General features: G+C 34.8%; 7 protein-coding genes and 2 long non-coding RNA genes across 9 annotated transcripts; 8 read left to right on the top strand and 1 right to left on the bottom strand.

Moving 5' to 3' along the window:
- Positions 1–383: 383 nt before the first annotated feature.
- LOC138308178 (uncharacterized) lies at positions 384–5275 on the top strand. Its single transcript, XM_069249122.1, has one exon. It carries the CDS (start codon positions 396–398, stop codon positions 2403–2405), a length of 2010 nt encoding a protein of 669 aa, XP_069105223.1. The 5' UTR covers positions 384–395; the 3' UTR covers positions 2406–5275.
- Positions 5276–11803: 6528 nt separating this feature from the next.
- Positions 11804–212060, top strand: LOC138307426 (inositol 1,4,5-trisphosphate-gated calcium channel ITPR3-like). Its single transcript, XM_069248167.1, is given in 73 exon segments — positions 11804–12176; positions 40787–40857; positions 41501–41625; positions 43287–43373; positions 45546–45623; positions 45946–46026; positions 46482–46585; positions 47200–47287; positions 48334–48421; positions 48718–48825; positions 49441–49586; positions 54719–54797; positions 55094–55179; positions 97235–97360; positions 99022–99072; positions 99374–99454; positions 100017–100075; positions 100915–101044; positions 101524–101646; positions 104732–104743; positions 104745–104795; positions 104798–104838; positions 105238–105352; positions 107125–107193; positions 107715–107847; positions 108779–108819; positions 108821–108869; positions 115087–115238; positions 115794–115923; positions 117125–117218; positions 117835–117889; positions 119660–119772; positions 127764–127851; positions 128270–128377; positions 128711–128847; positions 129269–129392; positions 133152–133313; positions 133935–134173; positions 136957–137038; positions 139753–139940; positions 140568–140681; positions 145364–145442; positions 145785–145871; positions 146401–146505; positions 146654–146722; positions 147494–147626; positions 148169–148307; positions 148740–148892; positions 161168–161324; positions 161761–161858; positions 162177–162276; positions 163088–163177; positions 164207–164401; positions 164550–164843; positions 165259–165360; positions 165854–165955; positions 166536–166559; positions 173068–173115; positions 195556–195624; positions 196798–196824; positions 198920–199031; positions 199391–199509; positions 200478–200647; positions 201929–202036; positions 202552–202701; positions 203153–203258; positions 203969–204092; positions 204399–204577; positions 206083–206235; positions 206644–206721; positions 207190–207309; positions 208025–208159; positions 208749–212060. Coding segments are annotated over 73 exon segments (7788 nt in total). The 5' UTR covers positions 11804–12093; the 3' UTR covers positions 208821–212060.
- LOC138308058 (inositol 1,4,5-trisphosphate-gated calcium channel ITPR2-like) lies at positions 72448–78868 on the top strand. The gene is made up of 9 exons (XM_069249008.1): positions 72448–72480; positions 74469–74519; positions 74819–74899; positions 75457–75515; positions 76327–76456; positions 76936–77058; positions 77584–77691; positions 78078–78170; positions 78830–78868. Exons 1-9 carry the CDS (start codon positions 72448–72450, stop codon positions 78866–78868), a joined length of 717 nt encoding a protein of 238 aa, XP_069105109.1.
- On the bottom strand, positions 84275–94182 carry LOC138308057 (uncharacterized). The gene is made up of 13 exons (XM_069249007.1): positions 94155–94182; positions 93367–93518; positions 91981–92106; positions 91592–91689; positions 89252–89445; positions 88418–88535; positions 87663–87810; positions 87008–87180; positions 86562–86757; positions 86216–86293; positions 85737–85880; positions 85139–85335; positions 84275–84593 (listed from the first exon to the last, which is right to left on the bottom strand). Exons 2-13 carry the CDS (start codon positions 93508–93510, stop codon positions 84275–84277), a joined length of 1935 nt encoding a protein of 644 aa, XP_069105108.1. The 5' UTR covers positions 93511–93518; positions 94155–94182.
- Positions 103170–104511, top strand: LOC138308056 (uncharacterized). Its single transcript, XM_069249006.1, has 3 exons — positions 103170–103186; positions 103472–103601; positions 104081–104511. The coding sequence occupies exons 1-3, from the start codon at positions 103170–103172 to the stop codon at positions 104294–104296; spliced, it is 363 nt and encodes a 120-aa protein (XP_069105107.1). The 3' UTR covers positions 104297–104511.
- LOC138308054 (uncharacterized) lies at positions 176831–183641 on the top strand. Its single transcript, XM_069249004.1, has 4 exons — positions 176831–176898; positions 182531–182687; positions 183127–183225; positions 183540–183641. Exons 1-4 carry the CDS (start codon positions 176831–176833, stop codon positions 183639–183641), a joined length of 426 nt encoding a protein of 141 aa, XP_069105105.1.
- A 4611-nt stretch (positions 212061–216671) lies between the features above and the next one.
- On the top strand, positions 216672–220245 carry LOC138307877 (uncharacterized). The gene is made up of 4 exons (XR_011206055.1): positions 216672–217143; positions 218603–218701; positions 218798–218884; positions 219020–220245. It is a non-coding gene; the product is annotated as an uncharacterized lncRNA (long non-coding RNA).
- An 8941-nt stretch (positions 220246–229186) lies between these two features.
- LOC138307208 (uncharacterized) lies at positions 229187–229988 on the top strand. The gene is made up of 3 exons (XM_069247843.1): positions 229187–229412; positions 229511–229609; positions 229706–229988. Exons 1-3 carry the CDS (start codon positions 229233–229235, stop codon positions 229823–229825), a joined length of 399 nt encoding a protein of 132 aa, XP_069103944.1. The 5' UTR covers positions 229187–229232; the 3' UTR covers positions 229826–229988.
- Positions 229989–230260: 272 nt separating this feature from the next.
- On the top strand, positions 230261–235477 carry LOC138307968 (uncharacterized). Its single transcript, XR_011206071.1, has 7 exons — positions 230261–230438; positions 232145–232267; positions 232359–232415; positions 232732–232811; positions 232943–233005; positions 234122–234214; positions 235067–235477. It is a non-coding gene; the product is annotated as an uncharacterized lncRNA (long non-coding RNA).
- The last annotated feature ends 8316 nt before the right edge of the window (positions 235478–243793 follow it).

The raw sequence follows: 243793 nt of genomic DNA, 5'->3' as shown, positions 1-243793 counted from the left end.
TGGATAATACTGTCGATAGTGAATATTAAAATCAATCAAATTGGATATCAGAATCGAGTTATCTTTTACCTAAATGATTATAATTACCGAATTCGGATAGTGACAGTTGTAATCGCCAGCTGTCAATCAAACTGGTCAGCTAACGTATATTTCATCGCATTTTGTAATACATACGCTTCAACGTTTGTTTCGACATTAAATAGGTACATGTCCGTTTGCGAGCACGAGGCGTGGCTATATATTGCCTTGCGATTGGTCAATACTGGTTCTGAAAGTTATATCACAGAATAAATTATATAGCACGAAGATAATGCAAAACAATATTTGATCAAAACACCAAAATTCTGTAAATAATAAGGTTTGATTTCAATTTACAAGATAATCTGGCAAACGTAATGGATTCAGCGTCGAATGAACAGAAGTCTTTACTCCTTTCCACCTACCTGGAGAGGAGGTTTACTGGGCCAGAGGAGATTATCATAAACCACAGGAAAGGAATTTTGATTACAGAGAAACTGAATGAAGGTGGTTCGGTCGACAGCATTTTCACCGGAAGCTTTTCTGAAGGATGTTCTCAGAGAGGCTCGGATATAGACATAATGCGTATACGGAAGTCCGTAGCAGTAATGTACCCTGATCAGCGTATTCCTCCACATCTGACACACAAAACCATACTGTACATGAAGGAAGCAAATTGCTGCCCAGGCTATGTTCACTTAGAGGTAGGTCAGCTTAGACAAAGTTTATACAAACAATTTGCTGATTCACTCGTAAGAGTTGGGAACTCATTGTTCATCTCCAGCGATATATACAGAGAGGAAATTGTCAAGACATTTAAGAAGATGATGGGCTGGAAGTGTGAGTCTAATGGACCGAGCAGTACATTTAAGGGACAAGATGTTGTTGACTGCTTTTCGTGTCACATTTGGCCAAAAGAGGCTAACGAATGGGTTACTCGTACGCGTTTGTATGGTTGGCCACAACAGTCACTGGTTGATAAGATTGTACAGGGTGGCTGCCATCTTGTCCCAGTTGGTGACAAGTGTTCGGATGATACATTTCTGCAATGGAGAATCTCTTTTGCAACTGCAGAAAGATCTTTAGTTCATTCTTTCAGTCACCTCCAAGTCAAAGTATACACACTTTTGAAATATTTCCTGTATCAAATTAAAGATACTCTGAAACAAACCATTGGGGATGACGACATCTTGTGTTCCTACTTCCTAAAGACAACCATGTTCCATGCCATAGAAAACTCTAGCGAAATGTTGTGGCAAGACAAAAACCTCTTCTACTGTTTCTGGTTTTGTTTCAACATTTTAATGGCTTGGGTTAAGATCGGATTCTGTCCTAATTACTTCATTCCATCAAACAACTTGTTTCAGAGAAAAATTCATGGAATACATCAACAAATACTACTAGACATTCTAGGTAACTATCGACAAATGAAATGGATGTGTCTTTCAGTAGGAAACTTCTACAAACCTACAATATGGGAGGAGTTGTGCGACATCACTGTACTGGCTGACCTTCGCCCCCAATGGACTGTTCAAGAATCGGTGATGGAATACGACAAAACACTTCTGGCGTTTCTTTCAATGACAACTTTAAGTCAGTTCATGTTCACCAACAAGTCGTTTAACTTACTTAACGAATCGAAGTCGGATTTTGAAGAAGTGCTTACATATTGCTTCTTTATGATGAAAACCAGACATATAGCATCAACATTGATATCAATTGAACTCGCCGATGAGGCTGCGTCTGGGAACAAGGCCAGATACCAAAGAATAAAGAAACATACGTACTTGATGGCTCCAGATGCTTCAATGGGCACAGGAGCATTGCACTTAGCAACTCTTCATTTTCTGACAGGAAACTTCAGTAAATGTCTCGAATTAAGCCGACAAGTTATAATCCTCGCGTCCTGGTCCAGTGAAAACTTTGGTATTCATCAAGAGCTAAAAATACTGTACAAACATCAGTTCCACCGTCTTTGTACATTAGAGAGACTTCGGAAACTATACACAAATGGCATTGAACTTCATGTCAATGGTATGTATCTCCCTCATATTTGCTTAGAAGTGTTTGATCTTGGAGTCCTATTCATCCCACCTCTACCGTACGTCCTGTTCCTGGTATTCCTGTGCTGCCATAAACTTGGAGACAACAGAAGACGTGATGAGGCATTGCATCATCTGATACATGTCCAGCATGACAAGGAACTGGAAGGAGAAACGTTCTGGATAGTCTATACACTCGTTGGGATTTGCTACCAAACTCTTGGGGACTTCCAAGGGGCTATCAACGCTTACTGGAAGGGTCGCTTTTCTGAATTTAACCCAGTAATGAGGAGAATAGCCATAGTGTGTCTATGTATGTATTCTTATTTCACACGACAGATCTGAAACATGAGTCCAATGGACTGAGCTGTACATATGGAGAACATGATATTGTTAACTGCTTTTCATGTCACATTTGCCTAAAAGAGGCTAAGGAATGGATTACTCGTACGCGTCTGTTTGGTTGGGCAAAACAGACATTGGTCGACAAGATTGTACAGAGTGGCTGTCATATATATCATCCGCCAATCTCTGGCATCTAAATAAACCATTGATTCATTAGGGGTAATATAACTTAACCTGGAACAGATCCGTAGAGAGTGTTGATGGATGCAACAAAACGTTGAAGAAAACGACATGTGATAGAAACTGAATATATAAATGAAAGTTTCCATGTGAATATCTCGTAAATGTTCAACAATTTTTTTTCAATTTTTAATTGTAATGTTTTTATTGATTTGACGACGTCACTCTTGTACAATTCCATCTGCTTTGGATACTAAATCTGACTCAAACGCCCAACATACGGTCCTACTGACTGCAATTGCTTCCTTTATATATATATCTTATTAATCTATTAATCAGGTCTTCACAGGTCAGCTAACCTATTTTCAACGGTTGATTTACAGACCTTCCGACAATTACGATATATGGAACTCTGGTCAATTTACAGACCTTCCGACAATTACGATATATGGAACTTTGGTCAATTTACAGACCTTCCGACAATTACGATATATGGAACTTTGGTCAGTTTACAGACCTTCCGACAATTACGATATATGGAACTCTGGTCAATTTACAGACCTTCCGACAATTACGATATATGGAACTCTGGTCAATTTACAGACCTTCCGACAATTACGATATATGGAACTCTGGTCAATTTACAGACCTTCCGACAATTACGATATATGGAACTTTGGTCAGTTTACAGACCTTCCGACAATTACGATATATGGAACTCTGGTCAGTTTACAGACCTTCCGACAATTACGATATATGGAACTCTGGTCAATTTACAGACCTTCCGACAATTACGATATATGGAACTTTGGTCAGTTTACAGACCTTCCGACAATTACGATATATGGAACTCTGGTCAATTTACAGACCTTGCGACAATTACGATATATGGAACTCTGGTCAATTTACAGACCTTCCGACAATTACGATATATGGAACTTTGGTCAGTTTACAGACCTTCCGACAATTACGATATATGGAACTCTGGTCAGTTTACAGACCTTCCGACAATTACGATATATGGAACTCTGATTAATGGCCGTCTACCTTTACCTTTTCATTTTAAAGAATTGGAAAGTAAATGTATAACGTGTTTAATATTTTTATTATGGAGTCGGAAATATTATTAGCTGGCCGTTAATACTACAGTTGTCATCAATTTGATTAAAATAAATCGATATATATTATAACTCAATATAGATCTACAGAACTATTTGATTGTTTTTTGCGGACGATTTAGAATTCGCGAAAAAAAATGTCACAAAAAACAAGCAAACAAAAATAACCAAATCAATCAAATGCAAAGCAGGACATTTTCATTGTTACATGTAATGTTCAAAACGTGGAATTAAATTGCCTCAAAAACAATTGGGCTTACAAAATTGTTATCTGTTCCAAGTGCTGCCGTGTCATCGTGTGAACATATTGATAAACAGACAATTCAAAAATCCTGTATGGCTGCGGAGTAAAATCAATCTGGGTTACCTCCCCTTACCATTATTATTATAACTATTATTTGTTTATAATACATGTACAATCATATACATACATATACAATTATTTAAGGATTAACTTGAATAGATTTTTTATGTTATGGAGATATAACACAAAAATCTGAGTGTACTCTAAATAAACCGCGAAGCGGTTTATGATGAGAGTACACTCAGATTTTTGTGTTATATCTCCATAACATAAAAAAATCTATTCAAATTAATCCTTATAATTCAATTTACTAAAGATAATCTCTTCAACATTTAAAATTCATTTTGGGACTCTTTTGTCTATGAAATTATTACGCCGTCATCTCAGCCAATCAGAAGCGACGTTACAAACGGCGACGCCATTTTTTCCTTTATGGGCTGATAAAGTAAATTTTTAAGCCAATGAAAATGCTAGTAACAAGCAAAAATGAATTATATACAATTATCTATAACCATACAAAACTCTTGATTTTTTTTTCAAAAATATTCGAAAAGTTTATAAAACTAATCTAATCAAATATAGTAATTCGCCATCACCAAAATATATCAAATGATTGTTTTAATTCACACTTCCTCAGAATGCTATGTTATGTGTTTTGTTATGCTTTTGTTTTGTCGCTGTTGGTTTTTTTCTGTGACATAAATGCAATCAATATATCCTGTCATAATTGTTTTATGTCATAAGTAACTGTAAATATGTTAAATGCAAAAAAAAAAAAAAAAAAAAAAAATGAAGAAAAAAAAACCAATAAAATAAAAAATATATATGAAAATAAGAAGCCCAGTGTAGTATGTTCTGCTTTTTAAAGCATTACGGTTCGGTATAACCAGGTGGGTATTTCATCACATATTCGAGGGGACAATTCAGCTTCTTACAGCATTTTGCAGGTGCAGGGTCCTCCAGATGGCATACAGAAGGCATATCATCTTCAGTCAGACATCTGTTGTATTAAAGAAAAATTAATGTTACATGCAGGTCCTGATTATTAGCTTTTATTTTGTCATTGCATATTACAGAGTAACCTCCCTTGTGGGTAGTTTCTTTTTGACGACATTGTTTTGTGAGCAAGACTAAAATCTTTTACTTTAAAAAATATGACGTCACACTCTTAGCTCAGTACGTCACAATCAATATAGTCCGTCTTTGCATAATACAGAGTTGGCTCCCTTACGGGTAGGTATCGATTGTAACGTCATTGTTTTGTGAGCGCAATTCACGTAGTTTTCTCCGAAAAATATGACGTAAGGCTCGCAAACATATGACGTCATAATCAATACCTACCCTCCAGGACCGATAACTCTGTAATATGCAAATGTAGAATACCCGCAAGGGCAGATAACTCTGGAATATGCAAATACAGAATAGTCAATTTACTGTTTTAGTAGATTTAATTGGATTCCAAGTTGTTTGTTTGCTCATATGCTACTTACTTCTCTCCAGCAAAGTGTAGATAATTGAGCACTGAGATTGGCATACTTTTATATGCATTGGTGTGTAGCGTGCAATTGGATCATCCTCGATTCTCCAGGGGTTCCGATCACTTACGATCTCTACATCCCTGGACTATCTCAAAGTAAAATCGGAGGCAGCTCAGCCGAAAACAGTTGAATTAATCACAGGCCTACAAAGATTTTCTTTGAAGACTACAGAGAGGGCAACGCCCAACATCAAAACCACACAGTCAACCATCGTGCTCCGTTATACGGCTCTTTTGAAGTGCATCAAAGGACTTAATTACCTGTTCTATTCTGTTGGCTGCAGTTTACTATGAGATAATCTAGGGGTGTAGAGATCGTAAATGAACGGAACCCTTAGGGTATCGAGTATAGCGCACCATGATAGATATGTTAGAACACCCAATGTATGTTACACATCAATGCATGTCAAAAATATGACAACCACTGTTTTAACTTATACACATTTAAAGGCCCACTACCTTTCCGGAGCAAAATTTAAAGGTTTCTTAAAAATATTAATAACAAAAGAAAATATATATCGATGGCTTAAGATGAGGTTACAACACCAAACATATGCAAGATTTCCTGTCTTATGTACGATAACAGTGGAGATTCATTTCGCTGTTTTGCCGTCTGGCGCAGTGATAGTCAACTACCGCGCGGCATTTAGGACGACGGCGGGAAACATAAAACGACCCGCGTTATGAAAATTAACATTTTATTTATTCTAATTAAACAGTTCTGAAGGTGATGATAAGTGTGCTAGTAAACGTATAGTTAATAACTTCTGCGACTCTACAAAATTATTGATCTCGTTTTACATTCCTATTTTAAAAATTAAAAGCCGTTTCGGAAAGGTAGTGGCCCTTTAACTAGTCATTTTTGTTATAAAAAGACAACAAATAAAAACACAAAGATAAAATGTCTGCACAGAGAAACATAACATTTGATGGTTCTTGTAGACAATGTAAAAGTTTTGAACTTATTCAGCTATCATATTTGAGTTTTGATAGTTTGTTATATATATAATGCAATCCTTTGGCAAAGAAAACACACACAGCATGCAGTTACAAAACAAAAACATATATAATAGATACATACTGTGGACATATTAAGAAAGCTAAATAAAAATGATGCTGCACGAAATGTTCCATGCTACATACTGTAAACAAAAGCAAAAAAAAAAAAAAAAAAAAAAAACAATACTAGACAAGGCTCGGATATTCATACCATACAAATGTGACATAACCAATGCTATAACATGTCACGTCTTGTCAAAAAATTAGAAACAACTACTTTTAAATCTAATAATTCATTTCTTTTTCCGCAAAGAAAATGTCATATCTTATTTCTGCCATTTGTCAGCGATTATCAGAAAATTACCTGAAAAGCTGAAAATGTATTCAGTTCCCACCACTATTGCTTTACAAGCAACGTTACATATTTATTACCGATTATACATCTATCAACATTGTTAACTTTATCAGTTATGTTGAACTTTGTTCAAACTATCATCAGCTGTAATTTATGGAAATCTATGAAATATAGTCACATATTGTTTTCTTAATATAAAACCGGAAGACGATCCAAGCATACATAGATATACCGGCGCGGAATCCATACGTTTACATATGGTATCAGTCAAAAATGATCTACGGTTAGCTTTTGGCCGTCCCAAATACCGTATAACATTATTTCGCAGGTGATATATTTTTGTTATATTCCCATTTTCTTCTGAAATTTGCAGATGCTAAACGCCAGCCATATTTCCAGAACTTCATTTACATATCAAAGAACAAAAGAGCAAAGGAATCATAGGGATCAATGAACCGCGAAAGTTAATGAATCGCGAAAGTTAATTTCCGTGAAGGTGTCTTGTATACTAAACCGCGAAAGTTAATGTCCGTGAAGGTGTCCTGTATACTAAACCGCGAAAGTTAATGTCCCTGAATTATCGAAGGTGTCCCGTATACTAAACCGCGAAAGTTAATGTCCCTGAATTATCGAAGGTGTCCTGTATACTAAACCGCGAAAGTTAATGTCCGTGAAGGTGTCCTGTATACTAAACCGCGAAAGTTAATGTCCGTGAAGGTGTCCTGTATACTAAACCGCGAAAGTTAATGTCCGTGAAGGTGTCCTGTATACTAAACCGCGAAAGTTAATGTCCGTGAAGGTGTCCTGTATACTAAACCGCGAAAGTTAATGTCCGTGAAGGTGTCCTGTATACTAAACCGCGAAAGTTAATGTCCGTGAAGGTGTCCTGTATACTAAACCGCGAAAGGTTTTGTCCTTGAAGGTGTCTTGTATACTAAACCGCGAAAGTTAATGTCCGTGAAGGTGTCCTGTTTACTAAACCGCGAAAGTTAATGTCCGTGAAGTGTCCTGTAAGCTAAACCGCGAAAGTTAATGTCCCTGAATTATCGAAGGTGTCCTGTATAATAAACCACGAAAGTTAATCTCCGAGAAGGTGTCCTGTATACTGAACCGCGAAAGTTAATGTCCGTGAAGGTGTCCTGTATACTGAACCGCGAAAGTTAATGCCCTTGAAGCTTAAGGTGGCCTGTATACTAAACCGCGAAATATATATATGGACACCGTGAATTCAAGTGACCGCCTTCAAGATACTGATTTATCTGTCATCGTGTGTCAATCAGAACTCGGTTTACCGTTAAGGCCCTGAGTCACTCTTTTTTCATCCATAAAGATACAAATGACATTGGAAATGATATTTGCTGTAGAAAACAATTTAATGTACAATTGTAAAATATTTTAAGAGTTATGCCCCTTCGTACGTCTTTTTTTCTCCGTTTAAGTAGAATGGGGACAAGTACCCCGAACAACTTAATTTGAAGCATTTAAAGTGATATGTGCCGTAAGTTTCATACTCACGGATCACGAAGAGCTTTTAATATTTCATTCACCATAAAAAATTGCCATTATTTTTAGAATTGCAATGCATATGTTTTTAATGTGATAGAGCTGAAAATGATTGTTCAGTACGATGAAATGAGACCATGAATCGAAGTTGTAGTCGTCAAAAATTTCATCACATTTTTACAGTTAATTATCAGTCTATAATTGATAATTGTAAAGTGGTTTTTGCATGAATGTTTTCATCTAAACATAATACGTAAAGCAAACAAAACAAGAATTTTACAGTGGATAAATTTTGTGTTGTAACTAAGTTTACAAGACATCATACATGTTTGTCTGTCTATTTAAATGGTTTAATTCATCCAACCTGGAGGTTTTCAATAAATTACCGAAGAAAAAACAAACATGTCAAAATGTTCGCCTAGTCATAGCACATATAACTATATCAGTGTCAAGATATTTCCATAGCAAACAAGCACATTGTCTGTTTTAATGAATAGGTGCATTAAAGACCGACTACATTTCCAAACAGTTAAAGTTTATTAATAAGAAATAAACCTCATAATAGCTAATGTAAGTCAACTTTCTTTCACGGCTATCAAATTTCGCGATTTCCATTTCATAACAATTTCGTGAAAATCAATATTCGCGGATTGGACAATTGAATGATAGTTCCTATCAATACAGATGATGTAGATTAATTCGCGGACATAAACTTTCACGAATTTACTTAAGTCGCGAAATTCGCGCAAATAAATCACACGCGAATGATCTTTTTTTAATGGTCTAAAATAAAGTTACAACACTAGACAGATACAGTATAAATCTATGTTAACAGAGAAGGTTTAATTCGCTGTTTAACCATGTGACACAGTGATACTCAAATACTTCACAGTAATTTGGACGTTAATATCTGTCTGTTCGCGTTATGGTGAATAAAGCATGTACACACGATAAATCAAAACCCTATTTTCCTAAAATGGATTATGCAGAGTGCAGATCAGTTTTCGGTCTATGCATCAATAGACCAAATTATTATTATCATGTTTATTAATCCTTAAATACTTGCAGAATGTATTGCACAATTATCTTCTTTAAAATCGATGTATAAAAAAAATCTACAATTAATAGAAATCTTGTATAAGGCAACTTGCTGCATATATTAGAAATTTGTATTGATCAATCTCAAAACATCTAAATGTGATCTAGATTGAAACAAGACAGCAGCTTAAGAAGAAAATAACATTGTTATTTTTATCTTTTGGAAAATTTATTAGAAGTGAAGACAAGCAGTGTGAACAGGAAGCTAGTAACTTTTACGACTCTACAAAATTATCAAACTTGTTTTACATTTACGTTTTATTTATCAAAAGTGATATTGGTTTATGTTTACACCTTCAAATCTGTAATTGGAGTTTGATAAGAAGAATCTATACATTTCACTATTATTATTGCATAATTGCGGGTGTTTTAATTTCGCTAAAATTCGCGGATCCATCCATTTCGCCAATCTACCTCGTAAAATTTATTAAATTAATAGTTTTATATATCTTAGCCAGTCGTATGAATGATTCTTTCAAAGCCTTCAAAGATAATTCGTTAAAATAAATCCCTGCGAATAAAACTTCGCAACAGTTAATCGCGAAATTTTACACCCGCCAAATTTATCGACTGTAGTATATGTATTGATATTGTGTATTTTAAGAATATATAATTATATATTTTCCAGAAATTTGGAGAAAACAATACACCTTCCACAGAGACTTGATGTAGCTAAGATGGTTACTATGGATGTGAGGGGGTCTATTCTGTTGCCATAGCAACAGGCAGATAGACTGGTTAGGGCATGATAATGTTTAAATGTTGAGAATATTGAGGAGTAAGGATAACTGGTTGGGGGGTACAAGTTGAAGTTACAGCATACTTTGTGTTATGTTTTTATTTAATTCATTCACCCTGAAATTTCATAATGGACTGGTCTAGTCTTTGATTTAGAAGAGTCTAAATGTGTCTTCAGGGGTGAATGAGTTCACCTCTTTATCAGAATAAAGGCTATATAATTATGTACAGTTCGTGGGTTTTTTTCAATTATGAAATCGTGGAGATAACTTATCGACAATTTCAGTAAAATTGTGTTAAAATATCAAAACATTTTCTCCATAAACAGTCAATGCATAATACAGGATAAAGAACATTATCCATATCTTTTTTTGATATATATTTCTATTATATATTCATGTACATATGCTATGTTTTGAAGTATAGCCCTCTCCAATACTTATTACTAGCCATAGTAATAATTTAATTTTCAAATGTTTTGATCTTGAAACAAATATGTCGTGTATATTGTATATGTATACTTTTAAATGTGCGTTTCGACGTCCCATTTAAAACCGCTATCTCTAGTTAGCGTTGTGAAATATCCTATTAGCATGTGACTTTTCTCTATTCATTTCATGCACTATACTTTTACATTAGTACATTTATATATACACATTGTATGTATATTTTATATCGACCACCGAACAACCACCCAGGATAGTATGCAAATCATCCCAATACATATATTTCACTGTATCATCTTGCCTATCGTGGTATTATAATACATTAAACATGCGATACTATTCGCACTGTATTGTTTCCGCTGTGTTTTGTTCAGTATATTATATAGCAGTTTAAAATCCGCAAAAAGGCTACTCAGCGGAGCGTGACGTTTCACTTTTCTTTTGTGCCGATCCCTTAGTAACGGGTAAACATTTACACTTAGTAAGCCACGGCGTTATCGAGATGTATTTATAAATATTATCTACTGGGTTAAATATTTGTTTAACAAATATGCAGTGTTCAATTTAAAGTTTCTCGACAGGACACGTAGTACAGTTCATTGAAATTATTATCTAATGAACATGAAAAGATGTTCACAATCTAACAAATATATAGACTCTCTCGTGACATTTTACTAATTGATGAATATTGACTTTTATTTCAACAATATTTTCAATGTATTCAATTGAATTTTTCTATAAGATATATTGTTTAAAGATGAAAATTGTTCAATTCAACACGCAAATACCACATACTGTGCATACAAGTATAAATACTTCTCAATACATAACGCAATCATGTTGATAAATTTTAATATCTCAAAATATAAATGTATTGATATATGATATGATGATAATCTTTTGAAAAATAAATATTCGATTTGATAATTTATTTCATCGGTTTTGCGTGTAAAAGAAAAGAAACGCATAGTGACAAACATCGCTCTGACAATGCCAGGAAAATACACCATCAGATAGCTAGCATCCGCATTGCCACCACATATTATGAGATAGTCCTGGCGTATATACATGTATGTGCCAGCAGCTAGAGGCGTCAGTTCGGTGGTTTTTCCCAGTTTTTACCGCACTCAGCACTATATATGGTATATGGACTCCGTACTACTAACAAACACCTTGTCGGGTAGATCCACCCGAGTATAGTGGGACAGCTGTATAGGTAACCAACGTAAACATGAATTGACAGGGTTCGCTGGAGAGAAAGCGATCCATGCCGAGGCTCAGAGTATAGTGTATGAATACCGTTAAGCGCGTATAGAGCTGTATAGTATGGAGAATTAGTCGTGAATTATTCGGTAGAAAACATGTGATTACTCCGGACTATTCCTGTGGATATTTTATCTGTGATAAGCAATGGATGACACTCTAAGTGTCGGGGACATTGTATGTCTGTACTCCTCGGAGAGTTACGGTTTCTTACTTTCCACACAGTCAAGGTAAGTTTATGTAAAGTTGACTATGTCTCTTTAGTTCCATTAACGGAGAGAATGTACATTTATAATTTACATAAACAAACTCATACCATTTACTCACGTGCGTATGTATGTCAACGACACAAAAGGACACTTCTTATTTTTATTAATATTTTAATTTGTATATTTGATAATTAGTATTAAAAGACTTTAATGAATAAGGGTTATATAACATTATGGTTGTCCAGGAAATGGACACGGGACTGTACTTGTTTCAGTTTCGACATCGATTCACATATAATTACGCGGATATATTGTGCTTAAAACACCTGGTCAGCCGTCAACTGGTCACTCGCATGTGCAATTGGACAAATTGGCCCATATACATACTATGTACTGATCTGTTAGTCAATTACGTACGTAGACTGTATCTATGGTTCTGTAAAAGACATATTTCTGTCAGTACTTAAAATTGTGAAGATTTTTTAACATACAAAGCATGCAAACAATTTTATACTGAAATTTACATTATGTATACATCTATTATGGTATATACATTTGTATCTATTCCGAGTTTCTTTTAACCTACTGCTAGACTTGGACCAATATGGCAGACGTACATCTATGACAGATTATGTTATGCTGGCTGGTTTGTTCCTTGATATCTACTTGTACATTGTAATGTAGTCCTGATTGTCATAATCTGGTATCATGGGTTAGAAGAAGCTCGAAAAGCACATATCAGTCTGAATAACGAAGTTCGGTGCCATGGTCAATGGAAAGACAGGCTACATTATGATCAGCCATCTATATGTCTTAAGGCCTTCGCGTGGGGTCAGAGAATATGCAGCCTACAATATGCATTATGCTAATCATCTATATCATACATACATGTTAAATTGTGGTGCCAAATATAAAGTGTTTTTATCATCATGTTATGGCCAAAGGAAACTCGAACCACAACATGCATAAATAAACACAACTAATGGTTTAGAGACTTCCCAGATGTACATAATGCATTTGTTTATTTCGATCTATTTACATTTCCTTCATAACAAGCCTGGTCTCTTCAATGTACATTTAAACATATCTCTATTGTACACATAGTGAATGGTTCGCCATAGTTATACTATTCTCCTAGAGTATTCCTGTAAGCTATACATTCATTGTGAATCCCGGTATTAGCTTAAGCTTCATAAAAGGTTCTGCTGGAAGTATATACATATTGATTCTCGAGGTTCAGGGACATCACGAGACTTTGACACTCTACTCAGGATCACAGTAACAAAGCTTATAGACCAGTACATAATTTTCCAGTGATTGCTCGTTTTTAAATATCCAGCTGAGATCGATTTAAAAACTGAGTCAAACTATATACATGTAGTAGATATAGTTATATGTAACATCCAGCGTACCTTGTAATTATAAAAAAAATGAAATATCAAGACATTTAAATAACGCCGTAAAGACTTTACATACTTTAACCGATATCAGACATTAGGCCTGAATCAATTTACTTTTTCAATGTCAGGTATTTTAAAGTACTTTTTATCAAAATATTTAAACAGAAAAGAAAAAGAAAAAAATCTGTAGCTATTTTGTGAAATTCTCCGCCATGTCTTTAATTCCCAGTAGATCCCTGTCGAATACTTAAATTTGAAATCGTGAGGCCTCAACAAGTTTTGAAGGTGCGTCTATACCACCGGATCTTACTGTATCCTTCGTTCACTTCGTTTTCTTTCTATTGTTCTTATTCATAAAACACTCTAGTTCTAAAATGTCGAATGACACGGTGTTTTTTTTATCTTTTGTCATAACATTTAATCGCCAAAACACGGAATTAACAATACCCATAATCGCCAAAACACGGAATTAACAATACCCAATAATAAGACTTGCAGAATGAGCTGTTAAGATTTATTTATTACGTGTGTATATTAGTAGTGGATTACGTTAAGCCTAATTTACACGGGGTACTTAGTGCTCGTGTCCTTGGATTTAAGTGTTTTCTAGGGCTGATAAATCCTGTGCTCGTGTCCTTGGATTTAAGTGTTTTCTAGGGCTGATAAATCCTGTGCTCGTGTCCTTGGATTTAAGTGTTTTCTAGGGCTGATAAATCCTGGGCTCTGTCCTTGGATTAAAGGGTATAATCTCTAAAGATTTAGCTTGCGCGTCAACGCTAAAGACGATATGAAAAAGAGAAACTTACAAAAAAGGAAATCGTTCGAGCCTAAAGACAGTAAATATTTTATATAGATACATGTATTTTAAGAATTTTCGATGCCTGTAAAAAATGAGGCTTAAAGAAGAAAAATAGAATGTATCGTTATACAGAATAATTTTTTCTAAGGTGAGAACATCGAAAAGGTTTATAAAATTGTAATTAATATAAAATAGATTAATATGAAAGAAAATTATCAACAATTTCAATTCGCTTTATCGGGCAAAAGTTTGAAGAAATGCGCTTTTCAGTATTTTTACACTTAACAATCAGCAAATTAGTTCTGCCTCATAACCATGAAGCAAAATGTCAAATTAAACTGATGTTTTACATCCGTTATGAAGAAAATCCATACAAATTGACAAATCCCACAATATTGTGAACGATTTTAAGTTGATATCTTTAAAATCCCTAACCAAATAGCCGTACGATGAAGTAGGTACAAATGTGTGTAGACTCGGACACGAGCCTGATTCACGTATTGTATTTTAATTGATTAGTGAAAAAATTAATTCTGATTTGCTGCGAAATCTGTGATTGAATCTTCTATAAAAAGAGAAAGTAGATAGAAAAAGGATTCTAAGAAGTTCCCAATGTTTTGTCAAGTTTGTTTGTCTTGAAATCATTTTATCTTGATTTGAAAATTGCTGTTAAACTACGATTAGCCTAACCACCTGTTGAACAACTGGATAGCGGATGAGAAAGAGAAATTGTTTAAACAGTAAGGTGCCAAGCTAATGTTAATCGTTTACAAGTTATGTTGGGTACTATAACTTGATTGGGCCTGTCAGTTCTGAAAATCACGGTATAGACAGTCGTGTTGGACCGATAAGACAAGATACCCCTATATCTACACAGCCGATAACACATCGGGGTCGGGAAGAACTTGTCAACTTATGGATTATAATTATTCTTCCAATAATTCGCACACAGAATATGTCCTACATGTGTCCGTAGGTAACGATAAGGAGTTCATCTTTAATATCTTAATTTTCAGCTATATCGATGTAATGAATCTATTTCATGAACACAAATTAGAACAGCGAAACTCAATTACTGACAGGTTGTCGTTCGTATTGAAGAAGCTACTGTCCGAGTCTGTTCTGGATAGTAAAAAATTATAAGTGCCACAATTATTATACAGACGATACTTACAAGACATTGGTTGTTGTTGTACACAGACAAATATGTTTTCATCTAAACATACATAAGGTATAAAAAGAAGAACTGAAACGATTCGAAATTCTTGTCATATTTATAAGGGCACAGTCCTTCGTGCCCGAAGGGTAACGCATACATGAAAATAGAAAAAAAATACAATCTTCAAAACTCAATCCTACACATTGACAGCTTCAGTTTGCGGCCGCCATTGTTTGACCCCATGTAAAAATTCCCATCAGCGTGAATGCGATGCTTTGAAGTCAGCTCAATATATAATTGAGCGGTTCAAACGCTTTTATGATCCGGCGAACGTAATCTTCGTCCGGTAGAAGCTCAGTGCAATTGCGTTATATTTGCAAGCGTTCAAGTTATAGACCACCTTCCAATATAATAAGTTGACCCAAAACGGATATCTCTTTCGGAAATAGAAATTTATTCTTTCTCTTATGTGGTTTTCCTTCTCAAATGGGGGTTTTGGGACAAGAATAGAGTGAGATATATGAATAAAAAATAAACAGAAAATTCGGCTCCGTTATTTCAATAAATTGAACTTTTTAATATTGCATAATTAATGGTAACTGGAACATATTGCTGTGCCCTTTAATGCATTGCCTTCAGTCACATTAAGGCTTCATACGTGTTTGTACCTTTAAATGATTTTCACAGCATATTTCATCAAACCTTATGTCCCAGTTATGACACAAGCAATGTGAATAATGTCCAGTAGGCATTTAATACCTCCGTGAACATGACCACTATATGCGTTCTCATAACTCACCTGTATATTCACCTGTATTATTGAAAAGTCGGTAAACAAATGTGACATATTCGTCAATCGATAGACCTGTCCTTCTAGGTGATTCATTCTTTATCAGAAATGTTCAATGTGATTTCTTGTGTCTTCAGTGGATTTTTACTAGCTAGATATTTCCAATGGCATTCTTCCCCTCCTCTCTCTAATACAGAATTCATGTGTCACCGACTGTCATAATACTTTCTTATACAAAAGATTATAGAGGCGATTTATATACCAAAAGATCTAGTAGCCAACAATTGACATAGAGGCTGTTATTTAAGCATTGAAAGACTTTCAGTTTGACGTGATCGCTGGTGCGGCAATTGTGACATCACAATGATAATGGGATCTTAAAAGGACAATTCAGTCTAAGAGAACATTGAAATTTGTTCATATATCGGGAAAAAACCCAGCTCTAATTGATATTAGATCAGTCGGTTTTACTGTGATATGCCAGAAAAGCCCATGGTGGTGAAATGCGTGTGAAATGTTCAAACTCGCTCGCTGGCTGTCATTTCACATTGTGGTCGAACATCTTGTATGCCGAACCCTGTCCCTTGCTCGTAGATAAATGCTACTTTTGTCTAGAACTGATCAAATAGCTCTGACAGTAGTGTGTTTACCTTATAAGGTGAATTGTCTTGCCTAAAAAATCATTTTATCACCTCCACAGTGGTTATGTATTTCATTTGTTTAACATGCGTGACTTTTGCTCGGATATTGGTACAGCGTACAAATTGTACCTGCTAAATCGTACTGATCAACGATTTACAGTATCAATGAAAAATAATTAACAATGAGGTGGAATTTGTCAATATTTTATGTTATATGTTCCATAGAACAATACATTTATGCCATATTTTGCATCTTGGTTATGTGAAAGAATTAGCCTGAGTGATAAGCGATTGAAGTTGATAGTCTCTATGACTGACAACTGCCCTTGGTAAGGTTACATTGTGGTACTGCAGTGAAAATGTAAATATATTGGTTTTAATGAAAGATGCTGATTTTAGTTCTAGAATGCAGAATAGTAACAAGACGCACTCAGAATCTCCAGTCACATCGATCTGACCATTCTGAAGGACGTTGCCTTCATAATCGTTAGATCAAATAATGAGTTTGTTAGTTTTGTGGAGCTTTCTCTCGCAGTTATAGATCGTAAACAAAGCGTGGTCGAATTGATTGACGGCGTGTGATTACCGTAATGTTAGGATTTTAACAGTATATATACAAATGCACTTAAATCATGGTCGGCACTTTGTCCATTCGGTCGACATATTTTACATCTAGATATAAGCGAGCAGAGATACATAATTGAAACATAATGTCTCTATTAAATGTTATATACTTTTAAAATCGATTTGTTATCCACTGCATCTGAGGACGACGTTATATTTTGACACAATTAAGCCATTCGCCCCTGAAATTTCATAATGAACTGGTCTAGTGTTTGATTTAGAAGAGTCTAAATGTGTCTACGGGGGTGTATGAGTTAAGCCATTGTCTGATGAGAAGGAGAATGTAACACACACACAATTATTTGTATCATAATTAGGACAGTTTTAACATTAAATTATGTTGACCCTAAAAGAGTACCTTTGTGATCTAAGATTTATGAAATAATCTCAACCATTAGAATTGTTATGAGAGGAGGACAGCCAAGACTCAGTGCTCCAAATTAGTTAATTACCCTTTAAAATTATATGAAACAACCCAAAAAAAAGTAAAAGTAAAAAACAAAAATATAAAAAATGAACAAATTACCCCTACAAACATTTGTATTACTCTTCCCTATTAGGATGAGTGATTTCATCTTGATATAAAATCAACAGAATTTGGTAAAATCAGATGAATTCCGATCATTTTCTTTCAGAGTATGCATGCTCTTGTTTCTGATAAATATTTGCATTTTTTAATAGTTTATCATTAATTTCTTTATACTATATCCACATAACTTTTATTTAAATATCTCTGTTAAGTTTAGGGTTCGCACAGAAGTCAGAGTTGTATTCCTCTCCTACAAAAGTGCCCCTCCATACATTATCTGGAGCACTGCAAGTAATATAGTTGGTTTATCCTTCAGTGATGCTAATTAAATATTCAACTCGAAAGTGATAGAAATTCCTATCTAAACTGATGATGTATTTGGAGATGCAAAAGACACAATTAAAAAACATTAAATATTTCAAATATATCTAAATCTCCAATTTTAACGTTCAAATTTTGGACCGTGTCAATATATCTAACCCATCTGCCTAGTTTAATGTAAATTGAATACAAAGGAAAATACTAAAATGTTTATAGTTTGCGTTTCTATGGTGACTGATTAAGGACATGGAAACTTAGTATCTCGTTATAAAGTTTCAGTAGAATTCTAAAACGCTTCAATCAATAATAGTATTTATAGCTGTTTTCAGAATTGCATGCTAGCTGCCTAGCGTAGTTGCGTCAGTTTCGTGATATTTCATACAAATAGATTTCTTTCCGGAGTTGTATAGTCAAATTGATTTTATCTTCGACCTACCGTAAAATCATGAAAATGCTAAAACACGTGTCACCTGTCTGAGTATTTTAAAGTTGTATGGAGCAGCCAGATCGATGTGTTTTCTGGTGAACTAGAGAGCTTTTTTGCAGATATTTAACGCTGATTTATAAAAGGCAGATGATTGTGTGGTCGGGTCTCATTTCAAAACTGGAATATTGGTGTGTGCCTTAGCTTCTCTATATGAATCCAATAAGTTCTTCTGATATACTATCAACCGATAGAGCCCCGAAGAACTGATGGCAACGGTATCTAGGAATGAAATAAAATTTGGAATTAAGAGTAAGGAAATAATATGAATATTTCAAAATGACCTTTGCAAAATTGCATGAAAAACTACAATTATTGCATTTCTCAGCAATCATTTTATAGCATTAAAAGTGGTGATCTCGAACATTCATACGTTTGAATCAGCCATGATTAATGCGACAGAGTTATGGTCGCTGTACCTTATAGAGAGCAACCAAATAAATAATTTTACATAGACCACAGTGTTAAAGTTTTGTGATGTATTATTAAAACAGCTGAGTATAAGTTAGCTATTGTGTTCTATAATTAAAGTCTTGGTTCTCATAAAACGCTAGATAGAAAAAAATTCTAATGTTTTACCTATTCATTATCAAAATTGGTAATTTCAACCTAAATTGCAATTCGAATTTCCAGCTTCATAACATGGTTATCTAGTAAATTTCTATCCTGGGCTAAATCTTGTGAATACACAGGGGCCGTTTCGAAGGTCTTTTTTTAATTTAGACCTCGTTCTCTTGTACAGTTGACATTGTCTTGGCTGAGCAGCTACACATACACTATAGTAAGCTTAATTTTCAAAACTACGGAGACCTAATACGTGATAGCCGACCAATTATATATTTGTCATACAAAAGACTTGAATATGGACTCCAGCATATTTTCGCTCAGTTTTCTTTCTCCACAAACACACATAATGTATATATTAAATATGGACCTTTGTTGAGGTCCATATGGTGTTTTAACGCCCTGGTAGAATTAAATGATGACCGAGGGTGTAAAAAAATGGAGGACCTTTGATTTGGTTAATATGGTGTTATAACGCCCTGGTAGAATATCAAATAATGACCACGGGCTACGTTGTAGGTAGAACGAATATCCGTACCCGGCCTGTTATACCTTTCTGTCATTATTTAATTTTACCATGGCGTTATAACATCACATGGACCTCAGCCAAGATCCTTATTTTTATACGCCCTCAGTCATTATTTAATTTTACCGGGTCGTTATTACATCACATGGACCTCAGCCAAGGTCCATAATTGATATAAAATAACATTTCAACGTCAGCGTTTCGACTAAGGATTTGGATTAATATGTCATATAATCAAGAGATGGGTATTGCAATTGTCCTTTCTGAACGAATAACCCCACACATAGGCTTTATTATTCGTACGAAAAGGTTAAACTTGTAAAGGGTCACGTGATGTCCTACTATTATAGTACAAACAGGCTGTGGCACACGCAGACCATTTAGAGACTAACGATAAAAATAAATCATGGGCCACTAGATACTATATGTTACCATACGAACAGACTTGGCTGGTTTCGTGCTTCCTAATTTGGGTAGTACACTGTCGTTAGGGAAATAAGCCAAAACAGTTACTCGGATATACATCGATAACCTTGTAAATGGAACTTAAGGAAGACGGCACTTAATTTCAACGCGAGAATATCATAATATGAGAACCATATACCATGAGAAATGTTATATGATAAATATCACACATGTGAATATCTCTCTTAAGATTGTATGTATTCACAACGCATTTATCTTAAGGAAGGTGATTTTGTATTGATTTCTGAGGTAAGTATATCTATATTTAAATAAAACATTCCCAGGCAAAACAGTACATTTCTACACGGTTCATGTGATTTCACTGCCATGGTGCCAGGTGACAAACATAAAAATTATCGCCTGCATTGATTACCAAATTATTTACAGTATTACCTACATTGTAAAGCCAACATGTCCGACTGGCAATCTGAATTTAGAGGCGTTTTTAAGACTTGTTGTTTAGCTTGAAAAATTATTTGACATGGGTGTCACCATATCAATGATGCTCCATCGCCGAGGGATGATATTTTTCTCTGTCAAATAAAAGAGCAGACGAATTAGTATTTTTCTTCAGTTTTAAAAATGATTACTTTACATCATTATCCATTATCACCATCGAAAAGTTTGAGCTTCTTATTTTAATTCAAGATGAAATATTAAAGATAATTAATTGCATCCCGAAAATATTTCATGGCACTATGCCCTATATGTAATGGTAGTGTATAAACCAAAAGCAAAATAGATTGCATTTCTGTGTGAAGTAGACACATATAAACACGATTATCAGTTACTGTTCAAAGATCGGTATTGTTTATGCTCTGTCGGCGTTGGAACGTCTTAAATCAAATTTGACCTGGAGAAATAGTGTAGAAATCTTGATTCTTCAGAACACCACATGAGATCTAAACGTGTATTGAATCAAATTTGAACATTATCCAGTTTTCATAGTATACCTTCATCCGAAAACATAAGAGGTGTAATGTGAGTGTTTAGAGTCAAATAGTGGCGGTTTCTTCAAATTAAAAGACATTTCAAGAACATTAAATTTTATATGTTGACATCCTATATAGAACATATGTTATAACGACCAATCTTGCTAATTAAGTTGTCTGGCAAAACATGTGATATCAACATTTGAATGAATGAATACCTCTGGAGGTCAAACCTAACGGTTACATGTATATAGCTGTGATTATCCAGATTTGAATAAGATTTCAAAACTGTTTTCACGAACTGCTTAATCGGATTTCGTTTACCACAAACTGCACAACCTACGTCATTTTCTAAGTGGCTCTCATTTCTTACGATTGACCAGTTCTTATGTTCTTAATTAAGAAGTCAGACGAATTCATTACGAGGACAAATCAATTGTTATTTAAAAAGAATGTTAAGTGAAGCAGGCTTATAGTATGACGATGAAAGCAAATGTATCACACTGTAGCTGTCAATTGACAGGCATTCCGCATCATGTTATGGCCAAAAATGTTTTTAGATATATAATGAATTTGTGCGCTTCTCCTTTAAAAAATATAGATTTCACGACTTTATACTATTCGACGATGGATGGGAGTTGAGTGGTATACTTTGACTTCAGTTTCTTTTTCCATATGATGCCACAAATGCTGTGAATGTATGCATTGCAAAGTAGTATACATGACTCAAACCCTCTGCAATCGATTATCACAGAATGGGTTTCAACAATTTATTCTATTTGAGACGCCCTTGTGGCCCTTATTGATGACAAAATTAGATTTCATGTCAGACAGGAATGGAATATTCCTTCATACAGACACGTTCGTCTCCATCAATGAAACGTTCCGTGTTCGAAGTCTAGTCCGAAGACAGATTAATCAAGATGGACATATGCACCGTAACCTCGAGTAGTCGGTTATCTCAACGTTTTAATAAAACTTCCGGAAACGCATAATTCCACGCAGACCGGATGTGAGATAGGAATTATAATGGCGGAATCGGTATCACGCAATTGGAAGGAAATGGAGTCAGTAGATTTTAGCTTTAAATGTTATCAAATGCTAAATATTTTCCCAGATGACAAATTACGACGAATACTCGTGAAGTCGTCATAGTGTCAACTCGTCCCAAAAGCGACATCAATGATAAAACAGAGGTTATCAAGCGCTGAGATAATTACCACCATGCATGTTCCCCAATATTCGGAGGAAATTAACCTTTAGGTTCCTTGGTTTCCTATGGGGGTCCATGATTGGATGAAATATGCAAATACATCGTGTTTTAAATATTTCAGCAGGATATTTCAAGCACTATCCTCTTTAACCCACGATAACCCATCCTTGAGATAACTCAGTTCCACAACTGACTATACTCTATGTTCTAATGTTCTATACGGCATTGTATGTACTTCTTCTCCATAGTTTTTTAAACCATATGTAATAAAACAAATGTAATACACATATGTATTTGTATAAGTGATTCTAGTGTTGTTTGCCTCAACTATGCACTTACCTCATAAATTAGGATGTTTTAGGTCATATGTATTTAGCAGTTCAATTATTTTTTAAACAGATGGCTTTATCCAACAATAGATTTTAATGCATTTTCTTCGAAAATCTGAAAATTTTGGACAAATAAATAAAAAGTAAAAGTCATTGTCTATTTCAAAGATTTCTCAATTTCTACATAATCTATTATTCCTTTCAACATTTCTTTATCTACCTGTCTCGATTGCAAGATTATGAGCCGGAAGACGGAGATCAAAACATGGCATTTCCATTTCGAGTATTAAAACGCCATGTCCTCCGTTTGCCGTTTGTATTTCAATATGTTGTCTGAAGATTCCGGCTGATTTGGTGTTAGCGTGGGCTTAAGGATAGCAGAACAGACATATAATTGGCGGTGATATAAATACTATAAAATATTGTTGAACATATTGTCATGTTCACTTGGCCACATAATGTAGATTATGGACATTTTTTCGTACAATTTATTTGTATGCCGTCAAGATATACAAATATGTAGTCACCGGTTTGGTTCTTTATATAGAATATAGAGGGTGCGTTTAAAATTAAGAGATAAGAATCGATCATTTGGACAAATATATGCTTACAAAGGAGACAAGCTAAACATAGCAGTTATCTGCCACTGTTGGTAGGTATTGATTGTGACGTCATGTGTTTTCGAGCGTAACGTCATACTTTTCGGAGAAAACGACGTGAATTGCGCTCACAAAATAATGACGTAACAATCCATACCTACCCGCAAGGGAGCTAACTCTGTAATATGCAAAGACAGAATAGCATGATCGAGTTTTTGTTGACCTGGATATCATCTAAATCAATTGTGATGATAAGATGGCTGTGTCTTCACCTGAAATGGAATATTATTTGCATTGTATTGTATTGTTTTGTATTGTATAGAACTACTCAATGACCCATCCCCAATGCTATGGGTTACTATCACTGACGGTATATCCATCAAAAGACACAGGTAATTCATTTGATGTACAAATGTACATTAAAAGAGTTGAATAACTGTACACCGTGGTTCTCTGTGTAACTTTGTAGTTGGACTTCGCTCTCTCAGTAATTTCCGGAGAAAAGTATCTGCAGGGATGTGATTGGTAATTTTTTTCTTCTGCCTTCAGTTATACAATGAGATAATCCACGGTTGGATATAACGTCAGTGTTAGTAACCCCTGGATATCGAGGATGTCCATGACGTATACTGTTATATTTACATTTTGAGTTTTTCATCACTACATGAATCAGCCAACTGACGAAAACTAACATTTGCCTATGTAAACATAATGAATACAACGATTCTCGCGCATCGATCAGCTGATTTCGAACATCACGCCAGTTTCATATCAATAAAACAAATAGTCCCCACAACATTTCAATGTTATAATCTTTAATGTGTTGTTCTTGATGTAGAATCATCTTAGGGTTACTGTAATAAATCAATCAAATAGTATTTAAACTATATTTCTTGTTTATCGTTTGTCATTTGCAAAAACAAAAGTCGACCGGAAGGCGGAAGCTTGAAAACGCGACGTTGTGGAACGACTTTGTCATCCAGGTATTCAACTAATCTCGTTTCTCTTCGTATATGGGTGTCACAATTTTAAATATTATATAACATCCTTTCAACAATTTTGATTTTCATAAATTATTCTACTGTAAATATATATGGATTGAATGTATTTTTCTAATTTTCATGGTGCGTATTAATAGCAGAAGCTATCTACATATCTTCCGATGATTGTACATCAGTTATCGTTCAAATAATGGGTATCGTTTATGCTCTGTCGGCAGTGGAGCATATTTAGTCGAATTGGGTATCGTTTATGCTCTGTCGGCAGTGGAGCATATTTAGTCGAATTTGACCTGAATGGATTACATGCAGTGGGAAAATCTTGATTCTTCAAAACTCTCCACGAGATCTCAACGTGTATTGAATTAAATCTCAATATTATCCATTGTCCATAGTATCTCTTCACCGAGGATTTTAGAAGCGCAATATTAGTGTTAGAGTCAGCGGTGGTTTCTTCTATTAGACTAATTAAAAGATATTTCAAGAACATTAAATTTGATATGTTGACATCCTGTATAGAAAACATGCTATTACGACCAATCTTGCTAAATGTAATTTTTTTTGCAAATGCCGGTGGACTCGACATTATTTTCAGAACATTGACTCTGGTCGTTCATTTGATTCAGGAAACAATAGCAATAATACGAGAGATTAGCGTGAATTACGTTGTCTGGCAAAACATGTGATATCAACATTTGAATGAATGAAGGCCTCTGGAGGTCAAACCTCACGATTACATGATATATAGCTGTGATTATCCAGATTTGAACAAGACTTCAAAACAGCCTAATCGTCTTTCGTTTACCACAAACTGCAAAATGTACGTCATTTTTAAAGTGGCTTTCATTTTCTTACGATTGACCAGTTCTAATGTTACTAATTAAGAAGTCGGATTGATTCGTTGAGAGGACAAATCAATTGTTATCTAAAAGAATGTGCTAACGCGCTCCACGGGATATGTAGATAGATTTTGAAACCAAAATACTATTTTAAGATTTCTGTTTTTCCGAGGCTATCTAAATGATATTCAAAAGACTTTTTATGTATCGGACATCTTTCCCAACCGATAAAAGCAAATTCAAGAATTCCATGGTTATTTGGCCAATTTTACTGATGAATCATGAATATAAGAAACATAAAACAAATATTAAATGTAATGTTTCCAAAAAGGCCAATAACTATTAGGTGGAGAACAATTTTTGAAAAATGACAAAATATATTCATAGAAAAGTAATGAACAACTTGCTCTGAAATTTGTCGTCAAAGTAAGTACTTTGGTACAGATCAATACTCAAACTCGTACGAATCCTTTATAATAGTCGTGTAATATATTCATGTACTTGAGTGAGAACGAGATGGGGTTGAAATTGACTCAAGTGGGTACCATTGTCCCTGGCAAACGGGGTTTAACACCGGTCGATGTATCAGTGGGTGTCATCTTTACACTGGCTTCGCTCTATAATGCCTTAATTCTGTCAACACTTTGAAGAGCTTGTACGTAGATAATTGGAAGCTACGATTGACCAGGGTTTGAATATATTAATCATAAAAATCAATTTCTTTCTTTAAATACAGACAATGGTTACAAATGACTACAAGCTAACCACATCTATGACTGTATATTGTATTTTATACGAATATATATCGGCGAAATATGAATACAATTTTGTTCCCTTATGTATATTACAACGTTTTATTGAAGCATTTTTTGATTTGATAATCAATACCAGTTGCTTTGTAAAAACACTTTATTAACTATTGCATCTAAATTAATATGACTGTTTCTCCCAAGACTCATGTAAGCCAAGAAAATTATCTTTTGCGTCTTTAAGTTTTAAATAACACTTTCATAGAAACTATCTCACATTTACTTAAGTTCATAGGAAGTTACTCTTTTCACTTTCTTTGTTTATAAACTGCAGACATACGAGACTTTGGGAGCCATTTTATGTTATATACTTCCTGAGAACGTCTTTACTTAAAAACACCACAGTTTAACTCTGGAAATATTACATTCGGTCACGTTCCGTTTCATGATGCATCAACTTTATTTTATAAATGTGACAATACCAAATAAACGACAAACAATTCCAAAACAGTATGAATGAAAAGTTTATTCTGTCAATGAAAAAAAAATAATTCTGGAACGCATATTTGCAAGTTTGTTTAATGTACTTAACAATTATTTTAAATGTTTTTTTTTCATTTTTTTTTTTTTTTTTTTTTTTTTTTTTGAAAATGGAAAACCTAGATTTGAGTACAAAATCATTATTTTATACCTTATAATTGTTGTCAAATTACATCAATGACGAGAATTCTCATTTTAGACATTACAACTGTTGTCAAATTACATTAAAGGGACAATTCAGTCTAAGAGAACATTAAAATTTGTACATATATCGAAAAAAAACCATTTCTAATGGAAATTAGATCAGTCGGTTTTACTGTGATATGTCAGAAACACCCATGGTGGTGAAATGCGTGTAAAATGTTCATACTCGCTCGCTGTCCGCCATTACACATTGTGGTCGAACATCTTGTATGCCGAACCCTGTCCCTTGCTCGTAGAGTAATGCAACTTTTGTCTAGAACTGCTCAAATCGCTCTGACAGTAGTGTGTTTACCTTATCAGGTAAATTGTCTTGTCTAAAAAGTCATTTTATCACCTCCACAGTGGTTATATAGTTCATTTGTTTAACGTGTGTGACTTTGGCTCGGGTATGGGGACAGCGTACTTACTGTACCTGCTTAATCGTATTGATCAACGATTTGTAATTACAACGGTATCAATTAAAATACTTAACAATGACGTGGACTTTGTCAATATTTTGGTTTATATGTTTCATAAGAAATGTAGAACAATACATTTATGCCATATTTTGCTTCTTGGTTATGTAAAAGATTAAGCCTGATTGAATTGTCCCTTTAAAAACACACAACACAAACTTTTAAATTCTTAAAGTTATATGTGCCTTATTTTTTATAGTCCCCAATCAAGAAGAGGTTTTAATATGTTATTCATCACCAAAAGTTACCAATATTTTGAAAAAAACTACTTTCAATGCATAGGTTTCAATTTTACAATTTAAAATAAGAGCCGAAAATGAGTACATTTTCATCTATAGGGAAATGATATGAGTACATACGGTCAGACCATGAAGCCAAATTGTGGTCTACAATTTTATTTCACATTTTTACTTTGTTATTAGTACACGTATATTACATAAAGCATAGAAACTGACAATTTTACAGCACATAATTTATGTTTTGTAGCTAACGTTTATAAGTCTTCTAAAGCCATTTGAATGATTGTCGCAACTTAATCAAATCTCTAGGTTTTCAAGAGATTGATTAAGAAAACTTAGCATGGCAAACTTTTCGATCAGTTACGGCACATATAACTTTAATTAACTTCAAAAAGTTATGAATCGGGGAATTAAAACATCAATCCACATAAAACTAATGATTTATATTTGTCGTCTGCTCAATTCCGTAAAACGTGTAGGAGATGACAAATCGATATGATGTCGAGATGATCGTCTGCTGTGCTCGTTTCCTAGAACACCGGGGAGACTCGATGTCTAGTAGTGGTATTTGGCTAACAGCGAATCTCAAGGAATATTACAGCTACAACAATTTGTCCAGAAATCAATACTGACCAAAAGCTTGCCACAGCTAGATTGACCATCAGGATTTGACCTCTGGCTAACGGAAACTTCCTGACGATTGATCCTGTCTTAAACTCTATCGGTGTCCGTCGTCAAAATCTATTCCTTGCTTTATCGGAATCACACTGTCACGACAATGAGTTGACATATTGGTTTTATTGTAAAATGTATGTCAACATATAGGACCACGTGATACCAATAATGTAGACGTAAAATATTGATAATTTCTTTAATTAACACCACATTTGTTTAAATGCCAGTTTATATGTACTGTTCAAAATGTTTGAAAATAAAAAGATAAAAATAAATTAGTTCCAGTTTATTACATTTGTGATGTTTGATTCCGCTTATAATCATATTATTTTAAGCATTGCTCAGTATCGTTAAAATTACTGATGGTCAATCTCGCTAAGGTTAGTTTTTGGTCAGTATGTATCGATTTAATTCTAGACAAATTGGTGATCGTTACAGTTTCTTAATAACATTCTTTCTTTGCTAAAACATGAGATGGGTGTAATATGCATATTTACAGCAAAATGCTTGATACCTATCTTTTGTTGAAATTATGCCTGTTGCTGTTGGGTTTTTAGTAATGAAAATGGCGCCCTTCTTCTACATTTATCAAAATTTCTGCCAAAGTCTACAATCACAACTTAACGGTGGCCATAGAGGTCTTCATAAGTCCTAAAGGCGTTTTTATAAATCCCCCGCCAACAGAATGCCGTTAAGGTGGATATTCATTTTCGATGTTTTGACCTTCAGTTTACTCCGCAAATATAATCTTTTGATAAACAAAATTCTTGGAACTAAGTCTCAGTTTGCATTTTTTCAACCATAATAAAGGTTACATGACAATAACATATTTTTCGTAGTGTTTCACATTTCTAACAATGAAAATATCTTCCCATGACAAACTGGTTTTTTTCTGTCTGATGTCCTGTATTACGTGCATTATTTCGGGCTGGAGTGAGTGGCTAATGTTTTGTCGATATCCATTGACCAATGAGGCTTTCAAACATTTCTGTAGAAACAGATATCAAAAGTGACAACTCCAGTAAATAGTAGAAGCTCCATCAACACACCACTTTTCGGTGTAAATGGGATAGACGAAATCAATGCCTCTCATCGTCGGACACCCACGAGTCAGCGCTCTACGTTTGTGTCAAACGCAGAGCGAGTGAGAGCGATGACTTGTGGGTTTTGTGTCTAACCCAGAGCGACGACTCGTGGGTTTCCGACGACGATGCCTCTCGAATATCTCATAACTGTGATAATGTTTACGGGATCTGAAGGATAATCGACTGTCAGACCATGTACATCATTACGGACTAATACATATAACCATATCTCTCGTGGATCTGTAGGAATTCGATTATCTAAGAGACACAATTTTCATGGAATCATGAGTGTTTGTTTTGTTATTACAGTACAGCTTAATTGGATCTTACCAAATCCTCGCGCCCAAGACGAATGCAAAAATGGGGGAAATACAACCGAAAACTGGTTGTATAGAAAGGAAATTATCACAAATATATATTAACCTGGGTCAAGCATTGACCAACGTGGGTGTATTGAGATATACTATACATGCTAAGCTTTACATCTTTTTTTTTAATATATTTTTTCTAAAGCGCTGCTTTTAGATATTTAATAATATCCAGATATTTATTAATATCCAATGATTTGCTTCATTTTACTAAATGCCTCCATTTAATTACATCGTATCTTATTTATTAATTTTTGATTGTTGTTTGTTAAAAATGAAATGATGATTTATTTTTCTTTAATAATGTATTGTAGTGTTGAATATCACGCAACAAAATAAGACAAGCACTCCTGCAAACGTGGATAATTCCGCAATTTGCATTATAAAATTCCATGATGTTTTTATTTTCGCGAAAGATACACGTTCAGACTTTAAACAATAAAGTTCATATATGTACATTGTAAACAATATCACGCCCGGTGATAGTTTTTTGCGATCAAGCGACTTTCGCGTAATTAGCGTAAATTCCCACCTCGAGTTAATTTCTACATCATATTATTAAACATATTGGAAATTTGTTTGTGAAATTATAAGTCCGAATGGTTTTGCTTTCCAGAAAATGAATTGTGTTACCTTCCAAGGTAGTTCAGATTGAGTTTAGTTGTTATCATTATTCAAAATTATTTGATAAAAGTGTTTAAGATACTTGCCAGCCGAGCGTCAGATACTCCAACACAATATAATATACGCATCACTCCATATCAAATACACGTGAAGGATAACGGTACCTACTTGTCACTTGTAAGGTTTTTAGTGTACATATGTGGTCCAAATCGATTTTGGGCTTCAAGTGTACGTGTTTGGTGCCCAATCGATGCTGGGCTTTAATGGTTCATGTGTGGCACTAAATCGAAGTTGGGCTTTAAGTGTTCATGTGTGGTACCAAATCGAAGTTGGGCTTTAAGTGTTCATGTGTGGCACGATTTCGATGTTGGGCTTTAAGTGTGCATGTGTGACCCAAAATCGATTTTGGACTATAAGTGTCTTGTGTATGGCCCAAATCGATGGTGGGCTTTAAGTGTACATATGTCGCCAAAATCGATGATGGGCTTTAAATGTACATGTGTGGCCCAAATTGATGTTGGGCTTCAAGTGTACATGGGTCATACTATACACGTCCTAAGACTTGTTGATTCTACTTCTTTGTTTGGTCCACGGTAGCACACAAAGAAAACACCTGTCTTGTATTTATTCATTATTTATTTGATAAATACTTTGTAAGCTTTTTTAGTCTACTTAGTGCGTGACCGATAAATGGTGAATAACCTGTATGGAATATATACGAAGGAACTTACGGCTTAACATATTCAACAGTGTATTTAAATGCCACATAATGGTCGTAGCCATTTTGGCGTGTACACTGTACACGCACTGAACTTGAACCAGTACTACTTCCCAAATTATAAACTTGACACATCATTTAAAGACTTTTGCGATTGAACGTTAAGGTCCATACTTTTGGAGAGAGAGAGAAAAAACTTGTCATTTTTTATAATATGTCTTTTTTTTGTCTTGTATTTGTAATGTAGATTTCAAAATGTAAAAAAATAAAGTTCTCCTTGTAATGTTTGAGATATTTGAGTTTGAAATACTAGTGTATACCATCTATTCAGATTTGATAACCGAAAATAGAAAAACTGATAACATTACGCTTTCTGTAATATCAGGATGAATTTCGAACGATAGAATACAATACAAAAATATTGTATTCTTACAAATGCTAACCAATAAAAAATACTTTAAAAACGTCATTTTTGCTCTATTTTGTCTCGGCGACATTGCCAAACGCTGGTTCCTGTAATGAAACTGTGTTGTTATATCACAGGCGTTTGGCTCTATCGACATTTTCATATAGAGAGAAAAATGTCTATAGAACCAAACGCCTGTTGTTATGTGTTGTGTTATTGTGGTGATGGTGGAGAGGTTTAACAGCCCCCAGTTCCATCATCCTTTACATGTTTACACTGTTTTGGCTCCTTGAGATCCTGCCATGTAAAATACCCGACGTATGTTAAAGAATTAAGTTTTGACAAGCAGTGTGAAATCACTATTCGCATAAATATTTCTAGGATTACCAAGTATGAAAAACGCTCCAGGTCACATTACACCAGTGGCACATAGCAAAAACATTAAAAGGGCGAAAAAATTAAATACCAGGCAGATTATGTGTAATTAAGTAATTATTTTTATTTTTTAGGTCATCTGATCCGAAGGGTCAGGATGACCTATTGTCATCATGCATCACCCGTCGTCGTGCTCCGTCCGCCGTCCGCCGTGCGTAAATTTTTCATTCAAACGACCTTCATTCAAACGACTTCTTCTCAATAACCGAAAGACCCAGGTTACTAATATTTAGTCTGTCATATGTTTGGACGAATAGCTACCAAGTCTGTTAAAGTGAATGACCATGACCTTTATTCAAGGTCACAGGGGTTAAAAAGGTTAAAATCCTTAAACGACTTCTTCTCAAGAACCAAAAGGCCCAGGGTACTCATATTGCGCATGTGGCATGCTGGAAGGAAGGGCAACCAAGTTTGTTCAAATAAATGACCTTGACCTTCATTCAAGGTCACAGGAGTCAAATAGGCTAAAATATTTTAACGACTTCTTGTGAATAACTAAGAGGCCTAGAGAGCTGATATTGGGCATGTAGCATGCTTAGATGAAGGGCTACCAAATTTGTTCAAATGAATGACCTTGATACTCATTCAAGGTCACAGGGGTCAAAAAGGCTAAAATCTTCAATCGACTTTTTCTCAAGAAACAAAAGGCCCAGGGTATTCATATTTGGCCTGTGGCATGCTAGGATGAAGGGCTACCAAGTTTGTTCAAATAAATGACCTTGACCTTCTTCATTCAATGTCACAGGAGTCAAATAGGCTAAAACCTTTAAACGACTTATTGATAATAACTAAGAGGCATAGAGACTAGAGGATAAATGGATTTGTAGTATGGTGGGGATCAAGGGACCTTCATTCATGGTTTGTTTGTTTGATTAATTAACGTCCTATTAACAGCTATGGTCATGTAAGGACGGCCTCCCATGTATGCGGTGTGTTGCGTGTATGTTGTGCGAGGTGCGTGTTTTGGGAAACTGCGGTATATTCGTGTTGTGTCTTCTTGTTCTTATTCGTCAAATATATTAAAACCTGAACTTCTTCTAATAAAAGAGTTCTTTGGTATTGCCTTAATTGTTTGTCACTACTATACTCTTTGATGTGCGGTATTGTGCCAATAGTCAGATGACCGTTAAGGCTCATGGGCCTCTTGTTTGTTGCTTACTGGTACAATGTAAACTTCATTTTTTGTGTTTAAAAATATTTTAAATGACGTTAGCGCGTCATGTTTAAATATCTAGAATGCAGTTTACACACGCCGGTAATCAACAAAAATATTCCTTTTATTTACATTTCAAGCGACCATTTCTTTAAAATTTACTGTTTCAATAAAATCAATTGACAGCTGAGCTTACACTTAAACACTCAACATACACGGCTCAGTGGATTTTGGAAATTGATCAAAACTTCGGCCTATGTGGATTTGGAGTAGCAGACATAAAGGCCTTCTTGTAGATATTATTGAAATAGATAGGGCGCCATTGGATATCGTTTATACAAATAGTATCGATGTAACGCTTATAGACGTTCAAAACCTTTAATCAGAGGAATACACAATGTGCATAAAGCCGACCCATGATCAGTTATGATACATTCTTTCGGCAAATAGTACTACAAAGCCAATATATACAAAACAGATGGCCAAAGACGTGCTCTTTTTTTCCCCAGTATACTTCAGTTAACATATTTCAATTGAATTTTATGACAAACGATCAAATTATTTGTAAATTTACTAAATATAACTCGATTGTTAAGTGTTAAATTTACCTTAAAGCGCAAACACAAGAAGTGACTATGTTACGCCGTCCATGTTATAGAAATATCGACTATCATAATATCCATGAGACACTTTCATATTTTAGATTCTTCTTGAAATGAGGTATCAAATGTATAAAGTTAAAAAGACAAAAGTTAAATTTTACGATTTTAGTTTTAGAAGTTGGCTCAAGGTAAGTCTATATGAAATGTTGAAATATAAGTAGCCTATGCTTTTAGCAGAAACATATACATGTCAAATATACATGTTTCTGGTTTTAGAAACCTACCACTACGGCCAACTCTTAATTAATATGAATTTTCACGTTTTGCACTTATCCAAAATGTGAAAACTAAAACTGCATGAGGTTTAGCTCGACTTACTATTTAAGGATATAGGGTTATTCTGGTCACATCGACAGTGAAAGTAATCCCTAGAGCATCGAGGATATTCTCGTCCATGCGCTAGACTTTTTGATAATGGATGTCGAAGTACTATGCAAATTACACTATACAGTCTGGATTGCGGTGTTATAATTAAGAACCCGTACATTGAAGCAATGTCAAAGAAAACGTGACATTAGAAAAAGGAACTGTACGATGTATATCGCCAAGGCCAGAGTGTAATACTTCTAAAGGGGTGACAGAAATGTTTACTTGAGCAAACACGACAAAGATGTAACGGTAGATATCCATTTCGTACTCTCACAAAGTTTATCTGGGAATGTTAATTACTATAATACTTTCCTTTGATATTACGGTTTACGAATCACTTCATACATATACTATTGACATGTTGTCTCTTATAGCGAAACACTGAATTTTACAGTCGTGTAAAATACCATCCACTTTGTTGGTCAACAGGTTGTTTAAATATCAGAGACTAAGTATTTAGTCCAAATGTATAATCACTTATGTCAAAGATATCTTTATTCAAATTATAACTAAATGTATATATTACATGTTGTCTGATTATCCATCATTATCATTGGCTAATACTATACGTGATCACATGGGGTTCAATAATACTCGATGTTTCCTTTTATTAGAAACTTTGAGTTCTTCAGGGTGCCGTCATATGACCATCGATGTTGTTCTTATAATTAACATACACATTTGAGAATCGTTTTAATATTTGTAAAAAAAGAGTACATATCTAATATGAAAATACAAGGTTCTTTGACTCGGGCAACACCATCGGTTATTATCGATTCCACCAGGACGTTATAATACCATATGAACCTCAACACAGGTCCATAATTAATAAGTAAGGATACTGTCGTGGGGTCTTGAAGGTGATTAAGCACGACTTTAGGGGACCGGATAACAGGGATCTGAGAATTAGTTACAGCTTATATAATTATGGACCCAACAGAGTTCTCATAAACCATGTTTAGACGTTTTATGGGTCTAGATAAAAAATCGGTAAAAAGTCGTACTGTGCATGGCACTCGTATACGTGTATAGTAAAATTATCTAGACCCCTAAAACGTCTAAAATTGGTCTATGGACACTCTGTTGGGTCCTTGATTATATAAACTGTAACTAATTCTCAGATCCCTGTGTTATAAATATGTATCCATGCATGTGGAGAAAGTGTCTGTGTGTTGTCTGAGGATGTATGTGTGTTTTGCATGTTATAAGTTTCCTATACATTGTACAACGTATGCCATGGCAGAAAGGAATGGTCACGATTCAAACGTGACATCAGACAATGATACCATAACTACTTCCTGGTACATACCAATTAACTTTCTAAATGGACTGTTTACTTCCTAATTGCATAGATATAACTCGATGTTCTACAAATATAACTATCTGAAGACATATTAAGAAGTTATGTGTATATTTATATGTAAAAAGTTCATAACTTCTCGACATATAACCACAGGCCCTCCACCTCTTGGTCGCGAGTTCGAATCCCATTTTGGGCAGGTGCCAGATACTGACCGCCTTTCGGTTTTTTTCTCCGGGTACTCCGACTTTACTCCACTATCAAACCTGGCACGTTCTTACATGATCCTGGCTGTTAATAGGACGTTAAACTAATAAAACTCCACTCAAATCAAATTATAGCATATCATTGTTATAAAACATGTATAAAGGGACCATTCCGTGAAGTAAATTCCGCCACATAACCACGAAGCAAACTTTAACATGAAACCGTTGTACTTCGTCCCTTATGAGTGTCTTTTATTAGACATCATGCATCTCATCTGAAAATGTTAATACGCTATCGTAAGAGCGATTCCAATAGTTCTAGTGACAAGCTGCTAATTTGTACCATATGTCTTCTATAACTTTTATATGTTTGGCTGGTTACTTAGCAGAGTTTAAAAATAATATTATCCCCTAGGTAGAGAATTACCTAGAACGAATACATACGTACCTGGCCTACTGTACCTTTCGATCGGGTACGAAATGGTCCCTATATGTCTTAGTGGGGCACTGCCTCAAAAAACACTCGGGTAAACTGTTCTACAATTTTTGAAGGTTTCCAATTATTTATTGTGAATACATGTATTAATATATTATTTTTGTCCAAAATTAACATAAAAACCTAAATACCGCGCACAATACGTCAAAATCACAATTTTTAGACTTGCTGTATAATTTTCCTTCGAAAAGACCTTCATATTTGTGTGTGAAAACAAAAATATCTTGCTGTGAATTTGATATTCATACGATTCAGTTTTATGCCCTAAAAGGTTATCGATATAAGATAAATACGAGCAAATGCATAGAAACGTTTTATAATGGTTTGTATAATCATTACGTTGCTCCATTAGCAGTAATAGGCACCAATTGTAACTCTAAAGACGACACCATTTTCTGTTAAAAGTCTTTTGGGCTACAATATTGCCGCTAAGAATTACCCAAATACAGGCAATGTACAGCCTGTGTACTTGGCACTTTACTTTTAGTACCGCCGCTCATTCGTTACAGTTTACATTCTCATACGCAGGATATAAATTGGGAGAAGATGACGTTGACAAAGATGAAGCCTCTTCAGCTGTATTTCTTGTGTTCTTTCCCCATACAATACGAACATTGCGCTTCCTCCTGAGTCAGAGACCTGACTCCGCCGAATATGAGGTCTTCATACACATCTGACTTTTTATACGAAAAAGATTTCACTCGAGAAAGATAATACTTGAACCTTTGGTGAACTAGGTCTTTGCGTACATCTATATAAATATTTAATCGTCCAGTTGATGTATTTCTCAATGGAACAGATAATAGGGCGATGTGTTTAACTTTACTTCGTAAAGACGCAGTATTCATATATACCTAGATAAATATACATCGGTATACAGGTGTGAAATGATATAAACATTTCGGCGCTGCCAAAATGCCAGAATCCTTACTACGCTCTGATAATTAGGTTAAATACATGTATATATACTACATATGTAGTATCTAATATAGGCAATACACATGATAATATAGATACTATATTTAAGTGTTTTACAATCATGATTATCTAGTAACCAATAAAACGTTTATGTAAGCTTATACTATTAGATTACTATATAAAGGTACATTAAGTATTGCATCGAGGTAAATATCAAATATAAGAGATCCGTTGGCAATTAATCACATTATACACAGTTACACTGGTACGATAATTGTGACATCACGAATTAGTAATGACGTCTAAAAATGGATGGCAGTTCATACGCTGAACAACGCCAACTACGTTTGGTACAGTAACCTAGTGAGGTTGTAGTGGAAATGTAAATATTCAAGAAATGAACTGCATTCGGTTGTCAATTATGGGAGTATGAATACCAACTGGACAGCGACAAATTTAAAGAAGCGAGCTTCGTGTTGATTTTGTCGTAGTCCATTTGGCATTCATACTTCCATAATTGTCGTTCAATGCTTAGATAAATTGAAAGAAATGTTGCATATGTATTGAAAAAACCAGTCATTTGAACAGTCATTTTCCATGATCACTGACACGACATAACAGTGATAAAGCTGACGTCAGTTCATGCCATAGTGAACGCCAACTGCGTTTGGTAAGGTTATGATGTTCTTGTACTCCGGCTTTCCTCCAAGGTCAGTGGCCAAACCTAGCACTTTCTGAGATAACAATGACTGTAAAAGCAATGTAAATGGCATGTACATACTACAAAACATTATGTATAAATATTTGTTGTGATTCGCCAAATGTTTCACGAGAAAATAGTCACTTTATAGACCTTCCATGTCATGTTCCATTACACTAAGGGTAATATTGAATGCAACCTTTGATCTGAGCCCAGTTTCACGAACATTTCAATTAACTTCTTAAAATTCTACATAGGAAAGCATCACAGAATTTAAGTAATGTTCCTTAAATTAATGGGCTTCCCTAACCTCCGTAATGCTTATGAGTTAAGGAATTTTTTTTAAAGTTCATGCTTCATGAAACCAAATCCAGTTCAAAAGTGGTCCATATATACGTGTATAGGAGGAAAAAAATGTTTAAATAGACACTGCCGCTTTGTTTCGTTCGTTCATAAATGCCATTGAAGTAATTGGCATGATATTAGAATAGACATAAACAGTCTATAGATATTTTCAGTTCATGCGCTAGTGGATGCCAACTGCACATGGATATCTTCAGGGGTATATATCTACGTGTATATCAATTCATGTCTTTTATTTGTTTCTTGTTTACTCTAATTGTCCCATTCATAGCTAGACCTAGTATTTCATAGTTTTGTATATAATATGTAGTTTTCAGTATTGCTGAATTGCTTTTTTTTTATTTGTTCTCTGATAAAAAGGCGCCCGATATATCTCTTGGCGATATTGCCAGAAAAAATGTTTTGATATTAATGCCCCGGAAATCACATCCAGTAGTATTTGTACATAGCATTCTTTTTATGTTATCCTGTATGTTATTTTGTTGGTCTATATGTAAACACGATGGTGTTGTTAGACAAGGTGCCATGATGACGCTTCATTGGTTTATAATATTTATCAGTATATATTAACTGGCGGTACCCTAGGGCCTTTATATATATATATATATATATGTGTATATACTGTATACGAATCTGGATCTGTAGGCTGACTGTAACTGGTACCAGTTGTTTGCTTATTGGTCGAAGGAATGAGCCAAGAATTCACCCTCAAGATATAGAACTTGCATATTGTAAATTTATCGGATGTGGAGGTAAAATGAAGTTTACAAAATCTGGCATTTCCCTAAATGGTTTGGGTGGGTTTTCTCCGGGCACTCCGGTTTCCTCCTACACTAAGACCCCTCGTGCGCTGACATCCGGGCCATCGAGAGTGATTTACATACTTTAAAGTGTACACGAAATGGTTTGGTATATAAGGCTTGATAAATGGGTCATTAGATAAAATTTAGAATGGAGAAAGTACGAGTTTCATTGCTTTTATGGTATACGAGATAATGCGACTTCATCGAGTACTTTGGAGGGCGGTATCTCGGTACTGAAGCGGCCGATTTTGATGCGGTTTTCAACATCCTTGTCAGGAGATCAAAGAGAATAACACATCAAATAATTGTCCGTTCCGTGTACACTTTAAGTTGCATAACTTTTTTTCTCAATCGATATAAAATATTTTTTTAATATTTAAATAATTTGTATGTAAATTATTTTGTAAAAACAGAGATTTATTCAGTAAAATGAATACGTCTCAATATAAAATATTGGTGTGGTTGTTGTAGGCCCTACGGTACTCGTTTCATTTCAAATTGTGATTTCGAAGTTTTATGTTACAAAAATCATCATCAGTCAATTGTTTGTCTTCAGGTCTTAGGTAGAAGATGTCGGTAAAACAACTTTCTCACGGCCAACGTTTCTTTTTCACGCTATCCACTCTTTTGAAATTCATACTTCTGGCTGCAAAACGGAGTGTGAAAATCTTATTTTTTATTGTATTTTCATGTAGTTCACTTTGTATTTTTGTTCCCTGGCCTAGTGGGTCACGCGTATGGGAACACACATATATATAGGCCTATATGTGTACGTACAAGTCTATCGAATGAGGAACGACAACTCTAGCTAAATGCTACAGCGTCTGACAAGCGCCAAGATGATAGAGAATTACAAAAATTTCGCGGGAACATGATACGGGTATCGAAGGCGGATGGGGATGCGATAGAATTACAAAAATTTCGCGGGAACATGATGCGATAGGGCCTAGATAAAATACACTTAGGTATTTAAGCCATATTTTTAGCATGCTGTTATCATAGGTGTCGAAGAATTAGTTACAGACAGTTTATATCAATTTTGACTCGCCAGAAATTTACGTACATGTATAGTCCGCTAAACCTGCCTATATTATTAGGCTTTTTTAATTTTTTTTTTTTTTTTTTGCCTAATATATATATTAGGCAAAAAAAAAAAAAAAATAAAAAAGCCTAATATTATAGGCAGGTTTAGCGGACTAGTACATGTATATCAATGACATATAGTCCATAAAAGACCGTAGCTGATAATCGGAATTAAATTTCTGATATCGATACCGGGAATTCTTATTTTCCATACTGTATCAGAATTCCTATTCTGATATGGGAAATTCAATTTCCGATATCGGCAGTAGAATTTCGAATAGATCTATCGGGAAATAGAACTTCCGATATTGGAAATTCGAAATTTTTAACTTGGCTTGCTGTATAGGCATGAACTTCATAAAGTAAGGGAGGTTATTGTAATTTTCGAAAACCAGAAGCAGACTATATAATTACATTTTATTAAAATTTTATACATAAGTTTTACTGATTTTCATTAATAATTTAAAATATGTATTAGAATTAGATTGGCGTGACTTTCAATGAATGGGGCATGGCCAACTGTCTTTTAATCATGTACACTTCTGTGAAATCGAAGTACACTGTATTAGACATTCATATATATATATATATGTATATAACCCGGAGACCTGAGTTCGATTTCTGGTCGAGGCACTCAACAGGAAGCATATGTGTATTTTCCCTGTTGAGCATTAATTCTTCTACAAATGGATCCAGTAAGGACATGATACATGTATATGCATATTTCTTGTCCTCTTATGGGAGGTTAATGAGATTATATATATATAATTACTTTCATATTTATACAAATGAAATGGAAAATGGAAGACATGCATGTTTATCACAGTTGTATTATTGATATTCAATGAAGATGTTAATTCACTTTCAGCTCTGTACACAATCAGCTGGCAGTGGGGAGTAAACAGGACCGGGTGAGACCAGACATACAGGACCAGCATGGTGAGCATACGCTTCATAATTACTCATGTGTGACGTCGCTTACATGTCACAACTACTCATCATTAACCAGCAGTTTAATTTTTAGCCATGGCATGACTCGTGCTTGCAAACGCAATTCAAAATTAAGGCTATACAAAAAATATTTGTGTTTCCGTTAACCCGACTGACCCTATAAAGTTAGTGCCTATACTCAAAAACTTGTTATCAGATTTGTCCTTTAGCAAATAAGTAACAATTCCTATATTTTGTTTGGTTTTTCATAAAATCAGGAGTTTTTGTTCAAATTCTGTAAATTTAAGACATCAATAATCTCCTGGGAATCATATCCAAGGTTTATATAATTAAAAGGTTGAATAAAGTCTACTTCAGTTTTTCACTGCAAGAAACTGGGATGTAAAAAAAAAAAAATCCTTACCTACCGACGCTTCATTTTCAGGGTGTTACTGGAAACAAGAATATATTTTCATTTGGCCGAATGTTATAGCTAATGCCGTAGCATATATATTACACAATATAAAATTCAAATTAGAAGTCATGTATTTTGATGTGCGATACATACATTGTATGTACCTGAATAGTTTAAAATTGAATTTTTGATATCTTTTTCATGTCATCCATTTAATACTAATTATTTAAATTTCAGTGATATCCTTTGAGATATGTGTAGCAAACCGCTACAAATTAAACAAAAAGTACAGAAAGTTATGCAGTAAACTAAGTGAAGATCCAGAAAACCTTTCACTGCGTACAAACACAACGCAAGCTCAGGTATGCACTGTAGTTTTCTTCACTGAGAAACATCATCAATTACATGTACATATATCGTCTGAAGAGTAATTTTGAGGGTCACAATCTCTGGGATGACCTAACTACTCTGTCTTTGTATATTACAGAGTAAGCTCCCTTGTGGGTAGGTATATATTGTTATGTCATTATTTTGTGAACGCAATTCACATCTTCTCCGAAAAGTATAATATGATACGCTCACAAACACATGACGTCACAATCAATACCTACCTGCAAGGGCACATAATTATAATATGCAAATTCAAAATAAATTCGGTCAGTCGTGCACCATCTGTAAACTGTTCTCATATTAAATTTCTTCATATTTCCCTGTGAGATTTCAAATAGCTGAAGCTTGCCTGAAATGATCCTGACATGGTTACGATAAAGTCTTGTTATTTTTTTTGGTTGATCCAAAATTCAAGATGGTAGGGCTGAAACGATTAGTAATTTTTGTATTCGATTATTCGGTCACATGTAATCGATTACTAATCGATTAATCGTTTGAATTGAAGGCAACTATATTGTTTACTACTGACTACTGAAAACGTCCGCCATGTTTATCAACTAATAATAACACCTAACGTTACCGTATAATATGACAGAGGACATGCCTTATATAATATAAGCCTACCAACAAATAAGAAAAGATTTATTGACAAAACAAACGTATTTTATCCCAAATTAGCTCTGAATTCCGTTCCTGTGTTCCGTAACATCGTTTAAATCAAGTCTGCTAACCCGCTGTTTTGACGTGACCTTCACACGTACGACTAATCAACCAAATCTGGCCGCCACGGAGCGACATGACCAAATTTTCGTCAATGAACTTTTTTATTTCCGTGATCAAAAAAATAAAATATATCAACAACTCTTATATTCAATTAGAATATGAACAAAAACTTTCTTTTTATATGATAAACACATGCAATAGTAAAATTTAAATGTTCAAGATTACTGCTCCTTCCGCTCCCGAGCGTCCCGGCGGCGATTAGGCCTCCGTGACGTAACAACATGGAGTCGATCGCTAGTGAAAATTGGCGAACAGCGTGTTGCAAGCTTTCTCATGACATCCACTTTTTCATTGATTAATGACTTTAACATCCACAGAGACGTAATTTAACAAGTATTTCTCACATCATTTATGTTTTGTTGAGTTCAAAACATGTACATAAAGAGATGAAACTCCAGTCGGAATGGCTTACTCAGAAATCCATGATCTGTCAACGTGTTTAGTCAGCTTACAATGCACTGGCTATGCATGTTACGATTAACGATTAATAAAATCTTTAATCGATTATCAGCAATTAGCTTCATTAATCTAATCGCCTCCGATTATTCGACTAATCGTTTCAGCCCTACAAGATGGCTACCATTTTGAAAACACATTAAAAGTATTTTGACAGTTACTGGTGAAGAAGATTTGTGTAGTTAATTAATTTTAGGCCACAAAACATTGGCCTGCTGTCTGTCCAAAATACAAAGTCACCATATTGAAAAACAAGTCTTTTCTTATTCATATGGTGTCGAGGTGGCAATGTCAGATGCTTGTATAGTTTTTAATCAAATCCTCAACATTTTAAAATCAGCATGAAAGACCTCTATTTGTAAATATGACATCAAGTTTGATTTTGCTTTTGTAGCTTGCAGCACAAGCAGAAAACGATGACAACAACCTTGAACAAAAAAGACAACAGGGGAAGAAAGTGGTCTATGGACAAGTGGTGCAGGTAAATACCAGAAACTACATATCTAGTACCATATATGCCATAATTGGGGCACAGGGCTCTAAAAATCATAGCAAAGAAGCTTTAAGTTATGGGCCCTTATTGGGTAAGGAAAGTGTAAGTTTTTGAAAAAAAAACGTCTTAAAAACCACTGTCGGGAATCATGTGGTTTGAAGTGGTGTCCCCACGAACAGACAAAATGTCTGCCATGCAGAAAACCAAGGTGCTTCGGGAGAAACCAGACGGTAATTAAGCTTCCGAACTCAATGGGTCTAATGTATCAAGAACTGGCCTATAGACGTCGAGCATTATTACCAAATATACCCATGTTTACATTTCTGCTTAATTTTGTGTCATTGTTGCAAACATTCAAATAATCGGAGGGTGGGTGTAGAAAAAAATCTCTCAACATTTCATCAACATGTCGCATAGTGAAACCCACGAACGAAGTGGGTTTCGCTACGAGACATGTTGATGAAATGTTAAGAGATTTTTTTCTACACCCACCCTCCGACAGTGAAAACTCTCTACGTACTTGGGGCACAATAATCTGTGGCAGTAAGCAGAGGAATCTGAGACAATGCATCCCATTCAATCAGTTTTTAACTAAAATTTTATAAAAAGTAAAGAAAAATTATGACAAAAGGAAAAATCCAAATTTTAGTATACAGAAAATTGTTAATATAAGGATTAACATTATATTTTGTTAAGGTAATGATGGATAATTACATGAGCCCGTGAAAATTTTATGTAACCTACATACGTGGTGACATAGTTTGCATGAGCTCAATTGATTTGACAAAGTCATGGTGTATAACAGAGTATTAAAGAACAGTGCAAAACAAAGCAAACACTCTGTCATAAACGAAAGCATCAAATAGTCCATTACATCATGTCACTGGAAAAACCTTGGACTCAAACTGATATGGAGTGGGAAAGGTTTTCAATGAATCCCGTCAACATGAGCGAAATAGGCATACCGTTATGTGCTTGATCCAGTATTGAATCTTGGGGGACAATTTGTATAAGATTTGTTTGATGTCGTCTAAGAGTTATAGAAGCAGGTCTTAAGATTTTTCTTAAAGAATAAACATCAGAACTGTCAGCAGAATTTAATTGATGGGGCTAGGGTTATGCCTAAACCTGTTAACAATCTTTCTGAATACTATATACTACATGCATATAATATATACTCAGTTATAGCTTGAAGCTAACATTTTGTGTAATCTGTTCAAAGTTTTTTTTCGTGTAGAATACCCTTAATGTACTTCTAAATCAAATAATTCAAATTAAAGTTAGTGTGAATGGTTTTGATAAGCAGTTATTTAAAGCTAGTGACAATGGAATATTTACTGACATATGCTCTATTGTTACTCAATAGCTGTTTGTTACTTTGGTGCACCCATAATAAGGCCTACTTAAATCTTTTACAAACAACATGAATATGTGTATGATGGAATCATGGAGTAGCTATTCATAAGGGAAAAAACAGAATATAGATGGTTATATAAAATGACTACCATATTTACGTTAAAAGGTCTCACGCAAGCAAATCAGCTACTTATTCTTACATTGTCACAATTTCAAAATCTACCCCATTAGAAGTAGATTGAGTGTGATGGGGTGAGTAATCAGCTGACTATAATAGCCCCCCCTCCCCACACACACACACACACAGAAATAAATCGAGAAGGGGAAAAGATATGGCTTCTACACCAGAAGAATATTATCAGACTTGCATGCCCCTGGAAGTTTTTTAGAAAAATTCTAGACAAAATGTCTATAGTTGTTCTTCTTTTATGGTAATTTAAACATACAAAGGTTAGTGCAATGATTTGAACTTAATAAATAGAAATAATTTTATGAATTATCTAAAACCTGCATCAAGATTTAATTTTGATTTTTACATCTGGAGCAAAGGAGGATATGATATCTGATATCTGCAAATATTGAAGTCTGAGTATTTCTTTTTTTATAATATATAATAGTTAATTGATAAAATTCAAGTGAATGTCATGTCTTCTAGAGTAGAACTAAGGCAATCAGCATTTAATTGTTACCATCAGGTCATAGTCTGATATCTGAGCATAATGTATCAGAAGTATTTATCAAGTTGCTCAAGACATGATATATATCTCGACATGTAAATTAAACTTTTTTTGCTTTTATTTTCAGTTAAGGCATATTTTCTCCCAGAAATACATCCATGTCAGCACAACTAAGACTTCAGAAACAGAGAGTAACAACATGGCGGTATGGAATTCATCATTTTTATGAAAATGTTGCCAATTCTTTCTGGTTTGGAAATGTTTGAATGACAGCTACTTTAATCATAATTATAGAATATAAAGAAGTTAATGTAGATCCATGCTTCATGAGGATGCACAGTTCAAGATGTCAAATCTTTAATAGAAAAAACATTTCACTATATATATATATATTTAAAACAAGAAATTAGAATTTTTTCAGTGTTTTAATATATGAGCTGTTTGTCTTGCATCAGTGCTATGTGTTTTGAAGTTTTCAGTCTTTCTGGACCATACCAATCATTTCACCGACTTTTTCTCTCTTCTAGGTGGAGTTACTGGATCACAACGCCAAACACGCCCAATTTAAGATCATGCCGCGGTACAAAGTCAAAGCTGAGGGAGATGTGGTATGTGTATATCTGTATAAACCAAGAATATGAATTATTTAAGAACCAAAGTCCATAATTTTACGAAAAATGTGAGTTTTTTTATTGCACTTCTTGTAGGTTAATGTTGATACTGGTGAACCTTACAGAAAATTTATGATTGATTTGACAAATTGCAAGACATATATATTGCAAAAAATATATTTGCGGCACTTTGTTCCTAGACAGTATGGAAAAAATGCTCTAATATTCCAGTGTTAGGGGTATAGTAGAATGAGATTGTTTGTCTGTGTAGCTGTCAACAATCTACCGACTACTCCTCCCAAACTATTGGAGGGATTTCAATGAAACTTGATGGCAATAATCGGTATATAGTGCGTAATCTATATCGGAAGACTATACCTCCTTCTTTTCCAGAGCTGTTCCTCTATGGTACATAAAAACTAATTATGTGTATATGATTGTGCTACTTTTAGGTACAAGTTGATGATCAGATAGTGCTTGAGAGCGTTAAATCTCCGAGCTCATACCTCCATGTCAGTAAAGGCACAGTCGGTATAGCCTCTGTTTACGCCAAGTGGTAAGTATACACATTCAGTGTAAATTCTGGTATGATTTTCAGATACAGCAATGGAAAACTTTCAAGGTCATCTTAAACCATCAAAATCAGCCAAAAAACGAAACTTACTGAGTTCGTCAACATCCATCTTTGACGACCGTAATATATATTACGGTCACCAGTGTGTGCACAGTGGTTTTTTAATGATAAAAAATACCATTCATCATCTGTGGAGCATCTGTAAACCGCCTTCATTTGCAACTCTTGACAGAGAGTCTAATGAATTTTCAGCACAAATAAACTATAGTGATAGAAACACATTATATCTTCTTATAATTTGATAGTTATTTGTTCTATTTATATTTTAAATCCCTCTTTGTGATTGGCATAAATACCAGCTGAATGAAAATGTTTTATAAAAAAAACCAGAAAGTCTTATTCTCATTCTATGGTTGGCGCCCAGATATTCCTGCAGGATCAGAAGTGCAGAAGAAAATAAAACTTGTAAGGTCATGCATCTTTGATCCAATATTTGTTTTTCAGCCATGAGCTCAATCTGTCCTGCAACAGAGTGGCCTCACGATATACCACAGAAAGCATTTACATCTTTGTCTGATCCAATATTTGTTTTTCAGCCATGAACTCAATCTGTCCGTACAGCAGAGTGGCTTCACGATATACCGCAAACACAAACCTGGTTCTGAGGATGAAAATAAAGTCAAGGTGAGAATGTCGTCAACGCCAGCAGCCATAAAATGGATGGGGAGGGGATGGTGTGTTACAACATTGCAGAATTGTCTTCCATACTGTACAATTCTGTTCCATTTTGTCTTATCCTTCGTTTATAGATATTTATCAGTTGCATCGATAAGACCATGTATGGTTTTCGTCATTTTCGACCCTCAATTCTAATAGATTTTTATGTTAGGCCACACCAAATAAATCAGTTGTTCTTCGGGAACTGAAGAAAAAAATTGGGAGCGAGTGAGCGAAATTTTTCTATTTCTAATGAAAGTAAATGACTAAGAGACCTAGATACCTGATTTATTGAATAACAAGAAGTTAAAGATGTTTGGCTATATGACCCCTGTGAACTCGAATAAAGATAATTAAATTTAAAGATCATTTTGTTTTGAAAAAACTTGGTAGCCTTCATCCCAGCATGCTACAAGCCCAATATGTTGTTGAAAATACAAACAACGTGAGATTATGAGCACAAGTTATTACAATACCTACTCCCATTATATAAAAATGTATTTATACATGTATAGCATTATCAATGTGAGTTACAAATTAACATGTATATATATTCATAGTTTTCCAAATTTGACTCATCAAAATTTATGACTCGATTCTATATAATTCTTCACACAATGAAGTATATTTGAATGAAAGTTTTCAGCGAGATTTGTATATCAAAAAAATGTTGCTTAGTTTCTTCAATGAAGACTACCAAGTCTGTTCAAAATGAATGACCTTGACCTTCATTAAAAGTAATAATAAGGGTCAAATAGACTTACCTATATCAATAACAAATGGGCCTAGAGACCTGATATCAAGTTGAAACATGCTGGGATGAAGAGGTATCAAGTTTGATCACAAGAATGACCTTGACCTTCGTTAAAGGTCACACAGGACAAATTGTCTAAAATATAAAAAAAAACTAAGAAGTTGCTTATTTATGAAAATGATAGAAGCAAATGTTTTCTTTCCAAATTGGTTGAATGCTACGAAATAAATTAATTTAAATGGAATTATACTGTTTTCAGGTGGGAGATGTTATCAGATTTTACCACAAAGAAATGGAGGCATATTTGGTGGCTGAAGGACTGTTTGAGCAGCCGTTGCTGGAAGATGGTAAGAATTTAAAGCTTTAATTCAGAAGATGGTAAGAATTTTTAAAAAAAGTTGGTCATAAGAAAAATTTTGACTTCTCAAAAAAGATTCTTAATGCTCTTGACTTCGACCTATGGATTGCGAGTTCCATATGGAGAAGTGGCAATTGATTATTTTATGAAAATGGATATGATCTCCTTTCCTGATAATGCAGAACACTGCTTTGATTTAACTTTGCAAGGAATGGTTTGTCTTTAAAAAAAAATCTGCATGCTTTTTCACTTCAGTGATATTAGTTGTAAAACCGTCTATTTCAGTTCATTTACGAATGCGTCCCCTGGACCAATCAAATCCAAAGACATTGTTTCCCAGTACATCAGCAGTTACGTACTGGCAGATAGAACTACAGGACGGTCCCATCAGTGGTGAGTGTTACTGTCAAGGTTACAGAATTAATTAATTAACCCCTGGAATTCCATAATGGACTAGTCTAGTCTTTGATTTAGAAGATCCTAAATGTGTCTTCAGGGGTGGATGAGTTGATAACATGTTGAGAAAACTTGTACTGTGTATGATTTTAAACATCTCCACCAGAAAGCTGAGAGTGGGAGTTTTACCACTTTCAGAAAGAAAGAAATAACTTGAAATCTTCAATGATTGTTCAAAACAAACCACAAAATGACAAAATTTTGTGAAACAATGACACATCTAACCAATGTCTCATGCTTCTTGTTCATAGCATTCCTCATTAGTATATAATTTCAATACTTACTTGGTTTAAACTGTTAACTCTAGCCTGTTTCAGCAAAAATAAGAAAAGTGATAGTGTGATGACTATAGTCTGTTTCTGAAAAACATCTAAGAATGGTCTCAAATAATGTTTCCCCATATGTACGGCATAAGACTGTTAATTTCAAATACATCCTGGTTTTGCCAATAGGTTCTACATTTGTGGACATTTTCGGAATATTTGTTCTGTGATTGACATTAATGCTTGCAATGGCATTTTGGTGTATTTAATATTTTGCCTGCATTCTTAGGTGGAATCCTGAAATGGGAACAGCAATGTAAGATTATCCACATGTGTTCACGGAAATATCTCACATATACGAATGAAAACAAGGTGACCTTGACCTCTAATCACGAAGATGTCCGTACTGTGTTTCGACTTCATCCTGTGATACGGGTAAGTTACGTCACTGGGTTCGTTTTCTCTGTCACAGCAGTAATTAGTAGTCACTGTCACCTATAACTTAACAATCTCTTATACATCATTTTTATTTAAGGATTCAACTATCTTCTGATGGAATCTAAAGAAGAAAGTTTAATACTTATATTTACATTATTAACTCATATTGGGAGTATCTACATTAAAATTGTTTAAGTAAGACTATGAAAATCGTTTATCAACAATGATATACTCCACATGATAGAAAAGCTTTTTTAACTGGTCATTGCTCTTCAGGTTACAGTAATTGTTGGAAGTTAATGTTTTGTAAATTGTGAAACTGTATGTGCTTTATTGTGAATCCTTCATCGACTGCTACAGACTTCTGCTTCTAATGGTACTTGTGTCAATTTGCCACTGTCTCATTTTAATGAATTACCAATGAACTAGTTCAGATGAAATATTCATTACAATTCTGAAGTTATCTGGTACACCCATCACATAAAATATCTTTCTATAATCAATAAACTACTGTCGTTGCAAACTTTCCAATAGTCATGTCTGATTTCATTGTCATTATATATTTAAGGGCTAAAATGATTACCTGCTTCCACAAACAATGTCTGACTGTCGGAAAGCAGTAGATTATTAACTCTATGTTGGAATTTAGAGTAGTGCTGGAACGGTTAGTAAAAATGCCAACCAGTTAACTGGATCAGATTAACCGAACTGTAATCGGATAACCGTACAATTTTGTACATGTAGCTGTTAAAGTAACGTTTCAGTCGTACATTGATGCCATGAATTAGTCATACTTCGTCTGGATTCCATACCAATTGTTCATATCTTTCAGGAAACACTCATTTAACACAAAGAATAATTACTTTGAATTAGATTTATTTTGCTTGTTTTTAATAAAACCATGACGGTGAATGGAAATTGATGTAAACACTTTCAATGCCAAAGTAGGCCTACTTCCTGCACATGGTTTCTTTTGCACATCGCACTTGCGCACATCACACTCACTGGAACGTTTGCATAGAAGCCAAGTGACACCTATAAGCGTTTTAGTGACGACCCAGTTTCCGATAACAACACTGTTGTCATAACACTTTTAATTTCATTACAAAAATGCGCTTCTGAAAGCATGAATACTTTATACTAAAGGTGCAGACGATTGTTTATTACTTTGAGGAGTATTTTTGCCGTACGAAATGTATATGGCGGTTTTTCGGATAGCTAAAATTCTAACCATGCAGACACAAGCTGAAACCGAACCGTGAACCGGTTATCCGATTACCCATTCTAACACTTACTTAGAGGCTAAATCTATTTTGCTTTCACATAGTGTATCTGTCATAAAGCATAAGATTAGGTGATGTAGTGGTTAAACCACTCGCCTTTTATATAGCTGACTAGGGTTCAATCCCCTGGTTTGAATTAGAAGAGGTCATAGATCAGGTTTACCTGCCGGATGACATAGGTTTTCTTTGGGTACTCTGGTCTTCTTCCACTTTTAAGCATCCTCGATATTCCAGGGGTTCTGATCACTTACAATTTCTACACCCCTGGACTATCTTTTAGTGAAATTGAAGGCAGGTCAGCGGAAAACATTTGACCAATCACAGGCCAGCAAAGATTTCCTTTGAAGACTACAGAGAGTGACATTCAACTTCAAAGCCACACAGCCAACTACAGTGTACCGTTACACGGTTCTTTTAATGTACATCTAATGACTAAATTACCTGTTCTATTATGTTGCCTCCAGTTTTACTATGAGATAGTCCAGGGATGTAGAGATCGTAAGTGATCGGAACCCCTGGAATATAGAGGATGACTTTTAAAGGGACAATTCACTCAGGCCAATTCTTTTACATAACCAAGAAGCAAAATATGGCATAAATGTATTGTTCTACATTTCTAATGAAACATATAACACAAAATATTGACAAATTCCACGTCATTGTTAAGTATTTTAATTGACACCGATGTAATTACAAATCGTTGATCAATACGATTAAGCAGGTACCGTATGTACGCTGTACCCATACCCGAGCCAAAGTCACGCACGTTAAACAAATTAACTACATAACCATTGTGGAGGTGATAAAATGATTTTTAGGCAAGGCAATTAACCTAATAAGGTAAACACACTACTGTCAGATCGATTTGAACAGTTCTAGACAAAAGTTCCATTACTCTACGAGCAAGGGACAGGGTTCGGCATACAAGATGTTCGACCACAATGTGTAATGGCGGACAGCGAGCGAGTTTGAACATTTCACACACATTATACCACTATGGGCCTTTCTGGCAAATCACAGTAAAACCGACTGATCCAATTTCCATTAGAACTGGTTCTTTCCCGATATATGTACAAATTTTAATGTTTTCATAGAATGAATTGTCCCTTTAAGAGACCTTGTATGCTTACATCTGGCCAATTGAAAATGATTTTATCGGTTGACTGATATATAATTGTTTCACAATCATTGTGAAAGAAATAAAGTTTATAATTTAGATTATTAGATACTTGTTTCTGAACTTGCAGTCATCTTGAGAGACAACCAAAAGATAGATCTATATTGAAATTTCATCTGAAATATGTGTTATGTAGCTATATATATATATATAGTAATGGTCTGATTTTCAGAAGACAAAAAACTATCTCTGTTTTCAATGTCCATGTATTGTGGAATTTCAAATATTTAGCAATTCAATTTCTGTCAAATCATGACATGTTTTGTGGAATTTTGAATATCTTAATTTGTTGTATTTGATATTGGTTCCAAATTAAAATCTGTTCTTGTTATTTCCACAGCAGTTTATGTTGATAGCTAGGTGCCATAAGTTTATTATGGTAGCATTTTGTAATATTGTAGGATTAAAACAAGTTCACATTGTTAATAGGGTTTTTAGTGCATTTAAAGTTTGCAAAGAGGTAAAGAAAAATGACTGTTTTCAGAATTTATGAAGTGAGAACGGTTTATTTAAAATGAGCTGTCAGTTTTACCTCACAGTTGATAACAAGACAATCAGAATCAAATACAGAAAAAGAAAATTTTCAATATCAGTCTTCAGATAATAAAATATCTTGATGCCACAATAATTTAAGGGAATTGGCTGTGATCCAAAAACAATTGTCAACAAAGACAATATAGCGTACTGGTATTCACCGTAATTAGCGCCCCTTTCCTCTGTAAGTGTCCTACCACCATCCCATGGACAGTTTAATGTGCCATGAGTATGGGGAAAAAAAATTACTAGCTTTATTTTTTTTACAGATTTTTCGTCCACAACTTTTATATTGATTCTCTAATAAACAAGCTCCCCCTCTCCCTTACTCCGTGTTACAATTTTTTAAGTGCCCTGGGCGATAATTACGGTAAATATGATTTTTGTTTTATGATTTATAATTATGAGTTTGTGTTATTGAGTGACAGTGTAAACTCTATGACATGATTTACTAAGTAATACATGTAATATAATAATGAATATTAAGAGTTATAATATTATATAATAATATAATAATGAATATAAGAGTTATCTCCCCTGAATAATTTAAACATTAATGTGTCGTGACAGCTTGCTATGTTGGTAAGTACAGCCCAGTTATTGAGCATTGAAATATAGTGATACATGTTGGCTGATTTCAGGAATGATTAAATGTCTAAAATAAAATGTATGATTTTAGCATGAATAAGCTTTTTGTTTAAAAGATATTCAGGAAGAATTTAAGTTTTTTGTGCATGAATTGTAACAGAAGTGTCGTTACTGCTATTTCTTAGAGACTGAATGGATCAGTCTCCAAAGTCTTATGTACCTTAGACTTCCATTAGGCCGTGCTAGCATAGTTATGCATATTGAATGCTGGGACTGATCAAACATGATGACTGAAAGCAATTAATTTTTAGTTGAGACACCTGGCCAAAAGGGCGGGTGAGCCTATATCATGGTGTGGCGCCCGTCATCCTTCGTCTGTCAACTTTTCACAAAAATCCCTGCTACATTATGGCTTAAGGAATTTGGACCATCAAAAAAAATGTTTGGCCTGAGGGGCAGGGCCCAATAGGGGAAATGCAGCAAATTTTTTAAAATCCATCTTCTTCTGTAGAATGAAGGAATTTGATTCTAAATTATTTCGAAGCTTTCTTGGGTGAAGGGGAACCAATTTTGAATAAACGGTTGGTCTGGTCCCCAGAGGCCTGAGGGACAGGGCCAAATATGGGCAATGTAGCAAACTTCAAATCCTTCTGTAGGAATGAATAGATTTAAGTTCAAATCAAAAGCTTTAAGTTGATAGTGTGTGTTCTTGGCCTGGAAAAGGTGAGTGATACAGGTCCAATGGACTTGTTGTCGCTATTATTTTATGTTGTTGTTGGTTTTTTTTGTTTTGAATCAAATGTTTAACACAGCATGTGATAACCTTGATGAAACTTTGAACTGTGTATGTGTAATATATATGTAATGTCTTAAAAAATTGGCATGGCTTTATTTATTTCTCATAATCCCAGATTTGGTGTGAAATATCGTTTGTGGAGGGGAATCATGTTTTATGTAAATAAGCCTGCATTGTTCAACCCCCAGGGACAGAGGGGCAGAGCCCCAAATGTAAAGCATTGCTAAAATGTTAGTTTTTGTTTAAAAATTTGATTCTTTCATAATCCTTGAGTTGATAACACCCAGAATTAGTGTAAAGTGTTAGGCAAATTTATTTTTAGAACTGCATGCAGTGCTAAATTTACACAGGGCTTTTCCATGATTTCAATGGTCAATAATGGACACAATTAGCAGAACTTTTTGACCATTGTTTTGATATGTAAGGACTTTTGGAAAGCTAATGAACACATTTAGACTGGTTTTCTTTGCCAGACTCTTCTCTTTAAAACTAACTTGATAAATGTGATAAATTTGGGACATCTGTCTTCATTTAAAGAACTGAAAATTGAAACTTCAGAATATGATATACAACCAATAAATTGTTATAAATTGTGTATATGTCATAGTTGAGCAGAGCGTTAATTAGTATGAAATATTAATTGCCCAGTATGATCAGTGGGTGATCATTAACTTAATCACAAATTTGAATACGTTAATTTCCATGTTAATTAATTAATTCATAATTTATTAACTTTTTTTTTCTTCCACAGGAAAATGATGACATCCCAATAGATAGTTATTGCCGTATAGAACACGTTGTCAGCGGATACTGGCTTCATGCCGTTTTAGGTAATTGTTATCTTTATTTTCATTGGTCGATTGCTCCGGTTGGTCATGGTTGAGGTAATAAAGTCAAACCTGCCTTAGCGACGGCCTCTGTATAAAGACCACTTGCATAATAAGACCACTTTCTAAGGGTCACAACAGGTCAATTTCAGCATGAATTTGAGAAAGAAATGGAAAAAATGTTCATTTAAACTTGTTTCGTTAATTCTTGGTGAAGGGTTTGACAACTTTTAGTAATAGGAAGAAATACATCATGTTATATTTACATTTATATTATTTGCAAACTGTTTTGATTTTAGCTGAATACAAAAGGAAACAGGAAACAACTTCCTCAGACACGAAAGCCATGGGTTCTCTCAAGTGGAGCTCTGCTCAGCTGAAACAGGTAAGCTATATAAGGAAACTATAGGTCACAACGCTTCACTGTAGAGCATCTTATTGTTCATTTGGATGATATCTTATGATAGGAACACTAGGGCACAAACAGTTCTCTAAAAGTATCCCTCTTTGTCCAGAAAAATGTCTAATGAAGAAAGAAATGTGTTTTTTTTTCTCCCCGTTTAAATGTTCATTGTGCATATAGATGTAACTGATAGAAATAAAAGGAAAATAAACATATTAGAACTACTCCAACCAGTTTGCCTGAAGACTGAAAATATCTGATTCTGTAACTGATGGTTTTGTACAGGGAACTCATTGTTTGATTTCCTAACAATGATATTAACTAAATATTCATTACTGACAATTTAATGAATATTCATGCAATCATAATCAATATTCTTCTCTGCTAAATTAGCATAGATAATTAATAATGAAAATTCATGGTTTTATTTCTTTTACCATATAACTACCCCTGATCAATGTAACTAATTATGTACCAAGTGATACCCGAAAGCGTTTGTGTGGTACTAGTATCGCCAATGATGATGGAACGTAACTCTTTGTAATCTTCCCGCTGAAATGATGTTAACATGGGATATCATCTTTTAACGTCTTTCCATTACCAATAGAAACAATAGTCCCACACAAATGTAATCAGGTATCACGTGGTATGCGAATTAGTTCCATAACTCGTAACTCCCAAATTAATTTTGCTATTTCTTTAATAGTGAAATAACCATTTATCTATCATAAATCATTTCAGTTATGACAGTCATATTACTTCTTTCTGATATTTTATCAAGAGCCCTCAAAATTTTGTTTGAAAAATGGACGCCCATGTGTAGTAGATAATGACTACCCCAGGTATATAATTAACTTATTTCTAGTGCAAACGCTGTAAACCCAACAAAATTTTGGCTTGTTCTTAAGTGACTATATTACAGAGTTACCTCCCTTACCAGTAGGTATCCATTGTGATGTCATTGCTTTGTGAGCGCCACTTATTTCGTTTTCTTTAGAAAGTATGACGTTATGCTTGCAAACATACGACTTCACAATAAATACCAATCCACAAGGGGCAGATAACTCTGTAATATGCAAATGCAGAATAGCTGTAAATACCCTCCATAAGATAAAATTGAATTAACAGGCCTTGTATGTGGGAATAAACAAGTCACTTGAAGATGGTAGCATATTTGCCTAATAAAATTGTCTTTTAAAGCGCTGTTTGTTTATATATTGTAATAATATCAACAAGATAGCTAGTCTTCCCAGAGAAGTTATTATCAGACAACTGGTAGCTTACTAAGTTAGCTAGTAATAATATCAACAAGATAGCTAGTCTTCCCAGAGAATTTATTATCAGACAACTGGTAGCTCGCTTAGCTATAGATCTAGTAATAACAGCATATCAATCTATAGGTGTTGAATGGTGAAACTTTAGTTCTAAAAATAAAAGGCTTGCTATATTGTATTTATTTGCTTATAGTTATTAAACTCATATAACAACTTATTTCTGACAAATTTGATTAATATCATCTGTCTATGGCTTAGTTTACCAAGCCAGGCAGTGAAGGTAATGAACAAGCCAAAACCAGATGGTTTAATTCAGATGAACAAATATAAGAAGGTCAATATATTTCATATAGAACATATAAAAGAAATATTACATGATGTGATTTTTTCAATGTCCAGGAAAAAGCACAATTACTACAAGTAAGCATGGATTTGTGAAGTTCCTAGTACACGTTTTTAACTCCAACTCCTTACTTGTTTAACAAATTCTTAATCTGCACCAGTCTGCTGCTTCTTGGTTTGTAGATTTAAATATCAAGCTCCGACTAATTAAAAAAGGTGTTTTTCAAAGAAATTTTCATAAAAAGATTAGAATAATACCTGTATCTTGGTTGTGCACATTAATTTCCAGTAAAATGTTTCAATCAGTTCATTTAAAGTGTCTGTACGTATACACTAATGGGTAAACGTATATGTTAGATTTCTAGGTAAAGGGTTTGACAAATATGTTAGATTTCTAGGTAAAGGGTTTGACAAATATGTTAGATTTCTAGGTAAAGGGTTTGACAAATATGTTAGATTTCTAGGTAAAGGGTTTGACAAATATGTTAGATTTCTAGGTAAAGGGTTTGACAAATATGTTAGATTTCTAGGTAAAGGGTTTGACAAATATGTTGGATTTCTAGGTAAAGGGTTTGACAAATATGTTGGATTTCTAGGTAAAGGGTTTGACAAATATGTTGGATTTCTAGGTAAAGGGTTTGACAAATATGTTGGATTTCTAGGTAAAGGGTTTGACAAATATGTTCTAGGTAAAGGGTTTGACAAATATGTTGGATTTCTAGGTAAAGGGTTTGACAAATATGTTAGATTTCTAGGTAAAGGGTTTGACAAATATGTTAGATTTTTAGGTAAAGGGTTTGACAAATATGTTGGATTTCTAGGTAAAGGGTTTGACAAATATGGTGGTTTTCTAGGTAAAGGGTTTGACAAATATGTGGGATTTCTAGGTAAAGGGTTTGACAAATATGTTGGATTTCTAGGTAAAGGGTTTGACAAATATGTTGGATTTCTAGGTAAAGGGTTTGACAGATATGTTGGATTTCTAGGTAAAGGGTTTGACAAATATGTTGGATTTCTAGGTAAAGGGTTTGACAAATATGTTGGATTTCTAGGTAAAGGGTTTGACAAATATGGTGGATTTCTAGGTAAAGGGTTTGACAAATATGTTGGATTTCTAGGTAAAGGGTTTGACAAATATGGTGGATTTCTAGGTAAAGGGTTTGACAAATATGCTGGATTTCTAGGTAAAGGGTTTGACAAATATGTTGGATTTCTAGGTAAAGGGTTTGACAAATATGTTGGATTTTAGATTTCTAGGTAAAGGGTTTGACAAACAAATATGTTGGATTTCTAGGTAAAGGGTTTGACAAATATGTTAGATTTCTAGGTAAAGGGTTTGACAAATATGTTGGATTTCTAGGTAAAGGGTTTGACAAATATGTTGGATTTCTAGGTAAAGGGTTTGACAAATATGTTGGATTTCTAGGTAAAGGGTTTGACAAATATGTTGGATTTCTAGGTAAAGGGTTTGACAAATATGTTGGATTTCTAGGTAAAGGGTTTGACAAATATGTGGGATTTCTAGATAGAGGGTTTTGTATTGCCTTGCCTACAAAACTTTGCTATTCATACTCATACTTCAGAAATTACCAGCTATCATATTCTTTAGCTTTGATGAGGATTAAAATTTCCATTATTTAATACTAGATGATTATCTATAGTTTATAGAAATTATATTTTTTTTAGTCTTTCCTTTAACCCTTTTACTACCCTAGATCATAATGGACTTGTCCAGATCAATGCATGGTAGAGTTTAATGATGTTACATAGGGGTGAAAGAGTTAGATAATCTAAGACATTATTTCTCTTTAATTCAAATGCAATTTTATGGGACTCCTATATGGATTATATAGTTGAAATAAGAGCTTAAAGTATTTTGTATAAATATGCAGCCATTTAAATAACACAAATTAAGTTTTAAAATAACATATTGGTGATTTATCACATTCCCCATTTTATTTACACATGTATTTACAGATGTGAATAAAGCACAAGCACACAATTTGTCTTCTACCAAAATAATGATGGATTTCTTACTACTAACTATACACCACATACAATCTGATATTGAGGCCTTTATAATTTAGCATGATGGTATGAAGGGCTACCAAGTTTGTGCAAATGAATGACCTTGACCTTCATTCAATGTCACAGGGGTCAAGTTGGCTAATTCATTTAAATGACTTCTTTTCAATAAGTAGTAGGTCTAGGGACCTGATATTGGGGCTGTAGCATGATTGTATGAAGGGCTACCAAGTTTGTTCAAATGACCTTCATTCAATGTCACAGGGGTCAAATTGGCTAAAATATTCAAATGACTTCTTGTCAATAAGTAAGAGGCCTTGGAACCTAATATTGGAGCTTTATAGTATGCTGGGATGAAGGACTACCATGGTTGTTCATATGTGTTTACTTTAATCTTCTATTAATATTGGCTTCACAGTCAACTAGACCTTCTTCAGCCTTGTAATTTGGCAATTGTGAGAATATATTTGGCACCTTCCAACCGCAAAAAGACTTTTTAATGAATCATATCAATAGTAAAATTACTATGAATTATAGAAACAAGGTGTAAATCATGCAGTGTAATCACAAATATTGATTTCTTACATTATTTACTGTGTCACCCAAAGCCAAGAAACAGAACCTATCACTAATGGCAGATCCATCAGATGGTAATGATAATGGCCTTGAGTAAATACTGTCAGATGTCAATACAACCACACAGTACATTAGTAACTCTGTGTTCAATGGACGGAAACTTTGCAATATCACCGGAACACATGTATACATATCAAAGATAAAAATTCAATTGCACCTTCTATTGAACAATATAGGAGCTATTCCATCTCATCTACCTATATAGCTAGCTGCATGCAGCTGTCTTGCCCCACTTATTCTGTGTTTGCATACTACAAGAGTTATCTGCCCTTGCGGGTAGGTATTGATTATGACGTCATGTGTTTGCCGCGTAACATCATACTGTTTAGGGAAAATGAATTTTGCACACAAAATAGTGACGTCACAATGGATACCTACCCGCAAGGGAGGCAACTATGTTAAGACAGAATATGTGGAGGCAGGACCATTATGTCCAATACAGACTCTGACATTGATATCTTCATTCTATTTAATAGTTTTATTCTCAGTAGAAAAAAGCAATATGTATATATATAAGTATTGAGAACCTTGTTGATAAAAAAAATGGACAAGTTGAGTGTTAGACATCAGAACTTTACTTTTTTATTCATTTTTTAAAAACCCTGATCATGACGGCTTATAGGGTGAAATACAGTACAATGTATTTGCTAATCTTCATGGACAAGGTGTGGACATTCCTTTTGTCCTAAGTGGAGGTTACTTTTATTGGAGGTATTCTTCATTAATTTACTCTGAATATATGTATTCAATTGTGTTTTGTTTTAACACATGCTAGTCAGGAAAGAAGAAGAAAGGCAAAGTAAGTCTTAACATTTGATGTTGTTTACATATGTATTTCATCTGTGAAATGTGTATTTTATTTTGTCCTGTTTGGTGTTGACTTTTACCTTTTAGAATATTATTTTTTCATGGGTGCAATTTTTGTCTTGAATTCGACCCTAGATCAGGATTTAAGATGGATTTAGGTGTTGATTTTCCTTCAAAGTGGGCATCAACATTTGCAATTAAAGTCCACTTAGCAAAAAGTTGATTGCATCTGATTTAACAGAAATATAGTCCAGTGATACTCTTTGGGTTATAACACTTTAAGCTTGGAAAAGATTGAAAAAAAATATCTAAGCAATTCTAATATTTTTGGATTAAAACAATTTTTATTGAAAATTTGCATTAAAATCCACTTTTGACAAAGCTAATAAAATTCAGTTGAATCAATATTTCATCAAGTTACTTTTTGCATTGGTCAGAACGTTAACATATATACAGAGACTAAGAAAACTATTCTGGTATATTTTGAGAATTATTTTTAAACGTTTTCAATTAAACTGAAACTTTACCAGGATCAGCATCTATCAGAAAACTAAAGAAAAAAAAAGATTGAGGAAATATTTTATTCGCTTTTAGTGTTTTTGGGGTAAAAAAAAACAAAATTTTGAGAATATTTGTTGACATCTACTTATTGACAAAATTAAATTTTCTAAATCCAATCATACTGAGAGTAAGTCATGTTTGTATGTACAAATACATCAATGGAATCAATATTATATGTTTAATTTTGTTTTGCTTTCATTGTTATATAAATATAGAATTTCTCTTGTCATTATGAAATTTTCTTTCAAATTAAAGAAGATTGTGAGTTTAATATTTCAGAATATTAATTTTCATCTCAGATTTTTTTTTGCTGTGTAGTGCAACTTTTCATGTTATATTTTTAAAATCTTTCAAACATATTTTGATTGGTCGGATGTAAAAATATGTATGGTATATAATATATAATTATATATAATTTCAAATTTGTTTACTTAGGAAGCCTAGATTTATTAAAATAGGCCGGAAGCATACTGATATGAATGCTAAATATATTCAAATTTGTGACCTTGGCCTGCTTTGAAGGTCACAAGCTTAGAACTCTATACAGTAAAACTCACTTACATATGTATAACGAATGTAAGAGGACCTGATCATGTACATTTAATTCACTGTTCAAGTTTGTTGTTGTATAGATTAAGTGAATGGAAATAAACATTGTCTTCGTTTAATTGACCGATCGCCAGTCGGTATATATATAGCCATGCCTCATGCTTGCAAACACACACCTGTATCTACCTGGTTTTCAATATCGTAACAAATGTCATAGCATATACAATACAAAATGCAGAGTCATGTACAGTTTGATTGACAGCTGGCGATATGTAAATTATACATTACTGTATCTTATTTCTAATGACTCTGACAGAAATACAAATAGCAATAAATAACAAAACAATTATATTTTTAAACCATATGTATTATTAAGCATACTCTTTGCTGAAATTATTCAGTTTATGATTGAATGGCAATTCGCATTTTTTATTTTTTATTTTTTTTTTACTTTTAAATTACTAGGAAAAATGGTTAAAGGTCCGCTACCTCTCCGGAGTAAAATTTTAAGGTTTCTTGAAAACATTTATAAAAAAAGAAAAATATAAGGATGGCCTAAGAATTGAGGTAACAACACCAAACAAATGCAAGATTTTCTGCGTACGTAATTTGTGATAACTGCTGAGAGTCATTTTGCTGTTTTGCCATCTGGAACAGTAATAGTCAACTACCGTCCGGTATTTTGGGCGATGGCGGGGAACATAATACGACCTGCGTTATGAAAATTAACATTTTATTTTTTTATGTTAAATTTTTTCAGAAGATAATGTTACGTGTAGTATTAACAGTAAGTTACTAGCTTTTGTGACTCTACAAAATTATCAATCTCGTTTTACGTTCCCATTTTAAAAATTGAAAGTCATTTCGGAAAGGTAGTGGGCCTTTAATAGACACAAGAATGCATTATAAATTTGTCATACAGATGAATATAATACTGACATTGTAAAAACTGTTGCAGTTGGAGAATTGTTTTTAATTTCGATTTTGTTATACTTGAAAATGCCAAGTGCGTCATATATTCTTCTGTTTATTATTTTCCTGTAATTTTAAAATGTTGCTTCCAAAAATGTAAGGATCCTGTTACTAAATGAAAAGTATTTTGCTTATAGCATGAAGCTAAAAATCAGACACTGAAATCAATTCTATTGCCATAATTCAAAGTCAATAAGGTCATGTGTTATAAAATTTTTTGCAAAATAAATCGTAATAATCCAAGACAATAATACAAATATTTTCTAGGCAAACAGATATTTGACCCTGATCAATGTACATGATGTTAAATTGTTTAGATTAGTATTTCCAGACCTATAAAATGAATATATCATGCTTAACTCTCAATAATCGTTGTCTCACCGCTGTCAGAGAATAAAAGGCGTCCGAGTATATGTAAGTTACATGCACAAACAAATATTACATGTTAGTCTATCAGCATGTGTTATATCAACAAAAAATGTGCATGTGTACCTCTGGTATTTTATTTTTCAAAATATATTTCTTTATATGATAAAATATTCAGTATTTTTTTCTAAAGTATTTCTTTTTTCTATATATTTGTTTTTGGAGAATACAATATTATTCGTGTTTACATGTATCGTACCATGTGTGTTTAAAAAAAAATCCCAACATCTTTCTATGCACAAATGCCTTGTGTACATGTCAAGTCCCATTTAAATTTACAGATAACAACACCAAAGGTTTTCCTCAGGGTTAATTATTTGTTTAATCGGCCATTGTGATGCAGAGTTATCTTCTCTTGATTATTTTAATAGCTATATAACAAGGTGGACCACAATACTATTTTCTGGTTGTGATACAATGTATCACTATTTATAAAACAAGTAATGCCTGACCCACCTAGCAGTAGGAAAAATCATAAAATAGTAATTCATGAATTGTTTTGAAATTCGGAGATTTATGACACAAATATATTTAATGATCCTGTCTGTTTTGTTTCGATGTTTAAGGACCCAAAAATACAGGTATAGTTTCGGAGGTTTTCCCGGCCGTTTTACTTGTTAGACCATCCCTGTATTTTTAGTTCCTCCTCGTTTTCGTTAATTTTTATGTTGTCAAATCACTGTCTTTGCTGCTTTAATTATAGATAAATAAAGGCAGTATTTTATTTTACTTCATCAACCCTTTTAGAGATTAGAGGCATGCAACATATTCTGTGTTTGCATATTACAGAGTTAGCTCCCTTTCGGGTAAGTATTAATATGGGGGTTTCAAGATCCCAAAACGGGTAAAGTGCAATTTACTGTCGATTATAGTCCCACCATCTGGTGATTATATATATATGTACAACATCATTTGACGTGAGTTTCGTGACGTCATAATCACTGGAAGGTGGGACAAATCAATGGTAAATTGTATGATTTTCTCAGAATAGTATGACGTTACACTAGCAAACACATGACATCACAATCAATACCTACCTTTAAGGCTAGAAAACTCTGTAATATACAAATACAGAATATCGGAAATGATGTGATACGCTTAAGTGTGTGTTAAGATGGAGACTAGATCAATAATCTGTAAACCATATTTTAATATGATCTTTTGTGTTTGATGGGCAATAAAAAATTCTGAAATATATAAAAATGCAGCAGATACAGTATACTTATAATATAAGACCTATGATTTGAAAAAAAGTCATTTTGTAGGAAAATGCAACATATATGCTTTGATTGAAAATTTGTTTATGGATTTCAAATTTTTATCCTTCTGTAATAAAAAGAAGCATTATGAGAGTATTTATGAAGTCCTTTTGTCTAGAGATGGTTTTGTGGCTGAACATTTGCAAAGACAAATATATTTTCCTTATTTGGATTGCAGTATAATTATACATTTCAGATATTTGCTGGTTTTCCATTTGTTTTTTCCTATCACTTAATTTCTGTTTGTTTTCTTGAAATTTTTATCTGGTGCCATTAGATACAATTTAGTCGTTTTATGTTTAGTCGATGCGGGTCAAAACACGATTTCAGCTAATAACGAGAAAATAAGATTTTCGCAATTGTGAATTGTAGCGATTTGGATTTCAGGGTATTCATGATTCAACGATTTCTCAATATTTCGCAGATTTGTTTTTGGCGATTTTAGCCATAGCCTGCAAAATTGCTAAAATATCATCCCTAAAATATTACGAAAATAACTGCCTATGTGGTATCTTTAAATGAATTGGTAAATTACATTAGACCTGACTGTTCTTTGAGCACTAATAGAAAACACTTTTTGTTTATTTTTTTAATCATGTGTTTCCTTGGATTCTTGTATGAACCACTGGATCACCTGTACATTGTATTGAAGATATTATTTGTTATGAAGCATGATTCATGGATTCATTCATTTCAATGAATTTTGTTCAGTGGTTTTGGAGAAGAAGTTGAAAATGCATATTGTTTACAAGACACATGGATGAAGACAGATGATAGGGGATTAGAATAATTCACTTGAGACTCTGCTTCAGGTGACATAAAAAGCAGGTCTTTAAATTGCTGTTATATTATAAAATAAAACCTAGAGATCGTAGAGGGATCTTGGTGCGCACCATTGAATGATTTATGTCAGTAAAAAGAAAGAGGGATCTTCTCCACTTTTCTCTTCTTTTTTCTTCAATTGAAATATTTGATACACACAAGAAAACTACACAAAGTCTACAAATGTTCTTATCTAATCAGTTTAAGATTTTGATATTCATAACTATATATACAGCAAACCATGCCTTGGCAACAACATGTGTTTAAAGACCACCAGTTTATATTAATTAAAACCTTTTTTTTCATATTCTAAGAAACAGTGATATGAGGTTTCAGAAAAAAATCTCTTTGGTACTTTCTGAGAACCTGCAGATAAAATTTGCCTACAGTATTTTGTGAGAAATAACAATAACTTTGATTTCAGATTCCAAGATGGCTACATGCTGGCCATATTGAATTTTTAAAGGGACCAAGGGGAATCTACATTTGAAATTTTAGGGAGATCCCTTCAGTGCTTTCTGAGAAAAAGCTTTAGCAAACTTGTTAAGTCAAAGTTCAAGATGGCTGCCATTCAGATGTCCTGTTTATGTATTGGTCCCATTGTAGTTTCTTTCACTCTTAAATAATGGCTGGAACTGGATTCTGAGATTCAATGGATTCAATCCCGACTTTAAATTTTTTTGTCATAGAAAAGTGGAAAACAAAAATTAGGGTCAGGGTAAAAAATTAGGGTCTGTCAGGTAACCCTAAGCAGACATTTTATTTTTTTTGGCCTAAATACGCACCAAGGGGAATCTGCATATGATTTATTTTCTTCATTACAAACTGTCTTGGTTGTCAAATCACTGTCTTTGCTGCTTTAATTATAGATAAATAAAGGCAGTATTTTATTTTACTTCATCAACCCTTTTAGAGATTAGAGGCATGCAACATATTCTGTGTTTGCATATTACAGAGTTAGCTCCCTTTCGGGTAAGTATTAATATGGGGGTTTCAAGATCCCAAAACGGGTAAAGTACAATTTACTGTGCCCACCATCTGGTGATTATATATATATGTACAACATCATTTGACGTGAGTTTCGTGACGTCATAATCACTGGAAGGTGGGACAAATCAATGGTAAATTGTATGATTTTCTCAGAATGGTATGACGTTACACTAGCAAACACATGACATCACAATCAATACCTACCTTTAAGGCTAGAAAACTCTGTAATATACAAATACAGAATATCGGAAATGATGTGATACGCTTAAGTGTGTGTTAAGATGGAGACTAGATCAATACTCTGTAAATCATATTTCAATAGGATCTTTTGTGTTTGATGGGCAATAAAAAATTCTGAAATATATAAAAATGCAGCAGATACAGTATACTTATAATATAAGACCTATGATTTGAAAAAAGTCATTTTGTAGGAAAATGCAACATATATGCTTTGATTGAAAATTTGTTTATGGATTTCAAATTTTTATCCTTCTGTAATAAAAAGAAGCATTATGAGAGTATTTATGAAGTCCTTTTGTCTAGAGATGGTTTTGTGGCTGAACATTTGCAAAGACAAATATATTTTCCTTATTTGGATTGCAGTATAATTATACATTTCAGATATTTGCTGGTTTTCCATTTGTTTTTTCCTATCACTTAATTTCTGTTTGTTTTCTTGAATTTTTTACCTGGTGCCATTAGATACAATTTAGTCGTTTATGTTTAGTCGATGCGGGTCAAAACACGATTTCAGCTAATAACGAGAAAATAAGATTTTCGCAATTGTGAATTGTAGCAATTTGGATTTCAGGGTATTCATGATTCAACGATTTCTCAATATTTCGCAGATTTGTTTTTGTCGATTTAAGCAATAGCCTGCGATATTGCTAAAATATCATCCCTAAAATATTACGAAAATAACTGCCTATGTGGTATCTTTAAATGAATTGGTAAATTACATTAGACCTGACTGTTCTTTGAGCACTAATAGAAAACACTTTTTGTTTATTTTTTTAATCATGTGTTTCCTTGGATTCTTGTATGAACCACTGGATCACCTGTACATTGTATTGAAGATATTATTTGTTATGAAGCATGATTCATGGATTCATTCATTTCAATGAATTTTGTTCAGTGGTTTTGGAGAAGAAGTTGAAAATGCATATTGTTTACAAGACACATGGATGAAGACAGATGATAGGGGATTAGAATAATTCACTTGAGACTCTGCTTCAGGTGACAAAAAAGCAGGTCTTTAAATTGCTGTAATATTATAAAATAAAACCTAGAGATCGTAGAGGGATCTTGGTGCACACCATTGAATGATTTATGTCAGTAAAAAGAAAGAGGGATCTTCTCCACTTTTCTCTTCTTTTTATCTTCAATTGAAATATTTGATACACACAAGAAAACTACACAAAGTCTACAAATGTTCTTATCTAATCAGTTTAAGATTTTGATATTCATAACTATATATACAGCAAACCATGCCTTGGCAACAACATGTGTTAAAAGACCACCAGTTTATATTAATTAAAACTTTTTTTTCATATTCTAAGAAACAGTGATATGAGGTTTCAGAAAAAATCTCTTTGGTACTTTCTTAGAACCTGCAGATAAAATTTGCCTACAGTATTTTGTGAGAAATAACAATAACTTTGATTTCAGATTCCAAGATGGCTACATGCTGGCCATCTTGAAATTTCGAAGGGACCAAGGGGAATCTACATTTGAAATTTTAGGGAGATCCCTTCAGTGCTTTCTGAGAAAAAGCTTTAGCAAACTTGTTAAGTCAAAGTTCAAGATGGCTGCCATTCAGTTGTCCTGTTTATGTATTGGTCCCATTGTAGTTTCTTTCACTCTTAAATAATGGCTGGAACTGGAGTCTGAGATCGACTGGAATCCCGACTTTAAATTTTTTTGTCATAGAAAAGTGGAAAAGAAAAATTAGGGTCAGGGTAAAAAATTAGGGTCTGTCAGGTAACCCTAAGCAGATTTTTTTTTTTTGGCCTAAATACGCACCAAGGGGAATCTGCATATGATTTATTTTCTTCATTACAAACTGTCTTGTTGGATATCTTTCCTGTCTGTATGTAATTCCTCCCTCTTTCCTGCCTGTATATAATTCCTTCCTCTTTCCTGGATGCTATCATATGTCTACTATTTATCTCCTCTCTGATTATGAAGACATGTCAGTTTGATATCAGCAGCATGTGTCTTGTTTCAATACTGTCACACTTGTGTCTGATCAGCAGCATGTGTCTTGTTTCCATACTGTCACACTTCTGTCTGATCAGCAGCATGTGTCTTGTTTCAATACTGTCACACTTGTGTCTGATCAGCAGCATGTGTCTTGTTTCAATACTGTCACACTTGTGTCTGATCAGCAGCATGTGTCTTGTTTCAATACTGTCACACTTGTGTCTGATCAGCAGCATGTGTCTTGTTTCTATACTGTCACACTTGTGTCTGATCAGCAGCATGTGTCTTGTTTCTATACTGTCGCACTTGTGTCTGATCAGCAGCATGTGTCTTGTTTCAATACTGTCACACTTGTGTCTGATCAGCAGCATGTGTCTTGTTTCAATACTGTCACACTTCTGTCTGATCAGCAGCATGTGTCTTGTTTCAATACTGTCACACTTGTGTCTGATCAGCAGCATGTGTCTTGTTTCAGTACTGTCACACTTGTGTCTGATCAGCAGCATGTGTCTTGTTTCAATACTGTCACACTTGTGTCTGATCAGCAGCATGTGTCTTGTTTCTATACTGTCACACTTGTGTCTGATCAGCAGCATGTGTCTTGTTTCAATACTGTCACACTTGTGTCTGATCAGCAGCATGTGTCTTGTTTCAATACTGTCACACTTGTGTCTGATCAGCACATGTGTCTTGTTTCATACTGTCACACTGTGTCTGATCATCTTAGCAAGTGTCTTGTTATCTGATACTGTGTCTTAATCTTATGCAAGTGTCTTGTTTGATACTGTCACACTGTGTCTTAATCTGAACAAGTGTCTTAATCTGATACAAGTGTCTTTATCTGATACAAGTGTCTTAATCTGATACAAGTGTCTTAATCTGATACAAGTGTCTTTATCTGATACAAGTGTCTTTATCTGATACAAGTGTCTTATCTGATACAAGTATCTTAATCTGATACAAGTGTCTTTATCTGATACAAGTATTCTTATCTGATACAAGTGTCTTAATCTGATACAAGTGTCTTTATCTGATACAAGTGTCTTTATCTGATACAAGTATCTTTATCTGATACAAGTGTCTTAATCTGATACAAGTGTCTTTATCTGATACAAGTATCTTTATCTGATACAAGTGTCTTTAATCTGATACAAGTATCTTTATCTGATACAAGTGTCTTTATCTGATACAAGTGTCTTTATCTGATACAAGTATCTTTATCTGATACAAGATACAAGTATCTTTAATCTGATACAAGTGTCTTAATCTGATACAAGTATCTTTATCTGATACAAGTGTCTTTAATCTGATACAAGTATCTTTATCTGATACAAGTGTCTTATCTGATACAAGTGTCTTTATCTGATACAAGTGTCTTAATATGATACAAGTATCTTTATCTGATACAAGTGTCTTTATCTGATACAAGTGTCTTAATCTGATACAAGTGTCTTAATCTGATACAAGTATCTTTATCTGATACAAGTATCTTTATCTGATACAAGTGTCTTAATCTGATACAAGTGTCTTTATCTGATACAAGTGTCTTTAATCTGATACAAGTATCTTTATCTGATACAAGTGTCTTTATCTGATACAAGTATCTTTATCTGATACAAGTGTCTTTATCTGATACAAGTATCTTTATCTGATACAAGTGTCTTTATCTGATACAAGTGTCTTTATCTGATACAAGTATCTTTATCTGATACAAGTTCTTTATCTGATCAAGTATCTTTATCTGATACAAGTGTCTTATCTGATACAAGTATCTTTATCTGATACAAGTGTCTTAATCTGATACAAGTATCTTTATCTGATACAAGTGTCTTTATCTGATACAAGTATCTTTATCTGATACAAGTATCTTTATCTGATACAAGTATCTTTATCTGATACAAGTGTCTTTATCTGATACAAGTATCTTTATCTGATACAAGTGTCTTTATCTGATACAAGTGTCTTTATCTGATACAAGTATCTTTATCTGATACAAGTATCTTTATCTGTATCTGATACAAGTATCTTACAAGTGCTCTGATACAAGTGTCTTATCTGATCTGATACAAGTATCTTTATCTGATACAAGTGTCTTTATCTGATACAAGTATCTTATCTGAGTATGTATCTGGTATTCACAAGTGTCTTCATATTGTGAAATTATGGTACTGATACTTGTAAAAGTATCTTTATTGTAAAAGTGATTGAACAAAGTCTTGTATCTTAATTAAACTTCCATACAGATAAAAACAAGTGTCTTTATCTGATACAAGTATCTTTCATACAGAAACATTGATAAAGTAAGTAATGGAACAAGTACTTTACCTTCATACAGAAACTTTTAATATTTAAACATGATACAATGTGTCTTTCAATACAGAAACTTTAATAAGAATGGGTACCCTTCATACAGTAAAAGAATGTAAGTATGATACCCTTCATACAGATACAAGTGTCTTGTAATAATCTGATACAAGTATCTTTATCTGAAACAAGTGTCTATGATACAAGTTCTTTGAAACTGATACAAGTATAAGTAATCTGATACAAGTAACTTGTAAAAGATACAAGTCTCTTTATCTTCATACAAGTGATCTTAAGTATCAGTTGAAAATATCTTAATTTGATTCAAGTATCTTTTCTACAGCCTTGTGTATATATATGTCACAATGATAACATGCTTTAAATGTCCAGAATCGTCAATGTATTGCCCTTCACTTATTAATTCATTCTAACATTTCACCTTTTACACAGGAAAGATAATCTAAGTTTTAAATTGATTTGTTTTAAAATTATAAGCAGTATTTCATTGTGATTTGTATTAGATGTAAATTAAAAATAAATGTGTGAAAAAACAATAGGGTACAAGATAAAAAAAATCAATAATATCTTGATGGAATAATTACATTTATACGGCTTTTGAGAAAAATTACTGGGTCTTGGTGATTTAATAATGAGCTAGAACCAAAATTAATGATTATCTTTCTTTTATATAGTAATTTGAAAGTTTTATTTTAGAGTTCTTACAATTGAAATTACTGGTACCCTTCATACAGAAACTTGTAAAAGATGTAAGTATGGTACCCTTCATACAGAAACTTGTAAAAGATGTAAGTATGGTACCCTTCATACAGAAACTTGTAAAAGATGTAAGTATGGTACCCTTCATACAGAAACTTGTAAAAATTGTAAGTATGTAAGTACCCTTCATACAGAAACAAAATATGAAACAGAAACTTGTAAAAGATGTAAGTATGGTACCCTTCATACAGAAACATGTAAAAGATGTAAGTATGTACCCTTCATACAGAAACTTGTAAAAGATGTAAGTATGGTACCCTTCATACAGAAACTTGTAAAAGATGTAAGTATGGTACCCTTCATACAGAAACTTGTAAAAGATGTAAGTACCCTTCATACAGAAACTTGTAAAAGATGTAAGTACCCTTCATACAGAAACTTGTAAAAGATGTAAGTATGGCCCTTCATACAGAAACTTGTAAAAGATGTAAGTAAGTACCCTTCATACAGAAACTATGTAAGTAAAAGAAACTGTAAAAGATAAAGTATGGAACCCTTCATACAGAAACTGTATGTAAAACCCTTCATACAGATGTAAGTATGTAGACCCTTCATACAGAAACTATGTAAAAGATGTAAGTAAGTCCCTTCATACAGAAATGTAAGATGTAAGTAACCTTCATACAGAAACATGTAAAAGATGTAAGTATGGTACCCTTCATACAGAAACATGTAAAAGATGTAAGTATGGTACCCTTCATACAGAAACTTGTAAAAGATGTAAGTATGGTACCCTTCATACAGAAACTTGTAAAAGATGTAAGTACCCTTCATACAGAAACTTGTAAAAGATGTAAGTACCCTTCATACAGAAACTTGTAAAAGATGTAAGTACCCTTCATACAGAAACTTGTAAAAGATGTAAGTACCCTTCATACAGAAACTTGTAAAAGATGTAAGTATGGACCCTTCATACAGAAACTTGTAAAAGATGTAAGTATGGAACCCTTCATACAGAAACTTGTAAAATATGTAAGTATGGTACCCTTCATACAGAAATTTGTAAAAGATGTAAGTAGGAACCTATGGTACCCCTTCATACAGAAACTTGTAAAAGATGTAAGTATGACCCTTCATACAGAAACTTGTAAAATATGTAAGTATGGTACCCTTCATACAGAAACTTGTAAAATATGTAAGTATGTACCCTTCATACAGAAACTTGTAAAAGATGTAAGTACCCTTCATACAGAAACTTGTAAAAGATGTAAGTACCCTTCATACAGAAACTTGTAAAAGATGTAAAATGGTACCCTTCATACAGAAACTGTAAAAGTAGTTTCATACGCTTGTAAAAAGTAAGTATGGTACCCTTCATACAGAAACTTGTAAAAGATGTAAGTACCCTTCATACAGAAACATGTAAAAGATGTAAGTATGGTACCCTTCATACAGAAACATGTAAAAGATGTAAGTATGGACCCTTCATACAGAAACTTGTAAAATATGTAAGTATGGTACCCTTCATACAGAAACATGTAAAAGATGTAAGTATGGTACCCTTCATACAGAAACATGTAAAAGATGTAAGTATGGTACCCTTCATACAGAAACTTGTAAAGATGTAAGTATGGTACCCTTCATACAGAAACTTGTAAAGATGTAAGTATGGTACCCTTCATACAGAAACATGTAAAATATGATGTAAGTATGGTACCCTTCATACAGAAACATGTAAAATATGTAAGTATGGTAAGAAACATGTAAAAGGTACCCTTCATACAGAAATTTGTAAAAAATATTAAGTACGGTACTACCCTTCATACAGAAACATGTAAAAGATGTAGGTACACTTCATACAGAAACCTGTAAAGATGTTTCTGAGTCTACCAATGCAATGAAATATGTATGGGAAGGGGACTATAAACACATAACGTGTTACTGAATTTAGCTGCATTTAATTAGAGTTAAAAATGTCTGTCATAATATATAAAAAGCTTGGTGAGTCATTCCATGTGATGTGTTTGATCAAACACAATTAGTAAGGTTTGTCGTTTGTTTGGACATTTGCGGTGGAAGAGAAATACATAAATATTAAAAGAAAAATGAATAGCCGTCTTTATTTCTACTGTCTATTAAGTCTCTGAATAATTGATGTCGCTGTTATACATTGTTCCTCAGGAAGCATTGTCTGTAATGGGACATTTGTCCCGCTGCTTGTTAATGTTTTATCTATTGATGATGTTGGAAGTATTGTCACGTAGTCATGGTACTGACAATCAACAGGTCACATAGCGATGGTACTGATACTTAACTGGTCACATATAGCCATGGTACTGATAATTGACCGCATGGTCACAGAGCGATGGTACTGATAACCAACTGGTCACATATTAATGGTACTGGTAATTGACTGGTCACGCTTGGGGAGGATGTGTATTTTCTCAAGAGTACAAAACTTGTCATTGCTTTGGTTTACTTTCAGATGTATATTATACTTTCTATTTTATATCAATAAAACATACATTTGTTTAAGATCACTTAAGATGATGGCCTATCAAGTTTGTTCAACTTAATGACCTTGACCTTCATTCAAGGTCACACTGGTCAAATACTGGCTATAATCTTTAAAAAGATCTCTTGTCAATAACAAATACAGGATGCCTAGAGACCTAATATTGGGACTGTACCATGCAAGGATAATGGACTATCAAGTTTGCTCAACTGAATGACCTTGACCTTCATTTAAGATCACACTGGTCAAATAGGCTAAGATCTTTAAAGAAATCTCTTGTCAATGATTAATATACGAAGCCTAGATAACTTATATTGGGCCTGTAGCTTGCTTTGATGAAGTACTACCAAGTTTAACCTTTGACCTTGATTTTGATGACTTGTAAATTTATACCGTAGACTTCATGTAATATGGAATGCGTTGTCAGTGTTAAAAGCATCACAAAATTGTAAAACATCTTGTAACCATTGGATAGGAGCGTTTATATTTCAACCCCTCTAAGCTTCTCCAGAAGAGGATAGGGGCACTTATAGGGAAAGGGGGCATAAGTATTGGGAATAGAGTACAATTATTAGATGATCTTTGTTTGTAAAGAAAGGACCAATGATAAAAGGTATTGTGTCATTTAACTCATCCACCCCTGAAGACACATTTGGGCTCTTCTAAATTAAAGAATAGACCAATACATTATGAAATTTCAGGGGAGAATAAGTTAATCGGTCTTCGATGCCTAATTTTGCTCACATTAGAAAGTTAAAAAAAAATATTCACCTCACAATAAAACTGACTAACTATTAGACATTGATAATTACAGGATAGTACTAACCAGTAAATAATTAATGACACAACTTTTATTTATTTCTTTTTCAGAAAAACGGTGGTGCGACGCTGAATGCTAAAATGGCCCATGATGCCTTGACTGTAAGTAAATTAGCAGACATTTTTATCACACTTTGGTAAACTTTCTGAAATCTTTATGGAATGGAAATTCTGAGACTTTAAACAAAACATATCCCCTTCCTTACTGTTTATGTATGCTTACTTCTGAATGTGCACTATTCTGGCAATGTTTACATGGATGTAGGACATGATTGAACTCATTTACCCCTGAAGACACTTGAACTCTTCTGAATCAAAGGATGGAACAGGTCATTATTCATTTTCAGGGGTGAATAAGTTAATTTATTTATACATCTGCTCTTATTCACTTGTTTTTCCAGGCCCTGTCTGAGATGAGGGAGTACATGATCGTGAACAGTGTGCCAAGCAAGAAACGGCAGAAACTTATGAGAAATCTTCGGGTAGGTCACAAAACTATGAAACCAATAATTTTCACAGGACCTTGCACAGCACTATATGTATGGTATGGCGGCCACTGGAATTTATAGAACTCAGAATTGCAGTTTACTATCGCAATACTATTGCAATAACATTGTAGTCTGCAAGAGTTCAACTATCCCAATAATGTTTTCCCTGATAGAAATAATGCATATATTCTGTCTTTGCATATTCCAGAGTTAGCTCCCTTGCACATAGGTATCGATTTTTGAATCATTATTTTGTGAGCACAAATCACATCTTTCTCCGAAAAGCACGACCTTACACTCGCATATGCATGACATCAGAATCAATACCTACCCGCAAGGGCAGATAACTCAGTAATATGAAAATTCAGAATAAGTTAAAATTGTAGGCAATAGTTATCACTACAAAAAAGTAACCAGATTATAAACAGGTTGATACAGATGTGGTTTGTCTAGCAGGTTTTACCACTGCAATTAAACGTAATAACTTATTGGACTCGGAGGCGACAATTAGATGTATTGCCCCTGTAAACATAGTATTTTGTGTTTTGTAGATTGTCGAACTGCTCGTTCAGTTGTTGCAGACACCATTTAGAGGCAGTCCCGATCAGATGTAAGTATATTACTAATTAAAGCAACTGACCGAAGGGATCATCCAGACAATACACATCGCCATTGTCCCTATAGTTTATCTGTATGTTCTATATGTGTTCATTGTCTATGATTTTATGAATATTCGTTACCATCCTTAATATATAATTTTATTTGTTCTTTTCATGCCTTGACAAAGGTGCAGATTGTCAAAAAATTTGACAATTTTGTCCACAATATTTTTCCATAACTAGTAATTTGTATCCTACAGACATATGTTTATAAGGATCCAGTGTTATCTGGAAAATAACCATTGATAATAATTCTTTGACTCATATCATACAAACAATTATTATGGAGTCGGTTTGGAAAGAATTCCTCCAAAATATGTACTTAAAAAATTTTGATTTGTGTTGTTCATTTTAAAAGATCATTGTGATGAAAGGCAGTCATGAAATATTTGAAAGTGTAGTTCAAAATTACTTCAAAATATATTTTTTGAGCCACCATTCAATCGAAACGGAAAATAATTACCGTATTTGACCCAATGAGCGCCTATGTCCTTATAAACGCCACTCCCCTTTTTGAGGCCTCGATTTCAATTGCCCACGTATAAAGAAAGACCAAAACTACACATAACTGTATAGATTTGCAATAATTAAATCTTATTAGCACCTTTTCCATTTTTTAAACGCCCTGGGCGCTTATTGGGTTGAATACGGTAAGCTGATTAGCTTTCCGCTAGTCATACAACTTCAACTTTCTCAAGAAAAGGGGAAGGGTGCTAATTACGGTGAATAGTTAACATAGGTGAATGTGTTGTAATTTTACAGTCACTTGACACGGATATTTGTCGAGGCCTATGACGTTCTCTACACCTACCTGATGGGTGACAGTAGGAAGAATGAACTCTACATCGCAAAGTACATCGACTTCTTCCTCTCACAGTTTGAGTACAAGGAGGTAAGATTTAGTCATTATTACAATATCAGGTTTGCACAAATGTTGATTAATGTATCACCAGCTGTCATTCAAGGAACCGCAACGTTGAATAGGTACACTTGCTTTTATGAGCAATAGGCGTGACAGCGTACTGCCTGGGGATTGCTTATGGTAACCTTACAGAGCACAATTGGCATTCATTAGTCTATGAACTGCCATCCACTCACGGAAGATGGCTGTTCAAATGGCTGTTTTGTCTTAAACAATTATGAATTATTTATTCATTAATGTATATTTGTCAAAATCTCTTGGGATTTCATCATTAAACTGAACAAATGCAAATATAAGCATTGAACGTCTTTAAGTTCAGGCATTCATAGCCAATATGAATGCCAGTTTGAAAGAGGCGAATTCAACATGGACCGCTGTCCAGTTGGCATTCATATTGGCTATGAATGCCAACTGAAAGATATTTAATGCATAATACACCACTTTTACAGGGCCAGATTGGACTTAACGCCGCTCACATGGTGATGGAACTGATCAGAGACAACAGGAAGATCGTGGACAGGATCTCCCACGAACATATCGACAAGTTTGTGGAGCTTCTTCGTAGAGACAAGGTATGTCATCACATGTTTGTAGTGGGACCTAGACTTAGTAGCGACGCTCCACCAAATTATGCTCAAGCTAAACTCGACTTTGCAATTCTGTAGTAAGTTTCATTTTGTTTACTGAGTTTTAAAGACAGAAATTTTTTGTTTGCTTTTTTTTTTTTTTGGTAAAACCAGGTGAAGTTTTGAAAAGAACTGTACAGTCGTTTATTTTTACATGGATGAGATTTTTGAGATTTTACAAGTCATCACTGTGATCGCTAGATTTTGATCTGTGAAATATTGAGAATTGGTTGATAATTAAGGTATCTCCTTGAAGCCAAACAGCAAACTTTTAATTCGATAAAATAAAATTTTACTAATATCTGGTTCAAATCTGGAAAGAAATTTTTGGAGAAAATAAATGGCTATAGAGTAAATATTTTACGATTTATAATACTAAGTATATTGCTCTGTTAAAATTAAGAAATTCAGAAATGCTGGTACCTGAATGTGATTTGATGTGAATTTTTATGAGCGTGTGTGTTTTTTCAGAATTACCGCTACCTTGACCTACTGAGTGTCCTGTGCGTGTGTGATGGCGTATCGATCGCCGATAATCAGAAGTACATCACTGAGGTCTGGCTGATGAAGGGCAATCGCGTAAGTTTAAAACGGTCTCGGACTAAAACATACCTGGTAAATCACTTGTTAGGTCACTCTCCAGATGGATTGTTTGAACAAGTAGAATTCATAAGTATTCTTAAATTTTAGAAATTTTAAAAACTTAAAAGTGCATTTCTTCCCTTTTGAATGTATTTCAGGACGCCAGAATAAATGTACCATGATTAATGTGTTTCTTTCAACTACTTAATAATGTATTATTTAGGGCTGTACAAAATTTTCGCACCAGATATCTGATTACCGCAACATGTTTCTTGGCCACTCAATGGGTTTGTTGTGTTCTGTCTCGATTTTATATCTTATAGACAATTCTTTATCTGGCATGTAACAAACAGAAAAAAATGAATTAATTTTATGTGTTTCAGAACTGTGTATTTAACACTGATTTGGGTCAGAAGATTGGAAAAGTTCAGGGAGTTGTCTATGTATCAACAAACATGTGTAAAACTTGGATGGACGTACGTTTGAAAAAACATGCGTTAAACGTATGTTTTCCATGCGTTTTACGTACGTTTTGACCAACATGCGTAAAACGGACGTACAGAACATGCGTAAAACGGATGTTTATAAACGGACGTAAAACGCAACGTCCGTTTTACGTACGTTTGAAAAAACAGGTGTAATTACCATACGTTTTACGTACGTTTTGGCCAACATACGTAAAACAGACAGCGAGAACATGCATAAAACATACGTATGTTTACAAACAGATATAAAACACAATATACTGTTTATGTATACATGTATTTTAACTGCTACACTATATATGTTAAAAAAAATCAAATATTCCATCTATATAAAGCAATCATACTATTACTTGTATAATTTCTATCTGCGAAATAATCAATGCATTTGCCAGGAACTGTTTGTCAGTGGTTTTTCTCAGGGTACTCCAGCTTTCCTGCATACAAAACCATTCTGGAAACGATAAGAATTTGTTTCCACTTCGGAAAATGGAATTCCTTAGCTGCATTCCAGGAAGTAAGATGACCATGACCGTGACCGTCACATCATCCACTACACCTTGTTCAAATCTCATATTAAATAAAACAAGGACGTATCTCACTTATAAATCCTAGAATAAAAGTATATATCTAATAACTTTTGAATTGTGTAGTTGCCTCCACAAAAAAAGAGAGACAAGGTAGCTCGCTGACAGTAGATATTAGGAATTATATTTATTAACAATATTATACATGTGTATTAAATAAAAATTAAGATTAATATTTTGTTTACCAATTAACACAGATGCCAACTAGGATTAATTTGTTGTAACTACAAATATATGAATAAATTTTACTAGACTTATTGAACTGATTAGAATATAAATGTCTAGGTCTAGTTCATATTCATACAGTAGGACCTACTCAACTGATCAAGTTCATGTATCATAATCTGTTCGAACATATAATAACTCAGATATGGCATCAAATCTAAAAAGATAACCGTGATCTCGATATGCACCATAACACTTACAAAAAAGTAATTATATATATATATCAATTACCGCCCAGTTGTTATTAGTTTTAGTTGTAACATCATCATCTCTCCGCTGGCTAAATTCTGGGTTATATGTACAGCACAATCTACCTTACAAGGAAAAAGAGTTCCGCATATAGCATTATAAGGAACGATAACTCTGACCATAACATCTATTTTCAAATCAAAGTACAGGTGGTTCTTAGAGATTCTGGTAATACAACATATTGACAAGAAAGAAAAGAGAACTTGTTGAGTTGCTCATTTATTACATTTGCAACATTACAAATTAAATAAGTAAACATTTCATTAAATACCAATTACAGTGAATAACAATTACATATTTATTGCAACAGAATGAAAAGATTTACATTTTTAAATTCTATATAACAAAATAGAATTAGATAACCAATAGCACAAGCACTTCATAACTGTTTTTGAGAATACATATATGACAGATGGGATTTAGATAATTGGAAACAGTGCTTGTGTCTGTACATATTCCGTCTTTGTATATTACAGAGTTAGCTCCCCTGTGGGTAGGTATCCATTGTGATGCCATTATTTTGTGAGGACAATTCATCGTTTTCTCCAAAGAATTATGACGTACCGCTCGCAAACACATGACGTCGCAATCAATAGCTAGTTGCAAGTGCAGAAATATCTGTAATATGCAAATGCAGAATAGATAACTGCCCCAGTTTCATGAACATTCCTTAACTTTAAGGAAATCCTTAACTTCAAACTCTTCATAGGAAAGCACCTGTAGTTAAAGAGCCTTCCTTAACTTCTGTAATGCTTTCCTGTGGAGGATTTAAAGTACAGGAATTTTCCTGAAACTGGGCCCAGAAAAGAGGGGGGGGGGGGGCATGCTGGGGCAGTCACCCCTAGTTGAATGGAAGGTAGCAGGTCTCAGTAACAGTAGAAATGAGTGTGTTTAATATTTAAAACAATTAATAACTGAAGATTTAAATTTAAATAGTTAATAATATGGATTTTTGATCATAGGATACAGCAATATGTATACATATGTAGAATTGATACACTGAGTTTACAATTCAATAGGCAGTATAGCATTTCAGTTCCGGCCCAAAGTACATGTGCACAATTTTGATAAGATAATAATACATAATATATGTTTAATATACATATATTTAAGTTCATCAGTTACATTTATAAATAATAAATACATTTGTGATGAAATATTATCAACTACCTCATTTACATAGACACCGGCACAGCCTGTATAATGCAATTGCTCAATAAGTTCATTCAAGTACATGGTAAATAAAAGTGGGCTTATCATACATCCCTGTCTGGTTCCAACAGTGCAATCAAAACAGTCAGAGAATAACAAATCGTCAACATTAACACAGGATTTAAGCTTGATGGACGTTGAGGAAATAACATTGAAAAGTCCACTTTTATCCCATTTTATTTAGAAGCACATCTTTTAACAAGAGGCCCAGATGGCCTGTATCGCTCACCTGTTTTAGCAATTATCACAAAGACTCTTACAATTAGAAAAGTTAGCAAAATTGACCCAACGATTTGTTTAATTTTGAATCCCAACCATATCATGATGCTACAGATACCATATGAATATGCTATCCAATACATAGTTTCACAGAGCAAGTAATTTATTAGTTGGTGCTTTCTTGGATTTTGGAACAACCCATAAATATAACAACACGTGGTCAGGACCATGTAAGAATCATTTCATGCAAGTTTCAACAAAATCGCACAAGTAGGACTTGAAAAGAAGTTCAAAACGTGTTTCCAAGATGGCGACTGTGGTGGCCATCTTGGATTTTGGATTGACTCGAAAAATAACAAGACTTTATCAGCACCATGTCCGGATCATTTCATGCAAGTTTCAGCAAAATCGCACTGGTAGAATACTAGAACTTCAAGTTTCAGCAAAATCGCAGAAGTAGAACTTGAAAAGCAGTTCAAAATAAGTTTTCAAGATGGCGCCTGTGGCGGCCATCTTGGATTTCGGATCGACCTGGAAAATAACAACACTTGGTGGGGACCATGTCACGGTCATTTTATGCTAGTTTCAGCTAAATTGCACTCTCAGAACTTGAAAAGAAGTTCAAACAAGAGATCCCAGAGGGATCTTGGCGCCCACCTAAGAACGATCTTTGTCTGACAAAGGAAAGAGGGATCTTTTCTCTGCTTTTCAAGCTTTAACTACATATTACTACACATGAAATTTCAGAAAGATCCTTTGACTGCTTTCTGAGATATATAACAGTAACAAACTTCAATTATCAAAATCCAAGATGGCGTCCTTTCGGCCATCTTGTTCACCGATCGGTACCAAAATGCAATATGCACAACTAGGCCCCTAGGGGAACCTGCACATGCAATTTGAGACAGATCCCTTCAGTACTTTCTGAGAAATAGCGGTAACAAACTTCAATTGTCAAAATCCAAGATGGCGGCCTGTCGGCCATCTTGTTAACCGATCGGTACCAAAATGCAATATGCACAACTAAGGCCCCTAGGGGAACTTACATGTGAAATTTGAGAAAGATCCCTTTAGTACATTCTGAGAAATAGCCGTAACAAACTTTAACTATCAAAATCCAAGATGGCGTCCTGTCGGCCATCTTGTTCACCAATCGGTCTGAAAATGCAATATGCACAACTAGGCCCCTAGGGGAACCCGCACAATGCAATTTGATATAGATCCCTTGAGTACTTTCTGAGAAATAGTGGTAACAAACTTTAACTATCAAAATCCAAGATGGCGGCCTGTCGGCCATCTTGTTCATCAATCGGTCCCAAAATGCAATATGCACAACTAGGCCCCTAGGGGAACCTGCACATGCAATTTGAGACAGATCCCTTCAGTACTTTCTGAGAAATAGCGGTAACAAACTTCAATTGTCAAAATCCAAGATGGCGGCCTGTCGGCCATCTTGTTAACCGATCGGTACCAAAATGCAATATGCACAACTAGGCCCCTAGGGGAACTTACATGTGAAATTTGAGAAAGATCCCTTCAGTACATTCTGAGAAATAGCGGTAACAAACTTTAACTATCAAAATCCAAGATGGCGGCCTGTCGGCCATCTTGTTCATCGATCGGTCCCAAAATGCAATATGCACAACTAGGCCCCTAGGGGAACCTGCACATGCAATTTGAGACAGATCCCTTCAGTACTTTCTGAGAAATAGCGGTAACAAACTTCAATTGTCAAAATCCAAGATGGCGGCCTGTCGGCCATCTTGTTGACCGATTGGTCCCAAAATACAATATGCACAACTAGGGCCCTAGGGGAACCTACATATAAAATTTGAGAAACATCCTTTCAGTACTTTCTGAAAAATAGCGGTAACAAGAATTGTTAACGGACGGAAGGACGGAAGGACGGACGGACGGACGGACGGACGGACGGACGGAAGGACAGACGACGGACCACGGACAAAAAGCGATTTGAATAGCCCACCATCTGTTGATGGTGGGCTAAAAATGAAAAGTTTATGCACAGAGGATAGCATACGGGTCAGATGACCTAATAATTCATAATTCAAAAAAGTTATACAAGTACATTTGACTTGACAATGCATGCTTAAGTGTTTTTTTTAACCCTGCTGATATTCTGATGTTCAACTCTTTCAATGCATAGCTTTTCAACAATTCTACACTTAGAAAAAACACAGTCATGCATGAAGGTGCTCTTTTCAATAACATTTCTAGAACTTACAATGTCCTTGGTCTGCAAAAGCTCAAACCTAGGACACTGTAAGACTTTACAGTGAGTATACGACGATTTCCTCATCAAAGCAAGCAGATGTGTCGATCCTTTTTTTGGGGTTAGGATCAGGCCTTCTTCGAAGACACCATAGCATTCCTGAAAATAAAATTTTGAAGGTGTAAACATTTTTAGATTTTAAGTTAATACTGACCTTTTTAAAATAAGTAAATATATCATATTCAATATATTCAGCAAAATATATATGCATTAAACATTGTTTTGATTGCATTAAAGATGGTATATGAACGCAATTGGATACATACATATATTTAATGTAACATGTTAGCGCAATCAAAACACAGTTCAATCAATATATTTACATAATTTGTTTACTTTTGTATGTTCGTCGTCAAAGGACAGGTATGGTAATGGCTCTTTTTGGCCCCTAAATCTACCAAAATTCAAATTAAGTATTTGGAAATTAAGTTGCTGCATTTGAAATATTGAATATGCCCCTGATAAAAACTTAATGATATTTTTGTTGACAGAAAGTATGTTTTTGCTATATAACCATGGTAACTTTGCATAAATCATGCAAATTTGAAAATTTGATCAATTTTGGCATATATTTTGACCTAGAACAAACTTAGTATTTTAAGGGAATTAGCAGACACGAAGAATACATTATTTTGGGAAATATAAAGTTTGTTCTAGTATGCGCTCTATATTAACCAGATGAAAAACTGCATAAAAAAGGCCAATTTTGATGACATTTTCACATTTTGCATAATTTATGTATAAAAAGAATGGTTGCCATGGCAACTAGAACTGCTATATTAACTTATATCACTATCAAATATGTCAGGTATGTAGTTAATATTTGAAATGCAAGATTCACATCTTAAAATGACAGACTTTGAAAAATAGTGGATTTGGGGGCCACAAAAGACCCTTACCATACCTAGTCCTTTAAAACAGCATTGGAAGCCAAGTTTGGTAACTAAAGTAGTCAGGATGACAGAAGATATAGTTCTGATTATTGAACATTAGTGCCGTTTGATAAAAAGTATTAACAATGATAACTTTCTTGAAAACACTATTGTTCTACATCTGCATGATCTATTTCAAACTTTTGCAGTTTCTGTTAAGATTACAAATGGGGGCCGCGGTGGCCGAGTGGTTAAGATGTCTCGACATATTACCAAAACCCTCCACCTCTGGGATGCGGGTTCGAATCCCATGTGGGGCAGTTGCCAGATGACCGCTGGTCGGTGGTTTTTTCTCCGGGTACTCCGGCTACCAACAAACCTGGCACGTCCTTACATGACCCTGGCTGTTAATAGGACGTAAAAATAAACAAACCAAACCAAAGATCAAATGCAGTACTCATCTGCAGTATTCAGATATTTGACCCACTCTCCAGAGTTTACTAGCTCTTTCTTTTGGGTAGTCACAGCCTTTCCTCTTTTCAGGTTGTAGGCAGCCAAGTCTACATCTGTGGTTAGATTCAGGCTCAAAAGGGCCATGAGCATCACATCCTCTTGGGTGGCCTTAGTGACTGGGTGTTTGTTCTTCTGTCTTTCAAGTTTTGTTATTTCTCCGACTGATCTCTTTCCTGGCACATCTTTCCCCATGAACTTCACCACATGTGTAGATTCTCCAACATGGAGAATGCCCTCTGATGCCTGCTTCCTGAAAATGTTCAGTATCATTAGAATATCATTCTCTTTTTCATTGATAGTTCACATACTTTGCAGAATTGATTTTAAACTGAAAACTGTTGTATATTAATTTTATTCACTGTCATAGATATCACTTGTATGTATATCTAAATGATAAAAGGTTTAAACAAATACATGTAGACTTAAGTTTGAGGTCAACATGTGTTATATGTTGAACTCTTGGACCAAATAGTTTGGTCCTCTAGTTCAACATAACACATATGTACGTATTGACCTCAAATTCAGTCAACAAATTAACATTGTAGAATTTCATATTTTCACTTCTCGACATGGTCCCAATGTTAACCCATGTGGTCTGAAACAAGTAGTTAAGAGATTGTGTATTGCTCACTTTCATATTTCAGTAACTAAGGCAAATTAAATGCAACTCAAAACTTAAGTCTATATATCACATGATATCCACTTATGTTATTTAAATTCAAAGTTTTAATATCAAGGAATCCGAATCAATCCTTACTAGTTATTATTAAACTATGCAACATGCATGTTAATTACCATTCTTCTCCTTCTTTGAAGAATCCCCCAGTTATCACATGCTCACAAAGGTAACTTTGAGCAAACTTTGCACTAGTATCCCTTGATCGGGCTTTCTGGTTTTGATGGAAAATCATTTCCCTCACTGTGCCATGATTCTTTTCGAAGGCATCTTCGTTGTAGGCCTTTGGTGGTCCATGCATGGCAATGTCTTCAATCTATGATTAAATTTAGTCATAAAAAGCCGAGATATTTCACACAGTATTACAGTAACTGCATTAAATTATAATAATCCAAGTGTTCAACATCAAAACAAATCATTGAAATAAGTGAATTTGTTAATCAACATTCTTTGACTTGCAACTATACATTTAATATGATAAGTGTAGTAATGAAGTGTAATAACTTTTGGATTTTACCAAAAATTTCAGTTAATAATAAACTTTGTTCATTTTAAATCAATTGCGAATCAAGTTATATAAGTTATACAAATCACGTTCAATGGCTCTGATGTAAGCATCAAACCCTGGCCATCTAGGTGAAAGACGAGTGGCTTCACCACTACACCAAACATTTCAGTTAGTTCTATGCCTTTAAATAATCAAACAAATGTTCTTACCAAATGCAGAATCAGATGAGTTTTGACTTTTTTCTTTAATGCTGGGAAGTTAGCATTTACCATCTGATGGTAATGCCTGATGTCCTCTCGTAGTTCATCAACATCCTCATGTGTGTATGAAAGCTTGTTACTTTTCTTTTGAATCTAAATATTCAAAATAATTTTGTCATAAGAAGAAGAGCATACTTTCAATATATCTGCCATCGACTACTTGTTATCATATAAATCACAATTTTTATTGGCCTTTTGCCTTAAAAAGTTTGTGCAAAATTTCATTGAAATTGCTTCAGCTATTTTGGAGAAGAAGTCTAAAATGTTAATTGTTTATCGACACATGACAAACAATGCACAACAACGGACAAAAGATGATTAGAATAGATCACTTGAGACTTTGATTGTCTCAGGTGACCTAATTAATATTATTATTCAAAGATCTATATAGAGAAAATTAATTAGTAACATTTATATAATATACTCACCACAGCAAGGAGGGCAACCATTTTCACATATTTGTGCTCAACCCCAGCAAATAACATGTTTAAAGGTGCAACTTGCAGCTGTAAAAGGAATCATTCATTCAATAAATCTACTTGGTACTGACACTTAGATATAAGCAAACAGTTTTCACCCTCTAATCTTGAAACCTAAAGCTTAAATGAATTTTATATATAAACTGTTACTAATTTTGCTATGTTACAATGCCATATTTTAGGTGCATGTACAAGAGGTCCTATAAGCATATTCATGGTGTCCTCTTTTGCAGTATCACTGAATAAGTTCTTTATATCACAGTGACACTGTCATTGTTTTGTTATTTGCACTTACATATTCTTTGAAGTGCTTTCCTTGTCTGCTATCTAGATGCTTAAAGAAGTTGAAGAAGATGCCTCTGTTGCAGGTGGATTCCAAGTGTGTTTTAAGCTTTTCCACCTGCTGGTCTGAACACACTGCTATGATATTTTTTATCAGATGTTTTGCCATCCCAAGTGGTATCAAGTGTAATAGTCCAACTGGTATATCCCTGAAATCATTGAAAAAGTATACATTATATACATTACTATGTCAAAAAAATCATAAATGAAATGCTTCATTTTGTTCATGAAAAACATACCTACACTAAGCACTTTTCAATTCCACATTAGACATAGCACTGTACAAGAGGCCCAAGGGTATTAATGGTCGTTTGACAACATTGATAAACTCAAACTTCTAACCAATAGAAATGAGTGTAGCATATGACACCAAATTGTAATATTATAAAGTCTAATTACTTGTGTGGGTTTATGTGTTCCCAGAAAACATTCTCATGCTCTTTCACTCCTTTCTTCTTCCTCAATATTTTTTTGTCCTTCTCGTTACATTTTAAATTTATTCTATCTACTGTTCTGATGGTATCTCCTGGTGTACGTGGAATTCCATATGACATGAAATGGTCTGAATCTGCCTGTATTATGAAAAACAGTCAATAGTACATATATCAACAACTTTTAAATGCATTACATATTATTTAAAAAATAAACAACAGAAAAACAATTATGCCCTTACCCCACTCATAACAGTTATAATCTATTTTTCTTAAATAAACAAAAATCATGTAGCTACTATGGAAGAAATAACTGTATAAAAGGCTAAATATTAGGATATTCCTATTATATATCTGTATAATATGAAATGAACATTAAGTCTCGATTAGAAAAAGAATGTGGCATTTTCTGTTGTGAAAATAAAAAACTAATGTTTGTAAGATACTGAGTGGAAATTAATAGTCAGATGACTTGTACCAATTTTGATCTTAACAACTGAAAGTTGACAAGGAGTAATTCCCAATAAAGATATAATGACTGAAAATTCATCATATATAATATGATTACATACAAACAAACCACTTGCATTCATATGCTAGATGAAAGATATATATTAACTTACATAACATCGTGGACAAAATTTAGTTGCTGATGCACCCAAATGATTGCAGCAAAAGGAAAGCATGTTAAAGTCTGCTACAACTGTATCTACACATGATTTTACCACACACTTCTGGTTCAAATTTGCATCAAAACTTTCAACTCCATCCCTGTAAACGACAATAATACTAATTAGTTGACACAATTTGAACCAAACATGCTATATACTATGCACAGTATGTATAAATATTCCACTTGCTTTCATACCACCTTTAATGTCATCAAAACACTATTAAATCCCTATATCATTTAAAGTAGAAAAATTAGATGCCTGTGATTTTGATGGCTACCAGTGAGAGGTTGATATCTTGTTGTGGTATTCTGCATTTTGAATGTTTACTCTTTATTTCATAACAAGAGATCCCAGAGGGATCTTGGCGCCCACCAAAGAATGATCTATGTCTGACAATTGAAAGAGGGATCTTTTCTCTGCTTTTAAAACTTCAACTTCACTTCCAACTCCACTTCAACTAAATCAAGATGGATGCCGGTCCACCATCTTGTTGACTTATTGGTCCTAAAATACAATATGCACAACTATGGTCCTTGGGGAACCCACATATGAAATTTGAGATAGATCCCTTCAGTACTTTTTGAGAAATAGCAGTAAAAAGACTTCTTAATGGACGGACGGACAAAAGGCAATTTAAATAAAACTTGTATTTTGCAAATCAAACAAAGCCCTTGAGTTTTGAACATAATTTCATATCAAATTACCGCTTCATATCAGCCATGTCCTCCATAACAACCTTTGCAACATCCATTATCTGTACTTTCTCAGAGGCACCAAGAAATTTAATATTTGCTCCCTTAGGTCTCTCAGTCAGTGGCAATCCTGCAACATAATTTGAATGAAAAACATGCCAACATACAATACAGAATTAGATATGGATTTGATTTTATTGTGCACTTGCCTGTGCCTTTTGGTTCTTGAGAACTATTTGACCCCTGTGGCCTTAAATGAAGGTCTAGGTAATTCATTTCAACAAAATTGTTAGTCCTTCATCCCAGCATATCACGGGCCCAATATCAGGTCTCAAGGCCTCTTAATTGTGTACAAGAAGTCGTTCAAAGAATTTAGCCTATTTGACCCTAGTGACCTTGAACAATGGTCAATATCATACTTGGTAGCCCTTTATGCCAGCATGCTACAGGCCCAATATGAGTACACTAGGCCTTTGGATTCTTGAGAAGAAGTATTTTCAATTTTTTTTTTTTGCTTTTTAGACCCCTGTGACCTTTGAACTAAGATCAAGGTCATTCATTTGAACAAATTTGGTAGCCCTTCTTCCCAGCATGCTGCAGGCCAAATATCAGTACCCTGAGCCTCTCGGTTATTGAGAAGAAGTTGTTTAAATAAAGTTACGCACAGCGCACGACAACAGACGATGCATGAAGCAATAAAACAGTTAACTTACAGAAGGATACAAGACTACAGTAGACTATTATCTTAGTATACTGAATATTTATTCGATTCTTTTGGAAAGAAATTCTGTTTATTATAAAAAAAACATACCAGGTTAATTATTCATCAAAATTGATGTTCTATACCTGAAGCCTGCATCTGTATACAATGCAATGCCTTCCACTGTCTACTTTTATGAACTCCTGTGTCATCCAGAAACAAGTTTACTGGGACATTTACAACAGGCCTCTCATCATCATCCACAGCCGGAAAATCTAATTCCTCCTTCCATCTTCTTGCATTTGCTGGATGTGATAAAACTTCAGACTCTTTTGGGCCTCTAAAACATTCAATCATCTCATTTTTTTTTATTTATATTTACTTTCTCTTGTCAAAATCATTTTTATTTATTTATATTTACTTTCTCTTGTCAAAATTACTATACAATAGGTTAAATAGGCCTTAATGGTCTTCTGACTATTAATACAATATAAAATAGAACTATTAAGGCAGATACTCAAAGTCCTTAAAGTTGTTGAAATTACAAGAAGAAAACTGTTTATGAACAAGAGGCCCAGAGGGCCTGTATCGCTCACCTGGTTTGTAATGCCTAGTAAGGTTCATTGTTTCTTTTCTGAAGGAATTTGAATATTTACCTCTAATTCCCCTATTAGGCCCCACTCTTTCTGCTCAAGGGGGTCAGAGCCAAAAATTATAGGAATTCTGTTAACCCCAAGGATGTTTCTGGGCCAAATTTGGTTAAAATCCAAACAAAACTCTAAGACTAGTAGCGATTTATAGGATTTACCTAAATTTCCCTATTGGGCCCCGCCCCTCCTGCCCCCAGGGGGTCAGATCCAAAATTTATACCAGTTCTATTCCCCTTCCCCCAAGGATGTTTCTGGCCAAATTTGGTTTCAATCCATGCAGAACTCTACGACTAGTAGCGATTTAAAGGAAATGTTGACGGACAGACGGACGACGGACGGACGACGACGGACGGACGACGACGGACGGACGACGGACACCGTGCCATGACATAAGCTCACCGGCCCTTCGGGCCAGGTGAGCTAAAAATGGCCTATGTGCTAAAAATGTATCGTGCAAGCATTATGAATTGATTATTTGCAAAACTCCAGCAGACATATAGATATTTTAAAGTTAAATGTATATGTGCCACAAATGCACACAAAATTGATGTAAACATACCTGCAGATATCACTTTACTATTACTATCATTACAGTAAAAAACAATGTTAAAATGTCAAATGAAATTGTAAACCACAACTTGGCTTCATGGTCTGATTTACATTTTATCATTTCACTGAACTGTATTCTTTAAAGTAATAGATCATGTTGACAGTGGTAATCATACATGTACCGGGGGGTACATGTATATGTATCTACAGTACTAAGTATACCCTGCCACATTTATACCAAACTAACATTACTATATAAAATCCTAAACAATCTTACTCCTACTTATCTATATGACAATATACAACCCTACATAAATACTAATAATAATTATGCATTTAGAAATGAAAGTTTCTTTAACTTACCACAATCAAGGACTAACAACTATAATAATAGCTTTTTCCCATCATCTATGAAACTTTGGAACTCACTAGATCACTCTATCAGAGTATCTTCTTCTATTTCTTCTTTTAAATTAAAATTAAAAACAACTTTTCCATCTATAATCTCCAACATATTTATGAATTGTAAACCAAGAAATTTAAATATCCTTTTATGCCAATTGCGCAATAATGCCAGTGACTTAAATTATGACAAATTCTCTGATCATTTGACAGATGATGGTTCATGCTTATGTGGTGCTCCAACTGAAAATTCTGAACATTATTTTTTTGATTGTACTCATTTACTCACATAATCTCTATTTCTAATCTTTTGGGTTCTGTTAATATTGAAATTCTGTTGTCTGGGTCTATTGTTTTTTCTAATGATATTAATGAAATGATATTACTTCATACAAGTAATTATATTAAAAAAACTAAGAGATTTCAATTGTACAAATAGTTTTATGATAATATTAAAATATATGCATGTATTGATATATTAAAGGCCAGTATGAGAGGGTGTGTGTGGATGTGATATGTATAAATTAATTAATTTATTTTCTATAAAAGATATTGCCTATTTATTACCTATTCATGTAAAAATATATTTACTTATTTGTCTATCTGTTGTAAATAATTATTTTCTTTTCTATGGTACGCTTGGGTATGCTCCTAATATTATACTCTTTTCTTTTCATTTCTATTATATTTATATAATGAGACAACAATATCTATATTTATTTATTAATAATTAATTAGTTAAGTAAAACCGGATTTCTGGAGAGGACCTATATAGGCTTTGCCTGTTGTCCAATCCATTTAGCAGTACATTAATATAATATCTTTCTCTGTAATTCACGTATATCTTGTATTGATTAATAAAATATTTTGAAATGAAATTTATACCTTTCAATTAATCTTGAAGTTTTTGGATGAGCTACCAGCAATTTCAACACTGTTGAGGGTTTCACAATCCATACAGGCACATTGTCTTCATTCTGTCCCTGAAAAATTGAATCACATTTCTGGTTATGACATATTTGATTACTGTAATTATCTATTATAGTTGCTGCTACACTTACAAATGTTTCAAAGTGGAAATTATATCTCTAATTCACTTAGTGCAAATTATAAATTGATAGAATGAAGCCTGACTGTATTTCATAATGCTTCAAATACTAATCACATACATCACTCATAATTTCAATTAAAAAAATTGAAAAACTTAATGCTACATGGAATCATACTGAAAATTGCAATACAATGAAATATTGAATTTCATTGTTCTTTATTACTTTTGTGATAATGTCTTCCCAAGTGAAGTCACCAAATTTCTTCATTTTCAGTTGATGAAGACTTGGAAGGCCAGTAACTCCAAGTTCTTCCATTATGAAGAGAACAAATTTTACTACTTCATCACTCTGAAAATACAGAATTGATAAACAAACTTAAATATTCACTTCTTATTAATATATTTACAAACCCAATACAATAAAGATACTGAAATAAATGTTAAGGAGATATACTGTATGTGTAGTGTATACATTGTCGCGGTAAAAAAATAGTAATTTTTATATTTCAAACATTTGTTCAGATATTTCAGTATAAATTGTATTTCAAATATTGGAGATTATTATAGTTGACTTACATTCAAGAATTTGGAGCTAAGATTAGATAATTAGTTTTGAATAGAGCTAAGATTAGATAATTGGATTTGAATAGAGCTAAGATAAGATAATTGGATTGATTTGAATAGAGCTAAGATTAGATAAATGGATTTGAATTTAGTGTTCATTAGTCCGAGTTGACCAGTGACCAGTCTTGGCATGTAAAGGGAGTCGACAGGTGTCAAGCCCCTAATTAGCTTGCTCAGCCAGGTTTAATTTGTAATTAGTAAAATAAACATGTCCATTTAATTTGGGTTTTATTGTACAATGTTTACCATAGGTATTTACTTTTAGGGCATGTTTGATTATCACAGTAATGTAGGATTTTTAGGGTAATCCCGCCCACTAATTAATTGTATAGCCAATCAAAGTCTAACTTGGTAATTAATTGAAATATATGTGATAATGATATAGAGTGTGTTAGTTAGTTGGAGGGAGAAAGTGGACCGGGAGTAAATGGAGGTGCTGGCCATTCTCAGATATATTTTTTTGATAGATGTATGGAAAATAGGAAACGTCCAATCAAAACATCAGGATTAGTATGCAAAAGGTAGAAAAACAATTACCCCGGATGATGAAGACAAAGATTCTATATTACCCTTGACCAATTGCAAAAAGGTTAAATGGAGATTGAACAGTGTTTTGATTGGGTTAAAGGTGGCCATGGTATGTTGTTCAGGAGTGTGTTCTATGGTTTCTTAAATTCTATATGCAAAAATGGCCTAAATATTGCATAAACTAATATATGCATGTCAAGGCAAGCATAGCTATAGGTAACAAATTTACACAACTTCCATATCATTTTCATCATAGATATACACTAGCACTTCATCACTAAATAACAGGTTTGAAAACTTGATGGGTTTGGGATTTTAAAAGACCACAAACCATACATACTCTTTTGGTTAATTTTTTTAAATTAAAAAATAAGATTTAAACTATTTAAGTTAATATTATTTTATGATTGAAGCACATATTCAATCATGTCACAAACCACAGCCATTGGCCACTTACTATATGATGTGTTGCAGAATTCATAAAAATATACAACAGGCACTCTGCCTTTGATTCAAATGGATACCAATCTTCAGATTCTTTGCCATACTGGAATGCTGATTCATCATCCTGTAATTCTTCCCCAAATTCCTGCTGCTGCATTGTTTCGTCTGCATTATACAAAATTCAATTATAATTTATCTATATATACAGTTTTTGAGCATAGTTTTGCAAGTCAAAACTAACAGATACTAAAACTGCATGATGTTGCATATTCACACCATGATTAATTTTTTCCATATTTTGTCAAATTCAAAAATTCTATCAGAGGGAATAATAGCAAGATATGATCTGGACTTTTGTACTTCAAAACAGAAACTTATCTACATATGATATATGTTTATGTTCAAAATCATAGCTTCTTCACATTTATAAAAAAAAATATAATTAATTAAATTAGGAAAGCTATGTCCTGTTAAATTAGGAAAGTTTTGTAATGAAATTTTCACGTAAAATAAGGATAAATATTGACAAAGACACTTTACATCTAGTCACAATGTATAACATGTATAACGGTGGTTGTATACATTGTACATGTACACATATATTGTTGTACAATGTACATGTATCTAGAATGACTCGACAGTCGGCTAGAGTTTCTGAAGTTCATGTGTGATTGCATGTAAAAAAATATATATGCCCCTATATTCATATAAGTTCTGAGCTGATTTCAAGTAATGGATGGTATAGCCTATATAGAGACAGTATATATGCATACAACGTACAAGTATTGTTTGTCTACGTACCTGATCCTTCGTCTTCGTCATGATCAGAAACAGGGCCTAGGACTACGAGCTCGAGGTTGACATGTTGAAGTAACGTTGTCCACCAAGTTTTGCGTGTATAGTACGTCGTCATCGGAAAGTATCTCCTCTTCGATATCGTCCTGGCTAGCGAGTAAAAACTGCAGAGTTTTATGTTTTTCACTCTGTATATGCCTGGTGTACTTTACCTGTCTATCAGTTTCAAAATTGCAGTCATCGCACTTCCAGGAGGAAGCCGACATTTTGCCCCTTTTTTCTTTTCCCCAGTGCAATGCTGTACAAGAACAACGAGAACTTCCGAAATGTTTATGACGTCGTTTGACGTCATTTGACAGACGGGACAGACGACAATATTTTAAGTGTACCGGATGAAAATTCACGAAAATCTCGAATGATTGTGACGTCATTTGACAGAAGCGTCGAATATCGGAGAAAGATGAGCGCATTATTTGTAAGTAATTTACCACATTTACATCATATATTTGAATATTTTTTTGTATATAAAACCAGAACAAAACATTGATTGACTGTATAAATATATGTTTACATTGTCTGTAACCCTTTCCCTTCCAATAAAAGGCCTTTTAGCCTGGGCCGGTAAACTTCTCCTGGAAGTTTTTCGTAGTCGCACAATTTTGAATGTACAGTGCATGTAACGTTATGTCAACATCCTCGCGATTTTTATGAAGCAAAATTGAAACATGCTTCTTTAACTTTCATTTCTGTTTTGATAATTATGGTTTATACATGTAGACAGTCTACATGCACATATTGATGTAAATATGCGGTTACTGACAGTAGATCTAACCACAGGCGTCTGCATCTGGTTTAGGAAAAATAAAATATCCTACCCCTAGGCACCTGCTAACATATTCACTCGTGATATATTCACGCGTGAAAATAAACGAGTGCTACTCGAAAATAAACTTACGACCATAGTCCTACTAGGCCTATCGCTAATATTTTCGGCCATTTCTACAGTGTACTAGGCTTAACGTATCTATCAATAGATCTAAATGAGATCAGGAAAATTCAAAGAAAAAAAAAAGTAAAAATGCATAGAATATAGCGAAAAAGCAAAAGTGACGAATACTAAATGTCCCACGACTGTAGAGATAGTGTGATAAAAATAGCAACTGAACAATAATACGAACCAATCAGAAGCGAGTATTTTCAGTAATTTCCAAACACTACACAATACAGTCGCAATCACCAGTACATAGCCGATCAATCTTATTACTTTTATTAAGCAAGAGTTTAAATATATGGCTTATATGTATCAATAATATCGCGATATATATTGTAACACAATTATACGTTTGATAAAGATTTTTTACGTTGGGATTAGGGTTAGGGTTATGCAAATCCTCGTGCAAACTAACAAAACTGACGGTGGGGGGGTGGCTAAACCATGTAGCCCGCCCCGAGCCCGAGCTTTAAAACCCGAGGCCCGAGCTTTGGTTATTTTCGTTTTTCTACACAACGACAGCACATCTTATAAACGATTTTTGACACAACAATTTTCTTTGTGTTATGTTTTGATCTTTCTATGTAAGTTATATTTAATCAAATTAATTTGAATTTCATAAATCGACCTTTAAATCACTTTTCAAGGGGCTAATGGAGCGTGACATTTTAAGTTATTTTTCCAAATTATTAAAAAATATTATGCCCCTTTTTGACAATAATTGCCGTAACCCAAACACTAAGTAAAAACATAGCTGGTCATAAAGGTATAAATTTCAACATCAAATATCAAATTATTTCATAACGAATTCTGCTTGCTTTTTTGTAACCTCGTTGACCTGTCTCGCCGATCTCACTGTTTACCCGAGCCGAGCCCGAGCTAAGGGCAGACAACTCTCCGACCCGAGCTTTTTTAATGACTGTACATGTAGAATGACACGTTATTATTACAATATTATATAATGTAATTAATGTAATAGCAGTTTATATGTTATATAATATTTGAATTTTAATTAAATGACATTAAGTACATAAAAAACTTGACTAAATTCAAATAGAAAAATATTAGATAATTAACTTTGTCCGTGTATGAAATAAACATCAGTTATTCATGATATTGTTTATTTGTAATTTCAATATAATGTTGCGTATTTATTTGGAAGATATTCTACCAATTATTGAGGTTTGGTAGTGAAAGCGATTTTTTTAAAACTATGTTTCCCCAGATAAGGTCATCTGGATGAGTGGAGTGAACCATTTGTAGATAATTTCGTAACAATTCAAATATCAAGGGAAATATAGTGAAATATTCAGGTTGGTGGGTACTAACTGAATTAGGTATAGGAAAGTACATGGGTATAAAAAATAATATAGTTGAATGTTGTGACGAATATTTTTGATAAAATCTTTAAATACTAGGAAAGAGATACCGTTAAATAGTCATTTTTGTCCATTAGTATTATCTTCCAAATTACTATAGCAATGATATCAAAAGGGTACTCAATAGGAGTAGGTACAGGCCCAAGCTGAAGCTATACTCAATCTATTGCTTCACTTATTAATCATTCTAACATTTCAATGGATTTTTTCTTTTTACAGGAAAGATAATCTGAGTTTTAAATTGATTTGTTTTAAAATTATAAGCAGATTTCATTGTGATTGAATTAGATAAATTAAAAATAAATGTGAAAAAACAATAGGGTACAAGATAAAAAAAATCAATAATTCTTGATGGAATAATTACATTTATACGGCTTTTGAGAAAAAATTACTGGGTCTTGTGATTTAATAATGAGCTAGAATATATCAAAATTAATGATTATCATTCTTTTAAAGGTATAGTATTTGAAGTTTTATTTTGGATTCTTACAATTGAAATTTTTTATCATATAACTTAAATATTACGTGCATAGTACTTTGCTTAAAACTTAATTTAGTAAAGTATTTGCAAATCAAATGATATCTTTAGAAATATTAAATTTATAATTCTAGAATTATTTGAATGAGTATGTTTATTGTATAATGATAATTTGTTACATATATTGTGATTCTAAAGGTTAAATGTGTATGGTAACTTTAAATGTGTATGGTAACAGGTTGGAGCCATACCCGAGAAACAGTATGATGATGCCTTTACCATACAGTCTGTGGAGCCGGAGCTGGTCGAGATATTTAACTACATGGCTGGCATGGTACCCTTCATACAGAAACTTGTAAAAGATGTAAGTACCCTTCATACAGAAACTTGTAAAAGATGTAAGTACCCTTCATACAGTAAACTTGTAAAATATGTAAGGGTACCCTTCATACAGAAACTTGTAAAATGTAAGTGTTTCTGAGTACCCTACAACAGAAACAATGTAAAATGATGTAAGGGAAGGGGGCTTCATACAGAAACTTATAAGTGACTGTAATTTAGCTGCATTCATACATGAAAGTTAAAAATGTAAGTATGTCATAAGAAACTTGTAAAAGTTGTAAGTTGGTGACCCTCATACAGAAACTGTAAAATATGTAAGTTTGATACAGAAACAATTAGTAAGGTTTGTCGTTTGTAAGTACATTTCGGTGGAAGAGAAAGAAAAATTTAAAAAAAATGTAAGCCGTCTTTATTTCATACAGAAATTAAGTCTCTGAAAATTGATGTAAGTATATACCCTTCATTGTTCCTCAGAAACATTGTCTGTAAACATTTGTCCCGCTGCTTGTTAATGTACCCTCTATTGATGATGTAAAAGTATTGTCACGTAGTCATGGTACTGACAATCAAGTATGGTCCCTTCACATAGCGATGGTACTGATAATTGTAATGGTCACCCTTCATAGCAGAAACTTTGAAATGTAAGTATGCGATGGTTCATGATAAGAAACTTGTAAAATATGTAATGGTACCCTTAATTGAAACTGGTCAAATTGTAAGGATGGTGTATTTTCTCAAGAGTACAAACTGTTGTCATTGCTTTGGTTTACTTTCAGATGTAATTATACTTTCTATTTTATATATCAATAAAACATACATTTGTTTAAGATCACTTAAGATGATGGCCTATCAAGTTTGTTCAACTTAATGACCTTGACCTTCATTCAAGGTCACACTGGTCAAATACTGGCTATAATCTTTAAAAAGATCTCTTGTCAATAACAAATACAGGATGCCTAGAGACCTGATATTGGGACTGTACATGCAAGGATAATGGACTATCAAGTTTGCTCAACTGAATGACCTTGACCTTCATTTTAAGATCACACTGGTCAAATAGGCCTAAGATCTTTAAAGAAATCTCTTGTCAATGATTAATATACGAAAGCCTAGATAACTTATATTGGGCCTGTAGCTTGCTTTGATGAAGTACTACCAAGTTTAACCTTTGGACCTTGATTTTGATGACTTGTAAATTTATACCGTAGACTTCATGTAATATGGAATGCGTTGTCAGTGTTAAAAGCATCACAAAATTGTAAAACATCTTGTAACCATTGGATAGGAGCGTTTATATTTCGACCTCCTCTAAGCTTCTCCAGAAGAGGATATGGGCAATTATAGGGAAAGGGGGTCCTAATATTGGGAATACAGTACAATTATTAGATGATCTTTGTGTGTAAAGAAAGGACCAATGATAAAAGGTATTGTGTCCATTTAACTCATCCACCCCTGAAGACACATTTGGGCTCTTCTAAATTAAAGAATAGACCAATACATTATGAAATTTCAGGGGAGAATAAGTTAATCGGTCTTCGATGCCTAATTTTGCTCACATTAGAAAGTTAAAAAAAAAATGTTCACCTCACAATAAAACTGACTAATATTAGACATTGATAATTACAGGATAGTACTAACCAGTAAATAATTAATGACACAACTTTTATTTATTTTCTTTTTCAGAAAAACGGTGGTGCGACGCTGAATGCTAAAATGGCCCATGATGCCTTGACTGTAAGTAAATTTGTATCAGACATTTTTATCACACTTTGGTAAACTTTCTGAAATCTTTATGGAATGGAAATTCTGAGACTTTAAAAAAAACATATCCCCTTCCTTACTGTTTATGTATGCTTACTTCTGAATGTGCACTATTCTGGCAATGTTTACATGGATGTAGGACATGATTGAACTCATTTACCCTGAAGACACTGGAACTCTCTGATTCAAAGGATGGAACAGGTCATTATTCATTTTCAGGGGTGAATAAGTTTAATTTATTTATACATCTGCTCTTATTCACTTGTTTTTCCAGGCCCTGTCTGAGATGAGGGAGTACATGATCGTGAACAGTGTGCCAAGCAAGAAACGGCAGAAACTTATGAGAAATCTTCGGTAGGTCACAAAACTATGAAACAATAATTTTCACAGGACCTTGCACAGCACTATATGTATGGTATGGCGGCCACTGGAATTTATAGAACTCAGAATTGCAGTTTACTATCGCAATACTATTGCAATAACATTGTAGTCTGCAAGAGTTCAACTATCCCAATAATGTTTTTCCCCTGATAGAAATAATGCATATATTCTGTCTTTGCATATTCCAGAGTTAGCTCCCTTGCACATAGGTATCGATTTTTGAATCATTATTTTGTGAGCACAAATCACATCATCATTTTCTCCGAAAAGCACGACCTTACACTCGCATATGCATAACATCAAAATCAATACCTACCCGCAAGGGCAGATAACTCAGTAATATGAAAATTCAGAATAAGTTAAAATTGTAGGCAATAGTTATCACTACAAAAAAGTAACCAGATTATAAACAGGTTGATACAGATGTGGTTTGTCTAGCAGGTTTTACCACTGCAATTAAACGTAATAACTTATTGGACTCGGAGGCGACAATTAGATGTATTGCCCCTATAAACATTGTATTTTGTGTTTTGTAGATTGTCGAACTGCTCGTTCAGTTGTTACAGACACCATTTAGAGGCAGTCCCGATCAGATGTAAGTATATTACTAATTAAAGCAACAGACCGAAGGGATCATCCAGACAATACGCATTGCCATTGTCCCTATAGTTTATCTGTATATTTTATATGTTTTAATTGTCTGATTTTATGAACATTTGTTACCATCCTTAATATGTTATTTTATTTGTTCTTTTCATGTCTTGACAAAGGTGCAGATCGTCACAAAAATTTGACAATATCTTGTCCACACTGTTTGAATTACTCTTTGCCCTATATGATTTACTACTTTAATTTGTATCCTACACACATATGTTTATAAGGATTCAGTGTTATACGGAAAATAACCATTGATAATAATTCTTTGACTCATATCATACTAACAATAATTATGGAGTCGGTTTGGAAAGAATCCTCCAAAATATGTACTTAAAAAATCTTGATTTGTGTTGTTCATTTTAAAAGATCATTGTGATGAAAGGCAGTCATGAAATATTTGAAAGTGTAGTTCAAAATTACTTCAAAATATATTTTTTGAGCCACCATTCAATCGAAATGGAAAATAATTACCGTATTCGACCCAATTAGCGCACCATGTCCCTATAAAAAAACGCCCCTCCCCCTTTTTGAGGCCTCGATTTAAATTGCCCATGCATAAAGAAAGACCAAAACTACACATAACTGTATAGATTTGCAATAATTAAATCTTATTAGCACCTTTTCCATTTTTTAAACTGCCCTGGGCGCTTATTGGGTCAAATACGGTAAGCTGATTAGCTTTCGGTTAGCCATACAACTTCAACTTTCTCCAGAAAAGGGGAAGGGTGCTAATTGCGATGAATAATTAACATAGTTGAATGTGTTGTAATTTTACAGTCACTTGACACGGATATTTGTCGAGGCCTATGACGTTCTCTACACCTACCTGATGGGTGACAGTAGGAAGAATGAACTCTACATCGCAAAGTACATCGACTTCTTCCTCTCACAGTTTGAGTACAAGGAGGTAAGATTTAATCACTATTACAATATCAGGTTTGCACAAATGTTGATTAATGTATCACCAGCTGTCATTCAAGGAACCGCAACGTTGAATAGGTACACTTGCTTTTGTTAGCAATAGGCGTGGCAACGTACTGCCTGGGGATTGCTTATGGTAACCTTACAAAGTACAATTGGCATTCATTAGTCTATGAACTGCCATCCACTCACGCAAGATGGCTGTTCAAATGGCTGTTCTGTCTTTAACAATTATGAATTATTTATTCATTACTGTATATTTGTCAAAATCTCTTGGGATTTCATCATTAAACTGAACAAATGCAAATATAAGCATTGAACGTCTTTAAGTTCAGGCATTCATAGCCAATATGAATGCCAATTTGAAAGAGGCGAATTCAACATGGACGGCTGTCCAATTGGCATTCATATTGGCTATGAATGCCATCTGAAAGATGTTCAATGCTTAATACACCACTGTTACAGGGCCAGATTGGACTTAACGCCGCTCACATGGTGATGGAACTGATCAGAGACAACAGGAAGATCGTGGACAGGATCTCCCACGAACATATCGACAAGTTTGTCGAGCTTCTTCGTAGAGACAAGGTATGTCATCACATGTTTGTAGTGGGACCTAGACTTAGTAGCGAGGCTCCACCAAATTATGCTTAAGCTATACTCAACTTTGCAATTCTGTAGTAAGCTTCATTTTGTTTATTGAGTTATAAAGACAGAATTTTTTTGTTTGTTTAGTTTTTAGGTCATCCTGACCAAAGGGTCAGGATTGACCTATTGTCATCATGCACCGTCCGTCGTCGTGCGCCGTCCGCCGTCAGTCGTCCGCCGTCCGCCGTCCAGTAAACTTTTCATTCAAACGACTTCTTCTCAATAACCGGAAGGCCCAGGGTACTCATATTTGGCCCTGTAGGTTGCTGGGATGAAGAGCTACCAAGTTTGTTCAAATAAATGACCTTGACCTTCATTCAAGGTCACAGGGGTCAAAAAGGCTAAAATCTTTAAACGACTTCTACTACTCAAGAACCAGAAGGCCCAGGGTACTGATATTGGGCCTGTAGTATGCTGGGATGAAGGGCTACCAAGTTTGTTCAAATAAATGACCTTGACCTTCATTCAAGGTCACAGGGGTCAAATAGGCTAAAATCCTTTAAAAAAACTTCTTGTGAATAACTAAGAGGCCTAGAGACCTGATATTAGGCCTGTGGCATGCTGGGATGAAGGGCTACAAGTTTGTTCAAATGAATGACCTTGACCTTCATTCAAGGTCACAGGGGTCAAATAGGCTAAAATCTTTTAAACCACTTCTTCTCAAGAACCAGAAGGCCCAGGGTACTGATATTGGGCCTATGACATGCTGGGATGAAGGGCTACCAAGTTTGTTCAAATAAATGACCTTGACCTTCATCAAGGTCACAGGGGTCAAATAGGCTAAAATTCTTTAAAAAAAATTCTTGTGAATAACTAAGGAGGCCTAGAGACCTGATGTATTAGGCCTGTGGGCATGCTCTGGATGAAGGGCTGCCAAGTTTGTTCAAATGAATGACCTTGACCTTCATTCAAGGTCACGGGGTGTCAAATAGGCTTAAATCTTTAAACGACTTCTTCTCAAGAACCAGAAGGGCTACCAGGGTACTGATATTAGGCCTGTGACATGCTGGGATGAAGGGCTACCAAGTTTATTCAAATAGATGACCTTGACCTTCATTCAAGGTCACGAGGGTCAAATAGGCTAAAATCTTTAAACCACTTCTTCTCAAGAACCAGAAGGCCCAGGGTACTGATATTGGGCCTGTGACACATGCTGGGATGAAGGGCTACCAAGTTTGTTCAAAATAAATGACCTTTGACCTTCATTCAATGGTCACAGGGGAAAGATCAAATAGGCTAAAATCCTTTAAAAAAACTTCATTGTGAATAACTAAACAGAGGCTCAGACCTGATATTAGGCTGTGGTATGCTGGGAATGAAGGGCTACAAAGTTTGTTCAAATTAGATGACTTGACCTTCATTCAAGGTCACGAAGGTCAAATAGGCTAAATCTTTTAAACCGACTTCTTCTCAAGAACCAAAGCGCCCAGGGTACTGATATTGGGCATGTAGCATGTGGGCGGATGAAGGGGGCTTCCAAGTTTGTTCAATGAATTACCTTGACCTTCAATCAAGGTCACGGGTCAAATAGGCTAAAATCTTTAAATGACTATGTTGTAATGTTATTAATAGTCAGATGACCGTTAAGCCCCATGGGCCTTTTGTTTTTTTTTTTTTTTTTTGTAAAACCAATGAAGTTTTGAAAAAGAACTGTAACAGTCGTTTATTTTGGCAAGGATGATATTTTTGAGATTTTACAAGAAAAGGGGAAGGGTGCTAATTACGGTGAATAGTTAACATAGGTGAATGTGTTGTAATTTTACAGTCACTTGACACGGATATTTGTCGAGGCCTATGACGTTCTCTACACCTACCTGATGGGTGACAGTAGGAAGAATGAACTCTACATCGCAAAGTACATTGACTTCTTCCTCTCACAGTTTGAGTACAAGGAGGTAAGATTTATAATTATTTCAATATCAGGTTTGCACAAATGTTAATTAATGTATCACCAGCTGTCATTCAAGGAACCGCAACGTTGAATAGGTACACTCGCTTTTGTTAGCAATAGGCGTGACAACGTACTGCCTGGGGATTGCTTATGGTAACCTTACAAAGTACAATTGGCATTCATTAGTCTATGAACTGCCATCCACTCACGCAAGATGGCTGTTCAAATGGCTGTTCTGTCTTTAACAATTATGAATTATTTATTCATTAATGTATATTTGTCAAAAATCTCTTTGGATTTCATCATTAAACTGAACAAATGCAAATATAAGCATTGAACGTCTTTAAGTTCAGGCATTCATAGCCAATATGAATGCCAATTTGAAAGAGGCGAATTCAACATGGACCGCTGTCCAGTTGGCATTCATATTGGCTATGAATGCCAACTGAAAGATATTTAATGCATAATACACCACTTTTACAGGGCCAGATTGGACTTAACGCCGCTCACATGGTGATGGAACTGATCAGAGACAACAGGAAAATCGTGGACAGGATCTCCCACGAACATATCGACAAGTTTGTGGAGCTTCTTCGTAGAGACAAGGTATGTCACCTCATGTTTGTAGTGGGACCTAGACTTAGTAGCGAGGCTCCACCAAATTATGCTCAAGCTAAACTCGACTTTGCAATTCTGTAGTAAGTTTCATTTTGTTCACTGAGTTTTAAAGACAGAAATTTTTTGTTTGCTTTTTTTTTTTTTTGGTAAAAACCAGGTGAAGTTTTGAAAAGAACTGTACAGTCGTTTATTTTTACATGGATGAGATTTTTGAGATTTTACAAGTCATCACTGTGATCGCTAGATTTTGATCTGTGAAATATTGAGAATTGGTTGATAATTAAGGTATCTCCTTAAAGCCAAACAGCAAACTTTAAATTCGATAAAATAAAATTTTACTAATATCTGGTTCAAATCTGGAAAGAAATTTTTGCAGAAAATAAATGGCTATAGAATAAATATTTTACGATTTATAATACTAAGTATATTGCTCTGTTAGAATTAAGAAATTCAGAAATGCTGGTACCTGAATGTGATTTTGATGTGAATTTTTATGAGCGTGTGTGTTTTTTTCAGAACTACCGCTACCATTGACCTACTGAGTGTCCTGTGCGTGTGTGATGGCGTATCGATCGCCGATATAATCAGAAGTACATCACTGAGGTCTGGCTGATGAAGGGCAAATCGCGTAAGTTTAAAAATGGTCTCAGGACTAAAACATACCTGGTAAATCACCTGTTAGGTCACTCTCCAGATGGATTGTTTGAAACAAGTAGAAATTCATAAGTATTCTTAAATTTTAGAAATTTTAAAAAAACTTAAAAGTGCATTTCTTCCCTTTTGAATGTATTGTCAGACACCAGAATAAATGAACCATGATTAATAAAGGCCGTGTTTCTTTCAATTACATAATAAGGTATTATTTATGGCTGTACAAAATTTTCGCACCAGGTATCTGATTATCACAACATGTTTCTTGGCCACTCGATGGGTTTGTTGTGTTCTGTCTCGATTTTATATCTTATAGACAATTCTTTATCTGGCTTGTAACAAACAGAAAAAATGAATTAATTTTATGTGTTTCAGAACTGTGTATTTAACACTGATTTGGGTCAGAAGATTGGAAAAGTTCAGGGAGTTGTGTATGTATCAACAAACATGTGTAAAACTTGGATGGAACTAGCTGAATTTGCTAAGGTAAGAAACTGACTCTTAAAAACAGTCATTGATATTGATTTCTAAGAGTAAAAAAAACTTTAGAAATTACAATTTTTTAGCTCTCCTAGTCCCAGAAGGCGGGGTCAAAAGGGCCGAATGAATTGAATCTATAGATAATCAGGCTATGCAAAAAATGTTTGATTTGAAATCATGCAGAATTACCATAAAGCCATAGAAAAATAATTACTTCATTCTCGGGCCCACTTCTCCCAAAAAGATATGCTAGAGGGAGGTATTTATTTTGATAATTTTATGGTAGAGAAAACAAATGAGGGCAGTTTGTTTAAAATTTTGATTCTTTTCATTGCAATGTTAGTTTAGATCAAAATTTCACAAAAATAAACAAATTTGAAGAGATTTTGTACTTCTTATTTGGTCTGAAGCTTCCTTGGGTGAATGGGAACCAATTTTGCATAAATAATGAGTCAGCATCCCATGGGCTTGAGGAGAGAGGCCCAATAGCGAAATGTATCAAATTCGTCAAAATCCTTCTTCTGTAGAATTGAAGGAATTCATAATCAAATCAAAATCCTTGCTAGCTCTTGAGAACCACAAAAACAGATATAGGATCTGACAAGTTGACCATGTTATTACAAATCAATCATATGATAAGAACATAGAATATCCATCATTGTGCTTTTGTAATTGCTAAGTTCTTCTATCAATGAATTTTTAATGCAGGAAGTTGAATCTGATGCTGAAGATGTAAGATTTTATTTTTTTTGTCTTGTTGTAACTTTATTTTTTATTTTTCTACCTTAAGATTTTATTCTGTCTTTAAAAGTCTTAATGAAGTTTTTTTTTTTTCTTCTAAAACCCAAATCGTTTATGTTTGAAATTATTGTGAAAACGTGTAGATTGTGGAGATAGTTTACAATAGGATAAATCATAGATGTTTAAATGATGTAAAAGTAGGTCACTGTGACCTATATGTTTAAAGCATTGCATTGTACCATGTTAAACAGAGATAAGAATGTATATAATGGATAGGTTTGACTAGTGATGCTGTGAATACATTGTACACTCAAACCTGCCTTAGTGACCACCTCTGTAAAAAGACCACCTGCCTAATAAGACCACTTTATCAGGGTCCGAGATGGCGTTTAATAACACAATTCGACCTGTGTATAAAGATCATTTTGTCATATAAAGATTATTTTTCTTTATCCCTTACTTGGTGTTCGTTATAGACAGGTTTGAATATTTGTTGTTTTTAGTAGTGAACGTTTATTTTCTAGTTTTCTTCTAGATGCTAATGTGTTACTTGTACAGAATTTTATGCTATTTCTATCAGTTTTCTAAAACATTGTTTTTCATTTGGTATTTTACACTCAATCTACATTCAGTGCGTGTTGTTTATATGTATTAATTCTGGCAAGATATTAGGCAACAATAACTTCATAATGAATCAGATTTTTAGATGCCAGTCCGTAGATTAAAATAATTTAGCAATAATGGGGCCCATGTGTAGATTAGGTTTTCTTTTCGCCAAAATGTTTGGTTGCCATGGTAACCAAGTTGCTATACAAAATTTTGGCAAGTAACTGACTAGCGTTTTGATCCATTTTGTTTATGAATTGACACATCGGATGTATCAGTTACAGTTACCAGGGAAACATAAAAGTGGAAAATATGGTTGCTATTGTCTAAAGTAAGGATGGGGATGGGGGGTAATTGGTATAAGCCATTGGCAGTTCTGGTTATTTTTGTGATAAATATAAATCCATGTATGATTTATAATGATGTTACAGCGTCATGACAACGATGAGACATACCTGTTTTTGGTCCACCAGTTGGAGTTGTTTGGAATGTTATGTCACGTAAGTACGACTCATATATCACCAAAGCAAATCTAATCAAGGTAATAAAATCAAATACAGTAAAACACACTTTAATACAACAAACTCATGGTTAAAGCGTATTAATTTCATTGGCTGAAAAGGTGCCTTTAAGATGTCTGTAATTCGTGTATAATGAAATATGTTTAATATGAAGTGAATTCAATTGTCCCTAGAGGTTCATTATAACAGGATTTACTGTAATTGAATTTATATTTGATGAATTTAATCAATTTGATTAATTAAGAGATAATTTGATATTTCGGCATTTATTCCGATCAGTTAGTATAAACCATCTTTCTTTCTCGTGCGATTTATTTTCGCGAATTTTGCGGCAAAGTTAAATTCATTAAAGTTTATATCTGCATATTAATATCTTCCATAATTTCATTCAGTTTTAAATCCGCGAAACTTAATCTTTGTGAAAATCTTGAAATAGAAATTGTGAAATTTATAAGCTGCAGAAGTTTACAGTATTGTAATTATTTACGATATTCCTTCAGGGTCAGAATGACTTTTCCATCCAAGTGATCACAGAACAGCTGAACTATCTGACTTGGGAGGAAGCTTTCACATGTCTGAGTGACCACCGTCTGCCTGACCAGCTCCGGGCCCAATACTGTGACCTCATCATCAGTATGTATCAGTTTCTAGTTTGTTTCCATCGCAATCAAAGCCATCACAATGTACCAGTTGAGGTAGTCTCACATTCTTCAGACTCTCCCCGCTGAATGAGAGTCTGGTTCGGTTTATAATTCGGTTTTGTGATTTTAAATTAAGGCTTATCAAATCAGTAAAATCTCTCTCAGCCACGCTTGAACAATGAAAAATAAATTTTCAGTTTAAAATATTATAAATCACTATTCTTCAGGACGTCATTAGGCTCAAAGAAGGATGTATTGTACTTTTCGTGCACAGCTGTCCATGTTTGTTTACGATACCAGCACGCCCCATACCAGTTGCAAAATTCAAACACGAATTGAACCACATTCTCGTTCTGTTAGTCTTGTTCAGTAGTGAGAGCCTGGGGAATATGAGACTAGGTTAAGGTTTAGTCAATACTCATTGACTCAAGAACTTTGATCAAATAAATGGCCTTGACCTATTTTTAAGGTCGCTTTCAAGAATGGAATGCTGTCAGTTTCTTTATTTGTAAGCAAACATTGACAATAATATTGTTTGTTTTTTAAAACTTGAATGACTGTTAAGTCCATGAGCATAAACGATACTCATCGTTTGAATAATAATTGGTGTTTAATTGTGTATATATATGTAGAATTAACACAAAAAAATAAAATAATTTATTTTGGTTTTGGTACATGTGCAATCTGTACTTCAATCCAGTGCCATGGAATATTTTCGTGACGTAATTAATGATTTAAAATATTTTTTAATTTGAATTAAAATAAGAAACTCAAACTTTTTAATGGTGGTAATGGGGTAAAGTAAGTAACTTTTGTAACTGAAGAAAAATACTCATCCGTCTGCTTCTGTTTTTGATAGAGAGAAAATATACCATTCGTCAGTGGTGGAGTATTTTTAATAATATATTTGTTTTTATTTACAGCCATGTTTGTTGATATCGGAGACAACCACTCCATCATTGACCCGAGTAAAGTTGTCCTATATCTACGATGAAATTGACCAGTTTGAGGTAGGTGTTTGTTCTCTCTATTGAAAACTAGTTTCTTAAATTTCCAAAAGGACTTCATTTTCATGATTCTCATGTATCCATGGAATAAGTTAATAGAGGTGAAAGTGCTTTTCATTCCACTGCAGAGTCTATCTTTCATAATGTTTCTTTTCTCATGAATTTTTCCTTACGAAAGATATTCAGTCTTGTGTACATGTACAAAATTAATTTTAGATGACTTATGATACTTACTCCTTATAATTTAATCATGAATATTTTCTGTATTTGAGTCTTTGTATACCTGATATTTGCTATGTAACAAGATGTATGTATCTCCGGAAACCTGATGTTGCTATGTAACAGATGTAGATGGTGGCTTTATCTCCGGGAACCTGATAGTTGCTATGTAACAGATGTAGATTGGTGATTTTATCTCCGGGAACCTGATAGTTTGCTATGTAACAGATGTAGATTGGTGGCTTTATCTCCGGGAAACCTGATAGTTGCTATGTAACAGATGTAGATTGGTGATTTTATCTCCGGGAACCTGATAGTTTGCTATGTAACAGATGTAGATTGGTGATTTTATCTCCGGGAACCTGATAGTTGCTATGTAACAGATGTAGATTGGTGATTTTATCTCCGGGTACCTGATAGTTGCTATGTAACAGATGTAGATTGGTGGCTTTATCTCCGGGAACCTGATAGTTGCTATGTAACAGATGTAGATTGGTGATTTTATCTCCGGGTACCTGATAGTTGCTATGTAACAGATGTAGATTGGTGCTTTATCTCCGGGAACCTGATAGTTGCTATGTAACAGATGTAGATTGGTGATTTTATCTCCGGGAACCTGATAGTTGCTATGTAACAGATGTAGATTGGTGATTTTATCTCCAGAAACAGATGTATTGGGAACCTGAACCTGATAGTTGCTATGTAACAGATGTAGATTGGTGATTTTATCTCCGGGAACCTGATAGTTGCTATGTAACAGATGTAGATTGGTGATTTTATCTCCGGGAACCTGATAGTTGCTATGTAACAGATGTAGATTGGTGATTTTATCTCCGGGAACCTGATAGTTGCTATGTAACAGATGTAGATTGGTGATTTTATCTCCGGGAACCTGATAGTTGCTATGTAACAGATGTAGATTGGTGATTTTATCTCCGGGTACCTGATAGTTGCTATGTAACAGATGTAGATTGGTGATTTTATCTCCGGGAACCTGATAGTTGCTATGTAACAGATGTAGATTGGTGATTTTATCTCCGGGTAACCTGATAGTTGCTATGTAACAGATGTAGATTGGTGATTTTATCTCCGGGTACCTGATAGTTGCTATGTAACAGATGTAGATTGGTGATTTTATCTCCGGGACCTGATAGTTGCTATGTAACAGATGTAGATTGGTGATTTTATCTCCGGGTACCTGATAGTTGCTATGTAACAGATGTAGATTGGTGATTTTATCTCCGGGTACCTGATAGTTGCTATGTAACAGATGTAGATTGGTGATTTTATCTCCGGGAACCTGATAGTTGCTATGTAACAGATGTAGATTGGTGATTTTATCTCCGGGAACCTGATAGTTGCTATGTAACAGATGTAGATTGGTGATTTTATCTCCGGGTACCTGATAGTTGCTATGTAACAGATGTAGATTGGTGATTTTATCTCCGGGTACCTGATAGTTGCTATGTAACAGATGTAGATTGGTGATTTTATCTCCGGGAACCTGATAGTTGCTATGTAACAGATGTAGATTGGTGATTTTATCTCCGGGTACCTGATAGTTGCTATGTAACAGATGTAGATTGGTGATTTTATCTCCGGGTACCTGATAGTTGCTATGTAACAGATGTAGATTGGTGATTTTATCTCCGGGTACCTGATAGTTGCTATGTAACAGATGTAGATTGGTGATTTTATCTCCGGGTACCTGATAGTTGCTATGTAACAGATGTAGATTGGTGATTTTATCTCCGGGAACCTGATAGTTGCTATGTAACAGATGTAGATTGGTGATTTTATCTCCGGGTACCTGATAGTTGCTATGTAACAGATGTAGATTGGTGATTTATCTCCGGGAACCTGATAGTTGCTATGTAACAGATGTAGATTGGTGATTTTATCTCCGGGTAACCTGATAGTTGCTATGTAACAGATGTAGATTGGTGATTTTATCTCCGGGTACCTGATAGTTGCTATGTAACAGATGTAGATTGGTGATTTTATCTCCGGATAGAACCTGATAGTTGCTATGTAACGGATGTAGATTGGTGATTTTATCTCCGGGAACCTGATAGTTGCTATGTAACAGATGTAGATTGGTGATTTTATCTCCGGGTACCTGATAGTTGCTATGTAACAGATGTAGATTGGTGGCTTTATCTCCAGGATCTGGCTTTTAATGTACCTGTTACAGTCTTTGACGCTAATTTTTTTTTGCTGCTAGTCATTTGGACTAGTAAACCCCAAAATTTTGCTAGTCCGACTATTTAATCACTTGTCCAAATTAAATATACATCCGTTTTGCTTCAGTTCTTCAAATTCAGTCATGATCTGTTTACAATTTTTTACCCAAATCACAGTCTGGATGCTTTCGTGAACACAAATTCTCACAAAATGATGCATCCAGACTGAAATAATCTGTTATGTGTTCAAAATGTGTTGAATAATACATTTGACCAACGCTCTTGTAAATGTAGCATTTAACAACTGAATATGAATGAGGAGCCAATAGTCCAATCGGACTAGATCATTACAATTGGCACTAGTCCGGCTGTAAAATTACTAGTTATGGGCATCAGACTAGTGCTTAAAGTCGCAGACTGCTGTTAAGAGAAGAATGTAACAAAATGGGGTCATAATTAAGAAAAGATGATTATTAACTTATTAGCTTGATTATTAACTAAGGTATTGAAGTATAAGTAAAGTGTAGAGATACAAACGTTTATCAACAGCACTATCTATACACTCTCCTGTGTCTTTGATGATGTTATGATAACCTGTTCTAGTGATGAAGTGGCCAAATACTGAACAGGGAAAAAGAAATTGATGACTGTCAAACATAGAAATTGTATTTTTTTCTGTGAAAGTTTTGGATGGAAATCAATGACATTTTCAGGATGCTCGCAGCCCTGTAACTCGTGCTCGAGATGCCCAGGCTGTGACTGTATATACAGCACGCAATAATAGGCCGTTAAGTCGGCGGGATAGTGCTATTAGATCTATAGGATCAGCTCTCAGAAATAATTCCCTCCGCCCTCTTAGTGATGGGACCAAGGCTTTAGCAGAAAGTCACATAGAGGAAGAAGTGGTAAATGTTGGTTAACCTATAACTCGACTAAATCACACGAGTTTATTTTGAAATGTCAACACACTATATATATTCACTCCCTGGTGTCGGGTTCTGCTCCGTGAAGTCCTATTCTGTATTTGCATATTACAGAGTTATCTGCCTTTACGAGTGGGTATTGATTGTGACGTCATGTGTTTACGAGCATAACGTCATACATTTTTAGAGAAAACGATGTGATTTTAATGTGACGTCACAATGGATACCAGCTCTCAAGGGAGGTAACTCTTTAATATGCAAAGACGGAATATCTGATTTAAGATTGTATTTGTCAATGGTAAAATGTAGGCCATGATGAAATGTTTAGACATGGCATATAGATTTCAGTTATATCAGGGTGAATTCTGGGACAATCAATAGATATCCAGTCTATTCTTGTTTTAATGCATTAAACTTTGCTAAATGATAGAAATAATTTTGTAGGGTTTCCATCCAAAATTTTCATCAGAAAAACGAAAACCTAATCCCCCTCCCTCCCGACCCAAATCTTCAGTTTTGACAAATATTGATGTTTGATAATGTATAAAAATAAAACTTGTGAAGTTCTTGTCTAAAAATACCCTATGTGACGGTACGTCCTGGGTGATAAAAAGGTAATCTGGTTGTCTTGAAGGGAAATGTTGAAACATGTTATGGGTTTTTTGATATTCTACAATGTTCACCTTCATAAAACAGGTTCTACCTTTGAAACTTAAATGTTTTATACTTAAGCAGAACACGGGGGTTCAAGATCCCTAAACACGAAGTGGGTAAAGTACAATTACAATTTACTGTCGATTTAAGTCCCACCTTCCAGTGTTTATGACATCAAAAAAATCATGGAACCTGACGTCTTCATAATCACAGGATGGTGGGACTAAAGGACAGTAAATTGTACTTTATTCATGTAGTTTAGGGATCTGGAAACTCTTATGTTCTCCATTAGGACTACTTTTAAGATGCACTTGTTTGCATTAAATACATTTGTATATTAAAAAGACTTCAAGTATATAAATCCTCTTTGTATTTTCACATTCACTTTTATATATTAACTTGTGCATTCTAATATTATCAGCACGATTTTGTGGTAAGTATCTAAAACCAGGTTAGCATGAATCAATAGTTTGTTATGTGGTAACTCATTCACCCCTGAAGACACAATTAGACTCTTCTAAATCAAAGCCTGGACCAGTCCATTACAAAATTTCAGCGGTGAATGTGTTAATTGGTATCAGTCATCCTGTCTTTTGTATAGCAGAGTTACTTGCTCATGTTGACTTATAAATGGCTACAACTGTTTGTAAAACTTCAGTGACGTTGATAATTTTTGGTGGAATTTGTGACATCTGACAGTTACCAATGGCATTACATTAAAGATCAGATAACTCTGCCAAGGAAAAGACTCATGCAGAGTACCCAATAGATGAATGTTTTCTAATTGCAAATTTATTCTATGTTTTGTACGTACTATGAACTATGTATGAAGAAAATACTGTTAAAACCATTAGATGAATGATTCTCTGTTTGAGAAAAAGGGAAATGTTTCATGTTTTGATAAAAATTAAAGATGTCAATGGCATAAGCCTTGATTTCTATTGCTAAAACATCTTCCATGCAATTATAGAAATAGTCAGACTTTGTTCTTTTCTTATGGTTCAGATTACAGTCTGATTGTATTGTAACTCTGATATCCTACAAATTGAAATACACTTGATTCTAATATACATTCTTACAATATCTTACCAAAATTATTTGTTTGTTCCTGCATAAATACCCCAGAAGTGATTCTTAGGTATTTGTAGTTAATTTTGATTGTTGTTCAGCCCTAGTTTTTCATCTTTGCAAATAACGAGTTATCTCCCTTGCATGTAGGTATTGATTGCGAGGTCTTTTATTTTTTGTGAGCAGTACATAACGTCTTTTTCTCAGATAAGTATGATGTTACACTCGTATAAACACAACATAACAAACAATACCTACTTTCAAGGGCAGATAACTCATATACAAATGCAGTATTATGTATTTGCATATTACAGAGTTATCTGCCCTTGTGGGTAGGTATTGATTGTGACGTCATGTTTTTCCATGCTTAACATCATACTTTTCGGAGAAAACAATGTGAATTGCGCTCAAAAAATAATAACGTAACAATCGATACCTACCTGCAAGGGGAGCTAACTCTGTTATATGCATGTACAGTATAGCTGTACTGGTGTTGTTCATTGTGGTTTGTTAATTGTGATGATAGCTGGTGTAATTGGTGTTTATAAGTAGTTCTGTTTGGTTCTATGTGCATGTTGTCGATCTGTGATTCTGTCTCACATTACCAGTTGTATCCCCTTTATATATCACCCCATATTGTGTGTTTTTTTCCATTCCATTTCTTTCAGGTCTTTAAACTGAATAGAACTTTGTTATATTGAAGATGAAGATCTTATCCAATTAGACAAATACGGAAGACTAAATCTTTAAGTTATAATCTCTTGATTTTTATAAACTTTCTCATACAACTCATATACATATATTTCTTATGTAACAATATTTCTCATAATAAATTGTAATATATGTGCTGTCAATTTCTTATATTAAACCTTTAGAGAGAATTATGTTAATTGATGGAGGAACCAATATGATCTCCTATGATATCTACCATATTTCTGCAGGTAGGTATTGATGGTGACGTCATGTGTTCGCGAGTCTAATGCCATACTTTTCAGAGAAAAAAACATGAATTTCGCTCACAAAATGATGACATCACAATCAATACCTACCTGCAAGGGAGGTAATTCTGTAGTAGGCAAAGACGAGTTATAAATATGAATAAAATTAACCCAATAAACCTCCCATGTGCTTTTACCTGCCTGGGTAAGTATAACATCACAGAAATTGATTTTAAAAGTCTACCTAAATCTGTTACAGGATGCTGTAGACATTACACAGTCCACCACCTATAAGTATTTCCCATCTATCAGTGACTGGATATCTAAGTTCCTCAACAAGAACAGTGACATGACTGCGTCGGAGATCGGAAACAACATGCTGGTAAAGCAGGTAAAATGTCAGGTTACCTCCCTTTAGGACAAATGTTTCCTTGATCAGGACATCTCAACAACTCCTGTGAAATTTGAATTGGGGGCGATGGTAGCCAGGTTTATAAACTGTTTGTAACTCTACCACTTGCCTTCCACTTCTGACAGCATCAAGTGAGCAGGACAAATGATTTCCCCATTGTCATTTACACTGTAAATTACTTACATTTCACAAGTGTGTTAAAACTCTGTAGTTGAATTTATGCAGATAATTTGAATTTTTTCTGTAAATACAAAAAAAATTAGCTGGTGCTATTTTGAGCACTGACTTTTGAAAATAAATGCTGTTTCGGATAGTTTGAACAAGTCAAATGGTGTATGTTAATTTGCCAGCAAATCAAAGCAAAAATGGTGCTCATATTTTGATAGGTTCCAACAATGTATATTAATTGTCCAAATTGATGTGAGGTTAATATTCAGAATTATGCAAGAGAATATTATATTTTATCTTAATCTCTTTAGGAAGATCTTTGATTGGTCAATTAATTGTAAAAAACATAATTTTGCTAAATTGCAGGTGCTGCGATTGGTTCATTACCTAGTGTCCTTTGGGTTTTACTATAAGTCTGAAGACATAAAGAAACTGATGGGCCCTCTAATGAGTCTTATTGATGGACGAAATGACAAGCCCTACCCAAATATCATTGGTAAGCCCTACCCAAATATCATTGGTAAGCACTACCCAAATATCATCGGTAAGCCCTACCCAAATATCATTGGTAAGTCCTACCCAAATATCATCGGTCAGCCCTACCCAAATATCATTGGCAAGTCCTACCCAAATATCATTGGTAAGCCCTACCCAAATATCATTGGTAAGTCCTACCCAAATATCATTGGTAAGTCTTACCCAAATATCGTTGATAAGCCCTATCGAAATATCATTGGTAAGCCCTACCGAAATATCATTGGTAAGCCCTACTCAAATATCATTGGTAAGTCCTACCCAAATATCATTGGTAAGCCCTACCCAAATATCATTGGTAAGCCCTACCCAAATATCATTGGTAAGCACTACCCAAATATCATAGGTAAGTTCTACCCAAATATCATTGGTAAGTCCTACCCAAATATCATAGGTAAGCCCTACCCAAATATCATAGGGAAGTTCTACCCAAATTTCATTGGTAAGTCCTAACCAAATATCATAGGTAAGTTCTACCCAAATATCATAGGTAAGTTCTACCCAAATATCATTGGTAAGTTCTACCCAAATATCATAGGTAAGTTCTACCCAAATATCATTGGTAAGTCCTACCCAAATATCATAGGTAAGCCCTACCCAAATATCATTGGTAAGTTCTACCCAAATTTCATTGGTAAGTCCTAACCAAATATCATAGGTAAGCCCTACCCAAATATCATTGGTAAGTCCTAACCAAATATCAATGGTAAGATTCAATGACAAGCCCTACCCAAGTATCAACGGTAAGATTCAATGACAAGCCCTACCCAGATGTTATTGATAAAATTCAATGATAAGCCCTACTCAGATATGGAGCCTTCATTAAGATCTGTAATGCTTTCCTAAAGAGAATCTTAAATTAAGGAATGCATTTCAGTGAAGGAATGTTTGTGAAACTTGCCCCAGATTCCAAGTGCAGATCATAGATCAAAGGCCTAATTATTCCAAAAGTTTTACATGTTAGATTACTAGGAATATAGATAAAATTGATAGGCTCTTTGAATAATTTTTTGCCATCAAGAGTTTAAAAGATGAAGTTTTTACAGGTCAAATAGAGTAAACATAGTAAGTTCAAAGGTTAAATGTCAAATGTTTACAAAGATTACAGTCATCACATGACTACTTTATTATAATATTTGTTGATCTGGTTTCCATGACTACAGGTAAAGAGGGAGAGGAAGTGATGAAACACTTCAACCAAATCGGCCGATACGAGAGAAGTCCTGAAACGCAGGCTGTGGTAGACGCCAAGTGTCAGTAAGTACAGTGGTCAAAGGTTATAAGTCAAAAATAAGTGGGTTATAGGTCATATGTCGGGGTGTGCAGGTCAAAGTTAGGAAAGCAGTGACTGAAAGCTATAGAAATCAAAGGTTATAAGTCAAAGTTTATTGGGTTATAGGTCAAATGTCAGGATATAGAGGTCAGATATTAGTTATAGCTATGACTGAAAGCTATAAAAATAATTATAGAAATCAATGGTTATACCCAGATAGTCAAAGTTTAGTGGGTTATAGGTCAAATGTCAAGGTGTGGAGGTCAAATCAGTTGGAGGTCAAATCAGTTGGGATAGTGGAGACCGATACCCATAGAAATAGTAGGGTGATGTAGGCAATAAATGGGTTGATAAGCATGTACAGGAGTCGATGATGATGGAACTTTTATTGAATCCATTACTCATGTATGGTACGCCTTATCAGGAATATCATTTCTAAATTTTAGAGTTTGAGATGCTTTGAAATAGAAGACATTTAGTGAATCCTATAGCCTGTCCTGAATTCTAGTGAAGGCAGGAGAGATGTCTTGTAACATATAAAATACAATGGAGTGATGATTTCATAATTACTTAAAATAATTCTTCTATTCTATTTTACAGGGCTCTGGGAGTATTGAACCTCTTCTTCAACTTCATTTTCAATTTGAGATTGGAGGTAAGGCTATGATAAAGTTTATATTTAGAAACTTTGGATTTCATTATATAATCAAATGCACCAGTTGGTCTACACAATAAGAGGGATTATTTAGATCTATGCAGAGACATCAGTAACCTTCCTATTCAGTCTATTGATTACATCTTTGGTAAACCTCAAAATGATGTCTCCCTTATGAATTCAAGGAAGGGGCCGCGGTGGCCGAGTGGTTAAGATGTCCCGATATATTACCACAAGTCCTCCGCCTCTGGAAGGCAAATGTGAATCCCATGTGGGGCAGTTGCCAGGTACTGACCGCTGGTCGTTGGCTTTTCTCCGGGTACTCTGGCCTTCCTCCACCAATAAACATGTCATGTCCTTACATGACCCTGGCTCTTTATAGGACGTTAAACTAATAAAACCCAAACCAGCCCTGAATTCAAAGAGATATTATGTATTAAGTACTGTGTCCTTTAGTACAACCATAAATTCCAAACCATTAAACTCATTTACCCCCGAAGACACATTTAGACTCTTCCAAATCAATGACTTGACCAGTCCATTATGAAATTTCAGGGGTAAATGAGTTCAGACCAAATTTAATGTGTGCTTATATGTTACCTTGATCTGATAAAGTGCACCTTTTTTAGATATTTATAACCTAAAGGTCAGAGGTCAGAATAAGGGCAATTTATTTGACACTAGTGCATCAGGCATGTATTACAAGGTCGTGTTGAACTTCACTTGATGGTCATCAGAGATCAAAATATATAGAAAGCACCCCTAGGTGCACATCAGATATGATGATAGTTGATAAAATAAAGTCTATACCATGCACAATGATTATTCAATAGCTGTATTTAAACTAGCTAGTGATGAAATCTGGCCTTGAAATGATAATTAGTAATTAATAAGGCTTATCACTTGTACAGGTTTCAGGTATTCACTGAAGTGAAACAATGGTATACTTGGGGATTTCTACAATTTAGTGACATTGGAAACAACAAACAGCATGACTATAATAATGACAATCGAAAATAATTTCAGTTTGGATAAACAATGTATGAAAATGTTGTCAAATTGTAACTAATAAACCAAATATGGAAAATTGAAAAATAATTTCAAATTCAGTTTTGATAAAAATATGATCAAATTGAAATAGAACTGCATGACTTTCCAAAAGGAAAAAAAATGGGAAATAATTTCAAATTCAGTTTTGATAAACCATGTAATACTATGAAAATGTCATGAAATGGTTGTATTCAATTTTCAAGGAATTGGATAGTGTGGAATTTTGTGACGATTGCAGAATTAATAGCGTAAATTTGTTGAAGTGAGCAATTTTGATGAGTGATGTTACAATAGTGTTTTAGTTAGACAGGGGGTGTTAATTTTGATTATTGATGTGGAATGTTTTTAACTAAAATCATGAAAGTGAAATAAGTTTTAACAGCTAACACTGAGATCTAGATTTTGCTGTTATAAACTAACATTGAAAACAACTGATAGATAAACAACTTTTCTTGTTATGAAACCTTTTATTCAGAAGACAGTTAAAACTTAATTGTTTAACCATTTATCTATTTTATAATAATTATAACATATGATGTTTCAATTAAAATCACTATATTAAACCTAAATTCTTTTGTAAAAGCAGATATCTTATTAATATGCAATTAAAAAATATACTCCTTTGTTGTAATATGAAATGGAATAGAGTATTATGTCATCATAATTCTATTGATACAATATTGACCTTTTTAAAATATTGGTGTGTTTTTTTCTCTTCAGAAATTTATGAATCTTTTCAAAGATACGCACACACAGGCTAACCAGACTTCTGTTCCTGCTCCTGAACTTGGCGCTCTTTTATACGAGACATTTGACTTGAGCAAGAACCTCGGGTAAGAATCAAAGTCTAACCGTTCATATCTCTCCAGTAATTATACAAAAGTTCCACCTTCATAATCTTATCGTTTTTTTACCACATTCTAATATGTTAAGGTGAAGATCATACACTATTGATTAGCACAAGTTTTAAAGTTCAGTGGAGTTATCTCCCCTTTCCCATTTACATTTTTAAAACAAGTTTTTTAGGAGTTATTTCCTATTTACTACAGTTTTAAAGAAAAAAATATATAGATATAGATAGTTAATTACTGTAAAACGTTTTATGAAAAGAAAAGTATACTTTACCTTTTATTTTGAAAAAATAATGGTTATTATACAGTAAACTTTTTTGGCAAATTCAAATTTTAATGTAAGATTGATTTTTATTAGCTTTATGTAGTGATGAATTTGTGCATATTACTGTGTATAAAATAAATATCAATAAGGACTTTTATCATTAAAATATGCCATAAGATTTAATATAACATCTGTAGATAGTTATAGGTATAAAGCAGAAATTATAGGTACCTACAGGTAGACAATATAACCTGTCCATCACAGAGTTAACCTGTTTAATAGTTACTCTACTAACTCGGATTCCACGAACCCTGCATATGCACGTGTCGGTGAATTTTGCCTGTTTTACATTATCATTATTCAGGGAAATAAATCTACTTTTTACTATAAAATTACCTCTTAAATTATTGGCATTAAGTATTTCAGTTAGTTTAAAAAAATATAAAAACATAACTGGATGAACTTCCTATTACTATTTTTTTTAAAAGAGAGAGGGTTGGGACAAGGCTGATATTTTTATGATTGAGAATATTATTGCCAGCAATATAATGTAGGTTTTTTCCCCAGCAAGTCGAGAAGAGTTAACAAATCATAACTGTAAAGGAAGTTCTGATTTTCTGACATTTTGAATACAAGTTTGAGAAATTTCATCAATTCCTAACTCTGACCCTAATAGATACATTGGGTGCATTGGAGTATGCATGTAGTCAATAAAATTATTCTTTACCTGTTGCTATAGTAATACCGTTGATAAATCAACCCAAATCTAGTAAAAGTAGATTTATTTCTTTCTTTTTTGTTATTTTTTGAGAAGTAAAAAAAAATTTGATATATGTATAATAATTTTATAGTACAATAGGCAAAGGTAGAAATTTGTAAGTATGAGTTGTCTCCCCTTAAAACTGACCAATGTTTTGTTCATTAATATGCACCATGGTCTAAAATTCTAACTTTTTTTAGAAACAAGGTGTTACTATCATATAAACAGATAGATAATGTATATACTCATCAGCTGTCAATGACATAACTTATATTTAATTTTCATTAATTTTTTTAAACCATACTAAAGGCATGTTTAGTGTGAAGTTGAATATTTTTGATTAGATACTGACAGTAAATAAAACCATTTCACAATGAATTGATTTTTCAATCTCATGCTTAAATCATTCATCCCTAAAATTTTAAAATGAACTGTTCCAGTTTTAGTTTTGTGAGATTTCAAATCAATCTTCAGGGGTGAATGCAGAGTTAACTACTTTTTAATAGCAATTTAATTTTGTGATGTAGAAAGGCTAAGTTTTATGTAACTACTTATTATCCCCCGCTTTCTCCGTAACGGGGGGATATTAATTTGGGTTTGTCCACCTGTACATGTATGTCTGTCCGTCTGTCTGTAACACTTCGTGTCCGTGCAATAACTATAACAAATGTAAACCGATTTTCTTCAAACTTAGTAACAAGGTTTAATGCCTTACGGGCTTAGCCAAGTTTCGATCGCCACTTTTGGCAGATCTTAATTAGCAGAGTTATGGCCCTTTGATTTAATAAAAAAAGTCATTTTCTGCTACTTCCGTATAATAACTAGTAAAAATTAACCGATTTTCTTCAAACTTGGTAATAAAGTTAAATGTCTTAAGGGCTCGGCAAAGTTTGATTGCCACTTACGATGGACCTTATTTAGAAGAGTTATAGCCCTTTGATTTAATAAAAAAAAAGTCATTTTCTGCCATTTCCCTGCAATAACTAATTAATAAATATTAACCGATTTTCTTCAAACTTGGTAACAAGGTAAAATGCTTTAAGGGCTTGGCCAAGTTCGATTGCCACGGCATATTTCAACCAAGGTTAAACCTAACCTCAATCATGTTTACCTACAATATGTCCTGAAAGCGGGGGATGGAAATTCCAGGAATTTGTTTGTTTTTGACCCTTTGCGGCAATTTTGTTTTTGTGATTTACAGTATTCATTGAAATGTCAAGGATACTTATTCATAATAACGTAATTTTCTCACAGAAGCATTCCTTGAAATGTATTGGTGCTTGATTCAGCTTACAAAAACTAAATGATTTTCATTTCAGCACAAAACACGAAACAGCCAATGATAGGTATACTATTCTGTAGATTAAATATACGTATGTTTAGATTTGACTCAAAAATGAAAGCTTGGGAAAATGATATACTTCTGCAAACACTAATGAAGGCATCCCAGTTGTAACGGTTTTCATTGGCTCTGCTAGCTTACAATCGTCTGCTTGTCCTGTAGATGTTTTTGGAGTGGGGACTGATGGGACAAATTGTAGATATTGATGTAGAAATATTTTGTGTTAGATTTTCAATGATTTATTCTCCTCTGAATTAAGAAGCATTATAATTTGAATGGTTAGGGCCCCTTGGATGCCCTATAGTAATCAGATTGTCCGTCTGTTTTTTACCCCCTCCAAGGAAGTTAAGAGAGAAGGGAGGGGGAATAATCTGGTTGTCCGTCTGCAGCTGTATGTCTGTAAACACAACTTCGTCTGGCAAACTCCTCCTAAACTACTGGACAGATTTTGATAAAATTGACATGAAGGGGAGTAAACTATATGGGGTTTTACAATGTCCCTTATTAATGGAGTTATTACTTAGTTTGTGCAATGGAGGGTATTAGTCAGCCACTCTGGCGACAGTTTTAGTTTCATTTTAAATATTTTCATAGAATTTTGTTTAGGATCTGAATAAAGAGCTCAAAATAGCTTGGTGAACATGTTCTTATTTAAAACTTACAACCTTCATGCCCCAATTCTTCCAAACTACTCCTGCAGGCATCCACATCATCCAACCATCATAGCTTTATAGATTGTTGTGTAGCATTCATCACTCTTTGGTTAAAACATCTATATCCAATGAAATTGTTAATTATGCTGCCAATTTAAAAGTTGTCTCCCTTGGAATCTTACTATATGTTGTTAAAATGCTTATTTAACTTACTCTATAGTGTGTGCAAGGGCAAGTCTATCAAGTTGCTTCCCTTACTAATGATTTATCTCCCTTTACTACCAATTACCTCCCATACATTGTATGTAATTTTGAACTAAATGTAAAATACAGATCACATGGAGTTGGTGACAATGGGAGATCGTAAGTGTGGAGAGACTTCTGTGTTTTTTATCAATTCAATTGTTGTTTATATCACAGATATACTATGTCACAGATTCATAAACTATAGTTCTTCTTCTACAACATTTAATTATAACACATCTCTTAATGGTAACACAAGGACTAAGAAGCCAGCAGTTTTTTCTATGGATTCTGAAAGGAACTCTTAAAGCTTCTATTTCTGTTGCATCTGAATGGAATCTGTTGACAGTTTTTAAATGTCTTAGAGATCTTTTATTTTTCCATGAAATATTAACTCTTTGTTATGTCAATGTACATGCATATCTTTTTTTATCAATTAACTCTAATATCAGTGTTCATAATTCTATTCCATATGTATATCTTTGGAAAATTAATCATAATTATATCTCTCTTGATTTGCCTTTTCAATTTTTACTCAATGTATATAATTCTATTTCTGATATATATACCTTTGAAAATTAATATCAATTAACTCTCTTAATAATTTTTTGCCTTTCTTATTTTAATGTAAATTTTCATTCTTACATTCTGATAAAAATCTTTGAAAATTACTCATACCTGTCTTGGTTTGCTTATCGCTGCTCACAAATTATCGATTGGTTAACCTATATCTTTAGATCCAACCATGTTGTTCGTAACATTGATATTAATTAAAATGGTGTTACCTCCCTTTATTTGTCGTCATAAAAATGTAATAATTGACCAAACCATTTAACAATGGTCATTGTTCAGCATCCTTTATTTTAAATCTATTTTTCATCAGTCAATGTACTAATTTTATTATGGGCTGATCATTTCTACTGTTTTCACCGCCGAACTAAAGTTTTGATTGCCGTTGGCGACCGCCTGTGTGAAGCATGGACTGTCATAATCTGTAGCAGTTCTAATAACTTACTAGTAACTCCCAATCTGCAAAAAACAGAGACTCAGAGGCAATGGTTTCCAAGCAATCTACAGACAAGACCATTAAAATCCTTACCAATCCCCCGCCCCATCGTGGTGATTTAACACGACGCAGTCACCAGAATGATCGCTGTGCTCCCCCGCGATGAACCAATTAAGAAAAAAAATGATACGGTGACAACCCTATTTGACATTTTAAGGATTTTAAGTTTGAGAGGCCTATTGTTCAGAGAACATGAAATACTGTATGGCCAGTTATTTTCGCGGACCAAAGTTTTCGTTATTTGATCTAAAAACTAGAAAATCCAAAATCAGGGGTTTTAAATTTTGTGATATGGATTTAAGAGTTAATATCAATCAACCATTTCTAAATTTTAATGTTCATAGCACATGTCCCTCGAAATAGCGAAAACATCTTTCCCGCAAAAATATATTCGGCTGTACGGTAAGCGCCAACTTCTAATCAGGTTTATATATGAACATGTTCTCTGTATTTGAATCAGTCCTCTATGGTTCAGGTAAGGACTTTAACACATTAACGTTACCACAAATTTTGTCCCACCATAATTTACTTAGTAGCGAACCCCCACATTTTGCCTGTGTCCGCCATGTGGTTTTGATTTCAGATTCGTGAACTGCATGAGTATAACCATCCTTGATATTCCAAGGGTTACTATCACTGTCATCATATCCAACCCTTGAACTACCATATTTTTATTTCTGGGGTATAAGTTGCAACTTTTTTCCCTGAAAATCGGAAGTGCGACCTATACACCAGTGTGACTTATACGTGTCATACGTGTAGTGAAACTGTATAGGCATTTCAGGAGAAAAAAACTGACCAACTACAGGCTTGTATAGAGATTTCCTTTGAAGATTACAAAGAGCAATGCCCAGCTTCAAAGCCATACAGTGTACTTTTATTTGAGTCTTCACAGAGCCAGTTTTGCTATGACCATCCGTGCGTTCCATTTGCGGATTTGTACCAGTTGTACTAACTTGATACAGCACAGCCAAATGGAATCGTTTGGATTTTTCCATGATGGCGGCACCCATATGAAAGATACTTCTTCAAATATAAAAGCCAAGAATTTCGTTGTTATCAATCAAATTGATATAAAGTAATACCTAAATACTTTCGGCATACATTGAAATAGATAATTCATGTAGTTTTATGGAATATATAAATATCCCCTGTCTTGTTTTCAACAAAGAAAACATTTCAATCACAAATGCAAAATCTCGAGTCCGCCATCTTGGATCCAAGTAGTACACTTTTGAAAACAAACCACTTGTACCGGTGCAGATCTGCTGGTACGGCATGTTCCATTTGAGATACAGCAGATTTGTATCGACACAACTGGTACGAATCTGCAAATGGAACGCACGGATAGTCCAGGGGTGGACATATAACGGCAGTAATTATCACAGTAACCACTAGGAATATTGAGGATGGCGTATAGTTGCATTACCCAGTTTCACCAATGTCGGTTGTAGACACCTTGTACATATTGTATGGTGATTAATTACTTGTGCTTTATGGTCTTTTTAAATACACGAATTCCTAGTTTGGATATTATGAAACATTTTAGTCATCTTTAAAATCATGATATACGTATTGGGACTGATTCACGTACCACGTAATACCCGATAACGTTTGTGCGGGACTAATATCTCCAGTGGTAATGTAACATTACTCTATGTAATTTCCCCGCTAAAATTATGTTCGCACTGGATATCATCTTTTGACGTCATTCTATCACCAATAGAAACAATAGTTCATCCCAAACGAATTAGTCCTGTTAGCAATAAAGATTGTATTTTGTTTGAATCCTTGTGGAATGAGATAAGATTTTGTGTCAATGATAACTCTTGAGCCTCTTGGGGCTGGAGAGCATGGGCTCAGTAGGGGGAAATGAAACCCTTACACTCCTAAATTAATTAATGGATTTCAAACTCTAATCAGAAATATCTTACGGGTGGAGCAGAAATTTTGTTTCAATGTAACTCTGACCCCTTTGGGGAAGGAGGGGTGGGGTCCATTAAAGAAAATAGATAAAATTAATCTAAATCATTATCCGTGAATGAAGTTAACCATATTGTAATATTCAGGCCCATTGTATTGATTTTAGTTTCTGCTTCTGAATCTGTTTGTCTGTTGTCTTGTATCAGCATTTGTTTGCTGTTTGGGAGACCCGGGTTGGAACTTTTAAATCCTAATACTTCTTGGTTTTGGTATAGCCTTTGGTACACTCTAGCTGTAACATATGATTGTGATGTCGTTTTTTCTTTTTCTTTTTTCATTTTTTTTTTAAATTATTTTCTTTTTTCATTTTTTTTTTAAATTATTTTACTAGCTACCGGTAATTATTTTTAGCAGTTTCTTTGTTATATGAAATGCATTTTTATTTTTTATTTTACTCTAAGTCATCAATAATTTTGTACTAAAATTTTCAAGTGATAGCATGTGGATGTGCTCACTTTGTGTTATCTATATAATAGTGTGATGACTTGTATTACAGGTAGGACTCTAGCTATTTGTAAAACAGTAGTTTGATTAATTCGCTATTTTCATAAAATTGTTTCTCTCCAGTATCTTTTTTTTTTGCTTGCCTGCCTGAAGGAGTCAAATAAGCTTAAATCTTTAGACAACTTCTTGTCAATCACTATAAGACCTGATGCTGGTCTACCAAGATTCTTCAAATGAATGACCTTGAACTTCATTTAATTCTACATAACCCTATTAAGTTCTTGCAGGTCAAATACAAAATCTTCAAACAACTTCTCAGTAAACCTTTAAAGACCTATAGTATTCAGAAACTGTGCCTGTTGCATGCGGAAAGAAGCTCTTAACATTTGTCCTCTAGATTGAACTTTATCTACAAATAGAAATTGACAATTTAATCTGAAAAGAAAAGTTTTTTTTGTGTATTTTTTTCCTTTCTGTTACTTTGTACTTTTTTAATATTCTATATATGTTGTATTGTGTTAACAGTCAGATGAATGTTAGGGCCAATTAGGCCTCTTGTTCAATTATAGATTCTAAGAAAACCTAAACTGCAAATCAGGAAAATTCTGCAATATGTTTTGAATGGAAATCCTACCGCTTGAGTCATTTACGATAAGCCAGACTGGTTTCTGAATTGTTTTTGTTGACCCCAAATAATGGGCAGCAGTGTACTACATGTTAGAAATTTCAATTGAATTGCATGTATAAGATTATCCAGAATTACTGTTGTAGGTACAAGGTATTTTCATGTAGGCACTGAGCTAATTGAACTATTCCGTGTTTACAGAGTTATCTCCCTTGTAGGGTAGGTAATGATTGTGAAGTCATTATTTTATGACCAAAATTTATGCTGTTTGTAGTGAAAATATTACATGTCATTCATAGAATAATGAGGTAACAATTAATACCTACCCATTAGGGCAGATAACTCTGTATAATGAAAATACTGAAAAACATTGAAACGTAGTATATATACACAGAATGGTCCTTTTTAATTAGAGAATACAAGAAAATTCACCAATTTCAGAGAAAAATATGCCAGCAATTAAGAATATGAAAAGTAATAATTTAAGGATTCTCCTTGATATCACTAGGCTGTCCATTTATTAATCAACAGCATGGACATAGCTGATGAAAGAAAACTTGTGTGCTTATTATTTTGATTTTGATTTTATCAGGGTATCCAAGCACGCCATGAGGAAGCTGAATGAGATATTTGACGAGACCGCTTTCCTCAAAGGATACGACCTTGTCAATGTACTCAAGGTGAGTGGTTTTATTTTCGTTAGTCGTAGATGACAGCTGTGATGGTATGTTTGATTAAGATACGCTCAGATCGTACAGTACTAAGTTTACGCTATTCGAAAACAGAATTCTTCATTTTTAGGGCCCGACATCAAAATTTCACACATGATGTTAAACCACTTAGCCCGTCTGTCCATTTTGTTCTTTTGTTTACGATGCTCTGGTTTTCTTCCAGATCTATGCTGATATATATTCAGGGACGAAATTTTTTAGTCGATCAGCCTTTTTGACTTTCAGAAAATAGCTACCTGGCACATGTAATTCCATAATGTTTTTAGAAAAAAAAGTACATTTCAGCCTTTTTGAAGATTTTCCATTTTTCATCTCTGTATATTTTAGGCCAGGAAGTGTAGATGCTTTATTGTATTCTGTGTTACAGGATTTGTCCCATTACCAGTACGATGAGATGGTCAGGATGTCCATGCATCTCCTCAACCGATTCTACTCGGCCCACAACAACCTGTTCAACCGCGCCGTACAGGCACAGGTTAGGATTAAACGCCAATGTCCTGGAGTTCCTGTTTATATTTTCCTTTATGTTGTATTTGTTTATGACCCTGCCATAAAATAGGACGTGATTATATTTGTCTTAAGAATGCATATGCGATAATATCTTTTAACACCTTTTCCGCAATTATTTCGATGTAAGGCTATGCTGTGTGAGAAATACCGACAATTTTCACATGTGAATCACGACCTTTTGTTTAAAACATCATCTGAGTTTAGTATCTTAGCACCTGATATAAGCCACACCACACTCCTAATTTTCAGTAGCGATTTCTACTACGGTGTAGATAATTTTGTGTATGGTTTTCTGTAGGTGTGTATAACAGACAGCTCTATCAAAGTCTACAAAGAACTGGAGAACCTTTTACCGAAGATGCGGCGTTACTCTACAGCCAAACTCAGCGATAATCAGACGCTGGAGCTGTGTGGAATCCTAGACCGACTCAACAAGTGTGTAAAAAAAAAAAAAAAAAAAACCTAGGTCACAGTATCCTTGTTCAGTCTATAAAACTAGGTCGTAATGTCCTCATGCAGTTGATAAAACTAGGTTGCAATGTCCTCTTTCAACTGTGTGGCATCTACTAGTAGATCAATTCAACAAGTTATGTAAAAAAAAACCTAGGTCACAGTATCCTAGTTCAGTCAATAAAACTAGGTCGTAATGTCCTAGTTCAGTCGATACATTATAATGTATTTATTCACTAAAATATGGGAACTTATTTCAGTATTTTAGGTTTGTTTATGTAACTTTTTTGTGATGAATAAAGAAAATAATGCTTTCAGTTTAGTTAATTTTGTTTTTCAATAAAGCAGAGCTTTAATTTGCTTGCCAGAACATATTTTTGATACTAATTATAATATTTGATTTCAGAATGTGCCACCTTGAGAACGAGCCAGAGGAGCCCCACGGAATGAACCAGTCTATCCTCTATAACCACGGCGTTCTAGAGGATGCCTTCACCATCCTTACTCAGGAGATCGACGTCAAACTCCTGGTAGGTTCAAACATAAACTCATCCAGATTTTATATATCATGGTGGCTACATTTGATAGTCGAAGTACTACAAACCAACTTTCTTTTGTGATTTTTTAAATTTTGCGATCTCCATTTCAAAACAAATAAGCGAATTTAAAAGTTGAATTGGGATTCCTATGAATATAAATGATGAAAATGTTACTTCGCGGAGATAAACTTTCACGTATTTATTTGGATACCGAAAATTAGCGAAGTTGGTTTACAGCATTTTAAATACAAAGAAGAAGATTTTTTTATGCATCAAATACAAGTATACTTACTATTAACATTGTAATGTTCAAAAATTTCTTTGTCCATGAATTTTTTTAGCTCGCCTATTCGAAGAATAGGGGGAGCTAATTTTGTCACCCTGGCGTCGGCGTCAGCGATGGCGTCCCATTTCACGTTAAAGTTTTTGTTTCGTCAATTGTTTAAGCTTAAGTCATCATAAATGTTTATGATTTTATTTTCCTAAAGTGTATGGATGCTGAATGTGATAATACAACCAATTTGGGGCCCTTTAGGGTTTTTTTTTTGAGTCTGTTAATTTGTCATATTTCCATGTTAAAGTTTTTGAGCAAGTTTCTATTTTGTCAATTGTTTAAGCATAAGTCATCATAAATGTTTATGATTTTATTTTCCTAATGTGTATGGATGCTGAACGTGATAATACAACCAATTTGGGGCCCTTTAGGGGGTTTTTGAGTCTGTTAATTTGTCATATTTCCATGTTTAAATAGTTAATACTTGAACATCAACTTCTTCTGAATAGGCGAGCTTTGCTGTTCTCAAACAGCTCTTGTTATACATGTGCAATCTAAGAATTTATTGTCAGTACTCATTGCTTCATTTCTTCATTGCATTCCATCAGATCCTCTATACATTATAAAGAATCATAATATCTAGGATGTATTTGAGTTTGATGATTGTCACATGAAAGTCAAGGTCACCATTCCTATGTATGGACTCTTGTGTCTTCCTTTCTTCATTGGTCTCCACTGTACAGCTTGTAACTACAAAGGTTTCGGGACTTAAGTTACAGGGATCAATCTAGCTCTGATTTATTACCGTTTATGGATAAATTTCCCCTCAAGGAATGAATTCCCCTCTTGCCTAAAATTCCCCTGAAGATTTAAAAATTCCCAAATTGAAGCTAAAAATGTCCGTTTTTGTAACACAATTTCCCCTGTGACTTAATTTTCTTTTATTTCTTTTGTTTGCAAATTTCTTCATATTTATCATACAGCTACTGCATATTTTATGATAAACTCAAATTTTTCATTATTGAGCCTAAAATCTTGCTTTACTAAATCTTAAAATAAAATTAGTTGTTTTACAGTATTTTTCGTCAAAATGAATATAATTTTCAAATTCCCCTATATTTCGCCAAACTTTTCCCCGATTTTGAAAAAGGGTAGTTTCCCCCCAAACCTAGATTGATCCCTGAGTTATACCCCCATAATAAAGTCATTGGGAGGTGGGGGTGTTATACTGGAATCAGGTTGTTTGTTTGTCCGTCTGTCTGTCTGTAGACACAATTTTGTCCGTCAAACTCCTCCTAAACTACTTGACAGATTTTGATAAAACTTGGTACACAGAACCTTGACATGAAGAGGAGTTTAATAAATTATATATGGTTCTGTAATGTCTCCTGTTAATGGAGTTATTACTAAATTTGTACAGTGGGTTGGGGTGGGGGGTGTTAGTTCCAGTTCACTCTAGCGACAGTTCTAGTTGGAGTTTTATTATTGAGAACTTAAGATTAATTTAGTGTGATAGTTTCTGGTGATCAGCAGGGGACGTGTATGTATTTAGCTCCAGCGTTACTCAAAACGCTTGTTAACTCAGTCACCCCTGAAGATACAGTTAGACTCTTCTAAATCAAAGATTAGACCAGTCCATTATGAAATTTCAAATACTTGTTAATTAGGGTAACTTTGTATATCTGGTGTGTAGCTGACTGGTAATGTGAAAATACGGGTAAGGTCATACACAGATTTTATTTTTCATCATTTTTTCTCAAACTACCACCGTATTGATATTGTGTCATGTTTTTGTCATTTATATAATACAAAATAAATGTACATCATCAACAGTTCCTGGATCACCAGATTTGCAGTATTAGTCATTAAATAGATCATGATTTTTTTTTTTATTTATTTTTTTTTTTTTTACATTTGACCAGCAACATACCATAAAGCCGGTTACTTTTGCACGATATTTTCATGATTTCGCGGGACATTGTTATGATCGTAAAAATTTGATCTGCAAAATATTAAAAAATGGTTGAACCATATATTCCATTAAATCCATATCAAGAAAATTTAAATCAAATCGTGAAAATTTTTGTCTCCAAAAATATCCGGCTATATGGTCATAAACTTGATAATAGGCTTACAGGTTAGCATCATTCAAACTGACATGCTTTAGTAGGCTTGAATGAGAGAGAATTTGTTTTACAGGTATATAAATGATAGAAAAGCATTTTGATTCTGTAATCTGTACGCAGTTACTGATTGTGTTGTAATACTGTATTCGCTGTAATTTGTGCCCAGGGCACTTTAAAAATTACATAAAAATGGTGCTTTGTTGGTAACAAAAATGTAAGTTTTGCATGGAAAACCCCTTAAAAAAAGCCAAGGAGCATTATAATTACGACGAATACGGTATAACAGAAAAAAATCTAGCTTTGCTACAAATCATAGTTTTGTGTATTCCATGCATCTAGTGGGAGGCGGTAAGGCATATATGACATATGTATATATAATAGAGGCATGGCATGATAATGCATCAGGCACAAGGTCCTTACAGAATTTTATATAACTGTACAAATTATTGGAGTTCATTATGGGTATCCTCATGATGGAGGAAAATTTTTAAGTCACTGCAAAGGAGCATGTATTTTGCATTCATTAAGCATTGTAGGGAAAAAATCATTAGTTGCATATTGCCATTAATTATTTTAATTTATGTTGTTTTCATATCAGTTTGAATTGAATTTTTGTTACGTATATTATCAATGCATTACAGTATTCACCCCTGAAAATTCAATGATGAACTCTTCTAACCTTGGAATTAGAAGTCATATTCACATGTGTTTCCAGGGGTGAATGAATAATTAGTATAAATTGAATGCATGGAAGGTGCCACGGATCAGTTTGACCAGGAATGGATATGAATCTTTTAAAAAGTATCTTACAGCAAATTGTTTCTGCTGTATGCATGATTAGAATGAGCACGATTAGAATTTTTTTCATTTTACATGATCATTTTACTTCACATTGTAAATCGATGTTCGTGAAGTGGTGAGGTGGTTCTAGTATTATTCATTTATCTTATGATTTATTCTTTATTAATACATGTAGTATCATTTATTTATAAAATGATTATTCATTTCATTATGAGATTTTATGATACACGTCTTTAAGATTTTTTTTTATTTTTGTGAGTCTTGTTTCAATAACAGGTACCATGGAAACATAATGTGGTAATGGAGGAGCATTTGGTTTTGCCTTGGTCTGAAATAACGGGTAACGAGGAAGGGGGAGATGAGTTAATTATTGGCTTTTAGTTCTAGTTAATATTGATTAAAATGCATGATAACATCTACATCATTTACCATTTTCAAATATTTAGTTAAAACATACATCTTCACACGATTGAAAATCATACATTTCACAAAGTTTTAGAATTCACAGCTTAGTTCAAACGAATGATTTCATTTCTTGTGGTTTTCAAGGAGCAATATTCTGGACAGAGGAAGATTTTCCAGAAAACCTTTACGCTACTAAAGCTGATGGCCCGCAGTAATAAACTGGTGCAAGGCCGATTGTTTGACCGCTTGGACATGCTACTGTCTAAGGAAGGTGCTGGACCAGAATTAGCCGAGGCTTTGACAGAGGTATGCTAATTAGGTCTTCAACTTTACAAACACAACCTTCACTTTTCGTACAAGTATTATGGGCTTAACACTATTATCACGACTTAAGTCTTTAGAAAAAAAAGACATTCAAATTCGTCATCTACTAGAAGATCAAATATACAAGCAGTAACTTACATTTGTATATATTGACTGTAATATAGGTTTCAAGGCATTAAAATGCATTTTATAAAATGAATTTAGAAGCAATTACAATTTTTACAAAAAAAATACAAAGAAGGGGAAAAAGTTTGAATGAAAGATGATCACCTCACACTAATTATATCATTTGAAGATATCAGCATTTCTACTAACTTTGATTAGTTATATAGTTGTTCAATTTTGCGGATGTATATTTTTTAAAGTTACTATTTGCAATTTATTTTTGATGGTTTATTTTCGTGAATCACCTTGAAGCCTTTGAAACCACTGATGTGATATTAATATCCATGAGTTTTGTACATCTTTGCGAGGTTTAAAATTTCCCATTTTAGGGGTTAATTCACGAATTTAGCGAAATTAAAACCCATAGGAAGATTAGTAACTATACAGTAATCTGAACTCTGAGTTTTGATAAAAATTGAGGTAATTTTCATTGAACAGGTGTTCACAGGTAATTCTAACACCTGTATGAAGATCAGCGGCAATCAGGTGATGAAAGTGATGGGCATTGTGGCCAAACACAAAGAAAATGTGCCACAATTTCTCGACCTGCTCAATGCCATAGTCAAGGTGGAGGAACTGGACTTGCCGCTAAAGCGTAACCAGGGCTTCGTCATGCAGTATTTCATGCAGTACAGATCAGACGTGGCGTTCGTCATCGACCAGGACGAAAACGCCAGGTCAGTATCATCATGTTTTAAGTTCTTATATATGTGATTTAGAATTTTTACCCTATGTCTTGTGATTCTGTTTAAATATTTGAATATTTTCATGCATTATTTAATAAAAAAAAAAAAAGAGTCGGTGTACATTTTGTTGTTATACAACCTCCGCCATTGAGTTTTGGAGGTTGGGGTATATATACTGGATTCTGTCTGTCTGTCAGAGTCTGTACAGACAGAGGCAGACAGCTAGCTACTACTCTTAAATTACTGAAGGGACTTCAAATGAAACCTGGTAGCTATAATTCTAAAACGTAGTAGGTTTGGCTAGTAATCTATATCAGGATCCAGTTATTCCTTGTCCCTCCTCAGAGTTATGTCCCTTTGATACCAACTACTCCTAAACTACTGAAAATTTTTTAGATGAAACTTGGCGGCAATAATATGTACTGAGTAGATTACCTCCCTTTGACAGAGTAGATTACCTCCCTTTGACTACTCCTAAATCACAGCTACATGAAAACATACAACTACTGAAGGAAAGTGCAAACCTATACAGTTTTGATAGTTTTGGTCTTTATTGATGCCCAGGCAATTAAAATTGAGACCTCAAATTAGGGAGGGAAACTTATAGGGACATGAGTACTTATTGGCTCGAATATATTGGTTGTAATAATTAGGCCGCTTGAGAATTATTATATTATGTAACTCTCCCCTCAGATCAGGATGGTACGTAACTTGTTATTGTTTTTGGTTTTTTTGATGATTTCTCTTTCAAAAGCAGACATATTGTATTTTAATGCTTATTTCTGCTAATCTAGCAAATTATATAAAAATGTATTCTTATATAATGGCATTTCATTTTGTTAACACTATAAGTTTAAGTAATAATATCTACAATAATCAATTCTGAATAAAAAACACATATCATAATAATGGTATTTCATTATGCTAACACTATAAATTTACTTAATCAATATATCCAATAGTAAGAGATATTTCTCAAATGATCTAGATTGTGTTTGATAAAGAAAATGTTCGTTATTGACTTTTTGTTTAATGCTTTATCTTAATCATTAACAATATAAAAGAAATGAAAGCTACTTGGGCTTATTTATTTACTAACCGAAGGTAAACAGTAAAACACGTTTATAACGAACACTCTTACAACAAATTCATGCTTATATAACATAGTGATTTTTATTTCGCCTCAAGGTTCCTATACGATGTCTGTAATATAGATGATACAACGAGAGGTTGTATGATATGGAATTTATTCCACAAGAGTGAGTTGTTTTTGTCAAAGTTCCAAAAGACATGAGCTTTTTCGAGTGTCTTTTGTAACTGTTAAAAAATAACTTACGAGTGTGGAATAAATTCCATATCCGATAACCACAAGTTGTGCCGCCTCTTTCTACCACAATTATATCCGATTTTAGCCGATAGAAATACGACGAGGATAAGGTAACATGTGTTTGCCAAGATATGCAAATAAGATGCAGTGATATTTAATACTCAAGAGTCATAATTTGATAAAGAATCCATTCATATAAAAGTCTTTGAATAGGGAACAACTTTATGATGGAAATATTTCTCATGTAACGTATTATTTAAAAAAAAAAATTGAGGTTCCTTAAAATATAACACTCTTTGTTGGACTATAAAAAAACATGCACATGGCAGAACCATGCCGTTTACTTCCCACCAATTAATCATCAAGCCATTGTAATTAAGTTCACGTCCGTTTCAGACTAATTTACTCTACCAAAATCACCAATATTCAGATCCTTTTCCATCAAAACGCATAACACAGATTATTATTCTTCACATAAAATCGTCACGTTTTTGACTCATGCAACGACATCGATGCATGCTGTACGCTTTCTAAAAGCAGTTTTGACATCAGGCGGCAATCACAACATACATTGTAGCTTGACGTCACTCGATTATTAATGACATTGAAAAATGACGATGTTGCACTAAGAAATAAGTAGATTGATCAAAGTTCACCTTGTCAACAAATCAGAATGCGTACAGAATTTATACCACATGTAGTATAAACAATTTGTTAATCAACAGCTGCATTGTTTATCTGATACTCTGAGAGTTGAATAACAGCGCCTATTGTGGTAGAAATGTTTATAACAGGGGTTCCTTATAACTGTGTTTTACTGTACTAACAAGCGTTGAAATGGTGATGGGTCTAGATTCGTTGCTACCTTTCTTTTAAATGTCAAGGTCACAGGGGTCAAATAGGTTAAAACCTTGTAAGCCATTTCTTGTTACTATTTGAGTGAACTAAGAAGCTTAGTTGGACCTGATAGTTGGCCCATACCATGATTGGATTAAAGGGCTTCCAAATTTGTTCAAATGAATTACCTTGACCTTCAATTAAAGTTACAGGGGTCAAATACATCTTCTATGAAAGAATTATTCTTAATATACAATGCCTTCAGTGCTAATTGAAGAAAAGGTATGCATTTTCAGCCTTTTTGATGCATTTGTAGTTATCCTAAAATAAAAAAAAAGTTTATCCAAAGATAGGTAAATCTTTATTTTTATAGCACGGGTTAAATTATGTTTCCTGCCTTCATCCTAACCAGACAGCATTTAACAGCGAAATTTAACTTCATAAAGATTAAACATGGAATTCAACTTTTATTCGTTCACAGTCTAACTTCATCTAAGGCCATTCATATTCATTTTCTAAAGTTATTGTTTTTCAGAAGCTTTTATTTTTTTGTTTTGGAAAGGTAATGACCTGTTATATCAAAACCATTGTAAATTGATCTGTTTTACAGGGAAAAAACACTGACAGAAAATAACCACAAGGATCTGCAGTATCTCATTGCTATGGTGGACATGTTGGCTACTTGTGCCGAGGTATGGACAGCAAAATAAAACGGGATACCCTCACAAGAATTAATCTCACGAGAAATATCCTACAGATCTGATGTAGTATCTGAATTATCTCCCCTTTTAGCGGAAAGGCTTATTCTCTGCATTTTCTCTTAAGTTTGTATTGCAAGTATTTTGAACTCGAAAGGCTGCTTTAAATTCTTAAAATTTATTTCCCGTTCTACATTTTCAATATGTGTATGAACAGGGTGTTTCAATTATATAGGCATTCATGTACAATGAAGCTATTGTGTTTCTTCAACAGTAAAATATATATGAAAGAAACATTATTAAGGTTTGATAAATGAAGACATAACGTTGAGAATATTTTGTCACAGCATGGACATCAATGATGATTAGTAAGAAATTTCCCAAAAGTATTATATAACCTATAATAAGTGTGGGTTTTTTTTGCAAATAAAGGAATTAAAATGATGTCTTCAGAAATATCCTTTACTTTTACTGCATTTGATTTCAGTCTAAACGTCACGTAAGTTGTTAGAAAGTCTTTGCATGATCTACAATTTGAGTCCACTCCAATCCTATCAAACGTTTTATCAACATTATGATGACCTTTTGAAGAGTGATGAATGCTTCAGTTTCTGTTGAATTTAACAGGAATTACACTCTTTAGAAAACAATTACCGTATTTGACTCAGTAAGTAGTGCCCAGGGCACTTAAAAAATGACATAAATAAAATTAAGGGGGTGCTTATTAGAATAGAATTTGGTTTAGTCCTTCATACAATCATTGTACAAAGGAAGCTATAAACCAATTTGAAAAAAGAAATCAAAGAAACATACTCAGTTTTCATATTTTTGTATACATTTGATTCGAGGTTAGTAATATTGGGGCCTCAAAAAGTATGAGAGAGTGAGGGCCACTTGTATGGATATGCTGGGCACTTATTGGATCAAATACGGTAATTATAAACTTTTGATAACTGGAAATTGGAGTTGACTATTGAACTGCTTGATTCTTACTTTTGCTAGGATGTTAATTGTTTTAAATTTTCAGTCACCAGTTTAGGCCACACCAAATTAATTTGTAGTTCGTCGGGAGCAGGGCATGTAAATTTTGGGGTTAAAAAAAAATGTGAAAAAATATGCGACCTCACATTAAAAAAAAAACCGGATTTATTTTTCCATCATCCGAGTCACTTAGTCCTTTACTGGCGCTTGGAGACGCTTGAAATACATTGCGGAAAGGGAGACAGTGAAGCTTTTGTCTCGCATTGATGAATTAACTACAAAAAATGGCGGGTAAGGAGAAAAGCGCTGAGGGAAAATTCGTATTTACCAGCATGCTTTTGAACTTTTAACATTTAATTTTTGGACGATGAGTGATGAATCATGAACGTCCGGAGTGACCCAGCATCCTTGCTGCTATTTTAATGCGATCGCGGCCGAAAATGAAACGTTTGTGGACCTTTTCGTATTGTTGACATTCATTTATTCACTCTCGTAATCTTCACTTTCAGCACTTTGTTTTCGATTATGGGTGTCTTGATTGTTACCGTTCGGCGAGGCCCAACATGTTTGATGTCAAACACGGCTATCGAGTCTGAAAATGATGAAACATTTGTTGATCTTTTTAATCGTCTTGTTGACATTAATTTGAGTAAAATCTATATAATGCTGCATCGGACATGAGATTAGATGACATTCGAGCGATCATGACATGACTTGATTGAAATTTCACAAAATACCAGGTAGTATGAATTTCTGTAACAAATGAGCTGCAGTGTTATTTCTTTTGAACATTGTTTTTAATACAGAATCATGAATCGGTATTTCTTTTCATTTCATCCATACCTTTGCTTAAGCAAGTCGATAGTGAAGCTATAGTCAAAACCTGACAATTGTTCACAATCAGTCAATCTTTCTATCATTTGTTTCTCATGAAACATAATTTGTACGTGTTGCGCAAAAATAAATGATTTTCTTGGTAAATTGTATTAATAAGCCTTTAATTGAAAGTTTGTGTTCATTCTGATATTTTTGTTAATAATACATACGTGTACATTGACGCTATGTCTTTGATATCCATGGATGAGTGCATGCATCAAATTACTGGATTGTTTTGAAAATCATTGGTATTTTTTTCCTGATGTAGAAAAACGCCTTTATATAGTTATGTTATACTTTGAAAAATTATGGTAGGTCATGTTACGTGTATCTGATGGAAAAGAAATTTATAAAATCTAGTTAACTTTGGTGTACCTTTAATGTACATGTGTGATTGTTCTTATGATACTTTTAACAAGATATGCATTTTTGTTTTTAACTGATCAGATAGATAATTGTTGTTTTGTTTTCGTTTTTTTTTTTTTATCAAAAATTTACATTGTTGTTTAAATTACAGTTTTGTTTTTGTTTATGCATGATAACATATATATACAGAAGTATCCAGGATGATTGAAAATCGCAGTAAACAGGTTTATCAGTGTTTTCTTTATTGATATTTACTTCCATGATTTGAAAAAAAATCGCTCGCTTGACTTTGAAACCCTTCGCTCTTAAAAATCCTTGATTCTAAATTTATTCAAAAGCAAACAAAATTCGCTCGCTCCATTTTTTATCTTTCAATTTCCCGACGAACTACAAATTAATTTGGTGTGGCCTTATACACTCAATATTTTTGCATCATTACTTTGTCATATATATATAGGTAATGATCTTGTTTTTGTTGTTGACAGGGTGAAAACCGTTTCATTGAATCCATTTGTCAGACAATATTCAAAATACCAGAACTTCTGCGTATTCTGAACAACAAGAAGATTACAGATAACTTGAAGCGACCGTTCTTACGATTCTTTATCTGGGTGTACCTGAACACTGCCGGTGGGATGATAGAGAGTGGAGCTGGTGATCTTCCTCACGATACGTAAGTCTGAGATTGATGAAGGTTCAAAGTTCATGTATGAAGATAAAAGTTTAAGGTTCGTGATGGCTCTGGCAGAAATTTAAGGTCAAAGGTTGATGCCCAAGGTCAGAGGTTGATGCCCAAGGTCAGAGGTTGATGATAAAGGTCAGAGGTTGATGATAAAGATCAAAGTGTGATTTTCAAGGGCAAAGGTTGATTTTCAAGGTCAAAGGTTGATGCCCAAGGTCATAGGTTCATGTTCAAGGTCAGAGGTTGATGTAGATGAAAGAATTAGTCTAAAAAATTTATGAAATGCTTAAATTTTATGAATAATTTATAGATGTGTAACAGGGTGCAGGATTTATTGAGACATTCAATCACTGCCTTTGTCAGGGAGCGAACTTGAGACCTCCGGATTATTAGTCTTACTAGTCTTGACACTCAGTTGGTAGAGCTAAGGAAAAGATCTGTCTAACCTAAAAGTGTATTGCCTCCATAGCATTGACAAGGGCTACACATGTTCATGTTAAAAGAGGAACCTCTAAAAAAACTTTTTACAAACAAATATTCAAATTCAAGGCCACATGACAATACTTTTGTATAAAATGTTTTAGGCAAAGTGTAACGTAACTTGTAATTATGTTTCAGAGCAATGTGGGAGTACCTAAATGGTTTGAATGAAACACTGCGATCAGTCTCAGAATACATCAAATCTGACCCTAACCAGGTCAAACTTCTCCTGAAACGCCCTCCAGCCAAGGGGTAAGTAGAACATCACCTGAGAAACACTGAATGATTTTGTTTTTAATGTTGCTGTAGTAATTTGGTAGAATTCATTGTTAGTTTATTTTTTTACTACAGTCTATTTTCTATTTTTGTTGTGAGTTTATATGTCACTATATTATTTGTTACCCTAATAACTGTGAATGATAAAAATTTATCTCATTATCTAACTCCCATCATTCTAAATCATTTTTATAGTCTACATGATGTAATGCACAGCTGTATTATCTTGCACATTGCACAAGGAATATTTGAAATGTCGAGGTCTAATTTAAATTTAAGCAATGCTAGATGTTGAAATTAAATATCAGACCTCTCTATCGTATAACTACCCTGTGTTAACCTCCTACTAAGATTTTGATTATAGTTTTAACTGTATCAGTTATTGCATCAAAACGATTTTTGACTGACCTGACCCAAAGGGCCCCCTAGGTCTATTTATTAGCACATCAAGACAAATCCCTCTTATGTTTTTAACGTTCACATTTTTGTTTGTAACACTATTTTCTGTTGCATATTTTCCTCACATTTTAGTTTGTTGTTGTGATTTCTCTTTCAGTGAAGGTGGAAGGTTTGTGAAGTAGAATATTCTGTTTTGTTTTTTTCTGTGCTTTCCTCTTTTTTTCCAATGATTCTTAAATGGTTGATTTACAAGACAGATAACAAATAATATAAAATTGCCTTATGGTTTTTTTTTTTATGGTTTTTTTTTTTATAAATTTTGATTTATTAAAGTCCCATTATGTTTTTGAAAGCATTAATAAATGTTCTACAAACTAAATATCATTATTTAGAAACAAAACGTGTGTATCAGCTTTGCAATGAAGTATACATTGTATAATCTTTTTAAAAGATGTTTGTTTGCTAAATACAAAGACATATTCGAGTAATTGACTTTTCACACATAACTTGCTTACCGTACTCTTTTCTCTTCAAAAAAGCGATTCATTTCAAGTAATATTTATAGGCTCGATCTCTTCAAGATCCTGATAAAAATAATATGACCATGCATTTGCATTGCATATCAACATATACTTTTGCAGAGGTCAAGGTTATTATTCTCTATTTTCACATTACAGAGTTATCTGCCCTTGTGGGTATACATGTAGGTATTGATTGTGCTTCCAAGCATAACGTCATACTTTATTGATTAAACAATATGAATTGCACTCACAAAACAATGACGTCAATGGAAACCTACTCGCAAGGGAGCTAACTCTGTATGATGTAAAGACAGAATACAAAGCATGCAAAAATATTACAAAAACATAATGGCGCTTTAAACAAAATCAGAAGGCTTATTTTTCTTATCTTTAATGTCTGTTATCTGAGGTATCTGAAAAAATTAGTTTACATACAATATTCTGTGATTAATACTTCTAACAGTTTGTGCATCATTTTAGATTAATGCTGTTTTGTTGTGCTAACAAAATGTTTGTGATGTTTTGAAGTTCAAAAATGTCTTTTTATTTGTTTGTCTGTGTAATAATGAAACCATGATAAAAAATCTATATGATATTTCATGAAGATACAAAAACATGTGAATTATAAGTAGCACCTTTACAGTTGAAGAGAGTTTCTGATTATACTTACATGATAGCTCATGATTAAACCTTTCCATTTGGTCCTACCAAGCTGAAAATGATACTGCTAATATGTTATTATCTTGTGGTGTTTTGCTAGTTTAGATGTTGTACTAATATGCTCATAACAACTATTTCTATCCTAGAAACATAAAAAGACAGCCACATAGAGTGTAAAAGACTCAGTTATTTGAAAAACTGGAGGGAACTATAGTGTCTGTCTGTCTGTCTGTCTGTCTTTCACAAATTTCAGTTTCCGGACGATAACTTGAGAACAAATTTCAGTTTCCGGACGATAACTTGAGAACACATCAACAGAATTTGTTCAAACTTCATACAATGATAATACAATAAAGCAATGATAACAACTTGCATTTGACATGTGTTACTTGCAACACTTACTGTAAGTTTGTTTGAATTCTGTACTGGTTTTCAATAGCATTGTTTTATCCACCTTCATAAGGAATATAAATGAAACCTGTTGGTCCTTCTGAAGGCTACTACAGTATTGTTGTTCTATTTACACATGACTGGTCAGGGTTCCGCTACACGTCCGTCTGCAGAGGTAACCTTAACTCATTCACCCCTGAAATTCTAAAATGAAATAGTCCAACCTTTGAACTAGAAGGGTCTAATTGTGTCTTCAGGGGTGATTGGGTTAGATAGCATGATACCAGTTGAGTGGATTGTTTGTGATGGAATGGTTTTGCTTCCTAAATTATAGCTGATCTACTATAAAAAATATTTCGAAGGAAGTTAAATAAGTTGTTGACTTCCGCTATCAATGAGCAAAGGGATATGTTGTAATTGATCAAAATGTGTGTAACAGGTCCATGCTTACCCTAGTAGTTTTAAAGTTGTTTTGTATCCTCTGTATAAAATATCCTTGCATGTTCAAATTTAAATACAAAAGTAATTATCCAAATGCTTCAGTGACCTGGGTATAAAAAACAAAAGTACAAAATCACGTTTTTGTCACTTATATGTTTGGTTGTTAAAGCAGCTTTGTGGTAAAGCAGATTTGATTGGCTGACAGTCTGTAATGGCCTGTAGATTTGATTGGCTGACAGACTGAATGCCCTTTACATTTGATTGGTTGACAGACTAGATGTCCTATACAATTGATTTGCTGACAAACTAAATATCCTTTACTTTTGATTGGCCAACAGACTGAATGTCCTATACATTTGGTTGGCTGACAGACTGGAAGTCCTTTACATTTGATTGGCAGACAGACTGAATGTACTATACATTTGAATGGCTGACAAACTAGTCGTCCTGTACATTTGATTGGCTGACAGACTGAAATGTCCTCTACATTTGATCAGCTGACAGACTGGATGTACATGTAATATACATTTTATTGGCTGAAAGACTGAATGTCCTATATACATTTGATTGCCTGACAGACTTGATGTTCTATAGATTTGATTGGCTGACAGACTGAATGTCTTTCATTTGATTGGCTAGCTGACAGACTGAATGTGGCTGATAGAATGGATGTCCTATATATTTAATACACTGACAGATTGGAATGGCCTGTGGATTGTATTGGCTGTCAAACTTTGAATGGCCTAGCTAATTACAATAGTTTTGATTGGCTGGCAAAACTTTGAATGGCCTAATTATAACAGTTTTGATTGGCTGGCAAAACTTTGAATGGCCTGATTACAATAATTTTGATTGGCTGGCAAAACTTTGAATGGCATCAGTGTAAAGTAGTTAGACTTGCTATCCTTTTTGTTGCTTTGTCATAAACCTGGGCTGCAGTCCTGCTTTTGGTGTTGGATATGATATTTTCTATGTACAACATGTTGGTCAGTTTCAGTGGTAAGTGAAAAATAGGTCTGTTGTTGTATTCAGGTTTCCAGTGAAGTTCTATCACTATAACCACAGATACGTATATAAACAACAATTGAACCTTAAAATTCCACAGTCACATGACTCCCATGCCCTTTCATAATTATCAAATAATCTGTATTTTTTTATATGGATTGCATACATACACACCTGAATTTGTCACCTGCATGTGTATGAAAGTTTTACGCTGTATGGCTTCTTAGTGAAAGAATCTCAACATTTAATACCGTATTCGACCCAATAAGCGTCCATGTCCCTATAAGCGCTCCTCCCCCTTTTTGAGGCCTCAATTTCAATTGCTCAGGCACAAATAAGGACCAAAACTACATAAAACGGTATAAATTTGCAATAATTTTGACTTATTAGCACCTTTTCATTTTTATCAATTTTTTAAGCGCCCGGGGCCCTTATTGGGTCGAATACGGTAGTTAGTATGCAAGAAAGCAATTTTTCCAACAATTGAATCTTACTCAATGTTAGATGTTGATGTCATTATCATTACATGTAGCAGTCTTAACTATAAATTTAGAATATCCTATAATAATTGTATGTACGTGTTCTATCTAACGCTAGAAATTCGAGGCATCAGTAAATCACATCTATTGTATAATAATTAGTACAACTAATAAAGTATGATGCTACCATTAAAACAAAGATGCACCACCGCTGATGAATGACAGAGCAGACAAATTATTGTTCTTCAGTTACAAAAGTTATCACCATTGAAAAGTTTGAGCTTCTTCCATCTTCTTTCATCCATGTCACTAGGCCCTATATGGAATGAAGAACCTATTGCTGGCGTAAAAAAAGCAAATGAAATTATTTTATGTAGATCTATTTTTATGTTAATTAGACACATATATACACATTTTTTGTTCAAATAATGGGTATTGTTTATGCTCTGTTGGCTGTGGAGCATCTTTAATGTAGAAATGAAATGTTGCATAAGTCTAAATAGTCAGTTTAATGTTAATTTCTGGTTGATTAACTCCGTCTTTGTATACTACAGAGTTACCTCCCTTAGTGTTTCTTTCTTTCGGGTAGGAATCGATTGTGATGTCATTACTTTGTGACTGAAATTCACGTCGTTTTCTCTGAACAGAATGATGTTCTACTCGCAAACACATGACGTCAAAATCAATACCTATCAGCAAGGGCAGATAACTCTCATATGCAAATACAAATAAAATGACATTGACATAATGATTTATTTCACAGTGACAAGGGGATGAACAAACAGGAAGTGGTGAGAGGGACCCTTCATTATTTATTTGATGGTGTGATGCCATTCCTTCAGGTAACTATGGAAACTGATTTTATGAAAAAAATTGTTTCGACAATCATGAAAATAAAATTATTAGAAATAAGATAATGGTATTTTCATATAACTGAAACATTTTATTATTTGATAGACAGTCTTATGATGTCTATCAGAAATTGATGTGGACATTTTTTAATATTAAAAACATTTTAATTAGGGGATGGACACTGAGAATTTAAATATCAATTTATCAAGAACAGGCTTGGTTTTGAAATCATAATAGGAACTTCGTCTAAATTGAAAAAAGCTATCTTACAGGAAAAACAGCCTATGATTATGATGTTATTGTTTTGTGAGTTATTTCGCATTCTTTTTCAGATTTTCTGCCGTAGCTATTATCAGCCTGATCCCAGTATGTTTCCTAGTGAACCGCAACAACTGGATGACCTTGCTAGGAACTTCAAGGTAACGTATATGAACAAGTTAGGAGACTTTTGAGAGCGGTTTCCTATCAACAGCCATGGTCATATAAGGATACATCCTTTTTTTGGGCCGCGGTAGCCGAGTAGTTAAGATGTCCCAATATTACCACAAGCCTCCACCTTTATATATATATAGTGACCTAACTAAAAAGCAGAGTACGAGATACAAGCTTTTTGTCACCACCTACACATTTTCAGCAGACCATCGTAAAGACAATCAATAATTAGTCATATAACAAACTTAATATAGGTTAGAGAATTAATATTGGCTAGTTTGAAAGTTTCACCTCTGTTCTGGACTTTACATGTTACAACAACAGATCCCCGAGAGATCTTGGCAATAATTATGGCGAATTATGTACTCTTTAAGCAATAACTGTAACTTCAGTTATCAAAATCCAAGATGCATGGCTGTCCTGGACAGACCAAAGCTAGACAAAAGGCGATTTGATAATTAGCCCACGTACGTCTGAAGATCTAAATTGTTTTAAATTCTGTCTATTTGTTTACAGGACTTTATGACAGTGGTAGCCCCATTGATCAGTTTGGAGAAACAGATGAAGAACATCGTGTCCTGTATGACAACAGTGATGTCCGCCTCAACACTTCCTGTCAGTGTGAGTATAGTTACCATGGGAACGTTGATGTAAGAAAATTGTATCATGACAGAGAAGCAATTGTTAATGATTTTAAGGAAACTTGTACGTAAACACTCATCGATAACTATGAAATATGGTTATTATTTCTTGGATCTGTTATTTCCAGGACATGGAGGAATTCCAGGAACAATATGGAGGAAAGATTCAGCAAGATGTTCGGAGTGATGCTCGGAAGGTGAGGTTTAAATCTGCATCATACTAATAAGGACCTTAACGACAAGTACCCATTAATAATGTATCGGTTTTGGAAAATGAATTAAAGAAAATGAGTGTCAGTACTTCTGAGATTAAATAAGATGAAGGAGAATAATTACAATTTAGATGAAACAAATTATATAAAGTTACATCCTGTTTTTGGTGTGTATTTCATTTGGCATGTCAAAAACTGAAACACTTTCAGATAAAATAAGTCAATATGATGGTTTGAGATTCCAAAACAACGTGGATAAAGTACAATTTGCAGGACAATTAGTCCCATCTTTTGGTGATTGTGACATCTTTTGAAGTGATTTTTGTGGCGTTTTAATCATCGAAAGGTGGGGCTAATCCACAGTAAATTATACTTTACCCACATCATTTGGGATCTTGAAATCCCCATATTCACCAAGGCACACGATTCACGGGGGTCAATTTCTGTGTCAAATATTTGGTCAAATTCATAAGGAGAAATGTCTTGTATCAATGAAAATTCATGAGAAGAAATGTCTTTTTTCAGTGAAAATTCATGAGAAGAAATGTCTTTTTTCAGTGAAAATTCATGAGAAGAAATGTCTTTTTTCAGTGAAAATTCATGACAAGAAATGTCTTGTTTCAGTGAAAATTCATGACAAGAAATGTCTTGTTTCAGTGAAAATTCATGACAAGAAATGTCTTGTTTCAGTGAAAATTCATGACAAGAAATGTCTTGTTTCAGTGAAAATTCATGAGAAGAAATGTCTTGTTTCAGATGTACGAGGATTTCTATGAAACAGAGGAAGAGATTAACCTACAGCTGAATGTATTTGCCGTCAATATGAAGGTGGCCTATGGAGGTATCAACACGGTAGATGTTCAGCTTGGACACGGCTCCCCAGATGCAGGTAAGGACGATAAGGCCAAAAAAATAATATGTCTGTTTAGGGTTACATTGGCAAAAAAATATGGTCGGTCGGTCAGGAGGATTTAAAAAAACATTTTTTTAGTGTCTTTCACTCTAAAATGATGGCCAGATTTGGAGTCTGAGATCGAAATCCTGACTTTAAAAAAAAAAAATCAATTTAGGGTTGGTCGGGTAACCATTTTGACCTAATACTCTTTTGAGATTCAGGTTCTGCTATACTTTGTAACCCTCAGGTAGAATATCCCTATTTTTTCTATACACATATGAAAAAGAATTTTTTAGCTCACATGCCTAAACTCTGATGAAGGTATGTATTAATAAGCCAAAGCCTAACTGACAATGGTTAATATTAGAAATTAGAATACATGAGGTTTCAAAGCAACTGTCGCATATATAGGTACTGTGCAGTGGCAATATAAATATTATTTACTTAATTTACTATGATATCATTGATATATTATATATTATTATTTAAACTGCAATGATGTAATTTACAATTAAGGTGTATAATTATTTCTCTAGAATACTCAGAACTTGGTGGGGATGAAGAGTTGCCGTTAGGCGCAGAATTCCAGGAACATCTGGCCTGTCTGATAGATAAACGCAAGAAAAATACAGTGGAGAAGTATGCCATGGCAGAAAAACTGGTCAAACAATTAGAGTAAGTAAACATTGAATTGTGATTATGATACTTCTATAAATTACATGATTTTGATTGACCTAGATTTGGAATAGAAATGTCAGGCCAAGGTCACTGAACAAAAGATGCAGACAATTCATAGGTATCTGCATGATGTGCGAATGGTGTCTGTACGATGTGCGAATGATATCTGCACAAATACAATGTACAAGTTGAATGGTTGTCTGCACAAAGTGCAATGTGGGCTCTATGGATTGTGCATTCAGGATGTGCTATAGAGATTGTGGTTGATGTATGATAAGAAATCCAAGCATTACTGACATATTTGAGTGATTTTGATATGTTTTCAAAGATTGCTTACAATATTTATATGATGATCACATTTTTGTATCTGTATGACACATTGTACACTAGAGTGCACAATGTCTGAAAACATATGATTTATAACTTCAGAATATCGTCAAGTCTGACGCACCTTAACGAGAAGGAGAAACTAGAACAGGTAGATCTAGATGTGAAGTGTCTTCAGCTACTGAGAGGCCTGATACACAACGAAATGATCCGTCTACCAGAGGACTGGGAGGGCCACTCACAGAGCCACAGAAGGTAAACTATAGTTATATAGGGAGGGCCACTCACAGAGCCACAGAAGGTAAACTATAGTTATATAGGGAGGGCCACTCACAGAGCCACAGAAGGTAAACTATAGTTATATAGGGAGGGCCACTCACAGAGCCATAGAAGGTAAACTATATATAGGGAGGGCACTCACAGAGCCATAGAGGTAAACTAGTTATATAGGGAGGGCCACTCACAGAGCCATAGAAGGTAAACTATAGTTATATAGGGAGGGCCACTCACAGAGCCACAGAAGGTAAACTATAGTTATATAGGGAGGGTCACTCACAGAGCCACAGAAGGTAAACTATAGTTATATAGGGAGGGCCACTCACAGAGCCATAGAAGGTAAACTATAGTTATATAGGGAGGGTCACTCACAGAGCCATAGAAGGTAAACTATAGTTATATAGGGAGGGCCACTCACAGAGCCACAGAAGGTAAACTATAGTTATATAGGGAGGGTCACTCACAGAGCCACAGAAGGTAAACTATATAGTTATATAGGGAGGGCCACTCACAGAGCCATAGAAGGTAAACTATAGTTATATAGGGAGGGTCACTCACAGAGCCACAGAAGGTAAACTATAGTTATATAGGGAGGGCCACTCACAGAGCCATAGAAGGTAAACTATAGTTATATAGGGAGGGCCACTCACAGAGCCATAGAAGGTAAACTATAGTTATATAGGGAGGGTCACTCACAGAGCCACAGAAGGTAAACTATAGTTATATAGGGAGGGTCACTCACAGAGCCACAGAAGGTAAACTATAGTTATATAGGGAGGGCCACTCACAGAGCCATAGAAGGTAAACTATAGTTATATAGGGAGGGTCACTCACAGAGCCACAGAAGGTAAACTATAGTTATATAGGGAGGGCCACTCACAGAGCCACAGAAGGTATAAACTATAGTTATATAGGGAGGGCCACTCACAGAGCCACAGAAGGTAAACTATAGTTATATAGGGAGGGCCACTCACAGAGCCATAGAAGGTAAACTATAGTTATATAGGGAGGGCCACTAACAGAGCCACAGAAGGTAAACTATAGTTATATAGGGAGGGTCACTCACAGAGCCATAGAAGGTAAACTATAGTTATATAGGGAGGGTCACTCACAGAGCCACAGAAGGTAAACTATAGTTATATAGGGAGGGCCACTCACAGAGCCACAGAAGGTAAACTATAGTTATATAGGGAGGGCCACTCACAGAGCCATAGAAGGTAAACTATAGTTATATAGGGAGGGTCACTCACAGAGCCATAGAAGGTAAACTATAGTTATATAGGGAGGGCCACTCACAGAGCCATAGAAGGTAAACTATAGTTATATAGGGAGGGCCACTCACAGAGCCATAGAAGGTAAACTATAGTTATATAGGGAGGGTCACTCACAGAGCCATAGAAGGTAAACTATAGTTATATAGGGAGGGTCACTCACAGAGCCACAGAAGGTAAACTATAGTTATATAGGGAGGGTCACTCACAGAGCCATAGAAGGTAAACTATAGTTATATAGGGAGGGTCACTCACAGAGCCATAGAAGGTAAACTATAGTTATATAGGGAGGGTCACTCACAGAGCCACAGAAGGTAAACTATAGTTATATAGGGAGGGTCACTCACAGAGCCACAGAAGGTAAACTATAGTTATATAGGGAGGGTCACTCACAGAGCCATAGAAGGTAAACTATAGTTATATAGGGAGGGCCACTCACAGAGCCATAGAAGGTAAACTATAGTTATATAGGGAGGGTCACTCACAGAGCCATAGAAGGTAAACTATAGTTATATAGGGAGGGTCACTCACAGAGCCATAGAAGGTAAACTATAGTTATATAGGGAGGGCCACTCACAGAGCCACAGAAGGTAAACTATAGTTATATAGGGAGGGTCACTCACAGAGCCACAGAAGGTAAACTATAGTTATATAGGGAGGGCCACTCACAGAGCCATAGAAGGTAAACTATAGTTATATAGGGAGGGCACTCACAGAGCCACAGAAGGTAAACTATAGTTATATAGGGAGGGCCACTCACAGAGCCATAGAAGGTAAACTATAGTTATATAGGGAGGGCACTCACAGAGCCATAGAAGGTAAACTATAGTTATATAGGGAGGGCCACTCACAGAGCCATAGAAGGTAAACTATAGTTATATAGGGAGGGCCACTCACAGAGCCATAGAAGGTAAACTATAGTTATATAGGGAGGGCCACTCACAGAGCCACAGAAGGTAAACTATAGTTATATAGGGAGGGCCACTCACAGAGCCATAGAAGGTAAACTATAGTTATATAGGGAGGGCCACTCACAGAGCCACAGAAGGTAAACTATAGTTATATAGGGAGGGTCACTCACAGAGCCATAGAAGGTAAACTATAGTTATATAGGGAGGGTCACTCACAGAGCCACAGAAGGTAAACTATAGTTATATAGGGAGGGTCACTCACAGAGCCATAGAAGGTAAACTATAGTTATATAGGGAGGGCCACTCACAGAGCCACAGAAGGTAAACTATAGTTATATAGGGAGGGCCACTCACAGAGCCACAGAAGGTAAAACTATAGTTATATAGGGAGGGCCACTCACAGAGCCATAGAAGGTAAACTATAGTTATATAGGGAGGGTCACTCACAGAGCCACAGAAGGTAAACTATAGTTATATAGGGAGGGCCACTCACAGAGCCACAGAAGGTAAACTATAGTTATATAGGGAGGGCCACTCACAGAGCCATAGAAGGTAAACTATAGTTATATAGGGAGGGTCACTCACAGAGCCATAGAAGGTAAACTATAGTTATATAGGGAGGGCCACTCACAGAGCCACAGAAGGTAAACTATAGTTATATAGGGAGGGCCACTCACAGAGCCATAGAAGGTAAACTATAGTTATATAGGGAGGGCCACTCACAGAGCCATAGAAGGTAAACTATAGTTATATAGGGAGGGTCACTCACAGAGCCATAGAAGGTAAACTATAGTTATATAGGGAGGGTCACTCACAGAGCCATAGAAGGTAAACTATAGTTATATAGGGAGGGTCACTCACAGAGCCACAGAAGGTAAACTATAGTTATATAGGGAGGGCCACTCACAGAGCCATAGAAGGTAAACTATAGTTATATAGGGAGGGTCACTCACAGAGCCACAGAAGGTAAACTATAGTTATATAGGGAGGGTCACTCACAGAGCCATAGAAGGTAAACTATAGTTATATAGGGAGGGTCACTCACAGAGCCATAGAAGGTAAACTATAGTTATATAGGGAGGGTCACTCACAGAGCCATAGAAGGTAAACTATAGTTATATAGGGAGGGCCACTCACAGAGCCATAGAAGGTAAACTATAGTTATATAGGGAGGGTCCACTCACAGAGCCATAGAAGGTAAACTATAGTTATATAGGGAGGGCCACTCACAGAGCCATAGAAGGTAAACTATAGTTATATAGGGAGGGTCACTCACAGAGCCATAGAAGGTAAACTATAGTTATATAGGGAGGGCCACTCACAGAGCCATAGAAGGTAAACTATAGTTATATAGGGAGGGTCACTCACAGAGCCATAGAAGGTAAACTATAGTTATATAGGGAGGGTCACTCACAGAGCCACAGAAGGTAAACTATAGTTATATAGGGAGGGTCACTCACAGAGCCACAGAAGGTAAACTATAGTTATATAGGGAGGGCCACTCACAGAGCCACAGAAGGTAAACTATAGTTATATAGGGAGGGTCACTCACAGAGCCACAGAAGGTAAACTATAGTTATATAGGGAGGGCCACTCACACAGAGCCACAGAAGGTAAACTATAGTTATATAGGGAGGGTCACTCACAGAGCCACAGAAGGTAAACTATAGTTATATAGGGAGGGCCACTCACAAGCCATAGAAGGTAAACACAGTTATATAGGGAGGGCCACTCACAGAAGGTAAACTATAGTTATATAGGGAGGGCCACTCACAGAGCCACAGAAGGTAAACTATAGTTATATAGGGAGGGCCACTCACAGAGCCATAGAAGGTAAACTATAGTTATATAGGGAGGGCACTCACAGAGCCACAGAAGGTAAACTATAGTTATATAGGGAGGGCCACTCACAGAGCCATAGAAGGTAAACTATAGTTATATAGGGAGGGTCACTCACAGAGCCACAGAAGGTAAACTATAGTTATATAGGGAGGGCCACTCACAGAGCCACAGAAGGTAAACTATAGTTATATAGGGAGGGTCACTCACAGAGCCACAGAAGGTAAACTATAGTTATATAGGGAGGGCCACTCACAGAGCCATAGAAGGTAAACTATAGTTATATAGGGAGGGCCACTCACAGAGCCATAGAAGGTAAACTATAGTTATATAGGGAGGGCCACTCACAGAGCCATAGAAGGTAAACTATATATATAGGGAGGGCCACTCACAGAGCCATAGAGGTAAACTATTTATATAGGGAGGGCACTCAGGTAGAAGGTAAACTATAGTTATATAGGGAGGGTCACTCACAGAGCCACAGAAGGTAAACTATAGTTATATAGGGAGGGTCACTCACAGAGCCACATAAGGTAAACAGATAGTTATATTATAGGGAGGGTCCACTCACAGAGCCACAGAAGGTAAACTATAGTTATATAGGGAGGGTCACTCACAGAGCCACAGAAGGTAAACTATAGTTATATAGGGAGGGTCACTCACAGAGCCACAGAAGGTAAACTATAGTTATATAGGGAGGGCCACTCACAGAGCCATAGAAGGTAAAACTATAGTTATATAGGGAGGGTCACTCACAGAGCCACAGAAGGTAAACTATAGTTATATAGGGAGGGCCACTCACAGAGCCATAGAAGGTAAAACTATAGTTATATAGGGAGGGTCACTCACAGAGCCATAGAAGGTAAACTATAGTTATATAGGGAGGGTCACTCACAGAGCCATAGAAGGTAAACTATAGTTATATAGGGAGGGTCACTCACAGAGCCATAGAAGGTAAACTATAGTTATATAGGGAGGGTCACTCACAGAGCCATAGAAGGTAAACTATAGTTATATAGGGGAGGGTCACTCACAGAGCCATAGAAGGTAAACTATAGTTATATAGGGAGGGCCACTCACAGAGCCACAGAAGGTAAACTATAGTTATATAGGGAGGGTCACTCACAGAGCCATAGAAGGTAAACTATAGTTATATAGGGAGGGTCACTCACAGAGCCATAGAAGGTAAACTATAGTTATATAGGGAGGGCCACTCACAGAGCCATAGAAGGTAAACTATAGTTATATAGGGAGGGTCACTCACAGAGCCATAGAAGGTAAACTATAGTTATATAGGGAGGGCCACTCACAGAGCCATAGAAGGTAAACTATAGTTATATAGGAGGGTCACTCACAGAGCCATAGAAGGTAAACTATAGTTATATAGGGAGGGCCACTCACAGAGCCATAGAAGGTAAACTATAGTTATATAGGGAGGGTCACTCACAGAGCCATAGAAGGTAAACTATAGTTATATAGGGAGGGTCACTCACAGAGCCACAGAAGGTAAACTATAGTTATATAGGGAGGGGTCACTCACAGAGCCATAGAAGGTAAACTATAGTTATATAGGGAGGGTCACTCACAGAGCCATAGAAGGTAAACTATAGTTATATAGGGAGGGCCACTCACAGAGCCATAGAAGGTAAACTATAGTTATATAGGGAGGGCACACTCACAGAGCCATAGAAGGTAAACTATAGTTATATAGGGAGGGCCACTCACAGAGCCATAGAAGGTAAAACTATAGTTATATAGGGAGGGCCACTCACAGAGCCATAGAAGGTAAACTATAGTTATATAGGGAGGGTCACTCACAGAGCCATAGAAGGTAAACTATAGTTATATAGGGAGGGTCACTCACAGAGCCATAGAAGGTAAACTATAGTTATATAGGGAGGGCCACTCACAGAGCCATAGAAGGTAAACTATAGTTATATAGGGAGGGTCACTCACAGAGCCATAGAAGGTAAACTATAGTTATATAGGGAGGGTCACTCACAGAGCCATAGAAGGTAAACTATAGTTATATAGGGAGGGTCACTCACAGAGCCACAGAAGGTAAACTATAGTTATATAGGGAGGGTCACTCACAGAGCCACAGAAGGTAAACTATAGTTATATAGGGAGGGTCACTCACAGAGCCACAGAAGGTAAAACTATAGTTATATAGGGAGGGTCACTCACAGAGCCACAGAAGGTAAACTATAGTTATATAGGGAGGGTCACTCACAGAGCCACAGAAGGTAAACTATAGTTATATAGGGAGGGCCACTCACAGAGCCACAGAAGGTAAACTATAGTTATATAGGGAGGGTCACTCACAGAGCCACAGAAGTAAACTATAGTTATATAGGGAGGGTCACTCACAGAGAGCCATAGAAGGTAAACTATAGTTATATAGGGAGGGTCACTCACAGAGCCATAGAAGGTAAACTATAGTTATATAGGGAGGGTCACTCACAGAGCCATAGAAGGTAAACTATAGTTATATAGGGAGGGCCACTCACAGAGCCATAGAAGGTAAACTATAGTTATATAGGGAGGGTCCACTCACAGAGCCATAGAAGGTAAACTATAGTTATATAGGGAGGGTCCACTCACAGAGCCATAGAAGGTAAACTATAGTTATATAGGGAGGGCCACTCACAGAGCCACAGAAGGTAAACTATAGTTATATAGGGAGGGTCACTCACAGAGCTACGAAGGTAAACTATATTATATAGGGAGGGTCACTCACAGAGCCATAGAAGGTAAACTATAGTTATATAGGGAGGGCCACTCACAGAGCCACAGAAGGTAAACTATAGTTATATAGGGAGGGCCACTCACAGAGCCATAGAAGGTAAACTATAGTTATATAGGGAGGGTCACTCACAGAGCCACAGAAGGTAAACTATAGTTATATAGGGAGGGTCACTCACAGAGCCACAGAAGGTAAACTATAGTTATATAGGGAGGGTCACTCACAGAGCCACAGAAGGTAAACTATAGTTATATAGGGAGGGCCACTCACAGAGCCACAGAAGGTAAACTATAGTTATATAGGGAGGGTCACTCACAGAGCCACAGAAGGTAAACTATAGTTATATAGGGAGGGTCACTCACAGAGCCACAGAAGGTAAACTATAGTTATATAGGGAGGGTCACTCACAGAGCCACAGAAGGTAAACTATAGTTATATAGGGAGGGTCACTCACAGAGCCACAGAAGGTAAACTATAGTTATATAGGGAGGGTCACTCACAGAGCCATAGAAGGTAAACTATAGTTATATAGGGAGGGTCACTCACAGAGCCATAGAAGGTAAACTATAGTTATATAGGGAGGGTCACTCACAGAGCCATAGAAGGTAAACTATAGTTATATAGGGAGGGTCACTCACAGAGCCATAGAAGGTAAACTATAGTTATATAGGGAGGGTCACTCACAGAGCCATAGAAGGTAAACTATAGTTATATAGGGAGGGTCACTCACAGAGCCATAGAAGGTAAACTATAGTTATATAGGGAGGGTCACTCACAGAGCCACAGAAGGTAAACTATAGTTATATAGGGAGGGTCACTCACAGAGCCATAGAAGGTAAACTATAGTTATATAGGGAGGGCCACTCACAGAGCCACAGAAGGTAAACTATAGTTATATAGGGAGGGCCACTCACAGAGCCATAGAAGGTAAACTATAGTTATATAGGGAGGGCCACTCACAGAGCCATAGAAGGTAAACTATAGTTATATAGGGAGGGTCACTCACAGAGCCATAGAAGGTAAACTATAGTTATATAGGGAGGGCCACTCACAGAGCCACAGAAGGTAAACTATAGTTATATAGGGAGGGTCACTCACAGAGCCATAGAAGGTAAACTATAGTTATATAGGGAGGGCCACTCACAGAGCCACAGAAGGTAAACTATAGTTATATAGGGAGGGCCACTCACAGAGCCACAGAAGGTAAACTATAGTTATATAGGGAGGGCCACTCACAGAGCCACAGAAGGTAAACTATAGTTATATAGGGAGGGTCACTCACAGAGCCATAGAAGGTAAACTATAGTTATATAGGGAGGGCCACTCACAGAGCCACAGAAGGTAAACTATAGTTATATAGGGAGGGTCACTCACAGAGCCACAGAAGGTAAACTATAGTTATATAGGGAGGGCCACTCACAGAGCCATAGAAGGTAAACTATAGTTATATAGGGAGGGTCACTCACAGAGCCACAGAAGGTAAACTATAGTTATATAGGGAGGGCACTCACAGAGCCACAGAAGGTAAACTATAGTTATATAGGGAGGGCCACTCACAGAGCCATAGAAGGTAAACTATAGTTATATAGGGAGGGTCACTCACAGAGCCATAGAAGGTAAACTATAGTTATATAGGGAGGGCCACTCACAGAGCCATAGAAGGTAAACTATAGTTATATAGGGAGGGTCACTCACAGAGCCATAGAAGGTATAACTATAGTTATATAGGGAGGGCCACTCACAGAGCCATAGAAGGTAAACTATAGTTATATAGGGAGGGCCACTCACAGAGCCACAGAAGGTAAACTATAGTTATATAGGGAGGGCCACTCACAGAGCCATAGAAGGTAAACTATAGTTATATAGGGAGGGCCACTCACAGAGCCATAGAAGGTAAACTATAGTTATATAGGGAGGGCCACTCACAGAGCCACAGAAGGTAAACTATAGTTATATAGGGAGGGCCACTCACAGAGCCACAGAAGGTAAACTATAGTTATATATAGGGAGGGCCACTCACAAGAGCCATAGAAGGTAAACTATAGTTATATAGGGAGGGTCACTCACAGAGCCATAGAAGGTAAACTATAGTTATATAGGGAGGGTCCACTCACAGAGCCACAGAAGGTAAACTATAGTTATATAGGGAGGGTCACTCACAGAGCCATAGAAGGTAAACTATAGTTATATAGGGAGGGCCACTCACAGAGCCATAGAAGGTAAACTATAGTTATATAGGGAGGGCCACTCACAGAGCCATAGAAGGTAAACTATAGTTATATAGGGAGGGTCACTCACAGAGCCACAGAAGGTAAACTATAGTTATATAGGGAGGGCCACTCACAGAGCCATAGAAGGTAAACTATAGTTATATAGGGAGGGCCACTCACAGAGCCACAGAAGGTAAACTATAGTTATATAGGGAGGGCCACTCACAGAGCCATAGAAGGTAAACTATAGTTATATAGGGAGGGCCACTCACAGAGCCATAGAAGGTAAACTATAGTTATATAGGGAGGGTCACTCACAGAGCCACAGAAGGTAAACTATAGTTATATAGGGAGGGCCACTCACAGAGCCATAGAAGGTAAACTATAGTTATATAGGGAGGGTCACTCACAGAGCCATAGAAGGTAAACTATAGTTATATAGGGAGGGTCACTCACAGAGCCACAGAAGGTAAACTATAGTTATATAGGGAGGGTCACTCACAGAGCCATAGAAGGTAAACTATATAGTTATATAGGGAGGGCCACTCACAGAGCCACAGAAGGTAAACTATAGTTATATAGGGAGGGTCACTCACAGAGCCACAGAAGGTAAACTATAGTTATATAGGGAGGGTCACTCACAGAGCCACAGAAGGTAAACTATAGTTATATAGGGAGGGTCACTCACAGAGCCACAGAAGGTAAACTATAGTTATATAGGGAGGGTCACTCACAGAGCCATAGAAGGTAAACTATAGTTATATAGGGAGGGTCACTCACAGAGCCACAGAAGGTAAACTATAGTTATATAGGGAGGGCCACTCACAGAGCCATAGAAGGTAAACTATAGTTATATAGGGAGGGCCACTCACAGAGCCACAGAAGGTAAACTATAGTTATATAGGGAGGGCCACTCACAGAGCCATAGAAGGTAAACTATAGTTATATAGGGAGGGCCACTCACAGAGCCATAGAAGGTAAACTATAGTTATATAGGGAGGGTCACTCACAGAGCCACAGAAGGTAAACTATATAGTTATATAGGGAGGGCCACTCACAGAGCCATAGAAGGTAAACTATAGTTATATAGGGAGGGTCACTCACAGAGCCACAGAAGGTAAACTATAGTTATATAGGGAGGGCCACTCACAGAGCCATAGAAGGTAAACTATATAGTTATATAGGGAGGGCCACTCACAGAGCCACAGAAGGTAAACTATAGTTATATAGGGAGGGCCACTCACAGAGCCATAGAAGGTAAACTATAGTTATATAGGGAGGGTCACTCACAGAGCCACAGAAGGTAAACTATAGTTATATAGGGAGGGTCACTCACAGAGCCACAGAAGGTAAACTATAGTTATATAGGGAGGGTCACTCACAGAGCCACAGAAGGTAAACTATAGTTATATAGGGAGGGTCACTCACAGAGCCACAGAAGGTAAACTATAGTTATATAGGGAGGGTCACTCACAGAGCCACAGAAGGTAAACTATAGTTATATAGGGAGGGCCACTCACAGAGCCATAGAAGGTAAACTATAGTTATATAGGGAGGGTCACTCACAGAGCCACAGAAGGTAAACTATAGTTATATAGGGAGGGTCACTCACAGAGCCATAGAAGGTAAACTATAGTTATATAGGGAGGGTCACTCACAGAGCCATAGAAGGTAAACTATAGTTATATAGGGAGGGTCACTCACAGAGCCACAGAAGGTAAACTATATAGTTATATAGGGAGGGTCACTCACAGAGCCACAGAAGGTAAACTATATAGTTATATAGGGAGGGTCACTCACAGAGCCATAGAAGGTAAACTATAGTTATATAGGGAGGGTCACTCACAGAGCCACAGAAGGTAAACTATAGTTATATAGGGAGGGTCCACTCACAGAGCCATAGAAGGTAAACTATATAGTTATATAGGGAGGGCCACTCACAGAGCCATAGAAGGTAAACTATAGTTATATAGGGAGGGCCACTCACAGAGCCACAGAAGGTAAACTATAGTTATATAGGGAGGGTCACTCACAGAGCCATAGAAGGTAAACTATAGTTATATAGGGAGGGTCACTCACAGAGCCATAGAAGGTAAACTATAGTTATATAGGGAGGGTCACTCACAGAGCCATAGAAGGTAAACTATAGTTATATAGGGAGGGCCACTCACAGAGCCATAGAAGGTAAACTATAGTTATATAGGGAGGGTCACTCACAGAGCCATAGAAGGTAAACTATAGTTATATAGGAGGGTCACTCACAGAGCCATAGAAGGTAAACTATAGTTATATAGGGAGGGTCACTCACAGAGCCATAGAAGGTAAACTATATAGTTATATAGGGAGGGCCACTCACAGAGCCATAGAAGGTAAACTATAGTTATATAGGGAGGGCCACTCACAGAGCCACAGAAGGTAAACTATAGTTATATAGGGAGGGCCACTCACAGAGCCATAGAAGGTAAACTATAGTTATATAGGGAGGGTCACTCACAGAGCCATAGAAGGTAAACTATATAGTTATATAGGGAGGGTCACTCACAGAGCCACAGAAGGTAAACTATAGTTATATAGGGAGGGCCACTCACAGAGCCACAGAAGGTAAACTATAGTTATATAGGGAGGGTCACTCACAGAGCCACAGAAGGTAAACTATAGTTATATAGGGAGGGTCACTCACAGAGCCATAGAAGGTAAACTATAGTTATATAGGGAGGGTCACTCACAGAGCCACAGAAGGTAAACTATAGTTATATAGGGAGGGTCACTCACAGAGCCATAGAAGGTAAACTATAGTTATATAGGGAGGGTCACTCACAGAGCCATAGAATCTAAAACCCATAGATTGCTGCACTGGTTTTAGGTAGAAAAAATACTTGCCTTTTGTACTAAAAAAGAGATAAAAAAAATTCTTTTGTATGAACCCTTAGACTGCTATACATTTGACTATTTACACGTTGGTAAAAATGACTCTCAATGCTACACATATAAAAAGATTTTGTTTGACTCCAAGTTCTTTTCAACAGGCGGTCCAAAAGTCAAATCTCCTGATGGCCTTACAAATGTTTTTGGTCTAAAGGTTAACTTAAATGGACCATAATGATAACAGCAATCATTTTATCAAAAAAGCAAATGTTCAGACTTTGCGTTTTGAAATTCGGATCTATGTAAATCTGTCTTTCAATGTAGTATCTGTAGAAAATGAAAATTCAAATGGAGCAGACTTTCTTGTACCAAGATACTAATATTTTTATGCGACATTTGTTTGTTTCCACAGACAATTAAAAGTGATAGAAGAAGTACAGAACGCCCTGAATACCTACGGCGTGGTGACCAGTGTCCTGGAGCACTTGTCTCGCCCCCAAGATAATGTGGTACGAGAGGTCCTCGCTTTCCTAGCTGCTCTCCTCTTCAACGGAAACGAAGAAGTCCAAGTAGGTTTATTGTTTCTTTGGAGATGATAATACTGTATAGTCAAGGTTTTTTTGGGGGGATGATATTTTCACAATTTTGGGAGACATTGGCTATGATCATAAAAATATGATTATAGCGAAATATTGAGAATTGGTTGAAACCTACAAATGTATGTGCTCTTAAAGTCAGATTTGCAAAAATTGAATTAGGTTTAATTTAATTATTCTTGTTTTTAGTTTAAATCGCAAACACCAAAAAATTATCTATTTTAAAAGACTTTTAAAAATGAAAAAAAATAATCATCAAAATTATTATACTTTCAGGAACAGTTACAAAAGGATCTTTAATAGGAATATGAAAGCAAAAGGACATTTTTTTTTTATCCACCATTTTCGATGGTTAAATCAAAAAGGGATTTTTAGTACTTTACTAATAAAAGTTCATTTCATTTTACAGTCAAGTTTAATATCTTATTTCACGGGGACCAGAGAAGAAACATTCTTCTTTTCAATCAAGGGTCGAATGAACATGTCCGCCATCGCCACACGAGAGAAGTATGACTCACTGTTACATGATTACACATAAATACATGGTTTGAAATTTTCAGCATGAATAAATTGATGTTTGATAAAATAACATATGTTTTACTTACAATTCCATTGTTTTTTCAAAGGATTGTTTTTTCAAAAAGTCCGATTTTAATTAAATTGGAGATTCTTACAGAATACTTTCCAAGGAAAGAGTTATGAAGAAAAAGAATCGGCCAATCAGAAGGTTGGATTTAGTATCAAGACAAAGAAATATTTAATGATAGGATTATTTTCTCGTCTTTGAATGATGATTACATAGAGTTTGGATGTTTTTCTCCTCAGGCGACTTCTACAAGCCATGCATACAGCTAAGTTAGATGAAGCCATCCAGCAGGCTAAAGCACTGAAAAAAGCCATGCAGACAGGTCACATGGCTACCATAGTAAGTACTTATATGTAATAATATGAAATATTAAGAGAAGATACACAGCATGACTTGAACTGGGATTCTCTTAACACTGGCCGGCATGGCAGGAATGCTTTACCAATACCGCTGGTTCTCGGTTGCCGCGATCACCACAATTATCCAGAACCAATACCCTGGTAACTTCCTGCTTTATCATCATCAGGGAGGAACATCTTCAGTCTTTTTGACTTCCAGAAAATAGCTACCGGGTGCATGTAATTCAACATAGTTTTCACAAAAAAAGTAAATTTCAGCCTTTTTTAAGGTGTTCCATTTTCATCTATGCATCGACTAAATTGGGAATATCCCCTTAATGTTGATTTAGCATGTTTACGTCATGAAATGGAGGAGGAGGCTCATAATAGTACTCAAGTCTGTTCTGTTTCTTACCATCTCTGGTTTAGGTGATGGAGGAAAGTCAGTACTCTGATCAAAAACACTGATCAGTGGTGCAGCCTACCTGACAACTGCCCCAAATTCAGGCCCAGAGGTTGCTTGTGGTAAATTGTCTGGACCTTAATTGGGCCATCTTAACTACTCAGCCCCATGACACAAATAAGTGGGAACTTTTATCGCTTACCAACATAATTCTTCGATATCCATTTAAACCTTGTCGATGCAGGTTTAGCGTTAAAAGCAAAAAATACAAATAAAAATTGAAACACATTGGTATTATTGTATTTTGCAAATCAAAAAATGGTAAATAATGAAAACCTAAGAGAATAAGAACTGTTGTACATGTGCTAATAAGAATTATATAAATGACATGTATTTCTTATTTCATCAGGAAATCATGAAGGCAAACCAGATGAATTCCATGCTGTCTATAGCCAAGAGGTCAATGGCTAATCTTCACCTGGGATCTAGGCAGGCAACGGTAAGTCCACTGCTGTTGGTTTTCATATATTGTTTGATTATCGTGGAAAATGTGACGGGAGAGTTTTTATTACGAATTGAAAGCTATTTAGATTGAAGTGAAGGTGAATCAAGAAATTAATAAATAAAAATGACAACAATTGAGTGATTATCTACATGTAATAAGAAAAATCCATGCCTAACTCATTGACCGACCAAAAGATACATTTGAAATCTCCCAAAACTAAAGCTGGAACAGTTCATTTTAGAATGTTATGGATGAAAGAGCTTCCCCTGAAGATTAATTTGAAATCTCCCAAAACTAAAGCTGGAACAGTTCATTTTAGAATTTTACGGGTGAATGAGCTTCCCCTGAAGATTAATTTGAAATCTCCCAAAACTAAAGCTGGAACAGTTCATTTTAGAATTTTACGGGTGAATGAGCTTCCCCTGAAGATTAATTTGAAATCTCCCAAAACTAAAGCTGGAACAGTTCATTTTAGAATTTTATGGGTGAATGAGCTTCCCCTGAAGATTAATTTGAAATCTCCCAAAACTAAAGCTGGAACAGTTCATTTTAGAATTTTATGGGTGAATGAGCTTCCCCTGAAGATTAATTTGAAATCTCCCAAAACTAAAGCTGGAACAGTTCATTTTAGAATTTTAGGGTGAATGAGCTTCCCTGAAGATTAATTTGAAATCTCCCAAAACTAAAGCTGGAACAGTTCATTTTAGAATTTTACGGGTGAATGAGCTTCCCCTGAAGATTAATTTGAAATCTCCCAAAACTAAAGCTGGAACAGTTCATTTTAGAATTTTACGGGTGAATGAGCTTCCCCTGACGATTCATTTGAACTCTTCTAAAACTGAAGCTGGAACAATTCATTATAGAATTTTAGGGATGAATGAGCTTCCCCTGACGATTCATTTGAACTCTTCTAAAACTAAAGCTGGAACAATTCATTTTAGAATTTTACGGGTGAATGAGTTAAATAGTTCTATTCATTAACTTATTTTACTGTAAGTTTCATATTATTGTGATATAATACAGAGATTAGGAGGATCTCGTCGATCCGTCTTGGGTGGATCCAGACGCTTTGGCAGTCGCCTCAAAGCTGGACCAAGTTCACGTGCTAATAGTAACATGCTGATGGCCCCTAACGGAGTGGCAGGAAAGCAGGGGGTCCTGGTCGGAAACAAGAACAGTAAGGTCGCTCCAACACCAAATCCAGAAATTCAAGTTGAGGTAGGTCATTTGATCAAATATGACATACAATAATACCTATCCTAAGTTGTGTTTGTGTGTTTGTAAATACTAAAACTGTAAGGAATGGAATATTTTATATAATAAAATATCTTAATATGTCTTAAATTTCTTTCATTTGTGTAAACAGAATGTTGAAGATGAAGAACTAGAGGAACTGATGCAGCATGCTTACGAGATGACTGCTGACCTTGATTTCCATGACGATGGCTATATTGAGTTAGTGCTAAGGATTCTGGGATTGATGTGCGACAACCAACACAATGGACTGCAGGATTACCTCCGTGAACAACCTGACAACATCAAGTCTGTGAACTTGGTGGCCGAGACGACTCGCTTCCTCAACATCCTCTACTCTAATATAAACGACAGATCCATGGCTCTAATTGTCCAACTGTTTGATACGTTGGTTGAATTTACCTCAGTAAGTTTAATTACAAATTAGTTACTCTATAGCTGGTAATATTTCTGGGATTTTTGATATTGTTAAACTCGTGGTTCCATTCAAAATTGCGAAATTCAACACCTCACGAAATTTAACAAAATCATGGTTTCAGGTATTATTATCTGTCGTAAGAATGGGACTTTAAAAGGCTAGAAAGATAACTCGCGACAATAAACCTCTGCCGATAAGCTAAAAACAATAAATAGTAAAATCTTACACCTGCGAAATTTAACAACTATAGGTTTCTACACTGCTCTCTTAATTTACTGCGACTCGGTAATACTTCTGCCCTCGCGTACAACCTCAGAAAATGAAAAGTCAATTAATGTCTATCAGGTACCTTCCATTTAGCAAATTAAAAAATGCTGATGGATTTTGGTGTCTTTGTTTCCAGGGTAATCAACAGAACCAGGCGGTGGTGTTTGACAACAAGATCTGTGACTACATCAACCATATCCTACGTGTGGGTGTGTTCAAAGGCTGCAAGGAAAAGGATGTGAGTATGATAGCAAACAGACCAAACAGTACTACTCAGAGATCACTTACATAAGCTGCTGGTTCCCTATCACGCTCTTTTTATGTCAGAATATGATCCATACGTCATCATGCTTTATCTGTCGTAGTGCACAGTTCATAAGTGTTCCATTCAAATAACTTCTTCTCAATAACTACTGTTAGAGTACTAATATTTGGCTTGTAGCATGCTAGGATGAAGGGCTACCAAGTTTGTTCAAATGAATGACCTTGACCTTCATTTAAGGTTACAGGGATCAAATAGGCTAAAGTCTTTGAACAGATCAATTTGGAAGGAGATCAGTTTTTATTAAAAAAAGGAAAAAAAATTATCACAAAGTATAACAAATGAGACTTTTCCTCTCAACTTTTGTACTCACTATCAGATGTTAATACATTTTTAGGGATATCTGTCCCCAATCCAGGCATATCTCGTTTAGCTATTACTTATCAATCTTTTCTTGTTTCTGTTCTAGGTATATGTGTTGAAGAAGTCAATTGCAACTTTAATAAAATCCTTGAGCGAAGAGAATCCCCCTGATATGGCTGAGGACAACCCGATAGCAACACTCGCCAAGGTAAAGTATTCAGTGTGTGTGTCTCACCATGTGACAAACCAGCAGAATAATACTGCTCATAGAATTCAATTAAGTCTTCCTTTACGGTCAGAAATCTTACAGGACATTGGTGTTGTCAACTAGTTATAAAAATTCACATGGCAATTTCAAGAAAACTATGTTCTGATGAAATATGATGTACTGTCCTTGTTAAGAATACCACATTCTATCAAATAAGCGCCCAGTGTGATTAAAAATGAAACAAATAATGGGGCTCTAAATAGTATCGTACTAGCCTTACATAAAATGCACAAACCAAATTATAAATCATTGCTCATTAAGTAATAAATAAAGAAACCTTCAGTTTTAATATTTTCTGACTGTATTTAATTTGAAAAAATTAAGAGTTTAAAATGGGAGGGGAGCTTATAGGGGTTTCATTGGGTACTTATTTGGTCAAATACAATAATATACAAATGTAGTGGTAAAATAAAATTCATAAAAATATTGGAGTAGTAGATATTAAGTTATCAGTGATATAGATTATATCTGAATGCTGTGCTCTGTCATTGATGTTTATTTTTAGTAATTTATTTACTAGAAACCCGTCAATCCTCGGGATACGGTGAGACTTGTTATTACATGCTAGTTATCTCCCCTTGCATGGATGTAATATATGTAAGCAACTTGTCCGAGACATTCTGTGTAACTTATTTATTGTTCCGTATAAGATTATTTCATTGAAAGGGGAGTCATTCTCGCTTATATTCAAGTACTTAACGGCCAAGGTCAGCTTATAGTACTTCAGTGCCTGGTGTATGTCCGTCTGTCAACAGCAAAATTTCTTTATAAATGCTCGTCGAAATTTAAAAAATGTTACTGGTGGCATCCTTATGGGTGGGGACACAAAATTTTAGAAAAGATCAGACTGAACCTCTGAGGGCCTGAGGGGCGGGACCAAAATAGGTCACTTTGACTATTTCCATATATTAAAAGTACTTCTTCTCTGAAACTTAAAAGTACATCAACCAGGTGAGTGATACAGGCCCTCTACGCCTTTTGTTGTATTACATGTTACCTCGTTATGAACAATAATTACGTGCAATTCTTGTTAGATTTTGTCAATTATGTACCTGCTAGATCTGTATATTTTATACATATTGAAGTGTGTGTTTAGCAGCTAGAATGTCCCTTCCTAAGTGTATATAGCAGCTAGATATGAAATGCTTTAATATTCAGTCATCTTAAAAGTTTCTCTTGTGATTATACAGACTTTTATTATGTTCTGTAATAATACAAATATACTCCTCGTGTCTGTTATTAATTGCGATACTTTTATTTCACCCCTGAAAATTCATAATGAACTGGTCCAGTCTTTGATTCAGAAGAGCACAAATGTGTTGTCAGGGGTGAATGAGTTTACTACTCATGTTTGTGTAATATACAAACATTTCAAATGCTGTTTGCCAGTCAGGTCATACACTTTTAGGATTACATATCAAAAACTAGGGTTTACATGTTGAAGCAGTTATAGCTATAAGTAGTTGTCCCTCAAGACTTTGTTTTCTCCCAATATCACCTTTCAAACTTTGTTCACACCTAATGTATGTCCACCATGGCAAATTATCATTGCTCAAAATATGATTTTGCTCTTCATTGACTTTGTTGTGGCCCCACATCTCAAATAAGGTAGCTCTGTAATAATTTATGTGTCCATTTGTCTGTCCATCCATCTGTCTGCATGTCCACAATTAGTTTACCGGTATACATTTCGTCAAAAACAAATAAACCTATTGCTTAGAAATTTTTTGGTATTTGCCATGACCCTGTGTCATAGGTTTTCCATACAAATGAAATGGTATTAGAAGTAAGAATTTTAAAACTTAGTTCTAGGATAAAATGAATAAAACAATGGCCCATTGTTTCAGGACAATGATGATAGAAAGAAGGTAAGTTTATCTAGGAGATAAGTACAGAGTTCCTAATACTATAGTAAAATCTAACAGGAATAGTTCATCATTAGCTGTACGAAAAATAATTGACATATAGATACCACCAGAACCTGTTACCATACAATCTTATTAAAATTAGACTTGTAATTCCGCTCCACTATGATGCTATACGTTGCATTCCAATACAAGATCTATTATAAACACTCCCCATTTGGGGTCATCTCAGCATGACCCCTGTGGTGAGCCAATCAGCGTGTCGCGTACAAAATCTTCGGTGTGATTGATTCATTTGGATGTATAAACAGCTAACAGTACGTCCCGAGATATTTCGATTCTAGGCCAGGGGTCATGTTGTGGTGACCCCGAACAGGTAGTTGTTAGGTCTTGTATTGGAGCATATCGTAGTGGAGCGGAATTACAAGTCTAATTTTAGTTAGATTGGTTACCCTGTGGCCATCACATGTAACTATATCCCTATCCTTTTAGTTATGTTTGTTTACGATATATATGTCTGTCTACATGTATCTGTTACATTTGAAAGCAGCTACATCAGTCAAGTTTTAGTTTGGATTCAGGAACAAAGTGCACCATGTAAAGATTTAGTCATTTTTCTTTTCAGCTATATGTCAAGATCTGCTAAAATATGTTGTTAAAGGGGAAAAAATATTGCAATCTTTTATTTGAATTGTGTAAGGAATACAAATATGACAATGTTTGCTTGTGATTAGTTTAGAACAGTGGTACAACTTATGTGAAAAAATATCTAGCGTATTTGCCGCCATAATTAGCGCCCAGGGTTCTTAAAAATTTACAACAAAAGGGGGCTCTTAAGTTATTAGGTAACGAAAATGTAAGTTAAGGATGAAAAGCTATTAAAAAACATCAGCCATTTTTTCTTTCTCTGTACACATGGCACAATGATATGCCATATTTAACATGTATATGTATTATCATTTGATGTGCATTATTACGTCATGATTCACATTTGAAAGAGTTACAAGTTCATGTATTATATGCTTTACAAATGTAGATGTTAAAGGCATTGCACATTTTTAATATTTTTATGTAACTCAAACTCCTCCAGAAGAGGTGAGGGGCGCTAATTACAGCGAATAAGCTATATTTAGCACAAAGAAGTCCAAACTTGTGCTTATACAGCTCAATATTTAACAAGTGTATCAGGATCAAAATGGGATGTTTGGCTGCATAGAAGCTTCTGATGGTAGATTTGAATTTCCAGTACAAGTTTATTATTCTATTTCTCCCAGAACAATATCTAAATAAAAATATGGGAAATTTTAACATTTAAAGAATCCTAACTATGCTATGTAGATTTGCTACTAGACAACTGATGATATCATGATAAATATTTATTTTATGTAGATTTGCTACTAGACAACTGATAATATCATGATAAATATTTATGTTATGTAGATTTGCTACTAGACAACTGATGATATCATGATAAATATTTATGTTATGTAGATTTGCTACTAGATAACTGATATATCATGATAATATTTTGTTTGATTGCTACTAGACAACTTATGATAGATTTGATTTGCTACTAGACAACTGATGATATCATGATAAATATTATATGTTATGTAGATTTGCTAATAGATTAATTGCTACTAGACAAACTGATGATATCATGATAAATATTTATGTTATGTAGATTTGCTACTAGACAACTGATGATATCATGATAAATATTTATGTTATGTAGATTTGCTACTAGATAACTGATGATATCATGATAAATATTTATGTTATGTAGATTTGCTACTAGATAACTGATGATATCATGATAAATATTTATGTTATGTAGATTTGCTACTAGACAACTGATGATATCATGATAAATATTTATGTTATGTAGATTTGCTACTAGATAACTGATAATATCATGATAAATATTTATGTTATGTAGATTTGCTACTAGACAACTGATGATATCATGATAAATATTTATGTTATGTAGATTTGCTACTAGACAACTGATGATATCATGATAAATATTTATGTTATGTAGATTTGCTACTAGACAAACTGATGATATCATGATAAATATTTATGTTATGTAGATTTGCTACTAGACAACTGATGATATCATGATAAATATTTATGTTATGTAGATTTGCTACTAGATAACTGATGATATCATGATAAATATTTATGTTATGTAGATTTGCTACTAGATAACTGATAATATCATGATAAATATTTATGTTATGTAGATTTGCTACTAGACAACTGATGATATCATGATAAATATTTATGTTATGTAGATTTGCTACTAGACAACTGATGATATGATAAATATTTATGTTATGTAGATTTGCTACTAGATAACTGATGATATCATGATAAATATTTATGTTATGTAGATTTGCTACTAGACAACTGATGATATCATGATAAATATTTATGTTATGTAGATTTGCTACTAGATAACTGATGATATCATGATAAATATTTATGTTATGTAGATTTGCTACTAGACAACTGATGATATCATGATAAATATTTATGTTATGTAGATTTGCTACTAGACAACTGATGATATCATGATAAATATTTATGTTATGTAGATTTGCTACTAGATAACTGATGATATCATGATAAATATTTATGTTATGTAGATTTGCTACTAGATAACTGATGAATATCATGATAAATATTTATGTTATGTAGATTTGCTACTAGATAACTGATGATATCATGATAAATATTTATGTTATGTAGATTTGCTACTAGACAACTGATGATATCATGATAAATATTTATGTTATGTAGATTTGCTACTAGACAACTGATGATATCATGATAAATATTTATGTTATGTAGATTTGCTACTAGATAACTGATGATATCATGATAAATATTTATGTTATGTAGATTTGCTACTAGATAACTGATGATATCATGATAAATATTTATGTTATGTAGATTTGCTACTAGACAACTGATGATATCATGATAAATATTTATGTTATGTAGATTTGCTACTAGAAACTGTGATATCATGATAAATTTTATGTTATTAGACTCTAGATAATGATGATATCATGATAAATATTTATGTTATGTAGATTTGCTACTAGATAATGATGATATCATGATAAATATTTATGTTATGTAGATTTGCTACTAGATAACTGATGATATCATGATAAATATTTATGTTATGTAGATTTGCTACTAGACAACTGATGATATCATGATAAATATTTATGTTATGTAGATTTGCTACTAGACAACTGATGATATCATGATAAATATTTATGTTATGTAGATTTGCTACTAGATAACTGATAATATCATGATAAATATTTATGTTATGTAGATTTGCTACTAGATAACTGATATATCATGATAAATATTTATGTTATGTAGATTTGCTACTAGATAACTGATGATATCATGATAAATATTTATGTTATGTAGATTTGCTACTAGATGAACTGATGATATCATGATAAATATTTATGTTATGTAGATTTGCTACTAGACAACTGATGATATCATGATAAATATTTATGTTATGTAGATTTGCTACTAGATAACTGATAATATCATGATAAATATTTATGTTATGTAGATTTGCTACTAGACAACTGATGATATCATGATAAATATTTATGTTATGTTATGAGAATTGCACATCATAAATATTAATTTTAACATGCTTTAGTATCGGTGAGTAATTTTTTAGAAGGGGGGGGGGGGGGGGTTTCATTTCACCATAATGGTATTTTGACCTCAGGGTCATTCTATCATGGGGGTCAAAATACCATACTACATCGGGTAATTATGATTTCATACTGCATGCTTCATCAGTCATACATTATATTACAGTGAAACCTCTTTAAACTCGAACTGCAGGAGAACAAGTGGGTCAATAAATAGAGGAAATTTGTTACAGGAATATTTTGGGTATGCAAGCCATTAGAGCTTGGTCATCGAGACTCAGAAATAGGCCTATGTACTGGTTGGCCACAATTTTTATTAAGGAATGCGAGTTCGAGTTAGAGGGGTGTATATATGCTGTATTTGAGAGTAGTTTGCATTATGCCCCTTTATATATAATATCCATGCATGAAGTATACATATAAATTACATTATTCCAGCCAGTTATAGGTTTTGCTTAACTTCAACTTGTTGAGAGCTATACTGTAAGAAAAGTATCATCTTTTTGTAGCAGTAACATTGATTTGCTTGGTAGTTACGATTGCTAAATTCAAGTTGTTTAATTTATCATGTGATTTATGTCTCTAAAAATGAGGCAAAAGTTTTCAATACATTTTTGCAGAAGATTTTCCCTGGTAACTTCACTTTTACAAAACCTTTTATTCAAGAAGATCATACTTATTATTGGTAACAAGAGAGACAATCTGGATATTCAAAGGGAGATAATGATGATAATAATAATATTTTATTTATTGAAGATGGGTTACTTGTTTAAAGCCAAAGGCTTATCTACAACATTGTCCTCGAAGGAAGATACATTTTTTTATGATAATTTTGTCTAATTTAACTGGAATATCCTTACTTTTAATTGGACAACTCTATTGATAATTTTGTTTGATTTAACTGGGATATCTTCCTTTTAGTTGGACAACCCTAAAAAAGTTTACACCACACAGATGGTAAGATTTGTAGAGGGAAGTGTAGGCCTATATAGCTGCACATGCATAGAAGCCAACGGTAGTGGATTAATGCTCTTAAACTGACATCAATAGGGCCCAAATGTTTGACAAAATTAAAATAAAAACACAAATAAAAAAAATTTAATTTTGATTGATTTAAAAAAAAAAAATTTTAAATTAATTAAAAAAAAATATAGTGAAAAAGTAAAATCAACTTGAAATTTCAAAAATAGAGAGAAAGACATTATTGAAATAAGAAGAATGTATTGGAATGAAATACAGAAAAAAAAAAAAGACAAAAAATATTTGGGCCCTATACATTGAATAATTGTCTATTGACCTTTTATTCTAACAATAGACAAAGTAATTAACTTGACTCTTCTAAGATTTCAAAATAATTCCAGCATCCAATCATATATGTAATTGAATGTGGTACTTATCAAGAAACGGGAAATAATTTTGACAATGCTTATAGGAAAATATAAAACAGACTAATCATGTACAGAATTGATTATTTTTTCGTATCCAGATGGATCCAGATATGCTAAAAGTGTTACAATCACGGCCTTCGTGTATGGTAAAGGTTCCACTAACCTTGATGTTAGAATAGTTGTTGTTTTTATTTTTTTGTAATTTTTTTTAACGTTTTTTTTTTTATTCGAGACTAATGTTGTGGAAATTCGGTACAAGCATGTCTCAAAAGATCCAATGCTACATCCAGTGAAAATGGAAAGAAAAAAAAATAAAATCATGTAATTGTTGTGTGATATTGTGACGTCGTTTTCTTTAATTGCTTTTATTTTTTGCATGCTTATCAAAAGTGTTTTCAGTTTATGTCTCTAGTATAGCAACTTGACTTCGCTTTCTCAAAACAAAATCGGGTTTCCAGAAAGCTTTCGGTTGTGTTGCTGCACGAATTAAAGAACAAATAAACATAAATATTACTATAATATTTAGTATGAGAACAAAGAAAAATTAATTATTGATTCTTATTCAGAGGGGAAAACACTGGAAAAAACCTGGAGAATCTCAGCTTCAACCTGCTGCAATACCAAGAACAATAATACTACATAGTTCACTGGGGATCTATGCCTCATGAGGAAATACAATATGCATGTGTACACTTTTAATAAAAATCAATTAAGAATATAATAAGCCCTGAATTTAGTCAACACCTTGCTTATTTTGTTTTAGGGTGTAAATCATAAGTATTCAACTATAATTCACAGATCCAAACAGGTATTTTTTGGGCGTGTTTCACCTTTGACCCTGATTCAACAAAGATCATAATCTGACTTCCATCAAGCCTTCGTTTCGTTAACATAACCTTACAGAACATTAACATGTGTTATTTACCTATTCAGCAGATAATGTTTTATTTCAAATAATCTAAGTTAATTCCAAATTTGAAATATTTATCATTTGCTTTTCAGATATACAGTAAAACAAGGTTATTACAATCTTTTCGGATGAACAAAATTATTTCGTTATAAGCCTAGTTTCTTATACACATGTTGTAGACATGAACCTTGACCGATGAAATTTTCTTCTTAATAATGATGATTTTGTTTTAAGCATGTTCGTTATAAACATGTTTTACTGTATATCATATACATGTAGTGTGTTCCGTGTATCACAATTTAAAGACCTGAAAATAATTGTTCGTAATTTGGACATCTATATCCAAAGCTGAATTCTATTCAAAATTAGAAATGTTCTCCTCACTTGAAAATTTCAAAAATACTGATTTAAAATTATGGTTATGAGTAAAAAAGAAGAAGAAAGGTAATGGTCTCAAAATATATATATATATATAAAAAAAAAAAAAAAAAAAAATCACCTTCAGGAGATACTAATAATACAACCCTATTTTGCACATTCTAAAGTTTTTGCTTTTTCGTGCTTTTGCTTCACCTCTAACACGCCAGCATGCTTTCAAATGTTTGTGTAAATATGTTATATTTTGCATGATTTTTATTGCAGCCTATTACAGATGTGATGCCAATATTTAATAAAAAAAAAATTATTAACAGTCTGATGTGAATCTATAAAGTAAATAACAAAATTGATATTTGTATTGAAATATTTTTTACCAATTACAAAATTATAAATAACACCTTTTCTGTAAATTTATGTCATATTTAATCTGTGTTTTAAGATAAAACATTTAGCCAGATATTTTTACAGGTATGACATTTTTAGGTCACCTGAGACGAAGTCTCAAGTGACCTATTCTAATCGCCTTTTGTCCGTCGTCGTCCGTCGTGCGTCGTGCGTCGTCCGTCGTGCGTCGTCCGTCGTGCGTCGTATGTCCGTAAACAATTTACATTTTCGACTTCTTCTCAAAAACTGTTGAAGCAATTTCAATGAAATTTTGCACAAACCTTCTAAGGCATAAGGCCAATCAAAATTGTGAATTATACGGTCCCCACCCCCCAGGGAGCTATGGGAGGGGCCAAAAGGAGTAAAATTGACTAAAATTTCAAAAATCTTCTTCTCCACTCACAGATGTGATGGAATTAAATACTCTTCATAGATAGAAAGGTCCTAAGGTCCTTTACAAAAATTGTGAATTATATGACCCTGGGGTCTCGGGTTTCCCCCTGGGGAGGGGGTTAAGTTTACTATAGTTTATATAGGGAAAACACATTTTTGAGTATTATTTGATCATTTGTAATAGGAAATGAGTCAAATATTGTCAGAATTATCAGTATGAGATTGCCATTGAATCCTATTAACCAATTTTCCATGACTGAACCCCAGGGGCCTTAGGGGCGGGGTCAAAAGGGGTCAAATAGGCTATATCTTCAAAAATCTTCTTCTGAAATTCTGGAAATGGTAGAATCACATACTCTTCATAGATTAAAAGGTCTTGAGGTCCTTTACAAAAATTGTGAATTATATGACCCTGGGGTCTCACGTTTCCCCCTGGGGAAGGGGTCAAGTTTACTATAGTTTATATAGTGAAAACACATTTATGAGCATTTTTTGCTCAATTTTAATACGAAATGAGTCAAACTTGTTTAGAATTATAAGCATGAGATAACATTTTAATATCCTGGTCAACCCCCTCGGGCAGAGGGGCGGGGCCGAAAGGGGCAAATAGGCTAAAACTTTAAAAATCTTCTTCTTAAATACTGGAAATGGTAGAATCAAATACTCTTCATAGATGGACAGGTCTTAAGGTGTTTTATGAAAATTTGTGAATTATATGACCCTTGGGTCTCAGGTTTCCCCCTAGGGAGGGGGTTAAGTTTACTACATATAAGTTTTTATATGGAAAACACATTTTTGAGCATTATTTAGTCATTATAATAGGAAATTCGTCAATTGTAGTCAGAATTATCTCTATGTGATGGCCATTGAATCTTATTACCAAATTTTCCATGACTGATCCCCAGCAGGGCCCTTAGGCGCGTCCCAAAACCAGCACGGTCAAATAGGCTAACAACTTCAAAAAATCTTCCTTCTGAAATACTGTACCAGAGAACACTACTGGTAGACTACCTGAGATAGTCATACTCTAAACGCGTCCATGATCATTATGATGTGGTGCCTGGCCCTGACCCCCCAGGGGCGAGAGGGGTGAGGGGCCAAAAAGGCGGCTCAAAAATGGATAACATTTCAAAAATCTTTCTCCTAATATCACTGATTTGATGGAACCAAATAATCTTCATAAGATTAAAAAAATTTAATAACACATGCACTAGCGCTCGACTTCTACAACGCGGGGCCTTCGCGAATGGCCCAATTAGATATAGATTTGATATAGCGTCGACTTTATAGGCATGCGTCATTGTTCTCTCTCCATCTCTGGTGCTCTGAACTTCAGGTGACACTGCTAAGGCCCCCTGCCCCATTGTTTACAATATCAACGTACATAAGCATAACCGTGAAAATTTGCGGCTCTGCACATACAGATAAGAAATGCTTAACACCATGTGTAACGATAAACTTAAAGCCATATCTTAAGCATCTCACTTCACGCCCAACGACGACCACACGCAAGCTGGGGACATAAGCTTCAGTATACTGTTTACAAGCACCGGGACAGCGGGATGCCGGGAGGAGATGGGACTATGCGGAACATGTTATGAGCAGAGAGAAGGGAATGAGTAATTTAGCATGAACGGTGCCGATATGCGAGCTTATGTCTGCCGTACTAAATTCGTGTCTAAGTGTTCGTCGAAGGTAGGACAGTTCAGTGGCGTTAGCGTAGTGGAGGGCTCGGGAGGAGGGCCCATTAATCACAAACACCACAAGACCAACACGAGACCAGGTCAAACTATAGAATGTCTCATGACCTAGTGAGCGAGTGTCAGCAATCCACAGATCACGTTTCCAACCAGAAGGCAAGAAGGTAACACCCTTTATAGTTATACCATACTACAGGAGCGTTGGTGAAATTGGTAAAGCGGTCAAACAACCGCGTTATCTGGGGGACTCATACACGAAACACTAAGTAATGTGGCACACTCACCCTAGACTATTATTTAAGAGCCAGACTATTAATCGGCAACAAACCGTAGTGCTGTCTATGAATCTGCGACACCGCTAGTGAGAGTAGGGAGCAGTTTGAGTGGTCAACTTCAAATCGAAAGGCTACGCGTTTTTCGCCTGGTAAAGTAGCCCATAGATAGGTGGTTTATAATTATGCACATGAGTAATTATTACATAGGGATGGTGATCAGGGTCACTCACAGAGCCATAGAAGGTAAACTATAGTTATATAGGGAGGGGTCACTCACAGAGCCATAGAAGGTAAACTATAGTTATATAGGGAGGGTCACTCACAGAGCCACAGAAGGTAAACTATAGTTATATAGTTCACTCATATAGGGTACTCACAGAGCCATAGAAGGTAAAACTATAGTTATATAGGGAGGGTCACTCACAGAGCCACAGAAGGTAAACTATATAGGGAGGGCCACTCACAGAGCCACAGAAGGTAAACTATAGTTATATAGGGAGGGCCACTCACAGAGCCACAGAAGGTAAACTATAGTTATATAGGGAGGGTCACTCACAGAGCCAACAGAAGGTAAACTATAGTTATATAGGGAGGGCCACTCACAGAGCCACAGAAGGTAAACTATAGTTATATAGGGAGGGCCACTCACAGAGCCATAGAAGGTAAACTATAGTTATATAGGGAGGGTCACTCACAGAGCCACAGAAGGTAAACTATAGTTATATAGGGAGGGCCACTCACAGAGCCATAGAAGGTAAACTATAGTTATATAGGGAGGGCCACTCACAGAGCCATAGAAGGTAAACTATAGTTATATAGGGAGGGCCACTCACAGAGCCACAGAAGGTAAACTATAGTTATATAGGGAGGGCCACTCACAGAGCCACAGAAGGTAAAAACTATAGAATAGGGAGGCACTCACTCAAACTATAGTTATATAGGGAGGGTCACTCACAGAGCCATAGAAGGTAAACTATAGTTATATAGGGAGGGCCACTCACAGAGCCACAGAAGGTAAACTATAGTTATATAGGGAGGGCCACTCACAGAGCCATAGAAGGTAAACTATAGTTATATAGGGAGGGTCACTCACAGAGCCACATAGAAGGTAAACTATAGTTATATATAGGGAGGGTCACTCACACAGAGCCACAGAAGGTAAACTATAGTTATATAGGGAGGGCACTCACAGAGCACAGAAGGTAAACTATAGTTTATATAGGGAGGGCCACTCACAGAGCCAGAAGGTAAACTATAGTTATATAGGGAGGGCACTCACACAGAGCCACAGAAGGTAAACTATAGTTATATAGGGAGGGCACACTCACAGAGCCACAGAAGGTAAACTATAGTTATATAGGGAGGGCCACTCACAGAGCCACAGAAGGTAAACTATATAGGGAGGGTCACTCACAGAGCCACAGAAGGTAAACTATAGTTATATAGGGAGGGCCACTCACAGAGCCACAGAAGGTAAACTATAGTTATATAGGGAGGGTCACTCACAGAGCCATAGAAGGTAAACTATAGTTATATAGGGAGGGTCACTCACAGAGCCACAGAAGGTAAACTATAGGGAGGGTAATAGGGAGGGTCACTCACAGAGCCATAGAAGGTAAACTATAGTTATATAGGGAGGGTCACTCACAGAGCACAGAAGGTAAACTATAGTTATATAGGGAGGGTCACTCAGAGCCACAGAAGGTAAACTATAGTTATATAGGGAGGGCCACTCACAGAGCCACAGAAGGTAAACTATAGTTATATAGGGAGGGTCACTCACAGAGCCATAGAAGGTAAACTATAGTTATATAGGGAGGGCCACTCACAGAGCCACAGAAGGTAAACTATAGTTATATAGGGAGGGTCACTCACAGAGCCATAGAAGGTAAACTATAGTTATATAGGGAGGGCACTCACAGGAGCCACAGAAGTAAACTATATAGGGTAGGGTCACACCCAGAGCCATAGAAGGTAAACTACTAGTTATATAGGGAGGGTCACTCACAGAGCCATAGAAAGGTAAACTATAGTTATATAGGGAGGCACTACAGAGCCTTAGATGGTAAACTATATTATATAGGAGAGGCCACTCAGCAGAGCCACAGAAGGTAAACTATAGTTATATAGGGAGGGTCACTCACAGAGCCACAGAAGTAAACTATAGTTATATAGGGAGGGCCACTCCAAGAGCCACCGAAGTAAACTATATATATAGGGAGGGTCACTCACAGAGCCATAGAAGGTAAACTATAGTTATATAGGGAGGGTCACTCACAGAGCCACAGAAGGTAACCTATATAGTTTATATAGGGAGGTCACTCGACAGAGCCCATAGAAGGTAAACTATAGTTATATAGGGAGGGTCACTCACAGAGCCATAGAAGGTAAACTATAGTTATATAGGGAGGGTCACTCACAGAGCCATAGAAGGTAAACTATAGTTATATAGGGAGGGTCACTCACAGAGCCATAGAAGGTAAACTATATAGGGAGGGTCACTCACAGAGCCACAGAAGGTAAACTATAGTTATATAGGGAGGGTCACTCACAGAGCCACAGAAGGTAAACTATAGTTATATAGGGAGGGTCACTCACAGAGCCATAGAAGGTAAACTATATAGGGAGGGTCACTCACAGAGCCACAGAAGGTAAACTATAGTTATATAGGGAGGGTCACTCACAGAGCCACAGAAGGTAAACTATAGTTATATAGGGAGGGTCACGCACAGAGCACAGAAGTAAACTAAAGTTATATAGGGAGGGTCACTCACAGAGCACACAGAAGTGGTAAACTATAGTTATATAGGGAGGGTCACTCACAGAGCCATAGGAAGATAAACGTATATATTATATAGGAGGGTCACTAGAAGGTAAACTATAGTTATATAAAGAGGGTCACTCACAGAGCCATAGAAGGTAAACTATATAGTTATATAGGGAGGGTCCACTTCACAGAGCCATAGAAGGTAAACACTATAGTTATATAGGGAGGGTCACTCACAGAGCCACAGAAGGTAAACTATAGTTATATAAAGGAGGGAAGGTCACTCACAGAGCCATAGAAGGTAAACTAATAGTTATATAGGGAGGGCCACTCACAGAGCCACAGAAAGTAAACTATAGTTATATAGGGAGGGTCACTCACAGAGCCAACAGAAGGTAAACTATTAGTTATATAGGGAGGGCCACTCACAGAGCCATAGAAGGTAAACTATAGTTATATAGGGAGGGCCACTCACAGAGCCACATAGAAGGTAAACTATAGTTATATATAGGGGAGGGTCACTCACAGAGCCACAGAAGGTAAAACTATAGTTATATAGGGAGGGCCACTCACAGAGCCACAGAAGGTAAACTATAGTTCATATAGGGAGGGTCACTCACAGAGCCATAGAGAAGGTAAACCTACAGTTATATAGGGAGGGCCACTCACAGAGCCATAGAAGGTAAACTATAGTTATATAGGGAGGGTCACTCACAGAGCCATAGAAGGTAAACTATAGTTATATAGGGAGGGTCACTCACAGAGCCATAGAAGGTAAACTATAGTTATATAGGGAGGGTCACTCACAGAGCCATAGAAGGTAAACTATAGTTATATAGGGAGGGCCACTCACAGAGCCACAGGTAGAACTATAGTAAACTATAGAGGTATATATAGGGAGGGCCACTCACAGAGCCATAGAAGGTAAACTATAGTTATATAGGGAGGGCCACTCACAGAGCCACAGAAGGTAAACTATAGTTATATAGGGAGGGTCACTCACAGAGCCATAGAAGGTAAACTATAGTTATATAGGGAGGGCCACTCACAGAGCCATAGAAGGTAAACTATAGTTATATAGGGAGGGTCACTCACAGCAGCCACAGAAGGTAAACTATAGTTATATAGGGAGGGCCACTCACAGACGCCATAGAAAGGTAAACTATAGTTAATAGGGAGGGTCACTCACAGAGCCATAGAAGGTAAAACTTAGTTATCTTGGGAGGGCCACTCACAGAGTCTTACTATAGTTATATATGGAGGGTCACTCACAGAGCCATAGAAGGTAAACTATAGTTATATAGGGAGGGCCTCACAGAGCCATTCACAGAGCCACAGAAGAAGGTAAACTATAGTTATATAGGGAGGGCCACTCACAGAGCCATAGAAGGTAAACTATAGTTATATAGGGAGGGTCACTCACAGAGCCATAGAAGGTAAACTATAGTTATATAGGGAGGGTCACTCACAGAGCCATAGAAGGTAAACTATAGTTATATAGGGAGGGTCACTCACAGAGCCACAGAAGGTAAACTATAGTTATATAGGGAGGGTCACTCACAGAGCCAAACTAGAATCTAGAAGGTAAACTATAGTTATATAGGGAGGGTCACTCACAGAGCCATAGAAGGTAAACTATAGTTATATAGGGAGGGTCACTCACAGAGCCATAGAAGGTAAACTATAGTTATATAGGGAGGGTCACTCACAGAGCCATAGAAGGTAAACTATAGTTATATAGGGAGGGTCACTCACAGAGCCATAGAAGGTAAACTATAGTTATATAGGGAGGGTCACTCACAGAGCCATAGAAGGTAAACTATAGTTATATAGGGAGGGTCACTCACAGAGCCATAGAAGGTAAACTATAGTTATATAGGGAGGGTCACTCACAGAGCCATAGAAGGTAAACTATAGTTATATAGGGAGGGTCACTCACAGAGCCACAGAAGGTAAACTATAGTTATATAGGGAGGGTCACTCACAGAGCCATAGAAGGTAAACTATAGTTAAATAGGGAGGGTCCACTCACAGAGCCATAGAAGGTAAACTATAGTTATATAGGGAGGGTCACTCACAGAGCCACAGAAGGTAAACTATAGTTATATAGGGAGGGCCACTCACAGAGCCATAGAAGGTAAACTATAGTTATATAGGGAGGGTCACTCACAGAGCCATAGAAGGTAAACTATAGTTATATAGGGAGGGTCACTCACAGAGCCATAGAAGGTAAACTATAGTTATATAGGGAGGGTCACTCACAGAGCCATAGAAGGTAAAACCCATAGATTGCTGCACTGGTTTTAGGTAGAAAAAATACTTGCCTTTTGTACTAAAAAAGAGATAAAATATTACTTGCCTTTTGTACTAAAAAAGAGATAAAATATTCTTTTGTATGAACCCTTAGACTGCTATACATTTGACTATTTACACGTTGGTAAAAATGACCCTCAATGCTACACATATAAAAAGATTTTGTTTGACTCCAAGTTCTTTTCAACAGGCGGTCCAAAAGTCAAATCTCCTGATGGCCTTACAAATGTTTTTGGTCTAAAGGTTAACTTAAATGGACCATAATGATAACAGCAATCATTTTATCAAAAAAGCAAATGTTCAGACTTTGCGTTTTGAAATTCCGGTCTATGTAAATCTGTCTTTCAATATAGTATCTGTAGAAAATGAAAATTCAAATGGAGCAGACTTTCTTGTACCAAGATACTAATATTTTTATGCGACATTTGTTTGTTTCCACAGACAATTAAAAGTGATAGAAGAAGTACAGAACGCCCTGAATACCTACGGCGTGGTGACCAGTGTCCTGGAGCACTTGTCTCGTCCCCAGGATAATGTGGTACGAGAGGTCCTCGCTTTCCTGGCTGCTCTCCTCTTCAACGGAAACGAAGAAGTCCAAGTAGGTTTATTGTTTCTTTGGAGATGATAATACTGTATAGTCAAGGTTTTTTTGGGGGGATGATATTTTCACAATTTTGGGATACATTGGCTATGATCATAAAAATATGATTATAGCGAAATATAGAGAATTGGTTGAAACCTACAAATGTATGTACTCTTAAAGTCAGATTTGCAAAAATTGAATAAGGTTTAATTTAATTATTCTTGTTTTTAGTTTAAATCGCAAACACCAAAAAATGATCTATTTTAAAAGACTTTTTTAAAAATGAAAAAAAAATAATCATCAAAATTATTATACTTTCAGGAACAGTTACAAAAGGATCTTTAATAGGAATATAAAAGCAAAAGGACATTTTTTTTTTATCCACCATTTTCGATGGTTAAATCAAAAATGGATTTTTAGTACTTTACTAATAAAAGTTCATTTCATTTTACAGTCAAGTTTAATATCTTATTTCACGGGAACCAGAGAAGAAACATTCTTCTTTTCAATCAAGGGTCGAATGAACATGTCCGCCATCGCCACACGAGAGAAGTATGACTCACTGTTACATGATTACACATAAATACATGGTTTGAAACTTTCAGCATGAATAAATTGATGTTTGATAAAATAACATATGTTTTACTTACAATTCCATTGTTTTTTCAAAGGATTGTTTTTTCAAAAAGTCTGATTTTAATTAAATTGGAGATTCTTACAGAATACTTTCCAAGGAAAGAGTTAGGAAAGAATCAGCCAATCAGAAGGTTGGATTTAGTATGAAGACAAAGAAATATTTAATGATAGGATTATTTTCTCGTCTTTGAATGATGATTACATAGAGTTTGGATGTTTTTCTCCTCAGGCCGACTTCTACAAGCCATGCATACAGCTAAGTTAGATGAAGCCATCCAGCAGGCTAAAGCACTGAAAAAAGCCATGCAGACAGGTCACATGGCTACCATGTAAGAACTTATATGTAATAATATGAATATTAAGAAATTACACAGCATGACTTGAACTGGGATCACCTCTTAACACTGGCCGGCAAAGGCAGGAATGCTTTAACCAATACCGCTACATGTATTCGTTCTCCGGTTGCCGCGATCCACCTCAATTATCCAGAACCATACCCTTGTAACTTCGGCTTTATCATCAATCAGGGTAGGACCATTTTCAGCCTTTTTGACTTCCAGAAAATAAGATACTGGGTGGACATGTAATTAACATATTTTCACAAAAAAAGTAAATTTCAGCTTTTTTCTCGGTTTTCCATTTTCTATCTATGCATCGGACTAAATTGGGAACTATTCCCTTTAATATTGATTTTGCATCGTTTACGTCATGAAATGGAGGATGGATGGCTCATTATAGTACTCAAGTCTGTTCTGTTTCTTACCATCTCTGGTTTAGGTGATGGAGGAAAAGTCAGTACTCTGATCAAAAACACTGATCAGTGGTGCAGCCTACCTGACAACTGCCTTACCCCAAATTCAGGCCCAGGAGGTTGCTTGTGGTAAATTGTCTGGACCTTAATTGGGCCATCTTAACTACTCAGCCCCATGACACAAATAATACTTGTGGAAACTTTTTTTATAGCTTACCAACATAATTCTTCAATGTCCATTTTAAACCTTGTCGACAGGTTTAGCGTTAAAAGCAAAAAATACAAAATAAAAATTGAAACACATTGGTATTATTGATATTTTGCAAATCAAAAAATGGTAAATAATGAAAACCTAAGAGAATAAGAACTGTTGTACATTTTTCATGTAACTAACACATACATGTGCTAATTATATATAATGCACATGTATTTCTTATTTCATCAGGAAATCATGAAGGCAAACCAGATGAATTCCATGCTGTCTATAGCAATGAGGTCAATGGCTAATCTTCACCTGGGATCTAGGCAGGCAACGGTATGGTCCACTGCTGTTGGTTTTCATATATTGTTTGATTATCGTGGGAAAAATGTGACGGGAGAGTTTTTTTTTACGAATTGAAAGCTCTATTTAGATTGAAGTGAAGGTGAATCAAGAAATTAATAAATAAAATGACAATAACTGAGTGATTATCTACATGTAAATAAAAAAATCCATGCCTAAATCATTTGACTGGCCAGAAGATATACATTTGAAATCTCCCAAAACTAAATGCTGGAACAGTTTCATTATAGAATTTTACGGTGTGAATGAGCTTCCCCTGAAGATTTATATTTGGAAATCTCCCAAAACTAAAGCTGGAACAGTTCCATTTTAGAATTTTACGGGTGAATGAGCTTCCCCTGAAGATTCAATTTGGAAATTTCCCAAAAACTAAAGCTGGAACAACCTTTTTTCATTTTTAGAATTTTATGGTGTGAATGAGCTTCCTCTTGAAGATTAATTTGAAATCCTCCCCAAAACTAAAAGCTGGAACAGTTCATTTTAGAATTTTTATGGGGTGAATGAGCTTCCTATGAAGATTAATTTGAAATCTCCCAAAACTAAAGCTGGAAAACAGTTCATTTTAGAATTTTAACGGGTGAATGAGCTTCCCCTGACGATTCATTTGAACTCTTCTCAAAACTGAAGCTGGAACAATTCATTATAGAATTTTAGGGATGAATGAGCTTACCCTGACGATCTCATTTGAACTCATTCTAAAACTGAAGCTGGAACAATTCATTATAGGTAATTTTAGGGGGATGAATGAGCTTCCCCTGAAGGAGTAATTTGAACTTTTATAAAACTGAAGCTGGAACAGTTTCATTATAGAATTTTATGGGTGAGTGAGCTTCCCTGAAGATTAATTTGGAAATCTCCCAAACTAAAGCTGGAACAGTTCATTATTAGAATTTTATGGGTGAGTGAGCATTCCCACTGAAGATTAATTTGAAATCTCCTCCAAAACTAAAGACTGGAACAGTTCATTTTAGAATTTTATGGGTGATTGAGCTTCCCCTGAAGATTAATTTGAAAATCTCCCAAAACTAACAGCTGGAACAGTTCATTTTAGAATTTTAGGGATGAATGAGCTTCCCCTGAAGATTATAATTTGAACTCATTCCTAAAAACTAAAGCTGGAACAGTTCAATTTTAGAATTTTAGAGAGTGGAATGAGTTAAATAGTTCTATTCATTTAACTTATTTTTTCTGTAAGTTTCTTATTATTGTGAATATAATACAGAGATTAGGAGGATCTCGTCGATCCGTCTTGGGTGGATCCAGACGCTTTGGCAGTCGCCTACATAAGCTGGGACCATGTTCACGTGCTAATAGTAAACATGCTGATGGCCCTAACGGAGTGGCAGGAAAGCAGGGGGTCCTGGTCGGAAGGAAAACAATGAACAGTAAGGTCGCTCCAACACCAAATCCAGAAATTCAAGTTGAGGTAGGTCATTTGATCAAATATGACATACAATAATACCTTTCCTAAGTTGTGTTTGTGTGTTTGGAAATACTAAAACTGTAAGGACATGGAATTATTTTATATAATAATATATCTTAATATTGTCTTAAATTTCTTTCATTTGTGTAAAACAGAATTGTTGAAGATGAAGAACAAGAGGAACTGATGCAGCATGCTTACGAGATGACTGCTGACCTTGATTTCCATCTGACGATGGCTATACTTGAGTTAGTGCTAAGGATTCTGGGATTGATGTGCGACAACCAAATACACAATGGACTGCAGGATTACCTCCACGTGAACAACCTGACAATACACTCAAGTCTGTGAACTTGGTGGCCGAGACGACTCGCTTCCTCAACATCCTCTACTTTAATATAAACGACAGATCCATGGCTCTAATTGTCCAAATGTTTGATTACATTGGTAGATTTTAACTCTCGGTAAGTTTAATTACAAATTAAGTTACTCTATAGCTGGTAATATTTCTGGTGGTTTTAATATTGTTAAAACTTCGTGGTTCCATTCAAATTAGCCGAAATTCATAACCACCTCACGGAATTTAATACATAATCATGGTTTCTAGGTATTTATTATCTGTCGTAAGAATGGGGACTTTAAAAGGCTAGAAAGATAACTCGCGACAATAAAAACCACTGCACCAATAAGCTTAAAAAAACAGTAAAACTAGTTAAAATCTTACACCTGCGAAATTTAACAAACTATAGGTTTCTACAAATGCTCTCTCTTATTTTTACTGCGACTCGGTAATACTTCTGCCCTCGCGTACAACCTCAGAAAAATGAAAAGTCAATTAATGTCTATCAGGTACCTTCCATTTAGCAAATTAAAAAATGCTGATGGATTTTGGTGTCTTTGTTTCCTCAGGGCAATCAACAGAACCAGGCGGTGGTGTTTGACAACAAGATCTGTGACTACATCAACCATATCCTACGTTGTGGGTGTGTTTCAAAGGGCTGCAAGGAAAAGGATGTGAGTATGATAGCAAACAGACCAAACAGTACTACTCAGAGATCACTTACATAAGCTGCTGGTTCCCTATCACGCTCTTTTTATGTCAGAATATGATTCATACGTCATTCATGCTTTATCTGTGGTAGTGCACAGTTCTTAAGTGTTCCATTCAAATAACTGCTTCTCAATAAACTGTTAGACTACTGATATTTGGCTTGTAGCATGCTAGGTGAAGGGCTACCAAGTTTGTTCAAATGAATGACCTTGACCTTCAAAAAAGTCTTTGATCAGATGAATTTGGAAGGAGATCAGTTTTTATTAAAAAAAAAAAAAGTATCACAAATGAGACTTTCCCTCTCAACTTTTGTACTCACTATCAGATGTTAATACTTCTTTAGGCATTTCCTGTTCCTCTACCAACATCACTCAGGGCATTAATTCTCGTTTGAAATATTACATTATAAATCTGTATTTTTTTTTATTTCTGTACTAGGTATATGTGTTGAACGAAATCAATTGCAACCTTAATCAAATCTTCTGAGTTGAAGAGAATCCTCCCACTGATATGGCTGAGGACAACCCGGATAGCAACACTCGCCTCAAGGTAAAGTATTCAGTAGTGGGTGTGTATCACCATGTGACAAACCCAGCAGGAATTATAATGCTCATAGAATTCAATTAAGTTCTTCCTCCTTTACGGTTCAGTAAAATCTTAACAGGACATTGGTGTTGTCCACTAGTTATAAAAATTAACATGACTGATTTCAAGGAAACCTATGTTATGGTGGAATATCATGATCGCTACGGTCCTTGTTAAGGAATACAATATTTCTATCAAATTAGGCGCCCATGCCGTGATTAAAAATGAAACAAATAAGGGGGCTCTTAATAGTATCGTATCTAGCCTTTTACATTTTTTAAAATGCACAAACCAAATTATAAATCATTGCTCATTAAGTAAATAAATTAAAGAAACCTTCAGTTTTATTATTTTCTGACTGTATTTAATTTGAAAAAAATAAGAGTTTAAAAATGGGAGGGGAGCTTATAGGGGTTTCATTGGGTAGGTTCTTATTTGGTCATAATACAATAATATACAAAATGTAGTGGTAAAATAAAATTCATAAAAAAATTTGGAGTAGTAAGAATATTAAGTTATCTCAAGTGTTATATAGATTATATCTGAATGCTGTGCTCTGTCATTGATGTTTTCTATTTTTAGTAATTTATTTACTAAGAAACCCGTCAATCCTCGGGATACGGTGAGACTATGTTATTACATGCTAGTTATCTCCCCTTGCAATGGATGTAATATATGTAAAGCAACTTGTCCGAGACATTCTGTGTAACTTATTTATTGTTCGGTATTAAGATTATTTCATTGAAAGGGGAGTCATTCTAGCTTATATTCAAGTACTTAAGACGGCCAATAGGTCAGCTTATAGTACTTCAGTGCCTGGTGTATGTTTCCGTCTGTCAACAGCAAAATTTTCTTTTATAAATGCTAGTCGAAATTTTAAAAATTGTTACTGGTGGCATCCTTTATGGGTGGGGACACAAAATTTAGAAAAGATCAGAATGAAACCTCTGAGGGCCCTGAGGGGCGGGACCAAAATAGGTCACATTTGGACTATTTCAATATATTAAAAGTACTTCTTCTCTGAAACTTAAAAAGTACATCAAACCTGGTGAGTGATACAGGGCCCTCTACGCCTTTGTTTGTATTACATGTTACCTCGTTATGAACAATAATTACGTGCATTCTTGTTACGATTTTTGTCACAATTAATGTTACCTGCTAGATCTGTATATTTTATACATATTGAAGTGTGTGTTTAGCAGCTAGAATGTCCCTTCCTAAGCGTATATAGCAGCTAGATATGAAATGCTTTAATATTCAGTCATCTTAAAAGTTTCTCTTTGTGATTATACAGACTTTTATTATGTTCTCGTAATAATACAAATAATACTCCTCGTGTCTGTTATTAATTGCGATACTTTATTTCACCCTGAAAATTCATAATGAACTGGTCCAGTCTTTGATTCAGAAGAGCACAAAATGTGTTGTCAGGGGTGAATGAGTTACTACTCATGTTTGTGTAATATACAAACATTTCAAATGCTGTTTGCCAGTCAGGTCATACACTTTTAGGATTACATATCAAATACTAGGGTTTACATGTTGAAGCAGTTATAGACTATATATGTTAGTTGTCCCTCAAGACTTTGTTTTCTCCCAAATATCACCTTTCAAACTTTGTTCACACCTAATGTATGTCCACCATGGCAAATTATCATTGCTCAAAATATGATTTTGCTCTTCATCATTGACTTTTTTGTGGGCCCCACATCTCAAATAAGGTAGCTCTGTAATAATTTATGTGTCCATTTGTCTGTCCATCCATCTGTCTGCATGTCCACAATTAGTTTACCGGTATACATTTCGTCAAAAAACAAATAAAACCTATTGCTTAGAAATTTTTTGGTATTTGCCATGACCCTGTGTCATAGGTTTTCCATACCAAATGAAATGGTATTAGAAGTAAGAATTTTAAAACTTAGTTCTATGGATAAAATGAATAAAACAATGGCCCATCTGGTTTAAGGACATTGATGATTAGGAAGAAGGTTACGGTATTTTAGGAAGATTAAGTACAGGTGTTCCTTTATACTATCAGTAATATCCGAAAGGAATAGTACAATAATATATTTTTTTTTTAAACATCATCTTTAGCTGGTACGAAATATAATTGACATATTAGATACCACCAGAACCCTGCTTCCTATACTATCTTATTAAAATTTGACTTGTTATTCCGCTACACTATGATGCCTTATACGATGCATTACAATACTAAGATGTCTTCTATTATTAATACAACTCTCCCTAACTTGGGAGTACTATCTCAGCTTGACCCGTGTGGTGAGCACAATCAGCATGTCGCATACAAAAATATTCGGTGTGATTGATTCATTGTGGGATGTATTAAACAGCTAACAAGTACCTGTCCCGGAGATATTTCGATTCTTAGGCCCGGGGTTCATGTTGAGGTGACCCCGAACAGGTAGTTGTTAGCGTATTGTATTGGAGCATATCGTAGTGGAGCGGAATTTACAAGTCTAATTTTAGTTAGATTGGTTACCCTGTGGCCATCACATGTAACTATATCCCCTATCCTTTTAGTTATGTTTTTTTACGATATATATGTCTGTCTACATGTATCTGTTACATTTGAAAGCAGCTACATCAGTCAAGTTTTAGTTTGGATTCAGGAACAAAGTGCACCATGTAAAGATTAAGTCATTTTTCTTTTCAGCTATATGTAGAGATCTGCTAAAATATGTTGTTAAAGGGAAAAAAATATTGCAATCTTTTATTTGAATTGTGTAAGGAATACAAATATGACAATGTTTGCTTGTGATTAGTTTAGAACAGTGGTACAACTTATGTGAAAAAATATCTAGCGTATTTGCCGCCATAATTAGCGCCCAGGGTTCTTAAAAAATTTACAACAAAAGGGGGCTCTTAAGTTATTAGGTAACGAAAATGTAAGTTAAGGATGAAAAAAGCTTATTAAAAAACATCAGCCATTTTTTCTTTCTCTGTTTTTACACATGGCACAATGTTATGCCATATTTAACATGTATATGTATTTATATACAACACAAGAATTAGCAATTGCAGTTAAAACAATTTATAAAAATCAAGCAACACATAAGGAAACTATATACAGCATTATAAAACCTTACACTACAATTTGGCGTATCAGGGGCTTACTCACTCAAACCTAAACTATTTAAACTAATACACTTACACAAAAAAACAAACTTACATGTATACTTTTCCTACAGAAGGAGGAAAAAATCTTAATATAGCTAGCTTGACTACTGAGCGATTCTGTTTGAAGATTAGAATTAACCAAAGTACTCTTAAGCGATTTAAGAGATTCTTGAGCGATTCAAGATTGGCCTAAAAGTGTTAAATGAAAGAGCAGCTAGACTTCTGAGCGATTCAGAAGTTTACTTCTGAGCATTCAGAAGTTACTTCTGAGAGATTTCAGAAGTTAGCAAGTTCAATGTCAAGATAGAAAACCTCAGTAATAATCTTGTAGCGATTCATAAAGAGGACGAGGCAAATAAAGACCCTTTTAGGGGAGCAAATTCAGTAGAACAATATGTTATCAATGTGCATTATTACGTCATAATTCACATTTGAAAGAGTTACAAGTTCCATGGTATTATATGTTTTACAAATGTTGATGTTAACATTGGCAAATATTTTTATGTAACTCAAAAATATGTAACTCCTCCAGAAATGAGGTGAGGGGCGCTAATTACAGCGAATAAGCTATATTTAGCACACAAGAAGTCCAAACTTGTGCTTATACAGCTCAATATTTAACAAGTGTGTATCAGGATCAAAATTGGATGTTTGGCTGCATAGAAGCTTCTGATGGTAGATTTGAATTTCCAGTACAAGTTTATTATTCTATTTCTCCCAGAACAATATCTAAACAAAAAATGATAAATATTTATTTTATGTTTGCTTGACTAGATAACTGATGCATATCATATAATATTAATTTTAACATGCTCTAGTTAACTGTACAGTGAGTAACTTACTAGAAGAGGGGGGGGGGGTCATTTTACCTTGGGGGTGAGTAACTTGTAGGGGGGGGGGGGGGGGGGTCATTTTACCTGGGGGGGGGGATTCATTTCACCATAATGGTATTTTGACCTCGGGGTCATTCTATCATGGGGGTCAAAATGCCATACTACACCGGGTAATTATGATTTCATACTGCATGCTTCATCAGTAATACATTATATTACAGTGAAACCTCTTTAACTGGAACTGCAGGAGAACAAGTGGGTCAATAGATAGAGGAAATTTGTTACAGGAATATTTTGGGTATGCAAGCCATTAGGGCTTGGTCATTGAGACTCAGAAATAGGCCTATGTACTGGTTGGCCACAATTTTTATTAAGGAATGCGAGTTCGAGTTAGAGGGGTGTATATATGCTGTATTTGAGAGTAGTTTGCATTATGCCCCTTTATATATAATATCCATGCATGAAGTATACATATAAATTACATTATTCCAGCCAGTTATAGGTTTTGCTTAACTTCAACTTGTTGAGAGCTATACTGTAAGAAAAGTGTCATCTTTTTGTAGCAGTAACATTAATTTGTTTAGTAGTTATGATTGCTAAATTCAAATTTATCATATTGATTTATGTGTCTAAAAATGAGGCAGAAGTTTTTAATACAATTTTGCAAAAGATTTTCCCTGTTAACTTCACTTTTACAAAACCTTTTATTCAAGAAGATCATACTTAATAATGGTAACAAGGGAGACAATCTGGATATTCAAAGGGAGATAATGATGATAATAATAATAATTTATTTATTGAAGATGGATTACATGTATAAAGCCAAAGGCTTATTTACAACATTGTCCTCGAAGGAAGATATATTTTTTATGAAAATTTTGTCTAATTTAACTGGAATATCCTTACTTTTAGTTGGACAACCCTATTGATAATTTTGTCTGATTTAACTGGGATATCTTCCTTTTAGTTGGACAACCCTAAAAAAGTTTACACCACACAGATGGTAAGATTTGTAGAGGGAAGTGTAGGCCTATATAGCTGCACATGCATAGAAGCCAACGGTAGTGGATTAATGCTCTTAAACTGACATCAATAGGGCCTAAATGTTTGACAAAATTAAAATAAAAACACAAATCAAAAATTTTTTAATTTTTATTGATTTAAAAATTTTTTTTTTTTAAATTAATTAAAAAATATAGTGAAAAAGTAAAATCAACTGAAATTTCAAAAAAAGAGAGAAAGACCATATTGAAATAAGAAGAATGTATTGGAATAAAATACACACAAAAAAAAGACGAAAAATGTTTGGGCCCTATACATTGAATAATTGTCTATTGACCTTTTATTCTGACAATAGACAAAGTAATTATCTTGACTCTTCTAAGATTTCAAAATAATCCCAGCATCCTATCATATATGTAATTGAATGTGGTACTTATCAAAAAACGGGAAATAATTTTGACAATGCTTATAGGAAAATATAAAACAGACTAATCATGTACAGAATTGATTATTTTTTCGTATCCAGATGGATCCAGATATGCTAAAAGTGTTACAATCACGGCCTTCGTGTATGGTAAAGGTTCCACTAACCTTGGTGTTAGAATAGTTGTGGTTTTTATTTTTTTGTAATTCTTTTTAATGTTTTTTTTTTTAATTCGTGATTAATGTTGTGGAAATGCGGTACAAGCATGTCTCAAAAGATCCAATGCTACATCCAGTGAAAATGGAAAGAAAAACAAATAAAATCATTTAATTGTTGTGTGATATTGTGACGTCGTTTTTCTTTAATTGCTTTTATTTTTTGCATGCTTATCAAAAGTGTTCTCTGTCTATGTCTCTAGTATAGCAACTTGACTTCGCTTTCTCAAAACAAAATCGGGTTTCCAGAAAGCTTTCGGTTGTGTTGCTGCACGAATTAAAGAACAAATAAACAAATATTACTATAATATAGTTCAAACCTAAACTTTCCTGAGTTCACCTTTCTGTTATAAACTACTTATTTTAAACATCTTTTGTAATTAAGCGTCGATGTCACTATTTTTTAATTTCACCGGCGTATGAGTAACAAATTCACACACAAGTTTTCAATTGAAATTTATTTCATTTTTTGATGAAATTAGAAATAAGGGACATCAAAGCTGATAATTAATTTTTCAGACTACTTGGTCAAAATAATATATGTTTTAAACATGCGATTCAATTGATTTTTCAATGGATTGTTTTTCCAAATCCATATGCAACATTGACATCTCAATGGTGATGTCACAATTATGTCAAGTTTTTAAGCCATCTCTGATTTTTGGAAGTATTAAGAAAAAGAATCGACCAATCAGAAAGTCAGATTTAGTATGAGAACAAAGAAAAATTAATTATTGATTCTTATTCAGAGGGGAAAACACTGGAAAAAACCTGGAGAATCTCAGCTTCAACCTGCTGCAATACCAAGAACAATAATACTACATAGTTCACTGGGGATCTATGCCTCATGAGGAAATACAATATGCATGTGTACACTTTTAATAAAAATCAATTAAGAATATAATAAGCCCTGAATTTAGTCAACACCTTGCTTATTTTGTTTTAGGGTGTAAATCATAAGTATTCAACTATAATTCACAGATCCAAACAGGTATTTTTTGGGCGTGTTTCACCTTTGACCCTGATTCAACAAAGATCATAATCTGACTTCCATCAAGCCTTCGTTTCGTTAACATAACCTTACAGAACATTAACATGTGTTATTTACCTATTCAGCAGATAATGTTTTATTTCAAATAATCTAAGTTAATTTCCAAATTTGAAATATTTATCATTTGCTTTTCAGATATACAGTAAAACAAGGTTATTACAATCTTTTCGGATGAACGAAATTATTTCGTTATAAGCCTAGTTTCTTATACACATGTTGTAGACATGAACCTTGACCGATGAAATTTTCTTCTTAATAATGATGATGATTTGTTTTAAGCATGTTCGTTATAAACATGTTTTACTGTATATCATATACATGTAGTGTGTTCCGTGTATCACAATTTAAAGACCTGAAAATAATTATTCGTAAGCTGAATTCTATTCAAAATTAGAAATGTTCTCCTCACTTGAAAATTTCAAAAATACTGATTTAAAATTATGGTTATGAGTAAAAAAGAAGAAGAAAGGTAATGGTCTCAAAATATATATATATATATAAAAAAAAAAAAAAAAAAAAATCACCTTCAGGAGATACTAATAATACAACCCTATTTTGCACATTCTAAAGTTTTTGCTTTTTCGTGCTTTTGCTTCACCTCTAACACGCCAGCATGCTTTCAAATGTTTGTGTAAATATGTTATATTTTGCATGATTTTTATTGCAGCCTATTACAGATGTGATGCCAATATTTAATAAAAAAAAAATTATTTAACATTCTGATGTGAATCTATAAAGTAAATAACAAAATTGATATTTGTATTGAAATATTTTTTACCAATTACAAAATTATAAATAACACCTTTTCTGTTAATTAAAGTCATATTTAATCTGTGTTTGAAGATATAACATTTAGCCAGATATTTTTGCAGGTATAATATTTTTACAATGTCGCGGGACATTATCATTATCATGAAAATTTGAATTCAGAATCCAAAACTTTCAACCAGCAAAAATATCTGGCTAAACGGTATTTAAATGATTAAAATGAAAGAATCATGATCTAAGTATTCAAATTTCATTTTTTTTTTTAAACAGAAAATTAAAAAAAAAAAAAAAAAAAAAAAGTTTTATGTTTAAATTGGCTATACAGAATAATGAAATAATCAAAAATCTAAATATTTAGCTTGCATAACTTTTTTTTTATTTATTGATTTTTTTTTTAATATTTTACATTTTAATAAGTTTGTTTTATTGTAATATTTGTAGGAAGTGATGGAGTACCTCGATACCGATACGCTGGCCAACACCATGACCGAAGCTTACAAACAAATACAGGTAAAGGGCAATGGTCTGGCAAAAATAAAATTAAAAAAGCAGGATTTACAAAATAAAAGAATGAATGGGGTAAAGACATTCCAGGAACTATCATATGACTATCACTGTCATTATATCCACCCCTGGATTATGTCATAGCAGAACTGACATTTCAGGAGAAAAAAAGTGACCAATCAATGGCTGTTAGATAGTTTGGCCTTTGAAGATTACTGAAAGTGACGGTCAACTACCAAGCTATACTCAATTCTTTTTAATCTTTTAATCTTCTACCTGTCTTATCTTTTGTCACACACAGAACCTTCAGTTTTGCTATTACATAGTCCTGGGGTCCAATATGGGAAGCAGAGGTAAATCCTTTAAATTGCTACTTCTTATTTAGTCAGCAACATCTTAGGGAAAGGGAAGAGAGTTTGTGAAGTTCTTGGCTCTGACACATTCTCTTCCTCTTTTCTTGGGTTTTCTAGTTCGTTGCCAATGGTATTAAGATACTACTCTAAGTATGTTTTGTGAAATGGCCAAAAACTAATGTTAGCTTTTTGATCAGTTGTGTTCAAAATTGGTCAAATGTTTTAAGTATGATTGTCTATAATTTGACGCATCACATGGTTAATAACAGTTACCATGAAAACCATGTGGGAACTTTTAATTGCCAGGGTTTGAAATAAAGGTTATACATGAGTATTAGTCAGCCACTGGTTCAATAACAGTTACCATGAAAACCATGTGGGAACTTTTAATTGCCAGGGTTTGAAATAAAGGTTATACATGAGTATTAGTCAGCCACTGGTTCAATAACAGTTACCATGAAACCATGTGGGAACTTTTAATTGCCAGGGTTTGAGATAAAGGTTATACATGAGTATTAGTCAGCCACTGGCTTACATACTTTGTTTTATTCCATCCCTCGCGGGTAGGTATCTATTGTGACTTAAGAATTTTGTGAGCGCATTTCACGTTGTTTTCTCCAAAAAGTATGATGTTACGCTCGCAAACACATACATCAGATCACAATCAATACCTACCCGCAAGGGCAGACAACTCTGTAATTTGCAAACAGAGAGTTAGAAATGTAAAAATAGATCATTAAGAAAAACTCTTCATTGATCTATCATTAATGTCACAGTTATCTTGTCCATAGCTCATCCAGGTTGTTTGTGTTTCTTTTCTGTACAGAAAGCCTATCAGGCTACGAATAAAGAGGTAAAGGCTTACTAACAATACCAGCACACCATCACACATGTATTATTCACAAAGGATTTTTACTACACGGCTTAAAATTGGGAAGCCACAGAGTGTTACGGCTTGATCTGATTAACAAATACCTACTAATTCATACTAAGAGTTTGTCTATGTAGATACTGGGACAACTGATTATTTTCGTGGACCAAACATTTGATCTAAAAACGAGAAAATCCAATTTTAGCAGTTTTAAATTTTCCCAATATGGATTTAAGGGTATATGTTGTTCATCATTTATCAATATCTCGCGGATCAAATTTTCACAATCATATCAATGTCCAGCGTAATCGCAAAAATATCCGGCTATACAATATTACCTGAATTACTTCCTATAAATAGGTACACTTTCGAAATGTAACGAAAAGGATTATATTTTAATGCTTGTATTAACCAATGTGGCAATAAGAAATTTTCATATAGTCTTGTCCTTCAGATAATAATCATATATCATAATGATAATAATATTGGGATGAATTTCCATCTTATTTTCTAAATTTTGTACCTTAAAGTTATCTTAACTCATTTACCCCTGAAATTCTATAATGGACTATTCCAACCTTTGAATTAGAAGATTCTAAATGTGACTTCAGGGGTGAATGGGGTAAACAGGAGTGCATATATCAGACACACAGTGTTTTATGTATAGTTTGATACCCCGGAGTTAACAGAGTTGGTAAGATTGTGTGTGAAGGTGTCGGTATCTTGCATGAAAATCTAAAAAAATTATTCATACATATTGTAATGTTGTCCAAAATATTTAACATGGCTTGAGGCATGAATAAAAATCCCCGTCAAGAATCCTGTAGACAACTGTACTATTTTGTTTAATTCATGTCATTAGTGGAATGAAATATTGATGGTGATCATTTTGCTGACAGCGTTTATGTTTTAAAACATTATTGTGCATTTGGATGAATATTTTTTTATACTCATGTCTTTCAATATATATATAACGGTATACTTTATTCATATCTGTGACATGCTGTATCAGAACTCAGACGTCTGTTAAGACCAATGCATTTTACATATATATAATATATTGGGCAGAATCTAAGTGGCATTATTGCAACTTTTTAGAATCGCATGAGAGATATGACATGTTGGATAGTAGGATCTAACCAAACTTTTAATGTGAAGGGGATATTTACAACAGCATGATGTTTATTTCAAAAATTAATTAACTGCATGTACATGAAATAGCATGAAACTGGGTATAGGAATGACTCGGCGTTTTATCAAAGCATGTTACAAGCTCTTGTAAAAAAAGGATGTTTATGCTCTTTGTTTTTTAACTATTATTTTTCAAACCTTATCGTAGATAACATACATGCTTATAAAAAGAAAATAGAGTTAGATATATCTCTGTGTGCAGTGTTCAATTAACAAATTACTACTAACTCCAATAAAAACTCAGATTTTTTTGGAATAAACAACATATTAATAAAATATCAATCTACATGTACATTTAAATTTTCAATGTTTTGTATGCGGCTGTTCAATGTCATTTCATATTATGTGTAGAAACAAAGCAAATTATCAGCAATATTTGACTTTAAACACATATACAAAAGTTGAATACTAGGTGATTTCATTCATTGACCTGTTTATATTTCATAATTATAATTTTAAATTAATGTTTACTAATGCTTAATACTAATTAAGAATGCTCCCTCGTTAATCTAATTAGTGCAAGGAAGGTTATTAAATAAAGATGGCATCTATATACTGTAATAATTTCTTCATACAGATCTGTACTTTCATTCCATCACAGAATATACCTTAAACATCATATACAGACTTTCGTATGTTATTTTCCATCTTTATATATTACAAAGTTACCTCCCTTGTGGGGATTGAGGATTGTGAAGTTGTTATTTTGTGAGCGAAATCAACTTCATTTTCTCTATAAAATAATTTAAAATTAAGGTCGCACACGTATGATGTTGCAATCAATACCCTTCCTTAAAGGGAGGTAACTCTGTCATATACTAAAACGAAATATAATTTTTTGCAACATAAACACAAAATTATGTTAACTTCATTGATGTTTTTACAGAGAAACAGTCCAGATTTTGAGGACATCAAGATACTTGTTACAGATACCGGATTTGCTTACTTCCACATTCTCTGTCGTAAATTGGACCTAGACGAAAAACTACAAACAAGCTGTAAGTATACAAATCAAAAATACTAGACATTTACAGTATTACAAATGTATAAATGCACTTACAGGTATTTTAGTAGTAATTGCAGTAATTTTATTCAAGCACAATTTTCTAGCTGTCTTAGAAGTGCTTATTCATGTACAGCGCTAAAAATTTGTATTAAAAAGGTTATTTCCGGTATTGAACATCATTTTCATTTTATTTTGTAATATTTTTTTGCGTCAATTAGACATACATTTACATAAGTAAACGTCAATAATTGTTTAAATGATGAGTATTGTTTATGCTCTGTTGGTGATGGAGCCTTTTTAAGTTCACCATATGAGTTCTTTCTCTCACTGAGCTCATCGTTATATCTTCAGCGTTTATCCGAACACCAGAACAGGAAGAAGCATGGATGTACTTCAGTGAAAACACACTCTCTATAGAAATTCTCAAGGATGATGTTCTTCAGAAAATCTACTACAGGGTCAAGGACAAGGTAGGTCAAAGTTCATACAGGGTCAAGAACAAGATAGGTCAAAGTTCATACAAGTCAAGAACAAGATAGGTCAAAGTTCATACAAGTCAAGGACAAGATAGGTCAAAGTTCATACAAGTCAAGGACAAGGTAGGTCAAAGTTCATACAGGGTCAAGGACAAGGTAGGTCAAAGTTCATACAGGGTCAGGGACAAAGGTAGGTCAAAGTTCATACAGGATCAGGGACAAGGTAGATCAAAGTTCATACAAGTCAAGGACAATGTAGGTCAAAGTTCATACAAGTCAAGGACAAGGTAGGTTAAAGTTCATACAGGGTCAAGGACAAGGTAGGTCAAAGTTCATACAAGTCAAAGACAAGGTAGCTAGGTTAAAGTTCTTACAGGGTAAAGGACAAGGTAGGTCAAAGTTCATACAGGGTCAGGAACAAGATAGGTCAAAGTTCATACAAGTCAAGGACAAGATAGGTCAAAGTTCATATAAGTCAAGGACAAGATAGGTTAAAGTTCATACAAGTCAAGGACAAGGTAGGTCAAAGTTCATACAAGTCAAGGACAATGTAGGTCAAAGAACGATATATATATGTATCCAGCTTACTATATGCTTTCCTGCGGGTACATACCTGTAATGGTTTCTTTGTGTGCTAGTGAAGCACTGCTGCAGTTAATCACAAAATCTTCTATGTTTTTATACGTTTTCTATGAAAAACGTGTAAATTCTCCCCTTGCATAAGATTTTGTGTGTATGTTGCAAGGTAAACAGTGATATTAATTGTAAAAATAACAATGTCTGGAAAAGTTTACACATGAAATTCGCGAAATTAAATATTACGTTTTCAGTACCCAGGTTTATATTATTTTTGTGTAAAACCAATGGCCTTATAATTACTACATAAACAGTAAATATCAATAGATATCAAACAAGAAAATATATCAATATAATTTAAATACATAACATTTTCTTTTAAACAGAAAGTGCTACGAAATGAGATCAAGGAGAAATTTAAGTATGAAGTGGACCGTACCTCTCCCAGCAATAAGCTCCGTGATTTCATGGACTGGGCTAGTGACGTCATCCAGGACATCAAATACCAGAGAAAGGTATACTCCAACTCTCTGGGCAGACTTCTGGTCAATCTCTGGTAAGTACAAAATCCCAGAACATTGGGCAAATTTCTGGTCAATCTTTGGCGAAAATTTAAATCCACTAAAATATGTATGTTTTTCTTGTTTTTAGGTCAAATTGCGAAATTTTTTGCTGTGAAAATAACCAGCTATACTGTCTGTTGGTTATTGCTGTACTGATATTATATGGTTACATTTGTTTCAGGCTGCCTATATATTGCTGTACTGACATTGTATGGATACTATATTTCAGGCTGCCTATATATTGCTGTACTGATATTGTATGGATACATTTGTTCAGGCTGCCTATATATTGCTGTACTGACATTTTATGGATACCTATATTTCAGGCTGCCTATATATTGCTGTACTGACATTGTATGGATACATTTGTTTCAGGCTGCCTATATATTGCTGTACTGACATTTTATGGATACATTTGGCACAGACTGCCTATATATTGCTGTACTGACATTTTATGGATACATTTGTTTCAGGCTGCCTATATATTACTGTACTGACATTGTATGGATACATTTGTTTCAGGCTGCCTATATATTGTTGTACTGACATTGTATGGATACCTATATTTCAGACTGCCTATATATTGCTGTACTGACATTTTATGGATACATTTGGCACAGACTGTCTATATACATGTATTGCTGTACTGACATTGTATGGATACCTATATTTCAGGCTGCCTATATATTGCTGTACTGATATTGTATGGATACATTTGTTTCAGGCTGCCTATATATTGCTGTTCTGACATTTAATGGATACCTATATTTCAGGCTGCCTATATATTGCTGTACTGACATTTTATGGATACATTTGGCACAGACTGTCTATATACATGTATTGCTGTACTGACATTGTATGGATACCTATATTTCAGGCTGCCTATATATTGCTGTACTGACATTGTATGGATACCTATATTTCAGGCTGCCTATATAGCTGCCTGCTGTACTGACATTGTATGGATACCTATATTTCAGGCTGCCTATATATTGCTGTACTGACATTGTATGGATACATTTGTTTCAGGCTGCCTATATATTGCTGTACTGACATTGTATGGATACCTATATTTCAGGCTGCCTATATATTGCTGTACTGACATTGTATGGATACCTATATTTCAGGCTGCCTATATATTGCTGTACTGACATTGTATGGATACCTATATTTCAGGCTGCCTATATATTGCTGTACTGACATTGTATGGATACATTTGTTTCAGACTGCCTATATATTGCTGTACTGACATTATATGGATACCTATATTTCAGGCTGCCTATGAACTTTATAGTTCTACTGCTCAGCTGTATCATCTCAGTGGTTATACTGGTCACATGGAGAGATCCCAAAACATCCACGGGAGACTCGGATCCACTCACGTAAGATACAACTCTTCAATAGTTTCACTTCTTAATTAAGATACCATAAACCAGCTTTCTTTTGTGGGCGATTTAATTTCATAAAATTCACAATAGTTCATGTCCACATCTTCATCATTGATACTGAAAATTCTATTGAAATTTAAAATCTGAAAACTTCAATCTTCGCAAACTTGTTCTGAAATGGAAATCGCTAAATTTAGTAGCTGCGAAGGTTAGTTTACAGTAAAGCTATGAATTAGTTCATGAATCAGTTATCACTTCGGCAATTCTAAATGTGTTTTCTCTCTCCCTCTATTGATTTATTAACTCACATAATCATTTGAAATGACTTGCAATAATGTTGGAATATTGTTTTAAAACAAGGGTTTCAAGATCCAAAAACAATGTGGGTAAAGTACAATTAACCGTTGATTATTCCACTAGATTTATCTCAAATTATATGAGTACATGTACATCAAATCATCATTTGTATATAAGTTACTCCTGTTTAATATGGATTGATGTTTTACCAGGGCTATTCCCGAACTGAGTATCAACAACTACTACGTGTTCCTGTATATAATAGGAGGCATACACAACTTCTTGTGCCTCCTCATATACGTCACCTTTCTCATCTCCAACAATCCAACGTTTCCGCCGTGGCATTTTTTCCTACGGATAATGTAAGTAACATTTTGTATTGTGGGATGATACTGATACTTAGTCCTGTTTGTATAGCTGTACCTTAAAGGCCCGCTACTTGTCCGACACAAAAAAACATAATTTAAAACAATAATATTTAGAAAATTTGTAATGATTGCCTAAGATGAGGTTACAACACCAAAAAAAGCACCTGTGTCAACAATAAGTATTTATTTTGCTGTTTTGTGGTGTAGTGTAGCAATAGTCATGAAATAATGTGCAATAATTAGGACAATAGAAAACAACCCTTGTTATGAAAATTAATTATCAATTTAAGAAAATGTTGGGAGTTATAACATTGATTGTTGGTTGTATTTCCAGGAACATCAAACAAAAATGTACAAACAAAAATGTGAAATAAAAGTTGAACAATGAAGAATTCCTAATAAAAACCAGAATAAAATATATTTTTCTATTGTTACCTATTTATAGAGGGCGGAACAAAGATGATGACATGGAGTTCAAGTCGTGGCACGAGAAAAAACAGGATTCACATTTAGAGGTCAAAATCTACAGCTTTAAGTCGCTGTATTATCTGGTATGTAGTATGCTAAGATTGTATTTGATCTTAAGTTAAAGCCTTTTTCTTTCTTTATCTGTAGGGCACTGATTAAGACCCATATTAACAACTGAATTTGACCCGATAAGTGCCTATGTCCCGATAAGCGCCCCTCCCCTTTTTGAGGCCAGGGCATAAGACACAAACTACAAAGATTTGCTATAATATCGTCTTATCAAGCACCTTTTCATTTTTTGAAAGGCTTTGGGTGCTTTTTGGATCCATTACAGTATAGTGAATGGCTGACTTTATGATTACAATATCAAACAGAATTTTTAGGTCATCTGACCTGTGTACCATGTATAAACTTTTCTTTCAAACATCTTCTTAAAAAAAAATGGAACGCCAACACAAGGACCTTCATTCTAGTTCACAGGAATGAAATAGGCTAAAATCTTTTATAGTGACTTCTTGTCAGTAACTAAGAGCCCTAGAGAACTGATAAATTAGCCTATATAGCCTGCTTGCTCAAATGAATGACCTTGACCAACCTTCAAGGTCAGATGGATCAAATCGGCGAAATACTTGTTAGTTATCTCCCTTTGCCTGTTAATCTACTCTGGTATTCTCGGTTTAGATTCAAGAGTATAAAAAAGGCGCATTATAATGTCTGAGCTCTGGTTTTGAAATGTCTGCCTCACTATAAAGCAGTGTATAGGTTAAAATGTATAATATTTGTTGTATTCCAGTGTTTCCTAGCCTTCTCCATACTTGGAACGGTTTTCCATGGCTATTTCTTCGCGTTCCACCTTCTCCACATCGCAGAACTCAACCAACTGCTCAAGCGGGTCATTCTGGCGGTCACTACAAATGGTAAGTTAATTAACTTGTTGGATAGCAGTGAGATTATTTGTGATTTTATTCTTTTCAATTGAACAATGCTAAGAAAAATTTAAGCTAAAAGTTTAATATATACTTACCTGATGGTATGTTTTTTATGAAACAACAAATAACCTGATGTTATGTTTTTTATGAAACAACAAATAGTGAAAGGAAAATGATGCATAGGACAATTATATCTGTAGTGTCGTGACAGAAAAGTCATCATAACAATTTGTTACTGGTCAAAATAGGTGCTCATCAGTCTTTTGAAATGTGTCTACATATCGGGTGTTACAGGGAAGTCGTTGTTGATGGTTACACTACTCGGACTGGCTATCCTGTTCATCTATTCCTTGGTGGCATTTGCCCTCCTCCGTGAGAGATACTTCCTCGAAGGTAACGGGCGACATTGCAGGACAGTGGGTCAATGTTTCATGACAATGATTCATCACGGGCTGGTCGATAGCCCTTACACGGTACGTATACACACAATTTTTAGGTCACCTGACCATAGGTCATGGTGACCTATTGCAATAGTCTTTTGTCCGTTGTTGTGTGTCGTCCATCATCCGTCGTAACTTGATTCAACTGTATGTTTTGGAGTTATTGCCCTTTGTAATGATAATTATAATTCGTCTGTTAACATTTCCTTGTAAACACAATAACTTGAGTAAATATTCACCTAGCTTAATGAAACTTTATTTGTAGACTAACATTGAAAAATCTCAGACGGGTTCATAAATAAACTTGATTCGACTGTAAGTTTCGGAGTTATTGCCCTTTGTAATGATAATTATTATTGGACCTTGTGAACACGATAACTTTAGTATATCAATTGAGCTTGATGAAACTTTGAAGACTAACATTGGAACGATCTCAAACAAGTTCGAAAATAAGCATAATTCAACGGTAGTTTACGGGGTTATTGCCCTTTGCACTCATTATTGCTATTTGACCTTGTGAACGCGATAACTTTAGTAAATATAAACCAAGCTTTATGAAACTTTGTATGTAGACTAACACAGGAAAGATCTCGGAAGAGTTTGAAAATCAGCTTGATTCAATTGTAACTTACGGGTTATTGCCCTAATTATTGAATCTTGTGAACATAATAACTTTAGTCACTATGATTTGAGCTTAATGAATCTTTGCATATAGACTAACATTGGAAATATCTCAAACAAGTTTGATAATAAGCTTGATTCAACTCTAACTTTTTATGAAGTTATTGCCCTTCGCAATGATAATTATTGAAACTTGTGAGCATGGTAATGTGAGTAAATATGCACCAAGCTTCATGAAAATTTGTATGTAGACCTATTAGATGCATGTTTCTATTTTGTGAACAAAAGACATTAATTGGCTAATAAATTACATAACTAAATTAGTATTAAATATCAGGTGACCGTTAAGGCCGAAGGGCATCTTGTTAAAACTAATTAGATTAACAATGACTCGAACATTGAAAAATTTGACAAATCATCAAATTAAAAATAGACACAGTAAGAGTTCACAATTTTTAAGGCAAAAAAATAAACATTGAAGCAAAACTAAAAAATTAAAATTTATTAAAATATTAACACAATGAATTAACACATGAGCATCGTTGAATCACATTTCTTTGAGATTAGACTTTAATTGGAAACTAACAAATTAAGATTTATAAACTTACCTGATACTAAATCAGTTTTTTCAAAAAATTAAACAAAACATACAAGAGAATTTAAAACATGATGAAAAGAAAAACCAGGTCAACCAACTTTGCGGTTATTAAATTTCAAAATTTTCATTTCAAAACATTAAGATTAAAATTTGTGGATTAAAAAATGAATTAAATTCCTGTTAATAAATATGATTTAGATGGTAATAGGCAGATAGAAACTTTCAGGAATTTACTTGGATCACAGAATTTGGTTTACAATTACTTCCACCTGGGCCACTGAAGCAGCTGTATAAATATTGGTTTCCTTTTGTTTCTCAGACAATAGAGGCTGAAATGAACAACAGTAATTACACAGATGTAGTGATGCTGACGATCTTTGATGTGACGTTCTTCATTCTCATCACTACCATCGGTCTCAACATCATATTCGGTATCATCGTCGATACCTTCTCCCAGCTCAGAGACTCAAAGGTAAGTCTTCTGTCTTTATTTTAAGAATTTTGAAAGAAATTTGGTTTGCAAAAACTTTAAAAATAAATGTAGTGACATCAATTACATGTTAATAATTAATTTTTCAGACTAATCCCTAGAATGAAATAATTATTTTTAATTAGATTTTTCATAGGATTTTTTTCCAAATCAATACACAACGTTGATGTCTCTATATCGTAATGTCATGATAATGTCAGGTGTTTGCATCATTTCCGAATTTTTTCTTCATTGAGGTAAACAAAAAAAAGATAAAAAAGAAAACAAGAGTATACCCAAGGAAAAAAATGCAAGGGAAGTTTTCTTTTTTCATTTGAAAATGGTGTCTGTTTTTTGCTTATACAATTGATCTTGATCGTCAAACTATGGATGTTGATTTTTTATTTCTAGTGGGAAATTGACAAAGACATGCTGAACAACTGCTTCATCTGCAGCCGCGAGAGCTACGACTTTGAGAGACAGGGAGGTGTAAGTAAACATCTCATTAAAGATTGACTTGAAAAGATTTTTAATATCTCCCAAATTAAAAAATTCTCTTCAGATAATCCATATAATTCAATTAAGTAAAGATAATCTCTTCAAAATACCAAATTCATTTGTGACACTTTTCTATGAATTCATTACGTCGTTATCTCTTCTAAACAGAAGCGACGTTAACAAAGGGCAACATTATTTTTTCCTTTATTGGTTGATTAAGTAAATTTTTAAGCCAATGATGCTTGTTTTAAGCAAAATTGAATAATTCAATGAAGGTATTAAATTCAATTGACTCAATAATTAATTAATTAAAATTTAATTATTCAATAAAGGTATTAACTGAAATTGAATTATTCAATGAAGGTTTTAAATCCAAGTGGCTCGATAATTAAATAACTCTTTATGAAACCCAATATCCCTCGTCTGCCTTTAATAAATCGTTTGAATTTTGTCTGATAGGGTTTTGAGAAACATGTGAAAGAAGAACATAACCAGTGGGCTTACCTGTTCTTCTTTATTCACCTGGACGAAACACGGCCTAACGACTACTCTGCTCTGGAACTCTACGTCTTCAAGATGGTAAGTGGTCCTATACAGTGGAACCTGTCTTAGTGACCACCTCTATTTAAGAGTCCCAAACGGCCTTAGTGACCACCTCTATTTAAGAGTCCCAAACGGCCATGTATTACTCAGCTTGACCTGTTTATAATAACCAATTGGATATAAAGACCACTTTTCCTTTGTACATTAGATGGTCTCTATAGACACGTTTTAATGTGTATGATTTCAATATAAATGCAGTAAACAGTGTGTTGATTATTGTTTAATAGGTACCCAAGCGCTGGAACTTCACTATCTTATTTCCATTTTGATGCAAGATTTAAATAATTAATTTGATCAGTTTGTGGGGCACCACATTGACCAAATGATTTAGATGTCTCGACATATTACCACAAGCCCTCCACCTCTGGGTCGCAAGTTCGAATCCCAAGTCTGGCAGCTGCCATGTACTGACCGCTGGTCAGGTTTTTCTCCGGGTACTTTCCTCCAAAAAACCTGGCACATCCTTATATGACCCTGGCTGTTAGTAGGAAGTTACACTAAACCCAAACCAGGAAGGAGATTATTCATTTATTTATGTTCTGTAATCATATACGTCGACATTGATCTGAGCAAAGCTTGACTATTGATTGTCATGATAGGTTGTGTCATCGATGAAACAATGTATTTCCAACAAATATTTTTGTTGTATCTAACAAAATGGTTCTTAGTGCAATCTGATTTTCCAATACAGCTCCAGACAGCCAAGTATGACTTCTTCCCCTTGAATCGTGCACTGAGCTTGCAGAATGAGGAGGATTCGAATGAGAGAAAACTGGAGCAACTGAGAATTTCTGTTGAGTACATGGTGAACAAGATGAAGGAGGAGGTACGCTTGTATATTATTAAGATTTATTATAGAAATGTTGATAAAAATTACATAATGGAATACTACGGTGTCTGGTGTCTGACGTCCATTGGTCAACAATCAACTTCTTCATAAACTGCTGGTTGGAATTTAACAAAATTTGACTGGTAGCATCCTTATGGGATGGGAACTTAAAATTGTACAAATAGTTAGGCTGACCTCCTAGGGATCTGAGGGAGTTAAGCCAATAGGGTCAATTTGGCTAACTAAGCATTGAATAATACTCATATTATATTGGTAGCATCCCCATAGGAGGATTGCTAAATGTTTTTATGCATTAACTGTATACCATATAGCCAGTTATTTTCAGTGATGATATTTTCGCGATTTCGCGGTACATTGCTAAGATCCCGAAAATTTGATCCGCAAAATATTGAAAAATGGTTGAATGATATATACTATTAAATCCATATCGCAAAAATTTAGAAATCTTCACCATATGATTGTGGTTTTTAGATCAAATCACAAAAATTTTGGTTGGGAAAATAACCAGTTATGCAGTAATTTGAAGATGCCAACGTTTATGAAACTGAATGAAATTGTTTTGCAGGAAGCAGCAAGAGAACGAGAGAAAGAAAAGAGGAGGCAGTTGGCGTGGGAGCAGCAGCACCGCAAGTCATAATCCTACACACATGGTCAGGGTTATTATTTTGGATGCCATTGAACATGTGCTCATCATTTTCCTAGTTACAATATGACAATCCTTGACAAAGACATGTGATATTTTCTTTGTTCTGTATTTTTTTTATATATTTGTACTTTGATTCCCGATATAAGTTTGGCAGTTTGTTACTTTCATCGAGATGAATAAGGAATCTATCAATTTCAATTTCTAAAATTGATCGGAAGTACATGACAATAATGAATGTTACTTGTAGGGATTTCTATTTCCCCTTTTCCCCTTTGTTATCAAAGTTATTTCCCTTTGCATGCAAATTATTGATATTTATTGAAAGTAAATTTTTATGGTTGTTTTTATATATGAAATGTTGAAAAAATGTAGGCAAAACATTACAGCGATCCTCTGTTTGATAACTTTATTAATATGTAATTTCCTGGGTTCCTTTTTCATTCTACAATTGCTAAACGCAGTTTTCATATTATCTTATCTGAAATTATTCAACAGTTCATATTTAATTAAAACCAATACAAAATGTATCCAATATTCTTTTGTATGGCTTGTGTTAGATATAGCGTAAAATACTAATTTGTGCCAAATGAATTCATAGAAGTATATTCAAATGATAGGAGTTTTGATTGGATAGCTGATTTAACAAAGAGAATGGTAGGTGTCTGAACAGTTTAGTTTTCATTTATATGACATTGTACTGTTTCTTGGTTCTCCGCGAGATGTATACATTTCAAACAATATAATCAAGATGTTTATTCGATGTGTTTTATTCGGACACAATTTTGAAGCATTAATTATTAGTCTTTAATTCAGAAATATTATAGCCTTCTTCAGCTACAGTAAATAGATATTCAGTGTAAATAAGGCATTACCATAATTTTCTGGAGTGATTTTTTTCGAGTGATTTTTTTCCCCCTGAAAATCGGGAGTGCGACCTATACACCAGTGCGACTTATATATGGTATATGCCTGGACTTTTTGTCACTCTAATACATGTTAACATATTTCTGCTCATCATTTCAGTGTTATTACACAAACAATGCTGACCAGTGATAGAAATGGCATTTATAGATGTACTGGGTATATTGAAAGAAATTGATAATTAACTCATATTGATTTCTCCCCTGAAAACACATTTCGGCACTTCAATATCAAAGACTAAGGGTAGTCCATTGTGAAATTCAGGGGTGAGTGAGTTAAGATATACCATGACATTTCACAATATGTTAGTAATAAACTTCTTTGTATTAAACTCATTCATCCCTGAAGACATATTTAGATTCTTCAAATTCAAAACCTGAATTGGTCCATTTTGGAATTTCAGGGGTGTTTGGAGTTCCCACCTAGATTACTTACCTCACTGTTTGAACAAGAGTTCTATTTTGTATTTGTCGCAGATCTGCTATTGTATATTTTGTATATTTATAACCATGACAGTAATATATATATAACTTTCTACCATTTATTTATTATCAATTTTCATTGTTTTGCTGATGTTGGGTACAATCATGTTATATTTTGTGCAATTTCCACTACCTGTTGGAATAGTTTGGCTGTGAATTTGTATTTTATTAAAATAAGATATAATTAATTCTGATACTCGTATCTGATAACATTGTAATAAATAAAGCATTCTTTTGCAAAAATTGATATTTCCATGTAATATAGTAATTTTGTTGAAGTACATTTGCAAACAAGACTAATGGTTAATATATACTTAACACAATTGCTGTCTAAATACTGGTGTAGTGGGTAGCCCATTATCTTTTCATAATCTTTTGACAGAAGTGGTAACATGATTTCTAAGAACTTCAATGACAAAGCTTCTCTTGAATGAAAGAAATAATAACAAAAGGTTGATTTAAGTCACTTGCCTTTTACCTAGCTGACGGGAGAATGATTCCCAGCACAGACATGAAAAGGTCAGGGTTCACCTGCCGGATCTTCAAGTTTTTTCAGAGCACTCCATGAATCCAGTTTCTTGTCACTAAAACACCATCGTACACACTCGGGCCATCGAAAGTGATTTGTGTAACTTGAATAATTTCACAATTGATGAAGAATTAATATTTATATTTTATGTAACAAACTATGTACAAAGTGTACCAACATGAAGCAATCACAATTTTTTTATAAGAAGTTTTGCTGCATGTTCCAGAATGGTGATTTTGATTTTTGATAAGCAGGAAAGATTCGGACTTTCATCCATTTTCTAAGTCAGTTCCTTAATTTATTGATTGTAATAAGTTATTGTATTGTTTTCGCATATGATTATATATTTTGATATTTAATAGGTTATTATTGAACATACAGTGATCCGACACTTTACTGCATGTATTAGTATATTGATGTCGTTGTACAACTTACTGCATTTGTATTTACTGTATTTGACCCAATAAGTGCCCAGGGTATATAAAAAAAGACTGGTGCTTTATAAGATAAAATTATTGAAAAATTCATACAGTTTTGATAGTTTTGGTCTTATGTCTGGGCATGGAAATGGAGACAAGGCCCTAATTATAGGGGAGGGGCGCTTATAGGGACATGGGGGCTTATTGAGTCGAATATAGTGAGGTTCGTTAAATGGCAGTTGTATTTTGTTGAATAACTGTTTACCTAATTATCCATGTTAATTGCTGAATTGCTGAATATGTTTTATCGTCATTATACTTTGATTTGATTGATGTCGCATATTGGCTAAAATTATTGTTATATTAGAAGTATGTTTTAATTATTATGGAAGACAATAATTTAGAAATTACTTAATTTCAGCTTTATTTATTTTTTAACTTGTTAAACACGTGAATTCCTGTGCATTCTAATCAACTGCTTGCACAACCAATAGTTGTAATTCTTTACATACATTACTTGTTCAATATATCTTTGTTTATTTTACTGATTTTAAATTCTTATTTTTATTCTAATCACATATTGTATTTGGTCGGTCGTCCGTCCATTAACAAATTCATGTTCCTGCTACTTCTCATAAAGTACTTATCTGATCTTTCTCCAGTTTCCTGTAGGACCCTAGTTGTGCATATTGGAATTTATTGGCATTTTGGAACTGAACCGCCAACAAAAATACTACTTAAAAGGGATCTTTATGATATATTATTTAAGTCCTTCTTCGTCCCTATAGATTTTCAATTGATTTTGTCAATGAAAAGAAACATATTGATATGCAGTCACCTTGAATTTTATCACTTTTTCCGTAAGTACTGCTTTAAACTTCCTCATAGAAGTTACGTAAGTACTTAGATTTAAACTTCCTCAAATTAAACTTGTGGGGTTTTCTGTAAACTCATTCAGGAACAAATCCAAGCACAACATGACAGACGGTGACAATATTATATTTGACAATTGAAATGTGTTTTTGCTAAACATACTTAATATGAGTTCTAAGTACATGTACATTGTATATGTTTTCAATACTTTAAAAGGGAAAAAAAGTTTTGAAAAATGATCACTCTTATTATTGTTCCAATTTTTGACATAGATTATCCTTTGTGGAGCGCCAAGATCCCTCTAGGATCTCTAGAATTGCTTAATAACTGATCTAGTCCAATTGTAACGGCTTGGTTAACAATTAAAAGGATTTTAATGTCACAAAAATGGGGAAAAAATGCACTCTCGATATCAAACATGTTTCATCTTAATTTTGATTATTTTACTCTGAGAATTATCCACATTACAGTAGATTTTTCTGTTCAACTGAGGAAATGATACAATGACGTGGAGAGTTTATAAATATGTTTAGATACCTCTGCTAGATTATATTTTCCTTATTATTCTGTCATTAACTATATAAAATGTCCTTTTTAGTGAGTTAGTGATATTGATGGGATAAAATATGGAAGGGTACTAAGTTTATTGAGTATACAAAAAGTCTCTCAGATTGGGTAAACATATTAATATTCTGAACAGATAGATTCTTGTTATGTAATTTTATATATTTTTTCAAGTTATATTGATAATTTATATGTCTATTTGTGTTATACGTAATTGTCAAGGACTGTGCCTTTCTTCAATAAAATTGTGACATTCTAATTGGTATGATTTGTGATTATATACAAACATGAAATAACAGTAAATGTACATATTTAATCTAAGTCAAATTTTAACGCAAATAGTTTACAACAGGTTACAATTAGCAATTCAAAGACAGCGAGAAAACCACTAAAATAAAACTACCGCTAAAATAAGTATATTTACAGTAACAAGGAAAGGTGGTCGACAGCAAGCTCTGCTATTTATGATGGGATGGTTCAAACCTCGTATAAACCATATGGCTGGTTATTTTCGCGATTTTGCAGGGCTTTGATCCGCAAAATATTAAGAAATTGTTGAATAATATATAACCTTAATGCCAGATATTGAAAATGAAAAACCACTAAAAAAAATGATTTTCTCGTTTATCAGACCATAGAAACTTTGACCCGCGAAAATAGCCGGCTATACGGTATCTACGGTATTTAAGTTTGAATCTGAAAAACAGTCAAACAATAAAAAAAAAACCACTACCTTTAAAAAATATTGCATCGGAATATATTTCAGAAACTACACTTTTACTGTATACTGTTTTAAAAATCTATTTATACATTAATGTAAGCAGAATTTAAAGTCAACAAAAATGTTTTTAGTCTAGCGCAAAATTATCAGATGATGTAGACAGTTACACAGTGAAAATACAACTTTGAAATGTGTCTACCCCCTGCTCCAAACACCGTTCTGACATGATTGAAAGTTCTCAAAAAGCTTGGAAATGAACTGGTATCAATTCACAACCATTTATTGATTGGTCAGTCTAACAACACAATTGCACGTTCATTCTTTGTAAACTATATAACAAAACCGTAAGCGCCTCCATCCCTAGGATTTAACAATGTTTTACATGTGATGCCTTTAACCTCAGCATTGTATCCTATATCACATGAACTTGTCAGTCTAAATCATGACATACACGTAATAATGATTCTCATTGGTTAAAAGGCATAAGAATGTGACTGTATTAATGTGTCACAAGCACAGAAAGAGTTAAAGATGCTCCACCGCTGACAAAAGGTATTTTTTCACTATCAAAATCAAGGAGCAGACGATTTAGTATTTTTCTTCAGTTACAATAGTTACTTACTTTACACCATTACCAACATCAGAGGTGTCAGCTTCTAATTTTACTTCAAGTTAAAGATATGAAAAATAATTAATTGCTTCCCGAAAAAAATTCATGGCACTGTATCCTATATGGAATTAAGTACTGATTGCGCCTGCACCAAAGGCAACATAATCTTTTTTAGGTCATCTGACCCGAAGGGTCAGGATGACCTATAGTCGTCATGTTTCGTCCGTCGCCGTGCGCCGTGCGTTAACTTTTCACATTTTGAACTTCTTCTCAAGTTCTACCGGTGCGATTAGGCTGAAACTTGCATGAAATGATCCTGACATGGTCCCGACAAAGTGTTGTTATTTTTCGGGTCGATCCGATATCCAAGATGGCCGCCACAGCCGCCATCTTGAAAACACATTTTGAACTTCTTCTCAAGTTCTACCGGTGCAATTAGGCTGAAACTTTCATGAAATGATCCTGACATGGTCCTGAAAAAGTGTTGTTATTTTTCAGGTCGATCCGATATCCAAGATGGCCGCCACAGCCGCCATCTTGAAAACACATTTTGAACTTCTTCTCAAGTTCTACCATTGCAATTTGGCTGAAACTTGCATGAAATGATCCTGACATGGTCCCGACAAAGTGTTGTTATTTTTTTGGGTCAATCCGAAATCCAAGATGGCCGCCAAAGCCGCCATCTTGAAAGCACATTTTGAACTTCTTCTCAAGTTCTACTGGTGCGATTTGGCTGAAACTTGCATGAAATGATCCTGACATGGTCCCGACAAAGTGTTGTTATTTTTCGGGTCGATCCGAAATCCAAGATGGCCGCCACAGCCGCCATCTTGAAAATACATTTTGAACTTCTTCTCAAGTTCTACCGGTGCAATTAGGCTGAAACTTGCATGAAATGATCCTGACATGGTCCGGACAAAGTGTTGTTACTTTTCGGGTCGATCCGAAATCCAAGATGGCCGCCACAGCCGCCATCTTGAAAACACATTTTGAACTTCTTCCCAAGTTCTACCAGTGCGATTTGGCTGAAACTTGCATGAAATGATCCTGACATGGTCCCGACAAAGTGTTGTTATTTTTCGGGTCAATCCGAAATCCAAGATGGCCGCCAAAGCCGCCATCTTGAAAGCACATTTTGAACTTCTTCTCAAGTTCTACTGGTGCGATTTGGCTGAAACTTGCATGAAATGATCCTGACATGGTCCCGACAAAGTGTTGTTATTTTTCGGGTCAATCCGAAATACAAGATGGCCGCCACAGCCGCCATCTTGAAAACACATTTTGAACTTCTTCTCAAGTTCTACCAGTGCGATTTGGCTGAAACTTGCATGAAATGATCCTGACATGGTCTCGACAAAGTGTTATTTTTCGGGTCGATCCGAAATCCAAGATGGCCGCCACAGCCGCCATCTTGAAAATACATTTTGAACTTCTTCTCAAGTTCTACCGGTGCGATTTGGCTGAAACTTGCATGAAATGATCCTGACATGGTCCCGACAAAGTGTTGTTATTTTTCGGGTCGATCCGAAATCCAAGATGGCCGCCACAGCCGCCATCTTGAAAACACATTTTGAACTTCTTCTCAAGTTCTACCGGTGCGATTTGGCTGAAACTTGCATGAAATGATCCTGACATGGTCCCGACAAAGTGTTGTTATTTTTCGGGTCGATCCGAAATCCAAGATGGCCGCCACAGCCGCCATCTTGAAAACACATTTTGAATTTCTTCTAAAGTTCTACCGGTGCGGTTTGGCTGAAACTGGCATGAAATGATCCTGATATGGTCCCGACAAAGTGTTGTTATTTTTCGGGTCGATCCGTAATCCAAGATGGCCGCCAAAGCCGTCATCTTGAAAACACATTTTGAACTTCTCAAGTTCTACCAGTGCGATTTGGCTGAAACTTGCATGAAATGATCCTGACATGGTCCCGACAAAGTGTTGTTACATCTCTGGTTGATCCCAAATCGAAGATGGCTACCATGACACTATATCTAATTAACTTCCTACATGTTAAGGCCCTTTGGCCTCTTGTTTGAAAGAAAATTTGTTGAAAGAAATTGAAAATGATCCTGACATGGTCCTGACAAAGTGACACCATATGAAATTAAATTTACTATTGCCAAGGTAGTCAGATGACCGTTAAGGCCCTTTGGGCCTCTTGTTTATTTTATTTTTAAATTTTATTTTTTGTGTTAATTAGACTATTATATACACGATTAAACACCAATTATTGATCAAATGATGAATATCATTTATGCTCTGTCGGCGGTGGAGCACCTTTAAAATATTGCTGATATGTTTCGTCCACAACTTATATTTTGGTTCACTAATAAGTGCCCCTTTGTTACATTTTTTAAGCAAATACGGTATCAGGATACATGTACACCAAAACCACAGGAAGGAGATCTAGACTGACCAATCTTATTATGAAAGCTAAAGGAACCAAATCGACCAATCATGTCAGGAATTAAATTTGTCCAAAGAAAAATCGAATCACTCAATCATTTACAGGGCCATTCAGGCTGACGTCACACTGGTCAGAACAATAGATTAAGCCACGCCCAACCGGTGGTCTAAATTGGCTTGGGTTTCGTAGAGATATATAGGGAGAAAAATACAGGTACAATGTAAGTTGATAACTATCGACACAGAAATGTCAACGAAAATTGGAAGACATCATTATAAAGGGCATAAACCCATCACCATTTTGAGATATAACATTTAAGGATCGGTAGGAAAATAAGAAGGAAATCATTAATTAAAAATTTACACTGTACAGTAATACAATGCCAAACCACCAAAGGAGCTTATTAACTGGCCATTGTGACGCCACTAATTACTGTATGAATGGGCTTTGTCTGTCCTGCACTACATAGAGGTTCCTCCACAAGTGACTATTTATCATGTTTATCAAACTCGAGTTAGTTAATTTTTTGAAAATTAACTAACGAAGGTTTTGATAAACATGGCTAATGCTGAAAAACATGACTAATGCTGTTGCTAATGCTGACCACGTTAACCTTCAGTACTTTTGTCAATAGACTATTCACGACTCAACGACCAATGACAATGACATCGATCGTGTCAATACAAAAGGAAGGATCGCTAGGTGGCGCTCACTTCGAAGCATTCACAGTCTTCCATCACACGCGGTCAGTCCACGCGGTCAGAATGTAGTATAATTCATAACAAAGGTAAGTTGTTTCTTTTGACATTTTATTACACAAAGTATTTACGTAGTATTTTTCAGGGGCCGCGGTGGCCGAGTGGTTAAGATGTACCGACATATTACCACATGCCCTCCACCTCTGGGTCGCGAGTTCGAATCCCATGTGGGGCAGTTGCCAGGTACTGGCCGTTGGCGGTGGTTTTTCTCCGGGTACTCCGGCTTTCCTCCACCAACAAACCTGGCACGTCCTTAAATGACCCTGGCTGTCAATAGGACGTTAAACTAATCAAACCAAACCAAAACGTAGTATTTACATATTCAGCAAACCTCTTTGATGCATAATCAATTTTTTATCCTTCTTTCTATAAAATACATACCAAATATGGAGATAGTCACGGTGTTGATGGGTTAGGTGGTAGAAGTAGAAGTAACGGTGCTGACCTACACAAAATTTGTCGGTCAGCACCGTTATGTAAGAATCTAACCTCGGTGGACGGCGAAGCACACGCCGAAGCCTTACGTTGATTAACTAAATATAGTCACACACAAACAATTTAACTTAATTTTAAGTTTTCGAAATGCTTTCACGTCTCAGAGCTTATCACAAAACGCTGCGTATTAGTATGAGAATGTATAGGATACCTAAATATAAAATCATCCTTACTGCAAACAAATGTCATAAGAGGGATTAAAGTAACGTCACCTCTATAGAAAGTTTTAGCGTTACCAACCATATAAAGATATCTTGTAAAAAAAATCTCATGATTAAATCGGTCAGCACCATTATGTACATGTAACATTTTGACCTTGGTGGATAGTAGGTCAACGTTATTTATCTAATTACATAGTCTCAAACAACCAATTGACGAATAGGTTACATTAGAGATATTAAAGTAGCGTCATCTCTATGCAAATTTTAGCGTTATCACTCAAATTAATGGATTTTGTAGAAACGTTACCAGTCGCCAAACATTTTGACATTCATTTCCCCCTCAACCAATCATTTTCCAGAATGATTTTCTGGAGGCGTTATTCATATCTTTCAAAATGTAAATTAGAAGCTATTCCTACCTTTTTCGATGAGTCTATATACAAAAATTTTAATATTCCCCACCCACCCAATCGTTTTCCAGATTCACCCCCATATAAAAGAGATCTATTCCACACAGTCCAAGACAGATTTTCATCTTAAAATCAATATGGCAGAACGGTATTTTTCTGGTTCTGGGTTGTACGTCCAACTGTCAAGTTACAGAGGGATAACATATGTGCATATTAATGGAGGAAACGGGAGGTGCGCTACCGTGAGCGCACCTGACTCTGAACTATCTTGACTTAGCCAATAACTACAACGTCCTTGCGGAGGTTAAAAAAAGGATGGATCAGGTAAGTGTGACTACTACTACCATTTTCTCATTAACAAATTCTGTCGTTTATTCTGTATATGCTGGTACTATAAATGCTTAAACTATTTCTGTGCTTAGGAGTTGTCCAAACCAACAACTAAAGCTACAACCACTACACCGCCACAGGCACCGCAGACGGTGGTCCCACAGGCACCGGTACCGCAGGCAGTTCAGATGGTGAGTATTTTTGTTTACCTCTGTAACACCCAATGTTGATGTTATACGCTTTTACTGGTGCATGGTAGCTTAAATAAGGATTTCCATTTGTTTCAGAAAAGAAAAAGAGACGATGAAGAAGAGGTGACGAAAAGAAGGCGGGTAGCCTCCCCGACACCATCCCCCACCTCATCAAACACTGTGGTAAGTTTTAATTTACCACGAATGAGTTTGTAGCTATTATTTCTAAAGATTCAAAAGTTCTCATAAAAGATAAAAGCAACAGTTTATGTTTTATATTCAGTAAAAATTTAGAAATTTATTGATTTCCCATTTTAGCTAACCTCTGACTTCCAACAAATACATTTGGATGAAGATGTACTCAAGGCCCTTCTCGTCTCATTAGATATGTAAAGTGAGTAACCCATTTTTAAAATGTTCATTTTGAATAAATGATTTTATTTTTTTTCTTTCATTCTGAATGAGATGTCTTATATTGAATACATTATAATATATTTCTTTCTCTCTTTTCAGAAATCCAAAATAAATGTCGTGAATGGTATAAGATGTGTTTGTTCTATCTGTAGTAATAACCAGGTAAAGTATTGATGACTCTAAATGCTACTGTTAACAGACTATTCACACTAATGCTGACCATGTTAACCTTCAGTACTTTTGTCAATAGACTATTCTTGACTCAACGACCAATGACTATGACTTTGACCGTGTCAATACAAAGGAAGGACCGCTAGGTGGCGCTCACGTCGAAGCATGCGCAGTCTTCCACCACGCGGTCAGTCCACGCTGTCAGAATGTAGTATAGTTCATAACAAAGGTAAGTTTTTCTTTTTACATTTTATTGCACAAAGTACTACGTAGTATTTATATATTCGGCAAACTTCCACACTAAAATATACAAGCATAACAATCCTTTTCACTAAAATATTTACAAATCAAAAATGAATCTTACGATAAATTTTTACACAAAAGTGAAACATGAACTGAACGAAAACTATCTGCGAAACGTTAATGAAATACTAAAATTTTGCAAAACAAAAGTGTTGAAGAATTTAAAGTCAATAAACTATTTTCCGATTTTGTAATGTCCGTAGGGTAGAGTGTTGATTCCGTCTAAGACATATCTCTTATCGTCAAAACTGTTTAGAGTTACTTTGTTCTGGCTGAGGATATGGAGTTGGTGTTTCGTGGATTGAATGTGGTGCACGTTGGCGTAAAACACAGTCTGGTCAAATAAACATTCTTTATAGAGTTTGTGGTCTAGGTCATGTTCGATGACAGTTCTAGCTACACATTTAGCGGTACGTTTTTCTTTTTCTCCGTAGATGTAAGAGTACATTTTAGCTCTAAGTCCAACAAACTCCCTGATCGGTTTGAAATTGTTGAATAATATATAACCTTAATGCCAGATATTGAAAATGAAAAACCATTGAAAAATTATTTTCTCGTTTTTAGATCAGACCATAGAAACTTTGCCCCGCGAAAATAGCCGGCTATAGGTATCTACTGTATTTATGCTTGAATCTGAAAAACAGTCAAACAATAAAAAAAACACTACCTTTTAAAAATATTGCATTGGAATATGTTTCAGAAAATACACTTTTACTGTATATTGGTTTAAAAACATTTATGCATTAATGTAAGCAGAGTTTAAAGTCAACAAAAATGTTTTTAGTCTAGCGCAAGATTATCAGATGATGTAGACAGTTACACAGTGAAAATACAACTTTGAAATGTGTCTACCCCCTGCTCCAAACACCGTTCTGACATGATTGAAAGTTCTCAAAAAGCTTGGAAATGAACTGGTATCAATTCACAACCATTTATTGATTGGTCAGTCTAACAACACAATTGCACGTTCATTCTTTGTAAACTATATAACAAAACCGTAAGCGCCTCCATCCCTAGGATTTAACAATGTTTTACATGTGATGCCTTTAACCTCAGCATTGTATCCTATATCACATGAACTTGTCAGTCTAAATCATGACATACACTGTATTAATGTGTCACAAGCACAGAAAGAGTTAAAGATGCTCCACCGCTGACAAAAGGTATTTTTTCACTATCAAAAACAGGAGCAGACGATTTAGTATTTTTCTTCAGTTACAAAAGTTACTTACTTTACACCATTACCAACATTGAGAGGTTTCAGCTTCTAATTTTACTTCAAGTTAAAGATATGAAAAATAATTAATTGCTTCCCGAAAAAAATTCATGGCACTGTATCCTATATGGAATTAAGTACTGATTGCGCCTGCACCAAAGGCAACATAATCTTTTTTATTTTATTTTTTGTGTTAATTAGACTATTATATACACGATTAAACACCAATTATTGATCAAATGATGAATATCATTTATGCTCTGTCGGCGGTGGAGCACCTTTAAAATATTGCTGATATGTTTCGTCCACAACTTATATTTTGGTTCACTAATAAGTGCCCCTTTGTTACATTTTTTAAGCAAATACGGTATCAGGATACATGTACACCAAAACCACAGGAAGGAGATCTAGACTGACCAATCTTATTATGAAAGCTAAAGGAACCAAATCGACCAATCATGTCAGGAATTAAATTTGTCCAAAGAAAAATCGAATCACTCAATCATTTACAGGGCCATTCAGGCTGACGTCACACTGGTCAGAACAATAGATTAAGCCACGCCCAACCGGTGGTCTAAATTGGCTTGGGTTTAGTAGAGATATATAGGGAGAAAAATACAGGTAAGTTGATAACTATCGACACAGAAATGTCAACGAAAATTGGAAGACATCATTGAAAAAGGGCATAAACCCATCACCATTTTGAGATATAACATTTAAGGATCGGTAGGAAAATAAGAAAGAAATCATTAATTAAAAATTTACACTGTACAGTAATACAATGCCAAACCACCAAAGGAGCTTAACTGGCCATTGTGACGTCACTAATTACTGTATGAATGGGCTTTGTCTGTCACTGCTCTATATCAGAAAACATATATACATAGAGATTGGCAACTTCGCCATTTTTACGATAGGCAGATGTACCTCTGTATATCCCTAGGGGCTTTTAGATAAACTCTTTAATAGTTAAATACAACAGAATAACTTTTAATATGTTATAAAAAGTTCAGTAATTTTCAGATGAATGTTGTACATTTTGTTTTTGAAATAAAATAATTCAAGTTTACGGTGCGCATTTGGCTAGGTAAAACTTGAAAAAAAATGATTCCTGGAACACGGTGTCAGTTTGAATGCGTTATATTTTCGGGTCGATCCGAATCAAGATGGCCGCCAAGCCAGGTAAAAATGCTTTTTAACTTCTTCACTTTCAAAAATTCTACGTGTGCAACGAATTTGGCTGAAAACTTGATCAGGGCATAAAATGAAGCATAATGTTTTTCTTCTAAAATTGTTGATTAAAAAATATCATGTTTAAAAGAATAACTTAGAAGTAGTTAGCAAGGGAAATTGCTATAACTGGAGGTCCCTATGCCCTGTCAACATGACATAGAAGGGAGGTTTCCAATCTCTATGTATATATGTTCTGTCTATATAGAAGGTTCCTCGCACAAGTGACTGTTATTTATCATGTTTTTCAAACTCGAGTTAGTTAATTTTTTGAAAATTAACTAATGAAGGTTTTGATAAACATGGCTAATGCTGAAAAAACATGACTAATGCTGTTGCTAATGCTGACCACGTTAACCTTCAGTTACTTTTGGTCAATAGACTATTCACGACTCAACGACCAATGACAATGACATCGATCGTGTGTCAATACAAAAGGAAGGGATCGCTTAGGTGGACGCTCACTTCGAAGCATTCACAGTCTTCCATCACACGCGGTCAGTCCACGCGGTCAGAATGTAGTATAATTCATAACAAAGGTAAGTTGTTTCTTTTGACATTTTATTACACAAAGTATTTACGTAGTATTTTTCAGGGGCCGCGGTGGGCCGAGTGGTTAAGATGTACCGACATATTACCACATTGCCCTCTACCTCTGGGTCGCGAGTTCGAATCCCATGTGGGGCAGTTGCCAGGTACTGGCCGTTGGTCGGTGATTTTTCCTCCGGGTACTCCGGCTTTCCTCCACCAACAAAAACTGGCACGTCCTTAAATGACCCTGGGCTGTCATTAGGACGTTAAAACTAATCAAACCAAACCAAAACGTAGTATTTACATATTCAGCAAACCCCTTTGATGCATAATCAATTTTTTATCCTTCTTTCTATAAAATACATACCAAATATGGAGATAGTCACGGTGTTGATGGGTTAGGTGGTAGAAGTAGAAGTAACGGTGCTGACCTACACAAAATTTGTCGGTCAGCACCGTTATGTAAATAGAATCTAACCTCGGTGGACGGCGAAGCACACGCCGAAGCCTTACGTTGATTAACTAAATATAGTCACACACAAACAATTTATCTTAATATTAAGTTTTCGAAATGCTTTCACGTCTCAGAGCTTATCACAAAACGCTGCGTATTAGTATGAGAATGTATAGGATACCTAAATATAAAATCATCCTTACTGCAAAACAAATGTCATAAGAGGGATTAAAGTAACGTCACCTCTATAGAAAGTTTTAGCGTTACCAACCATATTAAGATATCTTGTAAAAAAAAATCATGATTAAAATCGGTCAGCACCATTATGTACATGTAACATTTTGACCTTGGTGGATAGTAGGTCAACGTTATTTATCTAATTACATAGTCTCAAACAACCAATTGACGAATAGGTTACATTAAAGATATTAAAAGTAGCGTCATCTCTATGCAAATTTTAGCGTTATCACTCAAATTAATGGATTTTGTAGAAAACGTTACCAGTTCGCCAAACATTTTGACATTCATTTCCCCCTCAACCAATCATTTTCCAGAATGATTTTCTGGAGGCGTTAGTTCATATCTTTCAAAATGTAAATTAGAAGCTATTCCTACCTTTTTCGATGAGTCTATATACAAAAAATTTTAATATTCCCCACCCACCCAATCGTTTTCCAGATTCACCCCCATATAAAAGAGATCTATTCCACACAGTCCAAGACAGATTTTCATTCTTAAAATCAATATGGCAGAACGGTATTTTTCTGGTTCTGGGTTGTACGTCCAACTGTCAAGTTACAGAGGGATAACACACTTGATCGTGCACATATTAATGGAGGAAGGCAAACGGGAGACAAAGCATGCAGCTACCAGTGAGCGCACGTCTGACAAAACATATCTTGACTTAGCCATCTCTGAACTAACTACAATCGTCCTTGCGCGTGAGAGGTATTACAAAAAAAAAGGAAATCGGATCAGTGTTAAGTGTGACTACTACTACTACCATTTTCTCATTAACAAATTCTGTCGTTTATTCTGTATATTCTGCTATAAATGCCTGATCTGGTACACTATAAATGGCTTGGTCCTCTTCAAACATGCATTTCTGGCGCTTAGGACCTGTTGTCCAAACCTCTAGCAACAAAGACTTTCAAAGCTACAACCATCTACACCGCCACAGGCACTTGGGACTCCCCGACGCACCACGGTGGTCATCGCCACAGGCACCGCAGACGGTGGTCCCACAGGCACCGGTACCGCAGGGCAGTTCAGATGGTGAGTATTTTTGTTTACCTCTGTAACACCTAATGTTGATGTTATAACGCTTTTACTGGTGCATGGTAGCTTAAATAAGGATTTCCATTTGTTTCAGAAAAGAAAAAGAGACGATGAAGAAGAGGTGACGAAAAGAAGGCGGGTAGGGCCTCCCCGACACCATCCCCCACCTCATCATAAACACTGTGGTAAGTTTTAATTTACCACGAATGAGTTTGTAGCTATTTCTAAAGATTTAAAAGTTCTCATAAAAGATAAAAGCAACAGTTTATGTTTTATAGTTCAGTAAAAAATTAGAAATTTATTGATTTCCCATTTTAGCTAACTTCTCTGACTTCCAACAAATACATTTGGATGAAGATGTACTCAAGGCCCTTCTCGCCTCATTAGATATGTAAAGTGAGTAACCCATTTTTAAAATGTTCATTTTTGAATAAATGATTTTATATTTTTTCTTTCATTCTGAATGAGATGTCTTATATTGAATACGTTATAATATATTTCTTTCTCTCTCTTTTCAGAAATCCAAAATAAATGTCATGAATGGTATAAGATGATGTGTTTGTTCTATCTGTAGTAATAACCAGGTAAAAGTATTGATGACTCTAAATGCTACTGTTAACAGACTATTCACACTAATGCTGACCATGTTAACCTTCAGTAACTTTTTGTCAATGAGAACTATTCTTGACTCAACGACCAATGAACTATGACTTTGACCAAACCGTGACAATTAATACAAAAGAGAGAGGACCGCTTACTAGGGTGGGGGGGGGCGCTCACACACCGGTGGGCGCATTCAGCCACGAAGCGGGATGCGCCGCGTCGACAGTCTTCCTTTTCACCGCAAAAAAGTCAGTTTTTTCCCACCACGCGGGTCAGTCCAACCACCACGCTGTCAGAATGTAGTATATAGTTCATAACCAAAAAGGGGTAAGTTTTTTCTTTTATTACATTTTATTAGCACAAAGTTACTACTACGTAGTATTTTTATAGATATTCGGGCAAAAACTTCTTTCCTACACTTAAAATATACAAGACGCCATAAACAATAATACCTTTTCACTATAAATTATATTTACACAAATTCAAAAATGAATCTTACGATAAATATTTACACAAAAGTGAAACATGAACTGAACGAAAAACTATCTGCGAAACGTTAATGAAATACTAAAATTTTGCAAAACAAAAGTGTTGAAGAATTTAAAGTCAATAAACTATTTTCCGATTTTGTAATGTCCGTAGGGTAGAGTGTTGATTCCGTCTAAGACATATCTCTTATCGTCAAAACTGTTTTTAGAGTTACTTTGTTCTGGCTGAGGATATGGAGTTGGTGTTTCGTGGATTGAATGTGGTGCACGTTTGGCGTTGGCGTAAAACACAGTCTGGTCAAATAAACATTCTTTATAGAGTTTGTGGTCTAGGTCATGTTCGATGACAGTTCTAGCTACACATTTAGCGGTACGTTTTTCTTTTTCTCCGTAGATGTAAGAGTACATTTTAGCTCTAAGTCCAACAAAACTCCCTGATTTTGAAATTGTTGAATAATATATAACCTTAATGCCAGATATTGAAAATGAAAAACCATTAAAAAATGATTTTCTCGTTTTTTAGATCAGACCATAGAAACTTTGCCCGCGAAAATAGCCGACTATACGGTATCTACTGTATTTAAGTTTGAATCTGAAAAACAGTCAAAACAATAAAAAAAAAACACTACCTTTTAAAAATATTGCATTGGAATATGTTTCAGAAAATATACACTTTTACTGTATATTGGTTTAAAAAAACTATTTATGCATCAATGTAAGCAGAGTTTAAAGTCAACAAAAATGTTTTTAAGTCTAGCGCAAAATTATCAGATGATGTAGACAGTTACACAGTGAAAATACAACTTTGAAATGTGTCTACCCTCTGCTCCAAACACCGTTCTGACATGATTGAAAGTTCTCAAAAAGCTTGGAAATGAACTGGTATCAATTCACAACCATTTATTGATTGGTCAGTCTAAACAACACAATTGCACGTTCATTCTTTGTAAACTATATAACAAAACCGTAAGCGCCTCCATCCCTAGGATTTAACAATGTTTTACATGTGATGCCTCTAACCTCAGCATTGTATCCTATATCACATGAACTTGTGAGTCTAAATCATGACATACACGTAATAATGATTCTCATTGGTTAAAAGGCATAAGAATGTGACTGTATTAATGTGTCACAAGCACAGAAAGAGTTAAAGATGCTCCACCGCTGACAAAAGGTATTTTTTCACTATCAAAAACAGGAGCAGACGATTTAGTATTTTTCTTCAGTTACAAAAGTTACTTACTTTACACCATTACCAACATTGAGAGGTTTCAGCTTCTAATTTTACTTCAAGTTAAAGATATGAAAAATAATTAATTGCTTCCCGAAAAAAATTCATGGCACTGTATCCTATATGGAATTAAGTACTGATTGCGCCTGCACCAAAGGCAACATAATCTTTTTTATTTTATTTTTTGTGTTAATTAGACTATTATATACACGATTAAACACCAATTATTGATCAAATGATGAATATCATTTATGCTCTGTCGGCGGTGGAGCACCTTTAAAATATTGCTGATATGTTTCGTCCACAACTTATATTTTGGTTCACTAATAAGTGCCCCTTTGTTACATTTTTTAAGCAAATACGGTATCAGGATACATGTACACCAAAACCACAGGAAGGAGATCTAGACTGACCAATCTTATTATGAAAGCTAAAGGAACCAAATCGACCAATCATGTCAGGAATTAAATTTGTCCAAAGAAAAATCGAATCACTCAATCATTTACAGGGCCATTCAGGCTGACGTCACACTGGTCAGAACAATAGATTAAGCCACGCCCACCGGTGGTCTAAATTGGCTTGGGTTTAGTAGAGATATATAGCGAGAAAAATACAGGTACAATGTAAGTTGATAACTATCGACACAGAAATGTCAACGAAAATTGGAAGACATCATTATAAAGGGCATAAACCCATCACCATTTTGAGATATAACATTTAAGGATCGGTAGGAAAATAAGAAGGAAATCATTAATTAAAAATTTACACTGTACAGTAATACAATGCCAAACCACCAAAGGAGCTTAACTGCATTGTGACCATTGTGACGTCTGTCTGCTAATTACTGTATGAATGGGCTTTGTAGCAGATGTCCTGCTCTTTAATAGTTAATACACTACATAAAAAAAATATTTTAACGTATATATTAATAAAACAAAATGCACTTCCGGTTTTGAATGCCTTTTCCACTCAAGATAACATCAATTGGAAAACTGATCTATTTGTTTAAACTTTGTGTTGATGCAAAAATATCATGTTTAAAAGAATTATTAGAAGTAGTTAGCAAGGGAAAATGCTAATAACTGAGTCCTAACATAGACAAAGAAGGAGTTTCCAATCTCTATGTATATATGTTTCTGTCTGTATAGAGGTTCCTCCACAAGTGACTGTTATTTATCATTTTATCAAACTGAGTTAAATTTTTTAAAATTAACTAACGAAGGTTTTGATAAACATGGCTAATGCTGAAAAACATGACTAATGCTGTTGCTAATGCTGACCACGTTAACCTTCAGTACTTTTGTCAATAGACTATTCACGACTCAACGACCAATGACTATGACATCGATCGTGTCAATACAAAAGGAAGGATCGCTAGGTGGCGCTCACGTCGAAGCATTCACAGTCTTCCATCACACGCGGTCAGTCCACGCGGTCAGAATGTAGTATAACTCATAACAAAGGTAAGTTGTTTCTTTTGACATTTTATTACACAAAGTATTTACGTAGTATTTTTCAGGGGCCGCGGTGGCCGAGTGGTTAAGATGTACCGACATATTACCACATGCCCTCCACCTCTGGGTCGCGAGTTCGAATCCCATGTGGGGCAGTTGCCAGGTACTGGCCGTTGGTCGGTGATTTTTCTCCGGGTACTCCGGCTTTCCTCCACCAACAAACCTGGCACGTCCTTAAATGACCCTGGCTGTCATTAGGACGTTAAACTAATCAAACTAAACCAAAACGTAGTATTTACATATTCAGCAAACCCCTTTGATGCATAATCAATTTTTTATCCTTCTTTCTATAAAATACATACCAAATATGGAGATAGTCACAGTGTTGATGGGTTAGGTGGTAGAAGTAGAAGTAACGGTGCTGACCTACACAAAATTTGTCGGTCAGCACCGGTATGTAAGAATTTAACCTCGGTGGACGGCGAAGCACACGCCGAAGCCTTACGTTGATTAACTAAATATAGTCACACACAAACAATTTATCTTAATATTAAGTTTTCGAAATGCTTTCACGTCTCAGAGCTTATCACAAAACGCTGCGTATTAGTATGAGAATGTATAGGATACCTAAAAATGTCATAAGAGGGATTAAAGTAGCGTCACCTCTATAGAAAGTTTTGGCGTTACCAACCATATTAAGATATCTTGTAAAAAAAAAATCATGATTAAATCGGTCAGCACCATTATGTACATGTAACATTTTGACCTTGGTGGATAGTAGGTCAACGTTATTTATCTAATTACATAGTCTCAAACAACCAATTGACGAATAGGTTACATTAGAGAATTTAAAGTAGCGTCATCTCTATGCAAATTTTAGCGTTATCACTCAAATTAAAGGATTTTGTAGAAACGTTACCAGTCGCCAAACATTTTGACATTCATTTCCCCCTCAACCAATCATTTTCCAGAATGATTTTCTGGAGGCGTTATTCATATCTTTCAAAATGTAAATTAGAAGCTATTCCTACCTTTTTCGATGAGTCTATATACAAAAATTTTAATATTCCGCACCCACCCAATCGTTTTCCAGATTCACCCCATATAAAAGAGATCTATTCCACACAGTCCAAGACAGATTTTCATCTTAAAATCAATATGGCAGAACGGTATTTTTCTGGTTCTGGGTTGTACGTCCAACTGTCAAGTTACAGAGGGATAACATATGTGCATATTAATGGAGGAAACGGGAGGTGCGCTTCCATGAGCGCACCTGAATATCTTGACTTAGCCAATAATTACAACGTCCTTGCGGAGGTTAAAAAAAGGATGGATCAGGTAAGTGTGACTACTACTACCATTTTCTCATTAACAAATTCTGTCGTTTATTCTGTATATGCTGGTACTATAAATGCTTAAACTATTTCTGTGCTTAGGAGTTGTCCAAACCAACAACTAAAGCTACAACCACTACACCGCCACAGGCACCGCAGACGGTGGTCCCACAGGCACCGGTACCGCAGGCAGTTCAGATGGTGAGTATTTTTGTTTACCTCTGTAACACCTAATGTTGATGTTATACGCTTTTACTGGTGCATGGTAGCTTAAATAAGGATTTCCATTTGTTTCAGAAAAGAAAAAGAGACGATGAAGAAGAGGTGACGAAAAGAAGGCGGGTAGCCTCCCCGACACCATCCCCCACCTCATCAAACACGGTGGTAAGTTTTAATTTACCACGATTGAGTTTGTAGCTATTATTTCTAAAGATTTAAAAGTTCTCATAAAAGATAAAAGCAACAGTTTATGTTTTATATTCAGTAAAAATTTAGAAATTTATTGATTTCCCATTTTCGCTAACCTCTGACTTCCAACAAATACATTTGGATGAAGATGTACTCAAGGCCCTTCTCGCCTCATTAGATATGTAAAGTGAGTAACCCATTTTTAAACTGTTCATTTTGAATAAATGATTTTATTTATTTATTTCTTTCATTCTGAATGAGATGTCTTATATTGATTACATTATAATAGATTTCTTTCTCTCTTTTCAGAAATCCAAAATAAATGTCGTGAATGGTATAAGATGTGTTTGTTCTATCTGTAGTAATAACCAGATAAAGTATTGATGAATGACTTGTGAGTGATAAATACTATTGTTAACAGACTATTCACACTAATGCTGACCACGTTAACCTTCAGTACTTTTGTCAATAGACTATTCTTGACTCAACGACCAATGACTATGACTTTGACCGTGTCAATACAAAGGAAGGACCGCTAGGTGGCGCTCACGTCGAAGCATGCGCAGTCTTCCACCACGCGGTCAGTCCACGCTGTCAGAATGTAGTATAGTTCATAACAAAGGTAAGTTTTTCTTTTTACATTTTATTGCACAAAGTACTACGTAGTATTTATATATTCGGCAAACTTCCACACTAAAATATACAAGCATAACAATCCTTTTCACTAAAATATTTACAAATCAAAAATGAATCTTACGATAAATTTTTACACAAAAGTGAAACATGAACTGAACGAAAACTATCTGCGAAACGTTAATGAAATACTAAAATTTTGCAAAACAAAAGTGTTGAAGAATTTAAAGTCAATAAACTATTTTCCGATTTTGTAATGTCCGTAGGGTAGAGTGTTGATTCCGTCTAAGACATATCTCTTATCGTCAAAACTGTTTAGAGTTACTTTGTTCTGGCTGAGGATATGGAGTTGGTGTTTCGTGGATTGAATGCGGTGCATGTTGGCGTAAAACACAGTCTGGTCAAATAAACATTCTTTATAGAGTTTGTGGTCTAGGTCATGTTCGATGACAGCTCTAGCTACACCTTTAGCGGTACGTTTTTCTTTTTCTCCGTAGATGTAAGAGTACATTTTAGCTCTAAGTCCAACAAACTCCCTGATCGGTTTCCCTCCCGTCTCATCTTTCATTTTCCCGAGCACTTTTTTTTATTGTTTGTACTGTACAACAAGTCATCTGTTGGGTAGTTTGAGGTGTCAAACAGGTCCAAGTTAACAAACATGTCAGCGTAGATGTCGTCCGTACGTGTCCATCCGTGTCCGTAAATAACAATTTTGTATTCTGTCCGTATTTCCTTTTCATATAATTTTAATGAAAGTCATACATGATAATCTTGGAGAGGTCGAGTACAGTAAATCCGACGTAGACGGGACGGTTTAATACTAGATTTGTTTTCTGCATTTGTACACCTACTAAATCCTCGTTGAAAACTGTACAGTGTTGAAATGAAGGTTTGGCACAATATTTGCAGAGTCTGTTTTCTGAATGTATGAGCTTGATATCTATGCGCTTACGTAGATTCTCCATTGTTTTTTTTAAACTGCATTATTCTTTAATTTGTAGTAATCCTTTTCAAAATCGTTGGTGGCTTGTTTTCTCTTTTTTTTTTCGGTGTTAAAGTCGATGTAAGGCTTTAGCCAAGGACTTTGTCTGAACTGAATGGCGCGATGTACTTTGTTGAGGATCATGCCCTGGTCTAATTAAAATTGTAGATTTCTGTAGTGTACAACATACAAATGTAGCGTTCTTTATCGTGTAGATTCGGAATGAGTTTTGATGTCGAATGATAGTGGTTTAAGCAGTCGTGATCCTGAGTGCATCCTGGTAAAACTTCTCCATAAGGTCTGACTGTAGTGTGATAGTTCATCTTTGATCACGGTCTTGATTTCTGCTGCCAAAGGATTATTTGAATGTTCATTATGCAAATGCTGGGGATAATGCATATTTATTTCGAATATGTACCCGTATTGAACCTCTTTTGGAATAGTGGATATGTATAAGTATTCAGCCCACTCACTGTGGCACACCTATCATTGCGCCCATATAAATGGATTCAATGATAGGTGTACCACAGTGAGTGTGGCTGAATATCTAGATTTAGCCACGAACTACAACCTCCTTGCGGAGGTTAAAAAAGAATGGATCAGGTAAGTGTGAATACTACTATCATTTTTTCATAAACAAGTTCGGTCGTTTATTCTGTATTGTATATGTCAACAATATTAAGAAATAATGTTTAAACTATTTCTATGTTTAGGAGTTGTACGCCCCATCAACCAAAGTTGCAGCCATCACACCACCACCGCCGCTATCCTCACCACTACAGACTAAATGCCTTGCCGCGAAGACGGCGGTGTCAGTTTTACCACCGGTTCGGGTGGTGAGTGTTTCTTCCTTCCACTATAACGTCTAATATCAATATTACACACTTTTAAACACTACATTAATTTTGTTTTATTTTATTTTTATAGAATCTGGACTCTGATACCATTTTACCACCGGTACCGATGTCACAGGTTGTTCAGATGGTGAGTATTTTTGTTTATTTCTGTAACGTCTTAAGTTATTATACATTATTTAATACCGCAATATCTTATTACGACTTTGGAGGAATTTCAATTGTTTCAGAAAAGGAAGAGAGAGGATCGGGAAGTGGAGGCGAGGAAAAGGATGGGGGTAGTCTCTCCAATATTATCCCCCACTCCGATATCACCTCCCACTCCGACAACATCAACCCCCACCTCCATCAAACCACTAATGAGTTTGTAGTTGTTTTGAAAGAAAATTAACAGTTTATGTTTTATTTTCAATGAAAATTTAGAAGTTATTGTTTTCCCTTTTCAGTTAACCTCTGACTTCCATGAAAACGAGGTGGATGAGGAGGTGTTAAAGGCTCTCTTCCCTTCATTTGATTTATAAATTGAGTAAGTGTGATTTCTTTTTTTTAAATGTTCTTTTTGAATAAACGATTTTATTTATATATATATCCCATTCTGATTCAAAATTGCTTTTATTCAAAAATATGTAACAAACATTTTTTATTTTGTCTTTTCAGATATCTAAAATAAATGAAACGAACTCTAAAAGATGTGTTTGTTCTATCTGTAGTAATAACCAGGTAAAGTATTGATGAATGACTTGTGTGACTGATAAATACTACTGTAGAGTAATCTGTCGCACGTCATAGTTTTTAAAGTTGTAGGGGTTCAGTGAATAACGTACGGAAAAGGCTTGTGTGCTTACCAATCCCGTGATGATTTTATTGGGTCTACTCCGTTGAAAAATACTGTCCCAGGATACACTCAGTTGACCTTGTGGTACAGACTTGACTTTGATTTCCGATTTGTCGTATGGGTACTTGGCATTCATCTTTTGTAATGCTTCGGCATGACCGTAAATGATGGCTGGGTTTGCAAGCTCTCAGTACGATATCTTCGATGATGACTTCGTAGTTAGGGTTCAATTCCTCGGATAAGAGGCAGAAGCTTGAAGGACTTCTATATAGTTTTAATCCTACATCTACCTGATTCAAAATGTAGCGATTGATCTTGAATAAATCCTGAAACAAAGTTCCCTCCATGTCGACAGATTGCTTTGTCTAGTAAAAGTACTGCGCTCGGAAATCCGCTATTTGCTCCATTGGGTTTGGTCTCTTCCACAAATCCTGGTGTGTCTTTGGAGAATAGTTGTGAGGTCAGCTGGGTCTGTTTACACTCATCACCATAATTCAGTAGAGTTTGCATCATAGCTTTGTAGGGGTAATGGTTATTGGTAGAAGTAATGAGTTTTCCTTGTAATGTGACGTCGATCTGACTCCAGAGACTCTGCAGAAATAAATTGATGGGTCCTACTTTTTCGTCGGCTATGAGATCACTGCAATCACTTGCTCTGATTTTACAACTGACGTATAATCGGGAGCGGGATAAATCTAAATATTCCATCCCATTCTGCCCAGATAGGTGAAATTCAATCGGAGACTGGCCTGCCACTAGAGATATGGATCGACAATCCTAATAAAAAATCTCTTCAACGGCAGTTTGTGTGTGATGAATCGTAAACAGATCTTACTCTTTAGGCTGCATTTCTTGAAAGGTTTTCGTAGATAGCAATGCCATATTCAAAATGCTGTAGTTTTCAGAGAGCTCTTATTCTTCGTCTTACCCTTACCGGTGAATTTCCTGATACTGCCATTTTTATTAAGCCAACTTCTTTTTATCTTCTTTTTTCGTTCCAGTTCGGATTTAGGTTGTTCCACCACCTGCTGAGCGGGAGATACCATGGTGACCTTGACATTGTCCGGCGTTTTCTGGAGGTCTTCTTTAGTCAGGTAATCGTCTATACAAATACCCGACCCACACCTACTATTACCTCCTAGGTTACCTGATTGTACGTTTCTGTAGTTATCATACTTCAACTTGATCTCCCCGTTGGCTAGTTTTCTGTAGAATGTAACCCACTTGTTGATATCGGGGACGTAGAGTTTGTTCATCGTAAAAAGGGGGTAACGTTTAAGGTGAAGTGTCAGGTAGCTCGTTCCACTCAGGAATGAAGCAGGTTCGTCATTTGTAGTCTTTATATCGATACCTATATTGGGCATATGTCGTAAGTTGATACGTCGGTAATAGGGGTTCTCGAATGAATTCTCGTTATGAAATATACGTCTTAAAATATTGGTGATTGTAGACTCCCACTGAAATTCGGTAAGAATTTTGACCACGGTGTATTATCTGGATAAATGTCTAGACATTGTCTACTATCTAAATACAGATAGAGATCCATGGTTCGAATGGTATTGTTTTAGCTTAGTCAAGTGTTTTTTTTATATCTTTCACTGGTACATATTGGGTAAATTGTTTCGGCTACCATTCGAACTGTACTAGGTACTCTATTTTTCCGTTTCTTTGACGCTTCTTTAGGATTTTAGATATCTTCCATAATTCATTCTCATTCTTTTTGAACTTTCTGTAATTCTGATTGGTAAAAGTTCCCTTCACAGATTTGTCTTGGAAGTCTTTGACCGTGTACATTGGAATGCCTTGGGAATTCTCCATCTGTAAATATTGACTTTAACGCTTTTACTCTTTGACCTTTTATCTGATAATGGTTGTATCCATAGAAACTTGAAGGAAATGTCGATAACCACTAACAAATACTGAATTTTATCATTGTGTTTTACCAGGTTTCTGACGTCTAGAAGATCGGCTTGGAATTCTTCGTCGATGTGAGTGACAATGACTCGTTGCCTTCTATATTTGTGACGGACTGGTTTCAGCAATTAATACGTATCTTCATTCTGAATGAACTGTTTGATCTGCCCGTTACTAAATGAACCCTTAAGTGTCTTATACAATTTCCTTGGACCACTGAAAGCTGCTGGATTACCTAAGTTGTGATAAAATTGTCTTAAGTACTTCATGTTGTCTTGTGTCAACTGTCTCGTCATCGTGTCTCAAATGAGAGATAAATTTCAAACAACAAATATTTATAAAATAACAACAATGAAATATTATAATACAATATTTTATTTACAACATAAGCAGAATAAATACAGTATAAAAATCATGTACAATATTGATGCAAATAAATTGATTGAACGCATTCCTTTTTCATACTCACGAATCAAGATGAGCTTTTAATATGTTATTCATCACCAAAAAATACCAACTTTTTGAAAATTACAATGCTTGCAATGCATAGGTTTTAATTTTACATGTACAAATAAGAGTTGAAAATGATTTTTGGCAGTACTGCCAAAAATCATTTATTTACATCAATAGTGAAGTGAAATGAGTACATACGGTGAGACCATGAAGCCAAATTGTGGTCTACAATTTCATTACACATTTTTACAATGTTTTTAGTAATTATAAAGTGACTTCTGCAAGTATGTTTTCATTCAAACCTATTTAGGCATAAAAACAACAATTTTTCAGTACAAAATTTCTGTGTTATAACTTATGCTTTTAAGTCATCTGAAGCCATTTGAACAAGTAGTAGTATACTTAACAGCTCTCTATGACTTCCGAGTATGAAGACTTCATTTCTGGGCCTTTGTTGAAATCTCTTTCATTTATAAGATATCTTATAAAGCAACGAGCTTTCAATTATATATAATATATCTTATATTTTATATAAGGTATCTTATATAGATAACTTAAATGAGATGTCTTATATACGATATAAGATATCTTAAATAGGATTAATTAAAAAAAAGAGAGATATCTCATATATTATATAAGAATATCTTATATATTAAATGAGATATCTCATATATCATATGAGATATCTTATATTTTAATCAAGATATCTTTATATATATGCAGCGAAATTAAATAGGGATAAGGATCGACTTTGCTCTTAGAATAAATGTCATTTTGGCTTGCCATACATATTCATTTTGCAACAGCAGTGATCTCGACTCAAATAGAATAAGTGTAACAGGAGAGACAATAGCAAGAAATGCTGTAGAAATGTTCATGAATCTTTGCTTTAAGTCAATGTGTAATGCAATGATAATAGAAATCCCCAATTTCTGGTAGAAGTATAAAATAATTTATTCATTTTGCAATAAGAGAGAAATTCATCTTGTAACAGTAGTGACTTTAATTTGATACTCATTCAATTTTTTCTGCTAGAAATATATTCAGCTAAATAAAACAAGAGGCCCATGGGGCCTTAACGGTCACCTGAGTTCAGATATAAAATGATACAGAGACATATAAACACTATAGACTGGCCCTTGACGTCAATCAGTGATTTTACCAATTTGACTTTTTAATCTATGAAGAGAACATGTAGTTGCTTCCATCAAAAATTAAACTTCCATATCTTAGGCTAATAACTCTCATCAAGTTTTACTCATTTTCTATGAAAATTGAGCAAATAATATTACAACAAGAGGCCCAAAGGGCCTTAACGGTCATCTGACTACCTTGGCAATAGTAAAATTAATTTCATATGGTGTCACTTTGTCAGGACCATGTCAGGATCATTTTCCATTTCCTTCAATTTTTTTTTATTTTCAAACAAGAGGCCCAAGGGCCTTAACGTGTAGTGAATTAATCAGATATAGTGTCATGGCCGCCTTATTCGATTTGCGATCAACCAGAGATGTAACAATACTTTATCGAACCATGTCAGGATCATCTCATGCAAGTTTCAGCCAAATCACATAGGTGAAACTTAAGTAGAAGTTCAAAATATGTTTTCAAGATGGCGGCTGTGGTGGCCATCTTGGATTTCGGATCGACCCGAAAAATAAAAACGGCCATTTTGTTGTTATTTTTCGGGTCGATCTAAAATCCAAGATGGCCGCCACAGCCGCCATCTTGAAAACACATTTTGAACTTCTCCTGAAGTTCTACCGGTGCGATTTGTTCAATGATTTTTTCAATGTGTTTTCAAGATGGCGGCTGTGGCGGCCATCTTGGATTTCGGATCGACCTGAAAAATAACAACACTTTGTCGGGACCATGTCAGGATCATTTCATGCAAATTTCAGCCAAATCGCACCGGTAGAACTTGAGAAGAAGTTCAAAATGTGAAAAGTTAACGCTAGGCGCACGGCGGACGGCGGACGGTGGACGACGACGGACGAAACATGACGAATATAGGTCATCCTGACCCTTCGGGTCAGATGACCTAAAAATGTGGTTTTCCTATATAGACAGAAGAAAACTTTACGATGTCTGCAGGAGGTAACGTGAGACCCCGTCCCACAGCCCCTTGGGGGGTGGGGACCATATTATTCATCGGGACCATACAATGCACAATTATGACTGGCCTTATGCTTTTTAAAGTTTGTGCAAAATTTCATTGAAATTGCTTCAGCAGTTTTGAAGTTGAAAATGTAAATAGTTTATCGCTGCACAACGGGCAACGGATAACGGCGGACAAAAGGCGATTAGAAAAGGTCACCATGAGAATTGATCTCAGGTGATCTAAAAATAAACAAGAGGCCCATGGCCATAACGGTCCCACCTGAGTTCATATACAGAGTGAAACAAAGACATATAACCACTATATATTGGCCCACCAGTCAGTAATTTTATAAATTTGACTTTTTAATCTATGAAGAGTATTTGGTTCCATTAAATCTGTGAATTCAGAAGAAAGGTTTTTGAAATATTATCCATTTTTAACCCCCTTTGGCCCCGGCCCTCTGGCCCCTAGGGGTCGGCCAGGAGCAATATTGATATGACTGGCTATCTCAGGCTAATAATTCTAACCCAAATTGACTAATTTCCTATGAAAACTAAGTATATAATGTTCATCAATGTGTTTTTTCCTACATAAACTATAGTAAATTTGACCCCCCTCCCCCCCCGGCAAAATCTGAGATTCCAAGGCCATGAAATTCACATCCAATTGTTGTAAAGGGCCTTAAGACCTTCCAATCTATGAAGAGTATTGATACTGCCAGTTCCAGAAATTCATCAGAAGAAGTTTGAAGTTTTGGCCTATTTGACCTATTTTGGCCCCGCCCCTTAGGCCCCTGGGGGTTAGTCATGTAAAATTTGTTAATAGGAATTCAATGCTACCTCATAGGGATATTTCTGACAACATTTGACTAATTTCCTATTTTAAATGACCAAATAAATGCTAAAAAATGTGTTTTCCCTATATAAACTATAGTAAACTTAACCACCTCCCCAGGGGAATTCTGAGACCCCAAGGTCATATTATTCACAACTTGTGTAGAGGGCTTTGAGACATTTTCATCTATGAAGAGTATTTGTCAATAAGAGTGTATTTAACAGTATATCAAATTTGTGATAGTAATATTCAATATTTAGAAACACCTAGAGCAGTGGGATAATATCATTTAAACATATATAATGATAATATAAATAACTGAATGCACCGATTAAGAAGACCAGAATGAGGGACAAAATACAGAAACAGACATATATAAAAAATCAGAAAGACGAGTAACTTATAAGATGAGTAAAAGAAAGATGAAGACAATAAGAGCAGAAAAAAAAAAAAAACAAAGAAAAAAATAAATGTAACATTCTTTAAGTACACTTTCTTTTTTCCTGCAGTTTCACAGGACACTAACAATGTATAACCATATTTCTGTCATATGCTTTTGTTTTATAACATTTCCTCTTTAACAGGCCCCATGGCAATGCCATAAGATGTTTTGTACCAGAAACCATGAATTTATTTGTTCTATTTTGGTTTGCTTGTTTGACTACTTTATTGTTCGAAGTGGTGCCATGATTTTCTCTTCATTGACTGGCTACTTTTGTTTACTTTTTCATCATGCTCCTTAACCATGTGCTTATGATGTCGAAAAACAATTTTATTAGTAAAATATGGCTGTTATGTTTAAGACAGCAAACTATCTTTGAGAGTATAATTTCTTTCTAATACATCACTGTAAGTATAAATTATTGAAATTGTTAATGAAAGATTAATTATTTAAATCTTTAATCAATGTTGAAGGATTTGTCATAAGTTTCAGCAATTCATTTCTATATGTACATATTTTATGTTAGGTGACAATGTCTTAAATTGTAAAATTTTTTTTTCTGATATCCTTAAAGTTGTATTGCTGCTAATTTCACTGTAACGATATGTAACTTAAACATTTGATATTTAAACATTGACATGTAACTTGATGATTTAGCTCCCCAAAAGCATATGTCGGCCTATAAGAGAGCCGAAATCTAGGAATCATATATTCCTGGTTTTGAATAAAGCGCCTTCAATCACCGCCATGTTCAGTGACTTCGGATTCCGAATCGTATCACGTGACTGACGTTCGACACGACCTGCACGTGGTGAGCCAGATAACTAGCGTAAGCGCACATGTGTTTGTTTACGTTTTCCTTCTGGCCTATATGAGCAAATCATACTGGTATATGTCCACAGATTGAGTATTTGAAACATCCAATTTACACATTACCGTAAAATGTTGTGTGTCTCAAATATTGTAATGTGCGAGCATTATTTTCTTTGTAGATAGAGTCTGATGAGGTCGACCACATATTTTGTTTATGAAAAATTGTTGATATTTTTTCTTGGTTTCACAACTCTCGTTTTACTTCGAGATTGTCGCGACGATGTTCGGAAGAGTTCGGAATGATTCGGCATCTTTCGAGCCCATTTTCCACGTGTACACGTTAAAAAGATTTTTTTACTTTTATAATCAAAGATACTTCCAGTGCTGCAACTTTATAAAAAGTGGTAAAAATTAGAAAGACACTTAAACAGTTTTCACTATGACCAAAAGAGCGAAAGTTATAGACCATACAACTTTAAAAAAACAATGATTGATATATGTAAATTTGTTTTCAAACTGAAATAAGCTGATTCAGCAAACCTCTTTATTATAAATAACAACTCCAGAGGGCATATTTTTTTTGTAGATACTCTTTTGTACAGGAAGCTGAAGCCAAAATATCACACCAGCTCCTGGGACCGTCACTTTCAACAATCTGTATGGATGTACATATATATGTATACCAGTATGTTCCATTCATGGGTAGACCTAGGTATAGATCCCACACATTGAAAACTTACCATTGTTGGACTACAAAACAAGAGGCCCATGGGCCTTAACGGTCATCTGACTCATGGCACAAAACAACAGTCAAAGTTTAATGGAGTGGTTAAAAATTAACATAAGCAATACAAGGAACTTCTTTTTTAATATGTAAGTTTCTGAAATAGGTAAAGGTCATTTGTTGAACAAACTTGGTAGCCCTTCTGCCATATATGGTTTTAAACCCATTCAAGAATGAAGGAGGAGTCAGATTTTAAAGCTAAATTTTCAGCAAAGCTCCCATTTTGGACCCCTGACGTTCTATCCCCATGGGTCTTACCTCGTCCTTTATAAAATATGTTCCCCCTTCTGAGCCCCGCCCCTCTGTCCCCTAGGGTCTGACCTAACTCGTTTATTATTAAATATGATTGTCCTTCCCCAGTGATGTTTCCACTCAAGGGTTTAAGAAGGAGTAGGCTTTTAAAGCAAAATATAATCAAAATTCCCCATTCTGAGCCCCGCCCCTCTGTCCCCAGGGGTCGGACCTAACTTGTTTATAGAAAATATGACAGTCCTTCCTCTGCAATCTTTTACACAAAATATGGATGAAATCCACTCAAGGGTTAAGGAGGAGTAGGATTTTAAAGCTAAACCAAGTACATGTACTCATTGTAATGGACACAAATACATAATCCCCCAAATGACCTTCTCCGTCCCCCATCTCCACTTGCAGTTGCACAGTGTATGAACATTCTGAAAGAAATTTATGAGGTACTTTTACATTCAATGAATTGCAGACAAAAAAATGAAAAAACAGGAGGTTTGCCCAGCAAAAATCTTTTCAAAATTTTTATCATACTGATAAGCATCCTTTATAACCGTTTATACTAAATTTCATTGAAATCAGAGACCGAAATATAAAAACAGGAAGTTGGTCCAGCGGCCATCTTGGAATACCAAAATCTTTTACCAAAATGTTTGCATGTTGTTCGCCATCCCTTAAAACCCCTATAGACCATTTTTCATTGAGATCAGAGATTGAAGACTGAAAACAGGAAGTGGGCTAGCGGCCATCTTGGAATACTAAAATCTTTATATAAAATACGATTGTCCTTCCCTAATGATGTTTCACACCAAATATGAATGAAATCAACCCAAGGAGGAAGGAGGAGTAGGATTTTAAAGCTAAAAAATAAAAAATTGCCCTTTTGGGGCCCCACCCCCTCAGCCCCTAAGGGTCGGACCAAGCTCATTTATATAAAATATGATTGTCCTTCCCCAATTTATTTCACACCAAATATGGATGAAATCCACTGAGCGGTTAAGGTGGAGTAGCGTGTTAAAGGAAAAAGTTTACGGACGACGGACGGTGGACGACGACGGACGAATCAGATGACCAAAAACTGAATACATGTATTATTCTTTTTGACCTAACATGTACTGGTATTTTAACTTTCAAAATTACTCCAGTAATATCAAAAATAATAGATTAATAATATGGCATTTGAACAGATTAATTTCTTTGAATGAAAGCAAAGACTCCATAATTTTTTGAAACAATAATAGTGTTGCAATATTTTTTTAAAACTTTTATATTCACTTTAAGTGTTTTTATTTTTTGCTGTAAAATGTTTCTGAATTGACCTAAAATGCACTACAGTATTGAAACTATCTAAACAATAAAGTAAACGAATACAACAAAAATACATACATATATATATGGTGCAGTATTTATGATGCATAAAAATGATAAATTAATTAAAAAAATTATGAAGTAATTTTTATATGCACAACTAGCAATGGTTTTAGGAAAATAAGTAGAGAACAATGACACATAAATGTAAAAACCCCTGTCCTCCCGCAAGTTTTGATGGTGTAATTAAAGAAACCTTTAATAGATTTATATTCTTTAATATACATTGTCTTTAAAGGTTAGTATGTTACTCTTCAATGTCGATGCTGGAAAGGATATAAAAGGGATTAGAAAAAATTGCATGTACTTCAGACTTCAGTATTTTTCCTTAAACGCCATTTTGTTGTCGGTTCATCTAGAATTTCAACATAAATATTGTGCTCATTATTATTTACACAACACAGTTAATTTAAAAAATAAATCCCCCCAATATGGCATGTAGGTTAACTTAACAAAATACCAAGGATTTGATTTTACATTTTGGGCATGTGTCCATGGATCTGTAATGATTTTTCAAATAATGTGGATTTTTTTTTTGTAAATTTACCATTACCTTACATAAAAATAATTCAATTATTTGATTATTTTCATTATGTAATTTTTAGTAACTGATTACATGCCATAAAATATCACCTACAATAGACCTAGTACCTTAGTTTTTTTTTATTAGCTGGCATACAAATGACATGTGATTATGTCTACACATGAAAAAATATCCCGGCAACCCAAGGGGAAAATGTATAAATCAGAAGTATATATATATAGATTTATATGTTTCTGGTTAAATGTGACAATATTTATACAAATATAAATAGGCGTAAATATATAGATCTCTTACTTATGAATTAAATGTTTAATGTTTCAATTCTTAAATCGTTTTTTCATATTCTCGGTTAGGCGTACCCATACCTTCTACATACATGTAAGAAGCAAGAAATAATTTAGTATCGGGCATGTTGTTGCTCGCGAGCATCAACACTGATTAAAGGACCGATCGCTAAAATGTCACATGTCTGATAATAAATCAAACAGACAAAAAACAGAGTCAAAATAAATCCAATATCTGCCAATTGAAACTGTAGATACATATATAGTTGTTGATTACATACTGTATTTGTCGTAATTATTTTCATTTTAGAAACTCTGATAATTTGACAATATCCGATTCTGACCTTCTATTACAAACCGCGTGAGTTACATGGTAACAAAATCAGCTGAAAATGTGTTATCAATATAAACATGGATATACTGAGATGTAGTACGTGTAATGAAATATTTTACTGTATAGTACAGTATATTGTACACTTAAAGACGCTCCATCGCTGACAAATGATATTTTGTTTTCACTAATAAAAACAGGGGCAGACGATTTAGTATTTTTCTTCAGTTACAAAAGTTACTTACTTTACACCATTACCACTATTGAAAAGTTTGAGCTTCTTATTTTACTAAAGTTATAAATATGAAAAAAATAATTAATTGCATCCCGAAAAAATTCTATGGCACCATATCCTATATGGAATGAAGTACTGATTGCACATGCACCAAAGGCAAAATAAATTGTTTTATATTATTTTTTGTGTTAATTAGACATATATATACATGTATACGATTAAACACCAATCATTTGTTCAAATGATGAATATCATTTATGCTCTGTCAGCGGTGGAGCATCTTTAAAATATGCCTGCTTGGAAGGTAGACCGCTAGTCTAGGACTGC

This window comes from Argopecten irradians, chromosome 14, assembly GCF_041381155.1.
Source record: "Argopecten irradians isolate NY chromosome 14, Ai_NY, whole genome shotgun sequence".
Taxonomy (NCBI): domain Eukaryota; kingdom Metazoa; phylum Mollusca; class Bivalvia; order Pectinida; family Pectinidae; genus Argopecten; species Argopecten irradians.
The sequence above is the reverse complement of the archived record's forward strand: the minus strand, read 5'-3'. Positions and strand labels throughout refer to the sequence as shown.

Excerpts from the sequence above, each read along its gene's own strand:
- LOC138308178 (XM_069249122.1), top strand. The coding sequence starts at position 396 with ATGGATTCAGCGTCGAATGAACAGAAGTCTTTACTCCTTTCCACCTAC.
- LOC138308058 (XM_069249008.1), top strand. The coding sequence starts at position 72,448 with ATGGTACCCTTCATACAGAAACTTGTAAAAGAT. Across the intron at positions 74,520-74,818 it reads TGGCCCATGATGCCTTGACT|GCCCTGTCTGAGATGAGGGA; the intron begins GTAAGTAAATTA and ends TTGTTTTTCCAG. Across the intron at positions 76,457-76,935 it reads CACAGTTTGAGTACAAGGAG|GGCCAGATTGGACTTAACGC; the intron begins GTAAGATTTAGT and ends CCACTTTTACAG.
- LOC138308057 (XM_069249007.1), bottom strand. The coding sequence starts at position 93,510 with ATGCAGCAGCAGGAATTTGGGGAAGAATTACAGGATGATGAATCAGCA. Across the intron at positions 91,690-91,980 it reads GGGAAGACATTATCACAAAA|GGACAGAATGAAGACAATGT; the intron begins GTAATAAAGAAC and ends TCAATTTTTCAG. Across the intron at positions 86,294-86,561 it reads GAAAGCACTTCAAAGAATAT|CTGCAAGTTGCACCTTTAAA; the intron begins GTAAGTGCAAAT and ends TTCCTTTTACAG.
- LOC138308056 (XM_069249006.1), top strand. Across the intron at positions 103,602-104,080 it reads CACAGTTTGAGTACAAGGAG|GGCCAGATTGGACTTAACGC; the intron begins GTAAGATTTATA and ends CCACTTTTACAG.
- LOC138308054 (XM_069249004.1), top strand. The coding sequence starts at position 176,831 with ATGTCTCATGACCTAGTGAGCGAGTGTCAGCAATCCACAGATCACGTT. Across the intron at positions 182,688-183,126 it reads ACGGAAACGAAGAAGTCCAA|TCAAGTTTAATATCTTATTT; the intron begins GTAGGTTTATTG and ends TTCATTTTACAG. Across the intron at positions 183,226-183,539 it reads CCATCGCCACACGAGAGAAG|CGACTTCTACAAGCCATGCA; the intron begins TATGACTCACTG and ends TTCTCCTCAGGC.
- LOC138307208 (XM_069247843.1), top strand. The coding sequence starts at position 229,233 with ATGGCAGAACGGTATTTTTCTGGTTCTGGGTTGTACGTCCAACTGTCA. Across the intron at positions 229,413-229,510 it reads TTAAAAAAAGGATGGATCAG|GAGTTGTCCAAACCAACAAC; the intron begins GTAAGTGTGACT and ends TTCTGTGCTTAG. Across the intron at positions 229,610-229,705 it reads TACCGCAGGCAGTTCAGATG|AAAAGAAAAAGAGACGATGA; the intron begins GTGAGTATTTTT and ends CATTTGTTTCAG.